The sequence below is a fragment of the Colius striatus genome, chromosome 6 (genome assembly GCF_028858725.1).
Source record: "Colius striatus isolate bColStr4 chromosome 6, bColStr4.1.hap1, whole genome shotgun sequence".
Classification (NCBI taxonomy): Eukaryota; Metazoa; Chordata; class Aves; order Coliiformes; family Coliidae; genus Colius; species Colius striatus.
This window is the reverse complement of record NC_084764.1, coordinates 37,653,020-37,890,144: the sequence shown is the minus strand read 5'-3', so window position 1 is coordinate 37,890,144 and position 237,125 is coordinate 37,653,020. Positions and strand designations below refer to the sequence as shown.

Genomic DNA, 237,125 nt, shown 5'->3' with positions numbered 1-237,125 from the left:
AAAGGTGAAGGTTTGAGAACCATTAAACAAGAGAAATAGCTTTTGAATATTATCTAGAGTGCTTCAAAACAAACAATTGGGTAAGATTTGCCAATTTGTAGAACACACCCTGTTATGTCAACATAGTAAGTTTTCAACCAAATTGCAGGTTTTTTCCATCACACAATTTTTTATAGAGAAATCCTTTTTTCTACCAAAATAAAAGATTCTGAACCACTTATCCCAACTCTTTGAAGTCTTGCCATATGTTAATTCAGCTCCTCAGTTGCACGTGGACGTAGTGACATCTGTCCTAGCTCAGGCTGCGCTTCTGTTTGTGTATAATTGCCCAGCCCAAATGCATGTGAGGAGTTGCTAGAGACATTGGTGTGGCTGTGGGCTAGTGGGTCCTTGGGGTGAGTCTCAAATGCCTTTATTTTCCTTTAAGCTTTATATTTCAATATTCTTCTTTGCTCCAATGTAAAAATACTGGGCTGCATTTTGTATGTCACCTGTTGCTTGATGTAAACAACTTTTTCTCAATGAAAAAACTGAGTGCTTTGAAGTGAAATATGTTGATCAAATGGAAAATATTTAGCTTGGCATGTATAGTTTGCAGCCAGGAATTAAAATACAGCATATACCCCCATCATTAACTGCCTCTTAGGCTTTCCCACCAGGGCATGCAAATGGCCAGTATATACCCTGTATCTCTGAAGAAGACAGCACAGCTTATATGAGAGTCCTTGAGAGTGAAGACTGACTTTCAGAATTCTTATTACTTACAAGATGAGGCTGTGGGTCCAACAGGTTCATTGTGAAAATGAGCACATTTAATGTCTCATCCCACTGGTCCTGTAAGTGCATTCTTCCGTAGCACCACCACTGCAGTTATACCCAAGACTAGGCTTTTGTAATGCCAAACCCTAAGCAAGATTTAAAGGCTACAACTCCTGTATATTTGGAAATCAAATAAAATAAAACCTTCTGGAAAAAGTCCAAATATTCTTAAAAAACCTAAGTCAATAGAAACCAAGAACTCCATTTTTGTCCTCTCCAGCATTACACTCTCTTGAAACCCCCAATCTTCCACTCCAAGCCTTCATTCCCTGACTGTGGCCCTCCACACACACTTACTGAACTATTTACTTTCATCTCTTCTCACATCCCACCTTTCCAGCCCAGCTCCCAAACCTCCTTGCAACCACTCTGATTCCCATGTATTTGACAGTAACAACCTGCAAGTGGGCAAGTGCTGCTGAGCAGCTGAGTTGCATTAATCTGGTAGATGGAACCAATCTGGAAGACTAAGCTGGAATGTACCAGAAGCAGAGAACTTTAGCCAAGTCTTGGACTGCTTGTGCTGCTCATGGCCCCTAACCCATTTCTGGGATCACAGCATCATTTTCCACGATACCTTTGAACATGGAAGCTTGGAGAAAGCCATCATGCCTGAAGTTCCTATGAGACTTGTTTGCAAACCTCTACTAACTGCTGCTTCTGCTTTACAGCTTGTAATGACAGAGCCTCTTGTGCATCGTAAGTGAAAGCTTGTGGTATCTTTAGTGTTCCCTGGTAAGACTCATTCACAGAGCAACACTATAGGGAGGGGCTATACCTCCATCTTTTTGGGGCTTTAAAACAAGTAAGGGGGAAAAAAAAGTGTTGCTGAGCTCTATTTGTTAAAATATGTACGATTATGATAAATGGCTGAAGATACTTAACCACAATGACAAACAATCATGGGCTGAGCTCTGCTCTCAGGTACACAGACTGTAAAACCCTTTCGTTACTGATCCTCATTTACATTCAAAGTGAAGAGCAGCTGCAGACAAGATTCAGTAGTAAAAGCAGCAAACTTGTGAGGGTTTCTAGGCAAGTGAGATAAGGGAAGCAGCTCACTTGCCTGGGTAAAATGTAGGGGAGGGAGGACATGAAGCCATTCCTTCATCTTCAAAATCACCACATCATTAGTGTTCCAGGAGTCAGCTTGTCCTCCTGGTTCAAAGGCTGCTTTAACAAGATATGCAAGTGTATACCTGTTTTGAAGACCCACTTAACCAAGTGAGGTTGTTCAGGTGGTTGGAGTTAGGCATGTGCCAAATACCTTGCCCAAGCAGTGTCTCTCATCCTCTGTTTCTGAGTATTTATTTTCATATGCTGATACTCCTTTCTGGAGAGAAAGCTGAGAGCTGTCCAAGGTAGATGTCTTAGAAAGCAGGCTTGTTTAGATGCAAGGACAGATTTAGACTGGGTATTTCTATGCTGGCTAATGTAAAGAAGACAGCTGTGGTTTGGTGTGCTCAACATGACTCTGCCTTGCAAGGAAGATAACAGGTCTACCTGCTGAGCTTATCTCAAAGCCAGCCCAAATGACTCTGCTCATTTGAGCTGAAACCCGGTTACCTTTGCCTTGAGGGTATCAAATCAGGAGTGGTGTGCTGGGGCAAGAAAAAAATGTTGTTAGGACATCGACACCTAAAAATGTGTCTTTTTTAGGCTCCATGACTTTAAAATACTTTTTCCATAGTTTCACCAGTACCTTCTAGAAACTTTATAAGCCTCGTCCTAAACTGCTGCCTGTTAAGGAGAGGCTTGTTAGTTACTGCAGAGCTCTGTCAGTGCTTTATGTCACTTGCATATCTGTCTATGTGCCTGGAAATCAATACTCCACTGGTAGATTGATGTGAAATATGAATACTATCATTATTGGTTTTGATTCCCTGCTTCTTGGTACCTCAGCAGTGTTCCACTCCTCTTCTAGCCTATGTATTTGCCTCTGAGCTGTAATTGATCTCCTTTATGCTTCCTCTGCTCTTTAATATTAATCTAGTGAGAGCAGGATCATAAAACACACCAGTGTCAGGAAAGCCCTGAAACTGGGAGGAGATAAGAATGATATAATGTTCTGTGAGCAGCTAATGCAGTTAAAGAGTCTGCCTGCTTCCCCCTTAGCTTTTGCTGTCTCTGCATGCTTTCAGATGGCAATTGGCTCCCATCCCTTTCCTGGTGAGTTACAAGTCAGTCAACTGTAAGCTTATCAGCCTTTCCTTATGGACCCAGGGAATTATGTGGCAAGCTCATATGTTTGCCCAGTGCAGCTTTGAAAACACCAAGTGTGATGTATTTCTTTCTGATTCTTCTTAATGTATTCTTTTTTTCAGGCACAGAATTAAAAGATGCTCCATCAATAAACTTGCATGTCACCTTCCTGGGATGCTGGGAATTGGTGGGGTGAGACTGCTGACATGAAGGAGCCTGCTGAGCCTGCAGCCACTGAGGGGCATAGGGTATTTTGATAAGGGTGAGATGTCCACTGATAAAAGAGTTAATAGCTGCACTGCCTGGAAATGCAAGGAGGAACGGTTTCTATTAATTTCTGCCAGGCTTTCCTGCTGCTCAGCACCTTTATAGGAGAGAGTGCAAAACCCTACTCTCTGCCATGATAGGGGCAAGATACTGAGAGTGGATGATCCTTCTCTGCAGTGAGTGTGGAAATGGGAGTTGTCTGTAAGTAGGTATATGGGCTTGACCTGCTTCTCTCTTACCTGACCTGTTCATTTCCTTCTCTGTGATGCTTGCTCATAAGTGACCAGTCAGCTCACTGTCTGTTGGTGCTTTCCTCTGATCAACATCTAATCCAAGTAACTGTGGGCTAATAAGTCAGATGTCTGTGACTTGCCACTTCTACAACTCTACTTCTTTGTGTGAGTAACTGCTATTGGGGTAAAATGAGCTCTGTAGAACCAGAAAGGGCACCTGAACTCCTTCAACCTGCTGCAAGCCCAGAATCAAAATAAGAGGATAAGATGGAGCTGCAGAAGGGGCCTACTTAGGAAAACCAAAAGACAAAAACTGGCCCTGTGCTGACATGCTTTCCTTGGTTTCCCTCCTCTCTCCCCTTTAAGTAGCACATCAGACTCATTTCTCGTGTTCATTGAACATCAAAGTGATTCGGGCTCAAGGCTGCAATTTATGCCTCCTTGTGGCTCTTCTTGTTAAAGTTCAAAAAAGGATTCAGTCCAGTGAAGATAATAGTTGCTCACAGTGAGGCTTCTCTGCATATATTTCCCTTCACAAGAGAGCTACAAAGAGTACTAGTTACACTTTAACTTCTTGTATTGCCCTCTAATTTAGCTAAAGTGATATAAAGTAGCCCAGACTGGTCAAAAAAATGTCTCCAATGTTTTATAGACATGACTTTGCAAAATAACTTGTAAAAGGATATGTAACATCCAAGCAGGGGAGTGACTTGAATAGCAGATGTCTTTACATAAAATATTTCTCATTTGCCAAGTTAGACATGAGGCCTAATTTCATGTCTCCTAATTCCACAGAAGCTTGCTTGGAGAAAGCACCATCCACATGATCAGTTGCCTTTTACACTGAGTGAAAAAGTTCCACTTTCACCTCACACAAACATATTTACTGAATGGCTACCAGCAGAACAGCAGCTTAATTTAGTTCTCAGCAATTTTGCAGCACTGAATTAGGAAGAGGAGGGGCTGCAACCTTCATAGAACTCGTTTGAGAAAGCACCTCTTGTATTCTTTCTGGTCTGGATCATTCTGAAGTCCTGGAAACACCCCTCACCTGTCTCCCCTCTAGAAAACCAGACTTTTTTACCTGAAATATTGAGCCATGATGAACTACAGAAGGCAAAACTATCCACAAAGTATACTCCAAGTTTTCACATGTCAGCTTAAAAAAAACCCCAACTTAAGGAGTATAAAATCCTCGTACTAGTAGTGTCAATTTTGAACATTAGACCTTCAAAAATAAGCTTAAATTTTAATTCTGACATCAGGATATAACCAAGAATCTCTGTTAGTCTCAAGCATTTTGCCTCGCCCACCTTCCCAACAGCAGTCACAAGTCTGTGACTCACACACTATACCAATAGTGCAAATTAAAAGAAAATATGTTTCCTACTGCCATTTAGCCAAAAGTACACCTACAACTCCTCAGTCACAAGAGACCTGAGTAAATCTCCCTTCTAGAGTGAAACACTGCAAACTCTGCTATCAGATGGAACTATGGTATCATAACTTAAGTTTAGCCAAAGAAATCAGGCAGAGAAGCTGCTATACAGTCATGTACCTAAGTCTGGGATATGGTGCAGTGAGAGAAATTACAAGTGAATTGGATAAATTGGCAATGAATAGAAGATCTTCAGGAGCAGATGGTGATTGGCTGTATTAAAAAGAGAGATCAGTAGTGAAGTTTCCCAAATATCAGCCACATTTCAGCTTTTCATACATAAAATGAAATTAAATACCCCAGATACAGAGAATGTTAATGAACTTTACTAAAGATACAAAGTGGTGAAGTATGGGGAGGAGATCAGTGGAATGTCATATGGGAGGAAATGGAAATTAACATTAGCTCCCAAATAGGAGTTGGAAACAAACACTGTGAATCTCAGAGTCATTCAAAGTAGCAAATACGAAACATACAATGCTGACTATCTTGTGGATAAAGTAAGCAGTTGGCAATTCACAGAATCACAGAATCTTGATGATTGGAAGGAACCTCAAAAGATCATCTAGTCCAACCCCATTCCCCGTGTCTCACTTTTTTGCACTGGACCTGAGTTTAAAAGAGATAATTGAAGGGAATGACATACATCATACATTCCCTCCCACCACACACACCCCATAGTTATTACACTACTGCATTAACCACTAGAGAGTCTCTGTGAGTATTTATCCTGAAGAGACTATTACAGATCCTCATGTGGACAAATAGATCTGCTGAAGTCAGAGCAGCTCCCTGCAGGTCATGGGAACTAAAAGTTGGATCTATTCTCTTCAGGGAAAAAAAAAAGATTGCTCATTTGTTATTAACTAGTAATCTATGTGAACCTGAGAAAGGTATTCCAAGCTCAGCAGAGACATCCAGGCACCAGTGAGGCCATCCCTAGACTGTGACAAAATTTTGAAGGCTTGTCAGTTCTTGCAAATGCAGATGGGTCTTCCTTCCTCTTCTCGTTTCCCTGGAGTTAGGAAGATGCTATAAAGACAGATTGGTGCAAGTCTGCCTCTACAAATCCTGTTTGCTGAGGTATAGTTTTTTTACACAGAGAAAAGCAGAAATAGCTCCACACAAACCCATGACATCTGGTTATCCTTTACAGGTGACTCCTGTAAGAAGTTGATTGAAACTTTCCCCAACTCTGAGTCAGATCCAACTCTGAGGCTAAGCCAACCAGGCACCTCCATTATTTAATTTTTAAGAAGAAAAAGCCAAAAGATGAGGGTTCTTCCTTCTTTTCTGGAAGGTGGTAGAAGGAGTTGGAGGAGAGAAAAGTGACCATGCAGACACCAAGGTCAGTGAGGGAAGAGGGGAGGAGATACGCTGGAGCAGAGACTCCCCTGCATCCCATGGTGAGATAGTAGGCTGTTTCTCTTCAAGCCATGGAGAGGAATTGTAAAGCTGAGATCTGCCAGCATCTCATGGAGGACCTCACCACCAGGCCATGACTCTGTGGGAGGGCAGTGTTGCAGCAGAAGGCACCTGAAATGCTACTGGCCATGGAGAATACCCATCCTGGAAGTGTTTGTGAAAAGAAGCTGCCGCCCTTGGTAAGGAAAGGTTCATCAGGGACTGTATCCCATGGGAGGGACTCCACATTGGAGCAGGGGGAGAATGTGAGGAGTTGTCCTCCTCTGAGAAGGAAGAAGCAGCAGAGGCCATCTGCAAGGGACTGACCACACCATCCATTCCCTGCCCCGATGCCCTGTTGAGGGAGGACGGGGTAGAGACAGGGAGCAGTGAGCTGAGCCTGGGAGGAAGGGAGGGGTGGAGGAAGTAGATCTTAAAGTGCCAGTTGTCTTTTTCTCATCATCCTGTTCTGGTTTTGCTTTTTGTTCTGTTCTGTTTCTAATAGGTAGTAGAATAGGCTGTTTTTACTTTCTAAGTCGAGTACTGGAGTCTGGTTTGCCCAGAACCATAATTGGCAGTGATCCCTCCCTGGCCTTATTTCCATCCACAAGGTCCTTATTTATTTTTTCTTCTCCTGTCTTGCTGGGGCCTCCAGCAAGGAGGGTGAGGGTGTGTGGCAGGGGGTAAGCAAAAGGGTGTGTGGTGCTCTGTCACTGGCTAGGCCTGAACCATGACACCAGATAAGATTCGAGTTGTGATGGATAGGTTCATAAAAATGAGTGCAAACAAAGGATTTTTTCTCATATAAGTAAACAGGGGTAGAAAAAAATCTACTGGAATTCCCCTCCTAGATTTTATTCTAATAAACTTGTCAGGAACCAAATGATTTATGAGGGATGTGAATTTTAATTCACATCTAACATCTGTTTGTTTTATCCATGTTCAGACTGTGAATTGTATTAAAAGAAAGGAGAGACCAGATCATTCTAGACAAAATTACCTCTGCTTACTCAGACAGAGTGTCTTGGTAGCTCTTGTAAGCTGATGCTGCATTGTCCAGCTGCTCTTACCATAAGACTGGGCAGGGATTTCACTTTCCTCATTTCATGATCAATGAAGTAGCTAAATTTATTTTGGATGCAGGCAGCAATACATTCCTAAATTCTGGAGATAGAAATCAAAGTATTTCTTAGCTTAAATGTCCTGCAGCAATTGTAAAATAATCCCAGTTCATGACCTATCCTTTGCTCATGTATGCACTTTATATAGAATCATAGAATGATAGGGGTTGGAAGGGACCTTTAGAGATCATCTAGTCCAACCCCCCCTGCAGAAGCAGGTTCACCTAGATCAGGTCACATAGGAACATGTCCAGGCGGGTCTTGAAGACCTCCAAGGAAGGAGACTCCACAACTCCTCTGGGCAGCCTGTGCCAGGGCTCCCTCATCTCACACTGAAATAGTTTTTTCTTATGTTTAAGTGGAACTTTTTGTGTTCCAGCTTCTGCTCATTACCCCTTGTCCTGTTACTAGCTACTATAGAAAAAAGGGATGTCCCAACCTCCTGACACCCACTCTTTAGATATTTGTAAATGTTAATAAGATCCCCCCTCAGTCTCCTCTTCTCCAGACAAAACAGCCCCAGTTCCCGCAGCCTTTCCTCGTATGAAAGATGTTCCAGTCCCCTGATCATCTTGGTGGCCCTGTGCTGGACTCTCTAAAGCAGTTCCCTGTCCCTCTTGAACCCAGAACTGGACACAGGACTCCAGATGAGGCCTCACCGGGGCAGAGGGAGAAAAACCTCCCTTGACCTGCTGGCCACACTCTTCTTGATGCATCCCAGGATGCCATTGGCCTTCTTGGCCACGAGGGCACATTGCCGGCTCATATTTAGCTTATTATCAACCAGGACTCCCAGGTCTCTCTCTGCAGAGCTGCTCTTCAGCAGTTCGACCCCCATCCTGTCCTGATGTGTGGGGTTGTTATTTCCCAAATATGTCTGTATCATATTTGCCACCCTCATCTTTGACAGGACTTTGAAAGCAACATCTGCAGATTGAGACTTATTGGACTTGCACAGGCAGCATGATGGCAGCTGAAAAGGCTCATCTCTAGGAGACAGCCCTGAAACGGACCTTTTGTGTAAGAAGCACTAGAAATCTTCTATTAAATTTTGAAGACCTTAAAGTTGTTTGCAACTCTGCAGAAGTGTTTTAAGTTCCAGTGGAGCCCTGTCTCAAAATATATGTTGGGGAAAAAGTTACTATTTCACATCAGAAGTCCTCATTTTGAAGCTGGTTCTGCAGAAAGACAGCTGTATTTCATAAGGAAAAAGCAAAATTACTATTATTTTTCCATTAAAATCTGCAATTCCAATGATATTTTTAGAAAGCTGTATCACCATGATACTGGGACTGTGAGATCATTTTGAAAACAAAAAAAAAACAAACCAGGAAGAGTGGGGAAATGTTCTACCTAGAAATGCTTAAATGCTCAAAAATGAAACAACTTACAGTTTTTCTTCAAGTGTAATTTCCAGTTGAGGGGCTAAATTCAACAAGAGAATTGAGAACATGCCCACAGAACTTATAGAAATCTATTTAGAAATCAGAAAAATACAAAACAAACAAACAAAAAGAGAACAAACAAATAGAAAAACCCCAAACAAATATAAATCTCTTTACTCAGCCTAAAGGTGGCTGAATTTCAGTCAGGTACAAAACTGCCTGCACTCTACAACCATGGAGTTCATCGAGGTCTGACTCCTGCTTAAAAACATGATCAGAAAAAGTGATCTCTTCCCTTCTTCCTAGCAAAGCTTTATCTTGTAGTTACCAAATTGGCTGTCATGCAATGAACAAGATGACTTTTTTCCCAGGGATTACTACATTCACCTAGATTACTACATTCACCCAGATAATGGTATTCTGCCTGCAGTGAAATTAAGGTATGGATCCATCTGTTTTGTTAGTAAACTGAAGGTACAACACATATTCAAACTGCAGAAGAGCATTACCACAGTCTACAAGGCAGCAGACACTGATTTCCCCCATCTCCTGAAAACATCAGAAAGAGGGGAGGATGCTCATCTTGCTAGGGATCAGGTCCTGCACATGAACTCAACACACAGGATTAACAGCAGATCATTTAACACTTGGCTGTTCTTGGCACAATTCAATTTCCAAAGCAATTTCTCGGAGTGCTGGAGGTGAAGGATGGTGCCACCTTTGCTGATTGTCTTTTGCTGAGCCATAAATCAATACTGGTTGTGAAAGAAGAAGGTCTCCAGTATTAACTTGGCAAGGTGGCAGCAGCCATAAATATGTAAGAAGGAAAGGGGCTGTTTCCTAACAAGCTGGTTATCTCCAGAGGAAAGTTGCAGAACTTTTTATAAGACTTTTCAAGGTAATTAAAAAGAGATTATGTTATCCTGCTGATTATTTGTCTCTGTGAGCTTAATTTACTTGGAAATAATGGGGAGTGCCACTTGATACTCCCTTACACAATCACTATTTTTCCTTTCTATTTTGGATAGAGGACATCCGTTCTGAGAACTTCTGCTTTTACAGTGATAACTGTAAACCACAGACGACTGCACTTAAAAAGATCCATGAGAAAGCTTCCAAATGCAACTCAACTGCAGCCTACATGCTTGGAAAAGCAAATAAATGATCTGAACTTTATTATTAATATTTTTTAATCTAGCAGTGAGGATGCCAGTATAGTCTCCAAGGGCATAAATTATCACATCTAACTGCTAGGACCTAAAAGTGCTGTGTTTTTTAGCACAGAAGACCATCTCATATGTTGGCCAAGACTCTTTTAGGTTTATTGTAGCATTTTGATCTAATCTCAATGTGATTCATCGTCTGTGACAGAGGAAAACCTCAAATCAGAAGCCCAGAGGTTTCAACAATCAAGAAAATTCCCAGTCACTCATCCACTCACCCAAAACCACTTCTACAAGGAACAACCACCTGGCTATTGTCCCTATGAATGTGAAGTGGGTAAGGCGGTGAGGTCTGCTCAAGGCCCACCTCAGACACCAACGCACACCACATGTCCTCATTGGCACCTCCAGGAGGCTGACATGGGGTGGGGACTATAACCCTTGTAACCCTGGCAGGTCTGTCAGGGGGAACAGACCCAGGCTGAGCTCCCAGGAGCTCTATCCCTCTGCTTCAGGGTGAGGGGATGGAGCCTTGTTGCCTGGCAACAGTGATGCCTAGCCTGGCCGCCATGTTGAGGCCTGGTCCCTCCAGCGTGGCTATCTCTTCGTCTGCAGTGGCCTCGGCTGCCCTCCAACTCCTGCAGAGCCTGGGTGAGTGTGTACAGGACCTGGGGCTGCTGAGGGGACTCCTACCTGGCACTGGGAGGGAGGACAGGACTCCCAAGAGACAGCATACCTCCAGCCCAGGGCAGGCAGAAGCAGGGAAAGACCCAAACCTTGTACTGTACCTGTACTTTCTATGCGGGGATGCACGGAACCAGGGCTTTATGGGGAAAATGGATATTATTTTGCTTTACCATTTTTTTTTCCATTTTAAATATTTTGTCTATGAAATTATGGCTAGCACTGTTCCCATGGCTGCAGTGGCCATAGACTCTCCTTTCCTGTTCATCTGCAGCCTGGTTTACAGGGGTTAACGTAGACAATGTAAAATCCAAAGGGAAGAGCCACTGCAAGTGTTTGGTGGGGAAGGGCCATGTGTAGGCCATGTGTTTCTAAATGAGATGGCTGCCATGGTTATTAACGCGTTTCCTCCCTGTCTTTTTGGTTTTACTATCACATATGGGGCCATCTGGTTACTCTGTGGGACTCCTAAGACTTTTTGGCAAGCACATACTTGTAGATGTCTAGGGTTTTTCCTCCTCAAGCTTTTCTACTACGTCTTATTTATGGAAAACCTGCTTTAGAAAGTTTTCATGGACACTTGCAGTCTTTACCTGTAACACAAACCTCCTCACTATCACTAGTGCTGATACTGTAGGCCAGTGTTGAGAGAAATCCTCCTTCAAGTCTGGTGGCATGTTAAGAAAGCAAATGAATTTGTTTGGTGGTTCAGGTCCTGTGGCAGGTGGTGTGAGACAGATGCTTGTGGTCCCCTCAGCCTCCAAAGTGAGCACGTGGCATGGTATCTGAAGGCAGAAGGAAATTTTAAATGTGCTCAAAGTCCAAATTCATTCCTTTCAGGTCTTGAGAGGTTAGAATCCCTTGAATGTTATTTTTTTTTTCCCTGTGCTTTATCTGACAACAATCGACTTAAGGAGCTGTTGAGCCTTCATGGAAGATAAATGTGACCTATAGAATCACATTTATCACAGTGTCTCTTGTAAGAAACGTAGCCTGCTTTCAGGGTAGCTGGATGGATTACAGAGATGCAAAACTGGAGCAATTCAGTAATCAGCAGCTTGCTGCGAAGGCCTCCATGAAGGAGATGAAACAATGACTAAAAACAGAATAAATTTGCTATAGAAAGAGAGATTAACCATCATGCAAAAGAAGGATTGCTTCAAGTGGAAGCAAGGAAATTGCACTGAGAGTAATAAAATTAGCCAGGGAAAAAGCACAAAATAAACTAAGTACCAGGAGACACATTCCAAAGAAGTTTTATGTCTCTAAAATACTCTTCTTCGAGAGGTAGGGCCAGACATGTGTTACAGCTGCAGTCTCAAGGGATGGATTCCATGCTGAGGAGGCTGCCTCTGGTTATCATTTCAGTTTTTCCAATTGCAGAACACTGAAAACTTCCCATCACTGCCAAATCTGTTTAACTGTAATGGAAGGTTATTTGTATCTGACAAAACTGGTTTCTTATAAATAGCAAAGGTTGGACACAACTTGTAGTTACAGATATATATCACTAAATATTCGCTTCTGGAGGCCTCAGCTGTCAGACTAATACTGCATGGAACTAGGACCTGAGCTGCTTTGTTGCCTTTGAGATTAGTTTCAGGGCATTACATCAACAATTTGGTTTCAAAGACTGTGCAATTATAATGTCACTCAAAGAGCTTATAACCTAGAGGTCAGAAAAAGGCACATGTGGATGAAACAAGTGCCTTAGGGTGACATAAGCTGTGTCATGAGATCTAAGACAATGTGGAAACACTTCCCCAGTAAATGTCCGTGATCTTAGGATTCTGCCCTCCTGGCCATTGTCAGGCTGCAGGTCATTCTTGCCTGAAGGAGCCAAGGGGCCAAGGGGGTTGAGAAGGAATTTCATGGGGGACAAAGCAGAGATTATAGTTTTTGAGAATGTGGTGTGGAAGTAATGCTCTGCTGTGCTGGGAGGATGAACTGTTCCTGTTTGGAGACCATAAGTTTGTGACTGTAGCAATGAATGAGAGAGGCCAGGAGGGATGAAAATGGATACCTGACAGTTTTTGCATATCACTTGGATTTTTATGCTACTTTTAAAAGGCTCAAAGGTTTGATTGGGAAAAGAGTTTTGGCAGTGAAGAGGGTGGGATAAAAGGCTGTCTGAATTTTGAAGCAGCATGTAGGGAAAAATGACATGACTTTTCTGAGGGATTTTTCTAATAGAAACTCTGTATTTGGGAAACCTGTACTTCCCTGATGTTAGTTTACATCTGGCATTTACTTAATAATAGGCATGGAAGGAAATAAAAAATATCTGAATGCTTTATCTCAACTTTTTTCTGAAGAAGTTTCATCTAGGAAATGGAGATTTTGAGAGAGGAAGCATAACTACAAAACAGGAGAGAAAACTAAATAGATAAAAAGCAATCAAGAGGAGTTCTGGGAGAGAGAGAAGACCTAAAGGACTGGGAAAACTGTGTTCACAAACAGAAACTAGCTTTTAACATGGATTTTTTCTTTTTAATGGACAATATGCCTTTAATATTGTTGTGTTTCTGAGGAAAATATCTCATAGTTCTGTGGATTTTAAGGTAGTAAAAAAACTGTGATTTCAGACTGTTGTCATTAGAAAGAATTGCCTGGGATTGTTACTAATTGGTTAAGCTGGGATAAGTTCTGCTTTTATGCCTCTCACTCTCTTGTTTGCTGCTGATAGTTCACAGAAAATGCCATTTTGGTAGGTGACCATCATGAGGCCTGAAGATGGGTAGAGGCAGTGGCTGCTCCTGGCCTTTGTTCCAAACAGCTCCAGATGAATATCCTAGTGAAATGGGATAATTTCTAGCTCTCAAAAAAGTTAGTAGATCAAATTAAAATAGAGCTCTCATCTCAGCTGGCTGAGTGCTTCATATTAACTACAAATTCTCTTATGCTTGGATTACAAATTTTCTTTTTCCCCTTCCCATGAGGATTTAGTCTCTGTTACAAAATCAGGGTATAAAAAAAATTCATGACATCGTAACAGGTACAATAATCTTTAGCATGAATTCAAATCCTTGCAATTATTATTCCAGCTTAAGCTAAATTAAATTGAACAATACAAAGAGGAGCTTCTGGAGTAACATAAATCTCACCTCAGGCTTTGATTAATCTGGATTAGTGGTTTTGGTAGGAAACAGACATAATGAAGCCATGAGAGCTTGGAAAAATTCTAAAGATTAGCTACACCCTGCTTAAAGGGAAATTATTTTGATCCATAGTTTTTGCTTTAGTTTAATAACCTCTGTAAACTTCTCTGAGTTGACTCTTTTAAAAGGTGAATCCTGGAGAATTTAAGTTGGAAGCATTTTGTGACTGAAAATTTTACCAGGTCCTGTGGACTTCATATGCTACTTGTGTATCTGCCTTTTCTATGCAGCAGGAGGAGGAGGAGGAGTGTGAAAGATGCTGACCTACTTTAGAAAAAGGGAAAATAGACTTAGCAAATAATTAAATAATAAACCCTTCTCTTTCAGAGTAATTCTTGCAGAACAACAGATCAATATGTGAAGTTTAGAAACTATACATTTTAATTTTACCGTATTTTTCATTTAGGAAAACATTTGAAAAATGAAGGGTCTGCATTCAGTGGGGAAATTGTGCAGCATCTTGAAGATACCATTGCTGCTGTTAAGAAATTGGTAAGAAAAATCACTTTAGAGTGAAGTCAGTGGGTGTTTGCTTACCCTTTGCTGCCAGCAGAAGTTTGGCTACACTAGAACAAACCAGCCTGACTAGTATAGATGACAGCTCATCCAAGCCTTAGCTCACCTGCTGGTGATTTAATGGGAGAACAGTAGATGCCATTTATACTCGGAGCTAGTGAAATATGAGGCGTTCTCAGGCTTCTGTCAAAATACAAACAGAAGGGTCTTATGCTCAGCAGAATAAATTGGGACTCGGGATTGAAGTCTTGTTCCCAGCTCTATTGTGTCTTCATAGTTTACTTATGTGCAAGAAGGGTAAGCTCTGAACCTACAGTGACTGAGAAGAAGCATCATTAAAAAACAAAAAACACTTGAAGGCAAAGGTCTATTATGTAGAGCTTTTTACATTGTAAGGTCCTTAAGACCATCAGTGAAAGACAGAAAATAATGCTTCCTTGCGAGGGCTGCTGTGAGGAAACACCCACTAACATGAATGCATTCTGCAGAGTTCAGCAGGTAGGTGGTTTACTGTATGACTAGGTGCAAAGGGATTTTTAAAAACAATCTGTCTTTCCTTGAAACAATAGCATTGTGTGTGATAAACATGAGAGAATTTACAGCAATTACAAATTGAGGATGGATGCTTGCAGGTATCTAACTTCTGCTGTAAGGCCTCTGAAGCCATTAAAGCCAGAAGGGCTTCCAACATAAGGTATTTCAAAAGTATTTCCATAATGTATTTGTCTAGGTAGGTGTAAATTTTGTGGAACTTTACTTTCTTATTTACTCCCTTCCATGGAGTGCGTGGAGGCTCCTTCTCTGGAGGTTTTCAAAACCCACCTGGACATGTACCTGTGTGGCCTGATCTAGGTGGACCTGCTTTGGCAGGGGGGTTGGACTAGATGAACTCTGAAGGTCCCTTCCAACCTTACCATTCTATGAGTCTATAATTCTTCAATGGGTCTCTAAATCATCCATTTCAGACCAGCTCTGCGTTAGTCTATCAGATGAGTGTTCTATGTAACATGCTGAAATCATGAAGCTGTTTGCTTTTGCATTGCCTCAGGTAATTGAGGATGTAACTCATATGAAATTAAAGCCTTTTACACATTTATCTTACACCTCTACATATTTAATCTAACTAGGGAAATGAGAGTAATTTATGTGTTCATATAGAACTTGCTCTACAGACAGTAAAATTCAACAGTATCTTCCCACAGTGTCTCAGACAGCAATTGTAACTGCTAGCAAAACTGAAGGAGAAAGATAGGGCTGTTTTTTTGCATAAGCTGTGATACCAAAGTCAACATCTATTTAAGAACTGATTTCTTTTCCCAGACATTCAGGGTTTCATTAATCCACCTACAGTTCTCAGTAATACAAATCTGGGGATTCAATTGTTTGAAGGCTTCTCCCACAGTCAGTTCAGTCTGTTTGCTCTTACTCTACCATCTGTAAAGCTCCTTGTACCATTAACCATGAATCAGGACAAGATTTCCTAGCATGTCTCAAGGCCAGCTACAGTACCACTTCTTCAGCAGAGCTTCAGGAAACATGGAAACGAGGCTCTTCTGTTGCTTAAAAAATACTTTTCATGCACAACGGCAAAAGCTGACAGCCAAGACCTTCCCTATCAACACAGCTTTTGTAGCAGTTGCCTTTTGAAGGTAACAGCTTCTTGACAATTCTTAACAGTCACAAGCCAAGAGTCCTGAAGATCACAAAATTCCAGAATGGTAGGGATTGGAAGGGACTTCTAAAGCTCATCCAATCCAACCCCCTGCTAAAGCAGGTTCCCCTTGATCAGCAGGCACAGGAACGTGTCCAGGTGGGTTTGGAAACCTCCAGAGAAGGAGCCTCCACACCCTCCCTGGGCAGCCTGGGCCAGGGCTCCTTTAACACCAAACAAGTTTCTCCTCATCTCCAAGTGGCACTTCCTGTGTTCCAGCTTGTCCATTACCCCTTGTACTGTCACTGGGAGCCACAGAAAAAAGACTGGCCCCATCCTCTCAATAAACACCCTTTAGGTATTTGTAAGTGTGGATAAGGTCTTTTACAGGTTAAACGGCCACAGTTCCTGCAGCCTTTTCTCATAACGAAGATGCTCCAGTCCCCTGGTCATCTTGGTGGTCCTGTACTGGACTCTCTCCAGCAAGTTCCCTGTCCCTCTTGAGCTGGGGAGCCCAGAACTGGACACAGGACTCCAGATGAGGCCTCACCAGGGCACAGCAGAAAGGGAGCAGAACCTCCCTCGACCCGCTGCCCACACTCTTCTTGATGCATCCCAGGATGCCATTGGCCTTCTTGGCCACGAGGGCACATTGCTGGCTCATGTTCAGTTTATTATCAACCAGCACTCCCAAGTCCCTCTGCAGAGCTGCTCTCCAGCAGGTCAACCCCCAGCCTGTCCTGGTGCATGGGGTTGTTCCTTCCCAGATGCAGGTTCCTTCCCAGATGTCCTTGTTGAACCTCATGAGGCTCCTCTCCACCCAACTCTCAAGACAGTCGAGATCTCACTGAACAGTAGCAGAGTCTTCTAGTGAATCAGATACATGGGTTTGTTCAGCTACCTATAAAACAAGTTACTTGTTATTTTGAAGAATGAAAGAAAGGAAATGTCAACTAACAAAACAAACCCACCAAAAAAAACAACCAAAAAAAGAGTTTGTAAGGAAGAAGTGGTTTTTGATCTGTTGTATCACTTGATTCTCACTTTGGTATTTTTTCCTTTGTCAGGAAGAATTTCGAAGGCAAATCAATGAAAGTCTAGAAGAGGAGACCATAAAAAACAGCAATCTTCGCTTCAGGATGCAGAACTTTTCAGGAGAGATTTTTGCAGAGATGACAGGTAGTACTGACTTAGCTCTGAAAACACATGAGAATTTCATTTTCCACGCATTTGAACAATTCAAGCATTCTTTAAATCTTACTGCTAATCACTTCAATAATAACTTATCAATGAAAGTGTTTGCTTATGTAGAATACTGAGAGGGATTATTCTCTCACATGGAGTGTAAATGAGAGATATCTTCACTGAAGGCCATGCACAAGCACCAAAGGAATGACTGAAGAAGTGCAGTATTCAGTTTTGATCCCAGCTGCACCACAGCATTTCTCTGATACTTGTGATGGGACACCTGACTTCTCTGTACTGGATGTTCCCTCTTTGTGAGGTAGGGATAACAATGCTTATCTGATGTGATGTTACTTTCAGGTGGGGTTCATCTGATCAAATGCTTGTCAGCTGTCTCAGACAGTAAAGGGAAAGAGGCAGTTCTAGCCATGATTCACTTCACCCTAGAATGGATGTGTACTGCAAGTCAGAAGAGTCATGGGCTGGAAGTACCTCTTTCCCTCCTCTGTTTATGAAGGGAGGCTAAAGCTTTAGCTTAAAGGTAGGTATATCAATGGAGATGTTTAAGAGACACATGGATGTTGCACTTAGGGAATGATCTAGTGGTTGATAGGGCTGGGACAAAGGCTGGACTCAATTATCTTAAAAGTCTCTTCCAGCTGAAACGATTCTGTGATCTAGATGAGTATTAGGATTTCTTCTTTCAACAGAAGCAAGGGAGTTGCAGTTCTATACCCAGATAACCTTGAAGCTGCATGATTGTTGGTGGTGTCACAGCAGGAGGAATGACAAGGTGCCAGGGTGGCCAGGGAGAGCAGAGCTAGTCCTTTTGGAGCACTACAGTTACATCAGCTTTAGGATCATCATGAAACAGCAAACAGAGCTTTTATTGTTTTGTTTTTCCCACATACATTCTATGTTTTTGATCACTTTCTTACAGCCACTTTCTTCCCTCACTTTCTGGCTGCCTGTAGCAAGTGGTTGCTATGCAGTCAGCTGGTTGTTTATACCGGCTGCTCCCATTCTGCAGTACCTAAGTGGCTTTGTGTGGGTGGATATATGCTAATGTGACTGTTGTCTCAGGAGCTGAAAAAATGCTGTATTACAACACCCCTGTGCAGAGGAGCTTTATCCACAGTGCATCTTCATGCAGGCTCTTCATTTTTACACAGCAGTGGCCCTTCTGGAAGAAATGTTATTAAATTTCAAGTCAGGTGATCCTCCTTCTCATCCCTTGCTACCACAGCTTGTTGTCCAGAAGATTTGGGGGGGGGGGGGGGGGAAGAATGGATACATTTTTATCAGTCTACTATATCTCTAGAGAATGTATTAAATATGTAGTATAAAAAAGAGCAATTGTTCTGTGAGAACACAGCAGGCTGCTGCTTGTTGGTAAATGCAGATGACTCAGGGAAAATGAGAAGCCTAAACTACTGAAATAAAATGGATGTGGTTTCAGGGATGATGGTGCCTGAGAATCACAGCTATCCCTTACCAGGGGACAGTGCCAATAGTAGTGAATTAAAAATTATGTCCTTTAATTCATTATCCAATGTATACCTTTTTGTAGCTAAGAGGCTTCTGCATATGTTGCATTTGTTTTTTAGCCCTTGTTACTGCTGCACGTGAATCTAGTGCTGCTCAGATACGTCAGCTGCAGTCTGCTTTGGAAAGCATTGCTTCTGATATTGAATTACTGGTTGAGAAGCAAACCCTTTGTGAAAGACAGAATGCTGCACTGTGGTATGTATTTATTTGAACACAGAAAACCCATACTGATGAGATGATTAAGGAGAACTGAAATGTCATCAAAACAAGGTGAGCAGTGCTTGATCCTCTCCGCTGCAGCTAGCTGCAAATGTTCCTAGGCAACTCTTTGCTGCAGCAGCATGCCTGGATTTTAAGATCTTGTTTCTTGAACAGTAGAGTCTGCCTGCTGCTGCCTTCCCTCTGATAAGCTTGCTTAGGAACAGCTGTCTGCAGCTTTACTTCGCACTGGTAGAGTGAGTTTTCTCCTTGAACAATTGATGTTAAGGAACTACTACACACATATACAAAAAAATATTGTTTTCAGTTTAATAAAGAACCATCTAAGGAACATTGAATCAGTAACTGTGCTAGGGATCTGTCTTCCTCTTGAAGAATTACCCTAACAGGATACAAGGTCTTGGGAGATATTTCTTCTCCCTGCCAGATTTCATGTTACTGTCACCTCCTGTCATCCTGCGAGAGCTGCTCAAAAATAAATCACAATGCATTTCCTTAAGGGAAGACAGCTTTCTTCATTCTTTCAGTGCTTGTAAGCAGCTCTTACATTTTTAATGAAACCTGGGGAATAAAACCACATCAGAAAATGTAAAGCTTTGAAAAAAAGGTATGATACGAATAACTGAAAGCTGTGTGATGGGAATGCAAGGTCTCAGATGGTCTTCATCACAGGTACTGCTGCGTGTCATGCTTTATAGTACGTGTAGTGCTGTAGTAGACTGCAGTTGCTAACATATGGGTAGGCAAGTATTCACTTTAATGAACATCTGAACTAAATCTTTGATCTGAATGATTAGTAGGAAATGTAATTTTCATCTATTAATTCTTCTTTTTCCAGTGAGGAACAAGAATGTTTGCGGAGACAGCATCAAGAAAGGGTAGACTTGCTGAATGAGATGATGGAAACCAAAGTTCACACAAATGTTCTCTTAACTGAAGTTTGTGATAGAAAGAGAGATACAGAAAGAGAAATAATCAAGGCAAAGGCAGCATTGGCAGAATTGAAAGAAAAAATGGCTGAAAAGATGAGTAAACTTGAGAAAGAGGAAGAAGAACGAGATAAAGAGGTAAAGGGTTTGAAATGATCTTCATAGTTTTAGAGATGGTTTTATAGCGTCAGAAATGAAATTACCTTGGAAATTATTCCAGATGTGGTGTTTTGCTTTCTCACCTGGAGCTAACAGATGTCTCCACAGCAGCCCAAACAGCAAAGTGACTCTCTTGCCATCAGGTATACACATGCTGTTTTGACTTTTGTGTACATGTGCTTGTGTGTATACATCTAGACACACACAAACATGAACACATCCAAATTACATGGTACAGGAAGTCTGTTTCTGGCAGCACATCTCAGAATGTCGTGCCTGTATTGATGCTTCTTACTGTCTGTAGGACAAAATAATCATGTACTGGGAGTTGAACCTCTCCAGGCAAACTGCTTAAAATAAAGGCACGTATCTTTTCCAGCAAACTCTGAGACAAGGTTTTATGTTCTTTATGTTCTGCCCTGCTTTCAGTTGTGTGTATTTGAGATCCTTTCTGAATGGTAACAGAAAAACAGATGATCAGATTAAAAGCAAAACTTTCTAGTAGAAAATATAACATAATCAGGTTCTTATACTGGGATAAAAACACGTGAAGTTTTGGCAGATTAGGTCCTAATCTGCATGTCATAGTAATAAATTCTTGTTTCTTTTGCTTGTAGAATGTTGTCATTTGGTACATAGCTGTGGCTTTTGCAGAAAATTCTTTTCTTCCAGTGTAAATTTTGTGCTTGTTTAATTTTGGAAGGATTTGGGTGGTTTAATATAACTTTTTTTAAAACAATGCACAGTATGTTGCTCAATTAATTGTATTCTTTTTAATGTAGATGAGAGAAGTGAAACACATCCTTGATACTCAGAAGGCAAAATCTTCCAAGAAAAAGCATGAACTTAAAGACAAGAATAGAAAATTTTTGGAGCTACAGGATTTGATAAGTCTGAATTCAACAGTAAGTTGTATAAAAAATTGGTTTGGTTCATTAGTGCAGTGATCAAAATTCAGTTCTAGAATTGCTCAAAGTAAGTGGAATTTATAGTGAAATGCAGTCCCTGCCTTTGAAAAAGAAAAGCATAAGCTTGCATGTTGTCTGACTGTTATTATTAACTGTTATTATTTACTGTTAGTTACTTGGTTATTTTGATACTTTGTAAAACAAGAGGTCCATAAGGCCCATACAGACTGTTTTTACCACTTTAATGAAACAGTTGGCTGCTCTGTGCTGGCCAATGTATAAGGGGTTATTAAAAACAGTCAGTGAGAGGATGACTCAGATTCCAGTCCTGACCATGCTTTTGGTGGACCTAGTTGGAGGACTAGCTGAAAGAGACACATGATAGTCAACAGATGTTTAGTAAATGCAAACTATGCTATAAGGGGAAGAAATAGGAAGAAATTTAGAAAATAGGGCTCTGTTCAGATACTATGAAAGAGTTGATACTGGTAAAGTCTTGTAGAGACTCAAGTATGTAAGCTGGACTGTCTAGGAATGTATTCAGCAGTCTAAGTCACTGCTCACTGGTGGACATGACAGTTTTAAGGAGGCTCAGAATCTGGAAAGTCAAAAGTGATAGGGCTAAAAGGCAACTGGGCTTTCTCTGTCTCCCACCTATTTAGTACTGGCTTCTAGTTGAACCTTGCCTACTCTAGAGCTATTTTTCCTTTTCTGCTGGGATAACTTATCAGACAAAAGTAAGGGAAAAGCCAGTGTCTTTATCTTTATGATTTCTTGCCAAATTAACCCAAACTCTGTGTATTCAGTTTAACCTCTACGGTTTTACCTCGGTGCTACTGAAAGCAACTGTACAGCAAAACTAATAATTGTGTAACAAATTGAGCTAAATTGAGATGCAAACCATCATTTTCTGCCCTAATCTTGCCAGCTTCTGAGAGAAGTACTGCTGTCTTCCCTGCAAAAGTCCTTTTCATCTGAATTTCATGTTGGTAAAGCTTCCAGGATTGTATCTGTGTTAACTCTGCAGTGAGGTTCCCTTAAACCACACTTTTCATTGGTTAATTTTTTAGTTTCTTTTCATTATCCATTTACATTGGTTTTTTTTTTCCTCTCTCAGTGAATAAATACAATAAATACAGACTTAGCCACTGCTTCTGCAGTGTTTCCACTTTTTTTAGGCAGTAGAAATATTGACTGTGAAATCTCAGTGGCTAGAAAACAGTAATATCGTGCAGATGTTATGAAAAGAAGGACCAGTGACAGTAAAGGGATTTGTTATCAGCTATTTTGGAAATTCAATATGTTAAGACATTGTCTGTTTTACTTTTTTATAGGCTATAGTTAATGAGGAAACTCTCAGAGCAAAATTGAAAGAAAAAAACAAGAAACTGGAAAAATCCCTGGAATTAAAAATTAAGGATGTGCTGGCACTCTCAGAAAAGAAGTAAGGATTATTCATAGAATCGTAGAACATTAGGGGTTGGAAGGGACCTTTAGAGATCATCTACCAGTTGATCTTTCTGCTCAAGCTGCATCAGTGTTTTGTAAGGGAATATTCCCCCTTAATTTAAGAAGAATCAGCCAGATTCTATAATGTATCTGAATTATGTAATGGGATTATTTCTGTTGGCTTCAGTGGGTATACAGTTAAAACTTAGAGGACAACTGGAGTTGATCTAAATTAGCTGTCAGAGCACAAATACTCCCAAACAGTGCCCTTTGGACTAGATTTATACTGATGTTCCAACAATATGCATGATGGAAAAGTCATTCATTGCTCCCTGCATATGCTATCATAGAATGGTAGGGGTTGGAAGGGACTTTTAGAGATTATCTAGTCCAACTCCCTTGCAGAAGCAGGTTCACCTAGATCAGGTCACATAGGAACACATCCTATCAGCTGGAGTACTTACATTTGCTATTGCACAGAGTTTTTTTCTGTGTATTACCTGACATGACAAATGATGTGAATAAGCAAAATAATCTAATTAATTATCAGGCTGTGGATTTCTCTGTTACACCCATGGAGCTCAATGTGGAGATCTTCTATTTAGCATGATCCATAACTGCTTCTCTTCTGGCTTTGACTTTTGACGGGTTACATGGGGTGAAAAAAAGAGAGACTTTACCTGGTAATTCAAACTTCTTGTTTGAATTCATTTCCCCATACGAGCTGAGCTGAGCTAAGAATCCCTACAAAGAAGAAATATGAGTTCTGGGAAACTTGGGTAAAATTATTGCTCTGAGCTCCACTATTTTTCTTGATGGCAGAACTAATTCATTCATGTCTTCATGAAATGAATGTTGCCATTAATTAACAATGTAATTACAGTAAAAAATGAGCTGCAGCCAGCATCCGGCCCGGGTGCGTGATCCTGTAGGTGGTTACAAATTGCTCATCTTTACTCTCCTCGGTGTTAACTTCAGCAGAAATATTTGTGCTGGGAGAGTTGACCATACTCATATTTTGAGGGTCCAAATGGTTATGATCTGGTGATGACCACCAAGCTGTGGACTGTGGTGAATTTTATAGCCTGAGTGTAGCAGAAGCATTGTCTTTCTGTTGTTCTTGTGCTGCATTTTTATAGATGCTCAGTGTTGTGAATGTCTTTGTTTTGGAGTCTTTGTCCTTCACAACCTATTCTACTATTTGATGTAACAGATGAGTTAGTTGTGCCTAACACAAGTTAGGCAATTGAGTTAAAGAAAGGATCTAGTCAATGTGGTTTTTGCTTCACAGTGTTTGCATGTGCTCCCAAAGCCTGATATAGAGGTTTTGGAGTTTGTATTTGTTTGCCATAAATCTACTAGGATGCTGGGGCTTTTCATTCCTTCTTTTTTCTTTTTGATATCCTCCCCTCCTCTGTATCAGATTTTGTTTTCTTTAAGCATTTCTTTAGGTAGGCTCACGCATCTTGCATGACTCCTGTTCTGTATAGAAGATAGAAAAATGAAGCCAGTATCCCTTTTCCAACTGCATCCTGTAAAACATACAAATGCACAATGTTTGTCCAAGCAAGAAGTATAAACCTGTGCTCAAACTTTCCCATTTTAACCTGTAGACCTGTTGCTGGTAGGACTTATCTACCTGAAAGCCTGTCTACTTTCTCCTTGTGTACTTTTTTTGTTGCTTTGTCTATTGAAATATTGCCTCTCCCTACAAGCATTCCTTGGTTTGTAGTTCATGATCTTGCAGTAGCGAACCTACTAGTTCTGTATGTCCTTGCCTTCTTTGCAGGTTTTAATCTCATCAGATATATTAGAAGGAAGTAATGAATAAAGATCCTTGACTGAAATGGACCTCAAATGTTCACATAGGGGGCAGAGAATAAGAATGTATACTTTTAATTAGTGTTTTATTTTGTTAATACTTTCCTAAACATGTCTATGTGGCTTTGTTTAATAGGGCTCAGCTTGATTCTGAGTTACTGCTTTTACAATCAAAAACAGTCCAAGAAAAGGAGGATCTCAATAAGGAACTTGAAAAGGTATTAGCAATATTTTTTTTATTCTGGCTCAGAGTTTTTACTAGGCCTTGCCTTGTTGAAGCACACAATGAGAACAGGACTGCATGAAGTGTGTGAGGTGCTTGGCGTGCTTTGATTTGCCTATGCCTCTGTGTTTGAGTGCGAGCAGATAAAAGGTGTGCAAATTTTTGTAGGACGTGGTCTTCTACCTTCTACTCTACCTGGCCTTTGGAGGTCATGCTGGAGGTAAGGGCAACATCTGCTCTTCAACTGAGGCCGTGGGCTGATGCTGAAAGACTTAAGGGGCACTAAGAGGTGAGATGAGCTTGATGGTGTGGTCTTGTTATGCTGGAATGCAAGGGAATAGAGGGTTATGAGATTAGGTGTGTTGATTTGGGAGGGAGTATGTGTGCAACAAGAGCAGGGGCAGACAGATGTAGGTAGAAGGCTTGTGGGGAGGTTAATTAACAAGGATGAAGTTGGACTCCTGCTCCGGACAGCCACGTGTTCAGTTTTCACTGTCATTCTTGTTGACATGCTTCATGCTTTTTTACATTATTATTAACTTCTATTTCACATGGGGAAAATATAACTCATGGTGGCACTCTATCTGCTGAACTTAGGAAGGAAAGCCAGCTGCCTGAGGTTCCTCTTATTACAAAGAATACACACATCTATCAGGGTGTGGTTTCCTAGATATGTTCAAAACTTCAATAAAATATTGGTACATTAAAGGCTTTGCCATACTGACTTAAGGCAAAACTAGGTGGGAGCCATATTCTCTCCATCCCATGCCCACTCTACCTGTTCTTCTACTGCATTCCTACTATCAAAAGCCAGGACCCCAATCATCTTCCTATTTCCTTTTCTCTTCCACCTTTCTACCTTTACCTCCTTCAGGAACCAGGACTCCCACTTACCTCCATCTTGATATTGTGTGCCTATCATCCCAGTGTTCCTTCAACATCAAGCCTTTCTTATTTCCACTAGAGACTCTTTATAGTCTCCATGGTGGAAGTCACTCCTCCCAGGTGGGACCCTTGCCCCACCATGTGCCTGGGAGCAGCACAGACCTTGCAGGCCATTTCAGACTGATTGATTTGAATGAGGCCATGGAAATGAGGATCCAGAAAGATGATTTTGATGAAATATCCATTATGTTAATTACATACATGCTGTGAACCTCGATTCATTGTCAAGTTCTCTGCGATTTTTTATTTGAAAGTACTATATATAGCAGTACAGAATCTTACTGTAAGGTAAAACAGAGAGAGAAGTAATAAGCTGACATTTGTGGTCCTTATTTCTAGGCTGAGGAAGATCTATGCAATGCTAAACACTTGAATAAGAAACTGAAAATGGAAAATAAAGCTGCACGCCAAAAGTATGAACAAGCACTGGAAGAACAACAACACTGTACCAAGGAAAGGGATGAGATGGTGGCAAAGTAGGTTTTACCTGTATGCTTTTAGACATAGAGTTTTTAAGTGTCCAATTTTATGATTTCAGGCTTTTCTTGCTACACAGGGAGATCATTTTTCTGATAAAGAATCTAACATTTCATTTTTCTGCTGGTAGATCGAGGGAATTATCTGCTTTGTTGGATGAAAAGCTTGAATTTCTGAAGAATCTTGTGATGGAAAAGAAAAACCTAGAGAGAACAACTGAAACTCTTGAAGACAGCATACTGTATGTAATCATTTCATATTGACAGTAGTGGATGGTCTCAGTAGTGTTTACTCAGGAGTCCAGATGGTTTAAGAGATTCCAAAATGTAATATTCAACAAGGAAACTAAATGGGTGCATAAACTGTACCAGTAGATTGGTATGAAACTTTACAAAGCAAAGAGGTTAGCTGACAGTTACTTTAATTTTCTGCTTTTGCTCAGATAAATCTAAGCAGGCACATATTTACCCTGTGAACAGAAGTTCTCTGAAAAAGAACTCTTTGGCTTGTGTAGTGTAAGCAGAACAGATGTCCTGTGCCCTATGCAGTGAGTATGGCTGGGAGAAGTATGGCCAAAGCGCTGTAGCTCTTTGTTAGCCTGTAGTTGGTGGAGGAGATTTGGGATTTTGCTGCCATAGATGAGAGCAGGCTCATCTGTGCTGACCCTAGATTTCCTGCATTGGACCCAGTTCACCTATTTGCTAGAGAATCAGGAGATCCAGGCCTTACATTGTACACCAATAATCAAATTCTGTCTTGTTAGAAGGATAATCCTGACAAAGGGGAGAGCTTTTCTTTTTCTCTCTGCTGGAGTGTCATCCTTTTCAAGAGACTGTGAAAAGGTTCAGCCAATCTTTTCAGTGATGTCCAATGATAGGACAAGGGGCAACAGGTACAAGCTGGAACATAAGAGGATCCAAAGAAACACAAGGAAAAAGGTCTTCCTTGTGAGGGTGAGGGAGCACTGGCACAGGCTGCCCTGATGGGTTGTGGAGTCTCCTCTGGAGACATTCAAAATCCACCTGGATGAGTTCCTGTGTGACCTACTCTAGGTGGTCCTGCTCTGGCAGGGGGGTTGCACTGGATGATCTTTCGAGGTCCCTTCCAGCCCTTGAGATTCTGTGTTTCTGTAATTAATTTTACATCCCCTAAATCTAGCAGACAAATATTTGCACACCCTCTTTTTTTTGAGTATTACCAATTGTGCTGATTCTGTGCAAGGTTTTCATGGTGTAACACTGAAGGGGCTGTGCTCCTAGGGTCTTCTGTTATCTAAATTCTCCTGAGGAATGTTTGATTTGCATGGAGTTGTCCTATTTTGTGGATGTAATTATAATTTAAAAGTAAGAAAAGAGTTGCTCCCTTCTATTTTCCTAATAAGAAAATGTACAATACATTTATTCTACTCTGTAGGGAAAAGAAAATTGCAGTTCTGTCTTGATAGAATCAGTGGCTGCCTTTTTTCTTGACAAGGAGATACTGTTGCTATGTAAATGTGAGGTTCAAAAAGACCATGAAGTAGCCACATGCTGTTAAAAAGGAGGTAGCTGTTCACTGCTGAAGAGGAGGAGAACTGGTAATGAAGTGCAGTGGAACCCACAGTATAAAACTAAGTTAATGAGATGAAATAATCATCACATATGATGCTAATTGAGTATCTACATTAATGATAGTAAAGGATTGTAAGACCTTTTTCCCAGAGTTATTCAGCTCTTAATTTCAGACTCTTGAACTGTAAGACTATGTGTAGCAGTGCAAAATACATCCTAGCTCTGACCTCTTAGGAAAATAGATTGCAAAATCCCCTTTTCCCAATCCCTGTACTTATTCCTGTGTTTTTGTTCCATGTTTGTACATAATTATCTTGTTCTGTGAACCTTTTCTGGCTTCATGGCACCCTTCAAATGAAACCTAATGTAATTCCACATCGGTGAACACCACACAAGATCCCTTGTCACTTGAACAGAGCTACCAAACTGGAAATCAAAATTAAGATCCCTTGTTAACATTTATTTTCTCTAAAAGGGATATGCAACGTGTTCAGAACCTCGCCACTCACAAGATTGACTGATTTGGGTTTTTTAATGAGTAATTTCAACTGAAGTCTGTCAGGTTTCCTTCAAAGAGAGAAACTGATTAAACTCCCAGAACTGGGAAACCCACCACTAAGGCAACAGTGAACATAGTTTTGGAAAATACAGAATAGAAGTAGCATGGTTTTTCAGGGGTATCTAAGAATGATTTGGGACACATTCCACAGCTGTTAAAATGCCTTATAGTCCTGGCTTGATCCATTTAGCTTTGCAGATGGAATAAAAATCATTTGGAAGAAAGCCTCCTACTACCTCTTTGTAAATCCTCATGGGGTTTGGAGTGGGTTCTGCCCACCACCTTTTTGACTTGAGGCAGTGAGGGTCACTAGTTTCACATCACCAACCTTTTTTATTGCATTGAACTCTCCTTGCCTGTGGTGAATCCATATAAGGTTCATGCATTATTACTATTTATCACATGTGATACACTAGGAAATACATACTATGGAATTAAAAGAAATCAATTTGTCCATCTGGACAGCAGTTCTACTTCTGAAAAGTCTTTCTTAGTACTTACTACTTACACTTTAGAGTAATTGGTCACTTCTGAACATCTGCTCTTGTGTTTGGCATTTGTTTCCTGTTCATTGTTTTTAGCTTGAAAAGAATAATACACCTGGATTTGCCTTGGTTCCTAACAAGAGCCTCTTAATTTTAAATGGGTATTTCCACCTTGAGAAACAGCAATGTGTTAAAATGCAGCTGTGGTTGAAAACTTTAACACTTTAAAGCTTTTTGACAAGTGGCACAGGTACTAACTTGTGTCTCACAAACCAGTGTAAGTGCTTAGCATGTTGGTTGATGGGAAGGAAAGTTTAACTACTGTACTAAAACGTTGCCACGGAGGAAGGCACTGTCCAAATCTTCAGCATTACTGCTGAAAGCTTTGTCTTTTTTCTCCCCTCAGAAATCTCAAGAAGAGCTATGCAGAACAGCTGGCATCTCTAAAGCAAGATCTGAAGACGGAAAAAAAGATGAGGTAGGACAAACTAGAAAGTGTGTGTTATGCCTTGTAAACAAAGCAGCAAATTACTGAATTACTACATCTTACTATTGCTACTACATCAGAGGTACAAACCTGAAGCCTTAATATGTAAATATTAAGGGATGTAATGGCAAATAGAACATCCCCTCAAGTACCTCCATTTGAATATTTTTGTTATCCTGCCCAATGGTGAGAACCACTGAATTTACCAAATATGTAGCTTTGAATCATTATGACACTAAATGTTCTACTTTATTTAATAGACTGTTTGGAATTCTCCTGAGATATGGGCACTTATGTGAACTGTAAAACCAGGGGAGTTTAAAAATCTATTTCTTTAAATGAATTGTAATTAATGTTCACCTGCACTTTTGAAGTCAGTGAGAGCTTTGCTGTTGGAATTCAATGAGAAAAAGGTGCCTTAGTTCACTGTAGTATCAAGCACCCAGAGCTCCATCTAGGAAGCACAGGAGCTTTGTGTGCCGAGCACCTTTCCAAATCAGGTCCTCAGGCTGGTGGGATCTGGAGTTCCAGCTGTTGTATAGATACATCCTTCATCAGAGTCACTAAGGATTAAATGTCCTCCCATCTTTTGGTATTTAACCATTTTCCCTTGAACTCACTTAAGCGGTGCTTTCTACTGAATCTCTCTTATTAGGGAACATTTAGAGAGAAGTGTAAGGACCATGTTCCACAGAGGTGACAATAAGACTAAGAGTTATTTTATCTGTATTCAGAATATCTGTCATGAGTAGTTTCAGTCCTTCTTTATGTACACACAGATATCTGCCCAAGGTGGTGTGAGGTACTCATAGAAAAAGCCTTGAGTTGGATACATCTAAATGAATTATTGCAGCTGGAGTTAAAGTGAGAGTGATATAAAGCTTTCCTTCTCATTTTTAGTTTCTCAGCAACTGCTAACTTTTAATTGAAGCTCCAGGGAGCTTGTTCATACTGTTTGACTAAAGTCAGTTCTGTGTGCCTGGTTCTTCAGGTGCTGCCATTCTCCACCTATATGGAGATACCTTCTTGTCAGAGCACGTAAGACCTTGATAGTTTGGGGTTTTTTTCTCCATGAATGCTTCCTTGTATGTGTGATAATTTAGGCACATAACAGAGGCACTTAAGTGAGATTAATCACCTTAAGACTCCTCCTCCCAGTTGAGTACAAATAAAGAGGCACTTTAAAAGGTTGTTATGTCTTTCATGAGTCTCTCCTAGATTTTTGTCAGGATCCTACACTTCTCTCTGAACAACTTTGCATGTAGTCCTGAAGTGCAGGATATATGTTTGAGTTTTACAATCACTTAGATTGGGCTCTCAGTGCCTCTGATAATGTTTCCCTTCTGTTTCTTCTCACATTTTCTGTTTACTTCTGCTTACATGCCTGTCACTAGAGCAATGCTTCAGTGGAAGCTCCTGTACTTAGCAATGCAGAGGAAACTCTTCTACTCAGAGGATGAGAATATAAAAAGAAGACTTAATGAAAGAATAAAGGCTGGCAAGAAAAGGCAAGCTGAATTGCTTCTGGAGGTATGTTAAACAGCAGCTATTGGAACACATTACATACAGTGTTATGATAAGTTCATGCTGTACGTGATCAAACTGACACCTGAGTAAGTAACCTCCAAGGGCCAATTCCTTGGGAACTTTTAAACGTGATACCAGGTTTAAAGATCTCCAGTACCTAAAGATCAGAATATCTCCAAGAATGGAGATATTTAAGAGTCATTTGAACACAGTCCTGAGCAACTTATTCTAAATGACACTGCCTGAGCAGGAGGGTTGGACAAGATGACCTTCAGAGGTCCCTTCTAACCTCAACCATTCCATGATTTTTGTCATCTGACCTTAACTCCTATTAATAAAAATTTAAAGGCTGTTATTTATCTTAGCAGATGTTGTGTTTAAAATGCACATTGCTCTTATTTTGTTCTAATTGCTTATTCATGAGTAGTCCAGGTAAAAATTACATATTTCAGAAATCACTGACCTTCACTTTGCTTTTCATCACGAGAATAAAGATCTTGAGAAAGAGCTTTTGCAATCTGAAGAGCAAGTCAAAGCCCTGAGTGAAGAAGCAAGTAAGAAGGAAAACGATTACAGGAGATATAATGAGGATTTTACTAACAAAATAAAATGTCTGGAGGTAAGTTTTCTTGGTTTTTATTAACTTTGAGAAGATTTCTGAAGGATTAATTGGTAATGTTTGTTGGACCTCATTGTAGACGTTCTCACTGTGGCTATGATCAAACATGACCAATCTGTCAGAAATTGATTCAAGATTTATTTTTACTTTTCAGGTCAGTGTTTTGGTGGTGAGGCTTTTTAATGGTCAAAAGCACATAAATTCCCTCCAACTGAGACTCAGGAATCAGAACACAACCATATATGTAATGCAGTGAAGGTGTTCATGAGATGAGATGCCTCCTGTTTTAAAATAACATGTGCAGGATCAAACTGAGTACTGAGGTACATCCACTTTAGCTTTGTAGGGAGCCTCCCAATGTGTAGCCTGTGAATGTAGAGTTTGTTTCATTATTCTGGTGTAGAATACAGCATTTGTGCAATTACAACAACTTGATTTGAGACACTGGCCAAATTCTGAGTTTTTGTGGATGTAAACATCTTGGAGTGACTGATGGTGTGCAAGATGTAACCCCTGGCTACTTAGTGCCACTCTTCATAGAATCATAGAATGGTAGGGGTTGGAGGGGACCTTTACAGATCATCTAGTCCAACCCCCCTGCAGAAGCAGGGTCACCTAGATCAGGTCACATAGGAACATGTCCAGCTGGGTCTTGAAGACCTCCAAGGAAGGAGACTCCACAACCCCTCTGGGCAGCCTGTGCCAGGGCTCCCTCACCTCAACAGTGAAATAGTTTTTTCTTATGTTTAAGTGGAACTTTTTGTGTTGCAGCTTCATCCCATCACCCCTTGTCCTGTTGCTAGCTACTACAGAAAAAAGGGATGTCCCAACCTCCTGACACCCACCCTTTAGATATTTGTAAATAAGATCTCCCCTCAATCTCCTCCAGACTAAACAGCCCCAGTTCCCGCAGCCTTTCCTCATATGAAAGATGTTCCAGTCCCCTGATCATCTTGGTGGCCCTGTGCTGGACTCTCTCCAGCAGTTCCCTGTCCCTCTTGAGCTGAAGAGCCCAGACCTGGACACAGAACTCCAGATGAGGCCTCACCAGGGCAGAGTAGAGAGGGAGAAGAACCTCTCTTGACCTGCTGGCCACACTCTTCTTGATGCATCCCAGGCTGCCATTGGCCTTCTTGGCCACGAGGGCACATTGCTGGCTCATGGTTAATTTATTATCAACCAGCACTCCCAGGTCTCTCTCTGCAGAGCTACTCTCCAGCAGTTCGATCCCCAGCCTGTACTAGTGCATGGGGTTGTTCCTTCCCAGATGCAGGACTCTGCACTTGTCCTTGTTGAACCTCATGAGGTTCCTCTCTGCCCAACTCTCAAGCCGGTGGAGATCCCGCTGAATGGCAGCACAGCCTCTGGGGAATCAGCCAGTCCTCCCAGTTTGGTGCCATCAGGGAACTTGCTGAGGGTACACTCTGTCCCCTCATCCAGGTTGTTGATGAAGATGTTGAACAAGTCTGGCCCCAGAACCCACCCCTGTGGAACTCCACTGGCCACAGGCCTCCAGCTCTATTCTGTGCCATTGATCACCACCCTCTGGGCTCTGTCATTCAGCCAGCTCTCGATCCACCTCACCACTGTTCATCCAAACCACACTGCCTGAGCTTTCTGATGAGGATGTTGTGGGAGAAAGTTTCAAAAGCCTTGCTGAAGCCAAGGTAGATGACATCCACTGCTCTCCCCTCATCTAGCCAGCCAGTTATGCACTCACAGAAGGCATCAAGTTGGTCAAACAGGATTTTCCCTTGGTGAAGCCATGTTGACTCCCCCTGATAACCATCTTATCCTTCATATGTTCAGTGATAACATTCAGGATGAGTTGTTCCATCACTTTTCCAGGGATGGAGCTGAAGCTGACCGGCCTGTAGTTTCCTGGGTCGTCCTTCTTTATTGGTGGAGAGATAACGCTCCCATAACATGCAAGACTGTTTTGTTAATGTAACTGCTTAATCTTCCCTAAAAATCAGGGCTGAGCCTGCCACTGACAAGGAAACAGTAGTGATGGAATCATTCTTATGCTCTTTCTGGTAGATTAGCAACACAGAATATAAAAAAGGATGCAAAATACACCTTGATACTTTGTCTTTTAGAGTGGATCAATACTAAAGAGCTTTTTTCTCATCTAATAAAGTCTTGATCAAACTGTCACGAGAGAGCTGCCCTTTCCTTTGTGGCCTGCACAGAGCCAGGCTGAAAAAGTAATTGCAACTGTTTATTTTCATTCAGTGGCACACTAATATTTTTCTCCCTTTTTTAAAAAACTGTTTTCCTGTTTTGCTTTCATTTCCCACCATTTTGATGAAACAATTGAAGTCACCTTGTTTTTTTTCTTCCTCGTTTTTCTTTTGGAGCTTTTGGCATTTTCTTGCATTTTCTCTTCACCATATTAATCTACAAAATTACTCTCTCTGAATGATGGCTCAGGTTAGATCAGGTTCATTCTCCTCTTTCTTTTTCTGCCTTCCTCACGTAACATTCTTCTGCCAAGGGAGACATTTTGTCTGTTCTCTTTATTCTCCATTTTTTTCATTCATTTTACCTATCCTTCCACTACAGTCCTTAAAAATACAGCTCATAAGCATTTCCAAACATCTGAAGTGTCCTAATATTTATAGTCTTGGGACACAGCAGTAGATAAAACTTACCTACCTTCAGAGTCTCAGAGGGAACAAAAACATGTAGTTCAGCATTTGACATTAATGTTCTGTAAAGAAGTGAGTTTGGAGCAAGAGAGTATTTTCCCACTGAAAAGTCATTTCACTTGTGATTTGTATTTGTTTGCCTCTGACTAAGATGACATTACACTATTCTGAGATGCACATACATCGAATTAGACTTTTTTTTTCCCTTTAAAACTAAAGGTCAGATTTTTTTAAGGCTAAGGAATGAGACAGAGAAAGATTAAAAGGCACAGATTTGTAGTAGCATTTAAGTGATCATCTGCTTAGTCTGTAAGAGCTAATGGTTCTTCTTCCCCATGTTGATGTAACAGAAGGCAAAGATTCCCAGGCTGGTAAGTCTGTGCAGCCCTGTTATAGGAGGATGTGTAGCTCGGGTCCAGGAACGTTGCAGTTGTATTAATCAAATATCAGTATGGTTGAAAAAAACATGCTTATGACTGAGAATGGAGTCATAACAACAAGCTGAGACAGGTCAACCCACAGAATGGCATGCTCATAGGAAAAGACATAGAATCACAGAATGGTAGGGTTGGAAGGGACCTTTAGAGATCATCTAGTCCAACCCCCCTGCAGAAGCAGGTTCACCTAGATCAGGTCACATAGGAACACGCCCAGGCAGGTCTGGAAGACCTCCAAGGAAGGAGACTCCACAACCCCTCTGGCCAGCCTGCTCCATAACATGACAGCACTTGGTATTTGTGGCAAGACAAAGAAATGTTTATTTGTTTGTTTTGCTTTACGGATAGGTCAGCAGAATTAAATGGCTGGTATACTAAAGTATAACAGGAAGGTAACATTTCAGGCAAGGAGAGAGAAGAAACCAGTTAGCACACGTACCTAGAAAACTCAGATGCCTTCAGATCACCTGAGTCTGGTGAAATTCACCTTCAAATAGTGAAGTAGCTGAAGCCATTTCAGAGCTATTCACAATTACATTGAAGTGCACATCAGGAATAGGCAAGTGAAGCTCAAATCAACTTCCCAAAATAGCCATACGGGGTAAGGCACAGCGTTGGTTCTATCAGGGTCCTGTCTTCTGCAGTGATCAATAGTCCTGCTTGGGAAAGTAATGTAAGAGCAGTCAGATATAGAATGACCCTTCTTCTGTATAATCTCTGTGACAAATGAAGTGTCAGGAACTTTATGGGTGGAGATGGTATCTGCATTTAATAACTTCTGATGGGATTTTGTGCTATGTTTGTTCTTTAGTGCAACATTCTGCTATCACTGGTTGATTCTTTAGCTCACACATATGTTTACCCTCTAACTTGTAACACATAATGTATTTTAAAAGGCTAAGAGTTTACTTAGCCTCCTGTCTCAAAAGTTTATTGACATCTTCTTGTTTATAGGACCTTTTTGTTATCAAAAGTTTACTGGCATCTTGTGATCCATATGTCTGAGACACAGTGAATAACTGTTGTCCTCTCATTTTTTTTCCTCCTGCTTTTCAAACACCTTTATTGTCTTTTCAGTTGTCTCTTTTCCAGAATGAAAAAACATTCTAGATTAGATAAGTTACTTGTGCTTTACTGACAAAATAGAAGAAAGCTCTCTGTTAATTTGCAGGAGGTCTGCTCACATGCTGAAATTAGTCTGGTTTTTCCTTAAGACCCAGGTGTTATGATAGGTCCAATGTTTATCCCATCTGCGGGTGACAAATACGGTTAAGAGTGAGAGCCCCCTCTGCAGGGCAGAACTGGAACTCAGAATGATTTTAACAAGCTGGAAAAGTAATTGGGGGAGCGGCGGGGGGAGAAGGGGAAAGGTCATTTAAAAACCCAGCAACCCAAATATCCGTATTTTTGCCTTTAGGTATAAATAGTCTGTACAAATTCAACATGAGGGAGATATTTAGGCAGTTAAAGAGAGCTAAAACGGAAAAGTTGAACATAAGTCGACAAAGATTTGATGAAAGAGGCAAGTGCCAAACCAGTCTCCATCATCAGGCAGATAGCCTGGCAAGGCTTATGGTGTAAGGTCTCTGCTCTCGCTGGTTTTGGGAGGACACAGCTGGAGTGCAGTGTCTGGCACTGGGCAACTCACTCAAAGGAAGATGTAGGTTATTTTGAGATCCAAGAGGAGTTCAGTAAAGTCAATCAAAACCAAAAGAAGCTGAGGACATGTACAGCCTTTCCATTTCAAATAGGTAAACCTAAGAGAAGACACGGTGGTAACTACCAAATAAAGAAAAATTCCTAGCAAGATGAAAAGCTTCTCTCCTTGTCCCCTTGCTGAGCCAAATAACAGGAAACTGAGTAGATTTAACTTAAACAGTGAGGCTGTCAGAAAGAATGGACAGCACAAACAGTAAAACCCTGGAATCAGTCGTTGGAGACGTGGCATCTCTACCACTGGGGTTTTTAAGGACAAACCAAACATCTGTCATGGGCTCTTAAGTCTAATTGATCCTGCTGCAGAGCAGAGAGCTGCACTAAGATGACCTCTGGGGATCACTTCCAGTATTCTTTTCTCTGCTGGGTTGAGGTTTTTTCCCTCTCTGGATATGTTGAATCATTACTGTATTAAATGTTGATTAGGTAGATTATTAATATTCCCTTCATTTAAAGAACAACATCAAAACTGGAACCGAAAATCTACTTGAAAAAGAACAAGAATTAACCACAAGCAGGCTAACCTTGGAGGAAACCCTGAGGGAAACAGAAGAAAAGCGTGCAAAATATGAAGAACTGAGGAAATCCTTTCTAGGTAAGAATTCAGTAACTCCTCTAGGCAGTGGGGCTTTCCCTTGCTGTTTCAGAAAAGGATGTGCCTTTTGTCTGCCAGTGGCTCAGGTGAACTATGAAACACGAATGAATTGAGCTCTTTACAACACCTGGAATCTATGGACATGGCCATAACACAAATAGTTGCTAAAATGCCAGACCAGTTAAATAACTTCCTGAAAGTTTTGTTTGTAACACCTTAACTCTAATGTTCAGTCATTACACTGCCCTAAAACCCTTTCTCTGCTCTGTAGAAAAGAAAGATGAAGAGCTAAGGGTCAAAAAAGCCATTCAGCAGTCAATCAAGACTACTGGGAAGCTCAAGGAGGGCACGGTAATAACTTTAAAACTTTCCTTTACTACTTATGCACATTTTCCCACCTTCTGCTTTGTTTCCTCCCAGTAAGTACCAGGCACCTGTGGAGGCTGGGGCTGAGGGAGATGGGCTGGAGCTGGGGACCTATCCTCCTCTCTGATGCTGTGCTCCCATCCAGGAGATACTTCAGGCCTCAGCTCAGCCTGTAACCTAGCATTTATATCAAGCTGCCCTCATGCTTGATTTTGCATTCTTTAGGCAGGTAAGCAAGCCAAAAAGAAGCTGGTGAACTTAAAAAGTGTTTGTGAACCTGCTTTTGCTCAGATGCTTGTTGCTCCTAGGGCAGGAACTTCTGACACTTCAGTAACTCAGATTTGAAAAACCTTTCTGTACCCCTGCTTCCTCACCTGTAGTTCCCATTTCTGATTTCAGGCTTTCAATCAGCCCCAGTGTGAGGACAGAGAAACTTGTGTGGCTCTGAGGGTAGTTGCAGCAGCTCAAAATGTCTGAGGCATGGGGCATCTACAGCCAGTGTTCCTGCAGAGCTGCCACAGTGACCCTGCCTGGCAACCCATTTGTACGGTGCATACACAACCAGTCCCAGTATGTACTGGGGCCATTTGCTTCAGGCAGCCTGGCCAGAGCTTGCTTCAGCTGGGCTGTACATCTCAGGTAAACAATCAGGCTGATTTTGCTTTCTGTTCTTCTGACAGAGCAAAATTTGTAGGTGGAAAAGCAACACAGCCACACATTCTGCTGTTAATAGAATTGAAGTGTTTTTAGTTACTGAGAAGCATAAGATAAGCTCAATAAACTACGCAAAGGGCTGTAATGAAGTTGGTTAGACTGCAGGATTTGTGCCCCAGTGCCCCATTTGTGCCCAGGTAACGGGCGAATCTTTCTGATGGAGCTCCACAGAAGCCACATCAATGCAAAAGTTGTCCCTGGTCAGAAAAGGCAGACCTGCACAACAAACCAGTTGTGCACACCTGAGCCTCCACTGCCAGGAAAGTGATGCTCCTGTTGAGTGACTCTGAAGCAGGAAAGTCACTTCATGTCAGAGCTGGTTCCTTTCTTGTGGACCACAAGCAGCTGCTTCTGCATTTTGGATCTCTTCCCCCTTGTTGGTAAGATGGCACAGATACCTGTCTCACTATTTGGACATCTTTAAATGAAACCTGGCCCATAAAAAAACCCAAACCAAACCCCAGACCTTTTCCCACTTGATTTCATTACAAAACTCCTGTATCATTTAGCAGCAGAGAGTGTTCTTATCAACAGCTGGAGCTGAGGAATGAACTGCGGGTGAAGCGTGACGCTGCAGTGAGCCAGCTGAAAAGCCACACGGAGAGTATGAAGCTGCTGGAACGAGACATCTATGAGGCCAACAGGAAACTTGACCTTGTGAACATCGAGAACTGCAGGTTCAAATTAGTGAGTATACTGAAGCTCAACAGTGTTCCTTCTCAGTGGGAAGTTCTCTGTTCAGTGTTCACTTCGTGGAGAACTAGCCACGGAAGGTGATGGAACATAAAGAGCCATAGGACAAACCCGGACTTTAAGTGAATGTGTGGGGCTGTGTTTAATTTGAAGGGAAACAGAGAAACATCCAAAGGCAAGGCATCTCCCTGACGCATAATCAGCATTGTGCATCTGCTCCATTCAGTCAAGAGGCTGTAGGAAAAGGCCTTCCTGCCCCATGAAGGGGCTGAAATGTAGAATAGGCTGTACAATTTTAAACAGATGCTTTTGACTGTATTCTGTTTACCTTTCAGACCCCAGGCTACCAGAGTAGTAGAATCTCCTTCCTGGTAAAACACATTAAATGGAAATGGGCTTACACCCAATGGTTACCAGACTGAATCCAGACCTGAACCCACATTTGTGTGGCTTACATTTCTGAGAGGATTGGAATCCCTGCATTTTTGCTGCCTGCAAGGGCAGCTGCCTGAATCTGTGTGTGCTAACACTGCAGATGCTGACTACTTGCTTCTTTGCAGCTCTGATTATACCCTGATTATAAACAGGCTTCCCTCAGGAATAACTCTTGGGTATGCTACAAACATCCCTCTCCTTATGTTCAATTCACTAACAGAAGCTGAGCAGCTCTGTTTTTTCTCATGCCTGTATTACACCAGGGAATGCTGTTTCTTGTCTCTGGGCTGGGCCACCCAACACATTTCAGCCAGACCTGGGACAGTACAAGCTGGGTACAGGTAGAGCAGCAGATCCAATGTGAAGGAGCCCATCCTGTTTTGGGGGAATGTGTGAGGAAGTTTCCCTGTTTGTACACGACCTGTGCTGCTCTGGCTGTTCCATGTCTTCATCCTGCTTTTTTTTTGTAGCATAGCCATAGCTGGCTTGGAGTGATTTTGGCAACTGCTAAAATGTGTTCAACAAGATGAAGTGGATCCTGTGGTTGAGAGCAAGTGTGTCCAGAGGAATACATTAACCTTTGCCTTTCTATAAGCTACAACTCAGCTCGTCCTTCCTGATCTCTCTAGAAACAGTAAAACAGCCTGGAAATCATTTAGAAAGTCTTCAGTTGTGATTCTTCTTTTGATTTGTTTCTCCTCACAGTGCAATGCACAGATAAAAGAAGATATTTTTGCAATGAATGCTGAAGCAGGACACCACAAGTCAGCAACAGCCAAAACCCTGAATGACCTAGCAGTGCTTCGAGGTAACATCTTCATCGTGATGTCAAACCAGAAAAGTGCCCTCTTTTGGGTTGAGGTGTTTTTTTTTTGAAAGATTACTTTTCAGTCCTTATGTCTTTTTTTTGGCACAGCTATGTACCATGTTTTAACTGTTGCCTCTATTACAGATCTCCTACTGAAGGGGTGGTCAGAGGAGAGCTTGGTTCAAAAGGTGAGTTTGATTTTCTGTCCCTCTGGTTTGCCTGAAATGTGTTACCATACAGAAAAATTAACCTTCCTATTGTAAATAGAGCACTACAACTTTTGAATTCAAGCAGGGCTAAAGTACTAAACCTGTATTTTCTAGCACTGTATAAAGCCCTGGTTCTAAAAGTATTTTTTTTCCCCAATGTTGTTCTTTTTGCTGTTTTTTTTATCCAGTCCTCACATCTTTGCAGCCTCCCTCTATGTAAATACATTGTTGCTGGTTTACATTCAGCTCATCAGCCTTGTTAGTACTTTTCCAGTTGGGGACAGCCTTAATTTTGACTAGGAATTAAAATGAACTCTCATGTGTGAGAGTTTTTCACCAGTTATTCCATTAGAAAGGCAAACTTTCCTTTTCTTATGCAAGGATTGGGCAGTTAATGAAAACTCGCAGCAGAGCTCTGGGTCGGGTGACTGCTCAACCTGCAGGGAAAAAGGATGAACAAGTTTCTTAACATTTTGTGAGGAGTTTGTGTTTTTTCCTTCAAAGAACACATCAATTCTGCTCTGTGTCATTACAGGAAATTCTGGAGAATGAGCAGGAAATCCTGAATGCAATGGCAGCTCTAAAAACAAAAGTTCAACAGCGAGAAGAGAAGATTGGAGGCCTCAGAAGCAGGCTGCACAATGAGTTGCAAGGACTGACTTCTCTGCTTGACAAAACATCTAGAATGGATGATCACTGTAAGATACACTCAAATGTTTCTTTTCCACCTTTTTTTCTTCCTTTAAAAAAAAGAAAATCCAGCATATGTTACTTCTATTTTACCACAAACTGCCAAGAAGCAGTACAGCCATGTTCGAGCTGCTCCCTGTGCCACAGACTGAGACCTAGTGGCACATGTATTAGAAGAACTAGGCATGCCTTGTCACACAGCCTGGAGGTTATTAATATCCACTTTCTAAAGGCTAGTGATAAAAAGTGAGGGGGCTGCAAAATAGTCTGAGCATCACTGATCTTTCCAGAACTACACAATTGGTTTTCCACAAAGGATAAATAAAAGTAGCAGAGCCCCACTCCCCCAGCTTGTGGCTGCAGGGTTATCACTGGAGGACCAAATGCCTAATTGAGGTGTATGTTCTTTAGAATCTTACATGTGGCAATGTTTACTGCTCTTTCCATTTAAGTGTTGGACTAGATGAGCTTTCAAGGTCCCTTCCAGCCCTTAAGATTCTGTGAACTATATTCTGTTGCCTTGAGGAGAGGTGGTATTACCCAGGGGCCCTGGGTGCATACAAACCGCTTGCTTTAGGGCCTCCTTTTAACTCAGACCTTTGGCTATTTGCTCTACTTGTTGGTTCAAAGAGGTCTCACTTGCAGTGAGCCCCAGGTTGGGTAACACTGTACCACCACTGTCTTGTTACAGAATGTGTTTTTAATATGTGTTAAAGCTGAAAGGTCTGTGGCACACAGGCTGCTCTGAAATCATCAGGTCAGGAACCCAGGGAGAGGAATGAAGACTTTGTAGATGAAGGGAATGTGCCTGGAAGGAAGTGAAGCAGAGAGAAGGAGGGTCAATGTGCAGGAAAGAGAATGCTGCTTCAGCTGAAGGCTGGTGCCAGCACTAGTGTCTGTGGCAATGGGGCAGAGCAGGTTTCTTCACAAGAATCCTGCACAAAAACATTGCTGAGTCATTCAAATCTGCACGTATTTTTAGCTGCATCTACCATTGCTCTTTTGCTGTCATTACAATTTATTTATGCCAGTGACCGAAGGTGATAAAGAGTCCAATCATTTCTATTTTGCATTCCAGGTCTGGCTGAAGGCTAATGCCCTGGAGCCCAGGGGAGGGTCTGCCACGCAAGATCCCTGAAGTGCCCTGCCTTCCCACAAGCTCTGCTTTGAAGAGTCCCTCAATCCACAGCATTTAAAACTAAAACCACTCTCCAGCCCTCAAAAAACATGTATTCTTTGCTAGAGCTGATGTCACCTTGGAGTTGTTTTTACTTTTCCTCTTTAAAAACAAGACCTAGCCTGACATTTAAACCCAAGACAGACAATCCCTGCACAGCCCTTAGCACTGCACACTTTTGCACTGCCTCTTCCTGGGGGGTGCTGTGCCCACACTGATGTGACACCTGTGCAAACATGGACCAAAAAAAAGCTGTGGTTAGGACACTTAAAATAAAATAGGCCTATAACTCTGTCAGTTATGGAAATGGTATTAACACAAGTTTTACAACTTTGACAACTGTCCTCTGCACACAACAGGTTGTACAGAGCAGTGCAGACAGCATTTTCATTTCCTAAGGAGATCAGTTACTTCCTTAATCCCTAAATAAACCCTTCTGCAGGCCAGACTCAGTTTGTTTGCATGCTGTTTTTAGAAGCAGTGAGCCAAGTGATAGGCCTTTCACAGAAAAGAGAAGCTCTGGGGAAAGGTGATGAACTCAAACCTTTCACAGAAGCTAGTGACAGCTCGAGGCAGCCTGGCTGAAGTGACACAACCCTCTCGCCCCCCAGTTGCTGCCAGGCTCAAGTCCTCAGCAGTGGTGACAGGTAATGGGATAAAAAAAGCATTGCTGCCACACTTAAATCTAGAAATAAACACAGTTCTCTGCCCTGCTCCAGCCCACAATCCATACACCAGGAAGATCATCACTCTTCCTTCTGCATTCAGACCTTCAGTGCTGCTCTGCATCCTCCAGCCCCTCTATACACACTATGGATATAGAGGATACAGGCTTCAGGTATCTTCCTGGGTGATACAGGGAGAAGACTGGAGTCTGTCAGTGCATACCTAGCCTCAACAAGGCCAAAAGCTCATTTCTGAACAGAAGTTTTAGCAATTCTCATCAAGGTATCCCCATACAGACTGACGAATGCAGAGCAGAGATAATGGAGTGAGGGAAGCTCCAGGTTCTTCCATAAAATCTGCAGGTTTTGAACTTCAGTCATGAAGCTGCAGTGGTGACACTGCAGACAGAGCTGTTCCTTTCTCAGCTGTTAAACCCCACTCAGGGCTGAAGTCTGGCCACTGCTGTTGCTAAGCTCAGGCACACAGCAAGAGCTGGTGCTGCTGCTAAAGAGATGAAAGGGGCAGAAAACCTCCTCCTAGGAGGACACAAAGGTGACAGTGCTGAAAGGTGCAGGGAAGGCTTCAACCAGAGGTAGTTAACACATGCTTCACAGTCTTACCTGCAGCAGGTGGCTTGCTGGCAACTACTAGGAAAACAAAATCTTCAGTCTCATCTTAGATGTAAGAAAATGGATTTAGGGGGAAGGATACTACTGCTCAATTATCTCCAGGGAGAGGCCTCCCTCCACGAAGTACACAGCCCACACTATACACTGGAGAGAACTTCACAACACATTTCTTCTCCTTCTACCTAGCAGTCAAACTAAAGCAGAACAAGGATTCATGCTCAACATGTTTTATTCTTTGATGGAAGATAAAAGCCCGTTTCCCCTCATGGGGACAGAAGCTCAAGTATGTGATAAAGAAACCAAGCTCTGTGGTCTAGTCACGCTCCCCTCGCTTTAGTGAAAGTCTTTTGCAAACCAGACTCTATTGTTTTGTTCCAACAACACCTAAAACACTGTATGAGGAGATAAACATGTCCAAGCAAACTGCTGTACTAGAACAGTGTTACAAGCTTTTATAGATCCCAAGTGCTGAACAAAGCCATTCCCTTTGCTCTATACCAGATGCTGATAATACAAAGTGCAGCTGTTCAACATGACACAGCCTCACACGGACGTGTTTCAGCTGGAAGTCTCGTACACAAATCACTTCTTTTAAAACAGAAGTTTCCAAAGTGTAACAGGGACCAAACCTGCTCCCTGCAGCCCTCAGGCCCACGTTGTGAGCACAGGCTCCTCTCAGTGCCCGTTGCCCCCCTCAGAGAGGATGCGCGAGGGCTCAGTGTACTTGGCTGTCAGGAGGTAGAAGAGCGCGGGTGCGGGGACGAGGGCCAGCAGGGGCAGGTCCTGCTCAAGCTTATCCAGCTTGGAAATGGAGACAATCCCATAGGCATGAAGCAACCAGTGGCTGAAGAGGACAACGAGCCTTTTCTTCCTGACAAGAAGGTCCTTGAAAGACTGGGAAGACAAAGAGAACCTCGGGTTAGCGTTCCCTCCCCAGTACCTGATGCTTAAAAGGCACTGCACAAAGGCTGTAGGAAACCTCTCAGGTATGAGCCCTTCTGACACCCAACACGGTCTCCCAGTGTCCCACAGGAGGGAAGAAAGCTCACAGGAGCTTCCCCCAGCTAAGGGGAGTCGCCAAGGAAGAGGCTTAAATGCAGAACATGCTGCTGAGATAAAGCACAAGACAAGGCAGTCTGCCCATTCCAGTGGTTTACACTGTGAGCTGTGACAAGAAGCACCTGTGTTTCCCTACCTCCACTTCAGAAGCAGACATGTAGACAGCCAGGGTAACCAGAGAGAGCACCAGTATGATGTAGGGGAAGGCATAATCTGAAGGCAAAGGTGGTACACATTAGCAGGAAAAAAGCACATCACCTACACTCAGCAGAGAGAGTTTTCCACATATAACCATGGGTGTGAAGTAAACAAAGCTACTGTAGCCCACTTCTTGTCATCACATCTGCAGTGAGGGTCAGCCAAGGAGAGCTATTCAATGCTTCTGTCTCAGGTTTTTAAGCTTTTTGTAATATTTCTAGGTGGAGCTACTGTACACTTAAATCACTACATGAGAAAAGGCAGATAACGAGGAAAGTAGTCAGACTGAGTGAGGATTTTGTGGCACCTATCCCCTTCATGTGACAGGGATGCTGTAAGCTAAACCCAAACCAGCCAATCTGCCCAGACTTACACTTCACCTTAGCAGAAAGGAGAATTAACTCCCTCTGAAGCAATTTCCTCTCAAGCCTCCTCTATTCCCTTTCTGGGAGAGGGTCATTCTCTAGCAGCACTGCCAGAGGCAACACAGTGTCGGCCTGGTTAGGAGAGGGCTGCTAACGAGCAACCTTTTCAGGTAAGGCTCCTCACAGTAACCTTAAATGTCCTTACTCCCCTCCCTCCCACAAATCACTTGTGTGTGTGTGCATAGGTATGTTTGTTGGTGTGATGAAGACTCACAGAGCAGGCCTCCCCCCACGGCCTGGAGCACGGTGAGGACGGGGAAGAAGTACAGTGCTGCGTAAATGCTTTTAAAGCGGTCGGACTTGCCCAAGCCACAGGCGACTTTCTTCACCAGAAGAGGCCGAAGCAGCATCATTAACACAAGGCAGAAGGCATAATATATAAACACAATGGTGTACCTGAGGAGGGAAAAAAAAAACAGGAGAGAGAAGCACTTTAAAATGTGCAGTTCTTTTTACTCCTCCACTCTCAACTCAGAACCAGGGAAGAATCAGAGTCAGTCAAGGGTAAAGAATTTACAGTGCAAGGGTGTAAACACAGAGCACTGGGCTCACTTTTGCAAGGGCAAACGACTGAGATTCAGCAGAGGGAGGAAAAACATAATAAAATGAAGTCTTATGCTTCATAGTCTGGACTATGTCACCTTCTTGGTGACTCGGGAAGTCATGATGTGTTTTTGGCATAAAGCAGCTGAAGGCACTACAGACTCCAGGGCACTGATGCTCAGTGGCCTGAGTTACAGCCAAATACTTTCTGCAGTTTGGACAAGAGTCACAGAGAGAAACACACGTGTAGAAAAGGAAGGGACAGAGAGAAGCACAAAAGCCTTTCCACTCACAGGGGATACACCGCCTCCTGCGTGCAGTGCACTGTGGTGATGTAGTCAGGGCTGGGGTTGTACAGCATGGTGTACCAGTCCGAGAGCTTCTTCACGGCGCAGGAGCGAATGCGCAGGCTGCCGGCGGGGTCGCTGGCGAGCAGCGTCAGCAGCGCCGCTGCGCCGCACTCCAGCAGGGCCGTGATGTGCTGCAGCAGCGCGCTGGAGCTGCGGAGACAGACACATTGCTGCTGTGCTGCCGCCACAGCACACCTGAACGTCACCTGGGATGCCTGTGCATGCAGCACAGAACCTTCTTCAGAGTTCATATGCATAGAATCACGCAATCTTTTTGGTTGGAAAAGACCTTTAAGATCATCAAGTCCAACCCCTTCCCTCACCCTGCCAAGCCCACCACTAAATGATGTCTCTCAGCGCCTCAGCTCCACAGCTTTGCAATAGCTCCAGGGCTGGGGACTTCCCCATCTCCCTCGGCAGCCTGGCACAGGGGCTGACAACCCTCTCAGGAAAAAAGTTCTTCCTCAGCTCCAATCTAAATCTCCCCTGGTACAACTTGAGGCCATTTTCTCTTGTCACCGAATCACACAATCACAGGATGGTGGGGAGTTGGAAGGGACCCCTAGAGATCATCCAGCTCAAACCCCTGCTAAAGCAGGTTCCCCTCGATCAGGAACATGTCCAGGTGGGTTTGGAAACCTCCAGAGAAGGAGCCTCCAAACCCTCCCTGTGCAGCCTGTGCCAGGGCTCCCTCACCTCAATAGTTAATCAGTTTTTCCTTACGTTTAAGTGAAACTTTTTGTGTTCCAGCTTTTGTCCATTACCCTTTGTCCTATCACTTGTTACCTGGGAGAACAGATCAACCCTCACCTCACCACAACTCCCTTTCAGGTAGCTGTAGAGAGTGGTCATGCCTGCCCTCAGCCTCCTCCACATTAAATACCCCTAGTTCCCTCAGCCTCTCCTCCTAACACTTGTGTCCCAGACCCTTCCTCATGACCAACGTTAGGACAATTCCAATTAAATGAAAAGTCAAGTATTTGAAGCTGAATGTGAAAACTCATTTACAGTCTCAGATGACAGAGTGTGTAAACTGTGACTGAACAACACTCCAGCTTCTTAAAGGAAAGCTTGCTGTAGCATCTCCTCAGGTGAGGGGCAACACACTGGGGCAGTTTCAAAGCAGGTCCCAGAAGGGATAATACTGTTCTACAAGATACAAGCAAAATGTTCAAAGCTGAAAGTTCTTGTTAAAGAAGGTCTATATTCCTATATCCAACTCTCTCAGTTCCTTGTGCTTCCAGAGCCACTCCAGAGTCCATCCTTCTAAGTTCCAGGCTAGCCCCTACCAGCCACGTGCAGTTGTGGTTTTAAACCCCGTTTTTACAGAACTTCCTTGATGCACTACACTGATGGAAAGGCTCCAGCAGTGATGCTATCAAGACTAAAACCCACTGTATGTATTCCTAAAGAGGAAATTCAGACCCATTCTCTCATCACTTGTTGGTCTGTGCACGTTCAGAGTCCCTGCAGGTGGGAAGTCCAGCCCGGCAGAGAGGGGATGACACCAGAGCAGAGGGGAAACCCAGCCACAGCCCAAACTGCCAGCTGGCCTGTAGAGAGATACAGGCACAGGCAAAGACTGGCAAGAAAGATCTGCAGGACTCTCAATGTTTGTAAATAAACTCCCCTCCAGCTGCTCAAAGCTTACAAGCTCAAAGCATGTCAGCTCAACCCACAGCAGGAACTGTTCCATTCAGCTCATGGACACAAAACTTGCACTTGCTTGTGTACTCCTTCTTCCAAGAAGACATTTACCTCTTTTTTCCTGAATACCATTCAATAAAGAACCAGTGTAAGACGAGGGGGAGCATGGCCATGAAGCCAAGGTACAGCCAGTCATAGCGGTCTGGAGATCCCACACACTCCCGGCAGATTTTGTTGTCATCGGTTCTTTGCCCTCTGGGGCACACCTACAGAAACCAGAGACCATGTGAACCATTGCTGTTCCAGGGAAACCAGTCTAGGGCAAGAAACTCATCTTTAAAGAGATGATAGAACCTCGAGGGCTGGAAAGGATCTCGAAAGATCATCCAGTGCAACCCCCCTGCCAGAGCAGGACCACCTAGAGTAGGTGTCACAGGAAATTGTCCAGCTGGGTTTTGAATGTCTCCAGAGAAGGAGACTCCACAGCCCATCTGGGCAGCCTGTGCCAGTGCTCCCTTACCCTCACAGGGTAGAGGTTTTTCCTTGTGTTTCTTTGGAACCTATTCTGTTCCAGCTTGTACCCATTGGCCCTTGTCCTATCACTGAACATCAATGAGATGAAACACAAGCCTCTGCAACTTCTCAGCCTTATCCTCTCTGGGCTCTAACTTCTTAATACAAGCAAAAATAAAGCACATTTAAAAGGTTTCCCCTGAAATGTCCTTTTCTCTCCATCATGCCCTCTCACTGCTAATCCCACTCAACAGGCTGCTCACAGCCACTGTCCACTCCCATCCCCAGTTTCTTGCTCCCCGCTCTTTCCACTTCCCCTGGTCCTCACCCTCACTCAGCGCTCTGCTAAAACCCGCGGGCAGAGTGCCTGCAGCGCAGCTCTCCGTACCGTACCATCCCATCCTGCTCCTGCTCTCGCAGCCGCTCGCACAGCTCCGATTCAGCACCGAGCCTTCAGCACCTCCCCCCGGGGAACTTTTCATCAAGCAGCTCCCGCTTTCTGTGCGGGAGGCCGGGCCTCCCCTCCACGGCCCTAATTCCCACCCGAGGCAGCCCAGGGTCGGGCTGCGGGGGCTGCTTACAGTGGGGTCTTACAGCTTCCGAAGCGGCTCGGGACCACCCCCTCTCCCCAGCCCGAGCCTCGCCCGCGCCGCACTTACCCCGCAGTCCCCGTAGGTCTCCAGGGAGCCGTTGACCGAGAGGACGGTCCTGCCGCAGTACAGCCCGAGGCAGGCGGGCTGGATGTCCACCGCTGCGGGGACAGAGCGGCCTGTGTTACCGCTCCGGCGCGGCCCGGCCCGCCGCCGCCGGGAGGCACCGACCGCCGCCCTTGGCGCGCTCCCGCCGCTGACAGCCCCCCGGTGCCCGCGCCCGGCCCCGTCCCGCTGCCCCCAGCCCCGTCCTACCGGAGTGGAACATCCCGGCACAGCGGCAGCAGCGCCTCTGTCCCGGCACTTCCGCACGCGTCACTTCCGCTTCCGGCGCAGAGACCGGCACCGCTCCCGAGGCACGCGCACGGGCCGGGAGACCCCGAAGCCGGGGGGCGTGGCTCTGTGGGGGCGTGGTCTGGAATGGCTGGGGGCGTGGTCTAGGAGAGCTCGGGGGCGTGGCCTGTGGAGGGGCGTGACCAGAAGTGGGGCGTGGTCAGTGGCGGGGCGTGGCCTGGGAGAGGTGGGGGGCGCGGCCCGTGGCGGGGAGCGGCCCGTGGCGGGGCTGTCGCGGCGCGCTCCGGGCGATGGCGGCGGTGGCGGGTGGCGGCGGTAGCGGTGGTGCGGGACGGCGGCTGCCCCCGCACTCGCCGTCGGGCCTGGTGCTGCAGACGGTAGAGATGCACACGGGCGGGGAGCCGCTGCGCATCGTCCCGCGGCTGGAGGCGGCGGAGGCGGCGGCGGCGGCGGGGCTGTCGCTGCTGTCCCTGCGGCGGGAGGTGGCGGCCGCGCAGGACAGCGTGCGGCGGGCGCTGATGCTGGAGCCGCGGGGCCACGCCGGCATGTACGGGGCGGTGGTGGTGCGCGGCGGGGCGGCCGCCGCTGCCGGGGCGCACCTGGCCGCCCTCTTCCTGCACTGCCAAGGCTACAGCACCATGTGCGGCCACGCCGTCCTGGCGCTCGGCCGCTTCGCCCTCGACTACGGGCTGGTGACGGCACCCACGCGCCCGGAGACCGCCGTCCGCCTGCTGTGCCCCTGCGGGCCCGTCACCGCCTTCGTACCCTGGGACGGCAGTCGCAGCGGCAACCCCGTCCGCTTCCACAGCGTGCCTGCCTTCGCTGCTGCCACTGGTGGGAACCTGGCCCGCTGCACGGGGCTTCGGGGCCGGGGGGTTGGTGGCCCTACTGAAGGGCATCGGGTAGATCCTCCCCTGATTATGACATTCCTCAGAGAAGGGTCTCATGTCGGTTTACATTGGAGATTAGGAAAGATTTCTTCACTGAAGGGGCTGTCAAGCACTGGAACAGTCTGCCCAGGAACGTGGTTGAGACACTGCCTGGAGATACGTAGAAGTAACGTAGCTGAGATGCTGAGGGACGTGAGTTAGTGGTGGATGTAGCAGTGTGAGGTTTGTGGTTGGACTTGGTGATCTTCAAGGTCTTTTCCAACATAAATGATTCTATGATATGACAGCCTTCAAGTCATCATCCCTGTTCTCTCCTTGCATGCAGCTAGGTTCTTCCACTCCACACATGAGCCCATGGCTCAGCATCATTTCCTCTCCTCACCACTCTCCCTTTTTCTGCCCAGACCTGTCCATCGATGTCCCTGGTCACGGCAAGGTGGTGGTTGACATTGGCTACGGTGGTGCTTTCTACACCTTCCTCAGCGCCGAGCAGCTGGGCCTCGATGTCTGCTCATCAAAGACCAGAGACCTTGTCAGTGCGGCGAGCGCGGTGACAGAAGCGGTGAAGGAGCAGGTGTGGTGGAGCACAGCAGTGCCACAGCATGTTCCCTCCATGGTCACCACACCAGACCGAGGCTTTTTATTCCCCTCACATGCTCAGGATGGGAGGGACTTTTCAGTCCTCCTCCAGCCTCTCAAAGATGTGAGAAGGAGCTTGCTTTTCTGCTCCTGTGTCTGTCTCTGTTACTGGAGAAGTAGAGATGGAGGCGTGGTGGTGTGGCCTCTTCCCCTTCCTCTGGTCTCTTGAGGCAGCTGTGCTGCATTGCTGACTGTATGCATTGGTGAACCTCTCTGTGCTCTTCCCAGTTCAAGCTTCATCACCCTGAAAGTGAAGATCTGGCTTTCCTCTATGGCACCATACTGACAGATGGGAAAGACACCTTTAGTGAGGAGCCCACCACCAACATCTGTGTGTTTGCAGATGAACAGGTACAGAGACAGGCTCTTCTCAAGCACACAAGGCACCTCCTTTTTCTCTTCTTACATATACTGCAGAGACGAGGGACAGTTCTGCTTCTTCTCAGTTTGGGCAGTGATGATTGCTGCTGCTAGGGTGATGTCTCTAGGAGCTGAGGGTCACTTAGCACATGCTGTTTAGCTCTACATACTTTTACTGGTGGCATTTTAAGAGGGTTTGTACCCATGTCCCATACATAGGAATTTCCCAAGAGGTCAGGGACTGAGGCATAGTGCATGTCCTAATCTAGGGAACAGCTGCTGGGGGTGAACAGAGCAAGAGGAGGTGTGAACTTCTATCCTTGTCTGCAGTGGATTAAGTATCACTTAATAATACTTTTGGCTGGACTTCCCAACAGTGAGGAGTGTGGAGCGTGGGGACAGACCACCTGGGAAGTTGGCCAGCGATGTGGCTTTGGAGGTGTTAAAAACCAGGCTGGCCAGCAGCTGTCTCTGTTAGCGTGAGAACTCAGCTTACCTTGACATGCCAGAACAGGGAAGGTGGCCTTTGCCACTCTCAGTCCTTTTGCTGTGATGCTAGGAAGCTTTCAATTGCTCGCTAAGTAGACTCAATATTTTTTTAGGTCATTTGTCCCTACAAGTTTGCTAAATCTGATCATGATCCCAAAGTACCCCCAACCTGCTTGTTTTGTCTTCTCGTTTATGATGTACACAGATTCGGTAGGAAACTCTGGGCTAAAGGGATTTTCCCCAAGCCCAGTGTAGAGGTGGCAAAGGGTACTGAGAGGAGCAATGTTCTTTTCTATTAAACCCCAAAATACTAGAGCTGGTTCCTCTTCTCTTCTGAATGTAGGTTGACCGGAGTCCAACAGGTTCGGGCGTGACAGCGCGCATCGCCCTGCAGTACCATAAGGGACTCATCCAGCTGAATCAGAGCAGAACCTTTCGGAGCAGCACCACGGGGTCCTTGTTCACTGGGAAGGCAGTGAAGGCAAGTGGCTTGTGCTGGACTTTCCCTCTGTCTGGAGGATGGCTGGGAAAGTGCTGTTGCCTTGGCTCAGTGGAGAAGCAGAAAAGCCTTTCCATATTTGTGGAAAGGCGTATGGAAGGAGAGAGGTGCCTGAGAGTCTTACCTTCCCACAAGCCTCATGCTTCAAAACCTTTTATTAGAGAAGAAAATAACAGTAAGACCTTGCTCTGCTGCATAGCTTCCCTGCAAATCCTCTTTTGGCCATCAGGAGGGGTCTGGGGTGAGAAATATCTCTGATGCTGATGTAGATAAATCAATCTGGTCCACTCTCGATGGCAGCTGAGAGTGGATTCCTGGTTTAGTTCCCTTTTTTCTGCTGAGAGGATGAGTGTATTGTTCAGAGACGTAGGAGCTGGGTCTGTGCATCCAGGTTTCCAGGCCCAGCTCTGGCTCCATGATGTCTGGCAGCACGCAGATGTGAAGGTTTGGACGTGTCCCAGGGAGCTATTGGTGTTTGGGTGCAAGCAGCCACCAGCTTGCTGACCTCCTTTGAGGCAAAGCCATGCTGTGGCAGTGCAGGGCAGAGGTACTTCTTGGGGCTGGGATAGTGGAGAACCTCCTGTCACCTCTGTGCTGATCCTAATCCCTCTGCAGGAAGCCAAATCTGGGGACTACAAAGCTGTCATTGTAGAGGTATCTGGAGAAGCTTTCTACACCGGTACAGCCACCTTCACCGTGGAAGAGGAGGACTCCCTGAAACACGGCTTCTGCTTCAAGTGACCCGAGCCACGCAGCGATGGCAGAGGCCCACTGGCCTTGCTGTGCTTCCCCTGTACACGCCTTTCTCCTCTCCATCTCCACACGGCTTCTTGCAATACCCCAGAGCAACAGGAACAGCCTTCGGTGCTGTGACAGCACCGGCCACGTTGTGAGACGACAGGCCACCATTCCCTGCTGTGATGAGCGTGTTGGGTGCAATGTGATTGTCCCGGATGCTCCTTCTCTTACTTTCAATAGCTATGCCCAGAAAAGGGAGCTGATCTTGGAGAGTTGTCTTCAAATCCATGTGCCTTGTCTATGTCTGAAAATTAGTAATTACTAAGATAGATTTCTACTAAATGCCAGCTGAAAACACTGCTTTTCTCTTCTTGTCTTCACTCCCAGAGCTCATTCCCAGGACTCTGATGAGCCTGTCAGGCCTATTGGTTTGAATTGCCTGCTCTTCCTCAATGCCTCCAGCTTTGCTGCTCTGTTTCATGCCCCAGTTTCTACGGTCTGCCCTGCTCAGGCTTGTCCAGACACCCCCTTCACCCGTGCCACAACACTCCTGTGTACCATGGCTGGATGCAGGTATTTGCTCGGTACTTCCAACAGCTCCCCCCCCCCCGCACGTCCACACAGAGATACTTCCCTAAACCTTCCTCTCTTGCTTCTCTTGGACCTTTGGCTGCAGATACCCGGTGGTTAACCTTCAACAGGAGCAGCTGTAACTGAAGGTCTGAGCCATTATGACCTTTGATTGCTAATTGTTTACTGATGTCTCAGCCTGGGGCAGCATGTGAAGCAGAGTGAAGTCAATGCTTGCTTTGCTGGAGTCCCTTCAGGGAGGATAAAAACCAAACCAAGCCCTGAGCTTGTCCTGAGCTGTAGGCAAGCATTTGCAGTGGCAGAAGCAGAGCTTCAGACCACTTGTGGCTTGTAGTTTCCAAGGTGTCTTTGTTGAAGACACTTGTGGGAGCATGCCTTGTTAAAACAGGCATGAAAATGAGAATTGTCGTCTTCTGGTAGGTCATGCAGCAGAAGGGAACAAGTCATGCTAAAGAGCTTGGGAAAGGTTGGCACAAAAAAGCCTGGGTGGTGTCAACTTAAAAATGATAACTACAGAATAGGAAGAAACAAAAATCTCCTTGTTCCAGGAATGGTTGTGCTGCCTGCAGAGGTTTTTTAGGCTGGTGCTGGGGCTCTTGCTCCCATCTTTTCTGTAAACCCCAGATAAATCTCATACAGCTTTAGGGCTGGGGGAATATGAAGCGACAGACACATCCTCCATGCTTGCAGGAGCAAACTCCTCCACATGTTTCTAGCTCCTAGGCATCTCCTTTGTGATCTGTGCCTCAGCCTGGCTCTTGGGAAAGACGCTGGGGCAACAGGTAACTAAGCCCAGAGCAGAAAGGTCAGAAGCTCTTTGGGCATTAACTTAGGTCTCAGCCTTCATTACCTGTTCACTATCCCCATCCCCAAGACGTTTTTCATGCCGGCACAGGCAGCTCCAGCATGGCTGAGAGCAGTGAGCAGGATCCTGGTGCCCATGTTGGGGCCTGACCCCTCAACCTCTCAGCTTGAGACCCTCAGCCTGGAGAGCGTTATCTTGGCGTCTTCTGGAGTGTCTGTGGGTAGCTGGCCCCTGCCCCTTGATGATGGGAGACTGGGAGGGCAGAGGGGCTGTCAGTAGGAAGGAGCCCCGAGGGCAGAGGGGCTGTGAGTTGAAAGGAGCCACGAAGACAGAGGGGCTGTGAAGGGAGAGGGCTGTGTGGCCCCGTCCCTAACCGGGTGGGGATGCTGCCGGTGCGGGGAGGGGTATCCCTGTCCTCAGCCCAGCTTGCGCCGTCCGGCTGCGGGGCTCCGCTCCCCGCCTCTGAGCCGCGGGGCGAGCCGGGCCGCGCCGGTTCCCCGGGCAACGGCGGCCGGGAGACGTCAGCGGCTGGCGGGGCCGGCGGCCCGGCGCGGGCGGGCGGGCGGCGGCGCCTCAGCAGCCGGGGCGCGGGTCGGCGCATGAGGCTGCGCATGGAGCCGGCGGCGGCCGCGCCGGGAAACCTCTCCCGCGGCGGCGGCGGCAACGAGAGCGGCGGAGCGGCGGCGGCGGCGGCGGGCGAGTGGTCCGCGGCGGCGCTGGCCTCGCAGGCGCTGGCGCTGCTGCTCATCTTCGCCCTGTCGGCGCTGGGCAACGGCGCGGTGGTGCTGGTGATCGCCCGGCACCGGCAGCTCCGCACGGTCACCAACGCGTTCGTGCTGTCGCTGTCGCTGTCCGAGCTGCTGGGCGCCCTGCTCTGCCTGCCCCTCGCCTTCCTCAGCCTGCTCAGCCGCCCGCCCGGCGCCTGGCTCTTCGGGCAGCGGCTGTGCCTGGCCAGCGCCGCCCTGCACGCCGGGCTGGGCATCGCCGCCACGCTCACCATGGCCCTGCTCTCCTTCGACCGCTACTGCGCCATCGTGCGCCAGCCCCGGCACAAGATGGGCCGGCGCCGCGCCGCGCAGCTCCTGGCCGCCGTCTGGCTGGCCGCCCTGGCGCTGGCCGGGCCCTGGTACGGGCTGGCGGGCGAAGGGCGGCGGGAGGCCCGGCCCGGCGCCTACCGCTGCGTCTACGTGCTGCCCTGGGGCTCGTCCCGGCTGGGGCCGCCCTACGGCGCCGCGCTCATCGTGCTCTGCTACCTCCTGCCCTTCGCCCTCATGTGCTTCTGCCACTACAACATCTGCCGGGCCGTGCGGATGGCCGAGAGCCGCGTGCGGCCCCTCGCCACCTACGGGCACCTGCTGCGCGCCTACGGCGAGATGCGCACGGCCACCACCGTCCTCATCATGATCGTCTCCATCATCTGCTGCTGGGGGCCCTACTGCGTCCTGGGGCTGGCCGCCGCTGCCGGCCACCTGCCCTTCTCGCCCACCATGGACGCCGTGGCCAGCGGGATGGCCTGGGCCAACGGCGCCATCAACCCCCTCATCTATGCCGTCCGCAACCCCAACATCTCGGTGCTGCTGCGGCGCAGCCGGGAGGGCGGCTACAGGACTAGGAACAATGTGGCAGCCTACCTCTTGGTCCCGGGCCGCCAGCCTGAGCCTCGCGGCCGGGCTGATCGTGTCCGGGAGCGCTACGTCAACCGGCACAGCGGCCCCCCGGGCAGCGCCCTGTCCTCCTCCAGCCCGGCCAGCGGGGGAGAGGTGGCCATGTGGGCCTGCAAGAACCCCGCCGTGCTCTTCTGTCGGGATGGGCAACTGGATACTGTCTCTGAGGCCGCGTTGCAGGCCAAAGCTGACGCTGCCAACACCAGCCTCTGAAGGGGTGAGGGGTCTGGCTTGGAGGCGTTCAGCCCCAGGGCCGTCTCCCTGAGGAAATGCAGAGTCCTAGCTCTCGGAGCCCTTTGCAGACAGACCGCCCGGGAGCTGGAGAGATTGGCATAAGCCACGCTGGGGTTTCTTCTCCATGGTGTGAGCTCTGGTTTGGTGGCCTGGTCTGCAAGCAGTGAGGGCTGTACACGGCAGGGAAGTTCCCTTTCATCAGGCCCAGTGCACCAGTGACGGCCGCCGAGCTTAATTGCAAGAACAAACAGCGTTTGCTCCGGTCCTGCTCCAAGTGCTACAGTGAAGCTAGCAGACAGATGGGCAAAATACAGCCCAAACCGACTGACTGAGCTGTTTGTTGAGTGCAAAGAAAGCAATTGAAAGCTGAGCACCGGCAGCTGGAAAACACTGCAAACACCACACTGTGAAAACCGCATCATGGCTGGAAAATGTTGCTTTAACCCATTACGTGCAGAAGTGCTGAGAGTCAGAAAGTCACAGGCTGGAGGACAGGCTAAAAAAGTGACATATTAAGATGATTTCATTTTCAAACTCCCAGGCATAACAAAACAATTGTGAGAGGGAAGATGTGTGATACAGTGAGAGAAGCGAGATGAAACCTCAGTTGTCAGAATCTCAGCAGCCTTTTTTTTTTAATAGGGTGGGTTTTTTGCAGGTGCAGCCAGCTGAAAGTCCCGTGAACATGAGAGAGTGCTTCAGACACTGAGGAAGAAGGTCTGGGTTACTATGGTATCGCTGAGTTTGTGCACAAGGTGTGCATTTCCTTTTTGAGTTCATCCCAAGTGTCTCATGTCTGCTCAGAGTTTAACTGTGTTTCGGGGAGCCATGCCACAGAGGTATCTGAAAGGGGCTGTGAAGCAGTACTGTGTGCTCTTCAGCATGTGAAAATATGGGTATGCAGAGAAAGAGATACTATTGTATTGGTGTTAGCAGTCCCTCTGGGGTGTAATACTTAAAAACCATCTGTTTGCCATTAAAAAAAAGAGGAAAATAATGCAATGGAAGTGTGATTGCACAGCATAAATTCATATGAATGTGTTTTCTTTTTCCCTGAGCCTTAAATTAACAGTTTGACTCAGAAACTAAGATTGGGCCTTCCTTTGTCTTTGCCAGGGTTGAATGTGAAAGATAGGCAGTGGTTTTCTTTGTACATGCTTTAAAGATACAATATTGCTGTTTTACTGCTTTTTCAGCTGTTAGTGACCCCGGTGAACACATGATTGTTACTTTGTAAGCAGGACAGAGAAATAAATTGTCTTTTATGCAGGAAAAGAAAATGTCTCAGCCTGGCATCATTCTCAGCCCAGCCTCCAGAAGGGAACTTCTGTAAACAGTTGCCAGATGAGTGATGGGAGAGAGAGAAACCTAATTGGTCATGAAATTTAAACGCATCTGTTCTCATGCTGTGAGGGTTACTGTAATTTCCTTCTGTGCTGCTCTTGAAGTCCAGGAGGAAAAGATGTGACCCTTGACTGCTCCTCAGCACTGATGCTTCCCCTTGCAGGTCCTAGTTTTGCAAGTTCAGCAGTGTATTTGTACAGTTTCAAAGAGAAGCTGTCCAGAAAAACCACAGCTTCTCACACAAGCTGTTTGACAGCAAAGGAAACACGGGGCACTTGTTAGGAGGGTAGGACAGGAATTGCTTGCATACCTGCCCTTCCACAGCTAGGTATGGCTGGAGGGAGGGGGTTGTGAATGATGAGGTTGGGTTAACTCCTTCCTAGGTCGCTGGCAGGTGGTGACAAGGAGATGGGTACAGACCAATCTGCTGTACAGAGCTGTTTAACAGCCTCAAGAGCTTTTGCCCAAGTTCCCCAGCTCTTTATCTATAGAAAACTGTAACTACAAGGTAGGAGGACAGCAGAGAAAACTCACGTGTCTGCCTCCCCAGAGGGGATGTTCCTCCGGGAGTTGTCACAACAATGTTTAAATTCCAGTGCTCTATAACACCAGGACAAAGGCAACGGAAATTGCTTCCCAAAGAAATTGTCCTCAACGTTATGTCCAAAGTTAGGCACTTCCACAGTGGGTGCCAGGAGGATGAGGTGACACTCCTTTTCTGCATTGTCCAGCAACGGGACAAGGGGTAATGGACATAAGCTTGAACACAAAAAGTTCCACTTAAACACCAGGGAAAAACTGTTGAGGCGAGGGAGCCCTGGCACAGGCTGCCCAAGGAGGGTGTGGAGGCTTCTTCTCAGGAGGTTTCCAAACCCACCAGGACATATTCCTGTGCCCCCTGATCGAGGGGAACCTGCTTATCAGGGGATTGGGCTGGATGAACTCTGGAGGCCCCTTCCAACCCCCACCATTCTGGGATTCTATGACTGGGAATTCCAGGGAGCTGCATCACAGGTGCTGCCCAAGAAGTGAACTGACACAGCTTTCTACAAAGTTGATACTGAAGTTGGAACAACACAGATTTCAACTTATTTTTAACAAGCACTGTCTGGTGCCTGTACATTAGTCTAAGAGCTAAACAAGGGTAGCTGGCTGTGATCTTTGAGGTCTCACAGAGGAGCGCATTTCTGCTAAACAATAGTTTGGGCTCTAGCAAGGAGCAATTCTTGACCAGATCCTTTGTGACATGGACCAAAACTGTGCCTGTCTTGTACTCCTCAGCTGAAGAGGGCCATGCTACCTGACACTGGTACACAGGGCACTGTTATAACTAACACATTATGCCTTAGAAGGAAAATATAAGGTCTTATGGTTTAACCACAGCCAAAACATCAGCACCCCACCACTCAGTACACCCCCACACAGTGGGACAGGGAAGAGAAGCAGGGCTGGTGTAAGAGTTTACCAGCTAACATGTAAGATCATAGTATTAACAATACAATGTTAATTATAATGAAAAGAAACATAACACAAACCTCAAATGATGGACTGTACAAATGCTTATCACCCACTGACTGAGACCCAGGTGGCAATCCATCCTTCTTCACCATCTCCCTCCAATCTATATCTTGGGCATAGAGATATCTCATTGCATGGAGCAGCCCATTGACTAGTCTGGGCCAGCTATCCTAGCTATGCTCCTTCCCAGCTTCTTATGCAGCTCCTCCCTGGCAGAATCTGGGAAATTTGAAGATCCTGAACTCATGGAAAGTGCTAATTAGCAACAACTGAAACATCAGTGTGTTATCAACATCATTCTCACAGTAAATCCAAAACACAGCCCCGCTGCAGCTATGAAGGAGAGAATTAACTCCATCCCGACTGAAACTAGGACAGTCTTGATGAACGACAAGCATTTTAGAAGGCAGTGTTCCAAGTGCAGTCAGTGGTAATCTGCTGTTAAATGAACTGTCACGTTCACTCCTCGTTTTCCACTCACTCCCTACCCTCTGCATGAAGTCTTGGTTCAAAGCAAATACTTCGTGGAAGTTGTGAGCTGTGAACAATTAACGATGTATAAATGACAGCCTGATGGGCTGTAATAGACGACAATGATCAGAACCTGAATAGCTCAGGTGAAGGAGCTTCCCTCATTCCCACCTCTTTCAGCACTGCTGTTGATTTATGTGTCCAGTAGGTGCCAGCAGAGATCTGAGCAGCCAGCACAGCTTCTCTGCTAATGAGCCTAAGAAAAGCCTCCTTCTGTTAATGAGATCAGCCACTCCGCCTTCCCGACTGCTGCATGCTAAATAAAAGCTTTCAGAGCAAGGATTGAGACCATTGCAGTGCAAGCTCGAAGTGGGCCTCTCTGAAACCTAGTTTCAACAGTAGTCATCATTCAAATCAACATATGCTGCTCTGTGGAAGGTTTGTCACAGAGGCTGAAAGGAAAGCACATCAGAAACGTGGCATTTTGTGCAATGCTGCCACATTTGTGCAATGCTGTGTGTGCCACACACTCTTCAGAGCTGCAAAAGGGGAGTCAGCTGCCTGGGGGAGTCAGTCCTGGGGCCAGCAAGGTGCTCAGTGCAGCAGCAGAGCTGCCTCTTCACTCTGGCTGCCTTTGCATTTCAGATATGGTGACTGTGATTATGAACAACAAACAGGTGCACCCCTAGAGCTGCTTGTAAAGTGTTACACAGCCCCAACATAGGGGCTAAGCACTAGAAGAACAAAGTGGTCCCAAATCCCACAGGAGTAACCTGTGATGCCATCCAGGCCTGGGTGTCCCTCTGCCCAGATGTGCTTCACTGCTTTGCTGCTGCAAGCCATTGGCTTGCCAGGACCAGTGGGGGAGTCTCAGGGGCTTCACTGGGGCCGCATATGGGAGGACAAGACACTATCCATCCCGTGGGCAGCCCTCTTGCTCTTCCCAGTATGCAAAAGTGCAATGGATTTCCACTCCATCCTCTTGACATACACCTTTCAAATACTTGTAAGTATTAATAAGCAGCCCCCCAAGTCTCCTCCAGACTAAACAGCCCCAGTTCCCACAGCCTTTCTTCATAAGGAAGATGCTCCAGTCCCCTGATCTTCTTGGTGGCCTTGCACTGGACTCTCTCCAGCAGTTCCCTGTCCGAGCTGGGGAGCCCAGAACTGGACACAAGACTCCAGATGAGGCCTCAACAGGGCAGAACCTCCCTCGACCTGCTGGCCACGCTCTTCTTGATGCATCCCAGAGTGCCATTGGCCTTCTTGGCCACGAGGGCACATTGCTGGCTCATGGTTAGTTTGGACTAAACCCGAGAGTTTGGACTTCCAGGTCTCTCTGCAGAGCTGCTCTCCAGCAGGTCAATCCCTAGCCTGTACTGATGCAGGGGGTTGTTCCTACACAGATGCAGGACTCTGCACTTGCCCTACCTCATGAGGTTCCTCTCTGCCCAACTCTCCAGTCCTCAGGCACCTCACCAGTCCTCCATGATCAATCAAAAATGATGGAGAGTGGCTTAGCAACCACATCAGCCAGCTCCATCACACCTCATGGGTGCATCCCATCAGGTCCCATAGATTTAAGGGTGTTAAGTTTGCCCAACAGGTCTCTAACCCCATCCTCATCCACCAAGGGAAAGTCTTCTGTTCTCCAGACTATTCTACTCTCCTCCAGGGACTGGGGTCCCCAAGGGCTGGCTTTGGCAGTATAGACTGAGGCAAAGAATGCATTCAGTAGCTCTGCCTTCTCTGCATCCTCCATCACCAGGGCACCTCCCTTGTTCATCAGCAAGAACAGCTCTGCATTTCTAGGTATTTTCCTCCTAGGAAATGACTGCTGTGAGAGCAGGAGGAAAAGTGACGTGGAGAGATGGGCTGTAAATCCCTCTCGGTGGCATGAAACAGATGAGTCAATGAGGAAATCAAAGTCAAAGTCGCAGAAACCCCAGGCACAACACCAGGGCCTGCATTAGTCTGGCTGGGGAGTGATGGATGGAGACTCCAGGAGAGTCCTAAGCCATGGAGGCCAAAGCCAGAGGAAGTTTAGCCATGAAGGCTCAGAGGTGAAGGGAATGCCGACATAGCAGGATGTGCTCCGAGGGTCAGATCCTGCCCTGGGTTCTCTTGCAAAGCCCCCTTTTTTGCCAGGCAACTGTGCCAGAGGGGAGGAAGGCAGGGGTGCCACCCTCCAGCATTGCCATCCTGGGGAGCTGGCAGCACTGTGGGAGCAGTGGGAAGCAGCTCCTGGGCCAGGCTGCTGTGTCTACACAGCCCTGCCCGGCTCCTCTGCCCGCCACTGTCGGCACCACCACTGTCCTCAGCTCCACACACCTCAGGGCTGGCTTTTTGGCTGAGCCTCGAAGCTGGGCTCTTCTGGCACAGTCTGTAACAGCCACAACCAAAGAATGATCTGTGTGTCTTGTGCAGGGATCATTGTGCCCACTTTGCCACCTTGACTGCAGGGACTGTGCTTGTGCTCACTGCTAAGGCAACAGCCAAGCCCTGCATCCTTGGGTGGCTTGCACTGGGTGAACCAGTACACTCCTGTGCTCACAGGCTCCTGGGGTGATGTGAAAAATGAGCTGGATCCAGCTATGATTCAGCAGAGGAAGCAAATGCACTCTGAGAAGAGCCTTTGTTACTTGTGCTGTTTCTTGAGCTGCTCCAGGTCTATCCGGTTTCAAAAAGACAAGCGCTGGCAAAAGCCCCCAAAAGTGACCAAAGTGAAGTTCCCAGATACTTGGGATCCTTTATTTCCTGCATCCATTATTCTTACCTTCATAAACTATTTTCAACCTCAACTCTTCCATAGTCAGCTCACAAACTAATACACGAGGGACCATCCAAAGGGATCCATAAACTGGGAAAAGGTGGGTTTTGAAAAAGCTTTGCTCTGCAAAGGGAATTGCACCTTTTCTCAGACAGCTTTTCACTGCTGTGTGCACTAAAGCTGTTTACAAACCTCAGTGCCTCCCTTCAGACGTGGGGACACTCTCTCCTCCTTGCCACCACGAGGAGAAGCAGAACGTTGCAGTGGGGGTGATTTTAGGGAGGAAATGGGGAGTGGAAATATTCAGCCCCGTTTCTCCCAGGGGCCAGAGCAAATCTGGCTGAAGGCAGCAGGATTCTCTCCACCTGCTTCTGCCAGAAGGATTGATGAGAAGGCCTCTGTGCTGAGGAGTGCTGCAACTTGGGTTTGTGCTCGTGGGCTTGACCAGAAGGCTTGGCTGAAGTGTGCACTTTCGGAGCAGGTGCAAACCGTGCTGGGCTGGCTCCCAGGCGAGGCTGCTGGCTAGCACCAGGCTGGCTCACCACAGTGGTGGGCAGCTGAGGAGATGCTGATGCTGCAGCTGGTGAGGAATGAACCCCCCTCCCCACTTCCCCCGACGAGTCCTACTAATTAAAACCCCTCTGGGTCATAGACATGGACAAAAGCAGCAAGAGAAATTTCTCTTGAATTGCTCAGCCAGCAATTTCCTCACAAGCACGTAGCTGTGATTTGCTTACCCGACCTAGCAACACACTCTGAACTAATCTCAGCATCAAGGAACAAAAAATGCTCTGAGTAACCAGGTCACTTATTCCCCCAGTGAAATCTAATGCACTGTGGCACTCCCTGACCTGTGCCTGCGGCTGCTGGGCTCAGTCTGGTGCGTTTTACACAACATTTGGTAATATCCCGTCCCTCAGGTCATGTCAAGTTTTGAATACAGCATCTGAATTGTGTATTCTTTCCAGAAAATGTAACTCAAACAGTGATCTCCCTCTGCTCTTAAACTGGAAGGATTTGCCATAGAAACTAGCACTTGCCTGAGTGCCTCGTGCTCTTGATTTCACAGTACGAAAGGTCTCAGGCAGAGATTGGGAGCTGGGCAAAGTACAAGGCTGGGGCTTCCTCACCTTTCCTTGAGCCCAGGGGATGCTCTGCACAGAGCCTGGCAAAGTAGAGCTGTGTGAAGCAGAAACTGAAGCAGATGGAAAAGCTCCCGGTGCTCTGCAGTGCTCAAAGCTCAGGTAAAGCTGAGGGCACCATCCCAGCCCGGCTTTGCTTACAGCAGTGTCCTGGAAAGCCAAGGGCTGGGTTAGGCAGCAAGAACAGACAGATATCTGTCTGCCCCACGTTCTCCAGACCTGCTGTCATGGTGGCCAGGATGACCCTAGATATGGGAGTTCAGCTTGCCATAGGTTAGGAGGAATTTCTTTACTTTAGGAGGAATGTCTTTGCTGACAGGGTTGTCAGGCATTGGAAGGGGCTGCCCAGGGAGGTGCTGGAGTCACCGTCCCTGGAGGGGTTTCAGAGATGGGTGGATGTTGCACTTAGGGAAATGGTCTAGTGGTTGATAGGGCTGGGAGAAAGGCTGGACTCGATGAGCTTAAAGGTCTCTTCCAGCTGAAATGACTCTGTGATTCTATGTTCTGCCCCTTTCACAGAGCCACAGCAGATCTGAGGGCATGGGCACAGGAGCCAACGCTGGAGCAGGGGCTGTTAAACAAAGGAAGGGGAAAATGACAATTCAATACCTCAACAGAGCTGCCCTTGGAACTGGCAAACTCCACCTTAACGCTGAGTTCATGCAAACGTGAGAGCAGAGAGGAAGGACAGCTGGGTTTCAGCAAGGGCAACCTGCACCAAACAGGCTCTTCCCAACACAGACCTCAGTGTCGGGACAGGGCCTGGGGAGCACTGGAGATGTCAATAGCCAAGGAGGTAAGTTGAGATGACCCATGAAAGCAGTTTGAGCTGAGTTAGTTTCTCTCACACATACATGCCTTTGTGTTTCCTGTACACAGAGTGTACCCGCCTGTTTCTCAGGCAAAGCCGCACACTGTGACCTTTGGCTATTTGACTCGAACCATGACAGGCAGAATTAAAGTTATCCCTCCTCAGCTATGCTGGGGGAAACTTAAACATACAATTTAGCATTTTAACTGTTCCACAGACAGAGAACACTAAACTTTTCAGACCACAGTCAAGATCTGAAGGCAGGATTGGTTTTATCCCGGGCAGCAATAAACCCACGTCTGGCAAGTGCCAGCAGATGGTGGTGCTGCCTTTCCTGAGGCTATGCTGGGCCCCACAGCACTTTCCACCTCACTCACCTGCACACATTCATCAAGCCTGGTTTAAGGCTAAAATGAAAAGAAGATGCTCAGAGGTTTCGGGTCAGAGCACCTCTGGTGAAAACGGTGTGCTCTCCCTTTCACACCCTACAGGACCCTGAGCAGTGCCAGGGAGAGAGCTCACAGGAGAGATGTCAGCAGGAGTGCTGCAGGACAAGGGATGGGGATGGTGTTGGCTGACAACCTCCCTCCTGCACACATGAGCCTTTGTGCCAGCTTGGCCTCCTCTGTCACCTGCCGAAGCACAGCTCAAAGGGCATCTTCCTCCCACAGCACGGGCTGGTATGGAAATACCCAGGTGCTCTTATCGGGTTTTACTGCTATACTGGTCTCTGCATTGAGGGATGGGCCTGCTCCTGGGGTTCCAGCAGGGCCAGCCCTTCACAAGGGCCACAGATCTGGTGATCAGGCTCTGTCAATCCTTGGCAAAGTGCAATTTTACCCCAGAAGCTCTGTGTGAGCTGTGAGAGAGGTGCTGGCACTGGGGACGGGGCCACAAAGCAAGTGGGAGCAGCACTGGCAATGTCCCTGCTTGGCCTGTCCTCTCCTGAGAGCCTCCAGGAGGGATGTCAAAGCCTGACAGTGCCATTGTACCCTCCCTTGGGAGTCAATAAATATTTTTGGACACAAAGTCCAGCAAACTCCTGCTGACCTGTGTCCCTGAGCCCCCTTGCCATTGGCTCCCAAGGGCAGTGCTGCCCCTGGGGCTGGGAGCCCAGTGCCTCCCCGTTGAGCCAGCTCTGCCCTGCTCGGCGAGCTGAGCTTTGCATAGCAACGCCGTGTCTGCATCAGGTCACTGCCCCAACCTCTTGACTCATCTTTTCCAGCCGGAGCGTGGTGCCAAAGAGAACAGGTTGAGCGCGGGAGGCGAGAGCCGCCGCTGCTCCTGGCTCCAGCGGGACTCCTGGTCGCCCCAAGGCCTCCGGGCTGGAGCGCAGCAGGGCCATGGCTGGCTCAGCAGGTTTGGTGCCACCAACCTGGGTGGCCCCATGGGGCAATTCCTCCGGGAGTGCCGTGCCTGGCAGCTCCCCTGGCACCGGCGCGTCTGGGCAGGTTTGGGCCACCCAGCTCATCCTCCTCACGGCTTCTGCTGGAGGGAGAGGCCAAGATTTGGGGCACAGAAACCCTTTTTCATGTGGCATGAGCTCCTGGTGCCACGGGCTTGCACAGCACTGCCATGCCAGTCCAGCACAGCACCCACCCCGTCCGCTTTCCCCTGGAATGACAAATGTCTCTCAAGCTTATGTTCTCAAGCCATAGGTGCTGCTACTTCAGCCTTGAGGAAGGGTTTGCAGGCTAGGAAGTTGGCATGTTATTAGACTTGTTTTTCCCCTCAGATGCCTTGGCTGAATGAAAAGCAGTGCCCTGTCCTTGCTCACATCTCCCATCGCCAGCCTGTCTTGGGTACTGTGCTGTGTCACACACTGGTGTGACCCAGGAAACCTGCCCTCTGACATTAAGCACAACTGCAAGTCCTCCACGGGTAGTAGGGTTTGGCCAACTTGTTCTCATCCATTTAGGGATGCACCCCAAAAGACTCCTGTGCTGGAGACATGGGGGATTTAGGAAGGGAAGAGCAGCTGAAGCCATTCCCCTTTTGCCTGGATCCTTTCCTACGCAGTCCAGGGCTTTCATGTGGCATCACCAGCGCCCCTGACTGCCAGGCACCTGTGCTTCCCACCAGCCCAAATCTGGCCAATACTGGGTCACAAACATGCTCCATGGTAGGAAACACTGGTCATGGGATAGGAATAGGAGAAAGTCCAGGGATGCATTAGACACCCCATCTGTGCTGGCTCCCTGCTGGCTTACTGGTTATACTGGGGAAAACCCTGAGTGAAGGGGGAAATGTACCATTCTGAGCACGATGCAGGCGCTCCTGTCGTTACAGACGGCAGGGTCTGGGTGCTGCGAAGCTCACCCTCACCCAGTGCAACGATCACCGGGGAAAGAAGCAAACCATCACAGAGCCCAGATGGAAAGGTGTGTGGGCAAAGCAATGGTGAGAGTGAGCAGGTCAAGAGGAGGTTGAGCTACTGCCAAGGAAAGGCCTCTGATGGGTCTGAATGAAACCCCCAGCCATAGTGAAGCAGCACGACCAGCCAACCCCAGCAACAGCTGCAAATACACCAAGCAGAGAACGAACCTTCTCCTCAACAGCTGTCTCAAGCCCCAGATATCCCAGGCTTTTCCCCTCCAAAGAAACCCTCACATCTCTGCCAGGTACACTCACTGAAATCATTTCTCTTTATTGCATGTTGCCATCTTAGAAAATGTACAGTCTCATAACATTACACAGCATCTCCCGCTAGCTACGACTACGAACATCCTTGCACCTACCACACTACCTCGGTCACTACGAAGCTAATAAGGTCCAAAACATATACTTCACTTTACAAATTATTATGGAATCATTACTTTTTTTCCCTTTTTTTTTTGGCATTATTAAAAAAACAAACCTCATCATCTTTAAAATACACACCCAAGAGAAAAAGAGTGGCTACTTACACCAGCACCAACCTAGGAGTAGTTGCCGACAATGGCACATGGAATTACCTGCACACAGCCTTTCTGGTTATTTATACAGATAGAGTATTTGTTTTCTTCTTTACTTTTTGGAAAGAAAACAGAAGAAATGGCAAACTCAGCATGATAGAGAGGCTGCTGGAAAACAAGTTACGAAAAAACCAACCCCAATCAATCAGAAGAAAACAGGTTTAGAAGGGCAAGAGGAACATCTGTCAGGAAAGGTCCTGATGTGGCACTGGGGTGACGGGGGCAGGAGGCGGGAGGAGGGTGCATCCAGGGAACCCCCTTGGTAGGTGATGGCCCGTTCCCACTCCCACTGCCTTTGGAATTGAACACGTGTGACCAACCATTCCTTAAACCATCAGAGGCCAGGCTTTTTGTTTATTTTTTTTTTGTTAAACCTTGTTTGGTTATTTTTTTCTCCTTATTTTTTAAAACACTTTAAATTCCACCCCCCCCCCAAGCCCATTCCCTCAACTGTATCAGCCCCGTTCGTTGTTTTTCAGCCATAAATAAAACATATAAATAGAGGCACTTTAGTTAAGGAATAGTGTTATCATTACCTTCTGTCTTTATTTCCCCTTCCTTCTTAAAGCAAAGTGCTTAACTCCACCTTGGAACGTCACCTGCAGGCTTCGCAGCCGCTTGGGTACGAGGTGCTGGACTTGTTTCTTGCGCTTACCTGCTTTTATTTCTTACTGCTTTCAATGCTACTCACAAAGTCTCTTGAGGGTTTTTTTTGCCTTTTTTTTTCCTTTCTTTTTTCCTTTTTTTTCTTATCTACAGTGCGTCAAAAGTTGCAACGAAGGAAAGAACAAAATGGTAAAACCACAGCTCTTGACAGCTCTGGTTAAGACGGAGATTTCACAGCTTTCACTCAGCACAAAGACCCCGCGGCCTTCAGCTGCTTAGAACCATAGTTTGTTTGCTTTTTCTTTTATACAAATCAGTCTGAAACAGCACTTTTGCTATACAGTACATAGAGTTAACTGACACCCCATAACCCCCACCGGCAATACCGATTATCTGACAAGACAAACACAAAACCCCAACCGACCTTACTCCAAACAGCGTTAACACCTAGTGCAACGGGGACAAACGCATCTCTCCACAGGAACAAAAAAAAGAACAAACAAACAAAGGATCATAAAAGCACTGGTGGTATAAAAAGGTTTCGTTTTCTTAAAAAACACACCACAAATAAATAAAAGTAAAAAGTAACAGTCCTCTATATACTCAGCATAATTTAAGAATAGAAATGTTAATATGTTAATGGTGGTTACTTTTTATTCTCCAATCCTTAATTTTCTAAACCTTTAAATTATTACTCCCTGAGAGCTTGGAATTATTTTTATTATTATTATTATTATTTTTGTCTTTTTTTCCTTGTTTTGTGGTTTTTTTGTTGCTTGGACTGACGTGTGACAGGTAGTTCCGCTGACAGAAATCACTGACAAATCCGCAATGACAACAAACAGCAAACCAGCCGGAAAAAAAACAAACATAAAGGACGTGGCAAAGAGACGAGCGCTTCTTGGCATCGCTGCTTCTGTGTGTCCGGTAAACACAAGAGAAATGAAGGTGGGTGAGAGCTGCTGGCTTTTCCACCGGCCCCTTTGTGTGTCAGACACCTTCAGTCCCGACTCACCCTTTACAGAGGATACAGTTTGTCCCATTGAACAGAGAGTAAAAACTACCAACGCAAATGTTTATGCTCTTCGTCTCCTCCGAGAACCGACCTTCCCCCCATCATCTTGGGCCAGAAAACATTATAAAAGTATAAATACATCTGTGTGGCGTTACAGCGATAAGCACTTTGGGGGGAAACCTTTCCCCTTCTAGCAAGGTGGTGGCAAAGAGGAACGAGAGAGCGTTTCCCAAGGACGGCAGGAAGAGCAGCTCGGGAATCGGCGCCAAGGCACGGGCCTGGGATCGTCACCACCACCGGAAAAAAACCCAGAACAACCAACGGGTGAAAGTTCAGTCAACTTTGTTGGTGGGTTTTTTCCTTTCCTTCTTGAAACTGCTTGGCTTTTGTGCAAGGCATCCCTGGCAGAGGGCCCGGGGGGGCTGAGCAGGAGGGCAGCAGCCTTTGGGGTCAGCCGGCAGCTCCGCGCCGCGTCCTCTCCTGCTTCGTGGATGCGGCGTTGTGCTTGTGCGTGGGGAGAACTACTTTTCGGAGTGGGTAGGAGGGGAGGGGGCAGCGCTGGCCCCTATCAGCGGGCTGCCCACACGCCCCACCCACCCCCTGGCCCGGCTATATACACAGTATATACACACACTCACACACACAGGCGCACACACACGCTGGCCTGCGGGGAGGAAGAGCGTTGCCACCGATTCGCTTCGGACCGCAAGGCAGTAGAATTAAAAAGAAAAGCCATCCAAACCAACCCCCCCCAGCCACTTCCAACAGACCAACCCTCGCGTGGCCTCGCTGCGCTCTTGTCCTTGCTGCCGCCTGCGCGTCAGAAGTTGAGCTTGGTGACGGGCCGCTCGCGGCTGCCGTCGGCCAGCTGGTTGGTGATGCGCTTGCGGTTGCGCTTCAGCTTGGACAGGTCCTTGTCGAACACTTCACCCGAGCGCAGGGCCGAGACCAGGTCGTCGAACTCGCCGCCTTCCTCGCCGCTCTCCTTCGCCTTCCTCGCCTTGCGCTCCCGCTCCCGCTGCTCCTTCAGCTGCGTGCCACAAGTGGGGGGAGAGAAGGAGACAGCTCACTCTCATGCGGGGGGTTATGGAGGAGCCCAACAGACTGAGTCTGACCCTCAGGCTCACGACATACGAGCAGTGACCTCATTAATGTTTACAAATACATAAAGGGTGGGTGTCAGGAGGATGGAGCCAGGCTCTTCTCATTGATGTCCAATGACAGGACGAGGGGCAACGGGTACAAACTGGAATATAAGAGGTTCCAAAGAAACACGAGGAGGAATTTCTTCCCTGTGAGGGTGAGGGAGCACTGGAAGAGGCTGCCCCGATGGGTTGTGGAGTCTCCTTCTCTGGGGACATTCCAAACCGACCTGCATGAGTTCCTGTGTGACCTACTCTAGGTGGTCCTGCTCTGGCAGGGGGTAGGGCTGGATGATCTTTCGAGATCCCTTCCGACCCTTAAAATTCTGTGATGCTGTGAGTTCCCCACCCCAGTGCTTAGCACATGAGATCCGGGCAGGGTTACGGATACAATCCGTGGGCTGAGGCCCACGGTACAATGGCTGCTACTGGTGGGCCACAGCAGCCCACAGGCAGCACCAGCTACGCTGCATGTTTTAGCTCCAGGATCTCACCAACCTAAAGGTTATTAGTTAACTGAACACTCAACAGTGGAAAGCCAGTGCGTCTATGAGCACAGAAGCTCCTTGCCCAGTCAGTGTTCCCCGTGCCATCGTGGCCACCACGGTTGCCACTCCCAGGTGTCCCAGGAGTGCCCGCTCACCTGTGCCTCCATGCGTGCCCGGCGCTCCTCTTCCTCCTTCCTCCTCCTCATGTTCTCGTTCTCCTGCTTGGCCTCAGTCACAGCTTGAAGGAACTGGTCGAAGATGCCAAAGAACTCATCAGGCTGCATTTTGTCCACGTCCTCTCCAAAGTGCTTCACAGCCTTGGCAAACTGGGAGAGAGGAGACAGAAGTCTGTCAGTCTTGGAGATACTCACAGCGCCTACAAAACCCTCTGTGGGTTTTGACCTGATGGAGAGAAAGAAAATGCTTCCAGTGGAGATCAGGGCTCTGCTTCATCAAGCCTTGACTTAAACATGAAAGAAATCATCTGATGTTTTACCTGCTGCTGTGTGAGAGCCCATCTGGATCGCTCCCGAGCCCCCTCTCCCTTTCTCGCCTCTGTCACTTCTGAGCCTCCCCCCACCCCAGCTCCACTTCATTAACTGAGCAGCAGTAAAAGCAAGGAAGCGAAATATTGCGGGACCGAAGACTGAAGACATAAAACTAATAGTAAACGCAGCAGGAGAAGGGAAACTCGCACTTTCAAGTTTTCCTTTGAAGTATTTTTGGGGTATTATTTATCATTGCCACATGCTCTGCTATTGAAACCAAATGTGTTGGTGAAACTTGTCCAAGCTGTCTGTGCCCGGGCGCAGCCCCGCTCAGGGAAACGGGGAGCTTTCCTGCCTGTCGTGCTGCTTGCACGCCATTCATGGAAGGGAGGCGAATGAGGCTGCAGCAAAGGTCAGGACAGGACATGCACGGTCTGCTGATGTGTCCCAGTCCCCAAGGAACCTGGGAGTTGTCCTCGGGACTGACAGCCTTTGTTCTCACTTCCAGGTTGAAGGAGACTCTTTGTGAGCTGAAAGGTTTGTTAAACTTGCGATGGCGCTTTCTGGAGATAAGCACGCTTAAAAGAGAGGAGAAACCAAAGCAAAGCACAAACAGATTTATTAGTTGCTTTGATTTTGGTGGGTAGACCGAGAGCAACATTTTCAAAGCCTGCCTCTGTGATTTAGTTTTATTTGCAAGGGTGCCCCAGGCTCTTCAAAAGACGTTGAGGGCATTTTTATTTCTTTGTTTACTTAAGGGGCTTAGCACTTCAAGACGCAGGGAGGAACCTGAGAGGTGCCACTATGTAAGTCTAAATAATTGAGGTGATTTTTGTGGATTTGCATCAAGATATTTAAATCCTCTGCCATGTTACAGGGAGTTCTGGTGCGGGAGGAAAGGACAAAAACACGATCCTCGCAGGACATAAAGGTTATGAAAGAATGACGCTTCTGCTTTACAAAGAGGGAGCAGAGAGACAGTTTGAAACTGGATGTGTGTTCAAACAGCCTACCTAATGCAACAACCATGTTGCTGCAGTGGACTTTGCTGGGTGCTCGGGACCATGACCAGACCTCTCCCACCAGATCCAGCCATGTCAGGAGAAGACAATAGTTTGCAGAGTACTTGTCACCATCTGCACAGCCCTGAGATCTGTTGGGTTACTGTCAACAGTTTAAAAGGGTGGCCTGGGTTAGCCACAGCCTCAGGAAGGCAATGGCCAGTCATGCTGCCCAGGCACGGTCTGAAGGACAGTGCCAGTTAGACACTGGTACCAGCCAGGAGGTGCTGACACCAGTGACTTCTGTCTCTGGAGAGGGAGCTCATGCAGTGGGACAAGGGTGGGACTTCTGCAACAGCCTGTGCTGGACTATCTCCCTGCCACTTCAATCAAGATGAAGGCTAAGCTAGTGAGGATATACTGGAGGACTGTTCTTGGAGGAAATGGAAACCAGCTGTGTGCCCCTTGGCTGAAAGAGGGGAAGCAAAAGGTGCTTTGGGAATCACAGATGTTGGCTGACGGCCACTCCTTTGCCGTGATTTAAACCATCCTGGTAGGGAGAAAGGGACAACATGGCAAGATGCCATTGTACGTGTCTGCAAAGCACTCACCAGGGCATTATTCTGGGGAAGGTGAACTTTTAAGTAGTGTCTCTAACCAGGTGTGAAGGGGTCCATGAATCATGTCACTAAGCTCCTCTCCCTCTTCTCTGGAGAGAAGAGATGGGCAGGTCCCAAGTTACAGATCAGATGTCATTCTGCCCCATGGTGGGGTCACTCAGGCAGCCTGGGCTGTCTCTGATATCAGCCTCTGGGTGACCTCATGTCCAACCTGAAGACCTGGTTGCAACAACACCAGACAGAACAGCCTCCTTTCTTACCACTTTCAGCCTTCATTGGCCAAGACGCCTGAGCTGCCACACTCCTAACTCTAAAGCCACCAAAACTGGAACATTTCCATTTGAAGACACGGAAAGCAAAGCAAGCCCTTTAGGCTTGACAGAAAGCTCTTCACCAAAACTCAGATCCTCACAAATTACATGTCATCTCCTGCCACATCTCATGTCATGTTCCTGACACAACTCTCCCATGCCTAACTCCTGCCTTGCACTTCCACTATCACGGCTTTCTACAGCACATCTTGGATCTGCTGGCCTGATCTGCGATCCCCTGGACTTTTGGGTTGTGTGTGCAGCATGAGAAAGGCCTTAGGGACAGACAGGGATGTACCCACTCACTCACTTCCAAACAAGGTATGAAAAGCAGCCCAGTACCTTTCTCATGTCAGGGTCTCAGCAGGACACTCGTACGATTTTGTGGGGGAAGCATCTGAGATGTTAACATACAGCACGTGCTTTGGGAAGGACAAGACTCCCCCTGCTACCTTGGCTGGAGGAAAGGCTGAAGTGCTACCCAGGTCTGAAGGATGCTTGGTGACCTTACCAGCTCTTTTGCTTCCATCAGAAGATCTTCCACATCTGAAAAGCTGAAGCTGGCTAACGTGATGAACTGGCTGACCACAGACACAAACTTGTCACCTGTTTGCTGAACCTGAGACTTCTGGAAGTCCAGCTCCTTTGGGGGAATAAAAAAAGAGAAGCAAAAATCAAATGTGGTCAGGCCCTGGCTGATGAGGGACAGAGATACTTCCCGTGGTGCTGATGGGTTTGTGCCTGCAGCAGTGGCACGGGTGCCTGCTGCACCACCACTGCTGCTCCCTCCTGCCACGTGGGAGACCACAGGTTACCCCCTTTTACAAGATCAGTACAATTTTAAGGCCAAATCCTGCAGGAAAGGTCATGGAAGCAGCTTCATACAGCAAGACAGTGGAGTCCTTTGGGACACCTCCCCTGCTTCATCATAACTCCATCCAGGCTGCAGGAGCTCTCCCAACCTGAGCCCCAGCCCTCAATGTTTCTACAGCCAAAGGGAGAGCCTTTGCACCTCACAGGTGCTGCCCTCCACAAGCACCACCATGAGCCTTACTCAGCCTCCCTTGGCCTATTAGATAAACATCACACACGTGCCTAACCACACACAGCAACTCTGGTGCCAAAACAGCCCTCAGAGGAGAAGTGCATGTGCAGGGCAGGAAGGAAAGACAGAGGATCTCCAGGATGTGAGATAAAAGCAGCTTTGCTGGGAGCTCCTCTGCCTTCCTCCCTAAGGAGGGATGCATGGTGCTCAGAGTCAGGCTGGGCTAGATTCGATTTAAATCGTACTTACAGTCTCCACCGCTCTCAGGCCGCTCCTCAGAGTGTTTATTTCTTTCTCCAGCTCGGTCATGCTGTTGGAAATGGCAGGATGTTAGTTTTCAGCCTTCTCCAGCACATTCTACAGCTCTCTGACCAACCTGACTGTGTTTTCCTACTGACAAGGCCCGGGTGCTGCAGACGTTGTCTCCTCTTTGCCGAGCTGTGTGTCTCCATCAGCAAATTGGGGCTGACAGCCTTGAAGCCAGGACAGCTGCCTATCTCAAAGTGGCTGCAGTTGCTTGTATTAAAGCAAAGTACTTTCCTGTATTTTCAATCAAGGGGGCTGGGCAGGCTCAGCAAGCTCAGCAGCCTCCAGACCTCTCCATGCCAAAGGAGAGCTCAGGAGAGGGTTTTGCTGGGCATGGATTTCCCTTCCCCTCACAAGGGTAAGCGGAAGGTTGGTTGTTGTCCCAGTGCACGGCAGAGAGTTTTTCAGGGTACCATGCAAAGCATCTTTCTGAGCACCAAGGCTTTCATAAAGGGAGACAATCCAAATATAGAGAAGCAAAAATAAATCATCATGTCTGGCGCTTGCTTTGTTTACACAAGGCTCAAGCCCCTGATGAGCTTTGAGTTCAAGTGCTTATGGGTTTCTACCACTACATCTGAGGGGAAGCTTTCTCACAAAGACTCAATGACCACAGGCTTGACATCTTTCCAGGGGTGTCTGTCTTAGGGTTGAGGTCGCTGGAAACAGTGATGTTGGGTCATGGGGCAAGCATTCCTGGCAGGTTTAGTCTGGGAAAATGCAGCTCAGGGAGCCCTGTGTTCCAGCAGCTCATTACTGGTGGTGGGATTGACAGAGGCAACAATTCTGCTTCACAGCTGCAGGGTTGGAAGGAATTTAGGGTTTTTCAGAGCTTCAGAAACTTTTTGGTTTCACTCTACATTGGACCAAACCCAAACGTTACATATAGTGTCCAGTTTACAGCAAAATGATAAACTTCAGGGGGAAAAAAACCCCTCCTCTATGCTTTCCCATCCGTGTATCTGTACAACAGCTGCAGATAGAAGGGAATCACAAGATCACAGAATGGGGAGGATTGGAAGGGACCTCTAGAGCTCATCCAGTCTGACCTCCTGCTAAAGCAGGTTCCCCTCGATCACATCACGCAGGAACGTGTCCAGGCAGGTGTGGAAACCTCTAGAGAAGGAGCCTCCACACCCTCCCTGGGCAGCCTGTGCCAGGGCTCCCTCACCTCAACAGTGAAATAGTTTATTCTTCCATTTAAGTGGAACTATTTGTGTTCCAGCTTTTGTCCATTACCCCTTGTCCTGTTGCCGGATCCAACAGAAAAAAGTGTCACCCCATCCTCCTGACACTCATCCTTTAGGTACTTGTAAGTGATGATGAGGTTCCCCCTCAGCCTTCTCTTCTCCAGGCTGAATAGCCCCAGGTCCCACAGCCTTTCCTCATAGGAAAGATGTTCCAGTCCCCTGATCATCTTGGTAGCCCTGTCCAGCTCTGCACTGGCCTCTCTCCAGAAGTTACCTCCAGAGCAGTTCCCTGTCTCTCCTGAGCTGGGGAGCCCATGCCTGGAAGCAGGACTCCAAAGACAGGAGCCTCCCAGCACGCAGCGTGCCCGGCTCAGCCGTGCCCCAGCCGAGGCCTACGAGCACGGCTGCTCCTCACACACCGGGGTTGGTCTCCTCACACACCGGGGTTGGTCTCCTCACACACCAGGGTTGGTCTCCTCACTCCGTTTGACCCCAATGGCTGACAAACATTTTACATTTTAAATGTGTGGATGCTTTATTTGTATGTGGAAAAGCCACTACAGCTATGGGAACACTCTGAAACTTGAAAGACCCTTGAGCTGCCATAAACTCTGTGTTATTTATCATCTTTTTTCCTACAAAGGAGCAGTTTCAGGCCCTTTTCATGTCCTTGGCTACTATGAATGCATGAGGGTGTGGAGGCTCCTTCTCAGAAGGTTTCCAAGCCCGCCTGGACATGTTCCTGTGCCCCCCGATCGAGGGGAGCCTGCTTTAGCAGGGAGTTGGACTGGATGAGCTCTAGAGGCCCCTTCCCATCCCCCTCATTCTGTGATCCTGTGATTCTGTGCAGGAACACGTGACCTTTGCTGCTCAGGACCTTAGAGCAGCAATGCCCGTAAGCTCCCGCTGAACTCTAAAACCAAAACAGAGCCTCATTATTTCAGGGGGATTTCAGCAATGTACTTGAGGGCTTTGCAGCACAACAGATTCCTCCTGCACTTAGAAGTTCTGTGTGTGTTTAAGGGCTTTGCTGAACACAGGTAACCCCCAGCAAAGATGTGGCAGCAGCCTGCTGTGAACAGGTCACCGGCAGGCGGGCGAGACTTAAGAGCTCGTTGCAGACACCAGAAGCTCTACTTTGGTGTCGAAATGAGGGTCAGGCAGGACCCGGAGGCAGGTGATCCCCTTGCACCCCTGCCTGGTCCTGCCCCTGCTGCAGGCGAATCCTCCCTGCTAGGCACAGATAAACAGCTGCCCTTTATCTGCAGCCACACTGGGACTGCTTCCTCCCAGATTACTTAACTTCCCATTAGAAATTAATTAAATGCTTCTGCGGTGAGATAACGGCAGGAAACGGCTGCTCCAAGCAGCTCTCCTCCCTCTCAGTCAGTCAGAGCGCGAGGGCTGAGATTTAAAGCCACCAGGTTTGCTCCTGCCTTGGGGTTGCTCTCTGGCCAGCGTGGCCATGGCACAGGGCCCAGCCTGGTGGAGAGCATCTGCCCAGGAGCTTGAGCAGGGCGGGTGACACGGAAAGGCAGGCTGAAGCTCGGGGAGAGGTGCTCCCAGTGCTCCCCAAGCACCACCTAAACCCCTGCTTACTTGACTTTGGCTGCCTGCGGGATGTCTCGCAGCTCCTCGTGCAGGCGGAGGACTTTGGGATACTTCTTTTCAACGATAGTGATGAGATAGTGCAGAAGGGTGATGTTCCTAGGAGAGAGGAGCAGTGAGGTCAGCCCTGCAGTACACTGGGAAGCTGAGAGCTCAATCAAATCCCCTGGTTAAATCCCAACCCTGGTCATGAGCTGTTTGGGGACTTCTGCAAGGATGATGCTCACCGCTTGTCAGGGAACATGTGATGGGTCTGTGCCATGCACAGCCACAGCACAGAGCAGCCTGGTCCCTGCAAGCATGGGCTCTCCATAGGAGGGACCCAGGGGAGATGACTGGAGCATCACCGTTTCTGTCCTCCGTTGTCTTTCACAATGGATGAGACCAGGCAAAGTTTGCGACCTCACACCTGCTCTTGCTCTGTGCACAGAGCTCAGAAGGCAGGGCAAACCAGGCAATGGCTGTGGCAGCTTGGGGGCCTGCAGAGGGGGTTCCCATGCAGAGGAATCCCCTGGGACCTCTCCTCTGGACACAGTGCCACAGCACAATGGCTCTTGGCTTCTCAAAAGGGGAAAAAGTGTCTGGAGGACAATCCTCCTAATCAACCTCGGCCACTGGAAAGAAACCCTCCATCAATCCCAGTGCTGATCTGCAGCTTGGCTTCCCCAAAACACATTCTGTTCCAAAAATGGACATTTGCATCGTCAGAGGGAGGGGACTGCCCCCACCTACCCATGTCCCAGAGGCAACACTAATGATCCCCCAGATCCCTGGAAGGCTGGGGGCCACAGACACTACTGAGGACGGAGGCAGGGGCTGCTCACTTGTCAATGCTGGACTTGGTGTCCGCGATCTTGTTGAGGCTGGAGATCTTAAACCCAAAGGCGTTGCCCCTCTGGCCTTTGTTCATGTAGTTGCCGAAGGCCAAGACCACCTCCAGCAGCTGCTGGAGGCTGCTGCTCTGCAGCACCGCCTTGGAGCCGGCGCGGATCGCTGAAAGCAGAGAGGAGTGGGGCATTATCCCCTGCCCTGACACGGCCCCTGCAGCGACTCGTTCAGTGCCCTCATGGCCACCAGCTGCCACCCTTCCCCCTCATCCCTGCAACCTCCCCAGAGGGATGTTTTTCCTAAGAACGTTCTCTGTGCCAGCACCGAGTGCTCCAGTGACCCCAGCAGGTCCAGTCACTTGCCTTCCACCTTGGGTTTGACTTCTGCAACTCTCTCTGCAAACTTCTTCTTGAAGTAGAGCGACTGAAGCCTTTGCTGATAATGGTTTATCCTGGAAAAAAAGCCCCAAAAACCAGAGGTGCAGGTTAAGCTTTGCTTGCTCCAGGCAGAGCTGTTTGCAGCTGTGCTTATAAAGCTCATTTGAGCCACAGTGACTAAAAAATAATGACCACATTTCTCCCTGAAACTATCCTGGGATGGGAAAAAAGGACACTACAGCTGTCTTGGGTTGGATCCAGGTGGGCTCTTCAGCACGTGCTTAAGCTTATCCTTAACTCAGCAGGTTTGACAAGTGCATTTTTACACCCTATTGCTACGAACAAACAGTTAATTTGCCACCACTCCTTAGCGAAGATGCTCATGAGGTCTGGGCTCCCAAGGGCTTTGTGATGAGCTGAGGCTAGACACAGGAACACCAACTACCAGCACTAAAAAAAACCAGACCTTCAGATCCTCAGGATGATGGCCTGAGCTGGAAAGTCATCAAAACAATCCAATCCAGTCCTTCCCTGGGAAAATTAGGGGTGGCTCTGCTCATGTCAGCTGTGTTTAGGCTAAACAAGATCTCACTTGTAGGCAAATGGCAGACCAAAGACCCACGGGAGACGTGCTCACAGACACGGCCATGGGCTACGCTGCCATCGTACTAATCAGAGGTGACAAAGACATCCCACTCACTTACAGACCACAGGGCAAATTAAAAAGCCCTGCTGCAAATCAAGGAAAGCATTTCCATTGGCATGTTGTGCTTTCCAAAAGATGGAAACAAGGGAGCAATGCTTAGGCAAGAGACTGTGAAGAAGAAAGGGGACCTGGGACTGGAAAACGAATTCTGATCATCTTCCAGCCCCAAGGGTTCAGGTCTGAACTTCCTGGCTCTGTCCTGCTGCCTTTGATGCTCGTGGGTGCATTCCTCAGGGAGGATGGGAGCATTTCTAGTTTGGATCCCCCAGTATAATCTCAGATTGTAACACTCACTGACTTTGCAAACGAGGGGCTTGCTTCAAGTTCAGCTAAGAAATTCAATTTGCTCAATACTCAGTTTGATTTAAATAAGGAGCTTCAAGATTTTAAACCAGCACCTCTAGAGGATGTGCATGCAAAAGATAAGGTTATTCATCCCTGAAGACTCCCTAAGCCTTAATGATTGCTACCAGGGGCAGGATGAAACGACATTTCCTTTCCTCCGAAGCCCCAGGGATGAGTCAGTTGTTCCTAAAGTGAGGAGTGGGACTAATCTACACAGCAGGACAAAATTTACATCTACCAGTCCTGAGCATTCATTAGGATGTGTTTGTGTGAAAGGGAAAGAAGCACTGTGTTACCATTCAGACACCAGTTCCCACCTGGGCCACGACACAGGTGGTGCAGTCTTGCACTGAGTTGTGCCAGACTGAGCTTTCCTCCCCTAAGCAATAGTGGAAATGCATTGGGACATCCATCCCCTGTGAAGCAAACACCTCTCTGCAGAGGGTCTATCACCCCATCCCTCTCCTCCCTGCTCCATCTAGCTGCTTGTCTGGGAGGCACAACCCTGATTTTAGGAGCATAGCCTCACAAGTGATGCTTAGGGGTGGGAGCACCTCACTTTAGCCCACTTAGTCATTGTTGTGAAAAACAGCAAGCAGGGCCTATTTGGCAATCAGGTTCCATCAAACAGCCACCTCACAACCAGCCCATGCAGCTACTGGCCAAAACTTTTGTCTCCTGGGCCACCAACCTGCTCATTTCGAAGAGGAACCGGTCAGCCTTGGCCATACGGTCCAGCTCGTGCTTATGCTCTTCCAGTAGGTCAATGTCCCCCTTTTCAGGAACAAACTTCAGGAGCTAAACAAGAGAAAGCACATTGGTGGACATGAGGTCCTTGCACAGGTCTTCAGGAGCTGAACAGTGATTGATTGGCTTGAATCTACTACCTGTTCAGCATGTACAGACAGTGACCCCGAGGCAACTGTGAAATAAGTGTTATTGCTGTCCCTGTGACCTTCCTCCCATTACCCCATCACATCAGTGTCTCTTGCTTCTGCCCTGCCACCATTCTGGTTTTACAAGATGTACTATGTCTGCTCCAAGGAGGTTTCAACATCAGCTCTGCCAGAGGAGATGTCAGGGACTCTCATTTGCTGCAACTCCACCTGTCTGTAGATGGAAATATTGTGCAACGAGTCGTCTCAGGCCTCTGCTGAAAGTGCCATTACCAGCTCAGCTTTAAGGACAGCTCAATAATACCGTTCCAAAGGGATTCGGGAGGGATGGGAGGGTGAAAAGTAGGATTACCTTTTTGCACAAACACTGAACAAGCTTTCAAAAATAACCCCCATACCAAGCATAGACTTTAAGCCACAGCCACGAACTGGGCAAGTGGCTCAGCCTGGGGTTCCCAGGGCAGACACCGGTACAGGTATGGCACGTGGAGGCCACGCTGCTCCCAGCGCTGACATTTATGACCGAGCTGCTTTCCTGCTCATGGAGGTGATTATTCAACATACAACTGGTAAATAATTTGGGGCCCCAACACACTTCTCAAAGTCCGGAGTGCTGTGCACAGCATGGTCTCACCAGGAAGCAACCGTGGGGGAGCATGAGACACCTCACTCACCTGCTCCAACATGTCTTTCGGGAGGTCCTCCTGCTCATCCATCGTCAAAATCGCTCGTTTGATCTCCTCGTTGGAGAGTTTCAGCCTGGGAGGTGGAAGGGGAGGAGAGTTATTCCCAGCCCAGCCATCAGGCAAGGTTCAGCAGCCTTTATTCATGCAGCAGCATCACAGATGGCACTCCACAGAGTGCTATGTAAAAGGATGTCTGAGAAACGCGGTAGGATCGTGCCCAGCATAGAGCAGCCCCGGCCCCGCTGCCAATGGGGATAAAACCTCACCAGCTGGGTCCCTCTCCCCACACTGCAGGCCCCTATTTCATAGTATTTTCTGTATTATGCATGTATTAAAAAGATCTAATTTGTCTCTGCATGTCTTGCCCACAGCAATGCTGCTCCTGCAGTGACAGCATCCCTGAGGACCGCGGGGACTGCACAGCTCAGCCTCAGCTCAACAGCACAGCTCAGCACTCACTGCTCCTGAACCCATTGCCACAGCCCCTAAAGTTGGTAAAATTGGCCAATTTCTGCTGTTTTCATTGGATTTGGATGTTGCCTCCCCTACCTCTCCCAGCTGCCTTTGGTTGGAGTCCCCATCCCTGGAAATATTTAAAAGACACATAGCTGAGGTGCTGAGGGCCATAGGTTAGTGGTGGGTTGGGCAGTGTGAGGGGAGGGGTTGGTCTCAACGATCTTAAAGGTCTTTTCCAACCAAAATGGTTCTATGATTCTCCCTCTAGGAAGAAAGAGAAAGAAATCCAGAATCTGGGGAAATGGATGCTCAGCATTCCAGGAAATCCATCAAGGTTTTTTTGAGGGGCAGGGATTCGGTGTGCTTTGAAGTGTAACAGGCTGGAAATCAGCCTCCTTTCTACCTTTTTCTTCCTCCACTTCATGTGACAGGAATTGAAGATGCAGCCTCGAATTGGAGATTTGTTGAACTACAGATCATTGTACTACAGCCAGCAACAATGGGCTGGGCTTCCCCCAGCAGCCTGCACCAAGCTGAGGCAACAGATAGGCATAAAGATGCCCTCAGCTTTTCCTGGGCTATAAAAGCCATTAATTATAGCTTAACAGGTCTCAGCGCTCCCTGTGACTGCTCCCTGCAGTGACTTTGATTGCAAAACTACACATATTTTTCTCCACAATCTAAATGCAAAGGAGGGAAAGCCCAGAAACTCCTGCACCTCTGTCTGCCAATACCCGCTGCCTTGCCCAGTGTGCAGAGGTGGTTAAAGCCATTGCAATAGATATAGTTTAAAAAAATCCTTAAATCCCCCATTCTTGCATGCAGGGCAAAGTCACACCAGTGGAATAGACCTGTTGGTGGGCTTTAAGGAAACCCACTGCCCTGGTCTCAGTGATCAGTGCTGCCAAGGGATGCTGAAACACTGGATGTGACCCAAAGGAATGAGCTGAAAGCAGAAACCCATCCAGTGGAAGGATGTGAGACCTTGTGTCAACCTGACCAGCAGGCCAAAAACATCGAGAGCTGCTGATCGCTCCAAGTGAAATGAGAAGGGTATTTTTCATGCTGACAGCAGACTGAGACTGTAGAGCTTTCTTTTTGAAGATGAAGCTGAAGCAGACAGGGTGATGGTTTCTAAGACCACAGTAGCAAGAGCTTGCTTTAGCTTGAAGTCTTTTGTTCAAGACCTGAAGTGAAGGATTAACTTTACTGAGGCTGGTGGATTTTACACACCTGACAAGTAAATATTTGTTCCTTAAGAGCTCATGTTCCTTGTCCCGTACCCAGTCCTCTCCCAGCTCCTGCTCAAGGGAGCTGCCCAAGAAGGAGTTTGTTAAAGGAGTGAGTTTAAATCTCACCTCAGGCAATGGAGGAAACACAAAGGTTGCACTGAGCAACTGTTAGGGTTGCCCTACAAAGAGCAAACCCAAGACCTATGGCAAATGTCCCCTCTGATGTTTGCAGTGATGAGTGACATCCTACCTGCCCTGTATAAGGGCAGTGTCAGGGATGGACATGACTTGAGGTGGGATATAAGGCTGCAGAACTCCTTGTACACCCAAGCAGTGACATGAGAGCTCAGACAGCTAACAAATATTACATCCATTCCCACCCTAGTGAAAAGCAGAAAATGGCTGTGTCTGGACACTTGTGAGACCCCTGGGAGGCAAAAATGCTCCTGGGAGAAGGGGGTGGGTAAGCAGCTACCCCTCATCCAAAGTCAAAACGAACACCTAAAGGGCAAACTTTCCAGATATTGTCTGCAGGAGGGTGGTGAAAGACGAGGGTGACTTTTGTAAGCCCTGCTCATTAAAAGCAAAGTCAGTAACAGCTTTGGGAAAACGAAAAAAAAAAAGAGGCTGAAACAACTTTTCTCAGGAATCACCAAAGTCCAGTGCCAAGAACAAGAGCCTTGCCCCGGCATCGGCAGAGTGCAAGCGCAGGGCGCCAGAAGAAAACAGCTTCTCAGACAATTTGATGGGAAAGGGGCCAGTGAAAGCTAGAAGCTTATCTATAACCACAGTAATGATCCGTGTTGGCAGCAGCTGCCGAACGCGGCCCGTCTGAGACGAAGGGGGTCACGGGACTCGCTGTCAGAAGGACTTAGAGGCGGCAGCCCGGGGATGTGAAGTGACAGCTCGTCAGCCCGACAAGCACAGCCACGCTCTGTGTGGCTTTTGTCGAGTCCCATCGAGGACGTCAGAAAGTGTGAGGGGGGGGAAAGACTCGATTCTGCTGGGAAAGGGACGGGCCTTCTTGAAAAGCCACATTCATCCGAGCAAAAGGACGCTCCACGTCACCTCGGTGGCGAGAGGAATGAGCCGAGGCGGCCGCGCCAGCTCGGGCCAGGGCTGGGTGTGCGTCCCGCAGAACGCAGCGCTGAACACACACACACGGGGACAGCGAGAGCAAAAGAGAAGACAAGGGCAGGTTCATGGGGGAAGATCTGGCAATGCAAAGCCTTCCCTGAAAAAATAAAACCATCGGAAGAAAAAAAGCAAGTGTTAAAAATACTCTGTGCTGCGTTACAAGCCGGAGGGAAATCTAGTGATCTCACCCCACAGTAATTTCTCCCAAAGCAAGGGAAACGGGCTACAAAATAAATCTACAGAGAGAGATAAAGTATCTCACTGGCTGTAATCTTTCCACGCTGCAAGCCAGACAATGCCTGGTGAGCTTACAAACGTCTGGGCTAAATCAGGGGCCAAGCCTGCGGGTCCTTTCGCGTGTGAAAGTCTGCTCGGCCCTGCAGTGGCCATACGAGCGAGGTGCGAGAGAAGACCTTTCCAGCACTGGGACCAGGCACCTCTGCTCTGCCCTGCTTAGGGATGGGTAGCTGGGGATGAATGAGATGGGTTTGGCCAGGGTCACATGGAGTCTACTGTGGAAGTAAGGAATGAACCTGAGGCAACCAGCAGCATGCTTGGGCTTCATCCTGACACTGCCCTTCCTTTTGGTTGCTTGGCATCAAGAGTAAATTGCCCAAAGGGATTCTAGGGAGAGAAACTCGATTGTGATCCCTTGCAGAAATGGGGAAAGAAGCAGATTTGGTGGCTGCTGCTGCAACACTAGAGAAATCCCCTGCTTGGCTGGTCCCTCCAGCTGAGTGGCCCCGGGAGCACTATGGGATGAACCCTAAAGCACCTCCAAAATAGCACAAGGCAATGCACTCCCAGAGCAGGTCTGATCCCACTCCTCCTCTGGGAAACAACCCAAAGGGAAGGGCAGACAGGCACCAGCCTCTCTGTCACCCTCTTTGTGGGATTAATTGCTGGTTACTCGTTTCCAGCCATTGCCTTCTTGGAATAGAATGGTTTGCTAGTGAGATGAAATGAAGACCTTTACCCAGTGAGATACACAAGATGGGCACTTGGGTAGCTCCCCTTCCCACAAAAGGGGCTATTTGTTTCCTTCATTTTCAAATACACACTCAAACCTCTGGCTGAATAACACCTAAATCTACTCTGACTTCGCTCAGCCTAAGCACGTGGGTGAACAGCCCAGCCAGTGCCCCAAATCTCATCACTTTACTTGCTAATAGCTGCATGCCATAGACAAATTCATTTGCCTGCTGCTCTCAACCCCACTTTCTTCAGCATGCTTTCTATCTGGCCTGCTAGTAAGAATGAAAATCCCCAGAAGCCACCCAGAGCAGAGACAGCCACAGACAGAGCGATCTTCCCACCGACGCTGCGGCACACGGCTCCCTGCATTCATCACTCCTGCTGCCCCTGGGGCTGTGCCACCTCTGGGAGAGCTTCAAGAAACACCACAGACCACAAGTTACACACCCAGAGGAGCTTTTTTTTTTCCAGGCATCAGCCTCTACATCCTTTCCAGGGAAGGAAACTAGCCAGGCTGCCCAGGCAGGGGGCTGGCTCTGCTGACCCCTGGTCTGGGTAAGCACAGAATGTGGGTGCCGTGCCCCAGCTGCCAGCGATGCTGCTCCATCCATCCCAGCTGGTCCTGGGTGGCACAAAAGCTTCTGCACCTCCAGGCAGCAGAGTGACTGTTTCTCAATGGAGCTATATTTTACTGCTGTTGGGATATTTATTTTCCCACGTGAGTCAGAAACAAGTGGCATTTGCTGCTGCTGTACGGGGTTTTTTTTCCCTAGTGGCTGCGCTGATGGTTGATCCTTTCAGACCACCATCGCCTGGCTTCTCCTTTTTCAGGAGTCAAGTTTTATTGGCACAGTTTATCTTGACAAAAAAAAAGGCCCTTTTTATCCTCTTGGCAGCGAGCCTGGGATTAAATTGCTGGTAGCAGTGGTGAGCCTGGCTGGCGAGGGGCATGCGGGAGGCTGTCATCCCAGCAGGGCTGGGCAGCTCCAAGTGGGAGACAACCCTTCCCCAAAATCCAGATGTGGCACAGGACACCCATGTGGGCAGCCATGATGCTGCTGCTCCCCAACACCCAAGGCCTTCCCCAGCCTAACAGAGAACCTCTTCAGCCACCATCCACAGTCAAACATAAACCCAAGCTGAGGAGGAGAAGCAGCGAAATCAACCCCCCTCCCATCTCCTACAAGACTCGCTGGGTACCCCTCTGGGGCTTTCCAAGGACACTGAATTGCCAGGTAAGGGGTTGCTGGCATCTCCTCCTCATGCCACCTCACCATGGACAGTGTAAGGCTATAGCTGGGTTCAGGTGTCGCTGGCTCTCCTCATGTGCTATCATTAAACCCTCCCCGGGGATGAGGAGCACCCCCCAGCCCAGGGCAGGGTATCAAGCATCCCCAACACTCCCCAGAGGGCAACAAGGTGTTAACTGTACCTGGAGAGCAGGATATTGCAATTCTGAGCTCTCCGGCCATCTATGACTGAAAGCTCCTTGACTTTATGCCTGGAACTCAAGGTGTCATCGATGGCATCTTCCTTCTACAGAAAAAAATAATAAGGAAAGAATAAAAAAGCAAGCCTGGAGAAAAGTCATGGAGAAGCACAGACATTTAGCACTCTCAGCACACGGCAGTGTGATGCACAGTGGGCCCTCAGCAATCAGGGCTGTCACCGCAGGGTACAGGTAAAACCCATCGCCTGTAAGTGAGAAACAGTAATTTCATAAACCAGCCTGGCTTTGAAGCCACTGGTCAGAAGTGTAAATATTTTCTCAGACAGGGAGGATTTTAAAATGTGCAAACACGCAGGCGCTGGTGAATAAATAAAGCTGAGCTTTCCAGCACATGTATTTGTGATACTTCGTTAATCCTCGCACGGAATCCCTCATCACGGCGTGTTGCACACACTCAGCAGCACTCTTGTTCCTCAGCCTGGCTTCCAAGGTCTGCACTCACCCTTCACACACCAAGCCTCCTTTGGAAGCCTACCAATACAAGCTACCAGACCTGCAAATGTGCAGCATTTGCTGCTCCTTCAGGCAAATTCTCCCCGAAGAAGGGATCTGAAAGCAGGAGTTGGTGTGGAATAAGCACCTACAGCAGCTTAAATAGCACTACGTTCAAGTGAGTGCATTTGAGGTGCATTAAGAGTATGGGGAAGCAGGTTAAGGGAGGTTCTCCCACCTCTCTACTCTGCCCTGGTGAGGCCTCATCTGGAGTCCTGTGTCCAGTTCTGGGCTGGCCAGCTCAAAAGGGACAGGGAACTGCTGGAGAGAGGCCAATGCAGGGCTACTAAGATGATCAGGGGATTGGAACATCTCTCTGAGGAGGAAAGGCTGTGGGACCTGGGACTGTTCAGCCTGGAGAAGAGAAGGCTGAGGGAGGTCCTTAGCAACACTTATGAATACCTAAAGGGCAGGTGTCAAGAGCATGGGGCCAGTCTTTTTTTTCTGTAGGACCCAGTGACAGGACAAGGGGTAACGGGCACAAGCTGGAACAGAAGATCCACTTGAACAGAAGGAAAAACTATTTCACATGTTCAGGTGAGGGAGCCCTGGCACAGGCTGCCCAGGGAGAGTGTGGAGGCTCCTTGGCAGGTTTCCAAACCCACTTGGACACGTATGTTCCTGTGTGACCTGATCGAGGGGAACCTGCTTCAGCTGAGGGTTGGACTGGATGAGCTCCGAGGTCCCTTCCCACCCTCACCATTCTGGGACTCTGAGTGACAACACACCAAATTGTGGTTGTGGGCAAATGGGCAGACCTATGTAACAGCAATCTTACAGGGTTGCCCAAGGGATTCAGGTTGCCCCTGGTTTTAATTCACCACGTTGCACGTTTCAGTAAGGTGAGTCAATTAAAACTGGCTATTCAATCCCTCTGGGAGGAACACGACCTGGAGCTGCAAGGTCCTGCGTGCTACAGATCTGCACTAAACGCCTGTGAGTGCAGAAGAGCTGGCACACAGCCACTGCACAGCTGAGAGTCACCACACAACTGCACACTTTTTTACTCTTTTGCTTGTTTGAACAAAACCAAGAAACCAGCTACAAGAAGTGGGAAGCTGCCCGGTCAGGCGGCGCAGAGTGAAGGCAGTGGCAAGTGAAGGAAGGTGAGGCTCAAGTCACCTACCATCAGGTGCCCCTCTCATGGGCCTTGCTGTTCTAACCATGATGAAACAGAACTACAACCTGCAGGTATGAGTTTAGTTACTTCCACAAATGTTCAGTTGTAGGAGCTTTTCTGTGTGAAGTCACATCTGAGAACTCAACCCCTGGCCTCAGACATTAGCTTTGACACCCAGCCAGACAGCAGACAAGGCAGCTTCTTCCTCACCAGCCCCCCTGCTCCTTGTGATGATGTGTGTACCTCTCTGATTTAAGCCCCTGCTTGCTGCAGGTGAACTCCCCGCAGCCCCACGTGCCCCCGGCCCCACGCTCGCCCTGCCCTCGTCGCTTACCTGTCTGCAGTTACCGTTCACAAAGAAGTCCTACAGCCATAGCAGAAAGCATGGAAAGAGGCAGTAAAAACACATGCAGGTCAGTGACCTCCGCAAAACCAAAATGGACTGAAGCAAGGACAAAGGGGAGGGTGCAACACGGGAAGCTTGGCAGCACAGGGAGGGTCTGCCAGCACCGAGAGGGAGATGGATGCACGTGGAAATGGGGTGAGGATTAAAGGATGTGCAGAAGGGGAGGGTTATGGGACAGGGACAGCTGGGTCTGTGATTGGACCAGACCAAGGAACAGGGTGAGGTGAGGTGAGGTGGGTTGGGAGGATGCTGGCCAAGCCCTGCCCCAGCTCCGTGTCACAGCTGGTGAGCACTGGCCCAAAGGCACAGCACTGCTCAGCCCAGCAAGAAAATTGCTAGTTTTTGCAAATCTGAGGGACTGAGATGGCAATGTGACTGCCAGGAAAAGCAGGGCTTGCAAGTGGAAATAACGAGGCTCATCCTGGAGCAAATCTGGCCGCAGCAAAGCTTTACCATTTGCCATGGTGACACGTCTCTCCTTCACTTCTCTGACAGGGACAGTACCCCTCCCCACCCCAGGCTTGGCAGCCTGGCCAAATGCCACCCTGATCCCCCACACTGGCACCACACTCTTCTGAAGTCTTGGCTCTCCAGACAGGCTCCTCACACCAGACTGGATGCACAGGCAGCAAAGCTGGCACCACACACGTGTGCACACACGCACACACACCCCCCACACGAAGGATTTCCATTCTCATCCTCTGGGCTGTATGTTGGGGACTATTTCTGTGCTTGGCTCAAGCAGCTCTGTGATGGGGAGGGAGATTTCAAAGGTGTATAAATGGTTGACTTTTTAAATTACTGGTTTTTATGTGAAGGGCAGGCAGTGAGTCAGGGGTCAGATGGGGCCAAATGCAGCTGGTTTACAGGGGCAGTTCCCTCCAGCTCCTCTGTGCAAGGATGACAGATGAGCTGATTACCTCCAAAACACAGCCCCATCACTGCTGCCTTTTTAAAAGAAATCTTGTTTCCCCTGACAGGCTGCCATGGCTGAAGCGGCCCAGGACCCACACAGGAGGATGGGAAAGGGCTCCATTAGATGCCACTGAACACCCAGGACTGAGGGACTAGCACCCACTGGGGGTTGAGCCACGCTAACTGCAAGTCCCATGGCTAAAAACCAGTGTGTCAGCCTTTCCTCGAGCCCACAGAAATGCTGTGGCCAAGAAGCAGAACCAGACGTGCCGTGAGGCAAAGAAGCACCAGGCAGAAAAGGAGTGACCAAGCTTTTCTTGGGCAGAGGGATGGCCCCATGGGGCATGGTGTGGGCACCCAGCACAGCCCAGCTCTTGTCTGGGCAGGAACACAGGAGAAAGAGCTGCCACAACCACCCCCAGAAGCAGGGCTGCAGCAGTGCCAGCACACCAGGGGCTTTGCAAGGAAAGGGGAACCTGCAGACATTGAGTAAGGCCAGTCAAGCTGCTGCTGTATTACAGGAAGGTTAGATGAAAAGCTACGAGATGAGGCTGTTGCAAAGGCAGAATTTAACTCCATGGGTTAAGGTTGAGGATTAGTGTTTCATAAAGCAACCTCTTCCCAGAAGGCTCCTTTGTAGGACAGGCACAAAGCACACCCACAAGCTGCAACGAGTATCTTCTTGTTTGTTTAACCAGTTCTTAATTAAGAAACTTTCCTTCCATCCCAGCACTCAGACCTGCCCCACGATGCCCAGATCTGCCTCACACCCCTGGAGAGGGGAAGGATGTGGTGGTCCTCCTGCAGTCTCTGCTGCCCCAAGACAGAGACGGCTCTCCATGCATTAAGGTAGAGAAGGGGCTCGTTACAAAACCTCTCCTTCTCTGCCTCAAACCACCCTCATCATTGCCCCTTTCCCACATGTGAGCTGTGATCAGCTTCTGCAGCAGGATGCTGTTGGCATAAGCAGTAGCTTTAAATCTCCTGTCACCATCCTCACAAAGATTCCTCCACCTCTGTTGCCCCTGGCCCTTGCACAGGTCACTCTTGATTTCATGGAGGAGCTGGAGGCTTTTTTTCTTACACCCTTTTTTGGGAGATGAACTCTTTCCCAGCTCACTGCTAAGCCTATTTTTTCCACTCGGCCACAGCTCTTCCACATCACTCACTGCTGTGGGACCTGCCAGGACTGCCCTGTCTGTGTCACTGCCATTTATCAGCATCACTCCCAGCCTCTTCCCCTTTGCAGGGTCTCAAAACACCTCTGTCAGAGGCACAGACCCCTGCATAGCACATCTAAGCCCTGATGCCCTAAACTTGCTTTTCTCCATCACTGCATGCACATCCTTACGCAGTTACCCGAGTCCTGCCGAGTCCTCACACCACAGCCTGAAACACAGAGCTCCTGTCAGTTTTTCTGTTAAATCTAGCAAGATTGTAAATGCTGGTATCACATGAGCTCCAGTGGAGAACCTATGGGCTCTCCTGACAGCACAGGGTAGGGATGCTCCCAGGCTGAGCCCCAGGAAGCCCAGAGGGCTCCTGTCCTCTCTGTGTAGAAAGGGCCTTTCTCCAGAGCTGTAGAGCTCACTTTATAGCCTGCCAGACTGTGGTGTGGGAAAAGCATTTAAGGAGATGCTTAATTCTAAGTCCATCATTAAGCCTTGGATCTGTGTGCTATTTAGGGATTCCTAGGCCCTATGGCAATAAAAATAACCAAATCTCATCACCAGCAGCCCCACAACGGCTACTCCTGGGGAGCCTGAGAGCTCTCAGCACCAAACACACCTCTGCACACTGTTTCCAAACCCTGCTGGGGTGCTGGCCACAGCCATGTCCCACCCAGCCCTGGTTTGCTTGGGGAATGGGTGGGCAGGCAACCCCCAATGCCCCACATGCTCTCTGAGGACAGGTGAGAAGGGTGATTGCCAAGGAAGTGATTTTCAGCTAAGGGTTCAAGACAGGGAGCAGGGAGGAGAAAGCCTTGCTCCTTAGAACAGCAACTAACTTTTGCCAGAGCTGCTGCAAATTCTTCAGTTCACCATCCTTCCCAGCCCCATGCTGTGTGTGTCAAACCCCACATGCTGGTATGTGCATGGCAGCTGCCCCAGAGCCGTGGCATCAGCGATGGCAGGGCACACAGCCAGGCACCCCCTCCCCATGCCACGACTGCAAGCGAGGCCACCCTGGGGACTCTCAGCTGAACAATCACATGCCCTCAGGTCCAGGGGGGATGTGTCTCATCACTTAACTCACATAAACCCACGTCACCGTGAAGCCTGGGACTTGTGCATCATGTTCCCCAGGGTGGCTGCAGCCTCAGCAACATCTCCCAGGTGAGTTTCTGCCTCCTCTTTCCCAATCTCCCTTCCAGATGCTCTCACAGCATCTTCTGCCAGTCCCACCTCAATCCCTGGCTCCTATGTTCAGCGCCCTTTCCAGTGCTCACCCCATCTGGCATGAAAGTGTGTCACAGTGCTCCTTGCAGCACCTCCTCCTCCTCGCTGACCCTGAGCTTAACCAGTTGCTTCACCCAGCAGGACCTGAGCCAAGCCAAATTGCTTTTAAATTCCTGCCTGGCAATAGTCTGCAGCACACCAGGTGACTGCAGGCAAGCCAGAGGACAAACCAGCCTGCTGACACACCACATTTCTATTCTTGCTTGCCTTCCATTTCTATCTTATCTGCAGAAATACCCTTCAGTGGGCCTAAGCTGAGCTCCAAAAATGCCAAGGGAAAGACCCAACACTGTGGTCACATTGCTGAAACACACTGGGGCAGGACACATTTCTGGTGGGTTACTCTTGATATTTGCCCTGCTCGAATCTGCCCTGATCCCTCCCTCTGGAAGAGATTAAACTCTTATGTTGCCTAAGGAGCTTATGTGTTGGGTCTGCTCCTTCGTGGCACCATCCCTCTGCCTGAGTCTGGCAAGAGTGGGACAACCTGTCCTCTCCTCCCAGCAATGCAGCCAGGCAGGTGAACGTGACTTTTTCGCTTCTCTCCTTGCTTCTTCTTCTGCCTCCTTGAAACACTCATTGCTTTTGCCCACCGTGGTCCTGTCTGGGGTAAAACAAGTGTCTAATTTTCTTCATGTGCTTTGATGCTTTCCAAACTGGGGCCATACTGTTTCAGCAGGAGATTAAAAAGCAGAGACTTTTGCCTGCAGTGTCATTATTTTGGTTTGGGATTTGGTTTTTCACTCAAAGCTCACATTTTGCTCTGGGCTCACTACAAAAATAAAAGAAGAGATCCACCCACGATAGATGTGGGCAGTACTTAGCTCCTCTTGGCCAGAAAGGGATAGAAATTTTCCACCCAATACAGAGACACGAAGCAGTTGCTGCTAAGAGCGGTCCAAAAACGTTACCCAACTGTGGCCACATCTGGGGGCTATTTTCATACATTCCCTGTCTCTTTTTGGTTTGTGTGTTTTTGCTGATCCATCATCACAACACCCGTGGGCAGGTATGTGGGCAGAGGTGAAACCAGGCACTTCAGAGGCGAATGGCCACTTCAACCCAAAGGCTTGTCACCCAAAAGGAGATGTCATCACAGAGGAGATGAAGCTGATGGGAACTGATCTGACAAACCTGGCCTTGGTATGAAATGACAGGGGATGTGTTTTGAGACCACAAGTGACAGCACGATTTCCTGGTGGTGCCTTGCCCTGGGCCAGCCCTTACCTGCTGTCTTTGGTAGGCAGAGAATGTCCTCTCCAGGTCTTCGAGGTCCAGGACTTTGAACACTTTTGTATCATCGATGTCGGTCCACACAGTGCCTGCCAGCTTGTTCTGCAAGACAGCAGGAGCACTGTAGGTTGGGGGTCCCCTCTGCCCACCTGCCCTTTACCTCACACTGTCCAGCATCCCTGGTTCTGCTGTTCCAGTTATTTCCTGGCTCACCTCTGGCAGCTTGGACCAGTTGAAGGATTTGAGGGCGTTGGTCGGCCGTGGGATGCTCTTCTTCTTGAGGGTCAAGCCCAGAGGTGCTCCGGGGGGAGGCATCACCCCATCCAGGGGTGGGGGGCCTGGGGGGGGTGGGGGACCACCTGGAGGGGGTGGTGGTGGGGGAGGTGGTGGGGGACATCCCCCTGGTGGGGGTGGGGGTGGGGGAGGGGGAAGAAGAGATCCAGGAGCCGGAGAAGGTGAAGGGCCACCGGGAGCTCCTGGTGGCAACGGGGGGCCCCCGGGGCCGGCGGCACAGATGGCCCTCTGGGAGAGAAAACAGAGGGGGGTAGGTCAGACAGAGCTGGGGACCACCACCCAGAAACACCCCCCATGCCCATTTTTAAATTGTTTTGGCCAAAATTTAAGCAGCACAGGAAGGAATCAAATGCTTCAGCACTCCTGAGGTCTGATGCAGATGGAGAGGCAAAATCAGCCCATCACGATGCTCAGGCATCTTGGTGGATCTCCCAACAGGCACCTTTCTCATCCTCTAGAATTCCCTGCAAGGCATTTGCAGGGGTTTGGGACTGGGTCACAAGAGGGAGGTGGTTTGGGCCTCACCCTGCTCATCTCGTGGAGCTGCGCTGTGAGATCTGCAACCTGCTGCTTGACCTGCTTGTGCTCGCTGGACTCCTTCTCCAGCTTCTCCTTCATCTTGTTCAACGTCTGCATCATTTCCTCCTTCTCCTGGGCCTTGGCATCACACTCCCGCTCCTTCTTTTCCAGCTTCTGCTGAAGCTCAGTGTGCTCTGAAACAGCCCCATCAGATCACTTTTGGGTGACAAGCACTCCCTTTTGGCAAAGGGCAGCGTGCAGGGGACTAACCCCGACGATGCCCTGCGGAGAAGCTGCGCAGTTTAGGAAAGGGAGAGAGCCTTAACGCCCCAGCCAGGGCCTCCCTCCCCATGGACAAATGAGTACCTGCTTTGCCCATTTCCTTTGTAAGCCCCACAGTGACATTAGCTCAGATAGTCAATAAAGCCTGCAGAAGCCATCCAGTTTAATACAGGTGTACATTAAGCATGTAGCTTACTGTGTGCTCTAAGGTTGAAACTAACACCTCTCTCCATCACTCACCTTTTCGCATTTTTTCTGCTTGCTCTTTCCACTGTTTCACTTCATTCTCATTAACTAACCTAAAAGGAAAAGACATGTAGCACATGAGACAATCCTCCTGCAGTAAACAAGCGACTATCACTGGCAAGAAGCAGGACTGAGCAAGCCTGGGGAGCAGGATTTAAGGCTCCTAAAGCGGTTTCTAACATCTCTGCCCTGCCTTCTCCGAGCAGGGTTTTGTAGTCTGGGATGCAGCACTGTTTCAACAGCTCCAGGGATACTGACTTGTCCAACCAAGGAGCAAAAACATCACCAGGTGACAATAAGTGATGGATGAAGAGTGGTGACAGGAGCAGTCAAGGGAAACAGCTCACTGAGGACACACAGGCAGAGCTTTATTCAACTGCACATTGTGCTTTGGAGGTTGAAGTGATTCCAGCCTGGCAGGGCCAGTCTCCAGCCCTGGAGGAGCAGGAGGCAGAAAAGCCATGGTGGGCCGTGCTGGGGCTGCTCAGCAGCCAGCCCCAGGACTGGTGGGTGAGCACTTACATGCGGACAACGTTCTTAATGTTGAAGTTTTCCAGGGGAGTGGCGTCGGGGTCCTGCCCTTTGTCACTCTGGATGACTATCTGCTGCACAATCCTGTCCAGAAGCAGCCAGTACTGGACAGTGTTGCCACTTCTTTTGTCTGCAGGGGAAGGAGGGGAGAGAGTGAGAGGAGCAGCAGGGAGGTTGCTGCTACCTCCAGGGGAGGAGATATGGGCTGCCAAGCTCCTGGGCAGCCAGAGGTTTCCTTGCCTCCCCTGGGACTCACAAGGCATTTGGAGACAGTGGTGCAGGATGGACATAAAGTGCGGGTATGCCTCGGTGTGAGTCAGCCTCTTCCTCGTCAGCTCAAACATCTGAGTTGCACTTTTGGTGTCGATGTGGACCTGCAGACAGAGCAGAACGAAGGGAGGTCAGGCCCTCAGACCTATGGCAGCATAGCCTGTTTTCCAAGTGTCACTCCCAGACCTCACAAACCACCCCTATTCAAGACCTGATGGACCCACAAGCTCCATTGCCCTGCAAGAGGCATGAGCAGGCTGTAGGACGGAGGTTGCAACAGAGCAGGGAAATAGGAGACCTATTTCCAACCTCCCAATTTTATGCAGAAGGCTGCTCTTTGTCTCAGGCTACACAGGCACTGTTAAAAGGAGCCGTGACATTGAGTGCTGGCATCTGCATCAGCAACACTTGTACTCACCAGCTCAAATCTTTTGGCAAATTCCAGTTCATCTTCATTTCTAAGCATTTCAAAGAAATCTAAGTGCCTGAGGAAAGAAAGGAGTGGGGGAAACAAAAAAAAGACTGTGAAAGGCAGATACAAATTCAACAATTAATAAACTGCAGGCAGCTAGTCAGGCTGGAGCACAGAGACAAGCAGGACTTGAAACAACAACTAGATCTTCTGTCTTGAGCTTCCAGTCATTAGAGATTGTCCAAGAAACCTTTTAGAATGACAAGAGAGGAGGAGGAGGGCCAGCAGCATCCCCCAGGCTCCCAGTGGCACATCCTTTCCAGTTCAATCCTATGTTAGAATGCAGCACAACCACACTCTGTCTCTGGTGACAGCAAAGAGTTTCCTCAAGAGAGGCAAGTCTAGACCCACATGCTTTCCCCAAAGGCCAAATCCAGAAAACAGAAATCAAGGGTACAAGGACAAAGATAATCAGTGGGCTGGAGGTCACTACTCACCTGTCAAGGGTTGAATTTTCATGCTCTCTTAGTTTATCAATGACTGGCTGGATCCCAAGCATCAGAAATTCATATCTCAGATGGAGTCTGAAATCCAGGCTTTCCTGCAAGGGACAGTGTGGGGTCAACACAGCAAGGATCACACTCTCAGAAAGCTTATTGAAATAAAAGCACACCAAACCCACCAGAACCCCTCCTTCTCCAAGAGCCCTGGCACTCACCACGCCTGCTCCCTGGCTCAGCACCGCGTTGATGAAGGACATGATGGCTGTCTTGAGGCTCACTTCGTCCCGATACCGCCCCGTGCTCTTGTCCAAGTCATTGATCAGCGTCTGCCAAACACACAAGGTCAGCTGAACACCCAGAGGCAGCCCCAGTGCTGCACAAACGGCCAGGGGACCCATGCAGGAACAACTTGTGACACTCCTACAGCCCCTGCAGCAACCTGCTAGCGATGGACCATCAGCTGCTCCCTGCTGTAACGCAGCCTGCTCCAGCACTCATTTTGGCTAACACCAGCCTATCCAGATGTGCTGCAGCCTTGCAGAATTGTGAGTCCAATCTCTCTGCACAAGTAAGTTTTTCTAGGGGGGGTGGGGAGGCGGTACAGCCTTAAATAACCAGTTCTCAGAGCTAAGCTCTTAACCAGAGCTAAGCTCTTTGCTTGGCTGCAGATCTCATCCGATGTGATACTGGGGTAACTCTCAGAGTAAGTCGCAAACAGCCACAAAACACCACTTGCAAGTGGCATCTAGATATCCAGGAGGAAAGAGGGACAAGAGGGCTGAATTTCAGGAGCCAAAGGGCAAGACAAGACCCACCTACCTGAAAGCGAGTCCGTTCGCTGGCGTATTTCTGGTAGTGCAGCATTGCCTCCAGCACCTTTTTGTGGCCCCCGGGAACCAGGCACACGGCGCCCATGATTTCCAGCACTGCCACCTTCGTCTTAATATTCTCTGTGCTCAGGCTCTGAGCGATGACGTTGATGCTCTCTGAATGGGCCAGGACGTGGGCCCGGCCCAGGGAGTTGTTCATCAGTGCTTTTATACACCCAATGAGCGAGGTATGTATTCGAGACTCGGCCGTCTCGTAGTCCATGCTTTTGAGGAAGTTCAGAATACAGGACAAGCCATCCAAGTCAATGAACCGGGTTACAAACCTGTCAGAAAGAGGGGTTTCAGCTTTAAAACCAAATGCTAAAGGCCCCTTTTACCCCCAAAGAGGACTGACTTTCCGTTGTTGTAAACCCATGAACTTCTTCTTGTGTATTTTTCCATGGGCTTCGTGTTGCACAAAGCCTGCAGGACTTCTACAGCCCAGAAACAGGGATGGGGCTGCAAAAATCAATCTAATCGCTGTCTGGCAGCACAGGCAACCAGGCACCATAGAATAGTAGGGGTTGGAAGAGACCTTTAGAGATCATACAGTCCAACCTGCCTGCAGAAGCAGGTTCACCTAGATCAGGTCACATAGGAACATGTCCAGGTGGGTCTTGAAGACCTCCAAGGAAGGAGACTCCACAACCCCTCTGGGCAGCCTGTGCCAGGGCTCCCTCACCTGAACAGTGAAATAGTTTATCCTTATGTTTAAGTGGAACTTTTTGTGTTCCAGCTTCATCCCATTACCCCCTGTCCTGTTCCTAGCTACTATAGAAAAAAGGGATGTCCCAACCTCCTGACACCCACCCTTTAGATATTTATAAATGTTAATAAGATCTCCCCTCAGTCTCGTCTTCTCCAGACTAAACAGCCCCAGTTCCCGCAGCCTTTCCTTGTATGAAAGATGTTCCAGTCCCCTGGTCACCTCTGTGGCCCTGCACCACCTGCACAAGAGTTGGGATATTTGGAAGAGGAGCAGCTAACCCAGGCATCAGGGTGGAGGTTAAGAGTTTGCAACCATGCTGCTGCAAAACCTTCCTAGTCCCCAACTCCAGCCTTAAATACCACTCACTTGACAGCAGTTTTACACAGGACTGGCAGAAGCACCCAAAGCCTCCTCATCAGCTGCAGACATCCTAATGTCAGCTGAGCCCATGTCTATGATGCCTCTCAGACTTTTTGCCTCCTGCTACCTCTCCTGCCCCACCATTCACATCCTTCTCCTCCCTTACACACATCTTGCTGGTTTTAAGGGGTTTCAAGGTTTTCATGATGACTTATAACCACACTAAACAGAAAGCAGACAGCAGATGCACAGGAGTTGACTGGGCAGAGTCACTGGAGCAAGCAGACATAACACTGCACGCTCCTCAGGCATTTGAGGACCTCCCTGCCCAATGCCATCCAGGCTGGGTGTATTCTGGTTTGGCAAAAGGCACGGGCTCGGAAAGCAAACGAGCCAAGTACATCCCAGCACTGGGATGATTTTAATTTGAAACAAGCCATGGTGATGTGCAGCAACAAAAGAGGTAATTGCAGGCTTGGAAACTGATTTCTCTGCTTCAGGGTCTGCCCTCCTTCCAGCCAAAGCCAATAGGAGATTTGATGTTCACTGCCCTGGGAGTAAAAGCGAGTGTAACAGGTAAATTTGTCTATAGAGCCTGATGGATCCTTCAGAATTTCAGTGGCAACAGACTCAAACAACTTTTAAGGATCTCAGAAAGTTTCCAGAGCAGGGAGCCAACACCCAAGATGGGAGGGCACCAAGATGTCAGCACCCAATTGCACGGAATTTCTTCACAAGTACCATCACCAGAACCATTGCAAAAGGGAAATGGAAGAGAGGAAAATATTTGCAAGCAACAGCAAATCTGTTTCTTCCTTAACCAGAACAGGTCATGCATTTCTTAATGAAACATATTCTCATCAGAAAACGTCAACCTGAGGCATCTTAAAGATTCTGCAAGGTGTGCATGTGCAGACTCCAGAGAAACTGAGTTTAGGAAAAGCTACAGACATCCAGAAAGACTTTCTTTATCCATCCTATCCTTTCTTTATCCTCCTTATCAAAACCTCCTAGCAATGGTTGGGTTTTCATTTCGGAAAAGCCTGAAGATACACGTGATTTAATTCCTTTAAAAAGTGCAAGAGAGGTTCAAGTTGGAACAAAGGGCCTGGTTAAACAATAAAAATTGGATTTAAAAAAAAAGAATCTGGAAGGAATTTTGACATTCTGTTCCAATGAAAACAAAACTGAATTTGAAAACTCAAAACTCAATCAGCCGATTTGCCTGAACAGACGTGAAGGTCCTGGTGGCTCTCGGCCACGAAACAGACCAAGGAAAAGGAACAAAACAACAACAAGTGAATCAAAAAGAGAAATCAATGGTGTTTCAGGGTCCTTGTCTCCCTTGTCCTGTGCAACCCCTCTTTATAATTGTATTTAACCCCCTGCTCTGCCAGAGTGCAAAGCCACAACCGCAGCGACACAGGAGGAGAGGGAAGGGAATTGCCTCATGGGTTTCGTCCGCAGTGCAGTCTTCAAACTTTCGATGGTTTTATTTCTCTCCTCCTCGTCTTCCTTTTCCAAAGCGATCAGCGACTTTCTCTGCCAAAGGAAAAAGGCAGATGTGAGAGAGAAGGTTTCCCTGCAAAGCTCATGCCAAGGCGTGGGGATGGAGCTGGGACCCGAGACCAGCGGCGAGTGTAACAGTCCAGATCCTTATGGCAATCACAGAACTTGGGGAAAAGGAGTAGATTGGAAAAACCCCTGAGGTCTGCAAGGAGAGAGCCTGGATCGGAGACAGAGGGGTGAAGTCAGTGACAACCCAACCTACATGGGCTCTGGAACAGTGCTGCTGATGGCCTTGCACCTCCCCAGCCACTCAGGGTTTGTTTCAAAGCAACGTGAAACGAACATCACCCGCTGCTGAGTGAGGCCACAGGAACCCAGCGCCCTTTTCCCCAAACCAGTCCTCACTCCCCAGCAAGCCCTGGCGAGACACCAGGCTTCACTGCTCTGAGACAATCAGGACAGCTGGATCACCACTTGAGAGGGCAAGTTAAGTTCCAGAGTTAACACCCTGCAAGTTGTAGTGTCACTCCCATTTGCTGACCTGCAACCTATCCAGACAAACCCTTGTTGGAAGGATGCTCACTGAGGGTGCTCATGACTGTCCTGCAGCCCTGAGACTCAAGAGGGAAAGGCTGCAGCTCAAGAGAGAAGCATCCTGACTCACAGGCTCTGGCATATCCCCTACAACTCAAAACCCTCCAGGAAACCCACTTTGTAAAAGAAAGAGGTAAATAAGTGCATCACAGTGTCCCATAAGTATCCAGCTGAACCTTGCTCAGAGACACTGCAGGTGACATGAATCTTGATGTGTTTCCAGGGCTGGAAGGGGCTGTGAGGATGCAGGGGGCTAAGCCTGTGCTAATTGAGGGTCCACAGAGGAAAGGTGCTAAATTGGGGCAGGGGAGGGCTCCTTTAGCCTCCCCTGGTACCCAAGCACCCCAACAGGTACCCATGTGCCGCTGCAGAGGATGTGAGGGGCTCGGGATAACAAGGTGGGTCCTGCCGATCCTGTTGTTCCCAGTGCAATCCACCAGTGTGCACCTGGGTTGGGGACAGTGGCTGTGTGCACGGGATCCTCTTGGTATCTCCCACACTGGACTTTGCTATCAGGCTGGTGCTGGGGACAGGACCCTGTCTCCCATGGCTCTACCTGTGTAGCACAGCTGCCTGCAGCGCTGGGCATGCACAGGGTACGGTTTGCTCACCCCAACTCATGTAACCAAGGTCAAAGCTAAAGCAACAGCCTGAGTGCCTCCTGCACCATCCAACAGCACTGGGCTCTCAGAGGTGTCAGAGTGAGCCCTGCCAGCACCAGCTGAGGCTAAGCCAAAGGAGAGAGAAAGCTTCCCAGGAGATATAAAGAGCTGCACTGACCCCTGCATTTAACCCAGCTCCTCTTTGGCGTGTCAGGGAGATCAAAGCCACCCTCCAGGCTTCTGGCAGGCTTTGATCACAAGCTCTGCTCAGGCTCAGGGCTTTGCCAGGCAGGCAGATAGTGGCCAGCCCTGGGTGTCTGTGCCTTGCTGGAGGGGATCAGCATGCTCCCCACACCATCCCTACTCCCCCAACCAGCTCTACTTCCCTGTCACCCTGAGAACAGGAAAAATGTAGGGGAACAAAAAAAAAAAACCCAAAAACCATGCCTTTCTTTTTCATTTTCCATGCTGCTCTCATCCCTCATGTCTCATCATGCTCTCATCACGCAGTATCCATGAACCTCAGCACTTTCAGCCTCCAAAAGCAGGAGTGAGGCTGGAGGGGCTCTGATCTGTGCAGCCTTGCAGGAAATACAACTGTGCTTCCTACAGAACACAGTGCTATTTCTGTCTTGCCTGGAATGATGCTGACAAGAAAGTATTTCATAAAATTACATCTAAACACGTCCCTTGTGGGACAGACAACCCACAGGGTTGTGTTTCCCCATGGCCATCCAGCACAGAAGGGTGTCCTGGGAGCAAGGCAGGAGCAGGCATCATGAAAAAGCACAGGAGCTTTTGGCTTCAAAGTAACCACAGCAGCCTGGTGTCCCAGCAGCTCTGCACAATCAAATCAGGTCTTTAAAAAACCAGCCTGGTGGCTTTTGTATCAAAAGCTGCTGTTTGTCATCTGTCTTGCAGCCTCTCAGCCCTGGGGCAAAATGAAATGCCCTTCCTGGGATATAAGATGTCTCAGTTTTCCAGCTGTACCTGTTAGTTTAATCGAGGATATCCTTAAACCCTTACATCAGGAGTTTCTGAACAGCTGGGACAAACTGCAAGCTACTGCCAGCTCCAAATGACTGAGAGGTGCACAGACTCAACAAGCCGAAAGCAGCCAGGTCACAACTCTGTGGCTACAGCACTCGTGTCCCTCGCTGTGCCACAATTGTTACCCCATACAGGGGTCCCAAGTGCCAAAGTGCTGGGGGAACACTTACAGCAGCCATTGAATTCAGCTGATCGATATAAAACTCTGGCCAGCTGGTAGCTCCTTTATTTTCTTCCTGGTCCTGGAGTGGGGAAAAAAAAAAGTGAAACAAAGACAGGAGATTAGTAGAAATAGCATTAAAATCCCCTGCCCTTCACAACTGACCACCTCTGATGAGCCCTTGAGCTCTTGCATTACTTTAAATCAATACAAGCATTACTTTTTACATTCTGAACTCACCACTGACAGCTCCAGCTATGGGAACATTACCTGACTTATTGAGCTAGCATATCTTATAGATGGTCTTCGTTACACCATCTGCCTGTGACCAAACTCTTCCCCAATGATACCTCACCAGTCTTACTGTTATCACTTTCTGAGAAAACACACTGAAATTCTACATCCAGATTTCTCTTGTACCAACTCTACAGTGCCCTTGAAGTTTTGGCTACACAGCTTTGATGAATGTCCTTTTGGAAGACAAAAAACCACCAGGAGTCCCACAAGTAATGAAGGGTGGATAATGTGATGTGAGCTAGGCTCCATCCACTCCATCCACTTTTGGAGAAGGACCATGACCTACCAACATTCTAAGAGAGATTCCAGGTACAGGAACACACAGCTGCCAATGTCCTCTGTTAAAGGATGTCATTCCTGGACCCAGGATCTGTGACACTGAATGATGCAGAGCCTTATTTTGGCGTCCCAGTCTACAATGCCTTGCATTGTGGGACTCAAAAGGGGTTTTCAGGTTCTACCATGTTCTTGTAGGACTGAAGGACCTCTGAGCCCAGCTCATGCCTCCAGAGGCTACTTGGAGCAAGTAGGCAGATTTTGAGGGAATATTCAAGATCAACCCTTTTCCCCCCTGTATTTTCCCAAAAACTTACACCTATCAAAAGAACTACAAGGATTCACAGCAGAAACACCACACAGAGTCATCTGACAGTGCATGAATCCCAAGCATCTCCCCTCAGCAACTGTCCTCAGCTCACAGCCCAACTTGCTGCACAGCTTCATCCCCTCCCTCACTTTAAGAAATGTTTGCAAAGGTCATCCCACACTGCTGTTGCCTGCCAGGGTGGGAGCTGGACAACTTACTCCTTTACTCCCACATCGGTGCATGCAGACAACTCCTGATCCTCTGGCTGATTTCAGCAAGCCCAAGGAGCAGAGGACCCAAATATTTACCACAGCTCAAGAGGCATATGTGGGAAATGTTCCTGTATCCAAACTTCCCAAGCTGCAGCTTGCCAAGATGAGAGAACACAAAGTCCACAGTAGGTAACTTGGATGGGGCTCAGTTCCTCCACAGGCTGTGCAGCCTGTCCTCACAGACCTGACTCTTCGCTGTGACTGGCTCCAGGATGGGGATAAAAGAAGTTTGAAAGAAAAAGGGACCTGGCAAACCCTTGGGCATCTCCTGTGACGTGCTGAGGGTCAAGAGAAGCTGCTCGTCCACCCTCATGGGCACCTCCAGCCCTCTCCAGATGCAGGCTGGCAGTCAGCAGATTGCCCCAGCAGCATTCTATGCAGGCAGCCTATGGCCTCAGCACATTCACAAGCCTCACTTCTTTTTAATCTTCTACATATCTGGTCAAATTTCAAGCAAATAAAATAACTTCCCTGAGTGAGAAGACTGAATTCAGCCCTCCTTGCCCTCTGCTTTACTACTTTGGGTTGTTTTCCCCTCGTTCCTCTGCCAAGAGTGAATGAAACACTTGATTCAACTGCCCTCTACATTTTAATTTTTTCACCCAAGTGGAAATTAGCAGAGAGGAAGAATTTCCTTGTGTTAGAAAAGCACAAAAAGAAATCTGTCCTACCCTTGCTAGTGCCAAACCTAAAGGGGGTCCCACCACCTGCATGGGTGGAGGGCCTTTGACAGACAATTAGGTTTTGCCAATAACAAAATCCCCATCCTGTCCAAATAATGCTTCAAAAAAGAGGAATGCTCATGTGCTAGCTGAGCATGGAACACACAGCTTGATGGAGAGAGACAGGGATGCCTTTGGTCTTCTTTCAGCTGGGAAAAATGGGATGCACTGGCTCCTCTCCACTTTCCCCCCTCCCAAAAACTTGCAAAGGTAAGAGGATGGAGGGGAAGAGACCTCTCACTGTCCCTTGGCAATTGTCCTTGGTGAGGCAACTTCCAGTTGCCCATCCTGCCACAATTCCCCACAGTGAGGGAAACCAAACACCTTCTGAAAGGATTGGGAAGAGGACACACGTGTGCACTGCTGGATTGTGCAGAGAAACACCCGCCATGCCCTCAGGAGTCCTGGCAGCTTGCATGTCCACTCACACACAGCCTCCCAAAAGACATCCAGGTTGTTGGAAAGATGCTCATGAGCATGGAGAAAGTGTCAAGAGGGCTTGAGAAACAGAGGTGTAATTTCTATTTATGAGCCAAATGGAAAGGAGTGAGTTACACCACCATCCCTCATAGTGCCAAAGGAAGGTGTTCCACATCTCCCCAGTGGAGTGAGAAAAGGAAACTGTCGTATTTTCCAAAGTATTTGCCACTCCAGGGAAACACATTTCTGCAGCCTGTGGGTTAGAGCCACTAGTTTAACCCAGGTGGGACCACCACCCCTTGGGAGCAAGGTGGGAGCAGGATATAGGGGAGCTATCAATGGCCAAGTATCACAGAGACACAGGTCAAGCTGCACCCAGAGGTAGGCTCAATCTGCACAGCACTGCTTGCACTACTTCCCTGCAACCAAAGGGCAGTTTCTTGGTGCAAACCCCATTCAGTGCCACCCATCTGTCCAGTTGGGTGACCCCATGGTCCCTCAGCAGTGCCAAACAGCTGGGGTGAGGTTCAAGCCACCTTCTTGCTCAGTGACAATCCCATCTGACACAGGCAGCCAAGTCTGCCCTGTTTCTCTAAAGGATGTTTCCATCTGCTCCCGTGTGCAGCTCACCCCTCCATGGTACAAACAACCCCACATAGCATGGCAGGAACAGGAGAGAGCATCAATACATGGCACTGAAGAAGAGAGGGATGCTGGGGAGCCATGAGCCCCGTGCATATCTGCCCCATCTGCCAATTCACCCCTCCAAACCACCTCTGCTGTGGGGAGACTCTGCACAAACCCTACAGGCAACAACTGGGACTTTCCCACCTTTCCTGCCCTGACAGTCAAGCTGGGGCATCCATGTGTGCCTTGAATATGGTGCAAAAAGGGAATCAGCTCCTGTCACCTCCTGGAGACATTCCTGGAGGTACTCCCCATCACCTTGGGGTACCATCATCACCTCTTATAAGAAACATCTCTTTCCCACCAGTGCTCCCAGCAGCAACAAGAACTGGGAAGGATGCCAAGGTCCTCACCACGGCACAGAGGCACCAAGAGGTGTCCAGATGCACCCAGTCAGGACATTTGGGCTGGGAGCAAGATCTGCACTGAGGAATGAGGTGGGAAGTCAGTAGGGTTGGCTTATCCCCTATCTCAGGGCCCTCCAGCATGGTGTGAACACCTGAGGCGCAGCCAGGGCTCTGGACCTGCTGCTCATTTAGGGCTGAAAAGAAGCAGTGGAGCAAAAAAATAAAGGTCTCCAGGGGGGCGGATGGGAGGCTGAACAACAAAATTGGCTAAATTGCTCATTTATAATTAACATGCTGCATTATAAATATTTCCCTTTGCTTGGCTCCCTCGGGCTCTTGCCTTTCCTCCCTGAAACCCCCAATTTAGAGAGCACTCTCAATTATGTGCAGCAGAACCTCATTAATTCAGATGAGCAGCCGGGCAGGCTTGTTGAAAAGCAGCTTCCCAGGCAAAGGGGGGAACTTCACAATAAAGCAGGCAAAGATCAGGGCAGGGGCTTCTCTCAGCTCCCTGCAGGACATTGCTCAGTGGTAATTACTATGGCTAATGGTCTACAGCACAATGATAAGTGGCCTTTAGTGTGGCTGTAAAGAAATCTCTCCACAAAGCAACAAGCCTCGAGGCCGGAGGGAAGTGACTCACAAGGCTTTGCTCAGCACCAGGAGAAGGGAGGGACCACTCCTGGCATCACAGTTTGAAAGGGGGAATTTGTAAGAGGGTTTCCCAGCACTCAGGGTGGGTTTTAAGGAGGTGAGTTTTGCAGCCTGCCTTCCACAAGGGATGCCCAGATACAGCTGAGTACTGCCAAGGTCAGCTCTCTGGGGTGCTCCCCTGCATCCTGCCTGGCTGGCACCAGGGACATAAAACATCTCCCAATTTCTTCTTCTCTGGGCTGTGTTTAGGTCTTTGCTGTGCTCGCTCTCTTGAAAGGTGCAGAAGCAAAAGCTGATCTGAACCCCACTGACAGTCTGGTGCTGAGCTGTGGTTTCCTATGAGCTGCTCTTTCAGAGGCAGGCTGATGCCTGCACAGGGCAGGGATGGGAATCCCTTCCCATCTGTAACATTTGCATCAACATTCCTTTGCTATCCTCCAGGAAATGGCCCTGATAGACACAAGTGCTCAGCTGCAAAAGTTAGGAAATGCCAAAGCTGTGCAGCCAAGGGCAATCTTTGCCTTGTCCCCTCCTTCATTTCCCACCTGCTTCTCTCAACCCTTCCCAACACCCACTTCTTCCTTCCACAGACTTGGCAAAAATCCACATCACATCATCTGCAGCCCCAGTTCACACTTCCCAGTGCTGCAGCGTCTTGGTGACAAGCCTGACACTTCCACAGCCTGTGTGCCTCCCCCTCAGGGTGTCAGCAGCTCCTACAGCCAGAAGTGCCCTTGCTCTTCCCAGTGACCCTCCTGGCAGTGGCTCGGACAGCAGTGGCTCAAAACCTTTCCACAGGTTGGTCTTGGCCCCACTTGTGCAGTGTTATTTGCCCCTGAAAGCTGCATCTCCATGAGCTTCTGTCCCTCTGACCTGCAGGAACACAGCCACCAGGAGCAATGCACATTCCTACCCACAGAATGGGGAGAAAGATGCCTGTGAAGCTCCTCTGTGCTTTGTGTCAGCTACTTTGCTTCCAAATCAAGCTTCTGGTAATGTCTTTCAGGTTCCCAGCCTGTGGCTGATGTCTTTGATCCAGCAGTCACCTTCCTATACCCACAGCCTATGGTGGTGGGATCTGGAGCTGCTCTGCCATATCTGAGCCTCCGAGGGCAGATGGATGGGTTTCCTACTCACTTATGTCCAACATACCAAGGTAGATCCCTCAAGGTGAAACCAAGCCATAAGGAAAGAGTCAGTCCTTGTAACAGCCAGCTCTAAGCAAACCCAGACAGTCCTCTAGTGACAAACCTCCTGACTTTGATGGTTCACCTCCCTCTTGGGACCACCTGCAAGGGCGTTCTTCCCAGTTAATACTCCCCTCCTTTTCAGCCAGGGCTTGCTATAAAACCAGAAGCAACCCTCTTCATTTGTATGCACCCTCCTGATTGCATTTTGTTTTGCACAGCATTCCCAAACAAGGGGAAGCTTTCAGACCCCCCCTCCCTGCCCACAGTGGATCATCCACCTGGATGTTGTTTGCAAGGTTCAAAAGGCAGCAGACAGTGATGTGGATGGGCTTGAAACCCGACAGCTCTGCAGCCTGCATGGGAAGCTGAAATCCAACCCAACTTCACCAACACGGCCAAGCTGTTGCCAGGCACGTGTGGGCAGAGGTTTTGACCCACCACAGCCCACCCTTTGGGTCTTTCTCACCCTTCCAGCTGCTCGGCTCACCCAAGTATCCCTGCAACAAAACCTACATGATGCAACTGCAGCTCTTTCCCCATGCAATGATGCTGCACAGGGCTCTAATTTCATCAGATTCTCCCAGAGCTGGGATCTCGAGGTCCATCCCACCCCAGACCATTCAGGTGTTCCGTATGCTAACACTTCCTATACCCTCTCCTCTTCACATACACACAAGCCCTCTTTTTCCAGGGTTTAAAAAGCAAATACAGCATGGCCAGATGCCTTTCGTACTCATTGTTTAAAAAGCTTCACTTTAAAATCCCAAAAGATTGCTAACAGATGCAATTTTTGGCCAGAGAGGGAGAAAAACCTCGCTTCAACAAAAGTGTGTTGTGATTGGAACTAAAAAGGGAATTACCTTTGAAGATAAAAACTATAAACATCTCTTATTGGAAAAATATCCCCAGTCCTGCAAACAGCCCATTTCTCTTAGTCAGCCCATGAAAATGACACCTGAAGATGATATTTCAACCTGCTCCTGCAGTCATGGCAGGTATATCTGGATGCTCTGAGGCCATGGAACTTTTCTCATCCGTCCCAGATGACCCAGAAGGGTGGCAAAATGCCAGGCTACTTTTTTCCTCCTCCCCTTGCACACCATCTTTGTCAGGTTTTGCTCTTAGTTCTGTTACTGATGTTTTTTAAAAAGAGTTGACGCTTTATTTAAAGGAAGGAAACAAGCCCTGTGAATGAGCTGCAGGACTGAGCTACAAGTGGAAGGGTGAGCTGAAAAGCAAAGCTCTCTGGAGGGAGTGGGTGGAAGGTGCAGTTAGAGGGGAAAGACATTGTTTGGCTGGGAAGAATATCACTGGACATTTCTCTATTTATCACATTTTCCCCCATTCTCTCCTGAAAAAACACCATCGCTGCCTTCTCCTAATGCAAAGAGATCCTGGTTTTATATCTGAGGAAATTTTAGATGTAAGCATTGCTTGCTGGGAACAGCTTATCACTGCTGAGAGCTACGTGCCCAGCGTTAGTTTTCAACACAAGCTTGGAGTGCAGCCTCACTTGTCATCCCTGCAGGTTATTCTTCCCCTAGCCTGGCTTTGCAGATGCTCAGAGCACTCAGCCAAATCAAAAGGGAGAGGGACAGAGCCAGACCCTGCAGTTGTCTGAGCTGTTTTTTGCTCACAGAATCACCGAATCTTAAGGGCTGTAAGGGACCTCGAAAGATCATCCAGTGCAACCCCCCTGCCAGAGCAGGACCACCTAGAGTAGGTCACACAGGAACTTGTCCAGGTGGGTTTTGAATGTCCCCAGAGAAGGAGCCTCAACAACCCATTCCAGCTCTTCCTCACCCTCACAGTATCCCTTCCACCTGGTTATTTATACCGAGTTTCTGCCTAAACACCCCTGTATACACCAGTACTTTCAAGGCTCATAAAAATCACCTGTCAAGCTGCTTTAATAGCCTGACTGTATGCACATCATCTGGCAGGAGCCACATCTCCTGCAATTAAGAGATACTGTAGACTAAGTGCAAAGTGTGAATTATTAACTCCCTTTGGAGCCTGGCCTCCCGAGTCACCTTCTCCCACTGAAGCAAACCTGCAGCCAAAGAAACAGTAAAGCTGGAAAGGGTCCTGCTTCCTCCCTGTGCCTCTGAGCAATATCCTCTCCTGGAGAGCGGGGCCACAGGGAGGGAAATGTTTTGGGATGAGGTATGAAACAAGTCATCATCTAGAAATACCACTTCTAAAAGCAGATTTCACCCTGCTGCTCATGCATCTCCACCTTTGCATTTCCCTGCTTTATTACAGCCATAGAGGAGGATGATGACTTCAAAGAAGGCCTCTCCAATAATCTTTGCATCTCTCTCTCTCTTGACCCGAATGCTGCACGGCTGCCGGATTTAATGCAGACCTCAGTTCTCATTTGGGTCACTGCCAACACACCAGTCCCCATCATGAGATGCTTTTTATCTCTCTGCTCCCTGCTGAGCATCACAGGGCAATGCAGGTGGGACAGGATCATGAGGGGCTCGTCCAGTGCAACCTCCTGCACAGAGCAGGGTCTGGGCTGGGATCAGACTCCACGTCTCCAGGGATGGAGAATCAGGGAGGACAAAAACTCCACTCTGACAAGCTGGTACTGTGGGCTGGGATAAAAACAGCTGCTTTCAAGGCAGAGAAACCAGGATACACGGCTGGAGGCCAGGGGGAAATATTCCAGGGAAGGAAATACGCCTGAGGAATAGTTGGTTTTCCCTTATTTCCTCTCAACGAGCACTGTCAAGGGAGGGTGCTGCCAGATCCTCTTCCAGGACACCCCAGCACAACAAAATGTCTTGTTTTGGTCACTTCTTAACAAGATCTTTCAAAATTCTTTCCAACCCTTAAGATTCTGTGATTCTGTGACAGATATTCAGATGCTTTCTGTGCTGCCCATGCCTTTGCTGTCAGTGGGGCTGGGGGAGTGTCCTGGCTGTGTGGGCTACAGACACAGCATGAGATACTTTGGAGCCCAGAAAAGTTGGTTTTCAAGGAAAACCCCCAGGAGAAGGTCAGGCAAAGTTTCTGTCCTGCCTTGTGCTGCTCTGTCAAGGTGGAGCTTGTTGCAGCTGGTCTCTGTGATTTGGGGGCAGGGGGGACTGCAACCAGCAATAAAGTGGGGAAAATGCTGAAAATTAGGAATGCACAAACTAGAGCTTTTGAACTCAAAGCCCAACCAAAGTCACCTGAGTCTTAACAGTCTCTTTCTAACAGGAGCCAAAACTGGCAGCAGAGGAATGAGCAAAAACTGCTCACAGGACAATTTTGGTTCCTTGGTAAGTCAGGCAGCTGCCTGCAACTGATGTCCACCTTTGCCATCCCCTGGGACCCACAGGCAAAATTGGGGGTTATCAACATCTCAAGCAACAATTTGCTATTAAACACAAGCAGGCCAAAGGTTTTGAGTGCAGCCTGGACTTCCCAAATCATCCCCACTCAGCCTGCACCTGAGGCAAGGAGGTAAGACTGTCCCTAGCTCCATTGCCCTGACCAAAACTGAGCCACTGCTTTCAGCTGCAGAAGCCCAGCTCTCCTCCTCGATGACAGGCTACTACATCAGAGATTTGTTCTCATAAAAAAATAGGTACATGAGTAGGATTTACCACAAGCTGCAGAGACAGCCCCTGATATTTCTTCTGCCTACCAGTCCTTATCACATACAAGCAGTTCTGTCTGGGGCCTGCCATGCACAACGATATGTTCTCCAGCACACGTGATCATAGAACCAGAGAATGGTAGAGGTTGGAAGGGACCTTTAGAGATCATCCAGATCCAGTAGAACCTCCCTTGACTTGCTGCCCACACTCTTCTTGATGCATCCCAGGATGTCATTGGCCTTCTTGCCCACAAGGGCACATTTCTGGCTCATGGTTTGTTTATTCTCAACCAGCACTCCCAGGTCTCTCTCTGCAGAGCTGCTCTCCAGCAAGTCAATCCCCAGCCTGTTCTGGTGCTCGTTCCCCCCAGATGCAGGACTCTGCACTTGTCCTTGTTGAATCTCAGGAGATTCCTCTTCACCTAACTCTCAAGCCTGGTTTTCTCCACTGCTGAAGCCTCCACTGATACAGTCTTGCTCATTTTAATAAAAAGCAGCTGAAAGGTATTTGTCTCCACCAGCACATCTCCTTCAGAGCAAGCAATGGCACCTATGACCTGTACCTCACCAAGATGCCATCATGAATAGGAAAGGAGTGGCTGAGAGCAGCCAGAGGAATGAGGATCAGAGCGGAACAGCAGCCAGCAGCCAGCCTTGGATGGGCACCTGATCTGAGGACTTCTGAGGATGCCACAGGGCGCTTCTGTGGCTCCTTCCTACAACACCCCCCACGTAGCAGGGAGTTGAGCTCAGCAGGGTTTGTAGAAACCTGTGAGCACAAGGAGGTGCTGGAACAGGAAGAGGCACCATCAGCCCCATCTAAACCCTTCCTCAGGCGATTAGATAACGTGTAATCTCCACTCACAGTCATAATTATAAGGCTTTGCTTGATGTAAGTCTCTGGTGGCTTCCCTTATCCAGATGTAGCAGAGCATGGCTCTGCTTATCCAACAGACAGTGAGGAGTGAGCACCCCCTGCCCGTGTTCTTGTTGATCCAGACCATGGCCTGTAATTTGTTAACATCCCTTCTCCCTTCCAATCTAAACCTCAGGCATGGCAGGTCTGTCTAACAATAATACATGGATTTCAGGGGTATTTATGAGAGGCTTAAAACTTAATCCTACATGAGCAAGGTAAGCCTGCTGCTGGCCTAAAACATGGCTGGGAAATGCGGTGCCATTGCTATAGCAGGAGAAAAGGGGCATTAACGGCAGCAAGTGCCCGTTGAGCTGCCGCCAGCGCTGCTGAGCCACCTCCTGCAGCCAGGCCAGGGCATGCAGTGGCCAACTTAGGAACTGAATCATAGAAACATAGAACGGTATGGGTTGGAAGGCACCTTTAAAGGTCAGTTAGTCCAATCCCCCTGTAACGAGCAGGAACATCTTCCACTAGATCAGGTTGCTGAGTGCCCCATTCAGCCTGACTTTGATTGTTTCCAGTGATGGGGCATCTACCAGCTCTCTGGGCAATCTGTGCCACCCTCCCTGTGAAAAATTTCTTCCTTAGAGATAGGGTAAATTTACTCTCTTTTTAGTTTAAAACCATCATTCCTTGTCCTACTGCAAGAGGCTTTGCTGAAAAGTGTCCCCATCTTTCCTATAACCCCCTTTAAGTACTGAAAGGCTGCAGTAAGGTATCCCCGGAGCCATCCCTTCTCCAGGCTGAAGAACCCCAACTCTCTCAGCCTGTTCTTACAGCAGAGGTGTTCCAGCCCTTGGATCATTTTTGTGGCCTCCTCTGGACTCACTGCAAGAAGTGTGTGCCCTCAGCTGGGAGCATTTCCCTCACAGGCCTCAGCATCCTTCCATCTGCTTATGAGACTGAGGATTTTTGCCCCATTTCTCCTCACTGCTTTGGCCAAGGCTGGGAGAGCAAATAAGTCCTAGCACACACAGCTGGGAGTAACTCCTGTGTCAACACAAAGAGGCAAAACCCTTCAGTTTACTGGGGAAAAAAGGAGTGATTTTGGGCCACTTGGCAGGCTGCCAGCTCACAGTAACCCATGCAACTCAGGCTGTATGTCCCCAGGAGCAAAAGCAAACATCAGTGTACCTCAGCAATGCGAAAATATTCGTGCATGTGAAGACCCAGTGGGAGGACTAAAACAATGCCCAAGCCTAGTTCATGTCAGGAGACTGGGAAACCAGGGGAGGGGGAGGCTTTTGGGAAGGCTTATCAGAGTATGGCCCCAAGAGATGGTGACTGGAGTGGCCCCCCGACTGCTGCAATGCCAACCTTGGTGGCCACAGAGCCCCATTTGTGCTGGCAGTGATGAACATGGCAGAGGGGACACCTCTTCCAACCTGAAAGGGCTCTAGAGGAACTGCTCTGCATTTCCAAGACCTTGCTTGCCCAGAGCTATGCTGGGGTAACAGATGTGTTTCTGCAACACCCCAAATACCACCTGGCATCCCCCAAATACCACCTAGCATCCTGAGACAGCTGTGTCCCTCCCCACCCTCCATGGGATGGTCTACTGACCACAGTGTAGACAAGTCTCTTACTTTCTTCTTGCTGCAGTAGATCTGCCACTTCTTCTCCGCTGGGAGCGCGAACATGGCCTCTCTGTGCTTGTCTGTGAGGTCAAGTTCATCCTGGAAAGGGGTAAAAAAACCACACAACATGAGTACACAAATGGGTGATGGCACAGACACAATCCTCCAGACAAGCAGTGTAAATCAATGTGAGGCCAAACCACAACAGTGGTCCCGCAGCACTGCCCCGTGACTATTGATTTGTCAGGACAATGATGCTAATTCTCATCCTGCTGTTGCTGACCTCTCCCTGACTCCTGGGCTACAGCTGGCTGATGGGAGGATGGGGCTGCAAACCTCCCTGCCTCCTTCCTCCTAGACATTGCCTTCATTGCTTTCAAAGGCAGCAAGCATTTTAGAAAGGACATCCATGAAGCTGTCCCAGCTGCCTGCCAGACAGCCTCACACAGAGGACCGAGAGCTACAGATGACACTCTGCATCTAAGACATGTACAGAGAAGAAAATTCAAATAGGACCTTTCATTTACCACCACAGATAACTGTTTCACTGAGCACCCTGAGTGGTCCATCCCATTTCCACCGTTGACACCCTCATGTCATCAAAAAAGGTGTGTTTTTTGGCTGATGGCTTGTTTTCCTCTAACTAAAAATAGAAAGCTCACAATGAGCTCCCTCCTCTCCATCAAAACTAGACTATGTATTGCCTGGCTGAGATAAAGCTGTTTACTGTCTGAAACCCTTATTGGTTTATCTGATGTTATTTTAAGGGACACATCCATTTTCGACGTGGAAGCTCGGTTAGCCGTGTGCCCTCCACCAGGGTGCCAAAGTATTATCAAAGCTTCATCGCTTCCTGGTGCTGGATATAGGTCAAAGCTTTTATCAGAGAACTAAATAAAACATTCAGGCAGAGCTGGGAGGCTCATTGTTGAAGCCAACATTGATCTTAGAACCACAGATGTCTTTTAAAATTACCACCATTGATGACAACCCTTGTGCTGGAGGGGTGTTGGTGCAGCAGTGGGAGCACTGGAGATTCTGCAGATCACAGAAGAGCCCTGCCATTGTCTCCAGTCAACTCATCCCACCCAGACAGGGGATTTAGGTAACAGTATCCCCATTAAAAATGACACAATTCCAGCAACTAAAGGAAGGAAGAAAAAAGATACTACATGGAGACCTGTTAAAGTTTCCCTACCTGAAAAACAATGCTTATCAACTAAAGCAGGTAGCCCCTGGTAACCCAATCAAAGCTAACACCCCATCTGATGAACATTAAGCAAGATGTCTATGGGGAAAAACAGATTCTTGCATCAACAAGCCCACAGGCCATGAAGAAATAAATCTGATCTAACTAAAGCTCATGTTGCACCCAGCAGCCAAGGAGGGAGCCTTCAGCTATCTTGTAACCAAAACCCATGGGCCTTCAAGCATAACACGCAGTGATGGAGGGCTGCTGGCAGTGCTGAACATCTCAGCAAGGCTCATACATCCACTTCAGGTATTGATTTCACCTCTCCATGAAATTACTCCTGAAAAGGAAAGGTGTCATGGAGCTTTTTCCGTTACATATGCATGGAGGAGCTTTGCCTCTCCCTCGACTTCTTCCCTCCATATCATCTGACTCTTCTCCGTGCTGCACAAAGCTGATGTTGGCAGAGCTCTGGAAGCAGACTTGTAAGGCACCCTTACAACAGAAATAAACATGCTGCCATGACAAAGGCTTCCAAACAAGCGACTGAGAACACCTAAGCCCAATCCGAGACACTTCTCCTGCCCCTGCACTGAGGGAGGAGAATCTGGCTTAGGCACTCCTCCAAGGAGCACTGCTTTCAAACCTCTCCATGTCCTTATAACTCAGGAGGTCAGGGATTCATATCCAGCAACTGATCTCCTCCCAAGCTTTGGGCAAGTCTCATCACCCTTCCAAGCCTCAAAACCAAAATTGCACTTGATGTCCCTCGCCGTTGTCTCCTCAGGCTATGAGCTGGCCAGACACCCAAGCTCTGCTTCAGCCCTAATTCTGCACATCTCAATGTATCTAACTGAATGACACCTGACACAGAGACCTGGACGGAATTCAGCTCATTGGAAAACTACATCTGGGAGTGTGGGAGAGGATGAGGATCTTCTGATGAATATTGACCTCTATGGTGAGGGTTTGAGTGAATGCAGGAAAGTGCTTCCACTGCAACCCTGCTTCCCTTTTGTGTGAACCTGGGATTCAGGCATGGAAGTGCCAGCCACGCACATCTGCACTAGGTCCCTAGAAAAATATTTACCAAAGCTTTCAAAATACTCATACCCTAAAAGTACAACTTGTGCAACTGGGAAGATTGAATTAACCAAGAAAACAAAATCTAAACTGAGCTGAGGCTTATATCCCTTTTTGCTTCAGGGAGCAAGAAGGGATAAAGCAGAAAACCATACTAGGTGCTGGTATATAACAACGTGCAAACACATCCAAAAAAGGTGCAGAAAGGCCTCTGAGCTCCACACAGCATGTTTCATTGTGCCCTTGCTCTAACATAATCAGTCATCACAGCCCTGCATCACTCAGCAACACCTACCTAATGGTGTCTTGCAGAGTGCTTGGGAGAGGTGTTTAAATAAATACTATGTGGCAGCCAGTGAATATGAAAATCCTCATAATCAAACAGTGACTAATGATGGTTATTCCGAGTTTTAACAGTGACTTAACTGTGAATAGTTAGTCTTTGCTGGTGCATGGGGATTCCTGCACTCACCTCCAGCCCTTCCCTTGTGCTCACTGATGCCTATCTCAGTACTCCTTGGCCCCAAGCAGGCTGCTCACAAACTGCCCTCCAAACTCCAAAAGATCAGGAGAGGACAGGGACATCAACCATCTTCTGGGGGCTCACAGACCACAGTACAAACAGAGCTCTGACAAAGCCTTTAGCTATTGAACGGCGAAGTCGCAGCGTGGCAAAGAAGCAGTGCACAACCTCAAACCCATCTGAGCCTTCAATTAATAATCACAAGCTCGATAATTAGGTGATTCTAACTGGCAATTAATTTTATAGGCCATTTGCAAAGCCACGTGCTCCTGCTACAGCGTGTGATGCTGGCAGCTGTTGAAAAGTGGGAAGACAACCAGTGTGTTGGTGCCCCCCACCCCTCACTTCAGCCTCACCTTTCACAGCTCTGCCCCTTCCACCTGGCTGCCTCCTACAGCAGGATCTGCCAACTTTGCTGTTTTAAATACGTTTTTGGAAGTAGGTCAAAGGCAGGTAAAATAACAGCCTCATTTTGCTACCAAAAGGAAGTTTCTGCCCTGAGTGTTTTTGCTGGAAAGAGACACACTACGTTTAAATATTTATCCTGTACGGTTAAACTATTCACCTTCAGATCAGGAAACATGTTTCCACATTAAATCTTCATTTGAATATGAGTTAAAAAAACCCTCAAACTCATAGGGGAGATTTGCTTCTCGGTGTGTATTTGTTATTTCTAGGAGGTAAAACACTTCTGTGCAGCTTGCTTTGCTGACAGCTCTCTGCTCAAGCCAAGCAAACCTGCTCCTCTCTTTGAGCATGGCATGAACTCCAGTCAAGGTGATCCCACATTGCTCTCCTAAAGCCACCTTAGAAAAATATGGCTCAGCTCAGCAGGCTGTGAGCACAATCCCACGGGCCAAATAAGTTTTTATCAAGTGATCAATACCTTTCCCTTGGGAGGACACACAGTGGCTCTCAGGGGGAGATGTTCCCATGGTCTGTAGTTCCCCAAGATGGCAACCAGGTGGTATGAGGAGTCGAAACCATTGGAGGTCCTCTGGTCCAACCTCCTGATAAAGCAGGGCCACCTAGAGCCAGGACCACGTCCAGCTAGCTTTTTAACATCTCCAAGGAGAGAGAGTCCACCACTTCTCTGGTTTGCAGCCACCACAGTCTACAAACCCCTGCTGAAGACAAAGCCAGATCAAGTAGAAAAGTGTGGCTGGAAGAAATCTGTGACTTCCCAGCAGAAAGGGCATCAAGTCCAGTCACTGACTCACAACACGGTCCTCAGTGAAAGCTCCTGTTCCTGCCACTTCACCCATGCCACAGTGGATGATTTCATGAGCATCTTCCATGGGCTGAGAGCCACAGGCTTTAATGGGGGCAACAGCAGGAAGACAGCAGGATGCTGCAGATCTCTGGACTTCAGAAAACACCTCCAGATGGGTTCTGGGAGCTGAGTGAGCCTGAGCACTGCTCACCCACAGCTGCAACTCCCAGCATGATCACCACAGGGTCTTCCCCTACACAGGTTCCCTGAGCCACCAAACATTCTGCAAGAAGTAGCTAGGGAATAGAGACTAAATAAAGGACAACTCCCTATACAGTGGTCTGCACCCTCAAAATATCTTCAGAGACTGTAGGAAAAAAAGATGAAGAAGTCTAATGCACCTTTCTGGCTGAAAAATTGTGTAACTGTAACACACAGAGGAGATGGGGGGGAAATGAGGTCATTCAGTGCCATAACTGAAACAAAGATGTATTAAAATTTGCTGTCTTGTTCTGGGTTTGTGTATTCATACATATGTGTGTGTGTATATATATACACATGCACACATACAGAAGGGCATCACTGGATCAGTAAATGACCAACATAATAAAGAACAAGTGAATTTACTCCCGACAGATGGATGCACAGAGTTTAGAAACTTCTGTGAGACTACAGCACTTAAAGGCAAGATCTCTTGCATCCTCAAGCAAAGCATAAGAGATCCAAGATTGCTCAAAAAAAAAACAGAAAAGGGGAAAAAAAAAAAAGAAGCAGGAGGAACTTTTTGGAAACATTTGGCACCAACTGGTACAGCATGGGAAATAATAAATAAACAAATAATGTCCTGCCGAAGCCTGCATCAGCTTCCTTTCTCAGGGGTCATATCGCTTTTTCACTCTCTTCCAGGCATTCTTCTCCGAGTTCATCAATTTGATTTATCCCAGAACTCTGCAGTGTCAAGGGAAATGGCAATCAGCATTTTCCCCCCCTTGTACCTCATCTAATCTCCTTCCTCTGGGCAACTGCCTGCCCACGGCTGCTAGCCCTGACTGCGACCTGCAACCGTGTGCCACAAACCTCCATCTCAGAATCCACCTTACTTAGCTTGCTATTTTCTTTTTAAACTGTTTTCCTGAAGAAGCAAACTTCTTGGTTCTGTTAAATTAACTGTTAACTGTCACAGTGCAAAAAACAGCCATTGCGAGGAGCTCCTCTATCTGCAAGAGTTAGTTGAGCCATTTCCATTTCCAACGTATGCAGACTTACCTCAGGTTGGTTTTGTTTTTTAAATAGGAAAGTAATGAATGAAGTCTTTTAGTATTAGTAATAAAAATATCTCCTCCCCAGCACACATCTTTGTAGTCACAGTACTCCAAGAACTTAAAATAACGCTTCAGACAAGCTGACCCCAGCCCAATATTATCACTGTCTATTTTTAATTTACCCATGACAGCTTGCAGCTGGAACTACAGAACATGAACAAAAATCAACTATTCGTATTTGTTAATGAATAAGGAGTAACAGAAGACTTTTATTAATTTTGCTGTTATCACGTGATGAATCTTTTGAATAAAGGAAATTGCTTACAGTAAGAGAATGAATAGGAAAAGCACAAAATAAGGTGTAAGCACTTCAAAATGCTTAGGTCTAGTCATCCTCCTCCCACATTGAATTTTTAGTCCCAGATTGAATCAGAAAAGACCTCAATCCCCCTGCTCTGCCACTTTTGGTTATTGACCTGAACACATTGGACAAATGTAAATATGCTTCTGCATATGTAAAGATATTTAAAGATCTTTACATATGCTTCTGTATATGTAAAGATGCTTCTGCAGGGGGGTTGGACTAGATGATCTCTAAAGGTCCCTTCCAACCCCTACCATTCTATGATTCTCTGATTCTATGAAAATATGTATTCCTTTCTTCTTCTGCAGGAAAGATTATGTCCACCAATAGCTGACTTAGCTCCCCAGTAAATTCCACCTGCAGGTGGTTCATGTTCCCATCAGTTCAAACATCTAACTGAGGCAGACAGCATGTAATGCTTTAATATTACTTAATGTAATTCATTATTTTAATAGGCTAAAGGTTTTAAAGGTGTCCATACTCCAATAACAGTGCACTGTAAAAGAGAAGTATCCACTCAGGTCTCTCAATCTTTTTTGTTGTAATAATATATCTAGAACCATATATATACATTTTTATTTATTGAGCTCGGTCTCGTGACCTTTTCAGTGACATCATCTGGAAAACCCTTCTCTCTTTTTAATTAACACCAGTTACCAGCCCGAGTTAGTGATCGCAATTTTATCCCAAAGAGCACTCCCAGACCTAGAAGTTCTGCAAGTGGACCACCAGCACACTTTTTCCACACAAATGTATATAAACCTTGAAAACAAAACAAAACAAAGAGATATTGGCCCATTATTTACTACTGTCATAGCTACAATGAATTAAATCCTATCAACCATAGCTGGACTTGACTGTTCTTTGGTGGGTAATTTCAGATGTGGATTTCCCACCTATTTATGGAGCCAAAGCAGTAGCTCCCTTTTTAATCAGTTTTTGGATGCCACCTCTGCTGCTGGCATCCCTGAGAGCCACTGAAATTGTAAGTCAAGTCGGCAGGTCAAGTGTCACAGAATTACAGAATCTTAAGGGTTGGAAGGGACCTCAAAAGCTCATCCAGTGCAACCCCCCTGCCAGAGCAGGACCACCTAGAGTAGGTCACACAGGAACTCGTCCAGGTGGGTTTTGAATGTCTCCAGAGAAGGAGACTCCACAACCCATCTGGGCAGCCTGTGCCAGTGCTCCCTCACCCTCACAGGGAAGAAATTCTTCCTTGTGTTTCTTTGGAACCTCTTATATTCCAGCCTGTACCCGTTGCCCCTCATCCTATCATCGGACATCACTGAGAAGAGCCTGCCTCCATCCTCCTGACACCCACCCTTTATGGATTTGTTAGCATTACTGAGATACGTGTTGCTTCAGTGTTTCCTGCCTGACAGGGATGCTCACACAGGAAAGCTGTGCACAGCTTGTCTAGGGCTAAACTTTTCCCTTCCTCTGAGAAGGGCTTCAAAAACACCAGAGCTGATGAGGATTAGGAGCACCAGGCTCTCAGGCAGGTTCCTTCCTGGGGGGCTGCAGAAAGCCTTGCTGCCAGAAGTTGACCTCTGTGATGCTCACGTGTGGAGGAACACCCAGACTCTGCTGGTGACAGATACTACAGTGATACAAGCAGCTTTCACTGGCATCTGCCAATGGATAGGAGGCAGGCATGTGCTATTCCTCACAGAAACGCTTCCTGCTGAGGGTAGTGATGAAGCTTAACCAACGTGCTGCTCAATCCTGCCCATAACTCCAACAACACCACCCAACCACTGAGAAATGAGAAGGAGAAGAATACTGCTGGAGCAGATGCTCCATCCAATGAGGCCAGTACCCTCTGTGGTGACCTGTGCCAGAAACACTTGGAGTCAGCACAAGCCAAAAACCTAAATGCCCCAATTACAGTCGCTGATACATTACTGCATGAGCTGCCCAGGCATCTCCAGGAGATGTGGCCTCCTCTTTTACAAAGTGCAAAGCATTTAGCAGGTAGATCATATAATTTTTCGACTTCAGCTGTACTTCTGGAAACCAAGGGGTTTCTTATATACTCTGCCTTCACCTGGGGTTTGTATTGTGCTATAACATTACTCCTTTGTGAAACTACATGTGGGGAGCAGCATGGTTTTAGAGCAAGCCTCCATGAGAGTTTGCAGCTGTAACAGATACTGCCATTACACTGGTGCTTCAGCTGAAATGTAGCGTTGCTCAGTGGCTGACTTCACTCAGATTCCTGGAACATATGTAGGCAGAAAACCCTTATTTTCTTATCAAGCAGGCATGCAACTTTTCCATCAGATGCTTACCTATCAAAACATGTGTTTAAGAGATTATCTGCAAGGGTGTAACACCACGAGGTGCCATGAAAACAAGCACCGTGAGCAGCAGGCTGGGATGGGAGTGTGGCAGGTCCAGGCTGCTCTCATCTAAGGAGCAGAACCTGGGCAGCCCAGGAGAAGTGTCCTTTGTATGGAACACAGTTCCCTGCAGAGTGAATTTAAAGCAGATATTACTGAATCATTTGGTTTCATCCTTAGAAATTATTCACAAGCTGAGAGAGCTTGGTCTCTGGAGACAGTGGTGGGAGCCCCATGCTGAGTCTCTGGCTCTGGACACACTCAGAAGAAAGAGGAGTTTTGCCCAGAACACCAGGGCTGCTCCAACTGTTTGGTTTTTTTTCTGGGTACCAAGTGCATGCTTTTCTTTTTCAGATATAGAGGGAAATGGCTTCTGCCACCATTCAGTAGTTCTCAAAATCCCAAAGTCTTTACTGATGCAGACCAGGCAACAAAAAACGACAGCTGACCTGCAGGCATGAAATGCAAAGCTTGGCTTTGCAGCTGATCCCTCAGCTGCTACTTAAAATCCGTGTTGTTTTGCAAGGCCCAAAAGCTCATACTTTCTCCTTACTGGATTAGAAACTGGGGGGAAAGCACATTACTTAAGATCCTAAGTAAAACTGGGTATCACTAGCAATGAGTTCCCAGCCTGGTACTGAGATTAACACATAACAGTGTTCACACTGGCCACACCATCATCTTCTCTTTGCATTAGAGTTGTCCTCTGCTCCTCATTTGAGCAGCATATAAAGTAGTGATCATCCCAAGCACTCCACCTGGTGAGCCACAGACCGATCGCCCACCATGAAGCAATTCAAAGGCAACACAGCATTAATCTCTGTGATGGGAGATGCTATCTCCCAACAGGTAACACCCACAGAGCAGCTCTGATGAAATGCATTAGTTGCCCCAAGTACAGCAAAAACAAATGCCTTGATAGATCTTGTAAATCTGGAGAAATCTGGCAGAGAGCTTTTTTTTCTTGTTCCCCAGGGTTCCAAGTTTCCCCCTGGAGGGAGGGATGCAGCAGTCTTCCACATTGCAGGAGAGGAAGGCATAAAGCCCAGCAGTTTGGAGACCTTGTGTGAATATTTATCTCCCCTCCAGTAGATCCCAGCAAAGACAATCACTAACACCGTGAAACATCAGTGGGCAAAAGTCTCCATCTGTTCTGAGCCCAGGAGGCTGGGAACACTGCACAGCCACTCACCTCCCAATGTCACCTTCCCAGGTCTCTGAAAACTTGTTGACTGCTGGAGTCTGGGTGAAGGGACATGGGGAAGGTTACTTGCTCTGGTTTTGTAGGCTAAAAACAGGCTGCTGCATAACACAGGTGAGATGTAGGGCTAGATGGAGGCTGATTATTCTGCATCACTAATGAAATACAGATGAAAAGTCTGAAAAGACTCATTAGGAACTGGAATTTCCTCAAAGTCCAAGTATTTGGAAGGACAAACCCTGAGGAGTGGCTGGAACAGTGGCCACTCCTCAGCCCATTCCTCCACTGTCAAGGCTGCAGGCTGAGAGCAAGGTGTGGGAGCAGGGAGAGGCAGCACCTCATGGGAACTTCTAGATATAATCCAGAGCCGGCCTACCAAGATGATCAGGAGACTGGAACATCCCTCTGACAAGAAAAGGCTGTGGCATCTCAGGCTGTTTAGATAAGAGAAGACTAAGGGGGGACCTCATCAACACCTATAAGTACTTAAAGGGTGGATGTCAGGAGGATGGGGTGACACTTTTTCTGTAGTCTCCAGCAACACTACTAAGTAATGGCCATAAGCTGGAACACAAGAAGTTGTGCTTAAACACAAGAAAAACTTCTTTCCTGCTCAGGTGAGGGAGCCCTGGCCAAGGCTGCCCAGGGAGGGTGTGGAGGCTCCTTCCCAGGTTTCCAAACACACGTGGACGTGTTCCTGTGCCCCCTGATTAAGGGGAACCTCTGGAGGTCCCTTCCCATGCCCCAGCATTCTATGATTCTATGATCCACGGGTAAGCAAAACTATGCCAGACCAAGCAGCTCCTCCAAGCATCTGAGTGGCCCAAGGAGTTGCTGGAACATTGCTCTCACACTGCCAGGACAGTGGGCACTGTGACCCACTCCATCAGGAAGGACATAGAGGAAGATCCCAGCCTGTGTTTGGGCTCCCACTGCCCTCTCTAGACCAAGCCACTCAATCTCCCTGTGCATCCCCGCTCCCAGCCCAGAGCATGTCCTGTGGGGCCGAGGCACACCATCACACACAAAGCATTTCGTTACAAATCTCAGAGTGACAAGGAGTGTTAAGCAGATATAAAGGACATCAGTCATTTACCCATCTGGTGGAAAGTCTAGTTGCTGGAAGAAAATAGAGAGGATTGTTAAGGCAAGATCTACCATATGGCACCATTATGCGAAGCTTTGCAAGTGCTTTCTCTGAGCGTGCAAGCAAGATTTCAGCCTTTGAAGAACTGCTGTATTGTTAGCCTGGATGTGCAGGAGCCTCTTGAAAGAAGCCGTGGCAGATGGCACAGCTTTGTTCTCTTGGTTCGCAGGCAGCTCGTGCAGCCCCAGATATTCCCCCTCGCTGAGGCTGAGCAACCCCACGCCACAGCCATCCTCCTGATGTGTCACACCAAAGCACTGATGGCTCCTGGGAGGAGCCATGTGACAGATGCTGTCTGGCAGGTATCACACTGCTGCAGGAGTCCCCAAGAAGCAAACACTGCTGACCTGAGCTGCAGGGACACATGGGTGTCGATGCAAGGAGAGCTGCCCAAGATTGCAAAAGACTTGTCCCAACCAAGCAAGCTGCAGATCAGTAAATCTTCCCAAAATGCCTGGCTTTTGTCTGTGCCTCCCTGCCAGCACCTGCTCCTCCCTGGGTGGCTGAGCCTGGCCCCAGCCCCGGCAGGACAGGCACAAAGAAAAGCCTTTCAGACAGGGCCGGGGCCTGCTTGAGCGACATCCCAACAATACCCTGACGAAAACCCATTCAGCCCAGGCAGAGGGAAAGGAAAGGAAAGGGAAGGCAAAAGGTCCCTCTGGGAGGAAGCAGTGATCAGCCATTGACCTCAGCAACAACATCTGCATCTGCCCCGAACCAGAGAAAAGCCTCTGCCTGCTGCATCCCTGCAGCCCGGGATGGAAATCAGGCATTTCTCACTGCCTAATTGCTCCTGTTTGTGCCCAAGCAAAACAAATACCAAACCCATTCTCTATTTCTCTGTGTTGTTCTTCCTGAGAAACACTTGCACAGGCACAGAATAAAACTATTTCACTGTTCTATTGAACTGTACCAGTTAAAATCCAAAGTGTCCATCTAACATATAGCAGGCCATAAAACAGACACTGGGAGAGTAGATTGAGCCTTTAGCTGATCTTGGAGTCACAGCTGCTCCACAGCCCTCTGCAGCTCACTCTCTCGTCCTCTGCCACTAGCATGAGACTGTCTCACAGAGTGGGCACAAGCCATCCTGTCCCAGATGGTCGAGCATGATAGGCTGGGTGGCATCAGGCTCCCACAGGCATAAAAATCAGGCCAGTGCCTCTGAGTGCTTCTCTGTCTCTCTTCCAAATGTTACACAGTGGGTTTATACAGAAACAGTGGGATGCTTTCCAAACCATTTAACTAATGCTGAAATTTAATACCCAACACCAACAGGTTATGGAGAGCAAGAGGAGCTGTTGTAATGGAGGGAGGGAGCTTTGCATCTTTACCCCCTGAATGAGAATCTGCCCTCTCACACCTGTGGAGCAGAACTCAGCTTCCCCCTCCCTCCTGCCTGCTGCTGGCTCAGGTCAAGATCTGCATGATGGGTTTTTGGGGAGGCAGAGGGTTGTATATGCTTGCACAGGAGAATGGTGGGCATTCACTGTCCTTTCTCCCTGTATGATTTCAGTCCACAGGGAGCCAGCACAACTCTTGCTGTCAGCATGCCCTGGAGCAGCAGCTGCCTCCAAGACTTATTCTCATCCATGGCTGGAGGAAAACATCAAAATTCTGGCAGCATGGAGCAAAGGATGGAAAACAGAAGTGCCACACTAGGGCATATCCGTGGCTCGACTGGTCCTTGCAAGTGCCACTGGGCTCCTGTCTCGCTGCACACACAGCAGTTCCCTGCCACACAGCCTCTGCATGAAGCATTTGGTTGAATTTACGGGAGATGCTTTGAAAATCCCAGGCTGAGCACTGAGAATGTGCAGGTTTGATGGGGCACTTGTGTATGAGCCTCTGCAGATGCCTCCCTTCAGCCTGGCTGATGACAAAAGGCCCTTACATCCCCTTTAGCTGGGCCACAGGGAGAGTTTTCCACTGGAAAGAATTTCCCCAGGAAAATCTGATTTGGACAAATTATCAGTGGAGAAAATGTGGAGCAGAGGCAGTCACTCCATTTGAACAAACCAAAGCTGACCAGCAGTTTGTTGAAAGAAAAGTCCTGATGCAGAGACATCTCATCCCCACCATGCTGCCCATGGAGTATGATGTCTGGATAAAACCAGCTCTTATAATACAGCCTGGAGCTCTCTTCTACCAAGTGGCCTGGCTCACCAAAATCATGCTGCCCAGCATCTAACAGGTCATGCTGTACCACATGTGACCAACCAGCATCATGACTCTCATCTCTCTCTATACATCAAAGCACTGCAGAGAAACCCCATTTCACTGCCGAATCAACTCAAAGTGGAGCATTCAGGGTCCTTGCAATGAATCACACCAAAATGTTTTCACAGACAAAGTGAAAGCTCTTTTTGGATGACATTTTTTTTTGGTCCCTGTTTTTCAAGAGTTTTGGTACCAAGGGATAAAGAAACAATATCCTGACTCTCCAAGTCTCAATGTAGCCCACACCCCAGGATTTCTGTGAAGCAAAGTGCCCAGCAAGGCAAGTCACTTTGAATCTACCAGGGACAACCTGCTGTACCATCTTGGATACCCCTGCATCACCCTGCAGGTGCATAAAGCCAGCTCAGCCCAAAACCCCTGCTCTAAAAAATTAGGGTTTATAACACGAAACAGAAACCACCCCAAACCGGCGGGACCTCAGGGAGCAGCAGAGCTCAGGGTTGAGTGCAGAACTGCTCTCAACAGCAGCCCCTGATCCCGTCACACCAGAGCTGGCCTGAAAAATCAGTGTCAGACCTGAGGAGACAAGAAAGAGCAGAAAAATCTAGAGACCAGAGGGAATAAAATAAAAAAGCATCCTACTTACCACCAGCTCGGTGAACATGACGTCCAGCTCCTCCACCGGCGGCATGGGCAGCGCGGGCTCCATGGTCTGCAGGGCGAAGCTGCTGTCATTGCGCAGCCGGTACGTGATCTCAGGGTGGTCACTGCTGCGAAAGCAGCAGAAGATGAAGGAGATCCCCCGACTGCTCCTCTTCCTTGGAGCCATGGCCAAAAATCCTCTGTGTCCCACCCTCCTGGGCACTAGATCCTGAGGGGAAGAGAAGAGAAGAAGCTCAAGCAGCTGCCCTGCAGCGCTGTGCTCCTGTCCCGCTGAGGGGGGAGGAATCAAAGCCACCCACACGCTCAGCGCGGAGGGGAAGAGCGGACACGGTTTATGTGCCAAATAGTTCTGCTCAGAACTGACGTTCAGGGTCCTGGCAACCTTGACCACTGTGCAAATTACAAATATGCATTTGCTTTGCCTTGTGCTGAAGCCCACAGCAGCAGAAGGACAAGCCACCAACTCTGTAGGGAGAGGGGTCCTGGGTCCTGGACCCCCACCACTGCTGTGAATCTCAGTAAATCCCTGCTGACCTCCCTGTGCTGTGGCAGCCAGGCCAGCCCTCTCTCAGCCCAGTCAGGGGTATGGCAAATCTGAGAGGCTGCTGTCAGGATATGCTCAGGGCCACCAGGTACACCATCCCCAGCATGAGTGACTTAGTGCTTTAAGATCCCATGTGGCTCAGGATGGCCCCAAGCCACAGACACCAGCAGAACTGAGAAAATACCCTACACTCTCCCCTAAGCTCTCAAAGGTGTCCCTAAACATCCAAGAGCAAACACCAACTGGGCTGCTCTTTTTCATGGAAAGTTTTACTCGGCTTCAATTAGATAAACCCTACTTGAAATTCCAGTAAATATTTACAAGAGGTGATTTCAGTTGATAAAAATCACACAGCGCTGGTAGCTCAGGCTTCCCTGTGCAGGGCTTATGTTGGGCATTGCTCACGCTGGCTGTTTCTCGGCTTTTCCTGATCTCTGCAACTCAGCTGGCAGCAAAGTTTGGGCCAGGAGATAGGTATCTTGCCCAACTGGTAACTGCAAGGACCAGGCAAATACTGCCCCAAGACTGAGACTGTCAAGTCATAGAATCATGTTGGCTGGAAAAGACCTTTAAAGGTCATCAAATCCAACCACTAACGAGAAGGGCCACCTACGCAGAATGAAGATGGTGGAGAAACACTCTGACAAGAAAAAACAACCAGTAAAGTAGGGTTTTTTTTTTTTTCAAAGCCAAAACATTCGTCTTATGGAGCCACACGCCCACACGTTTTATCTCTATGAAACAAGACGCCGAGATGTTGAGAGACAGGACAAACAGCCAAGGTTAACGTGGAAAGCTGAAACATGGATGACTCAGATTTATTAACAAAGCCATGAAGAGACTTAAGAAAAAAGGTCAGCCTTTGGAGAGGAGTGTCTGATCTCCCTGGAGCAGGCCATTACCTCCCAACTACGGATTTAAACACCCAAATAAACAGTTGCTATGCCCCATGGAGAGCCAGGGCTGGAGGCTGGTTGGGGGCATGACCGCTTGCATGGCCAAAATTGGGACTCTTGCAGAAAATTCAAGCTCTACCCATGTTACTTTAACAGAGGATGTGACCCTTGAAATTGTCATGGATCACATATTTTTAGCACTTTAGCATTTTAGATGGTGTAACCATCTGCTGAACCACAAACGATGGGAAACTGTTACTAGGTCTTCACGGGGGACAGTCCCAGGCTGCACAACTGCTCTGTGTCCAGTCCAGAGGGTCCCTCTTACTGGAGAGCCCCAAATCTCATTACACATTTAGCATCTTGGATGTAGAAAAATGCAGCCGTTAGAGGAATGTCAGCTGCCATGAAATCTCTCTCATCACGGCTCCCCAGCAGCCAACAGCGCAGCAAATCCATTAGCAGCCTGCTGGCATCCCTTTGGGGTTAGGGGGGTTTTGAGACCTGTGCGGAGTTTCTTTCCCAAAGGAGGAAGGGAAACAAAAAAAACAAAGCCACACAGACCTCTGTCCCCCACAGTGTGGAGGAAAATACTGCAGGTTTGTGTTTTAAAGAGCCACGAAGAGCCAGGCCAGAGAGGGAGGTGCTGGTGGCTGCCCACTGCTTCACGCCTGGTGTGGGAGCTCAGTCTCAACCCACATGTCCTCAGCGGTACAGAGTTCGGTTGCTCAGTCATTCCCAGTCCATGGGTACGACCACATGTGCCCAGAGCAGGGCCTGATCCTGGTCCTGAAGCTGGTCCAGAGCAAACAGACCCATTCTCCTCTACTACAGAGCATTTTCCATCCCCTTTTCAACACCATATCAACCCCGGCCTTGAAACCTGCTGCTACACACAAGCTCTGAGCTGGGCTGGCAAAACTGCATGGAAAGCTTTTATCAGCACGCCACCTGCTCTTCAGAGATACACACTCCTGTCAGTGTGTTACAAGAAGGCTGAACGACAGACCAAAAGGCAAGATTTTATTTTTGGTTTTAACGCAGACAGACATGTAGCAACCAAGACAAAGTAAGTTTTGAGCTGCTTCCAGCTCTGGAGATACTGAGGTTCCTCATTTTCACCTCTAAACAAATAAAAACACCCCAAACCACTCTGTGGTGTAGGCTGAGTGGGCTGTAGGTTATTAGCAACCAAGGTTAAAAAAGGTCACATATAGAATATGTTAACTACAAATAGCGTTAAACCTTCAGGAAGTTGATGAATACTCATTGACATGATGGATCAGAATCAAAACATGTCTTCCTGGCAGGTCCTCAGGAACTGCAGACAGCGCAGATTGCAACGTCACAACCAAGCAGAGCTACACAGCCTCCTCCTTCCCTGCAAACCCTACAGAAATCAGTTACTCAAAGAGAAAAAACAACAGCCCCTGGCAACCTGGAAGCTTGCATTAAGGAGAGCAGAAGGGACAAGCTCGACATAGCATCATGCTAAGTGTCCTGCTCCCACCACCCATTTATACCTCTGAGTGCTAATTAGATCAACAGATTCCAGTCAGATTGTGATCTAATGGTGCCTTCTGGCCTTTACTATTGAGTAGGACAGAATAAATTAAGTTTAATTGCCCCTCTATGTACAGAGCCAGGGAATATAGGGTAGGAAGGGTCATTGAGGGAACTTCTAGCCAAATCCCAACTCCCGAGGCAGGACCGATAGGGCTGAATCATTCACAATCAACTTCGATTTCAGAGAAACGAGGGTGGAAATGTGTGTGTGATGAGGATGAGAAGCAGCTTAGCCCATGAACGCCTCCAGAACTGACTGGGGTCCCCATGCAGGACAGAAGCCATGGGCTGCAGTTCAGTCATGCACAGGGAGATGAGTTTTGTTGTTTTCCTCAACTCTAAGAAAAACGCCATCAAGCCCACATCGCCCTGAGCAGTGCTGAAATGAAATCAGTCATTAGGAGAAAATTGGACCCTGGTGTCGCTTCCGCCTTTGCTTTAAGGAAAGGAGAGCAGCAATTACTGCTTGCATATTCAACAGCCTCCTCAGCAAGCTAAATTAGCCCACGTGGAGCAACATGCTGCCAAAGCCTGTCTGTGACCGATGCCCCAACAAGCTGGTTTAGAGCCAGCACTGGTATCGCAGCATTGCGGTCTGCAGCCTAAAAATACCCAGCAACGGGTACAAACACATGCAAAGCAGCGCGCACGCTCCCCTTCACACCCACCTCCAAACCCTCCCAGAAGCTGGGAGCTCAATCCTCAAATCTGAATATTAGCGTGTTGCTTTTCTGGCTCCTCTCCCATCCCTTCCCAAAACAAGGATGCAAGATCCTGAGCAAGTTGTTTCTCAACAGCAAGTTTTATTTCAGTGCATTGCACAAGGGGAGAGTAGTTTTTGTGCAAGTGCAATAACACTCACTGAGCGTCTCTGCCAAACCCTGGCATCTTGGGCCACACCAAGTTTTGCCTCCCCACATCTCAAAGAGTTTCAGTTTCTGACTCCTTTCTATCACTGCAAAGTGACCTCCTTGGTGGTGGCTGGGAGACACTTGACCTCACATTAAATGCTAGAGCTTGGTGTCCTGGACTATGTAGAAGGCAGAAATTTGGCATCCCACACATTGCACCCCATGCTTGTCCCATCCCAGGATGCTTGTGCATCCTCTCTGTGCTTCTCCTCACCATACAACACCCAGCGCAGGCTACAGTGCTGGGGTGCATATCAAACCCACAAAATACCCTGCATCCACTTTTTAAATAAACAATTCTAGACGATTTTCCTCCCACTCAAAGTTGCACACAGACCCTCACAGCAAAAAACCTGGATGCTCACACAGTATTTTTTCAGACCAGCTGTACATTTGAGACATCCCCTGAGAAAAATCACAGCCTTTCCCAGGCAAGTTCTGATTCTTCACCTTATGGATCCAAACCAATCAACACCCTCCTTGGCTCCACTCGCTAACTCAACCTCTTCTTGAGTTTGGTCTCAATTGCAAGCCCTTGCAAACGTGTTTCTGCCCATCCGATGAGGCAGCAGCATTTGGGATCATCCCTCTCAGGGCAAGAAGTGCTGCTCCTTTTCCAGCAAAGCTGGTGCAAAGCAACACTCTTCAATGACAAGGACCCCAGCATGAAAAAGAAAAGCTATAAAGTTGAGCCCCTGTGTGGATGAAAAACTCGGAAACAGGATTGCCTTCCCATAAGCAGGAACCACCTTCCCTCCAACACAGAAGTCTGGAGGACCCAAACCCATCTCCAGCACAGAGCATGCACTGAGCATGGTGCCAGTATCCCCAGCACACCCATTCCTGTTTAAAGCAACCATTGTTTTGGCCACAACCTCTTATGATGATTTCCAAAAACCCCTTTCTCCAGCATAAAGCTCTTCTCAGCCACAGGCTGTGCATGTCTGTGTTGGGTAAAAATCGGTGTGTATTGATGGGAGGGGAAAATGCCCCAAACACTCATCTAACAGGTTTTAGACTGTCTGATGAGTGTCTTTTCCCCCTCTATCCACCTGTGGAACAGCAGCCACAAAAGGGGATGGGGACAAGGCCTTTCCTGTGGTACCACAGGAAAATCAGCTGCCAGAAGAGCCTGACTCATTGCTAAATCTCAAGAGCTGTAATTTTCAGTGTAGGCAAATCTCAAAGGCTTGGGTTTCATGGATTTATAAATACATCTGCCAAATCCTGAATTACCCTAGATCCTCCTTCCCATTCCCAGAAATCCTGTTACACTTCATGAACCCAACCGAGAGAGTTTTCCATCTCCAAATCTTGCTTGGGCTGCCCAGTATCCAAAGGATGCTGGCAGGAGCTGGCTGCAGTTGCAGGCTCTCAGTTCATTCTTGGAAAGCTCCACCTGCCAGCACCGTTACAAACCCAGTGCTCACCTAAAATGTGTTGCCACCTCTTTATATTCTTTCTTTTCACTGTAGTATTTGTCACAATCTGAAGTATACATCTGGGCCTGCTGTCTCTCAAAAAACCATTTTGCTGTGCTCAAGGGCAGATGAGCTTTGGGGGCTTGATGGTGAAACTCAGTAAGAAAAATCAAATCAGTTTATTCAGAGAGTCAGTAAGCTTTCTGCTTTCTTTGATGAGGGAAAACATTCAGTTGCACAAATTTGTAACATGCCAGAAAAAGCCTTCCTTTTTCAATCTAAACAAAATTTACACCTACTGCAAGCAATAAAAGTGCTGGGAGAGGTGTTTTTTACATGTGTCTACAAGGAGATCTCCCATCTAGAGGTGTTGATGATGCTACCCAGGAAAAAGAGCAACCACCTCCATGGGGCTGCAAGAACATCATGGCTCAGCTTGGAAGTTGCCTGTCCAGTAGCAGAGTGAGCTCTCTGCCAAGGGAAGTATACACTCTGCTGACGCTGCAATCCAGTTTTTGGGAGGAAAAGTATGGCACATAGCAGGGTGAGATGAGATCTGTCTTAACTGTTCCCAACTGAAATCCATCCTCAGAGCAGCGTCGCTCCGTTTGGCAAACCAGCAAAAGTCCAGAGCAGGGGATGGTTGCAGGATGATGTCTGTTCCCAGAGCATGGAGATAAGCTTGGATCCAAGATGATGCTGAGGGCTTTCAGCATCCATTCTTCATGGCAGGAGCTGCCCAAGGGATTCCCAAACAGCCCTGTGATTGCAGAGACCAGCACAGCTCAGTGCACAGCTGAACCCGAGCAGGGAAGATGCTGCTGGAGCAAAACTTTGTTTAGTTTTTGAGGACTAAAAACCAAACCCTGCTGGAAGTTTCCGAGTCATCTAGACAGCGAGCAGCACAATAACACTGAAGGAGGCCCAAGTTCTCCACAGAAAGGGTAAATGTAATCAGTGAGAAGCTGAGCACCAGTGCCAGATCCACTAAACCACTCAGAGTGCTTCTGACGGCAGCTCCAGCAGATCAGCTTGGGCAAATGCCATTTATTTCAGGAACAAGGACAACAAGTGTGGAATCACAGATAAGACCCAGTTTGGGAATCTATATAAATACATTTTTCTTAATACTCAGTAGGGTGCTGAATGACCCAATTCTATGAACACACATATGCTTTTTTTTTCCCCAGCAGCTGGGTGAATTTGTGGTCTTCCTTCTGCAGGAGCAGACCAAAAAGCAGGGTGGGTTAGCAGTGGGAGGAAGAGAGTTTGAGTCATGTATTCCTTCCTTAAATACTCTGAATTATTTACATCCTGAAACCCAGCCACGACACTTTTCAGAGGTGGGTTAGCCCAAGAGACTTGCCATGAAGGCAGAGGGAGATGGAGGCAGAGAGGTCTCTCCAGGAAGGATGCTGGAGCATCCCCCTGCCCTCCCTATGCTCAGTCTGGCTTCAAAAGGCAGCACAGATAAACCCTGCAGGAAGGAAAGGTGCTGTGAGGGGCTGTCCCTCCTGGTGCTCCCCTCACCTCGCTCTTGTTTTGGGGTGGCAGCTGCAGGTGCTGCATTGTGGTGGGGCTCAAAGGGGCAGAGACGGCTCTTTCAGAGAAAAGGTCATGTGCTGGGAGGGATTAGCAGCGACCCGAGGCCGTCCTGAAAGCCTGCAGCCTTGCACAGAAGACCCTCACAAAGGTTGTCCTTTGCCATTTGAACTTAGTCTCTCAGGGAGCTTTTGAGGCTGTCCAGACTGGGCGATGCCAAGCCTTGGCCAGGCAGCCCTGAAGGCCAAAAACAGTCAAGAGAGGACCTGCTGGGAGACTCAGGGGGCTGCTACAGAACCACTGAGTATCCCAAGGCAAGAATCCTCCCTCATCCCAGCTCCATCCCTGTCACCCAGCACAAAGACAAGACCTGCTCCATTTCTATCACCTGTCATGGTCCCATCTGCAGGAAAATGCTCACAAAAGGCACAAAACACCTCCAAGAGGCTGCTAATACCCAGCTGTAAAACCCACCCCAGCATATCACAAGTTACATACAGTTAACCAGGAAGAGCAGCTTCATTGATCAGAAACCTCCTGATGTGATGCACACCAGGACCACCTCTCAGCTCAGCTGCTGGGAGACTTCCTCTCTCAATATTTGCCTCTCCATCTGAAAGGACTTGGATTGAAGCTGCTTCATTTCCGAGCTCGCTCCTGGCTCTGACTACTCCCTTTGACTACGCAAAGCTTCTGTCAATAAAAACTCAACAGCCTGGCAAACAGGGAAAGAGAAGCTGCATTTCCTACTGGAGGAGGATATTTGTTTGCCAATTAGCCTTTTCCTGGAGAACAATAGTTCAATAAAAATCTTATTTTAATTCCTCCTCCCCCCCCCCCAAGCCCTGCTCCTCCAGTGAATATTTGGGCTCTGACTTTGATTTATCGTATGTAAAGCCTCGCTGCTGAGCTTTCCATTCCGCTGCTCCCCATTTCAGCAGTAATCCCTGGGGTGAGACAGGCTCTCTGTGTGTAAAATGGAGAGGGAAGGCAAGCAGGTTTTTCCTCTCTTAAAGCCTCTTGATTAATTTGGTTTTGTACACTAGAGTTTCCAAACTGCTCAGCAAGCAGATGCTTCCAGTCCACCAGCACAGCAATGTCTGCTGTGGGGCCACCACACAGCAAGGTAATGAGGAGCTACAGACTGAGTGCCAACAGGCTAGTTTTGGGTTGTTTTTGGAGATTTTGAGGATTAACCATGCTTAAGGTGAGGCTACTGAAACCACTGTTGATCATGCAGCTTGTGGTGCACAGCAAGCTGGGTTTTTTCCTCTTTCAAAATGGAAACTGAGTGGAGGTAGCTGTAAAAAGGAGTCTCTCCCAACAGTGACTCTGATGGGTTGATATCATTAAACTTCAAGGTATCATTAAACCTGCAGTCCAGAAAGTGTCCAAAGCAAACACACTTGTCAGATCTCTCAGCTGGCCTATCCATCTGCAATGCTGATTTCCCTCTCAAGGTTTTTAAATCCCAATGCTAATCCAGAGTGACTTTTCTTTTCCCCCTAAAGTACAAACTTGGGGTTGAGAATTCCTTGTTAAGTATGTCTGATGGCAGAAATGGCCTGCTGGCTACTTTACTCCCACTATCACACTAATACCTCCCCATGCTCCAGCAGGTGAACTCAAAAAGCAATATATGTGAGCTCACATCAGGCACAGCACAATTCCATCAGCCCCAACACGATGTCTGCTCCCACCCAGTCTGGGAAAAAGCAGCATTTTTTATCACTTTACACTAAAAGACTGCATTTCAGCATCAAAAAGCAAAGCAGGTGAGCACAGCAAGTGAAACCAACTGGAAGGCTTGATAACATTTCTTTTAATGTGGATGTAATGTGATGTAGCTTATGAAAAAAGCCCTGCTTGGAGGAGGATAGAACTGCACCACTCCATGCCACAGGACAGTGGAACTCAAGTTTTCTCAGGAGAGCTGCTCAAACCTGCCACCTCCAATTTGGAGGATGTGGTTAAATGGAGGCACGTTTTAATTGCCTAACCAGCCTGCCTCCCACTGATGGCAGGGAGCAAGGAAGGACTGACTCCAAAGCTGGCCAGCCCATCGCTGCCAGGGAGGGACTGAAGGAAGGTCCCTCTTCCCTGGTGGGAACATGCAGAGGGGAATATCCATCCAGTGGAGATCCCAAGGGGATGCATTTAAAAATCAATAGAGGCTATTTTAATGCTTAATCCAGGAAAGTCTCAGCAGCATCAATACAAACCACATTTAAACACACTGAGTACATGAACAGGATTTTTTTCTTTTGCACACTGACTTCATCAAATTTGTTTTTCCCCAGACACTTTGAAGTCCAAACAGAGCATCTGTAGCATCCCTAATGCTTCAGGCATCCTGCCTGCCTCCATCTCTACATGCTGCCCAAAAAAATCAGCCTCTCCACCCGACTGGAGCAAATGTTCTAGTGAAGTAACCCTGCTTGAAGCTGCAATACCACAGTGACAGCAGCTACCTCCCTGCCAGGGTTCTGCACTGAAGTGGATTTCTTTTCAGGTTTCCACACTGCACCCACCACAAACTGGAACCCAAGCTTCCTGTCCCTGTAGATACTTATACAATGTTCTCCCTTCTCATTAAAAAATAAATTAATAAAAGCAAACCAGCCTTGCAATTGCAACAAACTGCTTGAGAACAGGACCCAAAGGGATCCCGAGAGGCTCAGACACCCTGAGAGAAGATAACTGTGTTTGAAGCTTTTAATTTCATCTCATCTGCTGCAGGAGGGCAGTCTGAGTGTTCATCTAATTTGTGAGTAGCCACACTCCAGGCACACCCAGAAGCACAGATGTTCCTTCCCAGCAGACACCACAGGCACAACAGAGGCTCAGACAGACACAATGTCACCCATTTCTGTTGAGTACAGCAGAGCGTAGTGCTCTCTTCAATGTCCCAGCTCCCTCCCAGGTGCCCACTGCTACCTCTGCAGAGATGCTCCGTGGTTCCATCACCTCAAGCACAATCACCTCGCTCATCTTCCTGAGTCTTCAAACCAGTCCTGATGCTCCTGGCCTTTTCCAAGCTCACAGCTCTTTACAGATGGCTTCTTGCTTGGAGCTGGAGCCCACCACTCTGGCCAGCAAAGTGAAAGCCCTTTGCCCCATCAACACTAGTCTCATTTACTCACAGTCCAAAGCAATGGAAAGCTTCACTTCTTCAAGGGTTCCTGAGTCCTGGTGGTGGCAGGGTCTTGCAGAGGTCTTCACATTTGCCAACCGGGCAAGGCTTCACAGTACTGCTGGTGATCAGAGGCTTCATGACATTCCTTCAAAGCTTCAGGGTGATGCATTTGACTGACATCAGGTCCATTCAGCTCTCCCCAAAACATTCCCCCATCTTTTGGCACCTCTAAAGCTTACACACCTCTAGCAGCAGAGGTGGCAACTGATTTTGCTGATAGGAGACAGTCAGGGCTGGAACTTTCCATTAATCAGCTCACTAGATCCTTCAACATAGTCCAGACAACACCATGAAGCTCAGTCCAGCAGGTCGAACTGAGCTTGAAGCCCAGTGAGCACCCTATTCCTCAATTTGTGCTTCCTCATGCCCATGCTGTGAGGGACATAAGCTGGCCAAGCAAAGGCTTCAAGTGGGACCAGCCATGGGTTGGGCTACCAAAATAGCTAAACAGAGTCCTAACAACAAAAAAGCAAAGTCAATGACAAAACAATGTCAGAGCATCTCTGCTGAGACACCCAAAAGTACCACTGCTCTCTGCTTTGCCATGAGACGGAGCTCTCCACAAGAGCAGGTTGGGTGAGATTACCCAAGCACATCCATGTCACACACCCCACACCCAACAGATCAAGAACATCGAGAATCTCCATCTCAATCCCCTCCTTACAATGAAGAGACTGTAGGTTTGCTGCCCTAATCCTTGAAAACCATTTTCCTCCGTGTCTAACCTCAGTAACCCACTGTCGAAATGGACACTGCAGTTTGCATGCCCTGAACACACACTAATGACATAACGCAAAGAGAGAGTGACCCTGAGATCATCCACAGTCTCAGGACTGTACAGAGGAGAAGGAAATCTAAATGGCCTTTGGATAACAAATCTTCACAACATTTTCCCCCACAAGACCCGTAATACTGTAGCAAAAGCTTGGAAAACCTGCAAATTGGGTTTAGGTACCTGAAAACTCCTAATTCACTCCACAACAACCAAAGATGTCACAGGAAAACACCCTGAAATAACTCCCTCCAAAGAAAAAGACTTTCAAAACTCCAACTTCATGCAGGTTTATAGAGCTGGCAAGAGCTACCCATCCCCAGTGAATGCAGCACGAGCCATGAGAGCAGGAGGAGAGCAGAAAGAAACATCATCCAGGCAAGCATAGGCATCTTTTGCCCCGTTGTGTGCCTCCTGGGGAGAGCAACCCATGCATCAACAGGAGCACTTGAAACATGCCAACACTTTATAAATGCACCTTCAGTAGATTTACCAACACGTCATATGGAAAAGGAATGTGTGCTATGCAAATCCAGCCCAGACTGCTCCCTGCCTAATCTAGCTTTAGATTCAAATGCTTATTACCATGGCGTCTAATCAGGTACTGTCTTAAAGACAAGTTGAGTTTGGGCTCCCAGTCCTGCAGTTGTGTTCTTACTAAGGCACTGAATGGAGAGGGGGAAAAAAAACAAAAGAAATAAAGGGAATGGGGGAAAAAAAGCAGCACTGCAGAGAATTCAAGCTGTAGTGAAAAGCAGAGGACAAAAACCAGACGTGGCAAAAAAAACAGTGACACCTATGAGTAAAGGCCAGGCAGACATGCAAACGCTTGGCAGCTCACCAAGAACACAATGAATGCTGAGTCCTGTTTGCACTCCATCATACCCCTGCAGGGAAGTAGGTGTCTGGTCTTTGAGGGTCTCTCCCTTCTGTACAGAGAGATGTAAGGTGATGCAAGGATCTCACACACCCATGTAGCACCCATCTATGAGCAGCTAGCTCCCAGCAGCACAGAGCACAGATGGTCACACCATAACTTCCAGACTACCTTATGGATGCTCTGGGCACCAAGGCTGAGACTTCCAGAGCCTGGATAACACGTGTTAACCAGGAGCTGTTTGATGGTTGGGGGAGGAAGGGGTTCCCTTACTGCATCAGGGTCCCCAGCAGGCCATAGGAACCATGGGAACATCATTCCTGGAGGTCATCATTTCCCTGTTTGTTGCCAACAGCCACACAGCAGGGCTCATGCCATGGTATGGGCAGAGAGTACTGCACCTGGCACGGGGATTCATCTCTCCTCTAGTCAGTTGGTCTTTCCAAGACACATGTTACCTCTGGTATCTCCAGGAGACAACAGAAGATGCCAACTTCTTACCTCCACCATGCAGCTACAACTCATTCACTGTGCACCAGAAATAATCCAGGGGTAGGGACACAGGACTCATCACTGAGCATGGCTGCTCATCTGCCATGCTAAGCTTCCCTGTGGTGGAAGATGGTGAGGATTCCAACATCATCTTCCAGCTTGCACTCTCAGGATGCCGAATCCTAGCAGTTTGTCCTCTCCTGCCTCCACAATGCCAAATGGCACACAGATCCACAAGCAGCTCCAGCAAAGGGTCAAGACACGCAAATGTTGCCTCTGAAGATCCTACAAGTTGGTGTTGGCCCTGCTACACTACATAAAATACACTTGGTGGGATAAGCAGCACTAGGAACATTAACAAAGATATTTCCTTCTGTGAACCTAAGCAATATTAGCTACACTTACATTAAGGCTGCAGGATGAATTTATGTTTGTTAGATGTCAGAGAAGTCATATAGACAAACATTTTGCCTGCAACACCTATGTGTCTGCAGAAAGTCCTGCAGCATGGGCTCTCTGGTGTCTTGCAATGTGGTAAATCCAACTAAAGCACTCTCTATGGCTTGGATGTTCGTAACATTTATGTGTATTCTCTGGTGTCCAGTACAGACTGTGATTTCATTGCATCCCTTCTTTTAATAGCCTCCAATTCCAATCTGATGCCTGTTTTGACAAACCTTGCAGCAGCTCCACATATTTAAGATGAAAATCAACTTGGAAGAGAGTATAGAACCAGCCAATGGATTTGCTGAATTGTCCTGACAGGGAAGAAGCAGATGGACAGACCAACTTTAAAGCTTCCTTTCATCAGGAACCTAAGCTGAAATCACGGGCTAACTTTTCATGATGCACATTAGTATTAAGAAAAGTGAGGTGGCTGATATTCTGCCTCCCAGGCATGTGTGCTCTATGCTTCATCACTTACTGAATGAATATGTAAATGCTTTGAAAGGAGAAGGAAAACAAATCCAAAGAAACTGGAGGTTGCAGCTCTCAGTGTTTTCATAAGCCTGTTCAAAGACCAACATTTACCAGTGCCTGCATCGCTGCCTGGATGAGTGGGCAGCTGCCTTCCAGCTCTGCACCTCCCCAGCTCGTGGCAGTGCCTGGAGTTGGTTTGGGGGACTTTTTGCCTCGCTCCTGTATCAAAAACATCAGCAGGGATGCTTGAACGAGGTGGAAAGACCCTCCTAATGCCAACAGCGTCCAGGTTGGCATCAGAAATAGTGTGGTCAACAGGACCAAGGAAGTGATTGTCCCCCTGTGCTCAGCACTGGTGAGGATGCAGCTCAAATACTGCATTCAGTGTTGGGCCCCTGACTCCAAGAAAGACATTGAGGTGCTGGAGTGTGTCCAGAGCCGTGCACTGAAGCTGGGGAAGGGGTTGGAGCACAAGTCTGATGAGGAGCAGCTGAGGGAATGGGAGTGTTTAGTCTGGAGATCACGAAGCTGAGGGGAGATCTTATCACTCTCTACAGCTACCTGACAGAAGGTTGTAATGAGATGGGGGTAAGTCTCTTCTCTACAGTAATGAATAACAGGATGAAAGGAAACAGGCTCAAGTTGCAGCAGGGGAGGTTTAGATGAGATATTAGGAGGAACTTTTTTCCCTGAGAGGGTTGTCAGCCCCTGTGCCAGGCTGCCCAGGGAGGTGGGGGAGCCCTCATCTATGGAGCTATTGCAAAGCCATGGAGCTGAGGTGCTGAGGGCCATGGTTAGTGGAGGGCTTGGCAGGGTGAGGTTAATGGTTGGACAATCTTAAAGGTCTTTCCAACCAAAATTTCTATGATTTTAAGATTGCCACACAGCTCAGCTCACAGCACAGAGAGAACAAATCCTTTGTGAGACTCCCTGCCTGAGGACATGGATGGAGTTGATAGTGGGGGAGTCCAAAGCACCTAAGGAGCCGTGCAAATAGTATTTACCTGGCCACAGAGACTAAAGACACCAGCAAGGTCATATTTACTTGTGAATCAAAACAGAAAGAGTTCCCATTCCTGTATTTACAGCCAACACTTCTTCTGGAGCTCTATCTACAACTGTTTCCAGGATAAGGTCGTTCCCAGTGATGAGGAGGTCCTTCATCCCACCATGGCACAGGGACTCATGGGTAGTTCATACACACGTACTTCTAAGGGAAAAAGTATTTCAAAGCCTCAGAAGCTGCACTTCTGGAGCTGTGGATAACACACATGCAAAAAGCATGGTTTGCTTATGATAACCAATGATGGCAACGCACTTGAGATGTAAAAATAACTTAATGAATAAGTATATTTAGATTTACAACCCCACAGCAGCTTTATTTACAGGGATGCCAATCAATTTTACACAGATATAAAACTGGCTGGCAGAATGCCTTAGACTATATCCAACGACCCATCTGTAACAAATCTAAGCCATGATACCTCTGCATACATTTGGCCAAACAATGCTAATGCCAGCCATCTTGACTTTCAATGTACAGATGGGCTGGGGGGCCTGCCAAGCCTGCCCCACAGCCAAAGATGGATGAATTTTGCTATCACTCACTATAAACTGGTTGGGAAAAGGATCATATGAAGGAAAACTGGTCATGGTGGGGGCTGTGTAGATGCTCATACCAACGCAATGCTGCAAGGAGAGCAAGCCAGCATCCAGCTGGAGACAGGTGAACCTCTTTCAAAACCTTTAATCAGTGAAACAGTGAGCTATGACCAAGGAAAAAAGGCACACTGGAGCTCTGCAGCACCTCTAAAAGGTGAGGGGATTAAGCTATAGCTCTTGCATATAGCTTTTTTTGACTCATCACTCAAGACACAATGCTGGAGAGAGGAAGATGCACAAGAAATTCATTCAAAGGCATCACTTGCCTTTTGATCTCAAAGTGGACAAGGGAATTCCAATGAGACCTCTCCTCCCCCATCACTGCCCAGGATCTCACAGCTTTATCTAAACTTGCAGATGTCAAAGTGAGTGGCTGCCATTGATATCCACCAGTGCCACATCATCCCAAACTACCCTGTGCTGTCAGAGTGGGTCTGGGGGCTTTCTGTTGCTGTCCCTCTAGCTAAAGCATGGATCACACGGAGACCCAAATGTCATGTCTAATTCAGGAGAAACAAAGAAAAACAACCTGCTCTTCATCCCAGTGGGGCTTCTGGGGTATGGCTGTCTCAGAGGCTGGGCAAAACAAGGATGGCTCCACATTCAATACAGACTATGGGCAAACGCACCTCATTCCATGGAAGTTGTGGTATTCTGGCAAACACCAAGGCAGAAAAGGTTACCCTAGAATATTAATTTGAATAGCTCTGGGAACAAACCCAGCATTAATTTTCAACACTTATTCAGTAAACAATTTGAATAAACCGAGGGAGGCTTGTGCACACATCCTGCCAGCATTATTTGGTAGATTTTTGCCTTTGCTCCTTTGGTAATTTATGAGAAAGCAACTCCCAGTAAACACAATTGCCTTCCAGTGTGACACGTGGGTTCAACTGACCCTGCCTTGGGGACACGGTAACAACTCAAAATCCTTTCCTGCCCAATTCTAATACCGGTTTACACTGCAAAATGTTCACATGCTGACATTTGCTCTCATTCATCCCTGGAAATAAGTACATCTAAATGGAAGGAAAAAAAAGAAACTCAACAGCAATTCCTTCTCTCATGGACAAAGCAAAGGAAAACAACCAGACACAGAGCTACGATGCCCAAAATGTTTTCCATAACATTTCCAAATGTTTTCCAAAGCTTCCAGCTGAAGCTTTCACAGCAAGGCTGTGACTTCACCGAAGCCTCAGGCTATGGATGTATCCCATGCCATTATCTGAGTGTGGCAGCCCGGTACACTGCAGCAAGTGCCGAGGACACAGCTGACGAGGACTTCTGTAACAAACTCCCACAGCAGCATCATCTACAGTAAGGGGCAGAGTAAGGTAGGTGATGCTGTTGTGGGAGTTTTTTATAGACCACCTGATCAGAAGGAGGAATTGGATGAGGCCTTTTACAAACAGCTGAGAGCTGCCTCACGGTCACAATCCTTGCTCCTCACGAGGGACTTCAAGCGCCCTGATATTTACTGGCAAAGCCACTCAGCCAAGCACAGACACTCCAGGAGGCTCCTACGGGATGTTGCTGTCAACTTCCTGTAACAGGTGATTGAGGAACCCAGGAGGAGGGGTGTGCTGCTGGACCTGGTGCTGACAAATATGGAGGGTCTGCTTGGGCATGTGAAGGTTGGAGGCAACCTCGGCTACAGTGACCATGAGGTGGTAGAGTTCAAGATCCTGTGTGGAAGAAGCAGGGCATCAAGCAGAATTGTCACCCTGGATTTCAGGCAAGCTGACTTTGGCCTCTTCAAAGACCTGCTGGGATGAATCTCATGGGATAAGATCCTAGATGGCAGAAGTGCCCAAAAGAGCTGTTTGGTCTTCAAGCATCACTTCCTCCAAGCCCAGGATTAGGGAGAAGTAATGAATGCCTTCTTTGCTTCAGTCTTTACAGCCAAGGCCAGCCCTCAGGAAGCCCAGTCCAGCAAGGAGAGTAGGATGGCCTGGACAGCAGAGGACTTGCCCTGGGTGGATGAGGAAGAAGTTAAAGACTTGTTGACCAAGCTTAAGGCTCATAAGTCAATGAGTCCTGATGGGATGCATCCGATACTGCTGAGGGAGCTGGCTGATGTGGTTGCTAAGCTGCTCTCCATCACTTTTGAACATTCATGGAGGTCAGGCGAGGTACCTGAGGACTGCAGAAAGGCCAAGGTCACTCCAGTCTTCAAAAAGGGTAAGAAGGGCAACCCTGGAAACTATAGGCCAGTCAGCCTCACCTCCATCCCTGGAAAGACGATGGTAAAACTCATCCTCATTGTTGTCACTAAACATCTGAAGAAAAAGATGCTTATCAGGGGGAGTCAACATGGATTCACCAAGGGGAAATCCTGTTTGACCAACCTGACAGCCTTCTGTGAGTGCATAACCGGCTGACTAGATGAGGGGAGAACAGCGGATGTCATCTACCTTGACTTCAGCAAGGCTTTTGACACTGTCTCCCATAACATCCTCATCAAAAAGCTCAGGCAGTGTGGCTTGGATGAGTGGACAGTGAGGTGGATCGAGAGCTGGCTGAATGACAGAGCCCAGAGGAGAGTGATCAATGGCAGAGAATAGAGCTGGAGGCCTGTGGCCAGTGGAGTTCCACAGGGATCGGTTCTGGGGCCAGTCTTATTCAACATCTTCATCAACAACCTGGATGAGGGGACAGAGTGTACCCTCAGCAAGTTCCCTGATGACACCAAACTGGGAGGACTGGCTGATTCCCCAGAGGCTGTGCTGCCATTCAGCGGGATCTTGACCAGCTTGAGAGTTGGGCAGAGAGGAACCTCATGAGGTTCAACAAGGACAAGTACAGAGTCCTGCATCTGGGATGTAGGATTAAGTTTTAAGCCTCTCATAAACACCCCTAAAATCCATGTATTATTGTTAGACAGACCTGCCATACCTGAGGTTTAGATTGGAAGGGAGAAGGGATGTTAACAAATTACAGGCCATGGTCTGGATCAACAAGAACACGGGCAGGGGGTGCTCACTCCTCACTGTCTGTTGGATAAGCAGAGCCATGCTCTGCTACATCTGGATAAGGGAAGCCACCAGAGACTTACATCAAGCAAAGCCTTATAATTATGACTATGAGTGGAGATTACACGTTATCTAATCGCCTGAGGAAGGGTTTAGATGGGGCTGATGGTGCCTCTTCCTGTTCCAGCACCTCCTTGTGCTCACAGGTTTCTACAAACCCTGCTGAGCTCAACTCCCTGCTACGTGGGGGGTGTTGTAGGAAGGAGCCACAGAAGCGCCCTGTGGCATCCTCAGAAGTCCTCAGATCAGGTGCCCATCCAAGGCTGGCTGCTGTTCCGCTCTGATCCTCATTCCTCTGGCTGCTCTCAGCCACTCCTTTCCTATTCATGATGGCATCTTGGTGAGGTACAGGTCATAGGTGACACTGCTTCTGGTCACAATCAAAACCCAGAGTAGGCTCCTTGCTGAAGGAGTCCTCCAATCAAATGTATGTGGGCTTTTGATTAGACCTTTTATAGATCTGAAAACAATGCCTTGCTCAAGGATGATGAAGTCTAGACACTACAATACACTTTCCAGCTGAGCCAGCAAACCTAAAAAGCTCTCCCCCTTGATCTTGGGCTGCCACGATCAAAGCCATTATACCATTTGGAGCCCTTCTGAAACTTTAACTTCAAAATGTGCAAGTTATTTTTAAAATCTAAACCAGGTCAAGCCTCTTATTTGGGGTTTTATGAGGAAATGAGTTTTAGACTCGTCTCCAACCTTCTCCCACCACATCTCAAAGTGGATGGTGGGCACACGGCAGAAGGCAAAAGCAGGGAAGTAGCCTTGTGCCTGGACGACGTTGTACCTCAGTAGCACCCACTGGCCATGGTCTGCTTGCATGGGGGGACAACAGCCTGTTCACCCAGGGTGGCTATGGTGTGGGGGATTATTTCCTGTCCTTGACTGAGATTAACTGTTTTGGAGGGCAAACACCTTTTACATCCTCATCCTTAGGATTTGTATCTGCCTTTGGTATCCTCTTACAGAGGGGTGCATAAGTCTGGGGCCCAAGAAGAGGAAACAGCTTGAAATACTTTCATTTTCTACAGGAATTAAATAAAACTAAGCACTACAAATTCTCTCCACCAAGGAGCAGGATGCCCAAGCACACAAAGAACAACCAGTTCTGCACCAAGTAAAAATCAGGGAAATAAAGTATTCCCAGAAAAAATTAAATAAAAACCATCCTCTGGTCTCTTGGAGGAGTGTTTCAGATGGCTGAAAAGAAAGAAGAAACACACAGCCCTGCAAAAGCACAGGAAAGCCAAAGGGGTGTCAGCTCTGTCTTGAGTGAGGCATTCTGTAGTGGTTTAGGCCCATCAGGGAACAAAGGCCACGATTAGCCTCGAGTACTGAAGAGGCTGAGGATTGCTCGAGGGCAGGGAGGGCTTAATTGCCGCTTAAGGTTCAGGACAAAACAGACCAGGCTACTCGGTTTTGGGGAAGAAAACAGAAAATAATTTAATGCAAAATCAACCAAAACATAACCAAAATGAAACAACCCAGAGTAATACATCAATGGAGAGTCCAACCAGCCTTTTGAAGAACACCTTCTTGCCACCCCTCCCCTCTTCCCGGGTTCAGAGCCCTGATCCCAGTGTTTTTACCTTGCCCCCCCCTGAACGGTTCGGGGGGGCAGGCAGTGGGGGGTTCAGTCAGTCGGTTTCCGAGAGCTTCTGCCGTTTGTCCCTCCTCAGGACGGGTGAACTCCACACCAGTCCTCCCTGCGAGTCCGTGGGGTAACTCACAAGCATGGCAGACTTGCACGGGCTGCTCCGATGCCCACTTATTCCAAAGGCTGCAGCTCCTCTCTGCCTCTCGTGTGGGGCTGCTCTGCGGCGCGCAGGCTCTCCAACACGGCCTGGGCCATGGCCATCTCCCCACACAGTCCCCCGCCCGTCCGGGCTCACCCACACGGAGCTGTTGGTGGCTCTCAGTCTTGCCACGAATCTCCATAGGTTTCAGGGGCACAGCTTGTATTCTCGCCACGGCTTGCAGAAGGGTCTCCGGTCTACTGCTTCTCGTTCCTTCCTCCCTCTCTGGCTGAAGGGTCCGCGTGGTGACCTCCATCTTGTATCACTCTCACACCTCCCGACTCGCATTTCAAATTCCTGTCCCCTAAATAGTGATCGCAGAGGCGCCAGATTGGCCCAGCCGGGCCGGAGGTGGGTCTGAACCTAGGAGCCGGGGGAGGGTCTTCACTGCAACCCGCTCCCCCTGTTACCAAGCCAAAAGCTGCACCTGGCTAAACCAGGACACATTCAAAGATAGGTAATGGAAGACCAGCCAGCTCATCCCAGACCAGCTGGTGCTGCATGGTGAGCACTAAACCTCCTGGTGTATGGGCAAACAGCCTATGGGACAGGGGACTTGTGGTCAGCCCTGATCATTGAGGCTTGCAGTGGCCAGACTGAGAGAAGTCAAGAGATGAGTCTTCTGGAGCAATGAGGAGCTTGGGTAGAACCAGAAGAGCTTTTTGAATGCACGTGGGTATCAAGATGCACCTCCTGTGTCCCAGAGAGGACTTCTAACACAGGTATGTTCTTCAAAGAGAGATGGGGACAGGAGATGATTCCCACCAAAGAAAGGAGAAGAGCGCAACATGGAGTATTCACATGTTCCAAAGCTATTTAAAAGCGCAACGTAGCTCTCTAGAAAATGCTTCATTTAACTAAGCAGCTTCTAATGCTCCAAGCAAACAAGCCACACCATTTCTCCACTTCGCCCAGCATCTGCCTCCATGATGCTGCCCACCTCTGCTTCCCTCTATGCTTTGACCTTCCTCAACTGCCAGCAGCTCTGTTCCTGCTCACCACTTCTCCCCTTGCTCAAACCAAGCAGCTCTGCATAAGGCTGAGTGAAGCAGGTAGGTACATACAAAAGCAGGATGGGGATTAGATACCCACCACTCCTCCAGCATCCCTCACTGTGGCTGGAGGTGTCATGCCAGGCAGAAGCAACAGTCACACTGCACATCACACATCCCCAGCGCTTCAGGAGGTGTTGTCTGAACCTCCACCAGCTTTTCAGCTGGATAAACATCAAGGAGAAAATCAGGTCGACAGCCTTCTTTAAGAATATCTCCAACAAATCAGACTTTTCCTACTCCCCCCACACTCCGGAGTAGACAGAGCAAAGGCCACCAGTAACCCGGTGCTGGCTGTGACAGCCACCACGTCAGTCCCAGAGGGGACAGGGGATATGCCCACATCTCCCAGAAATGTTGCTTGGCAGTTAAGTGAGGCGGACAGGACATGGGAAACCTGCCCAGCTTCAGCACAGAGTAGAACACCTGCCCCAGTGCACTGGCTTGTCTTTCCTCAACAAACGCAGAGAGGAGACGGACTTTAACTTTGGCCTACATGCAAGTGCGTTTCCTTGGGTCTGTTGAAGCCACCACAGCCCTGCAGATCCTGATGTTCTCATCCTGCCTTCACCCTGGCCCCTTCCCTCTAATGAGCTGCTCCCAGGGAAGGAGAGCAAAGCCCCGCTCCACATCCATAATCCACAAAAAGGGTTAACACAAAGTTATTGACCTTGAGAACTAATGGTCCACATCACACAGGAGAGCAGAAGAGCCGATGGCAATGGCTGCTTCTACATTTAAAAGGTTCAAAACCCATCAAGGAAGCAGCAGACACTCCAAACCCTCGCCCCCAGAGTTTGCTGGGCACAATAAATGAAGTGGTGAGGGCAGCTCATGTGCCTGCATCCTGACACCTACCCCCTACCAAACCCAACCATCCCAGCTCAGGAGAAAGGAAAAACAAGGAGGGGAACAAGCAAATCATCCAGCCCCATGCTGCCAGCAGCACAGCAGCTGCCCTCAGCTGCTCATGCTGATAAATACTGAGAGTAAAACACTGCAAGATTCATTTAGGTATAGAGCACAAGCAAGGGTGGGTTCTGCACCACATCTATCTCACTGCAAGGCTTCCCAGTCACCCCATCCTCTCCTGCAGTGTTTTTCTGGGTCTTTGTCATCTCCCGTGTTAGAGATGGGAAATATGTGCATCACCGGTCTCCCCTTCCCAAACCAAATGCACAAACACAGGCTGAAAAACACTCAATTTCCAGCTCTGGCAAACTCAGGGTGGTAATTTATTTGCAGGCAGAGCTGTGATTTTTACAAAGGATACACTTGGGTTAAGGAGTCAAAGGCAGAACTGTACAAGCGAAAGTAACAGCCCTCTCTTTCTGTACAGCCTTTATTTCTTTTTCCCCTCCTGAAATGACAGGAGTAACACAGCACTTGCCAGTTTAGTGGGGTATACATGAAGGCTTGGTTGAAAGCAACCTCATTAAACTGGCTGGGTTGTTAAGCGCCAATCCAAACACTGCTCTGATCACTGCATGACAGGCTGGGAACCAAAGGCAATGAAATCCATGACAATCACGACAATCCTTACAACCCACCCCCACAGCAGATTTCACCAACACCATCCCCACCCTCCCTTCTTTTTTTATTTACTTACATGAGCAGCATGACAGGTAACTTGGAGGAAATCAGATGCTTAACGATTAAGTGATACTTAGGCAGCACTCTAAGAAGATAAATACGCCCTTTGGAAACCCTGCAACAAAAACAGAAGGTATAAACAGACAGTTACTAATCATTCTGATTACATCTTGGAAGACCTGCAATACCCGGCTGCAGCAGAACAAAAGCCAGTGTGAGCCTGGGCTGCTCTCGGAAAAATGAGGCACACCCTTCTTTAAAAGAATTCACCCAAACAAACCCAAGAGCTTCTGTGTTGTTTTTGTTTGTGTGTGTGTGTGTGTGTTTGTGTGTGTGTGTGTGTGTGTTTCTTAAGGTCTGGGCTGAGAGGAAACCTCCACCATACCCTGGAGGGATCCCATCACTTTCAGCTAAAATTAGACTTCAAGGAGAAGTGGGGGAAGGCTGGTGGCTGCAGCCACGCGCTGGGAGAGAGGTGCGGCGGGATTTTTCCTCCTCTCCCATCGAAACCAAAAAGAGAGGGCTTTTCAGACTACAAGAAGTTAAGGAAAATAAATAAATAAGGTGTGTTCCCAGGGAGAAAGGAGAGGATAGTATGTCTACCCCACTGCCAGGCTCGGGAATCTCAGCTGGGACGAGGCTGTGGGGATGCAGCTGAGCAACAGGGACCTGACGGGATGCAATGAGATGCGTGACCTTGTAGGGAAAGGAAGAACTGAAGTCCTCCAGCAACTCACCCACCACTGTGGATGCACAACAAGGCACCTGCTTTACTGTAGTCCACAAGAGCAAGACGTGGGGATGTGCTCGATACACATTCCCCTACTCTCCTTGCCTTGGAGGAAATCCATCATTTTCCTCCTCCCTTTCTCTCTGCCCTCCCCCCACCACACTAAATGCCAGTGGAGCTCAGGGGAATATTTAATCTCAAACCTCAGTAATCAATCAGTTCACCCTCACGCATGAGAAAGAGTCACAGCAGTAAGCACCAAATCCCATTTCTACCCAGCAATAGGATGTTTTAATTACATACATAACATTTCCCTTTTAACATAAACCCTGATCAGATCCAGGCAGCCCCCGGGTTATGGGTGGAGAAGGACACGGTGCCAGGGAAGAACATGAGGATGGGGAAAGGGAAGAGAAATCATTCTGGCAATTATTTTAAATGACAACTTTATATTGCTGCTCCAGTTTGCTGTTGGCACAATGACACTTTGACATCATGTTTGCCATCCCAGAAAGTGGGCAGCAGCATGGCAAGCACCAAAGCCACATCCATCCCTGCCACCAGAAGTTGCTTTGGCTTTATCCCAACGTGCCAGTAACTATGCAGGAAAATGGGGGCAGAAAATCCAAGACAGGCACATGTGGAGAGTTTGGGCCAGGGTGGGACACAAATTACAGCAACGGGGTCTCTCTACCAGTGCTGCAAGTCTTACTCCAAAACCTGTTCACATCAGAGGGAGTCTTTCTAGCTGGGATTGAGCAGGTTTGGGATCGCTCCGTGCTACACTTTATTTCCAAGTGCAAGCAGAGCCAGACCATCACCCAGCTGCCAGGGCAATGGGCAGGCAGCTGTGAGAAACATTCCTCCTTTGCCCAAGCAGACCAGTCCCAAGTGGCATAGCTCACAGCTATGCTTGTAATATATACTTTAAAAAAATAGATGTAAACACATGCACAGACTTTTCTAATATATAGGAACAAAAGAGAGGACACCCCGCTGAAACCCCATGTGCAGCTCAACTGCTCTCCGCAGCGGTGAAGGAAATGAGAAGCAGAGACCAAGCACACACCCGTGCACTGCGGTGAGGCTTGGCTCTGGGAACGGTTCTGGATTCCCCAGCATGAGCTCTGACCTCCAAGAGATCCAAAATGGTCTTGGAGACAATCTGGAGGAGAAGTAGAGGGGTCTCTGGGGGGCTCAGCCAGGCAGGCAGTGTGGGACGGAGATCCAGGCTTCAGATGCTCATGGTCTGACCCCAGTCCATGCCTCATCGGCTCAGAGGTACCCAAAACACCTTTTGTGTCACAAGAACAAGTCAGGAACTACCCCAAATCCACAATGTACAGCAGAGAGAGCAAGGTCCCCTCCTGGCTCTTGGCATTAGGATGACCACTGCTCCAGCCCTGCCAGACCACAGTGCTTGGACAAAGCGAGGCAAACAAGCTCAGGATTGGGAGTCTTGGAGTTTTTTTTGACTTCTTAACGTGTAGCATGTCTATGTTTCTGAATCCTCTTTTTTCCAGGCAGAGCCTGTGGCTGGCTCTGTAAACACACACCCACTGCTTTCAAAAGGCTCACAGAGATGGTTTTTCGAAGGAGAGGTGGCGGGGTGCAACAGAAATTTCTCAGTTCCTCTCAGCAGGAAACATCACAGAGAGATGTGAAAGGGAAACCTACTTGTAACTGAGATTTCCACACTGTGGTCTCCTTCCAAAGTCGAACATTCCCTCCCCTCCTCAATTTTTGGCTTCAGTTTCCCCAAGACCTGTAACATGAGGAATTCCTTGGCACAATGGACAAAGTCCTCAAGCTCCAAACACATATCTAGAGAAACTATTGCACTTACACCCTCCCTGATCTCTTTACCCTCACATTGCAGGTGCACAATTAAGAAGGATAAAGCACCATCAGATGCCTGCAGTGTGTTCCCAGAGGATCCAGCTGTATCCTCATCTTTTTCCCAAAGAGCAGGCCTTGGCAGTGCAATTCAGGACACAGACAGTCAGTGCAGTATCTAGAGCAAATTAAACCTCACGGGCATAGCAGCAAGCATGGATTTATTGATTCATGGAAAACATCCTTATAGATTACTTCATTCAGATGAACAGGACAAGACAAAATGAGGGCTACCCTCAGCAGTGAGAGGCTGCAGCACTACCACTTCAGTCCTATACTCCAGAAGAAATGACCCTGTCAGGGTAGACACCTCTAACAGGGTGTTCTTTGGGCTGGCAGAGGACGATACAGAGGCCAATAAGGATCTCTGCCATGTCTTACCCAGTGCCCATCTCTATCCCACACCAGGCAGAGCCAATGGATGATTTTTGCAAGGAAGTAGGTGAAAACTCTGCCTGGCATCAGCTTCACATTTGTAGAAGCTCCATCCACGCCTGCTTGTTGGCTTGCATAGGGCTGCAGCTGTTGGGTGCAGTGGGACAGGGGTTCTGCAGCCTCCAGGGCCTGTGTGCCATGGGACAGGGATGTGGCACTTCCTGCCTGGTGAGATGTGGCACAGATCCCTGCTGACTTTTTCTACATTGTTCTCCTCCATCCCCACGACACTGAGTTAGGATCATAGAATCATTTTGATTGGAAAAGACATTTAACATCATCAAGTCCAACCACTAACCTCACACTGCCAAGCCCATCACTAAAGTCTATGCCTCAGCACCTCAGCTATGTGTCTTTTAAATATCTCCAGGGATGGGTACTCCACCACCTCCCTGGGCAGCCTGGGACAGAGTCCAACAATCCTCTCAGTAAAAAAATTCTTCCTAATATCCAATCTAAATCTCCCCTGGCACAACTTGAGCCCATTTCCTCTTGTCCTATCATTCCCTACTGGAGAGAACGACCCTCAACTCACTTTCAGGTAGTTGTAGAGAATGATCAGGTCTCCCCTCGATCTCTTCTTCTCTGGGCTAAACATTCCCAGCTCCCTCAGCTGCTCTTCAGAAGACTTGCTCTACAGACCTGCATTAGAAGCATCTGCTCTGAAAGAGTGATTTTTCCTGGAGTATGTTACTCCCCAAGTGTTGCAGGTCATTCATGTTATCTACTTCTCTTGATACTGATGGCTTAACATTCTCTCATCAAACTAAAATCTGCTCCCAGGGTCAACTGTGGTCTGGCTCTAAGGCCATTTTCTCTAAGTGTTTGTTTCAGCAGCAACCCTGCTCCCAAACTGCCTTTTGCAGGAGCAGGCACAGCTGATAACAACTCAAACTGCTCTCCACAGGTCCAGAGCACCTCCTGGAACCATTTCCCACAATCTCCATCTTCAGATCATCTCAAACTGGTGCTGATTTTAAAAACTGGGAGACCTCCTTTAAAAAACTGTCAGTGAAGACTCCAAGTCTTGTTGTTGGGCGCCTCCAGCATGGTACCTGCAGAGGTCTTCTAGGAACACCTCCACCTAACGTGAACTCCTCCGCTGGTCACATGAAAACTACAATTATCTCTGCAGATGAAGAAAGGGTACCACATGTCTGGCAGCAACCTGAGGCAGGGACTCCCAGCAGTGCCAAATTCAAGCTATCAGGGTGAGCAGCCACACACAGCTGTGTTTGTGTTTCCCATCACTCACAGTAACCTGTTCCCCAGAACACACCCCATCCCCCCAGCACTGATCAGTATTTCGATAAACAAACGTGTCTCATCACATCGATTCACTTAACACAGAGTTGCCATTCCCACAAGCATTGGCTTTGCAGTATAAAATGCTCATGGGTTCTGCATCCTTGGTGTTGACACCGTCCCTCACCTCCTCTCAGCCTGAGGGCATGGCTCTGGGCTCCATAGCATCTTTCTGCCTCGTGGAGTGAGAACTGCCGCCCTAGATGGGCCACCTGCCTCCAACCCTGCTTAAGAGGGAGTGCTGGGGAGAAAATGGCTCCTTTACATGTCACCACCCGCTTTGGCTTTCACTCTCACCAGAGGACCTTCCAACTGTTCTTGGGGAAACACCTCTGCTTTCAGAGCAGCTTATGCAAGGGCAAGGAGCTGGGATCTCACCCCAACTCGCACCACTCAGTCCTGAAAATCAGCACCATGGTGGAAGTGCTGCTCTGTTCTTGAGACACCAGGAAAGCACAAACCACCCAGGCTCCAGAGAGCAGTTCTCTGCTTTATTGAACTAATCAACTTAGACATCACCACAGAAGCTGAGGAGTTCATCTTTCAAGGGTTTTATCTAAAATTTGCCTCCTCTCCCATCTGCAAGCCAAATCAGAGATAAAGCAGGTCAGTGGCTCATTCTTTTAGCTACTGTGATGATATATACATTTATTTATTTGTAAACTGAGGGCAAATTAATTCACTTAAACACTCCAATCAGCTTAATTGTCTCTCTCCAGGAGTTGTTGGGGTTTTGTTTTTTTTTGAAGCAACAGAAGTGACCAGTCATTGTAGGGAAGGCAAACGCACATTCCCCCCAGAAGCCTCCACCTCCAGCCCTGGCTGCAGCCACCCGGGCTCCTCCCAACAGGAGAGAGTAGTGGACCAGCACGGCATGGCACACAGCACTTAGCACACCACACTGCCAAGGCACCCACAGATACAGGGCCTTATTAACTCCAGTTGCTGAAGAACAAGCTGGTCACATAGTACAGACAAGCAAACGGCGAACAGCAGTGTGCCAGACTGTAGCAAACAGCAGCACAAGTCACCTGAAAGACTGTCACCAGGCACTTAACTCAGGTGCCATCAATATTGGAGACCCCCAGAGGCACATTTCATTAAAGCTCTCCTGATTAACTTTCTTGGCCATATTGAAGCCTGCAATACAGAAGGCTGAAAAGATAAAGCCACTCTTGGCTTTGAGGCCAGCACCCCAGAGAAGATGCAGCAGAGCTTTTTACCTCCTGTTGTGACTTTTTAGTCTTTCAAGAACTCTTATGGGAACAAACACAGGAGAATCTGAGATGGTGTCACACAAGACAAACCTCATGCTATAAAGCAACCAGCAGGTCTGGCTGAGCACCAGCACGTACACATCAGGGTGCAAACACAAGGTCCACAAGACACATAACTCCACAAGACACATAACTCCACAACTTTCTGATCTTAATCTCAGTCACAAAAATTCCCAAGTGGCACTTTTCGACTCATACACTCAATTTCCCCACTGGCATTTAATATCTCCTTTGTCTTCCAAGATTAAAACTTCTTCCAACTGCTGCTCAAGCTGACCAAGAGCCTTTTATTCCTTTGCATCCAGAAATACCACACTGCTGCCTCTGAGAATTCTGCATGGATGGAAAGGGCTCTTTTCTCTGCCCTGAAGGCACCAGCCATGCCCAGGTAGCTGCAGCACAGCCACTAAACTTTGAAACTTCTCAGACAATCCTAAGTTTATGGCTACATGGCAAAACCTAGTGCTTCCAAAACCTGCATTGCCCAAAATCCCCCAAAGCTAGGGATCTCCATGCTTCCTATTAAGCATCCTGCCCCTCGACTGTGCTCCAGACCCAGGTTAGTAGGAGAGAGCAAGGTGGGTCTTGGCCATGGGATGCCCCATCTTGCTCTCCTCCCAGCTGTGTCCCACATTAGCATGTTTTGCATAATTAAAGTGGGAGTTAGTCTCCATAAGCACAACTCAAAGACTGTATTTAACTGCACTGGATGACAGAAGAGATTGAGCCCACTGCAGATTAAATTAACTGAATCTGTTTATGTCTGGAGCTCCCATCTGCCATTGACCAGGCCTCTCATGCATTTATTCCTCCTAGATCCACGATACAGTGATCCTCCATGGAGGAATGGACTTCCTCCATTAAAGCTCTGGAAAGCAAAAAACATAGAGCAAAGAAGCAGTCAAGTGAGTCCTACAGGTTCCCAAAGCTTTGGGCAGGACAGTATCACAAAGGTTTGTATCATCCATCTAGAGACCCTGGAGCCACGGCGTGGGATGAGATGTGGTAACCTAAGAGGTGCTGCTCACCTCTTCCTTCAGCCCAAAAAGGATGTAGGGGACAAAGAGGGACTCCTTAAAACTTCCTCAGAGACCACCTCCAGTGCACCCTCTGCACCCCAGCACAGTATAGGAAAAGTGAGGATATTTCAGGATCTTGCATCAGATCTGCCTCCTGGGAAAATGCTCATTTTCCTGACTAATTTCCACAGGTAACATTTCATCTCCTTTGCCGTGGTCTCACAGAACTCAAAGACATGGTTATTTTTACCTTTTCCTCCCAGGATACGGTATCTCCACAGAGCACGGCTGCCACGCCACATCAGATCACTACCCCATGCCAACTCAACCTCACGACAGCAGGATGAAGTCTGGGGGAGACCCTGCCACTGAGTATTTTCTGTCTCACTGGCATTAAAACTCCCCAGCTTTTCAGTAAAGGGAATTACAAAAAGCAAGAGAGCTCCAGCTTTAAAGGTAGCAAGGTGCCATCCCAGCTCCTCTCCCCATAAGCCAAGCACCAAAACCATCTTCCAGTCCTAGTTTTGGATTTTTCTAAGGTCTTTATGGAACCACAACTTCCAAGTGGACCTAAATTTGTGCCCGCTCCCTGAGAGAGACCGTGTTTGGCTATGTCCAGCTGTCTACAACATGACCATCCTCCTCAATGTGGCATATGGACTTCAGCATGACATGGAACTTCCTTAGACCAATATCTCTCACTGGGCACTTTTACACTAGCAGAAGAATAAAAAAAGCAGTTCCACAAGTAATCAAAGAGCTTTTGTACTTTAAAGAGCAGGGGACGAAGGGCAAAGCATGGGGTATGTGGGGAGATGCTGGTTCATAAATCCATAGGAGAGGATCAAGTGGTGCAGGAGGATGGTCTCTTGTGTGCTATGGCACATCTGCAGCAGCTCTGCCCTTGCATGAGCACAACATGGCGATTCCACTATCAACATCCCATAACCCACCACGAGCAGAGCCCGCGAGCCTGGCTCAGGGCCAGGGTTGCAGCCAGAAGGGCTGGGAAGGGGAAACCAGGACCCTTTCCAACACACTTTTCTTGGTGATTTCTTTCATTTCTTCACTGTCCCCACACTTTGGCCATGACAGAGAAGCCAGGCATTCAGGGAAGAAGATATCAGGCCCTGCACTGCTTGTCTGCAGTTATTCTGCAAATAACAACCCCATGCACCAGGACAGGCTGGGGGTCGAACTGCTGGAGAGCAGCTCTGCAGAGAGAGACCAGGGAGTGCTGGCTGATAATAAACTGACCATGAGCCAGCAATGTGCCCTTGTGGCCAAGAAGGCCAATGGCATCCTGGGGGGCATCAAGAAGAGTGTGGCCAGCAGGTCAAAGGAGGTTCTCCTCTCCCTCTATTCTGCCCTGGTGAGGCCTCATCTGGAGTCCTGTGTCCAGTTCTGGGCTCCTCAGCTCAAGAGGGACAGAGAACTTCTGGAGAGAGTCCAGCACAGGGCCACCAAGATGATCAGGGGTATGGAACATCTTTCATATGAGGAAAGGCTGCGGGAACTGGGGCTGTTTAGCCTGGAGAAGAGGAGACTGAGGGGGGATCTTATTAACATTTATAAATATCTAAATGGTGGGTGTCAGGAGGCTGGGACATCCCTTTTTTCTATAGTAGCCAGCAACAAGACAAAAGGTAATGGGATGAAGCTGCAACACAAAAAGTTCCACTTAAATATAAGAAAAAACTATTTCACTGTTGAGGTGAGGGAGCCCTGGCACAGGCTGCCCAGGGAGGGTGTGGAGTCTCCTTCCTTGGAGGTCTTCAAGACCCACCTGGACATGTTCCTATGTGACCTGATCTAGGTGACCCTGCTTCTGCAGGCGGGTTGGACTGTATGATCTCTAAAGGTCTCTTCCAACCCCTGCCATTCTATGATTCTATGATTCTAAGGAAAGTGATCATACCAAACGTTTGCACCCTAAAAGAAATACCAGCACCCTTCCCCCACACACACCTACCAAAGCAGAGCAGAAATCCAGCTGCTCTGCAATCTTATCTTGATGCAGGAAGTCTGGGACAGAGATGTAAGGTTCCCTGAAGGCAAAGTTTATTAAAGGCATCTTTATTTAGCTGGTTCTCTTCAGAAGCACAGCACTGAAGTGCTGCTCCCAGACTGGTTTTCATCGCAGCAGCAGCAAACACCACCAGGGAGGGTCCCTCAGCCCAGGCAATGCAGCATGCCCACCTGGAGAGCCACGGGGGTTATCCTAGGCTAAAAAGCAACCCAGTGGGATCCATCCAGGCCAAAGCACTCTGGGGGACCCACAGCTGAGTCACAGGGAGCTCCTGAACGTGTCCTGGTACTTGCCTCAGGAACGGAGATCAATGCACTAACAAAGTCCACAGGACATTCCCTATTTATCCAGCAGCTCTGCCTCCGACCCCTCGCCTGTTATCATATGGGACTGCACACTAGCAGCCAAAAACACCTAATCCCAGGTTTAAGAGCCAGAGCTACAGAACAACCGCACAAAGAGGCAGCAGTTTGTGCACGTCCCCGTAACCAACGCCTCTCTATTTATCCAACACACAATCTTTACACGTTCAGCCATCTTCACCCCACCCTATTAATGGATGCAAACGGCAGTTGGGTAAGGCCTTGGACAAAAATCTCATTTAGAGATCAAGGCAAGCTTAATTGGTTTCTAGCCAGACCCGCGCAAAGATGGGTTACTCCACAAATACGGTTGTTAATCTGCCCATTATACTCCCTAAGCTGCCACCAACAAGGGAAAAGAAAATAAAGATGCACAAAGGAAAGCAGTATTTTGAGCACGTTACTTCCAGTGAGTAACACATCAGAGGCGATGAATTCTGCAAGGACAAGGGCTTTGCTTTTCTTTGAAGGAGAAGGATAACCAAGTGGTAAACAGAATTACCACAAAAAGACCTGATGTAGATAAAATCTGCCCTTTCCACTAGCAATCCCCATCCACTGCAGGTTATTGAAGAGCATTTCCAGAAGCTATTGTTTCTGTAGGCAGGCAGAAGCAGGGGGAAAAGCTTATGCAGCCAAGGAGACGTCATGTCACAAGTGACGGAGTAGAAAGGCTGGAGGACCTCGTGATTAAAAAGCACAGGACTAAAGCCCTGGAGAGCTGAATTCACTTCCTAACTTAGCTGGAAAAAAATAAATAAATCAGAAGTTGCGAGTTTCCTGTGTGATCACATCCTAGATGATTTATTCAAAAACCTGGTGTGTTGAAAAGCAAGGGAGGGGGAGGAAGCAGGAGGAGGAAGGGGAAGACTCGATCCTCTGGGCTTTTAATAGGCTTGGGGTTAGACCAGCACTGGCAAGCTGTTAACATCCCTCTGCACTGGGCACTGCGTGACCTGGGGCTGGCACTGGGAAAGCACCGAGCACCCCACGAGCTCAGGTAAGACATCACCCTGGGCCACATCCCCACTAGCAGAATCTCCCCCGGGATTTTGCAACATGCAGATCCAAACTGAAACAAAACCTCATGTAAAATGGAAAGAAAGGTCAGTGATCATTTTCCCCTCTTGGAGCCAGGCAAAAATTGGGAAGGACAAATACAAGGGTGTCCTCCAAACACAGCGTGGAGGGCAAGGCAATCACAGAGCCAGCTGTAATTACAGAGCCAGCTGCAGCAGCAGCACAGGTAGACAGGCAATGAAAGGGATGTCAGGATCCAACCTTCTCACCTCATGCAGCAGCCCAGGACTCCTAGCTCCGACACAGGAGGTCTGGTCATTTTCGTGAACCCCAGCCAATTCTGCTCAGCGGGAAGCACTGCACCCAAGGGAGAGCAGAGCTGCGGAGCCTCTGGCAGGACAGAGCCCAAAATGTAGGCCAGCACCAAAAAGGATGGCAGGCGTGTGTTTTGGCCTTTACAGCAACATCCTTCAAGCTCCAGAGCATCTTTGCACAAGCCTTTGGCAGCACATGGGGTGGCTACAGAGCAGAGAGATAGCTGTTTTTCCAAGACCTTCCTCAACCATGACAGGTGCTCACAAATTCAAATCTTAGTGCAAGTAAAAGGCAGCCTGGTGCCTGGCCTTGGACAAGGGCTGCTGGGCATAGAGATATAGGGCTGGTGCTGTTCCAAAAAACTGCCGTGGGAACCTGAGAGTGAACAGACTCAAACTTTTACTTTCAGCAGCAAGAGAAGCTGTAATTAGCGGCAGCGAGTGCAGCCCAGAGGCTGGGTATGGACATCCCGTGACATTCACTGACAAGGCGACTGTTGATGTGTTTTGTTTGGCTTTATGCCCCCCCTGTAAAAACAAGCACCCATCTTTCACGGGGCTTTGTCCCCCCTCCCCATGTTGCCCAAACAGTCAATTTCCCAGAGCAAGAACATGCATCTCAGGATGCACTGTAACGGCTCACAGCTGTAAGTTGGAGCTCAGCACCCCCAGGGATGGGTCCCTCAATTGCTCCAACACCAGGGACATCAGACCCCAAAGACAGTCTCTCCCCAGTTCCCACCAAAATGAAAGCTGTAGTCCAAAATACAAGGCAAAGGGAAGAAAACGTGGACGTGAGGCAACTGAGCTACACATTCACCAGTCTAACGCATCTGTCACCTAATGCAGCCTCATCCCAGTGCAAAGCCAACAGAGCTTCTGCTGATGCAACTACAAGCAATCCTTTGGAAATCCATCTGCTGAGCATTCTGAGGCTGGAGCCTCTCTTTACGCCCTTTTTCTTATGCTGAAAGCTGTCATGCTATAGGATGACTTCAAAAGCCAATGAGATGCTGTACATTAAGGAAAGTCCTGGCATGCCAATTAGGAGAGTAGCACAATTTCATGGTATGGAACCCAAATCACAAGCCCATCACTCCAGTTTCAACACTGTAACCACCACTGCATCACTTAAGAAATGGCAAATTCTATTGAACTCTGTGAGGTGAAGAGCAGCACTTAATACAATAGAAAATGGTGAGCAATAGTCTCATTTCCAGCTCCATATCAAAAAACAAACTGTCCATAGGGATTACAATACCTAGCCTGCTCCAAAACTATTCCTTGACATCTTTTTGCTCTGTGTGATGAGTGCAGATTTCTCGTGACTCCAGAGCCACCAGCTATTTCACATGCAATTTGCCAGTCAGCACTCTCCACAGCTGATAAAAGGAACTAGTTTATAAATGGATCCGAGTTGTCCCTAGAAAACCTCCAGTTTCTTTGCAGGGTGAGGAGGCAGCACATGGGCTCAGGTCTCAAAACCAACCTCTTGTACCCAGAGAGCTTTGCTAAGTAAACAGCTTACGTAAAATATCTGTCAGGATACCCACTTGAAGCGCTGGATCTTGTAAACAAGGTTGCTCCAGAGGCACCAGGGATTAGCATAGTTCAAACAGTCCTTGGCGTGACTTACCGGAGCGCTCAGGAACAGATTTGCAAGTTCAGCTTTTCTCCTGCCTGACACTCGCCTGGCACCACCGAGCAACACCCAGGCTCCCAACAGTCTTAACCCTGCCGACTCCTGCACAGGAAGGCTGAGAAACAGGGATGGGAGAAGCCCTGTGCTTGACCACAGGGTTCGATGGAAGAAAAGGGGCATTGCCATGGGGTTTCCCTTCTCCCTTGCACCCGGAGGAGATCCAACACCAGGCTCTTGGTGAGCAAACTGGGCAGAGGCATGGCAGTTGGGAGTTATGCATGGGTTATAGAAGCAGAATGGTGCCAAGGGAAACAGGGCAGCTGAAAAATCACTGTGCATCTGGAAGGCTTAACCTTACATTAAAGCAGAGAGCAGCCTCTCTTCCTTGTACTGGGCACACAGCCACAGCCAAGACACTCCTAGAGCTTTGGGGACAGAGGGAAGAAAATCCCAGTAAATCAAGTGATTTGAGTGTGACTGCAGTACAAGCTGAGCACAACAAGGGCATCCACCTGCCCAGCTACATCTCCTCCCTCCTCAGCTCCAGTGAGGAGGTGCTGCAGTTCCCAGGAGTGGCAGCATGAAGGAATGGGAGTGCAAAGGGTGCTTGGCAGCCACAGGAGAGAAAAATTACACAAACAGATTCACAGCTGCTTACATCCACCCAAGCATCCTTAAAGGAAACAGCTGCACCAGACCTCAGCTGCCACAGACTCTCCAGGATGGGACACAAGACTTCATAGCCCTTCTAAGCACTGTTCCTTTAGGTGAAAGTCAGATGGATGTGCAGCTCCAGAGAGCTGCCTCAGTAAAGTCTGCACAAAAGAAACACCCATGAGCAGTGGCAAGGCAGACCCACCACAGCCTGAGCTAAACGTCATGCACCACATCTGAACCAGAAAACATCCCGGCTGCGCTGCTTCCGTGGCCATGCCATAGCAAACAATTCATCTTGCTGGTTTGGAAGGGAGGGGGAAGCAGTCTCCAGACTGTTCCTCCATCCTTCTCCTCCCTGCTGGAGCTGGGAGCAAGACCTGCTGCTACCAAAGGTTGCCTGTAACAGGCACTGAGTAGTGAGGACATCAGCTGTGGGTCCTTCCACCACCCTGACCCATTGCGCTCTCCCTCATACAGCCCAGGCTTGAATGACACACCTCTGAATCTCCCATTCTCACATTCAAGTTCTTTTTCACTTTTAGGACAAGTGCCACCCTCTCCTCCCTGCCCAAGTGGTGCCAAGCTGGCTCCCAGATGCAGAGCACAGCCCCAGCTTCCCTGCCCTGCAGCTGTGGGGTACAGGCCAGGTGGTTTTGTTTCTGTCCAGAAAGGGTGCATGCACTTTCCTGCTTGTTGATAGTTTACTGTCAAGCACTCAACCCTAAAATTTCTGAGGATGCTTCAGTGCTAGAAAGACCTCCATCAGGAAGACAAGCTGATCCTCACTCCTGTGAAGCACAGAAGGAACTAATGCCCAACAGAGCCTTCCCCAAAAGTTACCAAGCTCTGTAGCTAACTTTTGCATATTGGTACAGAAGCCAGCTGCTGGCTTTTCATGCACACACACTCCCTAGCCCTCAAGTCAGCCTCTGAACAGCATAGTGCCTGGAGGCAGGATCTGCCAGCAGCCCAGCCCATCCTGGCATGAAAGCCCCAGTGAAAGACAGGATCAGGGAGCAATGAACACCTGGAGATTCCACTGTCCTTTTCCTTCCCTCTCCTGAGGATGGGCACAAGCCAGATGAATTAATTTGGCCCTTCTCATCTCTTTATCTCACCTGTGTCTGGCTGCTGCTGGGTTGTTTCGAGCTTTCTACCCAGGGCCCTTGCAAGAAGAAATGAGGAGCTTCAATACAAAAGTCCTGGCAACAGCCCAAAACCAGAGGTTGGGAATTGGGTCACTGGGTTCAGCTTCTGAAAGCTGTCCCTTCACGAGGGGTGGTAAAAGCCGAAACAGAGCCAAACACTTCTGCTTCTCCTCCACCACACCCTCCACATGTTACTTCATTCACCTTCTTGTAAAAAACACTCAGAGGTTGACAGAGAAGTCTGGAGAGGGACAGCCCTGACTTCCAGGCGGTGAAGCTGCGTGCGCACAGGGGAAGACACGATTCAGGTGAGTGGCATGTAGCTGAAAGTGCATTGCTATGCAACGCTCACCCGGAGGAATGCAGAAGGCCAAACATGAAGCCACTTGTCTGGCAAGAGGAATAACCCTTCAATCATCCACCAGGCCCTGCGAGCGTCGGGGGATCTCTGCGTTGTGAAAGACAAGGATGCCTTCCAGCCAGCCACACACACAGAGCACCTCTTCCTAACCGCACTGTTTCCGTAGCGCTGAGCCTGGAAGAGTTCAGTGAGAGAGCTCCAAAACAACGTGAAAGAAAAATCCCACCAGTGTGAAGCAAGTGGTGCGTCCTCCAGGGAAGAGGCAAGGTGTGAAGAGCAACCCTGCTGCCGCAGTTTGAGATGCCAGCACCAGTCAGCACTGCCATGACAATGGGCTGGCATGTGCTATGGCAGGTGAGAACGTGCCACCAGCACTGCTCCTTCACTGGGTCAAGGCAATGTTTCAGACACAAAGACTCTGAAGGCAACTTGGTCTGTGAGGAACAATATATTGAGCAATTTACTGAGTCAGGATAATACTGACTCGTCAATGACTGTCACTAGGTCGGGTCACCTCATCCATTTGGCTGATTTAGCAAGAGGCCAGGAGCGATCTCCTCACCCATGTGCACAAGCAGCAACAAACCTCCTCCCTTTAGCAAATTCACCACAAAGTTCCCCAAAGGGCTGGGGGTGAATGCAGGAGGGAGCATGAACAAAGACGGGGTGATTGGAGTGTCACATGTAGCACAGAGGGTTGCTCCAGACCTGGGTGCAGCATGGGACGGGACGTCCTTGGGAATGACTCCACCCAGCTGCACCACGAGGAAAACACGGGTCTGATGCTCAGACAACTTCACACGTTAATTTGGTTAATTCGCTATAATTCAGGTGGCTGGTGCTCAGGCCACATCAATCATGAAACAAAGACCTGTCAGCTCAGATCATGAAACTCTTCCAGTCAACTAACCATGTCTTCATGGTGTGCCAGGACGCTTCTCTCATCTCCACCTCCTTTGGTTTTCTTCTCAGCAGCCACAAAGATTTGAAAGCTTTATGACTCATCGAGATGAGATTTTTCTATGCTACCTCACAACTCCTGATTCTTCAGCATATTCCAAAATGTTACAACATGCCAAGAGGACAAGAGATACCAAGTGCAAATATCTCCTCAGGGCAAGAGGATAAGAAGGCACTCGCACAGCTTTTCTCCCAACTCTGCTTAGGCTGATGAAGCAGCAAAGGGAAAGATGAATGAAAGTCAAACAGCAAATCACAACCAGCGTTGTCTGAGGAGCCTCTCTTTTTGGCATTAAATAGAAGGCTGGAAAGATGTCATTAAGGGTGAGAGAACTAAAGCAATAGGCAGAAAAGTTGCTTCTGGAATATTCACTTTCCAACCCTTAACTAGTTTTCTTTCTGTCAAACCCCACCATAAGAGTCCGTCTATATGGCTTAACACCTAGATTAACCAACACAGAAGCCAGAATCAGACATTCAGTATTTCTTCCCCAGTTTACAGCGCTTTGTTCAGATCACCTCTTTTTTCAGCACTACCCTGATGTCTGTTTTGGTGCAGTAATGAAACGTACACACAGGATTAACTCAAAAGGGCGGGGGGGGGGAATATGTCAATATGGACACAATTCAAATTTTACAGCATTCAGATGCCATAACTTGCAAACAAACAGCTGTCCCAGCAGGTCCACCCAGCCTTCACTGAAATAAAAAGTAAGGTTTTTCTTCCCCTTTTCTAAAAGACTTTTACTTATATATATATATATGTTTGTAAAGAGTATTCTTTGTTTAAAACAAATCCCAAGATGAAGAACCATAGTTAGGTCAGACTCCATTCCAGCAGAACAAGCGCATCCTGCTCCGCATGGCCTCACCAGTCACTCCACGGCAGCTTTCTGCAGCCAAGTTAAGATATTTAATTACCAGCATCAAGTCAGCAACCAAAGCGCCCAACAAAATCCTCATTTGTGAGCGAAGCCTGCAGAAATGTCGTAGAGCAGGCTTTGGCAATCTCCAGAGCTGACAGCTGGATGCCCAGGCTTATCGACTGCTAGAGCACGCATGCAAGGCAAAAAAAAAATCCCCTCTGAATAGTTGCAGCGCTGAGCAAGCTTTCAAGGCAGCTCCACCAGCCTCTTAAAAAGGCTCACAGAAATAGGCGAGCTTCATTTATTAATACTTCTGAGATAGAAGTGGCCATGTGGGAGCATGCTCGGAACGTATCTGCAGAGCAAGAGGATGGGCAGATGACCACCCATTCTGGGGGGTGCATCTATCACCATCCCCTGACAGTTTTTAACCAGTTTAGGTTATAAATGCAGCAGGCACGTTTGCTACCTGTGCATGGGGTGGCTGCTGTAAGTGCACTGGACAAACATCTTCAGGCAGTGACCCAACACACGTAAACGGCAAAGCAGGAGGACTGAGTGAGAGCAGACACACTTCTACATGGCCAGTAAACAATACTTGTGAGGAGCCTGGCTACACAACGGCTCCTCCGTGCCTCCCCTGCACTGGGTTCCTCAGCTGTGACAATGATGGCACAGAGAGGGAAGGCACCAAAACAAAGCACAAAAGCAAAGGGAGATAAACACGACCCAGTTAGACTGGCTGCCCTTAGCTCCTGGGACAGGAGCTCCTGAGGGCTCATCTGGGACCAGAGGAGCTGTCCCGCCGTGGCTGTCCCTTTCCTGCTCTATCCCATGCCCCTGATGCAAAGAAAGGGTCAGATAAGGAGCCAGCCTAGGTCAAGACCGGTTTGACTCCGTTTCAAGCCCAGGGGGACAGATTCGGTACTTATTTCACACCTCACCCATCCTGTTTGCCTCCCCGGGGCGGAGGCCAGGACACAGAACGAGGTGCACGCCTGGCTGGCGGGACCCAAAAGCCCCGCGGCTACGGCAGGGGCAGCAGGGGCAGAGCCACACAGCAGAGCCAGACGCCAGCCGAGAGCTGGCGGGAGCCAGGAAGCATCGGTGCTTCCTGCAGTCCCGGTGTCACACCTCGTTGGGCGGTCGGAGATCACGGACTTTGGCTTTTGCTTCCTGCTCCCGACGGAGCGGGGGCAGGTCCCGGCGCACGGCCACGGCGAGAGCGGGGCGAGTCACTCATTAATCGCGGCACAGCAAGGTGGATGCCCGACCTGCCGGGCTCGGCGGGCAACGCACGCCAAAGTAAACCCAGGCGCCCACCGAACCAGGTCAGGACGCTGCAAGACCTATTTATTCCTGGTAGGAGCAAAAATGGGGCAGGCAGGGAATGCTGATGGCTTTGGCATACATGACTTTCAGTGAGGGAGGATAACAGTTGCATCACGGTTCCCCACCGTGGCCTTGGTACACAGCACCACCACCACTCCGTTCTGTGTGCAGTATCAGAATCCACCTCTAGAGAGGGGGAAAAAATACACATGGAAAAGCCTTGCTCTACCATCCCTCTCAGTGCAGCTGGGAGATACTGCCTGCTTGTATAATGCCAAGTGTCTGCAGTGTTTGGGCCCGACTGAAACCCCCCACTCTGCCATCTGGCAAAGGGCGCTCAGCAGTGCCCCGTGAGCTCCCCACCCGCCTCCGATTTCGGCAGGGAGCCTTTCGCCCCCAGCTTGGCAGTGCACAGCCCCGACAGTTTGAGTGGCTTTTGTCAGGAGGTGAATTACCATCCGGTTTTGCCTTAAATTAACCACAATCACTTAAAGATGCAGAAAGCCCATTTCAACAAGCACCGACACACAAGGCAGCACGACCATCCATAAGCAGTGTGGACACCAAGCATGAAACCCCACTGTTAACACCGAGGCAGGATCTGACTGCAGCCATTACATGCCAGGGAGTGCCAACCCCCAAGGCTCACATGCAGCAAGGGCATCACTCGTTCCTCCACGCGGGCCCCCTAACGTGAATCTCCCTAAAAATTCCAGCCCGGTGCAGCCAGTGACAGACCCAACCTTGCTGTCTGGCAGCTCTCCGTCTGGTCCTCGAGCCACAAACCCGCTCATCCTCAGCCGCTGATGCTGCCATAGGCATACACTGAGACATGCCGAAATCCTACTCCCACCCACATCAGAGCATCGGGCTGGACCAGAGCGCGCCCGCAGCGAGGTTTTACACCAGCACCGGTAGCTGGGCACATACAGGCGATTACAGAGCTGTGCCTGGCGGGGAGACGTGGGAAGGAGGCGGATAGGGATCCCCTCTAAAACCTGCATTTCTCAGCCAGGGAACCACAAACCCGAGGTCCCTGGGGGTAAGTAGGGGGGTCACGTCCCACGCCTGCAGGGCCCAAGCCCGGCTTGGGAGCTGCTACAGGGGTGGGAGCCGCCGTGCCAGGGACGAAGCAGCCCTCGGAGGCGTTGCCATGGAGAAGGCAGCGCAGCAGCATCCCGCATCCCACATCCGCGGGTGGGTTCCCCTGCCCGGCGTCCGGAGGGGCGGGCACCGCCCGGGCTCGGCGGCGGGGCTCCCCGCTCCCCTCCATACTCTCCCGACACACCGGGCCCGGCGAATAAGGCACGGCAGGGCCTCGCGGAGCCGCGCACCCGGGACACCGGGGGGAGGGGGGATGGAACGGGAGGGGGGCGTAGGCACGCCGCACCCGAGGGGACAACACCAGGCAGCACCCTGCAGCGTGTAGGGTGTGCCGCGAGCTCTGCTCCCACCTTCCCCACCTCCCCTTCGGCGGCGGAAAGACAGCTCCCCACCGGAGAGCAGCCGCGGGCTCCACCGACCCCCGCCCTCCTCCCCCCGACCCCCGCCCAGGCACGGCCGGCGCCCCCTGCGCACGGCAGAAAACCAACCCTCTCCCTCCTCCCGTCCCAGCCAAAACCCCTCGCCTCGGCGGCGGCGCGCACGGCCGGTACCTGCGGGCGCAGCAGAGGCTCCCCGGCGGCGGCAGCGGCGCGCACGGCCGGTACCTGCGGGCGCAGCGGCCGAGCCCGCCCGGCCCCTGCCCACAATGGGCCGCGCCGCCACGCCACGGCCCGCCCCGCGCGGTGACGTCACCCCGCCGCCGCCGCCGCCGGGAGTTGTAGTGCGGCGCGGGCCCTGCCGGCAGCGGGCGGAGCGCGGTCCTGCGCCGAGCCGCGGGCAAGGCGTGCGCATCCCGCCGCTGCGGGGCGGCTCCCTCTGCCCCCGGACGTGCCGCCGGGAGAAGGCTTCCTGCGAGCCCGGGGCCGGCGCCGCACCTGCCGCACGAAGCTGCCGCTCCTTCTCCGCTTGTCAGCTCGAATCGACCAACTCAGTTTGCCGGGGGTTCCCGTTGCACTGGACTCGGTGCAGAAATCCGAGGGACGGATGGATTTCGCGGGAATAACCTCGTTGCATGACAAGGCTGTGCAGGAGATAGTTACAGCTTTTGGTGCAAATCAGAACTCCAGATGAAATCAATAGCGTGTGACATTTCAGCTTCAATGAACAATTATTTTCTATTTAATAAAAGGTCGAGCTGTTTATATCTGGTATGATTTTTTTTTTTTCACAGCAACAGGCACGCAGCAAGATCTGAAAGGCTGGAAGGGGTTTTACAAGGATTGTTTTTCGTATGGAGCCCCTACAAATTGATACAGAGACAAAGGGAGAGACGGTGACGGGAAAATAAAGAGCATCCTTCGGGGAGTTGGTATCAAAGCATAGAACAAAACGTAACGCGAGAAGCAGGATAGGTTACATACAACCATCCAGACTCCAGGGTGGCCTTCTGCACGAAGGTGACAGACAGAAAGGTCTGTGTGTATAGTGTCCATGCAAGTGCTAGACAGTTTGAGCATCTACAGGCTTCACAAGTGGCTTTTTTCTGCCCATCTATGCTCCATCACAGGGTTTGATCTGTAAAATATAACCAGAGTCAGACTAACGGTTTCAAACCATCCTGTATGGTTTCAGTTGCAAACCCACACTTAGTACCAAAGTCTATTTTCCTAACAAGCAGGCTATACCGTCCCTGGAGGATGCAATAGAATCAGGAATCATATGCCCATTAGAGAAATTTGTGAAGATGATGGTTTTAGGCAAGAAGGTATAATTTAGCTCAACAGAGCCACACTTCCATAAAGTGGATTTTCTCCTCACCATGCCCAGTCCTTTTCCTACCCTCCTCTGGTCTCCTGGAGCAACGAGCTCCACAGGATAAGGGTGACTTGCCAGGGGAAAAACTGTTTCACATGTTTGGTTGTGAATTTCAAAATCACCCTCGTTCCTTGTTACTGGGCTGGCTTCACCTCTGAGCTTTTTAAAATCACTTTTCTCAGCCTAGCCTTTGGCAAATAAGCACCAGCCCGTGAGCTGCCACCCTGAGAATGAATCTTCCAGCAGAGAATCCATCCTGCACCTTCCTGGAGACTAGTCAGTACTCTGAAAACTGAAATAACTCCTTCTGAAACCATCAATGCCTTTCTATAGACATTCCTGCCTTGCCAAGGACTTACCATTCCCCAGAAGACGCAGACTGCCAGAGGTACCCCAGCACCTGCCTCCGTGCCTGTGCCAGCCACAGTGAGACATGCATTGTTATAATTCCTGTTCTAATGTGATGTGGTGCGTGAGGTGTCCCATCTGGGTCACGGTGGGGCTTGGGAGGTTCCCAAGCTTGGCACCCTTCTCTGCAGAAGGCTCTGTCCAAGGCTATATCTTAAGCTGAAGCTCCAGAGAAAGAGCTCACAGATCAGATTGGCAAAAAGCATCATTACAAAATGCTGCTTTTTGCACAGTGGTGCTGCAGGGACCCGAGGTGCAAATGGCAATGTGCTCGTCACAGCCTGCAGGTGCTCTCTTGACATTACTTTGGTGTTGGAGCAATGGGAAGCAGCAATCATGGAGGCAGTTTTGGGATGAAAAAGTGCCAAGGACAGGTTATTTGATGCATTAAGCCCAGTGATAGTGCTCTGAATCTGGTAGGACATGAGGATAACCATATCTGTAGTGGAGAAGAGCCAGCATGGCTTTTGACAAGAACAGTTACAATTCACAAAATCTACTGCAGTCCTTGGATGGAGCCAAAGATTTGGTGGACAATGGAGATCTAATGGATATAACATATATGGATTTCCTAAAGGCTCTGACAATACCCTTCATCAAAGGCTCTTAAGGAGAGTAAGGAGCCATGAAAAATTAAGTGGTTTAAAGGCAGAAACCACAAAGTCCAGAAAGGGATGGTGAGTCTCTGCAGTGGAGGCATGGCCAGGGGAGTTTGGTGGAGATCTGTGGAGGGTTCTGTGCTGCTCACTGTCTTCATCAATGATGAAAATGTAAGTGATGACCCTCAGTAGTGAGCCACAGAGATGGGCTCCAAACAGACCGTCACCCCACAGGAAAAGGATTTGCAACAGCAAGCAGTCACAAAAGCAAACAGACAGGCAGGAGTTAATGAAGAAAAGCTACAGTACTAATTCCTGGTTTGCTCTCTTCTAGAATACTGTGAGCAGTTCTGGTCTCTGTTCTCGCCAAAGAACTAATGATCAAAGAAATGGAGCAGTTCTCACCTCAGTAACTGGCTAGGCTAGAACTATGCCATGCAGTCTTTCTAGACAAGCCTTGGTTTCCTTGGGCTCAGGAAACCCCAGAGCTGTGGCTGCTGTGGGCTTGGAGAGTTTATTGGAAAACATCCCTGTACACTTCTCATTCCCTTGGCTTATCAGGCACCATTGGCTGCGGGAGAGGGACGATGCTGGGTGGGATGTTCCCTGCATCTGACCCAGCACTGCTTCTCCTACATTCATCTTTTTTTTCCTCCACAAAATGTCCTCCTGGGACTCCTCGCTCCTCTCCTCAAGGATATTCATTAACCATGCAGTGATGGTTTGTTCTGGAAGCTCTCAGCCTGGACAAGCAGCTGCATCTACGATTCTGTGAAACGGCTCAGCCATTTTCTTGTAATTGCCTCCTCAGAGCTTGTTTGGAGGCTGTTTATAAAGTCCCATTGTGTTTCTTTCCTGCTTGTTTTTCCAACAGACGCATATTAAATTAAGCTCCTATATTCAGACTGGAAGGCCCAATAACCATCTGCCCAGAGCCTCTCTGGCTAAGTAGGACACAAGCAATAGCCATCCCATAAAAGAGATGAGCCCTGAGAAGAGAAGAATGTGGGTACCAAGCCTGCCTGGAAAATAATCCCTGAAATGCCTTGTAATAGGAGGGTTTGACAGGTTTTGTCCATTGGATGCAAAACTAAACCAGGACTTTCTCTGAGCTGAGGGAAAGAAAATGGGTTTCTCCTTCCAAATCTGTAAGAATATACTTGGTATTGTTCATCATTAGCTGCTCACTAGACCCTATAAACGTCCTCTGAGCTCAATCTGCGTGAGATCAATACTGTCTTATCCCTGGGGGAGAGTTTTTATGTGTCTGCTCCAGTGAAACTTAAAAGGCCTGTCTTGATTCAGCTGAGTAACGGAACAGGGAACCCATCCTCCTACAAAAATTAAACAAAATTGATTTGGGAAGGAAAAAAAGCCCTCTCTTCTTGAGGTTATAGTCTTTCATGTGGCACAGATGATCTGCTCTGCAGGAAAACGGTCTGTAGCCTTTATTTAATTGTTGGTTTGGCCTTAAGCTGAAGGCTTGAACCAAACAAACAAATCCATGCTGCTACCACCATCCCTTTTGGGGAAGATTTCCCTCCTCTGCAATCAGGGCTGGGTTTAGCTCGAAGGTGTGAGACAGCCTTATGCCCTTTGCTGTTCCTTTGCTATGAGGCTTTAAGGGTAGGTAGAGGACCTTTTAGCAGCTTTGTATCTGACCTGGGAGGTTCTGCTTGAAAACAAACCACACCCTCAGCCGGCATTATCTCCAACAGCACCAAACCCAATTGCACCCCAGGATTCACATCAGCTCCTGGCAGGGGCAAAGCAAAGCTTCAGCATAGTGTTTCATAGCCTCAAAAGGGAAAATAAATGCATTCCCAAAGCAGGACTCAGCTGGGCCTGTGCTGTCTGGGAGTGTTAGCAGAGACTGAGTGGATTTAGGCCCTGATTCTCCAAAGTCCTTAAGCTTGTAAGGAATTTGTAATTTGCTTGTAAGCAAATTCCTGTTCGCTTCAATGGCATTTAATCACATGCACATAAGTGCTTTATGATGTACAAGGGAGTTGTACCTTGGTGGGAGTGGGGATATTTAGCACAAGCAAGTGATTTCTTTTCCAATGTCTTTGGAGAAGGGTAAAATGTAAGAACTAATTAGCAGATTGTTAGACTTCCTGCACACAGCTCCTGCCTCTAGTTGAGGTCTTCCTTCAGACCTGCCCTGTCTAATCCTACTTTCTGCTTGGAGATGCTGGGGGAATGCAGCCCCTGCCAATGACTTTTCCCTTGCACAAACAGCTGTGCTCTGCAAGAAGCAGAGGACTCAGATGAGTGGCAGAGAGATACAAAGCATTCACAAGCGTGCTGGGGGTGTAGGAAGCCATTAATAATCTCAGTGCCTTGGCCAGGGTCTTTCACCCTGTGCCTCTGTGACTCCAGCAGTTGCCTTCCTCCCCTCTCATCTGCTTTCTGCAGCTACCAGAAGTGCCTTGTGCTTCCCTCACCATCCATCCTCCCGCCTGTCTCCCATGAGATGCTGCGCCTGTGGCCATGCCCTGCTTTGGACCATCCTGCTTGTTCCTGGCCTGTCTTCAGCAGGCTCCAGCCACGCAGCTCCTGACTGCTTGTGAAGCCAAAGGTGAATCCTTCTGCCCAGATCCTCCTGACAGGGCTAGGCTTCACTCACAGCCTTGTGCTAGCATCAGATGCTGGGTCTAGGGGAAAATGTGGTGCTCAGGGTGGGTTGAGGGTGCTCTCCAGAGCTCCCTAGACCCCTCAACCCTGCTAAAAAACAAGCCATTCTGATTAGGGATCTGTAACTTTGCCTACTATTTCTAGAGATAACGTTTCTTGCACTTAATTGCTATCAAAGGTACCAGAAAGATGCACACCCTCGCCATTGCAAGGTAGAGGGAGCAAATTCTCATCAGAGGAAAGTTCAGTGCCCCATTATCTTCCTCACATCCAGGGTTGTTTATCTCCCAAGAGCAGGGACAGAGCCAGGGAAGAGGCTAAGCAGGAGGGGTGGGAGAGGGGTGTAGATCAGTGCCTCTCAAGCTCAGCAACAGCTGCAGATTTACACCAGCTGTTGCTCAGGCTGTCAGAGAAGGGTTTAACAGGGATATGTGCATATGCAGCCTACAGGAAGAGCTCCTTCTCATTTGTTCATATCTAGCAGGGGTTGAATTTATTGCCTTTGCAGAGGGGCCAGTGAAAAGCCAGAGTGTCACTTAAATCCCATTTAAAACCTCAGATTAAGGCTTTGCAGGAAGTGAAAATGGAGAGGTGGAAGTGGCCTGGCCAGATGCTGGCTGTGGGCTGCAAACCCACTTGGCCATGGTGGCCAAGGAGCTGAGTGAAGCTGTTGCCTTATCAGTAGACTCTCCTTTGCTCCAGAGCTGTAGTGCAAACAGAGTGAGGAAGTGCTAAGTCATCTTAGGCTCATGCTTGGCCTCCATCCCCTGAATGGAGCATAAAACAGTTAACCTCCAGGTCACCAGGTGGGTCCCATCTCATCTCCGCCATCCATTAGGAAAGGAAGCTGATCCAACAGGAATTAGGAGCCTTCATCAAAGGCCTAGCTGCATTTGAAATACCTTAATCCTCCTGATTACTTATATGATTCGGTCTTCTAAGCACCTATTTTACTTCTGCACGATGCCTAAGCCAGTTCTTGGCAGCATTTGACCCTGTTGACTCAGCCAAGGTCACACGTGGAGCCTGTGGTCAACCTGGGAACTGCTCCCAGATACCCCAAGTTGAGCATATTAAATCATCAGACCGTCTCTGTCTTGCTCACTATTTTGGTCACTCTGATTTGTCCTGCATCATTAAATTTTTACAGTGCCTGACTCCAGATGACTTCAAATTTGTGCCTCGTGTCTCCAGTAAGTGCAGAGCTAAGAGGTTTTGTTCCTCTCTGCACAAGGGCTGGAATGTGAAGACTCAGCAACCGGCACAGGCAAGAATATTTCTCCCATCCCTGGCTGCCGTGTAACTGGATTTAACGTGTTCCCAGTATCTTTCAAAGCATTAGTATGGCTTTTGCAGGTCCTGGCACTGCATTTCTTTCTAATAAGCAGAATTCTGAACACATGTGATCCAAGAACTTGGTTGTGAGATGGCAGGGCAGGCATCCTGCATGAATGGAGTGAGCACAGGACAGCTCCAACCCCCCTCCTCCATCGCTGGGCACTCCCAGGGTGACATCAGCACCCAGAGATCATCTCTCTTGACTGTGTATATTTGCTTAGGAGTTTTCCCTGGAGGAGTTCGGGTTGTTTTCTTGTTGGAATTTCTGTGCTGTGAGGACTTTCACAGGCTTGCATACCTTCTTCCATGGTACCCAGTTGCTGCCCCACCCCAGGCTCTCTGTGCTGCCCTGGCTTTATCAGCTTGTCAGATATCAGGGCCCGTGCTGAGCCCTGTGTTTATAATGGGGAAAGAGAGGTATTGCAGCCACCTCTGGCTGCTCCAGACTGCACCCGCAGGAATAGCGCTACTGGAAAGTTTTCTCACTGGGCACATGATTGGACACTGCATGAAAGCTTTTCTCAGTCTTCTGATTCCCTGATTGCCCAAGCACACAAAGCTCTCCTCCTCCTCCCTCTGCCTTGCAATAATTTTGTGCCCGTGTACAAGGCTCTGGCTGACATTTTAACAGGACTGATGTCCTCTCTATCTAAAAGCTGTCCACGGCTGGTGCTCTTTGGGGGTCTTGAACTCCAATTGCAGCCTTCAGAGAGCACCATCTCCCTAGCACAGAAGGAGCCCCTGGGAGAACAGGGCTGAGTGGCTCTGATGTGCAGTGAAGGGCCGTGGAGGTGGGAGATGCAGCACTGACAGCAGCTTCCCTACACCCCCTGCCCCAGTGAGCTGGATGAACCCTGGCCATGCCCTCCCTTTCCCCGAATTGCTGCTGACACAGTGGTGTTGCCAAGCTGACAGAGAAGGAAATCATGGTCACACCAACAGCAAGGGGGACCTCCCCAGTTGCAACCTCCTTAGTCATGGCTGGATTACTAACCCCATTCTTAAATTTTCCACGGGGGTGGCATGAGTAAGAGCTGACTCCCAGGGCTGGTTGTTGCCTCCAGAAACCCTTAAGGAGAGAAATGCTGATGGGATGATTGAGCTGTTTAAGTTTCGGGACAAATCAGGGAAGCTGAAAGGTTGTGCTAGGAGCAGGATGCTGACTTGGGCACAGAACAGAGCCAGCCTGGGGGAGGTGGGATGGAGAGGGCTGCTCCAAGCATCCTCCAAGGCACTGTCACTACGAGCATGCCTAGCTTGGCCTTTTCCATCAGCTCTGAAACACCTCAGTCCCTACAGAGATTATATTTGGGACATGAACTTGTCTTGGAGAAGAGCCACTAGCTCCTGCAGCAAGCCTGAGGCTCCCTGGCTCTCACCATTTTGACCCATGGTGAGTTAGGGGTAAGATCAGGTCTTGGGAGCGGTTTTACACCTCCTAGATGCCTGGCTTACATAAAAGTGGCAACGTAAATCATGAGCACTGGTTACAGGTTTCAGGGTTCAAACACATGCCAAATCTCACACGTCTCCTGCAGCTCCCAGCGTGGGTACCACAGCAGCCCTAGGCTCCAGGGTCTCTCCAGGGCTGCAGTCAGGGTCTGCCCCCAGACCTGGAGGTGATTCCCATTCCCATTGTAGTGGGTTTGTCTGGGTGGGCAGGTTTTTGGTAGTGGAAGGGCTACAGGGCTGGCTTCTTTAAACAAAGAGCTGCCAGAAGCTGCCCCTGTAGCTTGCAGGGCTAATGCCAGTCAATTCTAGGATGGAGCCACAGCTGACCAAGGCCTGGCCAATTAGTGAATAATGTATTTGAGAAGGGGAAAACATTGCTAGGCAGTTGCTAAACTGCAGCAGCAACAGAGAGTGAGAATGTGAAAACATCTCTGCAGACACCAAGGTCAATGGAGAAGGAGGGGAGAAGGGTGCTTAGGCACTGGAAGAAAGACTCCCCTGTGACCTGTGATGAAGACCATGGTGAGGCAGCTGTGCCCCTGCAGCCCATGGAGGCCACTGGGGAGCAGAGACCCACTCACAGCCCATGGACAGCCCATGCTAGAGTGGGTGGTTGCCTGAAGGAGGCTGTGACTGTGGGAATCTCAGCCTGGAGTAAGTTCCTGGCAGGACCTGGGAGCCTGTGGGGAGAGAGGAGCCCATGCCAGAGCAGCTTTGCTGTCAGGACTTGTGATCCTGCGAGAGACTCAGGCTGGAGCAGCTGGTACCTGAAGGACTCTTCTCCCAGTGCATGACCCATGTTGGGGCAGGGTGTGAGGAGCTGTCCCTGTGGGAGGCCCCATGCCAGAGCAGTTGATGAAGAACCCACACAGGGTAGTTCATGAAGGACTGTGTCCCGTGGGGAGGGACTCCACAGTGTAGCAGTGGGCAGTGTGAGGAGGCCTCCTCCTGAGAAGAAGCAGCAGCAAAGTCCATCTGTAATGAACCGACCACATCCCCCATCCCCTGCACCACTGTGGAGGAAGGAAAGGGAATCCTGGGAAGAGGGATGGGTGGGGAGAAGTGTTTTAAGGTTTGGTTTTATTTCTCATCTCCCTGGTCTGATGGTTCATTAATAAATCAAACCCTTTTCTCCCTACGTTGAGTCTGTTTTGCCTGGGATGCTAATTGCTGAGTGATCTCTCTGTCCTTAACTCACAAACCTTTCGTTATATTTCTCTCTCCCCTGTCCAGTTTAGGAGGGGGAGTGATAGAACGACTTGGTGGGCACCTGGCACCCAGCCAGGGTTAAACCACCACACCTATGCAGAGCTGGGAAGGGAAGGAGGATGGAGAACTTTCCCACTTGGGCCGAGACGATGGGAACAAAACCTAGCTCTCCTGGCACCAAGAGCTGAGGCGGTGGGAATGTGAGCTCAGCCCGTAGGCAACTTAATGGGCTTTTAAAAACCCCCTTTGTATCAGATCCATTCTTCTTCCCAAAGCTTGCTGGCTCTGCTCCAAGGGGAAACCTTTGATTCTGCAAATACACCACAATTATTATCCCGATGAGTCTCAGCTATCGGGCTCCCCGCCTCCGAAAGATCAGCAGGATGCTGGAGAGGTGCTTAAATCATTTCATCCTAAGAAAGCCTTGGGCAGTAACAGCTTCCCTCTTGCTTGGAAAAAAGCCACCTCTCTCTCCCAACAGCTTGGCTCCATTTCTCTCCCAGTGATCCGGTCACCAGTGGAGGCAGGGCAAGCAGCGCTGTGGAAACCAGGCCACTGAGCTTCCTGGTGATTTCATCAGTCCCCAGTGCGGGGCTTGCAGTGATTTATGAGCTCACAAGAATCTCCCCATGGAGTTACCTCCCCCTCCCTGTTTTTTTTTTTTCTCTGTGCAGACAGGGATTCAGCAACAGAGCTCTTAGAGCTCTTCTGAGTAGCGTAGCAAGCCCAGCCTGTTTGACAGTCACACAGATTTTCCCCAGCATTGCACAGGCCCATGTGCAGAGGCTGCTCTCACCCAGCACCAAGGAGCTCAGCTTGGCCTAGGGGAGTTGGGAACCAAAAGCTTGCCAAGCACAGCACCCTGACTCCTGTGCCTTGCTCGTGACTCCCTTAAGCTCCCCTCATCATGTCCCTAAGCCCTCCCCACATGCCTCAGCTCCCCCCATCTCCTTAAGCTCCCTCCATCTCCTCAAGGTAGGTTTTTATCACTTTTAAACTGCTGGCTTCATTTTTTCTTTTTATTTTCCCAAAAGTGTTTCTCTTTTCTTCAGATTATTCAGATGCCCTTCTGCAGTGCTCTTCTGTCCAAGGCTGGGATTTTTGAAGGGGATTTAGTCAGGTTCTCCACTTCCAGCTCAGCATTTCCCTCCTCGAAATCCCTCTTTAAAGCAGCCCATCAGTATTTTTCACAGCTGCTTTTTGTGGTAGTCCAAATAAAGCTTTCAAGTTACAGCTCACTGATGTGAGGCCAGATTCAGAGGCTGTCTGTTCCTTTGTGTATCCTCAACTTGTCTGGGGGTGTTTTGTTTTATTTTGGGATGGCTGCTTGGTGCTGGGGCTTGCTGTGCATTTAGCAGTGATGGTGTAAGCTCACAGCGCTTCTGAATCCAGCCCCTGCAACTCCCTTGCACTGTGCCAGCCTTTCTGCAAGGGTGAAGGGTTTTGCAAGCAGGAATTAGCTCTGGCCATGGGAGCACCCTCCCTTTGCCATCACAGGAGCCCCAGGGAAAGGTGTGCTTCGCTGTGGCTGAGCAGCCAAGGCCTGAATCCTTTCCAAGCTGCAGTGACCGTCCCCAGGACACAGATGGGAGTTTCTTCCTGATGGAAATTTGGGGATTGGACTAGATGATCTCTAAAGGTCCTTTCCAACCCCTACCTTTCTATGATTCCATGAAATTAATTACATGGGGAAGGCTTATTACCTTTGGCCACACACAGCTACTCCCATGTGGGTCCAGCAGAGGCTGGAAGGTGTCCCCTTCTCCTCCCCATCCTCATCCTGTCTCCATGTGCTCACCTTGGCCACGAGCCCCTCGCTTGGTCACACTGGTGTGGCCAGGCCAGCCAGTTCCCCAGGCTGGCCCAAAGTGAAGGCAGTGGGAGTGCAGGACGCAGAGCCAGTTCTGCCACCAGGTGAAACAGGGACCAACGTCACTCAGCCTAGAAATCTAGAGCAATTTCAGCAAGCAAGAGGCTGAAACCAAAAATGCACTCCCATCTTTTATCAAAACCACTGCCACTTAGTTGGGATGCTCCAGGCATGATTCAACACTCATTATCTTCATCGTGCTGGAGATTAGGCTGCAATCTTTCCAGATAATAGCTTTATTAGCTCTGTATTATTCTTTCTACATTATTTGTTTACACTAAGTCCAGAACACTCAAAGCTTTCACTGGGACAGTAAGATCAGTTCAGGGGAGGACATTTTACACTGTTTCTCACACTAGCAAAGATCCTGTGTAGGAAGAGCTATTCCTCGCCAAACATGCTCTTGTTGATGAGCCCTCTCCTGCTCAAGCAAACTGTGTGTTATGGAACACCCATCAGCCACTAATAGTGAAGGAAAGTAATTTCCAAGGGCTTCAGCACAATCAATGGGCTGCTGTGTGCCCTTACCCACTGCGCTGGGCAGATGGCTCTGCCAGGGCTGCTCCTGGCCAAGAGGCAACCAACGCCCCTGGCACACCTCACTGGGTGCTCTTTCTTGGGCTCTCATGACCCATCTGCCTCCAGCCAGCCATCCTGCTCTGGCACAGGCTGGCACCAACCCTCTTTCGGCTGGGACAAGCTTGTGCTTTCCCCCACCTGTCCTGTAGCAAGCCCTAGAAAACTAAGACTCCACTGATTACCCAGCCCAGGTTTTCCTCTGACTGTGTGTCACTGCAGAGGGTGGCTGCAGGGGATGACAGCAGATGAGTCTCCATTCACCTTTGCCCCATTCTCGATGACCTCTCCATGAAAACCAGGAGCTGACAACCTGACTCTCCAGGCAGCCAGCTCCTCTCTGGGTTGTAAGGGCCTTTTTCTGGCACAGGATACTCAACTCCCTCCCTTCTCTTCCAGGTGACTCTCTTTGCAAGTAGAGGTGCTAACCATGCTATTAGCACGCCTCCAAGTCTGGATTAAAGGGACTGATGTGAGGCTGGGTGTTTTTTTGGCTCACTCTCTCTATTGGCTCTTGGTCCCCATTGGTAATTCTGGTGCTGAGCCCTGCCCTGAATGACACCCAACACACTCCCTGGGGAGGGTGCTCAGGGAATGTCCTAACACCCACCTGGGTTCAGTAAGTGCAAAGCAGAGCTGGAGACAGGAAGCTGTATATAAAAGCTGCCATCCCTCTGTTTAAACCATGGATGCCCTTCTGTTGGCGGGAAGTGGAGTTGAAGAGGTTCCTGTGGATGTGCTCAGAAATTGTGTCTGCATCCAGGACTACTTTTAGAGCTGTTCAACATCATCCATCTGAAAGATGGAAGCCTCTCAAAGCATCGCCATGTCTCTGGGGTATGGTGCAAAGCCCGGGCTGGGGGGCAATGAGAGCAAGCGGGGCAGGCTCTCACTGAAAGAGTGCACTCCGGACATGTCCTTGAGTCAGAAGTGCTGCAATTTGTAGCTGCGTGGAAATGCCCCAGCGGAGAAGCAGAGGCTTTAGGAGATGCACCTCTCTGCTCCCAGCCCAGCCCAGAGGCAGCCTGGCAGCCCCAGAGCTCCTGCAGCCACGCTGCTCCCTGATCTGCCAGCACAGGGGTGGAGCTCTAATGGGAACCACCGCAGAGACTGTGCTCATTTGTCTTTGCTTGCCATCTGTACTCCATATCAACCAGGGCTATCTGGAAGCAAATTCTGGGTAATATTTCCTGGACTGTTCCCCTTCAAAAGCCCAGCTCCAGCTTCCTGGAGCTTCCAGCAGTGTACTGCCCTGGCACTGCCTGCAGTTGAAGCTTCAGTCAGCCACGAGATGAGTTGGCTGGTGCTTCCTTTTAAACCACAGGAAGGAAGTTTCCATCCCTCTGTGGTACCCTCACATGTATCTTGCACTCTGCTACCCAACAGCTGGCTGCCACCACCTAGCCCAGCTCCATCTGCTCCTCTCTCCTCTACCTGTCCCTTTGCCATCGGGACATGCTTTGCTGGGTGCAGGTGTCCAGGGAGGCTGCATGGCAGCATGAGGAGAGCCCTGGACCCCCTTATGCCTCCTGCAGATGTGGCTGCTGGGATTCACACTGCAACTAGGTGATTTGCCCAAGACCAAAGAGTGGATCAGTGTCAGAGAAGGGATGTGGATGTCCCTTCTTGTGCTGTGCCTCCAACCTGGCCTATGTGAAAAGTGCACAAGCCAGGCATTCAACTCACCAGGTCTTTGCACAGGGCTGTCCAGGGCTAGGACTGCCTGGGGATTGTCAGATGCTCTTGTGGCTGTGCAGAGATGCCAGGAGTCTAAGTGAAGGGTTACTGGTTGCATTTTGGCCCTGGGGAGCTGTGTTGGACAAACTGCTGTATAATCACTGCACAGTCCAGCCTGCCCAACAGCGTTGTAACTTCTTTCTCTTATCATCTTGCAGTTTTGGAGGCTACTTTACCCACGTGAATGTATCCAAGAAGGCAGCAGCCTCTGCCTGCAGAATGACTGCTATTGTTCCCTTTGTTTGTGCCTCTGGGCTGTTCCTCAGCCTCCTCTCTCCCTCCCTGCAAAGAGACAAACTGTGTGTTCAAAAAGTATCTTTACAGCTTGATCTTAAATATGAGGTCAGCCGTGGAAAAGGCAGAGGGCATATTTTTCCTGAAGCTTCCAGCTTTCTGTGATCCAGAATGGAGTGTGGTGAAAGGTACCCTGAGCTCACATGGTGGATTAGCTGCATTTCACTTCAACCAGGATCTGCTCACCCATGCCCACTACTGCAAGCTGCTCTGATCTGATGTTGAAAATAGATGGCACTGGCATTTTGGCTGATCTCTCTGTTCCTCCTGAAGTGTCTAACCGTTTTTGTTTGAATAAATCCACAATAACACAGAGCAAATCAGCTTGGAAGAGAAACAAAGAATCTGAGGGACATGAGAAATACAGCTCTGCATTTCAGGGGTTTTTTCTCCCCCTGCTTTTTCTGATACAAAAGATTTTAGATACTGAAAATAGGATGGAATCAACTTAGATCTTAAAAGTATTTGAGTTAGAGACTTTTCTTGTGTGTGAGCATGGATCTGAACTTGGTGCTTTTTGAAGCCAGGCCTCCAGCTTTGCAAAAACAGCCCCTGTGACTTTGTAGAACAGCCCTTTCCCTTTCTCGTTTTGGACAGGTGTGCAGCAGTTTGTCCTAACGTGATCTGCGTCATCTTTACACTCTGTTGAGTGCACTGCTTCACAACAAACTTCAAACAAACCTCAGGTCCCTCTGCAAACCCACCTTCTCTTACTCCTCCTTGCAGAGGACCTGCATGAAGGTGTGAAATGACACGAACGAGAACTTTGGCACGGCCTGGTTAGAGTAGGCTGAATTAGTCATCCAAATTACAGCTGGAACTTGTTCATCTGTTAGTGACTTGCAAGCCCATTATTTTTATTTTCTGTTTACAAAGTAAGAGAATGAGATTATTGGCTGGGCCTTGCAGGAGCGATACATCACCCGCAGCGGTAAGCTGGCTGGCATGCAGAGGAAAGTGAGCTCCTTCCTCGTGCCTGAGTCATCACTTCCAGTGGGAGCTGGACTGAAGGACAGGGAAGAAGGGCTGGGCCTGCTGAAAGCCCTCATCCTGCACTGGCTGTGGCACGCACAACTGGTGAGACAGGTTGGAAATGCCTCTCTGGGAATCACTCTTTTGGCTGAGCTCAGGGCAGGGGTTTATGTCTGGTCACTGACTCGTGGATATGCAGTGTTGTTAAACTCAGCCTTCACAAAATATAAATTAAGCTTCCCTAAATCATGAGAGGGTTTTTTTGTTGTTGTGTTTAGTTTGTTGTTTTGTTTTTAGTAGCAGGAGTTGGCTCTTGTCACTGGAGTGTTGTGCTTTCGGGGTATGTCTTGGCTTCTTTTCCCCTGCACATGTCGCAGCAAAAGCAACCCCTTCTGCAAAAGTCAAAACCTACAACATAATTGCCTGACTTTAGAAAAAGGAACTTAGAAAAATGCCCACTTACCAAAGATCCAAATGAAATCTTTCGACATGGGCAGCATAATTAGCAGTAGACATTTCAGTGCCCAGGGGCCAAGCTCTTTCTGACCTGATCTCATTGCTCTTAGCTGAGGACTCTTTGAGACAGCCATTGCTGGGCACCCATCATTTGATTTACAGACTGGGGAGGAAATAAGCCCCAAAGAGCAGTTGATTTTCAATGTAATCTCTCCTCTGCTGCAAAGCTCCTTCCCACAGTGCAGAAAGCAGCAAAACCCACCCAACTTGTAATTTCTGTTTCCAAGCCATGTCAAGGTGAACTATTCCCTGAGGTAACATGATTTGCACAATGACCACTCAGTTTTCACACCCTTCCCGTGAGGAGGAAGAGCTGGTCTTTCAATTCCAGCCAGCAAACTGGTTGCTGGAATTGAAGCTCCTCGGCAGAGGGACAAAGGAGCAAATAACCACCAGCTGGACAAGCTCTGAGTGTCTCTTTCCTCTGCTCAGCTCATGAAGCAAGAGCAAAGAACAAACCTCCTTTCTTGTCCCTCCTACCTCCCTGGATCCCTTCTCATTAGGGAAAGAAAAGGTCAATATTGACAGTGTTGAAATGAAGCACAAGGACCGAAATGTCTCCTGTGTCTGGTGCAAGGTGCTGAAAGAGTCAAGCGTGAACCAACATTTTCCAGAACCTCTATCAGCTTGGGGTGACTGTTTTGGCTTGCCAGTGTGCAAGGGCAGAGCTTGATTTCAGGAAGCAATTTGCAACCAGGCCCTCAGGAGGCTAGGGGGGAAAGAAGGGACTTGTAAGGGTCATAGTTTGGCCTTTCCAGGCAGAGGTTTGGAATGTGTCTGGCAATTTGGCAAATTCAAGAGGTGGTGGATAACCCCCTCTTGGAGGATGTTGAGGAAATCTGAGGCTCGCCACCTCAGAGGATCCCTGTCAAGACTTCCCCAGCTTTGCCCAAGGCACTCCCTTCCCTCCTCACAGCATCTGCCAGTCCATCCGTGCAGCCAAGTCCCCACTCAGGCCTGCTTCATCCTCAGCACTAGCATATCTTCTCCAGTGCTGCATGGGGACATGGTGTTTCCCATCCTACCACTTTACTTACCCACCTCATCTCTCTGCATCTGTCTCCTGTCTCCGCTGCCTCCAGCAGATTAAGAGCTTCTTGCTTCATCTCCTTGGCCCATGCTATCCTGGCCAAGCATTGATTTGGTCAATGTAACTGTCTTGTTCTGCTTTTGTCCCACCACCTTCATGTTTTCTTCTGTGCTGCCCTTTACACTCCCATCACCTTTTTTTGAGACCTGCCATTTGAGCTCCTCTCTGCAGCCACCCAAGGCCTTGAGGCTGTACCCTCACAGAGAGTAGATTCTTCTCTGTCCTTGTTCTTTCCTGACTATCCATCTCCATCCACCACTCATCTCCACTCTTAAATCTCTAAGCATCCTGGGTGGAAGGAGATACCCCTTTGGTCTATCTGTATCCATCATTGCTTACAATGCTGTCTGGGGCCCAAGCAGATGCTGTCAGACTCTGTGCAAGAGAGACCGCAAGGATGACTCCAGACAGGGGAGCACCAGGCTCACACATTCCTGCTGGGAATTACCTGGAGCTTGCTTTCTCCTCCGACTGGTCAAGGACTTCCTGCTGAAAGGCATCTCTGAGGGAAAGGCCTTTTGCTGCAGACACATCCTATGGGATAGTGCCAATTTTGCTGACATTTTCCCATTCCTTATCTTAACGTGTTGTATTTTTTCCCATTTGGTCATTCCAGGCTTCACTGTTTCAGCTGCTTTTCACTGCTGTCAGTTTGACGTTGACCTGTGTCTATCTGAGTTGGTTTTTACCTGGATCCATTGTGAGAGATGTTGCCTAAGCCTGGGCAAAAAACAGGGACAAAAGCCCCTTGGGACCAGCAGTGCAATGAACATCAGGTGTGCTGCAAACTGAGCAGGGCTGGAAGGTCTGTGTGTGCCCAGAACTTTGTGACAAATACTGTGAAAAACAAGAGTATTTTCCCTTTTCTTGCCCTGATTTGGTGTCAAACCAAGTGTTTAAAGAACCTTCCTTTTTCCCTGTGGAATGGAAGATTTGATTTTCAACCAGCCTCCCACTTGCAATCTTCACTCTGTTTTAGAGGGAACCTTTTTTAATCTCTTTTCATTCAGTGAACATAGATACAATTGGTATGCTCTCCCCCTCCCCTCCCCCCAAAATACTCCTTTCATGTGTACCAACAGTGCAAGGCATTTGCCTTGGCCCACCAAGTGCAACGGTGCCCCAAGGGAAGCTGAATTAAGCCCCGGTGATGAGTTACAGTTCATAACACTTCCCAAATACAATCGTTGTGATTTATGACCGCTGACACGACAAAGATTTTGTCAGGTAGTGAGGAGTGATGGCTGATGTCCCTCTAAATGCTTATCATTTCTGGTGGGTTAATTGAATCCCGTTAACAGATGCAACGAAACTGAGGAACATTTCTCCTGCTAGCAGTCCTCGCTGGACCAGCAAAGCCCAGAGTTGGCCTTACTCACCTGTTTGCAGGTATTTTTCTTTCAAGCCAATTGATGTAGAAATGATCTTCCTAAAAGAAAGAAACTACAAAGGAGCTTGTTACATATCTGGTACTAGGACACTCTGGCAGGAAAGCAACCTCCCATGGTAAGTGGCAAGAGGGGATGCTCTGAGAGTTGCTGCAGTTTTCCATCATGGGTTGCTGTGTCCTGTTAAGTCTGACTCGGCACCTTACCTTCCACTTGAGGATTTTGAGGGGTTTTGGACCAGTTGAGCAAATCCCCAGATAACTGTGACAGTAAGAGCATCCAGCCCTGGCCTGTGAGGCGTTTTTGGAGCAGCTCTTCAACACAACAGCTCCAGTGGATGGAGTGGAGGAAGCTAAATGTTTCTGTCAGACTTACAGGCAGCCGAGGACTATGCAGGAGACCTCACTCCCCTTGGGTGGCCTGAGAGCTGCGGGAGGGCAGCTTTTGTTCAGCATCCAAGACAGCAGCAAATCCAAGCGCACTGAAGGCAGGTGGAGGGAGAAAACTCATTGCTTCAAAGCTGCCTTGTGGAGGAAGAGGCTGAAAGGTGGGAAGTGGTTTTTAACGGGGTTCATCTACAGCAGCAATGGATGCCTGTGGCCCAGAGTGATTTTCAGGAAAGATGAAGTTATGCATCCAGTGGGTCTGCTTCCAGCAGCTGAACTGGGCTCGACTCTCATCCAGCTTCATGCACTGGGGTGTTATCTTTTCCTCAGGAAAGCTATGGAACCGGGCAGAATCTAAATTATACCCTAGAGGAGTTGGCTCCCTTCTCTGACGGAGGTCGTAATGAGGGAGTCCAGATTCCAGTTATAGCTCGGCACAGCAGATGTAGCTAGTTTTGCAGATGATAAAAAGACAGCCTTGTCTCAGGAATGCTGCAGGCACGCGGGTGGGTTGGATTTTTTTCTGTTTTCCAGAGCAGTTCTTTAACTCTGGCTGTACTATACCTCAGTTGTTCCCGTTGGGGAATCCGTATTTACAGAGTACACGGCGATGAGGTGTGGGCTGGGTGCCATCCAAGCACGTAGGAGGACCTGCTCTGTTGAATGCCAGCACCACAAACTGTGGAAAATGTTACTTTTTTTCTCTTTTGGGATAGGAGGAGGTTTTTATTACCAGTGATTAACAGTGTTTTATTTTCACTCAGCTCTGTATCTTCTTTAAGGCAAGGAAGCAGATAGCCACCGAAGTACAGGAAGCTACATCTATATATCCTCCTATATCACACACACTTCTGATCAGAATTCAAGGCCTGGTGCACAGAAGTACCCAATCCCTCAAATTAAAGCAAGTTATTGCAGAAAACCATCAGAACTGACACATCAAATATACTAAACTTCCAGCACAACTTGAGCTCCTGCTTGATCCCATCTGTGTATCAGGCTCCTCAGTCTCAGAGGTCAGAGCTCTGTATATCAGATCCTGAAGGGAAGCTGAGGTTGCCATCGAGAGCCCACAGTTCTGGTCCTGCATTTGGGCCACAATAACCCCAGGCGATGCTACAGGCTTTGGGAGGAGTGTCTGGAAAGCTGTCTATCATCACAGATCACAGAATCACAGAATCTCAAGGGCTGGAAGGGACTTCAAAAGATCATCCAGTCCAACCTCCCCTGCCAGAGCAGGACCACCTAGAGTAGGTCACACAGAAACTCGTCCAGGTGGGTTTTTGATGGCTGGCAGTGTGCCCAGGTGGCCAAGAAGGCCAACAACATCCCAGCTTCTAACAGAAAGAGTGCGGCCAGCAGCACAGGGGAACTGATCATCCCCTGGTACTGGTGAGGCTGCACCTCCAACAGCATTTTTGGTTTTGGGCCCCTCACCACAAGTGAGTCACTGAGGTGCTGGAGCCTGTCCAAAGGAGAGCAGAGAAGCTGGGGAAGGGTCTGGAGCACAAGTGTTGTGAGGAGTGGCTGAGGGAACTGGGGCTGTTTATCTGACAGAACAGGAGGCTGAGGGGAGACCTTCTTGCACCCTCCAACTCCCTGAAAGCAGGTTGTGGTGAGGTGGGGATCGGCCTCTTTTCCTGGGTATCAAGGGCCAGGATGAGAGGAAACAGCCTCAAGTTGTGCCAGGGGAGGTTTAGAATTGGACATTAGGAGAAAAAAAAATCCCTGAAAGGGCTTTGTAGTAAATATGGCAGTGTGAGGTTAATGGTTGGCCTCGATGATCATAAAGGTCCTTTCCAACAGAAATTACTCTGTGACCTCCTCAGGGCTCCTGCAGCTCTACCGCCTTCACCTGGGGCACAAACACCAGCCTGCAGGGAGTGTATCACTGCCGAGGTGAGGCTCAGCTGGGACCTACACAAACCCAGCTATATGGGCTTGGTGCCTCGCTGGTCCACAAGCCATTGCTGATGGAGGAATGCACTGCAGGCAGAGCAGCAAGGCTATTCTCACTTTATCTGGGTGCTATGATGAGTCCACGTCCTCCTCTTTTGCAACAACACTCTTGAAGCTGGCCATGTAATACTGCCTAGCACTGAATTCCCCCATTTGCTGGAGCAGCTCACAGCTGTAAGAAAAAACTTACTGTTCTATCTCTAATCTCTATTTACTCAGGATGGTGATAAAGAAATTCCTCAACAATCACTTAATCTCTCTTTGGGCTGACACCACCATATTTGCTCAGCCCAGTCTCAGAGCCACTACACATGCAAACACACCACAGTGCACTGGGGAAGGACCCTCATGGGAAAACAACCTCTGTACCAAAGTCTTTTGCTGAGCATGATGAGCAAGCAGCACTGTGCCCTGCAAATGTCGTCCAATACAGGCAGGGTGATGCTGAGAGGAGGAGCAGCCCCATCTTCTGGACGCTGATATGTGTCTGAAGCCCTGGTCCATTTCTGGCATGTGATGTGAAGCATGGAGCCTACTTTTGGGTGGGTTTCTGCTGTAAATTCAGATGGGGTATCCCCACTACGAGCCAGTCTGCTCATGTAAGGAAGCTCTGAGCAAGCTCTGTGTGAACTCACCCTCCTGGCCCTAAAGGACTGGAAAAACAGGAAACCCTTTCAAAGGTGTCTAAGGATTTGATGTTTACATTTGAATTTCCCTTTCATATCACTGCAACATTTCTGTCCAGGTGCTTGATCCTCGAACTGGGAAGCTGTCATTTGTTTCTAGTCAGAGATTGCGTGCTTTTGAAAATAAAGGCAAGGAGGACACGAAATAAAAGGACTCCAAGACACCCGAGTGCATTAGACAAGTGTTTATTATGGGAAATGGAGCCTTTCCAGCCCTTAGGGAAAAGCATCTCTTTCATAAAAATAATTGGGCAAAAAGACAAACCTGTTCTACCTACTGAGATCTTTAGAGCTGTTCAGTTTGAAGAAAAAACAGAACATACTCATTAGTAGAAACAGAGTTATAACACAGTGACAATAACCTAGAAGGAGTTGAAGGGGTCCAAGGATGATGCAAAGGCCATACAGCTGGGAAAGTGGTGCCCTTGCTCAGCCAGGCCCCAAAGCAAGCAAGCTGAGAAAACACAGCAGGGTTATTGTAGGGGCTGTAGGTGACAGTCTCACCTGTGAAATGGACTCTCTGCTGTCAGTTTGTGATCACAGAGGCTGCAGGCACGGGATTATACATAAAGGATCTCGTCCTCCCAGGAGCTGTTGGGAACCAGTTCCCAAAGGTGGCAGCAGTTACTTAAAAATGCATCCTTGATGCTGCAGCTGGAGCTGGCCATGTTTTCCTGCCAGCAAATCGAGCACTGGGAGGAACACTGGAAAAAAAGATCCACCAAGTATCTATGTGTGTGACCCTTTGGGTGAAACTCCGTCCGGCTTGTAACCCAACTCAACAAATGTTAATGCCCTGTCCCCACACTCTCACTCCCATCAGAGCCATTTTCCCCAGGGAATACCCTGTTTGCCCCACATAAACACAGAAAGTAGGCATTTCCTCAGAGAAAGTTAATTTGGATTGTAAGACCGAAAAAAAAAAGAAAAATGGAGGCAGTGGGAAACAAAAATCTCTTCAGTAATCTGGGAAAGCATTAGCAGACAAGACCTTTTCTGCTGAAGGGAAACACTTCCCCCGGGCCACTGACATGCTAAGGACCAACACCTTGCTTTAAATGAAGACAATTACATGGCCCTGCATTGAATTTTAGCAGTAGTCATACCACAGTCACTGAAGTCCTGACTTTATTTTAAAAGAGCGATTCATGCATTTGTTAACTTCTGCCTTAGTTTTAAAAGAGCCATCATAAATCTGACTTTGGAGGTGCAGAATGATTCCTTTCTCAACCACATTTTTGCTTTGAAGCATCTACCAGCTGTTAATAAAATAAGCCCTTTCACCTTCTCTTCAAAGTCACAAAATGCAAACACACATGGATGCTTTGGGCCAAAGGAGAGAGATGAAAATCTGCCTGGAAGTGAGATTTTAGCTGAAATGAGGAGGGGCGAGCTCCTGTCTCACCACCCTGGGGAAGAGGGCTGCGTTTGTTCAGCCAAAGCCACTGCATGCAGAAGCAATGGGAGAGTTGGGACTCAGTCCCTAGAGCTTTAGAGAGAGGAGTCTCAGGGAGTGAACATTGCATTTTGTTAGAAAACCATTAGTGTTTTTACAGCACAGATTTGATAAAGTTAATTTATGCCTGACAGAGTTAAATACCTTACAACCCTGCACATACTGCAAGGTCTGTGTCTGACCTACAGCTGGTTTAAGGATGTGTCTGGAAAGACTTGTGTCTCTGAGACGTGCGGGAACATGTGGCAATCAGAAGAGCAGATTCCTGTCTGGCATAGCTGGGCAGCCAGCTCAGGCTGGCTGGCCACAAGTTTCAGGCACTTAGGGGTTAGATTTTTTTAAAGGGGCAGAGTTAGAATGCTGAACTCAGGCGGTGATGCTCTGGGCCATTGCATTTATGCAAAGAGACCCCATCCTCAGGCAAGGATTTCTCCAGGCAAACAGGCAGTAAGTAGCAGCCTTTCTCCCAAGTTGGCATCTGCACTGCTGGCATGGCACAGAAGGAGGGAGAAGGGGGGAAAAAATGGAATGCAAGCTGGAATTAAGTGGGAGATATTCTTTCTCTCTGGAAGATGTAGTTCTCAAAAACTGGAAAAAATCCTTTTGCTAAAATATTTCCCTTTTGCATCAGGGAAAACATGTTTAGCTGTTTAGTTTCAGTCACTCAAATGTAAAGCAGAATGTGGCACTGAACGTGGCATGTTTCAGTTTTCAAGAGCTTGAGATCTTCTGACGGTATTTCCCCATGAGGTGTCTGACCTACAAGAGCCATCTCCCAGAGTTTGAGCCCCTTCTTGTGGGCAGGACACTTTGGAAGGCCTCATGTCTTAAAAATATCCCACTACTAAAATTGAATGACACAATATGGGAACTGCCTGACTTTTGGACTATGGTGGGAGAGAAGGTTTGGGCTGTGAAGACAGCTCATCATAGAGAAGGGGAAAGTGATGCTCTTGGACTACAGTTCCCATGACCCAGTGCAAAATGGTGTGGAGTGCATGGGGGAAGTGATTTAGGCTGCCAAAAAGTGTTTCCATGTGAACCATTCTACTAAATACATGACAGAAGTGTTGGGGCCTGGGCTATAATGAATATTATGGAGTCAGACAGAAATAGTCAGCAGTTTGTCTTTGAATCGCCTTCTGCAGCAGAAAAGAAAAGAAAGGAATGCCTATGTGATAGCAAGCTTGAGCAAGGGGAAAACCTAAACTGCAGATTGTAACAGAAACAAGGTCAAAGCAAGAAGACAGGACAGAGCATTAGACTAAGCATTGTTAGAAGACTGAATAGAGCATTCAATTTAGCATTGTGTGATTGCTTGCACCTAACACATCGTAACATACGTAACTAACAGTAGCATAAAGTTAAGTAAATGTAAGGTAAGCATAACCATAGTCTAGTGTTAGAGAAAACTAACTGAAGGCCAAACAGATGGGGTGATATTTTAAGCACAGTAAGGCTGATGTTTTACACAATGAGGTTGGTGTTGAAGTTGTTACAAAAATGAAACTTTGAGGCCTTATGCATAGCGCGTGATTGTTAGGATTAACTATTTGCCATGAGTTGTAGCACGTAGACAGCATTTGGAAAAGGTGTATAAGTGATGATTATGTGACAATAAAATGGAGCTGATGCACATCATATTGGTGTCTGGTCACTCCCGTCTCGCACAACAAAGAACAGTTGCACAAGGAAAAGAGCTTGTGCTCAGGAGCTGATCACCTCAGCTTTCACCCAAAAGCAGGCAGGGTTGTGCAGTAGGATAGATGAGCTGTGGAGTACTGTCAGCAGGTTAGCTGCCAGCATCATTCCCAAAACCATGTCCTGGCCTATCTGGAAGACTCATCTGTATGACCCCAGCCAACTCTCAGCTGCGAGCATCTGGGCTATATCCTGTACCACATTCACCCTGCCAACAATTTGGAGGGTTGCAGCAGGGTGGCAGGGTGGAAATCAAAAGGGACTTCAGCACATCAAATCTCCTTCACGCCTGGGCTTTCTCCCTCTTCCTCTGCTCCCGTGGCCAGCTTGTCAAAGCCTTACATTCTGTAAGAAATACTGAAATAATACTGCAGTAATTTCAATAATAAAGAATAATGCACAATAATAATATTGTAATAACTCTATTGTATGATAAACAATATTGAAACAATACAGGGTCATAACATTTGCACACCAGTTTCCATTAATTGTCACGTGAAACATGCATCATCCCAGGAAGTGTGTTATTTGGAAATAGCAACTCTTCCACCATTCCCTACCAGGTGTTTTTTTGTGTACATGCTATTTTAATCTGCTTGACAAACACAGGCTGTGATTGATGTGGCTAAGAGACTTATCCACTTAATTGCTCACCCTGGTTAGATATGTGCTTTCTGTGATCTGCCTCCAGCTTGCCAAACGTCTCTTGCAGCTTGTGGCTCATCTCAGAGCAGTCAAAGCATGTGAACAGGGACTACAGGGATTTCAGCCTTTTCTGGAGGAAGGTCTGGCCCTGGCAGAAATGAACCAACCCATCACCCTTGGAATGAAACCTTCCCACTATCTCTGACTCCACCAAAGCCTTTTCACTTGTCCCAGTGGTAAAGGTAGAAATCATGATGAGGAGAGTGAAAAAAGATGAGGAGATGAAAAAATCAAGATGAGGAGATGAAAAAAAAGGATCTGAATAAGCTCTAGCATCAGAGTGAAGTTGCTACTAGTGACTTTGTTTAATGACTCTACAAAATGCTAATTCAGTCAAAATCTGCTCCCCACCATGCCACTAGCTCCCACCCAGAGCCTGCCAAACTCACTGCAAAGGCTTCAGCAGTGTCATCAGCCACTAGTTTCAGTAGTCTCCTGCAGGAACACCATGATATATTCTCCTCTGAGCTGATGCTTTGGCCAGGACTGAACACTGAGGAGATGCCAGCACCCAGACAACTTGGTACACCAGGATGAGAGAGCTATTGCTGTATCGTGCTTGCACAGAGAGGAACTCAAGCCACAGTGGCTGCACTTAGGCTAGGATTCAGCTCTGCCACCACACCAAAGTCTATCTGGTGCAGGTTTGTCCTTAGGAGGTGCCAATCACACCTCCAGTGGGACTAGCTCAGAAGGTATGAAAAGCCCCTGGCAGGCCATGTGTATGCTTTACTCCTGGCTTGTGCTGGGGTGATCAGGTGCTTGTTGCCACTGCTGCTGTGGCCTGTTACAGTGCTTCACATTCCACACAGGCATGTTTCACTCTGCTCTGCCCTTTGCAATGGATTAATGGATCTTTGCAGCGACCTAACTTGTAGTTTGATTGATGGGTCTACTTGTTTTCTTGCATTTTGCATCACTATCATGGTTTAAACCCAGCTGCCAACAAAGCACCACCAATGTCAAGTAGAGTTAATACCTTACAAGGTCCATTGGCTTGATGGGAAGGAGGGAATAGACTGACTGAAACTCCCATTCCCTGTCCCCCTGGGCCATTCAGCAAGGGAGGAGGAAAACCCCAGGGATCAGGACTCTGAGCTCGGGGAAAAGGGGAGGAGTGGGGAGAAGGTGTCTTAAAGGGCTGGTTGGACTCTTCATCGCTGTACCACTCTGTGGCGTTTTATGTTGTTGAAGATTAGTGAAGACAGATGTTTTGAGACGTTACTCCTTTCTTTGTCTAGAGGCTGTCAAGGCCATGAAACTGGCTGGCCTTGTGTGAAAATTTATGATCGAACCAAATAGATGAGGAAACTCCCTTGGTTCTTCCCTGAGCCCTGGTCAAGCTTTGGGTGGCATCTCAACAGAGATGTTGCCGCATTTGAAGTTACATAAGTTTATATAAGCTTGTTTATTCAAGAATAGAAGAGTTGGACTCTCTTGCAATGATTCTGGAGACCTCCCCTACGAGTGGACGCACTGCATAGGACCCACCAGTTGTTGGCAGAGGCTCTGCAACCCTTGCCACAACTGGGCCTCCCCAGCCACTGTGGGTCTGGATGATGGGAAAGTATTAAGGCAATTGGTGATGTATCTTACTTAATCACTGTAGCTAACCTTATGTAGTAATGATTACTTTTTCTCTCTGCTGCTTTAAACTAAACTTACTGTATTCTTTCATTTGTTATCTTCTTGCTTTAAACATAAATAAAAATAAGCCTATTTCCTTTTAACTTGATGTCTGTGTCCATTGTGCTGACCCCGTCCATGATCAGAGGAGGAATGTGAGGAGTCCTCCTGCCCTGAGGAAGAAGGAGCATGTAGTGGGTTTGCAGAGCAAGGTTTTGGTAGCACAGGCACTACGGGGGTGGCTTTTGTGAGCAGTTGCTAAGAGGCTTCCCCTCAATCTGATGGGGCCCACACCAGCTGGCTCTGACAGCTGGCTGAACCAACTAGTGATGGTGGCAGTGCCTCTGTGCTTAACGTGTTTGAGGAGGGGAAAAAAGTTACTGCACAGGAGCAAACTACTTTCTGTGCCAACAATATTGTCCCTACTTAGCTAGTGAGTATTGATTTTTTTCCTCAGTCACTCCAAAGCAGATGAGAGTAGCACAGGTTTGGTATTTTGTTTAATTCCCTGAATCCAAACTGTGTTACTGATGCTGTCACCACACTCTGAGGACTGATTATCCCTGTGCTATTTAAAGCCAGAGAGGTGCTTGCATACCATTTAATTTGGGACCAGTGGGAACTGTAGGTTACCCAGGAAGTTTTAACTTCTCTTCATACTTCCATTGTTGAAAAAGCTCTCCCATGAGATGGGACACATCTCTCAAAAAAAATGCTGTGGGACCTACTGGAAAGTCCAGTAAAGCCTATATGAATTTTTGGTGGTGATTTTTACTGGTCCCTGCTATGTTTATTTGGAAATTTAGAAACAAGCAGATGCTTACTGATTCGTTCAAATAATACATGTCTGGCAAGCACCAGCAGAGACCATTTGCAGGCAGCAACAGAAGGCCAAACTAGTCTGTACACACATTATTTTCACCTTATCCAATGTGTCAGTCTAACCCACAGATACAGCACAATGTTAGCATCAGAGGAGCCGCATTACTCCTTTAGAGCTGCCACATTTCAAACACCAAGCATGAAATTGGGGACGATTCCCACAGCAGAAAGGCCACGGTTGGTCCTGCATTGCTGAAGTGACATGCAAAGTCAGTCCCAGACTCACCAGGGCAACAGAGAACTGGACAGAAAACGCTGAACTACATGTTTAAATGAAGACAACTGGAAGCACTGAACCCACTCCTGTAGATCACACCTGCGTGCTCATCTCTGAGAAAAAACATTGAAAGACAGCAGCCTCAGTTCTTCAGCATTTTGGTTTTGGCAATGGGATAAGGTTTAGTTGGAGGTCTGTATCTAGTGGAGCTCCTCAGGGGTCGGTGCTGGGACTCGTACTGCTCAGTATATTCATTAATGACCTTGATGAGGGAATCGAGGGCTCTGTCAGCAAGTTTGCTGATGATACTAAAGTGGGGACAGTGGCTGACATCCCAGAAGGCTGTGCTGCCATTCAACGAGACCTCGGCAGGCTGGAGGGTTGGGCTGGGAGAAATCTAATGAAATTCAACAAGGGCAAGTGTAGAGTCTCACATCTGGGAAAGAATAACCCCATGTACCAGTACAGGCTAGGGAATGAACTTTTAAGAGAGGACTAGTAGCGGGGAACAGCAGTAGATAGTAGAGGGGAAAGGGACCTGGGGATTCTAGGGGACAGCAGGATGAGCATGAGTCAGCCATGTGTCTTTGTGGCCAAGAAGGCCAATGGCATCCTGGGGTGTATTAAAAGGGCTGTGGGCAGTAGGTCAAGAGAGGTTCTCCTCCCCCTCTACTCTGCCCTCATGAGACTGCATCTGGTGTATTGTGTCTAGTTCTAGGCCCCTCAGTTCAGGAAGGACAGGGAACTGCTGAAGAGAGTTCAGCACAGGGCCACAAAGATGATGGAATGGAGCATCACCCTTATGATGAAAGGCTGAGGGAGCTGGGGCTCTTGTGCTTGGAGGAGACTGAGGGGTTATCTCATTAATGTTTACAAATACATAAAGGGTAGGTGTTAGGAGGATGGAGCCAGGCTGTGCTCAGTGATGTCCAATGATAGGACAAGGGGCAACGAGTACAAGCTGGAACATAAGAGGTTCCAAAGAAACACAAGGAAAAACTTCTTCCCTGTTCAGGTGAGAGAGCACTGGAACAGGCTGCCCAGATGGGCTGTGGAGTCTCCTCTGGAGACATTCAAAACCGACCTGGACAGTTTCCTGTGACACCCATTCTAGGTGGTCCTGCTCTGGCAGGGGGGTTGCACTGGATGATCTCTTGAGGCCCCTTCCAGCCCTTAAGATTCTGTGATTCTCTGGTTGTCACCCACACCATGACAAGCTGGCATTGCACTTTTCTTCAGATTAAATTTAACCCTATTTAACTCAGGTGGGAAAAGTTTTGTGAACCACAGGTAACAGTCAGACCCAAAGAGTGAAAAAAATAGTTTGGATTCAAACCCCATGTTTGGAGTCCTGAGTGAAACACAAGATGTATAAACCAAACCACTTGCTGTGATCATCTGCGAGCTGCTGTGACTGGGGCTACCTCAGTCACTGTTGGGTTGCTTAGCTCAGCTGAGCCCTTGGCTGGCTGTGCGGTGACTGCAATGGGACACGGTCAAGAAAAACCCCAGCAGCTTGAGGATCTGTTCTCCACATCCAGCCCAGCCAAGCTGCAGAGATCTGAATTGCACCTTAGGCACAGTTTGACATGGTGCTGGTTTGGGCAGAAAAGGCAGTTTCTAGTGCTTCCATCCCTTCCCTTCTCTTCCTGGACATGTATTCATTTATTCTGACTTGTTCCTCCCTTCAGCTGCAGCGTGCTGCTGAGCCTGTTTTGTTAACTGCATCACTAAACTGACCAGGATTAAAAGAGGGCCAAGCCCAGGCAGAGCTGCTTGTGAGATACAAGGTCAATGGCTCCTCCAAAGGAATGGAGTAGGGGTGGCAGGACCACAAAACACCCAGGGAGATTTGAATGTGCCTACAGTGTCTACAACACTGATTTTCCCCCTGCTTTCTCTTCACACTGTCACAGCCATGGTGGTGATTTCACATGGTCTGAGCAACTTCCTGGCAGCTCTGTCTGGCCAGGGACATGGCAGGAGGCACTGCTGCTGGACCTCTGTGTGTTCACTGAGGTACAGGTGGAGGTGGAGAATCTGCCTGTCCCAGAGCCTCCCCAGGGAGCTGCTACCACAGAAGCGAACATGCTGGATGGGGTGAAGACAGTGCTCTATCCCCACTGGGAGTTTCCCACTGGGAAATCTCCACCCACATCCCCTCATTCTCTTTGGAAGAAATGGGCTTCACCTCACAGTGGCACAGCAGGAACAGAGAGCCTGCCACAGAGAGGCCCCATCACCCCCAGGATGTCTGCCATCACTGCATGATGAATTGTCCTTCTGTCTGTGTGTAAAGGCTAAAGGGGACCTTCACCCTTTAATGGACGCAGGGGGAAGTTTAGTGACCAAGGATGAGGAAAAGACTGAGATACTTGATACCTTCTTCACCTCAGTCTTCTGTTCTCTGGGTACCCAGTCCCCTGAGCCAGGAGACAGGGGCAAGGAACAGAACAAAATCTCCTTTGCCTGAGGGAAAATGGTTTGTTACCTGCTGCTCCACCTTGACTCACACAAATCGATGGGGCCAGCGGGGATCCACCCAAGGGTGCTGAGGGAGCTGGTGGAAGTGCTCGCCAAGACACTCTCCATCATCTGCCCACAGTTCTGGCTCACTAGGTTGCTCCCAGTGGACTGGAGGTTGGTAAACGTAACACCCATGTAGAAGAGAGGCCAGAAGGAGGATGCAGGGAACCACAGGCCTGTCAGCCTGACCTCAGTGCTGGCAAAGCTTATGGAGCAGATCATGCTGAGTGCCACTGTGAGGCACATATCGGACAACCAAGGTTTCAAGCCCAGTCAACATGGCTTGATGAAAGGTCGGTGCTGCTTAACTAACATGATCTCCTTCTATGACAAGATGTGGTGGCTTGACCCTGGCTGGATGCCAGGTGTCCACCATGCCATTCTGTCATCCTCATCCTCAGCAAGCCAAGGAGGAGAGAGGATAAGATGAGAGCCTTGTGGGTTGAGATAAAAGCAGTTTGATAGAGAGACAGCAAAGGCACGCGCCTGAGAAGCAAAGCAAAGATGTTACTCTCTGCTTGCCATCAGCAGCGATGTTTGGCCACTTCCCAAGAAGCCTTGGACACACAGTCTCCCACAGCATCCCCCTGGAGAAACTGCTGGCCCATGGGTGGAAAACTGTCTGCGTGGCTGTGCCCAGAGAGTGGTGGTGAAGGGAGCTCAGTCCAGTTGGCAGTGGGCACCAGTGGTGTTCCCCAGGGGTCAGTGGTGGGGCCTGTTCTGTTCAGCTTCTTTATCAGTGATCTGGTTGAGAGGATTGAATGCAACCTCAGTGAATTTGCTGATGACACCTAGCTGGGTGGACACATAGACATGCTGGAGGAAAGAAGGTGATGGAGCTTTGGATGCCTGGGGCAGCTGTGGGCCGCTGAGCCCACGGGGGACGAGGATGGCGGTTGTCCAATGACCATTGCCGTGAGGTGCTGCAGTGTCTGTGACATCAGAGGTCGTGTCAACGTGGGGCGGCTCTAAAAGTGCCCCGCAGGCAGCACGGGCCCAGTACGCGCTGGGACAGCAGTGAGTGCGCAGGCGGCGGGAGGAGGGGGACCGGGGCAGGAACGTGGGCCCTGGGAATGGGCTCTGCCGCGGCACACAGGGCCCAGCTGCAGGCAGGGCTGGCGCAGGCTTTGTGCCTCCCGCCTGCCTTGGCCTCTCTCCAATCTGAAGCTGCTCCTGACCCTGTTTTCCCCACTGGCAGCTCCCTCCCTCCCACCCCACTGAACCCGTTCTCTCTCTCCTCCTGCAGACCATGGAGCTCAGGTGCTTCTTTGTCACTGTTGTGTCGCTCCTCATCATGGCACCACAGCCAGTCAACGACATACTGGATGAGGCCACACACCAGCAAATGAAGCAGCTTGAGTTGCAGCTGAGCATGGATACCAAATGGCTGATGGAGCAGCTGGAGCAGACACACCAGAGACAGTATGGCTTTGCCTGGGGAGCCCTGCTCCTTGATGGCTTGCAGCACTGGCAATTCTGGATCATTGCTGCAGTAGTCCTGGTCCTTCTCTCTTGCCTATGCTGGTGGCTCAGGAAAAGGAGTCTTGAGCCAGACAGCAGCAGTGAAGAGGAGAGCTCCGGCAACAAAAGCAATGAGGATGAAGAAGAAAGTGGTGAAGAAGATCCTCAAGCTGCGTGGGATCTGGGCATAATTTTTGCTGGTCGCAGTGTCCAGTGGCCACTGGACAACCTGATCTTTACCAGCTGGACAGTAGAGCACATGGTAGAGAAGCTCCTCTCTGTCTTCCAAGAGCGCTTGGCAAATAGTTTCTTCCCAGTGCCGCAGCCAGCCATCGGGGTGGGCAGCGCCTTCGAAGGCTGGAGTCCACACAAAGATGACACTGTTTTCCGTGTACTTGTGCCTCTGAAGGCTCCCTATGGGCATGCTTTCCACCTGCAGCTGGGCAACACCGGGGAGAGGCCAGTGAAGGAGTCCCACATCTGCATCATGATGGAGTGCATGTGCAACAGAGAGCAGCTGGGGAAGGACATGCTGTGCTTCCTCCACTACCCTGAGGATGAAGTGAGGAGGAATCAGGGCCCCAGCCCCCTCAACACCCTCTGCACAGGCCCCTACCTAGATGTGGAGAAAACTGCCCTCTGGCTCCAGGACTTGGTGAAATCAGCTTGGTGGGAGTTGCCTCATTCATCTCTCTACAAGATGCAGTTGCAGTCCTCCAGTCGCTCCTGCAAGATGAAACTGACACATGCCTCCCAAGGAAATGTCTTTGTTGAGTTGATCTTTGGGGTGCAGCAAGGTAACTCGGACATCTTCCTGACCAGTGAGACCTCACCAGATGCTGTCTCAACCCCAAGCACGACATGGCTCGAGAGCTGCGCCGTGGCAGAGGCAAAGTTCTTCCAGCTTGTGGCCAGTCACGCCCCGCATGACAGCATCCACCTCAAGAGCCTGCACCTCTGCACTCGCATCCTGGTGGGATCTAACTTGTCTACCTATATCATGAAGACAGTTATGATGCACCTCCTGACTGCCATACCCCTGTCAGAGTGGCACAAGTATTATTTCCCACCGCGTCTAGATGACATCATGCGGTACCTGGGCTACTGCCTGGAGGAGAAGTGCCTCAACCACTTCTTCTTTGGCAACGAGAAGGTGCCCGAGGAGATCATCTTGCCGTCAGGCTTCCGAGAGGCTCCTCCACTCAACCTTTTCCAGCACCTGACGGATGATACGGCTGCCCATGCCAAGGCACTAAGTGACTTTGGTAACCTGAAAGATGAGCTTGTAAGACTGCTGGTCTCTAGAAAGTGATGGCAGTCTCCAGGCAGATCTGTGTTGGTGAAGCTCACAGCTGATGACAGGTGGATACCTCATGCAGGAGGAAAAAAGGAGCAATACATCTTCAAGAGAGCCCGTTGCCTCTGGGAGCTTGACCCTGTACATGGTTGATTGTTTGAATATATAGTTGAATAAGTGTCTGTTTCAACAGATGCCTTATTGCTGTCCTTAACTTCCCTGACTAAATTTAACTCTAGAAGGGCTCTAGCCTTCCTAATTGCACATCTGCGTGCTCTGGCGATGTTCCTGTTGTGGTTTAACCTCAACTGGCAACTAAGCATCATACAGACACTCGCTCACTCCCCCTGCAGTGGGGTGAGGGAGAGAATCAGAACAGTAAATGTGACAGAACTCGTGGATTAAGATAAGGCCATTTAGCAAATAAAGCAAAAGCTGTGCACACAAGCAAAGCAATGAAAGAATTCATTCACTGCTCCCCCCTGACAGCAGGTATTCAGCTATCCCCAGGAAAGCAGGGCTCCATCACTTGTAACAGTTACTTGGGAAGACAAATGTCATCAATCCAAAAGTTCCTCCTTTCCTTCTTCTTCCCCCAGCTTTATATGCTGATCATGACATCATATGGTCAGGAATATCCCTTGTGTCAGCTGGGATCAACTGTCCTGGCTGTGTCCCCTCCGAACTTCTTAGGCACTCTCAGCCTGGCAGGACAGCATAAGAAACAGAAAGGAGCTTGTCACTGTGTTTGCACTGCTCAGCAATAACTAAACATCCCAGTATTATCAACACTGTTTTCAGCACAAATCCAAAACATTGCCCCATGGTAGCTACTGTGAAGAACATTACCACAGCCAAAACCAGCAGATGATCACCAAAGGGTGAAGCCACAGGTGCCCTTAGTTGTAGAGAAATAGTTTAAATCTGAGGAAGAAACACACCTTCAACACTCTGGGTTCAAAAGAAGTGAAAGGAAACATGATACATCCTGTTTCTACAAACCCTTTTCCAGTAACTCTAAAAAAACCTTCAAACTTTTAAGGATTTGCAAAGCTACTTACCTTCATTCATAGTTTTCCTGTTTTCCTCTGAAGTTAAACAGATTTATGTGTGAAAGGACAACCTGCGCTTGGCAAAATGAAGCCATTGGCTACATCTTGTTTACACGAGATCTGCGAAGCTAAGCCTCGAGTTTCTGTCTTTTCTTGCATTTTCTAACTCAGATTTTTTAAAAAGGTCTTGAAGAGCAGAATAGTTGTCACATTTTAAATACTTTTCTAATGGCTGGTTTGCTTCAGCATTTTCTTGTGATTAAAAAAAAAAACAAAGAAAAGAAAGAAAATGCTGGAAAATCTAAAGAAAAACAAGTAAATCCCAGTGTTAAGAATGTCTATGGAACAGTCAAGCTCAGATCTGTTCCAAACTCCATATCTTCATTCAAGGACTTTGCTCTCCCACCCTACAAATTCTTCTCAATGATAGATAAATTCTCATTGAAGCAGGTAGGAAAAAGCTGACAGATAGGTGAGTTCCCAATGCTTGGGAACCATCCTTCGGAAATCAGTAGAGGCAACATTACAGTAGGTAACATAGCATCATGGAATCATTTAGTTTGGAAAAGACCTTGAAGATGATCAAGTCCAACTGCAAATCTCTCACTGTCAGCTCCACCACTAAATCACGTCCCTCAGGTCCCATCTACACGCCTTTCAAATACCCCCAGGCATGGTGCCTCAACTGCTACCCTGGGCAGCCCCTTCTTATGTTCAATAACCCTTTAGTGAAGAAATGTTTCCTAATATCTGATTCTAAACCTCCCCTGGCACAACTTGAGGCTGTTTCCTCTCATCCTGGCCCTTGATACCCAGGAAAAGAGGCCGATCCCCACCTCACCACAACGTGCTTTCAGGGAGTTGGAGGGTGCAAGAAGGTCTCCCCTCAGCCTCCTGTTCTGTCAGATAAACAGCCCCAGTTCCCTCAGCCACTCCTCGCAACACTTGTGCTCCAGACCCTTCCCCAGCTTCTCTGCTCTCCTTTGGACAGGCTCCAGCACCTCAGTGACTCACTTGTGGTGAGGGGCCCAAAACCAAAAGTGCTATTGGAGGTGCAGCCTCACCAGTACCAGGGGATGATCAGTTCCCCTGTGCTGCTGGCCACACTCTTTCTGTTAGAAGCTGGGATGTTGTTGGCCTTCTTGGCCACGTGGGCACACTGAAGGATTCTGTGATTCTATGAATCTGATGGCATAACCAATTTTTTATCCATCTAACTACATACTCAGCAACACTGTAATATCCTCTCTTGGATACACTGCCTAGAAAATGTTGGCCAAAGAACTGGTTCGGGCCTAGTATATGTGCAATCTACAGCTGTTTGCCTCAGTGTCAAAGGTTCTGCTGTGAGTTGTGACCAATGCAGGACTGCACGACCGTGTCCCATGCTGCAAGCAGACAAGCAAAACCCTGGAGACCAGCCCAGTTGCATTTCCCTGGAGCTGCCCTTGGACACAGGGAAAGAAGGGGCTTCTGGAATCATCAAGACTTGCATTAGAGTCCAATTCTTGAGCTAGAAGGAGGCAGAGGAAGGAAAATAAAGCCTTTCCAAGCAAAGTCCCCTGTGGGCTCTTCGCAGGCTATCCTCACCTGTCCACAGAGCCTCTTGAGCAGGAGATGGCCACCTGCCAGCTACTTACATCCTGACTCACTTTTCCTGAGAACTCAGCAAGGCAGCGTTTCACAGACAAGAGGAAATCCCTCAACAACACAAAGACCAGAGAGTGGAAAGTTTGGGGGGAGGGGTAGCGGGGGGAGCTGTGGTTTGGGTTTTTTTCCCAGCTTCCCCATGAGTGTATTTGACAGCTCGCTGTTCCCGTCAGCACGGGATATCGGTGGAAACCAGAGCTGGGAGGGCTCTTCTCGCCTGAGGGAGGCTTCCCAGGAGCACAAGGGATTTACCAATTGCCACCTTTCATTCCCTGTCTCTTGCTGTGTCCCACCAAAGGCCATGTGCAGTGGCAAGCTACAGACAGTTTTGCTGGTGACAGGCTACTTTGTCTACCTGCTGGTGGGTGCAGCAGTGTTCCAGGCACTGGAGAGGGCTGCTGAGAAGCAGGAGAAAATAGCAGCTGCCCAAATGAAGGAGGCTTTTTTGCAGAACTTCACCCACCTCACAGTGGCAGAGATGGAGCAGTTTATGAAGGTAAGTCCCAGCTCCACGAGATGTTGTTTCCAGCTCAGCCTTTCTGCACAGATAACCTCCGCTGCCTTCCTACTGCTGCGGTCGTTTGGATGATTTTAGCAACCTCCAAGCCCGTTCTCTAGTCTGAGCAGGCAGGTCATGCTGACAGTAAATACAGTTTGTGTAGCTTCACAAATTAGCTATTAACAGTCCTCATCCTATGATGTCCTGATTCTTGGAAGCCTTGCCTCCTGCTGATTTGACTTGCTGTAGGGCTGTGCTCATCTACAATGGGTGGCATGGCAGGAAAAATGAGGCTGTGTGAAACGAGTGGTCGCGGTTGCTACTTATAGCAGTGTCACAAATAGCACAAAGGAACAACATGGCAAGGTCTGAAATAATCTCCCAGGCAAAAAAAAACCCAACAACCCACCAAAACCAAACAAACCCAAGTCTAAATCATTACAAGCAGGATAGTGTAGTCAAGGTTTCTTTTTTGAAGATGCTGCAGAAGTGGAACAGGTAGCCTGGCCACGGCACAGGAAGCTGAGATGGGTATGCTTGTCTCTGCATCTTTGGTATTGCTTAGCTCCATCTGCTACAATGCAGAAGAAAATGGAGAGTGCACATAGCTTTACTGTAAGCATTTGCACATGGGAAACTATTGAAGCTCTTAATGGGCCAGCTCCCAGGATAAGGAAAGAAGAGGAAGGACTGGTATTTCTCATAACACAACCAGCAGTCCAGCCTCTGGGTCACATATGCATGCACCCTCTTCACCTTGGATTTTTGCAAGGGGTGTGGAATGATTTCTGTTAGTCTTGATTTTCTGGGACACCAGTAAAAGAGATAGTGAGGGAGGAAGGGGAGGGGGGAAGACTTTCCTGGTGCAGTTTATTCCAGCTTGTGTCTTTTCGCTGACAGGGCTTAACCCTGGATTTTACCTAAGCTGTTTCTGTGCAAACCAGCCTGCCTCCTGGCTACCTGGTCCAATGTTCTCTGTTTGCTAAAGGCAGAGACAGGTAGATACCATTTGGGGGTTTAAAATTTTTTTTGAACTTTAAAATAAAAAATTATCAGCATTTAAAATTGAGGAAGGAAGGAAGAGTTAGAAAATGCATAACATGATATATGATAGGGCTGGAGAGGCTTGGGAGAAACATCAATTCCCCAGTGGCAGGGCAATCTCAACCCAAACCATCTCTGGCAGATGTTTATCCAACTTTGTCTCAAGGGCCACGTTTTAAATATGTGCATGTGTGTTTATGCATGCAGTTTAGAGAAGAGTGTATGCACCAGGCTGCAGTCTGATCATGGTCAGAGCAAGAGTAATCCCTTGAAAATCAATGGACTATGTCCCTTATGATGAAAGGCTGAGGAAGCTGGGGCTCTTGTGCTTGGAGGAGACTGAGAGGTGATCTCATTAATGTATACAAATACATAAAGGGTGGGTATCAGGAGGATGGAGCCAGGCTGTGCTCAGTGATGGACAATGATAGGACAAGGGGCAACAGGTACAAGCTGGAACATAAGAGGTTCCAAAGAAACACAAGGAAAAACTTCTTCCCTGTTCAGGTGAGGGAGCACTGGCAGAGGCTGCCCAGATGGGCTGTGGAGTCTCCTTCTCTGGAGACATTCAAACCCATCTGGACAGTTTCCTGTGACACCCACTCTAGGTGGTCCTGCTCTGGAAGGGGGGGTTGCACTGCATCATCTCTTGAGGTCCCTTCCACCCCTTAAGATTCTGTAGTTCTGTAGTTCTGTGAATTTAAATCTGTGACACCAGAATACAGCTTTAAAATGAAATTCTCTGTTTATGTCATATGTGCCCTGCTATAATTCACTGATGCCCTCCTGAGAGGAATCAGAATCTATGCTCAGTAAGCCTGCATATAGGTGGATGATTAGATCCTGGATCCAGCGCTGCTGTCTCAAGGGCAAACTCAAAACCAGCAACCATCCATCCCATCACTTAAACCAGTGGCCTGTTTTGCTCTGCCATGTTGTAGTCATTTATAGGATCCTTTTCTTCCCAAAGTAATTAGCCTAAGAGAACTGAGGTCCTGGATCACACTAAAAGAAACAAGTTCTCGTAACACATACTAGAGCAGTCAGTATAAACAGGGCAAAAGACTAAGACTCAAAAACACCAGCTGACTGCTACTCAGCCTTGGGGGTAAAGGTGTGAGTAATGGCAGAGTGACAGGTGAGGGGTATTTAGAGAGAAGGAGCAACAGTTGGCTACATCAAGTCCTAGCACTTGAGAAAAGCCATGTTGACAGCAACTCTCACTTTCCCTCCCAGAACCTGACTGAAGCCATTCAGAATGGAGTATACCCTGTTGGAAATGAATCACAGATTGAAGACAGCAACTGGGACTTCAGTAATTCCTTCTTCTTTGCAGGCACGGTTGTCTCCACAATAGGTAGGCCACACATTTCCACATATTTTTTTGGTGATGTTTCTTATGTCTGGTTATTAGTATTGATAATACTTTCAAGGATAACATTTCAGCCCTTTGTTTCCATGGATGGTAAGAGGAAATGGACCCGTTTCTGAGATCACACCACTGCATAGCTCTTCAGTGCACACCCTGAGGTAGTAATGTGCCAGGAGGAAGAGAAATGGGAAGGGGGCAAGACAAATGCTGAGACTTTTACACTACTGCTTCAAGGTGTTCTGACCTTTCCAGAGGTTGCATGCCTCTGTCTGCCTGTCTCTTTCTTCCAAATGGGTATCTCCAAAAATGCCAGCCTGCCAAATTTAACCACAAAATCCACACTGTTGGCTCCTGCATCACACTCTCATGCAGTGAAAGTCAAATCTATGTTTTTGCAGAGTGAAGCCTCACTCCCACTACACCTTAGGCACAGCTGCTCTATGAGTGTGCCCCAGTGGTGTCACAGCATCATAGCAGGTGTGTAGGTGTTGCATGAACCCATGGAGAGACCTCCTGCTGTACAAGAAAGGCAGGTTTCTGACCCATCTTGTCAGTGACAAATATTCCATGGTTACAACAACATTTGGGTATCAACAAAGCTTCCCTAGCTTGCCAGCACCCTGCTGTTGGCCAATCCATTCTGTGCTATCACCTGTATTATTGTATTGTTTTCATCACAGTATTTCTCTGCCAAACTGATCAGTCACTTCTCATCAAATTTGTACCCCCAGTGAGGCAGACAGGCCATCCAAGGAAAAGTGCAACTTCACCTGTTGCTCTGTACCTTCAATGCAGAGGTCTTTTTTGAAGGTGCATCAGGTACTTCCACACATCTCCACCAGGTTTTGCCATGATGGGATGTTTCTCCAACATGGACCACAAGGCAGCTCAAGCATTTGGAGGCCCAGTAGCCATAAATCACTCAGATGTTTTATTTGTTTTTTCCCCCAAAGAAAACATTGAATTTTCAAAGTAATGGATGCCTTGAGATGAACTGTGCCCGGGAAGCGCCTTTTCTCAGGGTCACTGGTAGAGTAAGGACATACACAAAGTACAGAACTCTTGCACTGAAGGGTGGATCTCATGGGATCTAAGAGAAACAGTCTCCAATCCATTAAAGGAGATGTTTGGAGTTCTGCAGCTGTTGTTCCAGTAGTTAGATAATTCCTCTTTCAGTAGGACTTTAGGACAAATATCTCTTTGGCATGAATAAATCAGCCACTAGTAAGGTCCAGACTAATTAGCGCTGTTTCTTCTACTGCGTGCTGCATTTCCTCCAGAATTGGGGCCAGGATCTGGACATACCAACTTACTGGCATTTAGCCAGGGAGGTCACTAACACACAGGCAGATCCACAAGAAGCTAGAGGTGGCTGTGTGGGAATCTGACATGACAATCAGCCTGGGATGTCGGCCTTAATGTCTTCCAGGTCCCCAGACTTCTGCTTTCTGTCTTTTCGTGTATTTGTCACAGGACAGAGCATGTTTTCCATAACTGCTTCGAGATTGTTCTTTCATTCCCACCAAGGCTGGGTTGGGAGCACACAGTGCTCACTGCATTCCCTAAAACATGCAAGGAGAATGACTTCATTTGCTCATCAATGTTTTCAGAGAACAAGAAAAAAAGAGTGCATGTGGATTGAGATGTGCTAGCCACATCTTTTGGAGTCAAAGGTAGGGGTAGATGTGAATGTGAGCGTGGACTGCTCCAATTCTTTGAAATATCTCCTCTGACCCATCTTTTTTCATAGGCTATGGCACACTACGTCCTAAAACTGCTGGGGGCCAGATCTTCTGTGTTTTTTTTGCTCTGTTTGGAATTCCTCTGAATATTGTTTTTCTGCACCGTGTTGGTAAGATGCTCTCACTGCTGTGTAAAAAGCTGGGGAAATTCCTGTATGAGAAAGGAATGAGAAAGGTAATTAGTTTTACTTACTCAAGCACAGTTATATGCTCATTTCTTTATATTTTTTTTTCCTCTCAAGATATATGCTGACATTATCTTCTACTGTATTTGTTCTCATGCTGTGTGAGACATTGGGCTAGGAGAGGGAAAGACATTCTTCACTTGCAAGGCAACCCTAGAGGAGAAACGGATACTTTTCTCTACCCATCCAAATGGCAGACATCCATCCCCCTTCAGCAATCAATGGAGATAGTAGGCACCTCATCCCACTTCTCTAGACACTAATCTCCTGAGTTAACACTTTAGAGAAGTACCTCTCTCCTTTATCTCAAGAGGATGGGGCGACACTTTTTCTGTAGTGTCCAGTGATAGGACAAGAGCCAGTGGAAAGAAGCTGGAACACAAAAAGTTCCACTTGAGGAAAAACTTCTTTACTGTGGGGGAGCCCTGACCCAGGCTGCCCAGGGAGGATGTGGAGTCTCCTTCTCTGGAGGGTTTCAAAATCTACCTGGACATGTTCCTGTGTGACCTGATTGAGGGGAACCTGCTCTAGCAGGGGGGGTTGGACTGAATGATCTCTAGAGGTTCCTTCCAACCCCTACCATTCTGTGATTCTAAAGAAAGAGATGATTAAATATCTCATCTTGAAGAAGCAAAAATCAGGTGAGCTGTAGCAGTTTCAATGGATATTGACTCAATGCCTAGTGTGTCACCTCTCCTTATTTATTATACAGTCCTTTAATCCCTCACCTCCCTTGACTTTGACAGAAAGGAAACATCAGGCTGAAGTTTTCCATTTTACTCCTGTTGCTGAAAGGTGAGGAAGCACCTGTAAAGGGTTAGAGACTCAGGATATATCTTGCCTGGTTAGACCCTAAGTTATTTGCAGCTGAGGAAGTGAGAATAGCTTTTCTGTTGTCTCCTACTCTAATTCTGTTTCAGGACAAGGTATGAATGTTACAGACAAGCCTGTTCAAATTGCTAAATTTTTCCCCATGTCTGGCAAACTTAAGGCTTGATCTCAGAACATAAGGCTTGATCAGATATAGACTCAATCACATGCACAATGCATGAAAAATTACTGAATAGCTGCCATTAATTTCCAGACAATCTAGAAATGCTATACATAAACTATATGTGTGTCTGGCTGATAAATCTGAATATATAACAAGTGTTTTTTTCCAGTCAAAGCTTCTTTGTGGCTTCTGGGAAGTAGGGTGGTTCAAAATTCACTACCCAGGTACTTCTTCAGCAGGAGCTCATTTGTTAAAGGTCTTCTTGTAGTAAATTATGGCTAAAAGTCAAGTTGTAGCCGTGGTGCAATGAGAAATAAAGTCAACAGTCAAGAATCCTAGAGGTAGTATTGTCAGAAATGTGGATATTTGTTTTAAAAAAATCTACTTTTCCAGGCAAATATGGATGTTCTTTACAGTAAAAGTAATTTAGGAATTCCTCTTACACTCATGGTCAATGGAGGGTGACACAATCAGGTAAAAAACTGTATCTCCCAGGGCTACTGTGGACATGCAACACCCATGATACATGGCTTTTCCCTGCTTCAGAGGAAGGCTAGGGTACTTTTAGAGGAAAAGCAGTCAGTGCAAATCCTTCAGTTCCTCTGGTCCTAGTAGGTGTTCTTACATAGCCACCCATTTTGAATAGCCACCATTATACATGGCCTGCTAGTGTGTAAAATTGTGATTATAACTGAATTGGTTTCTTTCTTTTTTCAGAAGAAGATCAAATTTTTGACCCTTTTGTTCTTCCTGGCAACGGGGATCTTAGTTTTTCTGTGCTTGCCATCACTCTTCTTCCAGATCACAGAGGGCTGGTCCTACAGTGAAGGAATTTACTTTGCATTTATCACCCTCAGCACCATTGGCTTTGGAGATTATGTAGTAGGTAAGAATGATTTCAGAGAAGCAGCACAGCAGAGCATCAGGGTTATGACTGAAATTATCACGGGTGCACTGCATAGTCCACCAACGTGCTATAGAGGCAACTCTTCTGTCTGAGTCTTTGACTAGTCCTTGGCTTGTACAGGCCTGGAGGAAACACTCATTTCTCTGGGATTGTATGTGCTGACAAAACCCACAAAAATGTCTAAATATAATGCACTGCAGTGCTTTGGGGTGTAAAGAAGCCAAATGTTTTGGGGAGGGAAGGGAAAGTGTAGCCTAGAAATTGAAGTAGCCTAGGAATTTGCATATACCAGAGAGTTTGCAAGAGCCAAACAAAATAAGGCATGTATACCTGCTTTAGTCATCAGAGACTTGTATTTCAAAGTGTAGAGTAGATAAGTAGTCATGTTTCAGAAGACATGATATTACACAACAGATGGAGAGGTGGAAATCCCAGTCATGGGAAAGTGGGGAAATCTACTCAGTCTACGAGAAGTGGGGCTTAAACATATTTATGACTATGAAAGGGGTCTTTAGTCTCCTGGGCATTACTGGAGGCTCTCTGTCTTCCCAAGCCAGAGTTTAACATTTTCCCTGAAGACAAACTGTTTAAGCTACACTCCAGCATGTTGGAGTACTTTTCAAAACACTTCTGTGGATCTGCTGACCAAAATACACTCAAATTGTGGAATCAGCTTCCAGAGGAACTCCAAAATGATCCCCAGGAGCCAAAGCAATGTCCAAAGAAGATGCAGTCAAATGCCTGGACTCCATGGACATCTACAACAACCTGTCCTGCCAGCATCTTGCCAACCTGAACATCTCTTCAGTGGGGATATGAGAAGGAAGCTCTAAAACTAAGACTTGAGCACCAGTGCTGTCTCTACAGAGAATCTGGAAGCCTCCCAGCCCTTTCCAATAGACAGACATTCACCACACAACAAGCCCTAGGCTCCCAGGCCTTGCAGAGATGCAACAGGGGCCTTGGAGACTGGCTGGCAGCTTTGCTGTGTGTTTGAAAGATTTCTTACATCAGGCTGAGGACTTTGGCAGAGGGACCCTACAAGCTTTTCCAGATACCGTCTGATGTTCCCTGTTGACGTTAATTTCTCTGAGTCTACTAAAGAGAGCTGGGTGTGCTTTGATGATCCAGTGACATCTTGTTTGCATTAATTTAGAGATCATAACAATCTTGTAGCCTGGCAGATGGCTAATCATTCAGTGGCAATGAGTTGATAAGGCCCCATTTCCCAACTTGGTCCTGGACAGCTAACTGCTTCCTTTTGCTACAAAACACAGGAAAGCAGTGTTGGCTGGAATTCCTCTTTTCATGTAACCCAGAGAAAGATTCTTTGTCTCCAACAGTAGTTAGGCACTATTGCCATGAATATGACACAGAACTTGGGCATCAGAAGGGAAGCTCTGACATGTGACTGGGGCCTCATTGCTCACTGTTTTCTCCAAGTGGGGCTAATTTTTTGTTGCTGTGGTAGAGGACAGGAGGGCACAGACATTTCTTTCCTAACCATCTGTAAGTTTGATAGTCCTGGCCTGTGTGATACTGAGCACCTTGAGTGTCAATGGTGTGGAATAAAGGAGGATGGAGAGTGTCTGTTGCTGTGCAGGAGGAAAAGAGACCATCAAACTGGTGCATTCTCTTCCTTTGTCTGTATTACAAGTATGTTACAATAACAACAGCAAGTCACAGCCTGAAACACACTGCCTCCCTACCACTGTCCTCCTCTGCAGCCGTATTATTTTTCAAATACTGTGATTTCATCATCATTAGGATGACTTAAGTGGAGGTAAAATTTTTCTCCCTGCAGTATTTATCTCAATTTGCCTTAACAGTGATAAAATACTGGTAAGTTGAATGGCGTGCACATGAAAGACACAATAAACCTTCACAATGAAACCAAATGGATTTGCACTGGCAAAGTGGAACAGAACAGGCTTGACTTTATTTGCATTTTACTAATTCAAAGCTGTTTTATAGCTGTTGTACTTTAAGCATGAGATAAAGGCTGTTTTGGGTAGAGAGACATTCTAGGAAGATGAGTCTGGAATTAGCTGCTCGTAATAGGTGTTCACACAGATGATACTTCCAGCTGGAAACTCCTCTTGGGCTGTAAACCAGATTTATGCCCTGCTGAAGTCCAGTTTTGATTTAACATTACTAGTTGCTAAGCTAACCCCACAAGCTCAATTTGTTCCAGAAGAACTACTACCACCACTTTATGGAGCAGATTCACAGAAAACAAAATCATTGGCAGCAGATTCTGAAGTTAAGAGCACAAATGGAGATGCTTTGCAGCAAGGCTGGTATCCCCTCTGCCAACTCAGCCCCAGTAGAAAAAAAAGGAAACAGCTGTTGGATATCTATCCTTGAGGACAAATCAGCCCACTCCTGCCCCGTTTCCAGAGCTCTTACATGATGAGGTACAAAAATCCTGCACAGTGGTTAATGCAGTACAGAATCACAGAATGGTAGGCCTAGGCTGGAAGGGACCTCTAAAGATCATCCAGTCCAACATCCCTGCTCAAGCAGGTTCACCTAGATCAGGTCACTGAGGAACACATCCAGGTGCAGAGCACTGCAGGACTTGAAAAGAGTCACCACCATCCTGACTCCTTCTGGGCAGCTTCCCACTGGGAAATGATGCCCCAGGTTTTTAGTGGTCTCCCTATCTATGCACATTTCTGTGTTATCCACTATGTGGAGTCACCCGTGACAGTGATTTGCAGCACTCAATAAGCAGTATCACCAAATTTTCCTGCAGATGCCAGGGCCATGTCAACTATTTCTTTATGATAACGTTGTGTGGGACTAAGTGCAGCAGGAGTAAATGCTCTCTGGATGTTGATGGTGGATTGTTGACATCTGAAGAAACAAATAAAATGACCTATGCAGAAGAGTGGTGTGCAATGCTGGCTGAGGCTAAGAGGTTTGGGCTACATGAAATAACCTTCGCTGGTTTCCAGTACAGAAAGTTGTGTTCTTGGCATATGTCGATGAGTTCTCACCAGTCACCTTGTTTTTTAATGGAGGAAGCTCGTAACGCCATTCAGGAGTAAAGCAGGAATTGCAACTACTTTCTTTGTATCATCAAGAGTACCTGTAATTTAAAGCAAATATTTTTTAGGTTATAATCAGACTTCATAGTAGTATATAGGATTATAACAACCTAGGTAGTTGTAGTCCTGTGGGTATAGAGGCTCACTGTTCTCTGTTTTTCATGCTTTGGGAAGATTTTCAAGATAATATGATACAATTTTGCACTACTCCCCACATCACTGCATTTACCTGTAGATGTAGGGATTGAACTGTTACTGGTATGGGGGAAAAAAAATATCCTGCTCTGCTGCTAATTCATCTCAATCCCAGTACATCTTTTTGACAGGCCAACGTGTTTGTGCTAGCTTGTATCAGCATTTATTGCAACAACAAACTTGCCCACCCTTAACCTAATGCTGGTGAGGTGAGAGACACCACTACAATGCAAAAGTCACCTTGAAGTACTCAATGTAAAATACATTTATGAATCCATTAAGCTGCTCCACTTTACACAGGTGAAGCAATTTTAAGTTGTTCATTTTCTTCTTTCTCTCTTCTTATTTCCAGGTAAACAGCCTGGCAGGAATTACTTCTCCTACTACAGAACACTGGTGGCCATTTGGATTATTTTCGGTCTTGCCTGGATTGCTCTTCTATTCAATTTACTGACAACAGTACTAGAGGATACTGAAAAAAAAATCGCCAAGGATCTCCATCAAATTGGAAAGGTGATTAAAGACAACGAATCAAACCAACAAAGAAGATGTTGGCCTGCTCAGTTTGTTCCAGAAGAACTACCTCCACAGCTTTATGGAGCGGATGCACAGAAAACAGAGTCATTAGCCGCAGATTCTGAGCACCTAGACAATGGGAAAAAAAGCTTTTTCTTGTAGCAAAACCTTTCCCATGACACAGGAGAGTTGAATTCTTCATTGGAATGAAATACTCAAAGAAATTCCCATGGAAATAAAATTTCTCCTACCTTTTGCTGAGACCTTTCAGAACTCAAGACTTACAGTTACACAAAGCCAAAGCCTGAGAAATTTGCTGCCCAATTTGCAGCTAGGTTGTGCTAACAACCTGAGAACTGCACTTGTTTTGCAAGGCATTTTTAAGGTGCTTTCACAAAAATGCAGAGGAGGGGCATGGCAGAGCTAGCTGGTTCTATTTGGATTTAGCTGCTTGCAAGAAATCGTGTTTCTTCCAGGAACTGACATGCACAAGCTTTTCTGAGGCATCCCATGGCACCTTTGGAAGAAGAAATAGGGGTGTAGAACTTAATAGATTCATGATTTGAGATGTCACGTTGGATAACTTATTATCTGAAAGACATGTTTAAAGGACAAGACCTGAGCTCAGTTCTGAGACACCAGAAGCATCTAATGGACAGGCTTAGACAAAAGTTTGCATGTTAGAAATTATTACTTCTACCTCTTCCTGTTTTATACTAAGACAAAGGCAATTTCATCTTTTATCCCCGTGCCTTTGAAAAATCTTTCTGATGTTGTTTATAAAGAACATTCTAGCCCATGCCTTTAATTCAAATTTTGTAATGTTATTCTGCATGCACTTATAAGAACAGAGGAGTCCTCCCTGCATCAGAGCCTTGCTGCTGTATTCCATAGGAGCCATAAAGTGAATTAAAAATGATTCTGTTGTGCTGGGCTAAGGGAGCTTTGCAGGTGCTAGTGTTGTCTAAACACCTTCAAACAGATAAGAAAAGGACAGGTAGGGTGTTTCAGATGTACTGCCTGGCATGCAGGCTATATCTGGCTGAAGACCCTGGCCTTTAAAGGTTCTTTTTAAAGGTGTCAGGTGTCTTGTGTTTGTCCACAGTGTATGAAAACCCTGCCTTGAAGTGCTGGGCAAGCAGTTGTGGTAGGCACAGTTGTAGAGGTGAAAAGTTCTATGGGTGTATATAGTTACCCTAAAAGTCAGTCTTGTCCTGTGTCTGACCATGCCTACTGGAGGCACGTGCCTCCAAGTAGAATAAGAACAAGGCAGCTCTGCCATGCTCCCACACTGGCGTCCAATCCCTCTTCCAGTAGCTGGGGGACCCAAACAGGAGGTGGGGGTCTCTGCAGTTCAAAGTCCATTATGATGTCCAAATGCTGAACACCATCACCCACAGGACCTACCCAAGGCAGGCTATAGGTTTAATACACAAAGTGTCTCCCTTTGACGGTGCCAAACATGTTGCTGGACAGGTTTTCATGACACCTTCAAGTTCCTGTTTTGTCAGACAGTGAATAATTGTTCTCTGCTCACCCTCTGGGTGTTAGTTACAGCAAGACCAACCCTTGCCAGAGCTATTCCTGTATGAAAGGGAGAATAAATTACAGCTGTAAAGCAATTTTAGGTCATAAAGACACAATCAGCCTTCAAGTCGTAACTATTTCAGTCAAACAAAACCACACTTCTTGCCAAAACAACCCCACTAGTTCAAGACTTGGCATGTAGACCTGACCAAATACATACTTTTTTCCATCCCTAAATTATTTTACATTGTTGCCCTCAAGGCTGACTTCTCACCTGATATATCTGTCACTAAACCTTTCTGGGTCAGCAGGAACAAGAGATGACCAAAATCAGGGCAAGGGAGCAGGGGTATCATAGGAGACATTGGTCCTTGTGCAAGCCATAGCCCTGTTACTGTCACACAAGGCAACACCATAGCCAGGCAGAGAAAGCAACTGCATGCTCTCAGGCAGGGATCTCTTCACCACTCTGTTTTTTCTCCTCTCACAAAGCATTGACTTGCATTATTGCTTCCCAGGCATCATTTTTTCTCTTCTGCCTTTTCCCAGCCTTTCCAACAAGGACCACTCACCTCATTTGCAGTCTCACAGGGTTACTGTCAGGCCTGGTTCAGGGAAAGGGGGTTCTGCCTTGGGATGCAGTGATGATTTTGCACAGCCTCTCGCGGTTCCTACCAGGTTACTGATGTTTGATGTCCCCCAGCCTCAAGGTGGCAGGCAGGGCCTCTGGGCCAGCACCACATGTGCTGGGGAGAAGGAAGAGCCTCCAAGGAACATCTTGAAGTCAACACACCTCTGAAGGGTTTTCTTCAACTCATTCCCACTTTGTTGCTTGCTCCCTGTCAAATAATCAAGAAGCCCTGAGACAGGCTGGTAATTTCCCATTGCAACACACTGCAGCTGGGAGTGCTTGTTCGTGGGACCACCTTCCTTCAGGCACCAAGCACTGAGGTCCCTTCAGAAGTAGATGCCAGACTGGGAACAGAGACAACACGTTCACAAGTGTAAAAAACATAGAAGTTCCCAGGAGAAAGTGAGATTGCCCTAAGAAAGAAGGCTAGCCATTCAGAAACCCTCATACCTGCAGGGAGGCCTTTTGAAGAAGGGTCTCAGCTTTGCTTCTCATGCCCTCTCCTGGCTGTGTGCAGCAGACTCCCTCTCTTTGCATTTCTGCCAAGTTGGGGCAATTTTACTCTACCTCCTACTGTGCAGTTTAGCTGATGTAACTGGTACAGCCCTGGCCCATGCAAGTCCCAGCTTTGTCAGTGTGTATTTTTATGCAGTTCATTTGAGCTCACTAAGGGCTAAAATATGTCTCGTTCTCAAGAAAGAGACAGGGATGGGCATTCTGAACTGGTCTAGTCAGGGATTCTGTCCTATACTCCCACTGAAACAGCTTTGTGGAGGTCAGGTAGAGGCAAACAGGCTTTCAGCAAACCATCATGTGATGGACCCTCATTGGCAGCACACATGGTGCTAGCAGGGTAATCCGTCACGTGCCCCCTGCACCAGCTTCCCTTGTATATGTCTGCTGCAGGACCAAATTCAGACCTTCTGTCCCATGGGTAAAGAGATTGGTCCAAAATCTGCACAATGTCAGCTGTGAGTGCAGGGCTTGGGTCCAGAGTGAGCTGGCCTGCTCTGCCACAGCCTCGAGTGCTCCCACTGCCTCTGGGGCAGAAAGGGTAGAGATAGAAACTGTGGATATGTGGAAGAAAGGAGCAGCACCAAAGGGTGTGTGGTCCTCTCTGCTGTGAAAGGCAAGGGAAAAGCCCAAGAAACCTGCAAGTCAGGGTGGGAGGGGAACGTTTTGGATGTGATACTGTTCGGCATGCTTAGGCTGAACAATAAAACTCTCCAGAAGGGCTTAGGCACAGCAACAAATTCTTGAGGGCTGAAGCAAGCAGCCTCTTCCAACATCATCACCCTCTGAGCACTGCAAAAGCAGAGCAGATCTTGTCCTCGCATCACCCCTGAAAGTGGGAGCTGTTGCTTTCTGTGCAGATAGGAGGGGCCACAGAGAAAATTAAGTGCATCATCTGAGCTCAGGCATGAAACCTTTGGCAAATATCTGGTTGTCTGCTCTCTCAACCAGGACCAGGGGTTCTGCTATTACTTACTAATAAATTAGACCCAGATAGTGGTTCTGTAGTTGCTGAAGTGGAGAAAGATAATCTTGAATTGAGAGCAAAGTTTGAAGAGAGCTTCTCCTCCACAGCTGGAGATTTAAAATGGTCCCAAGACTTTTAATTCGTGAACGTAAGCTAGGATCCAGCTCTGCTCCTGCACGTTCCCATTGCCCAAGAGACAGAAAATGGGAATGAAATCCATCCTGTAATCTTCATTCTGCCAAGTGGCTCAGCAGCAGCTATCCTCTGGAGCGCAGGCCCAGGGGCTATCCAGCAGCAGGTCTGCACAGCCTGAGGCCTTTCTTGGGAGTTGTTCAGAGCCCTCACTGTGACCCAGCCCCACTGTGCTGCTCAGGGAAACTCAATTTTCACAGAGCAGCCTCCTGTGCAACTGCCAGCTATCCCACTCCAGCTTGTTTCCAAATGGGAAATATTTCCAGGGCAAGCCAAATACTTTCTCATATATCAAACCATTTGCTGAAAAACTCCAGGAGTATGATCATGAAATATATTATCTTGGATTAAATGGCAGCAACATGTTCCTACATTCAGTCTGGGCTGAATCCCCCACGTCTTTGCTGCCAGGTAGCAAACAGTGTGCATTTCTGCACTTGAAGCCAAGGAAATGCCATGAGAAATTACCTTTCCCTCAGAAAGAAGCTCCTCAGAAATTCAATTGCCGCCAGAGATAATAGGGGAAACTGCACTTTGATCTGTCTTTAATTGGTGTATGGATTTGTTTAGGGATCTTTTGAGGTCTCCTTCAGTTAATAGCCAGTTCATATGCAGAGATTACTGATTTTTTTTCTGGAAGCAGAGGGACTATTCAAAGCAGTGGAACATCTTGGCTAATGTAACATCACATAACCAGTGGGATTATATTTTGTTTTCAGAAATTACTAAATGTGGGCCACACACGTGCTATTTTCCACTATGTCGTACTTGGACGTGTGCTTTCTCGCCTGAATCATGACCAAAAGGCACTGGATCCATTTCAAAACCAGTTTAACAAACGTAACTAATCATTCTCCAAAGGTCTGTTCCCCATCCCTCATGATCACACCTGGGGAAACGAAAAAATCAGATTTTGGTGTCAGCCAAGCCCCTTGGCAGGATTCAAAGTGGTCTTGAAGATTTCCTGCAAGGTTTTATACCAGCTCTCATACTACAAGGAAAGGGGATTCCTGGCACGTGCAATTGAAGACTGGCCTGAGGAAGCACTGCTGGTTCCATGCTAGCAAAGTTGATACTTAGTGGGCTAAAAAGCAGGGAGGAAGCAAAACTGCTGCACTCCAGAGAACCTTGTCCGTGCTCTTGCATCCCTGCAGCCAGTCTCACCTCCACGTCTGAACATGAACTCAAACAGCTCCAAACCTGCTTAGAAAATTCAGCATTTTTTATCATGAGGGATTCTGGACTTGATTAGGTTCATTCTCTCCAAAAGGTTTGGAAAGGCTCATTTTGCTGAGTTAAAGTTAGGGCAATTGTTGAATCCATTTAATTACTGCCTCAACATGATTTAGGAGACGTGTCTCCTAGGTAAAGACTTTCCAAATTTCTCTTTCAATTATTTTCACATATGTGGTTGGAAACCAGAGCTGTACTTTTGTGGTGAGATGACAGAGCATGAAATAATACATCCCCAGAAAGGGAGATCTACTGATACAGATAGCAATAATGACAACAAGTGTGCATCACTGAAAAATGAAGGGAGGTACACCTTACAATTTGAGTTAATGGATTCCTTGAGAAAGATTAGACAGAAGGATGCTGATATTCTCATTTGTAGGGCTGGAATTTGGTGATGACACTTCCCAGCACTACAGTCCTCTGTGGGGGCTCAACCTGCCTTAGCAAACTGACCAACACAAGGTAGAAAACAACCTCTTAGAATGCAAATGTTAAGGCAGAAGCATCATTCCTGATGCATGACGATTTGCATGCTGGTATTTTCAGTTAATAAACAGTAATAAACCATTTTAAATTGGGTAAAGCTTTGGTGTAGCAGCCAGGGTGCCATTCAGCTACACTTCTGGGAAGTTAAAAACATGACTGAAAATTTCCACATAAAGAACACTCTATTTTCTCAGTTTATATGGTTCATGGTCAAAAGCAGATAATGGGCACCTTGTGCTAAAAACCCCAGAGCCCCTTTTAATCTCATAGGTGCCAAAAAGGAGAGGTATGAGTTTATAGCATCGTAGTCACTCCACCACCAGTGTCACCTGCCATATGTGGTGACAGCATGGTGAGGAGAGGTGGCACAGAGAAGGACAGGCAGAACACTCTTCCCTATAGGATTATGGATAGCAGCTCATTTTTGGGGTGAGCAGTGTAACCCTGCATTATAGGTGAACCCTCCTTATGAACATAAGTGATTCTCCAGATGTCCATCAGTTGAGACAGTAAGTCTATTTTCCATCATCTGAAAGCCTAATTCAGTTTACTCAGGCTTTTAGTCAGATCACAGCTTGTCTTGTATCCAGGCCTGCCTTGCATTCAGTTTTGGGCTCATGTGTACTGACCATGCCACAAGCACACGCCACTAACAGAGGGAATCAGTGGAAACACGCTAAATGCTACCCGAAGCAACAAAAGGATTTCAGCAGATACACGCAGTGAGTCAGGCATGCCCCAGCATGCTGCCATGTGTGTGCCGTGCCTCCAGATGTCAGCACCAAACCAAGCAAAGCCGTGCAGAAAAACCCCTGCTTGCAGACCTTGGCTTCCAGAAACACTCTCCCTTCCCTGCTCTCCTGGCTGAGACTGAGAGATGGGCAGGAGGGTTTCCAGTTCACCTGGAAACAGCGCTCGGTTCACAGGCAAAATAAACCAAACCCGAGGGATATACTTTTTGGCTGTGAATGGCAGCGTTTTGCTTTGCTGTTGGTTTTCAGAGTAACAGGCTCTTTGGCCACGCTTTTAGACGAGGGTGAAAGCAAGGCACGTCCAGTACCTTTTCTGACCATATTGCATATTCATCTCTTCCTGTAGATGTTCCTTTGTGCCACGAAGCTGATGAGCTGAGAAACACAGCAATCAGTTGTGAGTAGGTAAGGTCTGGGTCAGATCCTCCAGCGCTGTAAGGTTGAGGTTAACTGAGCAACAAACGGCTTCCCCTTGGCCTGTGAAGTTCACTTTATGGTGTAAATTTTCCTATTAGGAAAAAGAAAAAAGAAAACCTTTAAACCCCCCCCCTGCCTCTTCTTCCCCCCAGCTCTGCCTTCTCCTTACAGCCCACACGTTTTAAATGCATTCAAGATTTACAGGGAAGGAAAAGGACACTAATTCTGCTCAAAACAGGCGTTTACATTGTCCCTGTCACAGTGTGGAGCTGTGACACAGAATAAAGCTACAAGCATGCAGCAGCACTGACACTAAGCAGTCCCCTGTGTGACACCCAAAGGAGACTGCTGATCACCTTTCCACAAGGTGTGGAGGGATGGACAGGGTGGCTGAGAGCATCTTCCAGCCTACCCTTGGACCTGCAGGTAACTGGGGGATGATTCAGGAGCTGTTTATCCAAACCTATTTAAAAAGATTACACTGAAGGAGATGCCAGATTCCCTAACTCTTCTAGAGCACAGAGGTGATGTTTTTACATGAAAAAGAGCCTCCAGATCCTCCTGCTCCAAAGAGTCCATCTTAAGAGCAGAGCTGCACCTACCAAAGTGTGAGCGGTGCTGGAGGTGCCTGGAGGGATCATGACACAGAAGATTAATGGATCTTTTCCAGCCATAGGTTGTCAGTTAAGTCAAGCACTGCTAATGCCGGTTGTTGTCCCGAGACCTCTGCTAGCACCATGATGAAGCTTTTTTTAGGTCCTCTGTGTAAATAGGCATAATCCTTGTATGCCAATGGATCATATCCTTGAGATCCCTGGAGACCAGGGCAAATGTGGAAAGAAAGGGAAAGGAAATCCCTTATTTCATAATGGTGCAAACAGACATGTCAGGAGAATTACATCAACATGCAGCACATGTGAAATTTAATACTCCCCCTAATGCATTTAGATGAGGCAAAATGCAAAGTCTATACTGCCTCTGGGATTAATTCTGGTAGGAAGCTTTCACCACTAGGAACCAAGGACTTTCTCCTTACTCTGGAATTTGAGCCTTTGTTTTCAAAGCCTTCCTGAGAGACTTGAAAACCAAGTTTGTTAAGGGGATATCACTCTTTGAAGATCTGTCTTCCAGAATGAAACCCCAGTGCTCCAGCGCTGGTGGAAATCAAGAGCAGCGTGCTTGAAAATCAGCAAACATTCATGGGGTCACACAATCCCAAAAGAGGAGGGCCTGATCCTTTGAGTTGCAGAAAGCCAGGACATGCAAACACAGGCAGCCCTTATCCTTTGCCTGATGTCAGCTAGCATTGCTGCAACTCTGCATCAGACCTGCATGGATTGCCACCAGCTTTGTGTCTCGTAAGGCTCTCAAAAGCTTGTAGCTGCAAGCAATATTCTCTTTGCAGTCCTTGCAGGCAGGAGGAGCTTGAGATCTTCTGGATGGTTTCCCTCCCTGTTATATCAGACTATAGAGATGAGATTCAGCAAAGGATACAGCTCAGATGTGGCTTGAATTCAGACAAGTGACTTGAAGTGATGATTTCCCCCCCACCAGGCTGCAGATGATCGATGTATTATGCATGAAAATAGTGCCAGGCACATATGGGGTGGGATAAAAGGTGTGAGCTGATAATGACAGCAGCCAAGCTCTGCTAGAAAAGACTGTGCAACACACTTGTGTATTGGGCAGAAAAAAGGATGCAGCATGCATGAGGGACTAGCTATGGTCTAAAGGGCAAAATAGTTTAATTACAGACAAAACTGAGGTTCATGTGAAGACTTGAGTGGCATGGCTGCCAGAGGGAACAGGGGCTTATCCTTGATCAGTCAAAGAAGTGTCTTTCCATCTCATATATAATGATAAGGACATGAATGAAATGCTTATTCTGAGTTTTAAAAGTTGAGGACAAGGAATCCAATGTGGTGAAGTGGTGCTGCATCATATTGCCTCCAGCAGGACCCTGGCTTACACTCAGCACAGTGCTGAGAACTTGGCACCACAGCTGAAACAAACAGGAGTTTCTCCATGGACACTTCGAGGGTTTGGATCCAAGCCCTTGAAGACCAGCACACATGGCCTGATCCTGAAGACGCAGTGACAGTTTGGATGGGCAACGTGTCACCAACTTGGAGCCAGGTGGCTACAGACTTCAGTGTGAGGATGAGTTAGAGCTCCAGTACCATCTGCAAAAGGGCCTGTCACTGTGAGAAAGGCCTTAGCAAGTATGCTATCCATAAAGACCCATGAGGAAGCAGTGATGGTCCAAAGAAAAGCCTTCTGGTCAGGCTTGGAGCACTCCAGAGCTCATTGCAAGACCAGATGCTTCAAGTGAACAGCTTCTCTTCTGCAATCAAACCATGAGGAGATACTCTGTTCCTTACGCAGCCTCTTTGAAGAAGCTCCAGCTTTGAAGTACAGATCTGACAGCTCGGCAAGACATCATTGGCTTTGCCAAATCTGACCACAGCTGATCCCTGATGCAATAAAATGTTGGCCTTGGATCACCAGAGGCTGAAAATGAGCTTATCTGGAGGATTGTCATGCAAAGGCTTTCTAGCAACTTGCAATGCATTTGCCAGTTCCAGGCTCTGTGGAAGCCTGACCCTACACAGAGTCCATTCTTTGCTACCAGCCCTGCCCAGTGGTGCCAGTGATGTAACAGCTATAGGAAATCTGTGTCTGAGGGATCTAAGCTGTGCATTCAAAAACATGCAGTAGTCCTTGCAATGCTGAGACACAATGTTTTGGGAGGTCAGGCTGGCAAGCCTGATAAACGTTTTACATGGCTTTAAGGTCTGGGGCCTTGTGAAATGTAGCTGTTTCACTGCTCAGAAAGACAAATTCCCTACAATCAGGGCTCAGATGCTCAATTTTATCCATGAGAATAAGCATTTCTGATAACACTGTCCCAGCTTAAGCTTGCAAAGAAACTTCTCGTAGAAGGATCAGAAGGGACAAGGTGTCAACTCATGGGGAGCTGAAGGGGTTGCAACCCATTTAGGATGTGGTGACACCCAAAACCAAGAACAAACCTGTGATAGAAAGGGTGCATTAGGAGACTAGAGGAGCGCAGCACTCACGATGGTTTGTGATGGGACATGTTGCATCATGCTCTGCTAGCCAACAGTCTGGATTGGCTCTGCTTCCCCTCCATCTCACATCTTAGAAAGCCTTCTCCACAGAGCCTTCTTCACACACATACTGAGACACCTTCAAACAGATTTCCCTCTCACTGCAGCTAAACACGGTCTCCCTAAACTGTAGGAGGCCCTGAAGGGCTTGAGTAAGACCAGTTTTCTCAGCTTTATACCCAGTCAAGACTCACCACAGACTATTAAAAGCCCCACTCGAGTTGGCTTTCAGGTCACATTTTGTGGGCTAGCGTCAGTCAGGACCTGGCCTCGGTCCATCCTGCGTGGTTGTCCTCATCTCATGCATTTTCAAGGAGCTCAGCAGCGATTTTTGGATCAAAGCTAATCGATAATGCCGGAGCCCTCTTTACCAAAGAGCTTTCACTAAATTACTGCATCCTTCTAAAAAAAACAGAAATGAAACCCAAGCAGACCTCAGCACAATGCCAGACAGACTGTCACTACCAAATTATGTTTATTTTTTCTCTCTCTGGCTCTTGGCTGGCCCCATTACCAGCATATCTTAGTGTCTCTCAGTCAGCAGTATATTTGCCTTCTTCCCCTTCCCCCTACCCTGAGGTACACGTCTCCTCTCAAGTACAAAGCAGACTGACACGGCAAGTTTTTGAGCCTATTTAACACACACTTTATCTGAGGAGAACTAGATCCTGTGACAGAGGCTCAGAATTAATTAGACGAAGGTGAATTCCCGTCACAGAGCCTGCCACAGTGTCACTGCAAACACTTTAACAGCCAGTCTCAGGCCCTTGGCTGCCTTTGTGCAGCGTAAAGCGGTTATTTGTACCCGCCTGGTGAAAAGTGTCAGCCCCCTCAGAGGTGCTGAGATATTGCAAACATGGTTCACACTTGTTATTCACGAGCAGGGCAAAAAAAGTAAGGGTGTATGGTGGGTGCCAGCTGTGCACTCAGTCCTTGGTGCTGCCGTGCTCAAGCCCTTCAGGATCATGAATGCAGTTGTTTGTGTACCATCCATGCAGTGAATCTTCCCTTGCAGATGAGATGCAGCCAGGCTCAGTGATTTGGCCAAAAGCAGAAATGGCATTGGAGGGCAAGGTAGTGAAAGTTTAACCGCAAATCTCAAACTCCAGCTTGTCCTTGCTGAGTCCCACCAGCAAGGAGCAAATGAGAGACTGAACTCTTCTCTCCCATCTCCCTTTTGTCAAGTGTCCTCAGCCCTTTCCTCTCCCATTTCACCTTTCCCTGCAACCCAGGGTATCACTAGGGGAAATATCATCCTTCATACCTTAGCTCCAACTGCTTCCCCTTCCCTTTGATGCAGATGTTGCAACTCACACATTCCTACTAGTTGTTTGTGGTTGGTGGTTTTTTTAACAAACAGGGTTATGTTTTGGGGTTTTCTTTGCATACCTGTATTACAAATCTGCACAGAGTTGAGCTGACACTGGGGTTTACCTGTAAAGTTCATCATAGATGATTATGGGAGAGCAGAGAATGAAAATGACTACAATTGCATTTCAGCATGGAGCAAGAAAGGGAAACTGTGTTTATTCCTTCCTTTGCAACATGCAGTTTTCCTTCTTCTTTCTCAACAGCTACCAGCTCCAAGGCAAGGAAAGAGGGATGGAGGGATCAAGGGGAGATTGGGTACAATGTATAGAGGGGAGATTGGGGCACAGAGCAAGGAACAAGCAGGGCAGCAGACACCTCTGCCTTTCCTGCTGTAAAAGAGCTGTCTGCACATCCCAAACTCTCTATCTGTTGGGACTAGCTGGAACTGTGACACTCTTTTAAGAAATATTAGAGGCAGATCAGCTTGACCCAGGGGCTTTGGGGTTTAGTCAGAGATCCTGGACCTTGCTAAATTGACTGCTGTCTGCAGAGGACCTTGGGGTCTCTTAGGGGAGACCTGCCTACGAGACCAAGCTGCTCCTGGGCAGAAAGTCTCGTAGGCAGGTTCCCCATGCACAGGGGGAGAGGATGAGCCATCAGCCAGAGGATCCCACGTGAGCACTGCGAGAGGAAGTTTTCCAGCTGATTAGCAGGAAAAAGGGGCTATTCTGGGTGAACTCAGCTGTGGTGCAAAAACAAAGTCCTTTCTCATTAGGGAGGAATCTGACAGGCCTCTCTGGGAGCCTGTGCTGCGTCACACTAAAGATCAGGACTCATTCTGGAAGCCTTTCCTCCTCTTCTGCCAGCAGGAAAAATCACTTGAAATATCATAGAATGGTAGGGGCTGGAAGGGACCTTTAGAGATCATCCAGTCCAACCCCTCTGCAGAAGCAGGGTCACCTAGATCAGGTCACATAGGAACATGTCGAGGTGGGTCTGGAAGACCTCCAAGGAAGGAGCCTCCACACCCTCCCTGGGCAGCCTGTGCCAGGGCTCCCTCACTTGAGCAGTAAAATAGTATTTTCTTATGTTTAAGGGGAACTTTTTGTGTGCCAGATTCATCCCATTACCCCTTGTCCTGTTGCTAGATACAGAACTCTACTCCCTCCTCCACGACCCCTTTCCAGATACGAACAGGAGGAATTTGCCTCATTCCAGGGAGCAGTGCTGAGGTGGGGATGGCCAGTCTCCCTGTCCAGACCATGAGCTTTACACCTGACAGCCTTATTATCAAAAGGCCATGTCTAATGAAGAAGGGAAGGAACAACGGGTACATCCTATTCCTGCAGCCTGGTATGTTGGACAGTAGCCACATCTGTGGAGACCCACACCAATGGTAACTGTCACAGCGTGGTTATCATGTGAGGCTTCCTTGGGGGAAATTTAGTCAGTTTAGATGTCTCAGTCACACCTTCAGTGCTGTGGGTGGCCTGGATCTGCCTGCACCAGTCAGTGTGAAATTTCCCAGCCCTCCATCACCCTGCAGAAATGTGCCTCTCAGTCTCACCTTGGGCTAAAGACAAAAGGACTCAACTCTGGCAATCAGAGCTGTGCCAGTCTTCAAGACCAGCTACCTGCTTCTGCTTCGTGCAGCTTCAGAAGGATCAGATTCAACCAGAACGATGGAGGAGCATCTTCGTGTCCCATTACACAACACATCCAAACCTTGGTTGGAATCATTTTATGTTCATGTTACATGGGAAAAATGACATCTGACTGTTGTCTGTGGTAATCTTTCTGTACCAGCTCCATTCAACTCTCAAATTGTTTATAAATATGAAACACTTTATTTGCTTAAGACAATTTACCGCTGCTCTGAGCTCAGCATCTTGACTTGCTAGTTATAGGGATTTTCAAATGGTCTTGTAAACAGTAGCAGTCACACATTGTCCAAAACTTAGGACCTGAACTGAAGAAGTTTTGTTTCAGCTCTCATCAACTGCAGAGGTCACAGTTAAGTGAAATCGGCTTAAGCTGGGATTGGAAAACTGTGTCTGCTACATTAGCAGAGAGATCAGATGACAGATTTGTTCTGGCCTCATTATCTAGCCATAAAAAATGAAGTATTTGGGGAATGGGAATGCAGAGAGCAGGAGGGATTTCTAAAGGATCTCTGTGCAGTATTTGCTGTCTGAGAAAATGAGACCAAAGGACTCCCCACCCGAACCATCTGATGCGAGCTCTTATCTCCAATGTCAAACTGAAACCAGGAGAATCAGTCTCTTCCTTTTGCAAACAGTTGGGGGAACAGGGGCTCCTGTGTGTCTACAACATCTCACATTTATTTTTAGCTTCTTCTATTTGGTTAGTGAGGTCACTGGAGCCCAGGCTTAAACATGTTTTAAGCAAATGTTACCCTGACCTGCCAAGCTCTGAATTGCCTGTAGCTACACATAACCCCAAAGAAACAGAGCTAATGGTGCAAGGGAATGCTATGACAGCATTTTATGCTAGAGTTCAAGTAACTATGTATCCTCATTTATTGCAAATCTTTTTTTAATATATATATGAAAAGTGTAAAATACACTTTGAACAGTTTTGTTCCAAAAAACATTTGATGAGGCTATTTCCTGACTGCAGTAGTCCCTGTACCTTTTCCAGTAACGCTACATTTAGGATTTTATTTACACAAGTTCAAAGATTAAATCACAGTTTCCAGTCCTCAGTATAAAAAACAACAATAACAAAATTCAGCCCTCCCTTCCCCAATCAGGAAACATTATCTGAATCACTACAAGGAAACAAACGTCAGGGTACCACCAGCTCCCATCATTTCCAGCTTCAGACAAACTAGAAAATGAGTTTGTAGGGGAAAACCTTCTCATGGAGCTGCAGAGATAATAAATAGAAAATAATACTTTTTGTAATGATACTTGTTCTGCAAATGCACTATGCTCCTGTTGGAGTCCCTGAGGCAGTGCTGGAGGCATGCCAGGACAGAGATGCAGGGGAGCAGTCAATATTCATCTCTGTTCCAGATGTGAGGTGAAGCTGAGGAGCCTGCAAGAAGCTCGATGGGTGATGGATAGGGTAGCATAGCCCCAGATCTTGCAGGGGGAATGCTTATCCTAACAGGCTTTTTGAGTGCTCTACTGAGAATTACGAGCACACTGGTGTAAACTTGGCCTCTGCAGATGCTACAGCTCCTGCTCAAAGAAAAGGTGCCCCTCCAAGTGAAAAGAAAATGCACCTTCAGAACGTGTATCCATCCTTAGTCTAAGATGAGTAATTCTGGAAAAAGTCCTTTTCTAAATGATGATATAACCGTCTCTTCCCTAGGAATATATTCATGTTGCTGCAGGTGACCAAATCAGGGAAGCTCAGCAAAAGTTACTGCTAACAAAGTAAGCCTCTGTGACTACTCATGTGCAGACTTTTAACCCCCTGCAAATGCAAAACAGAATGTCCCTGCAGGGTGACTGGAGCTAATGCGCTTTACTTTGCATTTAGCTCAGAGTTGCACAGGGCTTCTTACTAGGGCAAAAGTGATAAAGAATTAAGCTCCTGTAACCCAGTTGCTTGCAAGTACTTTCTATGTCTCTGCTGGGGGGTGAAATGTTGCAGAAAAAGCACACTTCATGCTCATGGGGAACAAGAAAATGTCACAGGTTTGTTTCAGCTGTGCTGGCTGTGCAGTGTGTCTGAAGTTCACACACCAAGATCAAATTCACATTTTCCTATTACCAGAGTACTGAACATTTCTGCAAGCAATGTTATTCATCTAGAGAAGCCTCCGTGACTGCAACAGCAGAAAATACACAAATCAAGATACTTATTTCTAGCAAACCAGCATGTATGGGCTTCCATTCAGATCTTCTGTTGTTCTTTCATTACTTGTATATCTGCTTTCCTAAACTGGTAAGAAAAGTCCTCTCCTTCACCAGATGCCAAGAGAATGGCTGCCTATGCCTTGTTTGGGGTGTGGATATGGACATCCCAATGGATGCCCTGTTGGGGCATCTCTTTTTTTGATGGTATCTAACAGGACAAGAGGTAATGGGATGAAACTGGAACACTAAAAGTTCCATTTATACTTAAGAAAAAACTATTTCACTGCTGAGGTGAGGGAGCCCTGGCACAGGCTGCCCAGGGAGGGTGTGGAGGCTCCTTCCTTGGAGGTCTTCAAGACCTGCCTGGACACGTTCCTGTGTGATCTGATCTAGGTGAACCTGCTTTTACAGGCAGATTGGATTGGATGATCTCTAAAGGTTCCTTCCAACCTCTGTGATTCTATGATTCTATGATCTGCTACCTACTTGCTAATCACTGGCCAAAACTGCAGCTAATTTGAGAATCACTGAATTACTGAAAATAAATACCACATACATGATGAGCAGTCATCCAGGAAAACTCACTGAAAACTGTTGAGACACTTGTGCTATGGCAAAGGAGTGATTTAAGCTCTCCAGACACACACAGCTATGTATCCAGGCTCATTCTGAATAGTGTGAGAATGGGCAGGAAAAAAAAAAAATAGAAGAAAATCCCCCAGTAATTCATCTGTGGAGGGTAATTTACTGGGTCTAATCAGAGGAAACATCTCTATGGCTGGAATGTTGAAATAAATTAAATATAAAGCCTTCAAGGTCATAACTTCCCCAGCTAATAATGCAGCACTGCTGAAGTCAGGTGCATACACTCCAGGCAAAAGCACTGTGCTCCACTGTGAAAAATCTTAATCAGTTGAATGTAATGGGACTATTTCAAGCAGCAATCAGGCCTCCTGAAAGAAAATGGAGTAGATAGAGGATATAGAGGATTCAGTCGTCAAGAGAGAAAAATTGAGCAGGATTTTCAAAGGAATTTTGGTGCTCAGATTGGAAACAAAATACATATAAAGAGATATTTGATTTTGGGAGGGAGAGAGTGAAGAGAGTTTGGAGACTCTCGCTAGTAAGGTGTATGCAAGGTGTGTGAAGCACATCACACTGTTCTGCTTCTGAAGTCTGATGTAGAAGCAATTAGATATTGCTGCAGTGGCCATGTTACACATCCCAGCTCCTGCACTGACCATTCCCCCAAGTCAAAGGTTTATAACCTTATCTCAGATCCAGCTGCCCCAGCCAGCCAGTCAAGAGGTTACCCCCTCACCAGCTGCATAGCAGACGTTTCTCTGCCTTTTAGATTCCAGATCTAGAGACATCTTTCTGCAGAAATGACAAATACCACCTTAACATTGAGCGGGTCCCAGGTAAGGGGCGGTGGGGTGGCTCCAGCTAATGGGCACCTTGAAAGGATCTTGAAGTTCTGTAAAGTTCTGAGCCTTTGAGGTCTGCCTTAGCACCCCTGGTTATCACAGAATTGTTTTGCCTGGAAAGACCTTTAAGATCGTCAAGTCCAAACACTCACCTCACACTGCCAAGCCCACCACCAAAGCTCACCATGCCCCTGAGCACCACAACTACACAGCTTTGCAGTATCTCATGGGATGGGGACTTCACCAGCTCCCTGGGCAGCTTGGCACAGTGTCTGATAACCCTCTGAGGGAAAAAGGACTCCCTAATCTCTAAATCTACCCTGACAGAACTCAAGGCAGATTCCTCTTACTCTATCACTTGTTACTTGGTTGAAGAGACAGATTCCGACCTCACCACAGCCTCCTGTCAGGGAGTTACAGAGTGCTCATGTCTCCCCTCAGCCTCCTCTTCTCCAGGCTGAACACATCCAGCTCCCTCAGCTGCTCCCCAGCACCCCTGTGCTCCAGCCCCTTCTCCAGCTCTGCTGCCCAGCTCTGGACACGCTCCAGCTCCTCAGTGTCCCTCTGGCAGTGAGGGGCCCAACACTGAACACAGCACTCAAAGTTCAGCCTCATCAGTGCCCAGTACAAGGGAACAATTGTTTCTCTGGTCCTGCTGGTCACACTATTTTTGATACAAGCCAGGATACCATTGGCCTTCTTGGCCACCTGGGCACACTGCTGGCTCATATTCAGCCACTATCGAATAATATCCCAGGTCCTTTTCCACAAGGCAGCTCTCCAGCCACACATCCCTGAGCCTGGAGCATTGCATAGGGTTGTTGTGGCTCAAGTGCAGGACCCGACACTTGCACTTGTTGAAGCCCATGCTGTGGTGCCCTGCCCAGTGCTCCAGCCTGGCCAGGGCCCTCTGAAGAGCTTTCCTGGTGAGCCTTCCTTATTATCACCCTAAATGTCTGGGAGTTTGTCCAGTGCTACAATGCGATGCCCTAAGGTTTCATTTTTGCCATGGGTTATTTTGTTTCTGTTCTGATGGCTTTCTTGGCAGCAGAGGATCTTTCCATAGCAGGATTAGAAAATTCCCTCATTTTCTTTGATCTTATTCTATTTATTTATGCATTTATTTATTTGATAAATATACATTTCACAGTCACCCTCACAGTTAAAAATGACTACCTCACCCTAGCTGTTAAGATTAGATCCTTTAGGTGTACATATGCCCACACACATGCCCACACACAGAATGACATCCACTTTGACTTAGTCTCCTTTGCTGTCTGTTACAATCTAGAAAGACCTGACCAATAGAGCTATTCCTTTTGCCCTCCATCAGACCCTGCTTTGCTCCATACATAATGATCCACATCCCCAAATGAGGTGCTGGTTGTGTATCTCTTTCCCAGTTCATCACACAGCCCTGTCATCCTCATTCACTTGCATATCTTTCAAATCCTAGGCTCAGCTTTCCCATGAAGTGCTCTCTCATTTTGAGACTGAAAACTTCCCCAGCACTAATGGATGTATCTTCAGCAAAGCCCCGTGCCACAAAATGATGCTGTTATCCCCGTGCTGTTATCCTGTGCCAGGGAAGGAAACTGCAGAGACAGGAAGGTCAACATTGTTCAAAGCATCTGCTAATTTGCTTGGTTTTTCAGAGTGCTTATTTCCATAGCACTTCACTTGGTCACAGTACAGATCCCCTTTGACTGCATCCGCAATCAAGGCAGAAGGATGTTGTAAGCTAGAGACTGAAGCAACCAGCTCCAGTATGTAATTAGTGCCTGTCTCTGAGGGGCCTGACCTGACCAGAGACACACAGCAAAATCCCTGTCTGAAGCAGGCAGGGCTGAAAACGCTCTAAAAACATGGGTCTTCTGATGGAAACTTATCACATCTAGCTATCAGCAGCAGTCTAATACTTTTCAACCTGCCGCCTGTTTGTGAATTCAAGCCTACCAGAAAGGTGTTTAAATTGCTGTGAAGGCATTTGTGCCTCCACTGGGAAAAAAACCCACAACCCAACAAAACAACTCGAATGTCAAAATCAAAGCTGTGAAAAACACCAAATTTTGCACAGATGCCATGGCAGTAATAAATAAAGAGCAGCCAAGAGGCTTTTTGATGAGCTGATAGACTGATCAGCTGAGCTGTCAGCTGGAAAGGACACAATCAGCTTCCTTACTTTCCAAAAAAAAAAAGGTGGGGACACTGTTTCTTCCTCCTTGCTGTTCTTTATCCCAGCACTCAGACAGAAAATCCGTTAGTTTAAGCAAAGTTGCCGTTATCTTCCGTATCTAGACGCCCTGTCAGAAAAGCCTAAAGTTGCTAAGAACCTTAGGACATCCTGGGAATGAGAGGGGTACCTTCCCCCCCTGCTTTGGGTGCTCCCACAGTTCCCAGACTTTTTTAAAGAGGACATAACTCCACATTTTCTGTCAAACTTCCCGTTGTTTCTTTAAGCTGAGCTAAGATGCCAGCAGGTTGGGGTTTTGTGTCTACTTTCTTTTTTTGCTTGTACTCAGGAATAGTTCTACCAGTACAGGTTTCAGCTGGTGCTCACACAAACGGCCATCTGATGAAACTTATGATCCAGGCTTGTTAAAACACAACCAGTCTCATCAGGCTCTGTACTAGATCAAGGCAGGTGCTCGCACAGATCTAAAATGCTGTTGAAGAATTTGGTTTTCAGCCTTTCCAGCCTGTTGCCATCCTGCTTGATTCTGATGGGCGAGGAACAGAAACCACAGAAAGCAAACCAGCTTTAGTATTTCCTAACATTCACACTTTCCACTTAGAAAAAGTGTTTTTTTTTTTTTCCCTTCCACAAGGAAAACAAGAAGAATAAATTGCAATAAAACAGGCACAGAGTTATCTGCTTCTGGACCTCACGTGTCCTGCAGAGGTTTCCCTTTGGAGAAGCATTTCTCCCCCGTGCCATGCTGAGACTTTGGGGACATGTGCCTGCACCTCAGCCATTTTTGCAAGGTGTTGATCTCTCTTCTCACCTTTATTTGACTGCACCTTCATTTGGTTGGAGCCCCTGAGGCCTTTTCCAAAACCCAGCAGAGCCAGCAGGGGAATTTCTCATTAATCTGAGGACTCTTAGATGTGGATGCAAGTTTATTAAGTTGTGGTGGAGGAGAGAGGCAATAATTGGGAGATGAGGGAGAGACCTGGTCTGGCTCTCCAGGGCAGTGCACAGTACAAAGTAAAGTGCAGAAAATGAGGACAAGTGGCAAATTGGCTCCAAAAGCACCCACTTAGGTTAAAGCAGACTACTGACAGCTGTATGCCTCAGGAGCCACCCCACTTCTGCAGACCGTGGAAATGCATATTCTGAGAGCTCTCCCCCAAGCAGAAAACTGGGGAGAAATCCCTCCCTCAGGGTGATGTGGTGCCCACCTGCATTTCATCAACTCCCAGCAAAATCTAGCAAATCCAGCAGAATGACCAGGTTTTGCTCAATCTGCTCATTCCATCCACCAGAGCCAGCCTAGTCCCAAAGATGGTGAGCTGGTGATGCAGCAAGCCTGAACTGACAATGAAAAACCTGTATTCAAGCAACTAATGGGAAAACCACTTCTTGGACTTTGGCACACATATTGCTCCAGCCACCTGAAAAGAGTAAGGCCTTTGTTCCACCCTCGTCATTATTTGTATCTAGTAAATTGGCAAGGAGTTAGGGCATTGACAGTATTTCCACTCACGTAACAGCACCCACCTCCCCTCCCCAAAAAACCCATCCAAACCCAAAAAACACAGCCCATTACTCAGATCCTCAGAGGAACCATAATAAGAGACACAGAGCTTACCACCTTTAAGCAGGAAATAGTTGCCTTTCTTAATGCTTGCTAATTGCTTCACTTAAAATTAGTTTGATTACTTGGCACCGAGACACAGTATTTTAAACCTGCATTACTGCTTGGAACTTTCCTTTCACCTACCAAGAGCCCAGGCCATTAAAATTGTGTAGCAAAGGTCTCTCTGTGAGCTGCAAGATTGCCTGTTAACTCTTTTACAAATCACAAGAGATGCTTGGCTCCTAGGGCAACATCTTGGCATATGCACCATGAAAACCAAGGTGTTGTTTATTAATACTGCAGCAGAGAGAGACAAGTGTGCACATGGAGAGACACAGGTTGCTGGAGCAAGTCACACTATGGAGCTGTCAGGCATACTCCTAAAAGCTGCCACTCGGGACGGGATCACATTTTCACTCTCTGAAACCAATAGGCCAAGTCTATCAGTCTTAAGAGTCATAGAATCATAGAATGGTAGGGGTTGGAAGAGCCCTTTAGAGGTCATCTGGTCCAACCCTCCTGCAGAAGCAGGTCCACATAGATCAGGTCACATAGGAACATGTCCAGGTGGGTCTTGAAGACCTCCAAGGAAGGAGCTTCCACAACCTCTGCTGAAAACAAATTCTTTCTTAACTTGACTTGTTCCGAATGAGTGGGAATTACGGTGTCACTTTGAGGGTGTGAAGGACATCAGGGCAGCAGTTATGGAAGCACAAGGTGTACATACTGACCTGCAGGAGCAGACTGGTTTGTGGCTTGGCTGTACCAAACATTGTCATTAAAATTGCCTTTGTCACAGCACTTCTTTGGGATCAGAAATCATCTTGCATGTGGTACTTGACAGGAAGTTATTAAGAAATCTCCACAACCACAATAAAAATGATGCCTAAATTGCAATCTTTCAAATAGAATTTGAATCTCAATACAAAGCATCAAAAAAGTAAGCAGCAGCTATGTGGTTGGCACATCCCTAAACTGTCTGTTCCTGAAAGTCTCCCTTAAGGTGAGGCTCGGGGCTCGGGACAAACCAGGCTTCATGGCCAAGAATGTGCAGGATAGCACCCAACAGTGATCCACCTCTCCTGGCTCTGAACAAAGAGATTTCGGGGAGATTTTCAACCACCTCACACACCATTTAATTATTTTTCCCATCAAATTCAGTATGAAGTTTCTTTATCCTCTTGGCAAACTAAGTTTTTCACAGCAACACAGGACTTATCCCATAGGATATAGAACAACTGGGGCTTTCTCCTTCTCCACACCACTCAGGAGTAGCAATGCAGACTCCAATTCCTCTCTGAGGAGTCTGGCAGCTCACAGTCTTGCTTCAGAAAGCCAATGAAATACAATGTACAAGAGAAGGGTGATGACGTGGGTGTAAAACACAGCCTGAGTCTAACACAGGATGTTCTGCAGCACTTAGTCAAAACACGTGGAAGAGGGTGGGCTTTACTATCATGCCATCGATTGTTTTTAAGCAGCAGGCATTCAGAATAAAACTCACACATGAAAAAGTCTCAAATGCAACTCAGCCACAGAAAAAAAATCTCCCACTTCGGGGACCTGCACATAGGTCTATACCCAGCAAAGATTTACTCTGATGCAAGAATGGAATTCTAGCCCGTGCATCTGCACTGCACAGGGCTGGGACTGCCCTGCCTATTTCTGCTCTTACAGGAGATTGTTAGAGTGAATTAAAGAATCTCTCGTGGCTGGGAGAACATTTTGAATAGGATCACTAGCCAAAATCTTGGCCTGCTGATCCGGAGGCCCCCAATCAAATCAGATTGTGTCAGAAGCATCAAAAGTATCTGGGTCTACAAGTGATGGGAGGAAAATATCACTCTTATTTCTGTTTTAGGAAGCCACTTGCAAAGCTATCCATGGGAAGCAGACAGGTGAAATATGCAGAACTAAATGGAATAAATGCTTAGGGCTATCAGCCCTAAGTCATGGCTATGAAGGTGTCTTTGCAGTTGATGTTTTTTAAGCCTCTGTCCGTCAGAAGAAAATGAAGCCATGTGCCAGTTCCTCAGCTGATGCTGGTGCCTAGATGTTAATGGTAACAGGGACTCCAGCTGAGTTCGTGTGCTTTACTGTCACTGAACTTGAAGGTAGGAACTGAAGATTAGCACCAAATAATCCACTGAGGAGAAGCTTCCACAAAACCCTGGGAAATCTTTTCAGCGAGGCTGCCCTTGATTCACATCATTGGATGGCAGAGAGAGGATCACAAGACAATGGCCAGTGGTGTCCCACCATTCTCATCTTGTTCTGACCCCAGCAATGAGCACAGAGATGGAGGAGCTGCCATGGTGGTACATAAACATATCTCCTTCCATGCCCTGTGCCCCACGGAATGCAGCTCACTACAGAAGGGTCTACTGGGGCAGACTGGGGAAAGGATCCTTTAAAGGGTAATATTGCAGAAAAAGAAGCAAGGTAACAATTTGGGAAGACACCAAGATGGGCTGTTTTATTTGAGCAAACAAGATCCAAGCAAAAAAGCAGAGATTCAAAGAAATCTGTCACCAGACATTCCCCGGGCTGGGAGGTGTCTCCTCTAATCTCCAGAGTTAAGCTTTAGTGAGAAAAGACACGGTCAGGGCTGAAAATTATGCAAGTGTCACCTCTGACATGGGAAACACTAGTTCCAGCTTTGTTAACACTAATTTTAGCACCTAGCATGACCATTATGGGTGCTGGATTGATTGAGTATACCATGCTACAAGAGAAGTCCCTTAACGTTCTATGAATAAAAAACCACCCCATGCCTCCAGAATAAATAACTGTGTTTTCAGGATCCTTTCTCCTCTTCAGCCCACCTCCTGCATCCTTTATCAGTCCCCTAAACACTTGATGAAAGACTTATAAAATCGTGGCAGGAACTGAAACTTCACATTTTTGCTTCCAAGTATCAAAAATACCTCCCAAACTTCTCGTATTCCCCCACAGGAAATCCCTTTAAAAACATTCTTCACTGAGCAGTTAAGCAGTTGAATCAACACACAGCTCATCTCAAGTTTCTGTCAGCAATTAAGAAACCAAATTAATATCTGACAGTATGGCAATCTTTTATCATTTCTAGATAAGCATTAATGTGTCTGGTTATTTCCAGACCTTCGCTGATGCAACTGGAAAAGCAAATTAGACAGTGCTTGTAGCAGTGTGCTTCATATTTCTTCTTTTGTGCTATTACTGTTAATTTATTCCTTTAAGCCAGTTTTTGCGCTGTCACTACTGTGAAGGTTTCCTCAACAATTTAATTACAAAAAAAGAACCCTCCAACATGAAATTGCTACAGGATAGAAATCAATATTTAAGATGCCAGCTTAAAAAGCGGCTCATATCTTCTGCATGTGTGAGGAGGAACGTGCACACTCCCACCAAGCCTATTTGAATGTGTGGATTCATAAACTCTCTTTTGTAAGGAAAACATTCGCCTTGATGTTCTTTTGTCCTTAGAAGTAAGTGTTTCTTGGTTAATTGAATATACATTCGTGCAGTGCAGAAAATGAAGAGAAGTTATTATCCCTTAAAAATCCCATACATCTGAGGAGGTCCAAGACTTCCTGAGAACCAAACATTTTATAAAGATTTTTGAGCATGCATAATCTTTTTTTTTTCCCATAAATGCCACCCACTCAGAGACAAAGGAACTAAAGCAGCCTGTAATTACTTCCCTACACAATAGATTCCAATTGCTCCTATCAAGAAATATTACATAATTATTATAACTTAGGCCTGTGATTATATATTTGCTTAAAGGAGAATCACACACAATAGAAGGCAGTGGGACTTGCAGCTCTTCGTCTATTGTGTCAACTCATACATTTAAATTATTTGATTAGAAAACTAAACAAAGACCTTGAGTCCTAAAAAACACTTCCTCATTGGCTGTCAGGATTGAAGGAAGTGATAAATGATGGGGCATGGGTATTTGTATAAAAAAAGTGGAGAAGCAGGAGAATAGAGAGGGTGGGATATGTTGTGTGTCTGCTTGTGTCCATCCATCCTTCCATCTGTCAGAGTCTTGGGCATCCTCTCTGTGCATATCTCACAAGGAATTTGCAAGGAGCCCATAAATAAGACCATCTCTCCCTAGAAGATGTAAACAAAGGTCAGCCTGTGGAAGACATAAAGAAGCATCAGCTTCTCCTCATTTTCTTCTTCATGTTCTTGCAGGCTCATCCTCTCCCCTCCCTCACACCAGCTGGGTTCCTGGCTATTTGTACAACGTTTCGACTGAGGCAGAGCCCGAACACGCTGGGACGTGGGAGGACGAGGAGGAAGCAAGACTTCACAGGGGCTTACCACATTTCTCAACAGTTTTGCAGGTCTGATTTAAAATGATTGTTTCTCATGCTCACAACTCATGCCTCAGATAACCCACACCTATCTGATGCTACCAGCACTTAGGATAAGCCCACCTGCTTCATGTCCTTGGATAACCTGCACAAAACAAAAGGCAGACGGCTACCAAAACCAGGGCAAACTAGAGAGAGCAAGCTCTGAGGATGAGATGTAGGGCTGGAGAAGATGCTGAAAGATGCCTTTTCCCTGACACACACAAAATCCCTTGGTGCTGAACAGCAGTTCTCTCAATGCACTCACCTGTTGCGCTTCAGACAGCAACACTTTGCATTTTCTGAAAGGCAAGAAACAGAATGAACAAACAAAAGTAAAAATTTGAAACCCTTTGGGGCTTGTAAAATGCCATACCAACATCAGTAGGACGAGAGAGAGAGAAGAGGACACCGGCTCA

General features: G+C 47.8%; 6 protein-coding genes across 9 annotated transcripts; 4 read left to right on the top strand and 2 right to left on the bottom strand.

Moving 5' to 3' along the window:
• Positions 1–43,128: 43,128 nt before the first annotated feature.
• JKAMP (JNK1/MAPK8 associated membrane protein) lies at positions 43,129–48,627 on the bottom strand. 2 transcript variants are annotated; one of them, XM_061997928.1, is made up of 7 exons: positions 48,558–48,627; positions 48,312–48,403; positions 47,251–47,405; positions 45,436–45,642; positions 44,814–44,995; positions 44,113–44,189; positions 43,129–43,811 (listed from the first exon to the last, which is right to left on the bottom strand). In XM_061997928.1, the coding sequence occupies exons 1-7, from the start codon at positions 48,568–48,570 to the stop codon at positions 43,593–43,595; spliced, it is 945 nt and encodes a 314-aa protein (XP_061853912.1). In that variant the 5' UTR covers positions 48,571–48,627; the 3' UTR covers positions 43,129–43,592. The 2 variants fall into 2 exon arrangements, with proteins under 2 accessions (XP_061853912.1, XP_061853913.1); XM_061997929.1 differs by lacking the exon at positions 44,113–44,189 and having other exon boundaries at positions 43,618–43,811.
• Positions 48,628–48,871: 244 nt separating this feature from the next.
• L3HYPDH (trans-L-3-hydroxyproline dehydratase) lies at positions 48,872–52,551 on the top strand. 2 transcript variants are annotated; one of them, XM_010200958.2, is made up of 5 exons: positions 48,872–49,430; positions 49,891–50,060; positions 50,354–50,476; positions 51,318–51,455; positions 52,089–52,551. In XM_010200958.2, the coding sequence occupies exons 1-5, from the start codon at positions 48,887–48,889 to the stop codon at positions 52,212–52,214; spliced, it is 1,101 nt and encodes a 366-aa protein (XP_010199260.2). In that variant the 5' UTR covers positions 48,872–48,886; the 3' UTR covers positions 52,215–52,551. The 2 variants fall into 2 exon arrangements, with proteins under 2 accessions (XP_010199260.2, XP_061854364.1); XM_061998380.1 differs by having other exon boundaries at positions 49,352–49,430; positions 49,812–50,060.
• Positions 52,552–54,206: 1,655 nt separating this feature from the next.
• GPR135 (G protein-coupled receptor 135) lies at positions 54,207–55,588 on the top strand. The gene has a single exon (XM_061998795.1). The coding sequence runs from the start codon at positions 54,207–54,209 to the stop codon at positions 55,482–55,484; it is 1,278 nt and encodes a 425-aa protein (XP_061854779.1). The 3' UTR covers positions 55,485–55,588.
• Positions 55,589–66,195: 10,607 nt separating this feature from the next.
• Positions 66,196–166,826, bottom strand: DAAM1 (dishevelled associated activator of morphogenesis 1). The gene is made up of 26 exons (XM_061998246.1): positions 166,740–166,826; positions 147,748–147,846; positions 125,436–125,660; positions 112,291–112,380; positions 101,029–101,100; positions 98,551–98,645; positions 95,985–96,318; positions 95,381–95,491; positions 95,160–95,263; positions 94,669–94,735; positions 94,237–94,354; positions 93,972–94,110; positions 93,444–93,502; positions 92,928–93,115; positions 92,322–92,630; positions 92,103–92,210; positions 85,406–85,509; positions 80,162–80,246; positions 79,283–79,389; positions 77,526–77,614; positions 77,160–77,328; positions 76,327–76,434; positions 73,481–73,541; positions 72,698–72,829; positions 69,922–70,092; positions 66,196–69,166 (listed from the first exon to the last, which is right to left on the bottom strand). The coding sequence occupies exons 3-26, from the start codon at positions 125,616–125,618 to the stop codon at positions 68,957–68,959; spliced, it is 3,213 nt and encodes a 1,070-aa protein (XP_061854230.1). The 5' UTR covers positions 125,619–125,660; positions 147,748–147,846; positions 166,740–166,826; the 3' UTR covers positions 66,196–68,956.
• Positions 166,827–166,834: 8 nt separating this feature from the next.
• LOC104552565 (inositol 1,4,5-trisphosphate receptor-interacting protein-like 1) lies at positions 166,835–198,946 on the top strand. Its single transcript, XM_061998835.1, has 2 exons — positions 166,835–167,119; positions 197,420–198,946. Exons 1-2 carry the CDS (start codon positions 166,835–166,837, stop codon positions 198,944–198,946), a joined length of 1,812 nt encoding a protein of 603 aa, XP_061854819.1.
• A 2,879-nt stretch (positions 198,947–201,825) lies between these two features.
• Positions 201,826–212,413, top strand: LOC104550100 (potassium channel subfamily K member 16). Of its 2 annotated transcripts, none has more exons than XM_061998029.1 (5): positions 201,826–202,129; positions 204,413–204,533; positions 206,299–206,465; positions 208,271–208,355; positions 211,977–212,413. In XM_061998029.1, the coding sequence occupies exons 1-5, from the start codon at positions 201,935–201,937 to the stop codon at positions 212,300–212,302; spliced, it is 894 nt and encodes a 297-aa protein (XP_061854013.1). In that variant the 5' UTR covers positions 201,826–201,934; the 3' UTR covers positions 212,303–212,413. The 2 variants fall into 2 exon arrangements, with proteins under 2 accessions (XP_061854013.1, XP_061854012.1); XM_061998028.1 differs by having other exon boundaries at positions 208,187–208,355.
• Positions 212,414–237,125: the final 24,712 nt, after the last annotated feature.

Excerpts from the sequence above, each read along its gene's own strand:
- L3HYPDH (XM_010200958.2), top strand. The coding sequence starts at position 48,887 with ATGGCGGCGGTGGCGGGTGGCGGCGGTAGCGGTGGTGCGGGACGGCGG. Across the intron at positions 49,431-49,890 it reads TGCCTTCGCTGCTGCCACTG|ACCTGTCCATCGATGTCCCT; the intron begins GTGGGAACCTGG and ends TTTTCTGCCCAG. Across the intron at positions 51,456-52,088 it reads TCACTGGGAAGGCAGTGAAG|GAAGCCAAATCTGGGGACTA; the intron begins GCAAGTGGCTTG and ends ATCCCTCTGCAG.
- JKAMP (XM_061997928.1), bottom strand. Across the intron at positions 45,643-47,250 it reads TGGTATTCAGGAAAAAAGAG|CTCCAGCGCGCTGCTGCAGC; the intron begins GTAAATGTCTTC and ends CTGTCTCCGCAG. Across the intron at positions 44,190-44,813 it reads CGTGGGGGGAGGCCTGCTCT|ATTATGCCTTCCCCTACATC; the intron begins GTGAGTCTTCAT and ends CTTTGCCTTCAG.
- LOC104552565 (XM_061998835.1), top strand. The coding sequence starts at position 166,835 with ATGGGCCGCGCCGCCACGCCACGGCCCGCCCCGCGCGGTGACGTCACC. Across the intron at positions 167,120-197,419 it reads AGCTCGAATCGACCAACTCA|ACCATGGAGCTCAGGTGCTT; the intron begins GTTTGCCGGGGG and ends CTCCTCCTGCAG.
- LOC104550100 (XM_061998028.1), top strand. The coding sequence starts at position 201,935 with ATGTGCAGTGGCAAGCTACAGACAGTTTTGCTGGTGACAGGCTACTTT. Across the intron at positions 204,534-206,298 it reads CACGGTTGTCTCCACAATAG|GCTATGGCACACTACGTCCT; the intron begins GTAGGCCACACA and ends CTTTTTTCATAG. Across the intron at positions 208,356-211,976 it reads CTTTGGAGATTATGTAGTAG|GTAAACAGCCTGGCAGGAAT; the intron begins GTAAGAATGATT and ends TCTTATTTCCAG.
- DAAM1 (XM_061998246.1), bottom strand. The coding sequence starts at position 125,618 with ATGGCTCCAAGGAAGAGGAGCAGTCGGGGGATCTCCTTCATCTTCTGC. Across the intron at positions 101,101-112,290 it reads TCTACTGCAGCAAGAAGAAA|GACCAGGAAGAAAATAAAGG; the intron begins GTAAGAGACTTG and ends TCCCCACTCCAG. Across the intron at positions 70,093-72,697 it reads TGATGGAAGCAAAAGAGCTG|TTTGCCAAGGCTGTGAAGCA; the intron begins GTAAGGTCACCA and ends CCTCTCTCCCAG.
- GPR135 (XM_061998795.1), top strand. The coding sequence starts at position 54,207 with ATGAGGCTGCGCATGGAGCCGGCGGCGGCCGCGCCGGGAAACCTCTCC.